Source organism: Sciurus vulgaris (genome assembly GCF_902686455.1).
Source record: "Sciurus vulgaris genome assembly, chromosome: 16".
Lineage (NCBI taxonomy): Eukaryota > Metazoa > Chordata > Mammalia > Rodentia > Sciuridae > Sciurus > Sciurus vulgaris.
The window spans coordinates 26821997-27074800 of NC_136477.1; the positions used below are offsets into that span (position 1 = coordinate 26821997).

A 252804-nucleotide genomic window follows, 5' to 3' on the forward strand; every position below is an offset into this window, starting at 1 on the left:
TGTAGCTGGGCACAGGGGCGCACACCTGTAATCCCAGCAGGTCCACAGGCTGAGGCAGGAAGATCACAAGTTTAAAACCAGCCTCAGCAAAAGCGAGGCACTAAACAACTCAGTGAGACCCTGTCTCTAAATAAAGGGCTGGGGAGGTAGCTCAGTAGTTGAGTGCCCCTGAGTTCAATCCCCAGTACCTCCCCCAAAATTCAATCTGTATCTGATTACAATTTGACACATTGCACCTGGCCCTCAGGACAGACCCATACATCTCTGAAATGAATCAAGCACCAAGACTCAGTCTAGTCTGCAGTCTCTGAATCTCAACTTGACCCTCTTGCTCAACTATACTACTGCACTGATTTGAAATATGACAGAATACAAGGTGACCATGTCACCTTTACAAAGGTGGCAGAATTCAGGGCCACCATATGTCCACAATGGACGTGGGGACACAGGCTGCCGTAGGTGGGCTTTTGTGAAATATGCTTCTAAAAGATACAGTTATCAGAGGCCAGATGGGCTGAAAGGAGAGTGCTGTGGAGATACCCTGACTCCATCTACACCAGTCTGGTGCTTCTTAAGACGAAGCTCAAACCCAGGAGGAGTCTGCAATGCACAGCAGCAGTCTTTAGCTCTTTTTCTTATACCTTCCAGATGAGATCCACCAAGAACAACATATTCTTCCACAAATACAACCAAGGGTGGAGGGCATGCTGTGGGGAGCTATCCAGAGCCCCTCTCAGAACCCAGGTCCTGGCATTCCTCCAGGTGCTGGGACAGTAACTGCTGTTGACTCACAGCTGTGTCCCTTTCTAAGCATTTGCTCTTGGCCTCAAGGGAGAAGACTTGCCCAAGGCAATGGCCCCTTACTAGGAGCAGTTCACTGCCAATGAGTGATTGAAGCAAAGAGATAGCTCCCTCCAACCTCAAAGAAGGACCACCCGAGGGGGTCACCCCAACTTCAGGCATCCCAGGGCCTTGACTGAGGCCATTGCTACAACTGTATCAGAGTCCAAATTCTCCCCTGCCTGACCCTGCTTTCCACCCGTCCTTATGAATGTCAGTCCTTTGCACTCCATAGAAACTTCCATCTCTGGGGTCTGTTTTTAAGGGAACTTAGTTGAAGGCAAAGGGTAAACAATCTTTAGATATTGTGACGGTCAAATTCAATCTATAAAACATTTGTTCCATTAAAAAAAACTTTCCCATGTTATTTCATTTGCTCCTTTCAGTAACTCAATGAGGTGGGTAATTATCCCATTATATATATGAGTAAAAGAAGTTCACGTGGACTGTAAGTGATGAATCTGATCTAGACTTCGGACACTCCACACTCTGCTCTCTCGTTACTACAATGACCAGAGCTGATAAGTAAGAGACAGCCTTTTATAAGGCGGTATGGGATAAGCAAAGGAGCAGGCTGCCTTGTCAAATAGTACATCACAACTCTGGGTTACCATGAACTTTCCCAGTCATTAGAGATTATGTCTATTTTCTCTCAAATATCCAGCAGATGGCAGTCAAGTGTCTTGAGGAGGTGGGGGCTCTTCCTCATTTGCAGACAGCATGAGGTGGTTGGTATCTGACTTGGACTAAGAGTGCTTGTAGGAGACAGGAGATACTCTCTGACTAGCAATGGTCCTTCAGATAAGAGCACTAACCTGTCATCAGATAGGTGTAAATGCGGGATCAGATTGTCATCCCCTTTGGCAGCAGATCACCCTCCTTGCCCTTGACCATTCTCTTTTTCTCTGCCTTTCCTGAGATAGAGGGTCTCGATTACTCAGAAACTGAAAATAAAACAAGAATGCTGACAACCCATGAGGGTAGCATCTGAGTACTACCTAATATTATCTGGAGGAGAAACCGACATGGAGAGACATTCTTCAAGAGATAGCAGATTAAGTGGACCTCTTGAAACTTAACTAAAATGATAGTGAAATCTTTTTAATAGATATAAACCCCATGAGTACAAAATGAATGGAAGAGGAGCCATCAGCAGATGTGACACAAACTTTTTTGGAAGTTTGAGCAATAACTGCCTTCGCAGAGCAGATTAGGCTGGATTCAAAGTGCCTGCAGAGGGAGAGGTCCCCATTTTCCTGGATACCCTGCAGAGGGTATCCATCTCCTGAAACCCTGAAAGTTCCTAGGAATCAAGCACAGGTTGTTTTGGCAAGCGGGGAGAAAGAGAAAAGCTAAATAACACAATCGGCGACAGAGTCTGTATCCGGAGCAACTGGGCTCCCAGGTACCTCCCCACCCAACACCAGCAGGCTGCAAATGAAAGAAGCCCACGTTCTCTGCTGAAACAAAGAGTGAAATGAAGGTGTTGGTTCAGCAGCTCACTGTCATCCTGGCCAACGTCTGGAAATCTCCCAGCCTCACATTCATGGCTGGGAGGCGTTTTTTTTGTTTTTGTTTTTTGGTTTTTTTGTTTTGTTTTGTTTTGTTTTTGTCATCTCCAAACATCTTGCCATGGCTCAAAGCGGGAAGGAGCCGGGAGAAGGAAGTGAGCAGATCCCGTGGCTCTGGTCCTCTTGTTTCAGGAAAGCCAATGCTTTCCCAGAACCAGTCCTTTTCTTCCCTGGCTGAGGTGTGCTTCTGACTCTTGGCCATCTCCAAGTTCCAAGCCACGCTGGATCAGAGAAAATGAAGAGAGATACCATGCATTACAGCCTTCCTAGGAGAGGCAGGCAGGAAAAAGAAGGGTGGGGGGTGTGACTTTTTGACAGGTAGCAGCACCTCTTGGGGGTGAAAGCGGTATTGGTGGTCTCTTTTCTTGGGCTGGTTGGGTTCTCAATGGGAACTTCTCCAACCCCCTGCCTAAAGGAAATGTGCACATAACAACCAGAGTGCCAACACCCAACAGAAGTAGAGGAATCGAGGTCTCACTCCTTTTCTAGAGGGCTCCTTACTCCTTCCCGCCTCTGATGTGTTAGAAGCCTCTTCCCAAAGCCAAGACACAGCAGGCTGGATAGGGGAGGACCAGCCCCTGACTGGGACAGGGTTGGGGGGTCCTTTTGTCTGCTTGGACCTTGTGTGGACTCTCCACCAGCCCTACCCTGCACCTCCCTCTGCCTTCTAAGATGCTTCCTGGTCCAGTGTTTCTGGGTTCTAAGACTCAAATACACTTGCTTGTTTGCCCATCTCCAACTCAGGAATTAGCAGGGAAGAAATCAGAAACAAAACAATTACTACTCTTTCATCCACGTACCAGCTTCAGCCCCTCACCTCTATGGAGAAGGGATAAATAAAGGATGGTGGATGCATAACTCAGAACACTCGGCAGCTATCAGAAGCAAAGAACGAGCTGCCCACACCACACCATGGATTGAGCTCAAAAACAGAGCATTCAGGGAGAAACATAAGAAAAGAATGAAATCTAGAACAATAGCCATTTATATAAATGAAAAGTGCATGCACACAAATGACCGACAAACCATGAAAAGTGCTCAATTTCATTAGTCATCAGGGAAATGCCAATTAAAACCACAATGTAAAACCTCTGCACACCCACTCAAGTGACTACAATGAAAATGACAAAAATACCAAGTGCTGGAGAATGTAAATGAACCAGATTTAGTACACATTCACATAATGCACTTTCAGCGTCAGTGGGAGACATGCTGGTAGAACCACTTTGGAAAACTGGCAGTGTCCCCTAAAAGTGAATACTTGCTCTCCCGTGACTCAACAATTCTACTCCCAGGTATGAACCTGGCAGAAATGGGTACAAACACTCACTCTTGTTTACATACTAAAATATGCAGAATGCAGTATTCATAGTGAACCCATGCCAGAAACTACCCAGACCTTCATCCTCAATAAAATGGATAAATGACAATATATTCCTATCATGGTATTCTATCTAGCAATGAGAACAAATGAGTTACAACAAACAGCAATTCGGGTGACTCTCACAAATATAAAGCTGATCCAAAGAAGCCAGGCATAAAAGAGTTTGTGCTTCATGATTCCTTTTTAAATAAACATCAAAACTAGGCAAAACTAGCAGAGGGAAGTTGATGGTAGTGTAGTAGTTAATCCTGGGGGGGGGGGTAATAACAGTGACAGGAAGAGGGAATGAGAGAGACATATCATATGCTGGTTTTACAGATGTGTTCTACTGGGGAAAAGCCCTACAGTTGAATATTGAGGATGTATACCTCTCCAGATGTAGGTTCAATAGAAGCAAAACATAAATAAAAAAGTCACAGACAGTCCAAAAAAATGCATGCACAAACAACATATATTTTACAAGGGTATGTATATTCTTGAAGACCTACTTTTATCCATGAGAGAGGACACCTGTGTGGGGAGCAAATTAGCAGTGGAGTAGCAGTAATGGGGAAGAAATAAAGTAATACAAGAGAAGAATCTTGCACAGATCTACAGCAACAATGTGCTTAATCCAACTCTGGGTCTGAGGTGAAGGGAAGGGTGGGAGAAAGGGAATACTGGTTTTAAAAACTCTGTGACAGACTTCAGATTCTTCTCACTACCTTAATTAAACAGGGTCTGACATAAAGAGGAGAGTAGGCCAGATCTTGGCATGGGTTACTTGTTCCAGGTACCATCTCTAGGTGCCTATTGCCCTTTTCTGCACTCTGCAGCTTCTCTCAGCCCACCAGTTGTGTTTTTATGGCTGACTCTCCATGGGGTCACAGCTTTGATTACTTCCCTTCTGGTGGACTACTCTCCCACCTCCATTTAAATCCCAGTGCATGTCGATCACGAGTTTAGTCCAACTCTCCTGCAGACTACATCCCATCACCAGCACTAAGAAGGGATGTGGAAACCCCCTCCCTGCCAGTTTTGGGCACTGCTCCCACCCCACAGCATTTCTGTTCCAGCCTCTCTTCTGCTTGGTCCAAAGCCCATTTGGAAGTTTAAATCTTCATTCTGGGTCCAGACACTGGTGGTGGAAGATCTCCGAGAAGCGGGGACCCTCCTTCTACTGCACTCTCCTCACTCCTAGTAGGTCTGAGCTTGGAAAGGCAGGTCCCATGCTCGAAACAAATGTCGGCACGAACCGAGCTTCTCACTCTCACCGCAAGTGGGAGCTGCTGGCCAACCTGAGGCCAGGCAAGGGCTACAGGCAGGCAGCAAATCTGTGGTCCATCTGTCTGACTGCCAGACATCCCGCCCCACTCAGAGCTAGAGTCCTCTGTCTTGAACTTTCCTGCAGACTGATTTCCTTACTAATCCCCTCTGCAAGCATGCACTGCCCTTCTGTATATACATAAGGCACCCAGTGACCCCTGGAGCCCCATACCCAGGTCCCAGATGGACAATGACACTCCCCCATCCCCACTTCTTCAAAATCCCAATAATAGAAGATCTGGCTCCAGCCTTTGAGTTTCCAAACCAGCACATAAGTGTCCTCTGAGAACCCAGCACCTGTTTTGCCCAACAGAAGCTTCTAGGAGACTTGAAAATGTACAGGAAAGTAAAATGCTACTAGAAAAATAACAAAGGTTGTGCGTGCACGTGTGTGTATGTGGGTGTGTTCCTGTGATGGCATTGGACAGTGGCCAAGTCCCAGGGAGACATGTGTGTCCTTTCCAATGACCTATGGACAAAACCTGGTGACCTGTCTCCTTTAAACAGGAGAGGAGTGCTCCTACCTACTCTGAGTGTTACCTTGTGGATCTGCCTGGGTGTGTAAATTAATGTTTCTCTGTGTGTAAATCTGTGCCCACATGTGAATGACCCTATCTCACAGGTGTGCATCCTTGTGACAGTGTCCTTGCCTGTGAGAGACTGTACATGTCAATAAGTGACTCTTTACCTGTGTGTGTGCCAAGGAGAAGGCTGTACCCAACTCCAGAGGGTGTGAGTGTGTGTGTCTGTGTTGGGATAGGTCTCTGTGTTTGTTAGTTGTGAGCTTGACTCTGGGTCTGGTCATGCGTTTGCTTCTTTCAGCACATGTGTGTCAGTGTGTCCATTTAGGTATCTGTGCAGCTTTCTGTGCTGAACTGCACGTCTCCAGGAGAGTGTGGTTCTTTGTGTGTGTGTCAGGGTGCCAGTGGATGTATGTCTGAGCTGGGTGGGTGTCACTGAGTTTATCAGTGTGTGTCTGCCTCAGTGTCAGTGTGTGTCAATGATGTGTCTGTCTGTTTCCGTGTGGGTGTCAGTACAGGTATGCAGATATGTGTCTGTCTCAGCATGGATGTCAGTGTGTCTGTCCACGTGGATGGGTGTCTGGCATAGGGTCCCTAAATCAGCGAGGAGACATATGTGTGTACACACACTCCCGCTTGCGCCAGGGTGCTTGCCCATGTTTGTCGGCGTGTGCCTGTCCGTGTTTGCGTGGGTGGATATCTGTGGCGAAGCGTCCCCAGGTCAGTGAGCGTACGCCAGCGTGTGCCTGTGTCCGTGTGTCTGTCTGTGTCCGCGTGGGCGGCTGTCTATGGCAGGGCGTCCCCGGGTCAGTGTGGGGGTGTGCGCCCCGGCGAGTGCCGGCGTGTTCACCCTCCTAGCGGGCGGAGCGCCACGTGCGGAGCCCCGGGCGCGTCGCTCTGGGGCGGAGCCAGCCCGGGGCCCCAAGCCCCAGGCCGAGCCCAGGCGGGGCCCGCCCCCGACCCCGCCCCCAGCCCGAGCCCGCGCCGCCCGCCGAGCCCGGGAGCCGGAGCCGAGCCGCGGAGCCGAGACGGCGGCGGCGCCCGTGGGATGCGGGGATCGCGCCCCCGGGGCCGCTGAGCCTGAGCCCAGTGCCCCGAGCCCGTGCCGAGCCGAGTCCGCGCCGAGCCGCAGCTGCCCACCGCGGGGCCGGGCCGGGGGACCAGCAGGTGAGCGAGCGCCCCGGCTCCTGGCAGCCCTGGCCCGGCCGGAGCCCCCTCCGCCTGCCGCCGCCCAACTTTCCTGCCCGAGGGCCGGAGCCTCCAGCCCCTGCGCGCCCCCTCCCCTGCCCAGGGTCCGGCCGGCCGCTCCCTCCCCGATCGTTCCTCCAGAGAGTGGAAGCAGGGAAGCAGGGGCGCAGATCGCCCTGGCTGGAGGGGAACCCCCGGGGGCGTCTCTGATCGCCGCGTGCCCCCTTCCCCTTCCCTTTCCTTCCGGGTTTCCCTGTGCGCTGTCGAGGGCCGGGGGAGGGGGAGCTCCGGCCCCGGCTTCCCGGCCATCCCTGGCGCAGGCTCGGGGACAGTCTGGGTTTGGGACCCGGATTCCCGAGGCCGGAGACCCCAAGGTCAGAGCGGCGATGAGGCGCGCAGTGAATGTGTTTCCAGAGAGCGGGGGTGAGGGGGCTGACAGAGTAGTACTGGGAATCGGGGAGAAGGCCAAGCACCCTTTCTCGGGGCCCAGGAGAACGGTCCGCTGGGTCTCTTCTCTCTGTTGGACGAGATCACTGAACGTCTTGACAGGAGATCTCTGTGAGCTCTAATAGGGGAGAGATCTACGTGTGTGCCCCATTTCTGGGCGCTCGGAGAATGAAGAGATCTCGGTACCCTTTGACACCCCAAAGTACTCGCATCCCTGCCATCTGATCTCTGCCCTGCGAAAGCGAAGAGATCTCTGGGTGCTGAGATTCGGGAGAGTTCTCTGCCCTCCTAGCTCTGACCCCAACAGACTGATGCTCCGTGACAGGAGGTGGCTCTCGACCTCTGTGCTATTTGATCGGCTTTGGTGGCGCCCTGGGAGGAAGTGGAAGTGCCTAGCCTTGTCTGAGGGGCCAAGGTCTGGTGGGAGCAGAGGTGTGGGTGGCGGCGGGAGCGGCGGCGGCGGCGGCGGCGGCGGTGGCAGTGGTGGTGGTGGTGGTGGTGGTGATGGGGGCAAGGCTGGGGCCAAGGCCCTGCTGTAGGCCCGCCTTGCAGACACCTGTTGGAGGGCAGCGCACAGGCACAGTGGCGCCCATGGCAGAACTCACTCCTCTTAGTGCCTTGAGCCTGGCTGGGCCATGGTATCCTGTTGAGGTCCTGGACTGGCTTTGCGTTCCCTAGCTCTGCTTATGTCTGAGACTCCAAGCACCTTTCCCGGTGAGACAAGACAAAACCATCCAGACAGGCATGCCTCATGACCCACACTATGCCAGGGCACCACAGCCCTCTCCTAAGTTCCTACCATCCCTCAGGACCTAGAGGGACCCTAAGCAGCAAAGGTCCAGGCCAAGGAGAGCCAGGGCCCATAGTGCTGCTCTCCACTCCCATCTTCTTGACCTCACCTCCTCCCAGTTAGAATTAGGTAGGTGCACATGAGTGGTGGTAATGAGTGGCAAGGTGGCATTAGGGTGGGACAGTCTGCTATCTCAGGAGCATGCAGAATGGAGGGTCAGCGGACAACCAGGGTGTGGAGCAGAGATTCATCGCTAGAATGGAAGAAGTGCTGAAAAGAGCCTCATTAAACTTTTTTCATCTAACCCTGTCACCACCACATTGTAAAAGTGGGGAAATCAAAACCCAGAGGGGTCAAGGACTTATCCAAGGTCACAGAGAAAGCACTAGATTGGGAGCACCACTCATAGTGAAGAGTGCTTAAAATCTATTTCCTGGGGGCCAAATGGGCCTGGAACTGACCAAAGAGGATCTGAGCAGAAAGAGAACTGTCCCCAAGGTGCCGAGAACCACATTCAGCCTGATGTGGCATGGGCAGCTGCTGCACTCCAGGGCGCTCAGCCTGGTGTTGTGTGGTGATCAAAGCTACTCTGGAAAAATTCCAGGATTGACTCACTCGGCATGAAGAACGAGCTTGAAGGAATGGTGGGAAGCACCAGAGACAGCTGGGAATGGGGGAGCAGGAGAGGCTGGTACCCAATCCATCCAAAGAGCAGGGAGTCCAGAGGGCAGCCTGGGACAGTGATAAGTGGCAGTCGTGATTTCACAGGAGACTAGTTCCTGTTGATCCTTGGGAAGGTTGTTTGAAGGATTTGCAATGGTAGAAGTGTGTTCCCAGAGCCCACTCAAAGGAGGAGTGACTACCTCTGAACAGGAAAGTCAGGGTAATCTTTCTAACAAAAATAACCTTCCAAACAGGGTTTGGTGGTACACACCTGTAATCCCAGTGACTTGGGAGGCTGAGACAGGAGGATTACAAGTTCAAGACCAGCCTCAGCAACTTAGCGAGTCCCTAAGCAACTTCACAAGACCCTGTCTCAAAGAAAGGAAAAGAGAAAAAAAAAAACAAAAAACTTTTCACCTGGGTTTTGAAGGATGAATAGGAGTTTTAAGGTGAGGCCAGCTCAGTCTAGCCACCAGAACTAGTATGTACAAAAGTGCAGAGATGTGAAAAAACACAGTCATTAGTGGAGTGACAGGTCCTCCGGCTTGAGGGAGAGAAGAGCGGAGTAAAAGCCAAGGTCATGGTCACGGGGGCCCTCCTGAGCTCTGTTCAGGAATTGGGAATTTATCCTCAGTAATGGTACTAAAAATAGTAACATTCACTGAGTGCTTTCTCTGGGCCAGGAACATGCTGCGCACTTTATAAGACTCATCCACTGAATCTCCCGTGCGTAAACCCTGGCAGCAGGGACAACAATAATGGCCATTTTGCAGATAGTGAAACTGGAGGCCCAGAACTTGCTCACTGTCAAACATCTACTAAATAGCAGACCTTGGGTTTGAGCCCCAGTGTCGATGTGTCTGCTGTGCAATGTGCCACCTCCCCAGTGCAGACCATAGGTGCCATCCAAAGTCTTTCAGTTGAAGGAGAGGTGACAGGCAGGTTACCACAGGTGTCAGAGCCATCTTCCTTCTCCATCCCTGACTCTGCCATCCCTGACTCTGGCGGCTCACCCAGTGAGGTGTACTGTCCCCACATCACCCTGTGAATGGGATGGGCAAACGAAGTCTGGGTTGACAAACTTCGTAAAGAGCAAAGGAAAAGTGACATTTCAGCCTCTGCCTTGAGCTTGTAGTACTTCCAGGGAGCAATGCCGACACTTGGCAGGGAGTTGGAGGGAAAGTCCAGGAAGGAAGCATCTTCCAGAAGGAGATCTAGGCTGGAGGTGGGAACTTGGAATGGCCAGCAGAGGTGGTGAATTCTATTGCCCAGGGAGAGTGCTTGATTCCAGTCCTGGTGACATTCACACACTTGAAAAGCTGTATATAAAAATGCGCAGGCTGCTCCCCCAGGCATACCAGTTCATTTGTTCTGAGTGGAGCTTGGGCATCGGTAGCTTGAAAGCACCCAAGTGGTTCTGATGGGGTGGAGAGAGTGAGAGGAAGAAGAGTGGAGTCAAGAACCCAGAAGCACTTCAGCACTGGAGGCAGAAGTGGGCAAAGAAGGCTGGAAGGAGCAACCAGAGAGGCAGCAGGAAAACCAGGAGTCCCTTGACTTTCCTACTGAAAGACTTAAGAAAATACCTCTGGAGGCCAGGCATGGGTGGCGCACACCTCTAATCCTGGCAGCTCGGGAGGCTGAGGCAGGAGGATTGCAAGTTCAAAGCCAGCCTCAGCAACTTAGTGAGGCCCCAAGCAATTTAGCAAGACCCTTTCTCAAAATATATAAATAAATAAATAAATAAATAAATAAATAAATAAATAAAAGGGGACAGGGGATGTGGCTCAGTGGTACAGCACCCCCTGGGTTCGATTCCCAATAAATAAATAAATAAATAAATAAATAAATAAAACTTTTTAAAAATGCCTCCGGAAAGTTCATGGATAGATAAAAAAAAGAGTGAGTGATTTAAAAAGAAGTCCCCATGAGACTGAGCAACAGTGAAGGTGCTAGTGACCTTGGCAAGAGAAAGTCCACTCTCAGTGCCACAGAACATGGTGCCTCCCTGACAGACAGTTCTCGATGAATGAGTGAGTGAGTGAGTGAGTGAGTTGGTGGGAAGGGAAGCCAGAGGGAGCGTGTTGAGGAGTGAGAAGGAGGTGGAGACATGGAGACAGCATGTGTAGACAGCACTTTCAAGGGGCCTGATGGTTGACGAGGGAGGAGGACCAGAGGTGGGGTCTGGGGAGGGCTGTAGGGAAACCCCGACGTGAACAGGTGTGTTCCTGCAGCCCATCCGTGGCAGGCACTTAGGGGAAAATGCCTTTCCCCCAGAGTGAGGGGCCCGACGTCTGTGGCTTAAAATTGAGCATGAGGGGCATACGGTTGTGGTCGTTTGTCCATGGAACTGGTCAGGGAGGACCAGGGTTAGTTAAGTGAACCCCAAGAGGGAGGTTGCGATGGTGGGTTCCCGATGAGGGCAGGCACGGGAGGAGTCCTTGCTCTGGGAGGAGATGAGTATTCCAGAAACGTGTATTCAGAGACAGAGGGACAAGATGAGGTTGTCTAGGGCAGGTATCCAGGGTGACAGATCTGGGAACAGAAGGGCTGGGGTAAAAGTTTTGTGGCTGAACCTCCGAGGAGGCAGAGGGAGGAGAAGCCTGGAGAGCTCCCATGGACAGAGACTGGGCAGCCAGGAAGCAGAGCAACTACCAGGATGGCAGAGGTGGCAGAGTGAGCCTGGGTTGAATGCCCCTGCCTTCTTCCAGCCCAGGATGGCCTGATGTAGAGTTCAGCCTGAATGGTGAGGGAGAGCCCAGAGGGGACATTTAGTACCTACTTTGTGCCGTGGAAGGTTCTAGAAAGTATCCAAAACAGATAACGATAACTGCTCTCATAAGGTTTATACATGGTAGTAGGGTAAGACAGACTAGATGTCACTAAACAAATAGGTACAGAAGATAATTTTAGTAACAAGTGCTGTGAAGGAAATGAAATAGGGTTTGGAGAGAATGGGATGATTCTAGACTGGCTGACCAGGGATTGCCTCTTGAAGTAGGAGAGTGATCTGAGACCCGAATAACAAGAAAGAAACAATGCTGAAGAGATCTGGAGAAAGAATTTTGAAGAAGAAACTGCCTGTGCAAAGGCCCTGAGGCAGGAACCAGCTAGTGGGCTGGCTGCTGTGGCAGGAGCAGAGGAGATGGGGTGGGGATGGAGAAGTGCTGTGACTTACTCCTAACCCCCACCCTCTTGGTGGACTGCCCCTTCGGCTACACACAGCTTACACCACTCTCCTCTCTGGCAGCCGTTCCTGGGAATGAGTCTATTTTTAGACACAACTCTCCTTTCTGTGGGCCTAGAACATACCGTGTCTTTTTAAGATGATCAATATGGAATGGCACTATTTATAGAGACCCCAGGTCAAATCCTGAGGCCTGGGACCCCCTGATAGGAGAGGAAGTCTAAGGACCAGGCTTTGTCGGGACGGCACCACAGCTGGCACAACCTTGGGGACATCTGACATAGATTCTGTGCACCTTGTGTCACCTCCTCTGCTGGGTCTGCCCTCACCCCTTCCTTGCAGAGTCACCACTGTGGACTGGGGAGCCAGGTACCAAAGCCACCTCTAACAACTTCATTTCCTGAAGGGGGACTCACATGCCCGCCCCCAACAGAAAATGTAGTTGTGACTGTTGGAGCCACAGTCTGATGTGACAGTTTGTCAGCCTCTTTTGTCCAGTCCCCTCTCTTCTTTATCTCTGGAGGGGCAGACAAGGATACAGAGGACCCACGGGTCCTCCCAGGTTTACCCCATGGGCCAGAAAGAGATCTGCCCAGGACAGCTCAAAGTTAGGGGCTGGGCCTCCCTGGTGGGAGGTCGGTGTGGCTCAGAGCAGCCAGGAAGGCCTCCTGGAGGAGGTGGGATTGACTCGAGCTGTGGAGGAGGCACAAGGCTTGGAAAGGGATCCGATTGTCTCTGAGCCTGTTGTCGGGAGAGTGTTTATGCTCTGAGGCTTGAGTTCTCTCTCTCCTCTTCAGTTCCTTCTGATTAAATCTCCCAGGGAGGCAGTGGAAAGTCAGAGTGCCCACAGGAGTATTAGCAGAGGGGAAGGATGGAGCCGTTCTGGAGGCGTCTGTGTGCGCCCCGGCAGGTCCCTCACCCACTCGGAATCCTCTGTCCTTGTCCCCACCGGCTTGCAGGCTTGCTTTCGCTGCTGGCCTTACACCCCTGGGAGGCTGAGGGCCGGTGCGGCCCACCCCGTAGGCTCAAGGTCACTCGGGGATGCGGGGGGCGGAGCTCAGTCCAGGGCCACGCCCTTTGCCCAGGGAGCCTGGGCTTTCTGGGAATGGATTTTGAACAGTGGAAAGGCTCCTCCTGGCATCAAGAGGGTGGTAAAGGCCTTTCTGGCGGGTTATTGATTCCTCGAAGGGAAGGCCTGAGTGAAGGAAGGGGCTGGCTCAAGAGGCAGTTTTCAAAGAGATGGCAGGGCAGGAGAGGGAATCTGACTTCAGGCACCAAATCCATTCTCAGGCTACATTAGCCATCCCCCACACCTGGGGCCGGGCGGGGACGTGCCGGGGTGATCTAAGGGGTGGATCAGACCATGGGAGGGACCAGCCCAGCCAATCAATACTGCCTGCTGGCCTTCAAAGCCCCAGCCTCCTCCTCAACTCAGCCAAGAGCAGGAAAGGGGCCCAAACTAGCCCCTCAGGGCAGAGGTGGCTGCTCAGCTCAGCTGCCTCTGAGCTCCCAGGAAGGACCCCAAACCCTGAGTCCATTCCCTGCTGGGCCAGGGCCCCACCCAGGGGACACCAGCTGGGGGGTGGGGGATGCAGGGAGGCTGAGGGACAAAGGCCTGACCCCCGGAGTAGACCTCAGCGGAAGATGCACAGGCTCTCAGCCGCAGGCCGATTGCAGCTCCAACCGCGCCGCTGTGCTGGGTCGGATTCAGCACAGACTGCCAGTTAAATAAAGCGACAGCTAGTTGCCAACAGAACTGGAAACCCAGGGAAAGCCCCCACTCGCTGCCTGAGCCCGGGTGCCGATTAGAGGGATAATTGCTGCACTTCCGCTTCAAGAACTGTCTGAGGGGAGGAGAAGGAAAAAAAAAAAAAAAAAACACTCCCTGAGGAACCTTGGGGGCCTACCGTCCTCAGAGATAGCTGGACTTTGGTTCCTTTCCAGTCCTCGCTTTTTATGATCCAATTAAGAACTTGTCCCCAGATGAGTCCCTGGTGCTCACAGTGCATTGCAAAAAAATGAAAAGTAAAAATCTCAAAAACATTATGTTAAGCAAACAGCCTGACACAAAAGAGCCCATATGCGTGAAGTTCTAGAACAGGCAAAACTCATCTGTGGAACTAGAAATCAGAGCAGGTGTCTGAAAGGGACAGAAGGGGACTTTTAGGGTCAGGGGAGTGTTTACTATCTTAATCATGGTGGCAGTTAGCAGGTATATGTGTTCATCAAAACTCATCCAGCTGTATACCTAAACTGTGCATTTTCTTGTATTTAAATTATACCTTAATTTTAAACCATGTTAAGAAAAAGGGGCTGCATATTGAGGTATACTGTTTCATGGACATTTTTTGTGACAGAGATTTAATGTCTTGGATTGGTTTATCTCCTGGGCGATGAGAGATCCCAGAGGCTAGGCCTCCCAGGTTTCTCTGGGAGCGCAACTCACTCCCTCAGTGCACACAGTAGGTGCCTCATAAATGTCTCTGTTGCCATGGCATCAGTGCTCAGTTCCCCAGTGAAGGCCTTTTTTCAGCTCAGGTATAAAGAAAAATGAGTTGGAAGGAACTGAGCTAGAGAGAGTCAGGATGCTGAGTGTCGTCGTGGGCACCGGTGTGCCGAGAGAGTTTGGGGGGCATCTCTCTGCTGAGAACTGTTCTGGCCTTGATTATGTGTGCTGTGTGGGTGTAGACACCTGGTTTGGGGTCTGGGATGAAAGTGCCCGTGGATGACCGAGCTGGCTCCCCACCTCTGGGCCACTCTGGTCTCAGCATGTTAGATCCTCCAGGTCCCCATCCTGGAGCCCTAGGACCTGGCAATGTTGGGTCTTGGGCAAAGGTGCGGTGCCACCCAGCACACGGTAGATCCCCTGAGCACGGATCAGTAAAGGGGCTGACAGGGAAGACTTGGGCCTGGAGGAAGAAGAGGATGCTGAGTGCCCTGCAGAGGGGGCTCCTGACCACCTGGGGAGTTTGCGGTCCCCTGACCTGGCACCCAGACACTGTTGAACGGTGGATGGAGTGCATGAGCTGCTGTCAAGCCCCCACACCCGTGCTTGCTGTGGGAAAGGGGCGAGGAGGGAAAAAGGGGGTTAGCAGCCCTTGAGAGGAACTCAAACCAGTTTGTCCTTAGGAAGTGGACTAAATGCAGGGCTGGGGCTGACCAGTTCTCTCCTCAGCTTCCACCCCTGGAGGGGCTCTGGTCTCCAGGCCCCCTGCTCATTCCTGTAGGGGAATCGCTTGGCAGGGCTAAAGTGGGCGGGGTTTTCCTGTCTACTGAATTAGTCTCAGCTCCATCCTGAGTGTTGGAATAAATGAGATGCAAATGTGTGTAAATGAGGGCATCCCCAGCTTCTGAGGTGGGCGTGTTCGCCTCAGAGAGGGATGGGGCTGATTCTGCAGGACTCCCCAAGATTGCTGGAGGTAGGATTGGACCCACGGAAGGAAAGCCCCTTCAGATGGCTCCAGCAGGCTCTGGACTGGACAGGGTTAATGCTTGTGCCGTCTCAAAGGAATACAGCCTGCAGGGAGCCGGTTAGCTGAGGCCCTTGTGCAAGGATATGTCAATGTGCCTTTGATCTGGGAGCAAGGACCTGAATGCACAGGCCACGAGCACCAGCTGGCACCCCCATGGAGCCTTTGTCCAAGCTGTTACCCCGGAGAGGAGAGCCGGGAAGTGCAGATAATTGCCTGGGCAGGAAGGATGGTCTGAACATGCTGTGGACCCCTCCCCCTTCCACTGCACCACCCCAACCTGTGGCTTGAGCCTCCACAGCCACTGCCAGAAACCAGGGTGTCCACTTCCTGGTCTGCCTGGACAACTCTCCTTCAACCTATCTTTGCCCCTCCTATGTTCCCACCCCCACCTCATCTCCAGAGGCCAGTGTGAGTCATGGCCCCAGAGCAGGTGGCTTTCTATACTGTTTTAGGGTCTGATAGCCCAAACGCTATGGCAGTGGCTTCCAACAGGAATATAATATGAGCCACAAATGCAAGTCACACATGTAATTTTAGATTTTCTAGCAGCCACATTTAGAAAAGTAAAAAGAAACAGGTGAAATCAATTTTAACATGCTTTATTTAATCCAGCATATTATCAAGTTTAGTGTTAGCTCTTTAAGTTGTAATCAGTATTAAAAACTATTAATGAGCTGGGCATGGTGGCCCACACCTCTAATCCCAGCAGCTCAGGAGGCTGAAGCAGAAGGATGGCAAGTTCAAAGCCAGCCTCAGCCACTTAGCGAGGCCCTAAGCAGCTCTGCGAGACCCTGTCTCAAAATAAAAAGTAAAATGGTCTGGGAATGAGACTCAGTGGTTAAGCACCCCTGGGTTCAATCCCTGGTACCAAAAAAAAAAAAAAAAAAAAAAAATTAATGAACTAGTTGGCATTCATTGTCTCCTGCTAAGCCTCCACAGTTGATATGGGTTCACAGCAGTGCATCTCCATCCACGCTAGCCACGTTCCAATTGCTTGGTAGCCACACACAGTGAGTGGCTGCCCTGTTGGACAGTGCCAGAGCTGGAGAGAAAACTGCTAGGGAATCTTTTCTTTCAGGAAAACTGCTGACTCTGGGCATGGGCAGAAATCGGCCAGGTCTCCCTGGGAGCTTCTGCCCAGTTATGGGCATGGGCCAGGCCAGCCTCTGCCGAGGCCAGTAGCCAACTCTTAGCCTTGGAATCGGGGGCGTTCCAGACCTGCTCAGTCCCAGCTGGTGGCCACAAGTAAGCCAGGCCCTGTAATCCCAATTCTGTGCCCTCTGAGATACCGGCCATGCAGTACAATAGTTAGACTTCAAACAGACTGACACTGACTTAATCTCACTAAGCATCAGATTCCCCATCTGTAAAAGGAGAATAATAAGCACTCTCCCCTTCCTAGGATTATTGCAAGGATGAAATAAAGTGATCCACAATAGCACTTAGTGCAGTGCACAAGGACAGCCCTTCACCAGTATCCACCCCAGCTCAAAGTTGGGGAAACTGAGGTTCAAAAAGGGGACCAGGGTCACAGTGTGGGTTTGTGGCTGGACACAGGAAGCTTAATCTGGCACTCGTTCATGCCTTCATCCATCAGACTCTTACAGGCATTTCACTGGGTTGGGCTCCCGTTAGGGGCTCAGTACAAATACCAAGAGGGCAAGCATATGTAGAAGTAAATCTACCCTGCAATGAAATGGGTAGGGGAATTTAAGTGTGCCAGAAGCACAGACAGGAAAAGAGCCAGCCAGGCTGGGAGGGCTGGTGTGGAAGGAAGGCCCTATGAGCTGGATCTCAAATGAGAATAATAATATAGGTACGTGCCATATAACAGTGTCAACGATGGACTACATAAATGGTGGTGGTCCCGGGATTTTATAATGGATCTGAAAAATAGCTATCACCTAGTGATGTTGGAGACGTTGCATTAGCAGCCCCCGGTGTCACATTTGCAAAGAGGCTACAGTGCACAATACCTACTGCACCGCCAGTCACGTAGAAGTACAGCACATACAACTATGTGCAGTGCATGACACTTGATTGCCAAGGGTCACATTACTGATTTAGGTATTTACCATACTGTTATCATTATTTTAGAGTGAACTTCTACTTATAAGAGAAAGATTACCCTAAAACAGTATGCCGTATTATGCTATGCAGTTCTCGTTTATTTCCTCTCTCTATTGTATCAAGAGGCCACGTTAGGAGGTTCAAGGGCTGGGGGTGCAGCTCATTGGTACAGCGTGTGCATTAATTGTGTGAGACCCTGGGTTCAATCCCAGCACCAAAGTCAAGGAGTAGGGGAGAGGCCGTGTGTAATGATTGACCTTCACCATCTAGGTTTGTGTAAATACAGTCTACAGTGTTCGCACAATGGCAGAAATGCCTAATGATGCTTTTCTCAGAATGTATCTTCCTTGTGAAGTGACACATGGTGGTAATGACAGCAATAACCACAATGATAATAGCAACCGATATTGAGTGAACATGTGCTGTGTGCCAAGGCTGGAACGATATCAATAAACTTATGCCTCACAACAGTCCTGTGAAGTGGGCACTATTAAAAACCCACAATGTACAATTTGTACTTCACAAATGGGAGAACTAAGCTGGAGAAATCAACTCACCTGCCCAAGAACACGTGGCCATTGCATGGCCAGGGCCCAGGTTCACTGGCTTCCAAGACACAGCCCAAACCACTTCCTCATCCCACAGAAGGACAGGAAATCTTCAAGAGAAGGAAGTGGGAGACCAGAAGGGGAGGCAGAGATGGACATAGGGGCAAGTTCTCTGGCCCAGGGTGTCTCCTAGTTGCCATTCTCAGCAAGTATGCGTGGAATCTCTGCTGACTTCATTTCCTCATCACCACCTGTTGATTTGGGATCTATCACGTAGAGAAGAAAAATATTCTATGAAGTCATGTGTAGGACCTTGCTCACAGAGGATGCTAAGTAAATGTTCAATCATTCGGTTAATCAGATGAGTCCGAGTTGAGGCGTTCATTACCATGTTCTCCTCAAATAAGACGTGACGTTGCCCGAGGTCTGCAAGGGCTACACATCTTCATGGGATTTCAGGCATTGAGGCCCCAGAGCGAAGGAGGTTCCTAGTTCTCAGGTCAGTATTTGGGATCCTGTGGATGATTTGTCAGACTTCCCTCAATTCCATCCTCCTGTCCTTGGCGTGGTCAGTCTAGAAGTGCCCATTTTCCCAGTGTGTCCCATCAACCTGAGCAGAAGGCAGGACTCTATACTCACATGTGGCATATGACCAGGGTGTACCCAGGGAGTCTCTGGTGCCCTGACCTCCACCTTGGGTGGGTGGGTACCTGCTCCCAGGATATGCACATCCTCTCCCTGAACCTCTTCTTTAAGAGCCAGGAGAAGGCAGAAGAGAAGTGCCACAGAATCAGGCAAAAGTGATCCTGAGGCAGATGCGATTGCGGGCCAGGGTGGTGGGTGTCCAGGTCCAAAGTCACCAGACTGCCAGACAGGAGAGAGGAGCCCAAAGTAGAGGAAGCCAGCAGAGATTTCCTAGGAAGCCTGGGAGCCACTTCCACAAGTGCTTTGCATAAATTTACATGGCAAAGAATATTCTTTGCATGCTGGGTTCCAAAGGCTCTGATTCCAAGGCGACCAAAATGCCAGACGTGACTCAGGACGCTGGTGTGTGCCTGCCTTGGGGATCTGGGATTGAAGTGGGCAGGGAGGGGCTTCAGAGAGATAGAGAAGACTAGAGCTGGTTCCTTTTTGGCCCCTGGGGTGACCAACCATGCTGGTTTAGCCCAGAATTGAGAGATGTCCTGGGATGCAGGTATTTAGTACTAAAACTGCCAAAGTCCCAGGCAAATCTGGACAAGTTATTCATTCTACATCAGTCTCCCACCCGGGATGGTGCCCACGGCTGCACTCCAGACTGCCCGGCTGGTGTGCTCCATGTCACGGCACTGTAAGCCCCATCTGTGGGTCACTAGCTACATGCCCCACCTCAGCAAGGCTGATTGAGAAGACAGTCCAGGAGGCCAGTTCCTGTTGTAAACAGTATTCTGTCCCCACAGTCATATCTGCCTTGATGGGAATACTCATATTGCAGTCCAGCAGGTTAGGGGGATTCCCTGCCCTGCCCTAAGAAGAGGTCAGACCAGGAAGGGGCAAAGGCTGGGTGTGGGGATATAGAGCAGTGAGGGGACCATGGATGGCTGGATAGTCAGAGGTGTCTTGGAGGAGGTCTGGTGGCGAGGAGAGCATTAGGTAACTCTGTGATCACATAAGGCCCAGAGAGTGGGAATGTTTGAGTCACAGAGTGGAGTGGAAGGAAAGAGAAAGGCAGTGATTAGCACTGATTGTGGTCCAGGCAGGGTGAGGAGGCCTGTCCCAGGGCAGTGGCTTTGGGAATGGAAGTGATAACAATTGGTGGGACTGGAGGCTTGTGGTCAGAAGAAAGGGTGTCAGGTGGAACAGTTTGTGAAAGAAGATTCGCTAACTCTCCAGAGCTAGTGAGACCTAGGGAAGGATTTGCCCAGTAACCAGAGGTAGATGAACGTGGGGCAGGATGGAGTGGGGTTTCCCTGGAGTGAGGCTGAAAGGACTGGGGAAACCGGCCCAGGCAGAGCTGTCCCAGCCTAGAGAGCAGCCGTCGAGCTGGTGCAGAGGGAGAAGCTGGCCTGGGCCAGGGGAGCAGCGTGCCAGGCTAGCATCTGGGAGGAGAGTGGCGGGAGCTGGCAGACAGAGGCTTGCACATGGGGTCCACCTGCAGACTTCCTAATCCACAGGTCTGACCTCCCAGGCCTGAGGGGCGTGGCTGAGCATCCTCTGGCCTCCTGAGCCCTTCTCACCCTGACATCACTGGAAGCCCTGCAGTGGGGCTCAGCCAGGCGTGGCCAAAGCAGGGCGTGGGCCCAGGGCTGCTGAAGGAAGGGCAGGGCCAGAGCCAGGTGCAGGGAACAGGAGAACAAGGGGGAAATGGATCCTGCCACCCACCAGGAGTGGCCAGAGACAAAGAAGGCTCTTGGCAGGTTTACTTTGGAACCTGAAGCTGCCTGGCTGCTGGGGAGCAGGGAACTTCATCTGGAATCTGGTTTCAGCTGCTTCCCTAGGAGGCCCATACCCCTCCCAGGCCAAGGGCCTGAGAGTGTGGATGCAGTGCTGGAGGCCAGCTGAAATAAGACCCTTCTCAGGACCCAGGACCCCGTTGTCAGGGTTTCCAGTGGAGGGGAACTAAAGAGGGTGAGGTAGTACTTGGGCACATGAACCTACACACCTGCCCCATGGTCTCTGTGCGTCTCCCAAGACCCGGAGCCTGGTTCCTTGAGGTTGCTCTGCCTCTCCCACAGGGGTAATGCAAGACTCAGAATGGAATTTGTCAGGCCCAAGGGTGCACAGGCTGGGGCCCTCAGGCCAGGCTTCCTCCTGGGACAGCCTTCAGTGCTATTCTCCCCCTGCCCAGAAAGGACACAGTCCAAATGACAGCCAGTGGGTGGCCAGGGGAAAAGCTGTAGGGGGCGGGGATGGCATGGTGAAACATCAGAGAATCCCAGGGAGGACTTTGAGGGTCTCCTCTTTCTCCTCCCTTAGTACACAGAGAAGGACAGTGAGGTGCAGAGGAGGGGACCCAAGGGTCAGCAACTGAGCAGGGACTAAGGCAGGTGGTGAAACCCAGCTCAGAAACACGCATTTCAAGAAAAAAGACACAGAATAAAATACACAGGAAACCAATTGTATTGAATGCAGCTATCAGAACACTTGAGAACCAATTTTCGATAATGTGTGTGCTTCTTTATTAATGTCTTAAATAAGATCGAGCTGCTGGTCTAAGTACTGTAATTTTAAAGTAGTGATGAATAATTTTTGAGATACTAGCAGCCACTGTGATGGATCAGAGGAAGCTGCAGCTTCTTTTGGTCACAGATACTGCTAACCCTCTGTTTTGTTGCCTACGTTCACAAATGAAAGAAATGCTATATTTGAGTTGGAGGTGAATAAGAAGGAGATATGATTTCTCTCCAGAATCTGTTCCCCATCCCTCCAAGGAATCTGTTTAGAGCCCCTGAACTACATAGTCAGGCAAAACTCATCCATACCCTTAGCAGTCAGGAGAGTGGTTACCCTCGGTGAAGTAGGATAGTTAAGTGACTGGAGGGGAACCCAGGAGGGAGGGGCTGGGAACCATCTCTTTCTCTGGGTTCTGGTTACCAGGTGTGTTCAGTTTGTGGAAATTCATCCACCTGTACACTTAACATGCACCTATCTGCATGGATCGTTTATTTCAATACAAATTACAAACACATCTTTGCTAGAACAGATATATGTGCAGGTGCAAGCTTTCTCTCTCTCTCTCTCTCTCTCTCTCTCTCTCTCTCTCTCTCTCTCTCTCTCTCTCTCTCTCTCACACACACACACACACACACACACACACACACACCCCTTTTGCCCGTGTGTACCAGTGAGCCTGTGCACATCCACAGGTGTTCACGTGTCTCCAGAACCCTTGCAGGCATATGTACACAGATGGATACAGTCAGACAGAGAACACTATTTTTAACAAACAATTCCAAGCTTAAGGAGTGGCTTCCCAACATACAGAACTAGTGATTGCTCACGTGGAGAGGGTTGCCCTGCTAGGGGCTGCTGTCAACCAGCCTGGGTTTTTTGTTGCTGTTTTGTCTTATTTTAATAAAAAGAATAATGACCTTATTGCTTTAGCAAGCTCATCATTAACAAAACCAAGTAGTGAATAAAAGTACAAAGAAAGTTTTAAATTACCCAAATTTCTCCCCAGCTAAGGAGAAGAAAGCTGTAATTCACATTTGGTGACAAGGGTTATAGACGTGTCTGTGTTCGCTCAGAGAAGGAAGGTAGACAGGGAAGTGCTTCTATGAAGTGGAAACCTACTCCCTCACCTGCTATTTTTAACAGAGATGCTCCTTTAATTTCATGTGAATGAAACACCAAAAGGCTGCAGAGGATGGGGGAGCCCTCAAAACTTAGGTCCATGGCTTCTGCCCTCTGCCTCCCTCCACACATTCCAGGCTGTATTTCCCTGGGGACCAGAGGCACCCTTTTGAGGCCCAGGCTGTCTTGTGTTTGCTCACTGCTTACCTGCCACTTGGCCAGGTGCCTGCAACCCATGGTGCTCAGGGCAAGCCCCAAGTCCGGGCCTTTCATCAGCAGCAGCAGCTCATGGGGTCATTGGTGACATGCTTTGCAGGAGTAAGATCAGGGCAAAGCCTTTGGTTGACAGGAAGGGATTCTGTCCTGGCAGAGATCTCTGACAGGTGTCCATCCTGCCCTCTTGAGCTGGTGCCCGGCGTTCCCGGTCTGATGTGGTAATTAGCAGCACAGCCTCCTGGCTTGGTGTCACAGTCAGGAGCCCTTCTGACCACATCCTGTTTTGGTGGGGCAGTAGGGAATGCATTCTTCTGCCTTGCTGTCATTGGCAGAGTACGTTCACACTAGGTTCTGGATCCTTTGAGGCCACCCGGGGCCACATTCTCCCGGTTTGACGTCACAAGCCATGTGCTGGCTGGATGTCCTAGTGGATGGTGGTCACCGTTTTCCGGTTCTGCCATCCCTTGGGATTGGTATTTATTTGTCCACTTGGGAGGAGGAGAGCAAGAAGCCGCATGAGGAGCCAGAGGTCCTCCCTCAGCATTTCCCATGTTCGGCAGCAGAGTATTTGGGAGGATGTGGCATCTTGGGGATTCCTTTGAGAGCTTCAGCAGGGGCTCAGTCACAGCTGTGTACACCAGGCTGCCAACATCTGGAGGAAAACTCTCAAGTTGTTGCCCAGCTGTTTCTAAAAACCCACAGGATTTTCCTGGGTTTCCTATGGCAAATGCAGAAGTCACATCAGTTGATGCCCCAGATGAGATCTGCCCACTGTGCCCCATGTAGACACCTGGTGCTGTGGGGGAACAGACATCACACCCCTGGAGAGGAGAGGCAGGACTTGGTACCTTCTAATGCCCTAAAAGTGTTCTTTCAGTCATTCATTTGTTCAGGGCCTGCTCTGCCAGGGATCTGGGGTAGAAAGATGGCAGACCCCATCCCTGCCTCACAGAGTGACCTTCCTTCTGCGTTGCATGGGACAGGATCATGGAGCCGCGATGCTCACTTGCACCTAGGATTGTCAGGGAGGCGACCTCCCTGCCAGTACCCCACAGGCTCTGGGTCTACCCAGGCTAGATCAGCCAGTGCACCCGTGCTGTGGTTGGAAGCCTGGGGTCCCGAGCCTCTTTGCAAGTCAGGCCCTTTGCTCCACCTGCACAGCCACTCGTCACAGGTCTGGCCCTGGCACCCCATCAGGCCCCTTGTCTGTGTCTTCCAGCTTCCCCCAGGCAGCCTGAGGAGAGCCTGTGCCCCAGAAGCAGGATGAGAAGATGGCAAACTTCCTGTTACCTCGGGGCACCAGCAGCTTCCGCAGGTTCACACGGGAGTCCCTGGCAGCCATCGAGAAACGCATGGCGGAGAAGCAAGCCCGCGGCTCGGCCACCTCGCAGGAGAGCCGGGAGGGGCTGCCCGAGGAAGAGGCTCCCCGGCCCCAGCTGGACCTGCAGGCCTCCAAAAAGTTGCCGGATCTCTATGGCAACCCACCCCGAGAGCTCATTGGGGAGCCCCTGGAGGACCTGGACCCCTTCTATAGCACCCAAAAGGTGACTGCCGTCTTCCCCACCCCCCACCCTTCCGTGCACCTCCCTGCAGTGCAGCAGAAGAGAGAAGCCCTTGCCTCCATAGGGGCTGTGTGGGGGGCAAGCTCCCCTGGGCTTTAGGAGAATGACTCACTGTCAATCTATATTCCAGTCACCTTAGTTTTGGAGTTCTAAAATAAAGACAGGCATTATGCAGCCAAGCTGCTGGTCTGGTGCTATGAAGCAAAGAGAGCAGCTTCTTTTGACATCTCACCTCCAGGCCTCCTTTGAGAACGACCTGTGGCTGGGTGTTCACCTCCCAGGGACTCCTCAGAGTCCTCCCCATCAGGAGGTGTGCATGTGAGTTGGAACCAAGCCCCAGGTTCTGCCTGGATCCAGTGAGGGGCCCAGGGCACAGGGTGCGACCACCTCTACTAACTAGGGACAGTGCAAAGCCCCACCCCTCTGGCAGCGCGAACTCCAAGCATTGGAGAATCCCACAGGCAGGTCCACAGACACAGCCCCTGAGCCTTGTGGACCTGCAGTAGGGCCATGAAGGCCACTGGGAAGTCTGGATGGGTGTAATGGGGTGGGGACTGCTGGGGGCGTAGGATGGTGGGGGAGTTGTTCTGCCATTGACGCTCCTGCGTGTAGGGAGAGGAAGCAGCTTTTGTCCAGTAGGGCAGGTGACTCTAGTTTCCTCCCTGCATTGCTTCTACCCAGGAGCTAAATTCCCCCAACCGGATATCCTGCCCTGCCCTGTCCTGGCATTCTCCGTCAGGACATGTGCCCCACTTGCACCCACCCAGACCACAGGCGCACAGGACTCCTCAGAGGCTTAGACTCCCACTCGCTGCCCACACTTCCAGGCCTCACTGCTGGAGGGAGGCAGGTTGGGACCTGCCAGAAAGCCGAGTACCAAGGACGATGGTGGCTGCTCCCATTTCTGCCGCCAGTCTCAGATTGAGGAGGCACTTGAAGGGCAGACAGGGCAAGTGTGGTCAGTGTGCCCACGTGTGAGCACATGGCAGGTGTGAGCTCCAATGCCTACGTCAGCAAGTGCTGAGTGCATGCCATGGTGTGTGCACGAATGCATATGTGAATGGAGGCGCGCGTGAGGGAGTCCCCTCCCGAGTCTACCTAAACAGGAGGAAAGGAGACCTTGAACCTGGACCTGCTCCCAGGCAGGACCTGATGAACTTCTCCTTGGTTCCAAGGAACTCAAGTGGGGTGAAGGTTGGGGGATGGGTATAGCTGGGGTCAGAATCATTAGGCTGGAAGGTGGGTGGTCGTATGTCATGGTTGGTGAGAGCTGGAAGTAAGAATTGGAGTTGGGTTGGGCCACAGCTGGTAGTGAGTCAAGGTCACCGTGGGCGAAGGGATGGTGGTTAGGTTGGAGTTAGCTGGGGCAGGCAGAAGAACCTGAATGAGGTCAGGTTAGGGGTGGGCTTTCAGAGACTGGTGTCAGCCTGGGAGGAGTTGAGAACACCATCTTTTCTGTCCCTATGTCTGGGAATGTTTGAATAGTGGCTCCAGGTGTGGTCCTGGCCTTGAACTTCCTGTCTCTCCTTGCTGATCCCCTGACCACTCTGCCGGCAGCCCCGTGGGCTGATGGAGACACTGCAGCAGAACATTTGGTTCTAATCTATCTGACCAATTTATCTCCCCAGCCCAGATGAGCTGGAACCTTGTGTCACCAGCTCAGCTCTTGGAGAAGTGAGATCCCAGAGCTGTGCCCATCAGACACCTGGGCAGGTTGGGAAGACCTCTGTCCTCTGGGCTACTGGGCCAGACTCTCACCTGCTGTGCTCATGGCTCCACCTTCAGCACTCATTGCTCCCTCACTTCTTGCTGCTCTGCTCTGACCGTAGGCAGAGATCTTCTAGAAGCCAAGGGATGGGGTTCCCTTGAGCTGCTCATGATTCCCCAGAGAAAGACACTAGGTTGTCATTTGCCCTGAACTCCAGGAGACAGGGTCTCAGGGAAAGCTATCCCAGGAAGGTTAGGTATTTTCCCCTTCCCTCCTCCTTAGCCATATGTCCTCCCAGCTGATCCAGCCCCCCAGCCATATGCTCATTCCCAGGGAGCTTGGCAGGGAAGCTATGCAGGTCCAGGAAGAGTCAGTGGAGGAGAAGGGGAAGGAGGAACCATCCCAGGTCTGGGCCTCTGCTGTGACAACAGTTGGGCAAAGACCGTGGAAAGCCCCTTCTTCTTGGGGCTGTAATCCTGAATCTAAACTAAGTCTCAACCAGCCTGACCCTACCCTTAATGAGGCTGCTGCCCACCTCACCCATGGGTGAGGCAATGGCGGCCACGAACCTGCTGGGCCTGCTGGCTGTCCTTTCCTCCTTCCCTCACCCCCTCTCCTCCTTCCCCAGCCAGCCATAGTCCTAGGGCTCTGACAGCTTCCCCCAGAAGCCTCTCTTTGCAGGGCCAAGGGCTGCTGCTTCTGACCTCTCATGGCTCTCTGCCCACAGACCTTCATCGTGCTGAATAAAGGCAAGACCATCTTCCGGTTCAGTGCCACCAATGCCTTGTATATCCTCAGCCCCTTCCACCCTGTCCGCAGAGCAGCAGTGAAGATTCTGGTTCATTCATATCCTTTGCAGTTAATCCCTGCTGTATGCATCCAGGGGGCCTTCACTGGGAGTGTGCATAGGGCGCTGCCCCCACCCACCCTATCCTCCTTTAGATCCTAAGGTGGGGCTGACTCCCCACTGCTCCTCAGACAGGCAGCTCAGCCCCCATCTAAGGGCTGACTGGAAACGTAGAACCTTGACCCTACCTAGACCTGCCAAGCCAGCATCTCACAAGACCCCCAGGGCATTCTTGGGCATATGAAAGTTTGAGAAACCCTCCTGATTCTTTAGGAGAAGAGCATCCCAGAAGTCAAGCTCCTGAGAGACCCCAGAATAAATGAGACCCGTGAGCGTTCCCTGACTCCAGTGTTGGCTCCACACGTTCCCACCCACCATGGCCCCTGGGCCCTTTACCATCTCACCCACATGCAGTGACCTTCAAGCAGGTTCCCCAGGCTCGGACAAGGAAAAGCCATTTCCCGGTAAAGAGGCCTCCAGTTTATCTCACGTGGGCATCTTTCGAGGGAGGCAACACTTGCTTTTGGACGAGGTGTTGACAAAATGTTTGCAGTTTCAGAGCATCTCAGAGAACTCTGGTTAGCGTTAAATTACATAAACCACAGCCTAAAAAAGCTCCAGCCTGCAGAGAGAGCTAGCGGAGTGCTGCAGTGGGGTGAGGGCCCCATACTGGCTTTGGGCCTGAGAGGGGGCCTCGTTCAAGCAGCACAGGGACCGGGCCACCAGGCACTAATAGCGCCTGTTCTCTGAACTTCAGAGAAGAGGCCTCACACATAGACAGAGCCTCAAAGAGGGAGAGGCATGGACCAGGGCGAGTGCATGCTGCTGGACTCAGTGGCCTGCCTGCTGGTGGGTCTGGTGAGCTGGCCCAGCAGAGCTCCCCAAGATCCCCCTCGGCTTTCCTCTTGGAATGGCCATTCCCCTTGGGAATTTTACAGTCCCCTTAAGAGTGATAGGGCAGCTACACAAATAGCTGTCATTCCTGCCAGACTGTGGTCACAGCGGGGTAAGAGTACAGTAGCAGGAAAGACAAGCTCCTTCTGTGCTCCCAGCCCGTCTTTGGCCTCACTCCAAGGGCGTGGCCTCCCTGAAAGCATCCTCCGGCTCTCACCTGGGGCTTCTCCTCCAGGTATCTAACCAACCCAGCACTGTTTGGCAGCCATAGAACCCCCAGGGATGCAGCAGCAATCCCAGAGCCCTTGCCAGGAGCTAGGCTGGGCCACAGGGCGGATGAAAGGTCAGGGAGATAGATGGGCAGGCAAAGGAGGCAGTGGGCATGGCGGAGTCCCCAGCCTAGCCAGCGGGTCCATTGAGCAGTGACTCTGAGTCTATGTGGTGCCGATTGTACCTGGCAAGACCAATCCTAAGAACTCTGAGCCAGCCTGTCTCCCCCAAGGCAGCTGCCCCAGGGAAGTGATCAGCATCCTGGAGGCCCTGTGCTGGGTTCCCAGTGGCTGTCTTGGCCCTCCACTGCCTGGAGATGAGAGCACATTGTTGGCCCTCACCAGCACCATCTAGTGGGCTCAGTGGGCATTGGGGGACCAAGGGGACCCAGATTTGTGGGGCTTGCCCCTCTGCCGCCCTGAGCCCTAACATCTTGAGAGCCGCACACCTGGAGTGTAGGGTGCGGTACTGATCATTAGCATCAGCATCACCATGATTTTGTAGGAATTGTTGAATCGCAGGCCCCACCCCAGAACCTGTGTTTTAGCCAGGACCTCCTGAGCACACTGCTGAGGCGGTTGCTTCCAAATGCCAGCCTGTGAGGGCCACCTCAGCGTCACCAGGGAGGTTTGCTTAAAAGGCAGATTCTTAGGCCCTTCCAGACCAGAACCACCAGTGCAAGGCCTAGGAATCTACAAGCTTTTCCCACATTTCCTTTTTAAAATCTAAGTATATCTTCTATATCAAACGATGTATCATTAAATCACACAATTTAGTGTTTTTTTTTTAGTATATTCATAAGTTTATGCAGCCATCACCATTACCTATTAACAGGAGATTTTCATCACCCCAAAAAGAACCCTTGTGCCCATTGGTAGTCACAGCGCATTTCTCATGAGCGGTCAGGTTTCATGTTTTGAATTGTGGACTTTCACTCTGCTTAAATTTTTATATTCACTCGAACATCTATTGAGTCCCTGCATGGGCTAAGTTCCGTGCCAGGCTCTTTGGAAAGGACAGGCAGGGCAAAGGCAAATTTAGAAGAGGGCAGGAACATGGCCTGGTGAGGAAACCTGCTCCCTGTAACAACCAAGGGGCCCCCGGAGAGGTACGGCTAGCCATGTGCTGCTATTCCCCTTCGCTTTGCTCTTTGCTCTGCACTTGCAACACGTCCCTGGGAAGTTGCTGAAAAAGTAAATAAGGCACATAGAATTACTTTTTCTTACAGATTTTTGTAATAATCCTGCAAAATGTATTCCTGCCGGGATTAAATAAAAGAAACCTACTGGTCCCCAAATTCCACAGCAGACACATTCAGAGAGGCCTCGTATTCACAACAAGAAGCTGTTTTGCTTTCCTGGGTGCCCAGAATCTGCTCACAAAACCCTCCCACATTTCTCTACCAGATTCAAATGGACCATCAAACCACGTACATGTGTGTGTGTGTGTGTGTGTGTGTGTGTGTGTGTGCGCACACGCACAATGGGCACCCGCATACACATTTGTTTAATAGCACACACTCTTGAAAATACCCCCATGGTTAATTCCCTTCTCTTTAGAAGTCTTTGGACTCCCTGGGATTTGAAGTTTCAGGCATTCCCCACAACCAGTGCTGGCAGTCCTTGCTGGTATTTTAATCATGAGACCGGGAGTGGGTGTTGGGGACAATGACACGACAGGATTGAAGATGTTCAGCTGAGCTCAGGCCTAGAGAGCTGGCCTTTGCCTCTGCCCACACAAAGGACCAGCTTGATCATCGGCCTGAAATTAGCAGGCAGTGCAAACAGGTATGCTTTGGCCAGGCTTTCAATTGACTCATCTGCCTGGTATTGGCCACATGCTGGGCTCCATGGGGGACCTGGGATGGTTTGGGCAGACTCACATGGACTAGGGGCTCAGTTCAGGTAGGAAGACACCTCATACACACACGCACATGTACACACACACACAGAGGAATGACTGAAAATAGTGTAAGTCCTGTTCTCAAGGTCAGGAAGCCAGGCAAGATTCTGAGCAGTCAAGTGGCAGAGGGATGAGAAGCTGCCTCACCTCACTCCAAAGCCATGACTGGGTCTAGGAAAGACAAAACTGAGAAGACTGAGGATGTAGTTCAGTGGTATTAGCAGGCACAAGACCCGGGGTTCAATCCCCAGCACTACACATACCAAAGAAATCCTGATAGACAGACATCTCCTGTGATTGCCACGTGGGACCAGCTTCTGAGCCCAGCTCTTGCCTGAGCCTTCATGCTAGAGTTCTCCCTTCCCTCTGTGTGTCCAGCCAAGTCCTCTGGTCCCAGGCAGCCTATCCACCATTCTGCTCTTTGCAGAAGGGCAAAGACTCCTTTCTAAGGAGAGCAGCGAGCAGCCACCTAGAGCTGGGAGGAGCCGGCTGCTCAGGGAGGGTCTGGCAGTCCTCAGTCCCCACTGCTTCTCCAGGCTAGCTGGGTGACTGACTGATGGAGGAGTTGTGGCCAGCCTTGGTACCTAACTAAGCTTCCTCCGGAAGCTTCCCTGCCCAGCCCAGCCAGAGTTGTGTCTGGTTTCTCATAATGTTGGGGACTTTTCAGGGAAATGACTCTGTGGTCTCCCACACAGGGCCAGACACTTGTGCTCAGGTGAGGTTTGCTCTTTACAATGACACTCCATTTCATCCTCCCTCCCGCTCTCAGTTTCCTCACTCTTAATGGAACCCTTCGCCTCATTTGGTGTTTGTACTTCCTATGGGCAACAGAGACCAGGTGAGGACTAGCATACCTGCTTGGCAGGTGAGGGTCCTGAAGCCATGTGATTCACGGAGGCCCATCAGTCCGGAGGCAGGAGAATGGACCAGGTGGCTCTGGGTGTCCTTGTACAGAGAGGGAGCCTCAGAGGTGAGGCCTGAATGGGAGGAGGAAGGGTTAGACGCAGGGCCGGCCCCGCCCCCATCAGCTTTGCACTGTATACAGTAGTCTCCTGTTGCTGCTGGAACAGATGGCCACAAACCCAGAGGGTTGAAACAGCACACTTCATCACCCCCAGTTCTGGAGGTTCTCACTGAGCTAAATCAAGGATCAGTAGTAGGACTGTGTTCCTTTCTGGTGGCTCTAGGGGAGAACCTGTTTTCTAGGCTTTTCCCCATCCCCTGGAGGCTGTTCACATTCCATGGATCAGGACCTGCCGCCCATCCATCTTCAAGCCAGCAATGGTTAGTTGTGTCTTTGACAAGATTCTCACCCCTCTGCTCCCCTCATTTATAAGTACTCTTGTGTTTACATTGGACCCACCTGGAGCATCTAGGATACTCTCTCTACACCTCAAGATCCTTAATTTCATCATATATGCAAAATTACTTTTGCGATATATATTCACAGTTTCCAGTGATTCAGAAGAGGTCAACCTTAAGCAGACCATTATTCTGCCTATAATAGTAAACTGGAACTTAATCTTTTCGCTCAGTTTTTTCATCTCTTAAAGTGGAGACAGAGTCCCCACCTCATAGGGTTGTTGAGAGAATCAGATTAGTTAATGGACTCAGAGAGCAGAGCCCGGCTCCCAGGAAGGGCTCAATAAGTATCTGCTCTTGGCACCGTTACCTACCTGTTTCAGGAATCATCTGGATCCTCAGTAGACAGTTTGACAGTGGATCTGTGGAGCTGAATAAAGCTGGTTAGGGAGTTTGTTAACTGTCTTTCCAGTGAGGAGAGCTCTGGAATGTGGCCTGGGTGCGGGAACGTGTGTAAGGGAGGAGGGTCCTAAGGTGAGTTTCTGATCCACCTCTGAAAGCTGGAAGAGGAGCTAGGCCTGGCCATGGAGACCCTTGCAGGCAGAGAGCTGGGCAGATGCCCATTGAGGGAGGAACCCCAGTGCCTGGAGAGGTGCCCTCCAGCCAGGGTGAAGCAAGGGCTTCCTTGAGGGCACCAGAGCTGAGCATTCCTGTGGACCAACCCCGATTGGCTGAGAGGTATTCACCAAGCCCAATCAGCTCCCATGACAAATAGGAGAATTCATTATGCCCTGGAGGCTGGGTCCTGGAGGCTGGCTTCCTGATTGCCTGGGCAAATAGAAGGAGGACAGGAGGTGGGAAGAGCATCTGCCTGGTTAGATTCCATGAGGGCTGCCTGCCTCTCTCCAGCACTGGCTGCAGGGGCTGCCCCACCAGGTGAGTGGCGCTGTGCAAGGGAGGAAAGAGGCAGCCCCTGGAGCTCAATTACTGCTGCTCCTGGGCTGCCCGTGGGAATTGCCTTTGGCAGCTGTGTGCTCCGGGCTGAGGCTGGGGCATGGTGTCATGAGCCTGGGGGCAGCCACAGGGAGTGGAAGGTACCTCTTCACTTGGCTGGGGAGGAGATTCGTGAAGCCAGCTTAGTGCTCCTGCCCATGGCCAGGCCCCTGAGAGTCCCTGACCCCATGAGGCCCAGATTCTGCCCCTTGCTCCTCTGCAGGTCTTGCAGAGATGAGGGAGGGGTGGAGGAGGTCGGTGAGAGCCCTGTCTAGCCTGAAACAGCAGCCAGAGTTAGGGGTTCCACAAGGCCTGGGGCCTTCACTATAAGGCTCAGGGCCCACAAGGATGTCCAGGACACTATCCTGGTATTTGAGGAGCTCCTCTTCCGGTGGGGAGAGAGGAGCTTTGTCATTCCTTGAGCAACCACAAAGAGGGGATGGCTAAAAGGGGGATGCCTGATGTTCTGGGGGTGCTGAGGCCAAGGAGTTGGGACAGGCTGCTGAGAGCTGGGAGTTTCCTGTTGAGAAGGAGTTTTCTAGACAGAACAGAGGACAAGAGTGAAGAGTAGGTACAGCAGGAGGAAGCATCCAGGGAAGCATTCTCTGCTCCCCAGGATCGATGGATCCCAGAAGGTAAGTTGCTTGGCAGCAGAGTGCTCCTAGGCAAAAGCCCACCTGGGCTGCGCCCCTAGAAGTGAGGGAGGGAACTTAGGGCCCAACCCTGCCCAACTGGTCTTTCCCACCCCAACAAGCAGTTTGTAAATACCCATCTCCCTCTTACACAACTGGGTAAAAACCTCTGAAGTCTGAGATCTGCCCATCCTCCTCCCTTTCTTCTACACTGAACCCTACAGAGAACCCTGCCAAAAATGTGGCATCAAGTATCTGGTACCTGCTAGGGGCTGTGGAGCAGGACGGGGTCCACCAACAAGTGCCAGGCAGTGGTCAGAGACCAACCTCAGTAGAGAGGCGTTGGCATGGATGGGTCACAGCCCCAGTGTGTCCCCGTGGAGTCTCTCTCACTGATCTGGCAGCACTGGGCTGGCAGTGACAGCCCCAGGGGCAGGACCCCCGGTGGTGGTGGCGTGGCTGGCCCTCTGTCCACAGCTTTCCTTGACCCCCGTGCCACGCTCTTCAGCATGCTCATCATGTGCACCATCCTGACCAATTGCGTGTTCATGGCCCAGCATGACCCTCCGCCGTGGACCAAGTATGTCGAGTAAGTATCCTCAGCACCTGTCCTCCACTTGGCCCCACCCCTTTCCTTTCCACTCCATGCCATGGTCCCTAAAGTCACTCCAGAAGAAGACTGTGTTCAGAACCAAAGGCCACCCCACCTCCATGCTTGAACCAGCTTTCTTCCTCTTTTGCCTTTTCCAGTCCTGCCAAGCACTGGCTTTAAGTTGTGCCCTCAGGGGAGGAAGTTCCCCTGATTGGCAAAGTGAGGACCTTCTCTTGTCAACTGCTAAAGAGACTTGATGGCATTAGAGAAGCCTCTGAAATAATAAGAGTAATTTATTGAGCACTTAGAACATGCCGGGCACTGTCAAAAGAACAGTAAACATCATATTCCTCAAACCTCTGGCAATCCAACAGTGTAAGTACAGGCCCTGTCCCCATTTGACAGAAGAGCAGACTCAGTTGGAGCAGTAACTGGCCTGATGTCATGCAGTGAGGCAGCATGGTAGCAGGAAAAGGCCAGAGCTGTTCCCATTTCAGTACCATATTCTGCTGCTTTTTTCAAGTCCTTCCTTCTAGAACCATTTGCACAGTTTGAGAAAAGTGCTTCTGGCCTTTCCTTCCCAAATTAAAGGGAAGAAAAGTTTCTAAGAGGGTTCTAAGCATTTGACTAAACACTTTGCAGTTTATTGCACCTGGCTCCTGTTCTTAGGAGACCCACAGAATGTCCAACACCCTTCATTACAAAAGTGACTTGCCAGGTTATTCTTCATGTTTACACAGGACCAAGATGTGCTGAAGGTGCCAGGGCTGTGTCCAGCTGCCCTGAGGCCTGGGATGTGGTCCTCTCCCATTCTAGCCTTGTGAAACAGTCCCAGCATCCAGGCATTGCAGATTCTGCAAGTTTCCCCAAGCAGATTGAGTAGCTCCCACTCAGCCTCATACACTGGGACATCAACACCTTTCAAGTCCAGGGTGGACAGCTGGACCCATCTACTTTGTAGGCAGTTGAGAGTGGACAGGTTCCCTTTGCTAGCTACTGAAGATCCATACACCTGGGCGAGAGGCTGTGACTCTGCCTGTCTATGGTGTCCCATGGTGCGGAACTGGTGGCTGCCATATGCCATGCACGTGGACCCCCAGGGCTAGGGTGAGGAGATAGATAGGGATCTTCTTATACCAAGACAACCAAGAGAGAAGATGGAAAGTTCATTGGCCACAAAGCAGGCACTCAAAAAAATAAATGGAAATAACAGAATGAATCAAACAACATTGCTCTATGTAAATTTATGATTACACAAATGGTATGCCTTTACGCCATGTACAAACAGAGAAACAACATGTATCCCATTTGTTTACAATAAAAAAAAAAAAAAAAAAAAATGAAAAAAAAAAAAAATAAAAAAATAAATGGGAAGATAGATTAGTTAGCCAGATATTTGGAACAGCTGTAGTCCCCAACTTCAGCTCTGCCACGGGGTATTGTACAGAGCCTGATACAATAACCCCTGGTGTGAGGCACTGCTTGCGACTCGTACCACCTGGGGAACCTAGTGAGCCTAGCCTATGGGCTTCAGCCTCCCTGAGAACCCTGACTCGCCTCTCCTCCCCAGGTATACCTTCACTGCCATCTACACCTTTGAGTCTCTGGTCAAGATTCTGGCTCGAGGCTTCTGCCTGCACGCGTTCACCTTCCTTCGGGACCCATGGAACTGGCTGGACTTCAGTGTGATTGTCATGGCGTAAGTATCCTGCGTGCTGTGCCGTGCTGTGCCATGCCAGGCCACACTGTGGGATCTGCACTCACCCCGACCCAGGCTCCCCCACTGCAGTCCTCCTGCAACTCTGCACTCAGGTTGTGGAGCAACCCGCCTTGCTACTGTGGCAGCAGGACAGGCAGAGGCCCTCAGCTCATCCTGGTGGGGAAAAGCGATCTACAATAGCTCAGGCAGCCATGGTGGTCGGGCTCCGTGTCTGGGGGCCACGACAGCTCCATGCTCAAGGGACATTACTAAGATTCTGTTTTAGCATCCTCTTCTCTTTCTACCAAAAGAAACCAATATTATAGCCCCGAATCCCTGGCCCACTGTGAACAGTGACCTGGATTCCAAGGTGATTAAGAATGAAATTACAGTAAAGGAGCTTTGAGAAGTGACTGGACACCCCCAGGCACTTGTGCCAGGTGAACAAGGGCATCTGCTCTCTCCATTCAGAGGCCCTGCCTTTGGCACACTGTAAAGCATCCGACCATTGATCCAATCCAGTGGATCCTCACACTTGCCAGAGAGGTAGGCTGGAGGGGGCTAATGAGAAAATTAACACCAAAAAGGGATCGTGACCCAGCCCGCTGCAACCCTGGATGAGGCCTCACTTCCTTTCCCAGGAGATCTTTGCAGAGGGGTCAGTGTTGGGGAGGTGCTCTACCCAGGATGTCTCAGGGATCAGATGGGACAACTGATGAGGTCAATGACCCTGCCATGCAGAAGTCCTGATCAGGGGCTCAGCCATCAACCCTTTCTGCAAGCTGAGGACTCAGCAGGTATAGGGCTGAGCACTGCATCTCAGCAAGGAAAGAACTGATAAGGTTATACTCGTACCCTGGCAAACCCTTGATTTCCCCACCTGTAAAAGGACAGTGTCCTGCTTGGTGGGATCAGAGGCTCAATTAACTCCTACTTTCTGAGATTCTTGGATTCACTGAATTCACCTATTCTTGACAAAGTCTTTAACCCCAGACATGGGCAACCCTGAGCTCAGCCATCTGTGGTGGGGAGAGACTGGGCAAAGAGGGAGGCTGGGCTCTGACGATGGGACATTTTCAAGCTTGGTGGAGACCCTGGTTTTTAGAAAATGCATCAGAACCTCTGTTTCTAGATATGCTGTTTGTGAGCTCACTCCAGCCCTCTGTTTTACAGGTAGGGAAACTGAGGCAAGACTGCTGCTTGCCCTAGTGTAGATCTAGGCCTAGGTGGAGCTGAGTGAGCAAGGAAAAGGGTAGTGGGAGATGACGTTGCAGAATGGTGGGATGGGGGACATGTTACACCATCCTCATAGGTCACATTAAGAGCCAGGAGTGATGGGTACTACTGGAGGATAAGAGCAGGCAGACCCGTGACCTGATTTACATCCTGTGGAGTCCACCCCAGCTACTGTGTGGGACACAGACTGGATGGGGGAATGGTGAAAGGACACGGCAGTTAGGAGTCTATTTTGGTAACCAAGGGAGAGGGGAGAGTGACTGAGACCAGAGTCCCAGAAAATGGGAGACATGGTCAAATTCTGGATGAAGTTTGAAGATCAAGCTATTGTTCTTTGGTTGGAGCGTTTGGGTGGATGGTGTTAGCCTTCGTTGAAATGGAGAATTGAAGGGAGTCACTGACTGAGGGAAGAAGAGAATCAAAAGTCTGGTTTGGAATATGTTGAGAAGCATCAGGATGCAATATTGAGCGGGCAACTGGATATTCCCATCTGGAGTTCAGGAAAGAGGTCCAAGGTGGAGATAGCTATCCAGATGGTATATAAAGCCACAGGACCAGGTGAGGTCATGTAGGAGAGAACATGTGAACTGTGCTCTGGGACACTCCAACTTCTTGAGGTCAAGAAAGAAGAAGATCAAGCAGAAGACTGGAGGGAACTGGCCAGTGAAGGCAGAGAAGAACCAGAAGAGAGTGGTATCCAGAAAGACATCTGAGGACCATGGTCCAACTTGAAGCACACCTGGAGGAGGCTGAGGAAGCCGAAGACTAAGGATGGACTGTTGGGTTCAGGAAGGTCATTGGAGTCCTTAAAAAGAGAGGTTCCTGTGGAGCAGAAGGACACATACCTGGTCAAAGAGGGTTCAAGAAAGATGGGGAGGGGAAGTATGGAAGTATAGACATCATTTTTATGGGGCTTCTATAAAACAACAGAAAATGGTATGGTAGCCAAAAGGAAATATGGGTCAAGGGAGGAATTTAAAAGAAGGTAGGTTAATGGAAATGATCCTCTAGAGAGGGGACATTTGAGGGTGTAGGCAAGGGGTGGAGATTGCAGGAACAAAGCCCTTGAGCTTCCGGAGAGAGCAAGAATCCAGTGCCTAGGTGGAAGGTTGACCTTCAGTGTAGGGAAGGCAGAATCTCAGGTGGAGATGGAGATATATTGATGGAGTTGATGATGAGAGAAGGAACTTCTCTTCTGATTGCTTCTATTTTCTCCGTGAAATAAGCAGGATCATCAGCGAGAATGGGGTGCTTGCCTGAGGTTTGCAGCAGGGAGAACCTTGTGTCACAGCTGGGAGGCTGCACTGACTTGGGGACGGAGTATGACTGCCAGACTGGGCTGTGGCTCTAGGGTGCCCTATGAGCCAGGGGCAGTGATCCACAGGGCCCTGAGGGCCAGGTGACAAAGAAGGAAGGGGGCTTCAGGCAGGAGAGGGACTAGTATCTGCCTGAACCTTTCCTACCTCACCATCCTGGAGCCTCAACAAAGTAATGTCACCACAGAGATACTCTCAGACCCCAGGTAAAGGAATCACCTTCCTTGCCAAACACTACACCAGAACCAGGCACAGCCGCAGAACAAGACCTCAGAGGCTTAGCGAGCATCTCACAGCAAGAGCACACTCACTCTCCATGAGTCTGTGTGGACCCATTGGAGTTTCAGCTTTGTGCTCGTGGTTGGACTGGCCCCACAGCTTTGGTTGACAGTGATTCTGCCTGACAAAATCATCTCATTCCTGCCTCCAAAGTGCATTCTGTTACAGACTAAATGGTTCCATACCATAGGGCACTAGGATGATCAAAGGAGTCTTGGGTGGCAAAGTTCAATTCAATGAAACTTTCCATCCACCCTCCATTGTACATATGGAGAAACTGAGACTCAGAAAGAATCTACCATTTGCCCCAAATGAATCAGCAGCAGTGCTGCAACTAGAACCAAGTGTCCTACCTCCTGGCCAGCGGTGGATGGGAGAAGCATCCCTGTGTCTGATGTTTCTGGGCAGGTATCAACCTGATGCCCTTCTCCACCCAATTTAGGGGTGATGGGGTGTACTTGGAAGCCTGCCAGACTCAGCTTGCAACCCTCCAGCCAGAGCTCTTCCTGTGGCCCCCCTCTTGGCTGGGCATTACCTGTTAGTTAGCACAGCCTCCCACCTTCTGGGGTTGTTATGGAAACCAAACCTGGAGGGGAAGGAGGGAGGGTAGAAAGGAGGGGCGGCAGTCACCCACAGTTGCTAACAGTGTGGGTTTCGCCATCTCAAGACAGGGGTGGGGCAGCACCTGTCCCTCCTCATGGTTCCTTGACCTCCAAAAAGGTTCCCGCTGTGCTGGGGCTGGTGTGACAGGGTAGCGTTCTCATTGCCACCTCTGCTTTCTCTGAGGCAGGGCCCACAGTCTCACCCCAGCTGTCTGTCCCTGACTAGTTGCTTGGCCATAGCAGAGGAGTAGACTGACTTGGAGGAGGGTTTTGCCGCTCCCCACACTGCCTACCCATGTCACCTCTGAAGCTGGCCCTATTGCCCTACAGAGAATCTCTCTTGCCTTGCATTATTCAGGGGCCCCAGGAGAGGCCTCAGTGGGGTCTGGGGTCCCAATATGGGAGGCAGCCAGATGCCGAGTTTTGTACAGAGTGCAACAGCCAGCAGGTCCCCACATCATTGACGTGGTCCCAGATGCCCTCGCCCAGCCCTGCCTTCTCCTTCGAGACTCCCCCCAACACAATTGCTTTCCCTCACACACACCACCAGGCCCAGCTCCCACTCTCAACCACTTGGCCAGCTTTGGAAGCCTGCCAGGAACACAGATGTGTTCCTCCCTGTTCTAGCACCAGCCCGTCCTTGTCACCTGGGGATCCTGGCTTCTCTGTGCTCAGCATCAGCTGCTGAGGAGGCAGATGATGAGTGGAGGGCAGGTACTGTCTGTGCTGAGGATCTTGAAAGTGAGGTAGGTAAGGATAGGCAGGGTCTTCACTGGAGACACCAGGGGACCGACCAGGCCTATCAGGGGCAGGAGGAGAGAAGCAAGGATGGTTGTTCCCTCTCTGACCTGCGCAGTGCTCCACTTACTTCGTGTTACCAGAGGAGCAGCCTCGAAACCAGTGTCCTGAATGAGAGAATCTGCTGTACTAAGCCACACCCAGTAGACCAGCAGCAGGACACTGAGCCCACAGCCTCTGGGGGGCTGAACCACGGCTTCTGTGAGATGGCAGCATTGGTAATATTCCATGCTGAAGTTCACAGTCCCTTGGCAACACCATATCTAGACAGAGACTCCAAGAAGAATGTGGGACAGAGCCTTTGGGTTCTGCGCCATTGAGGACTGTGGAATGGCTCTCAAAAGTTGAGAAGGAATTTGAATCAAATTAACAGACACACACGGGCCAGGACAGGGGAGGTGACTTCTGCTCCCCCGTGAATGATGGGGTTGCATTTGAGTGCCACATCAGAGTTTACAAGCTGAAGTGAGTCCAGGAATGGAAACCACACCACAGGAAGGGTCTGGTGTCGCCAGAGGCAGAAAAGCTCTGGGGATGTATCTACTGACTCCCTCTCTTTGTAAGGATATGTGAGTGAGGAGGGAAAGGCCCATCTACAGGGCCCTATGAAGATGGATGGGCCCCACAAGTAGAAGAGGAAGTTAGTGTCAGCCTAGTGTCAGGGCTTGACCCAGCGACACCAGGACATTGAGTCCCTGCCTAAAGAAGAATGGCCTCAAGAGGAATTCAGAGTCTCTGAGTAGAATATAGGGGCCTGGAGGCCCAGGCTATTTGGCAGAATGAGTGCACACTGTCAGGCTACTCTTGACACTTGCCCAGTATCACAGGGCTGGTGTCCTGGGTCTGACATCATTCAGACACCTGGATCAGAAATACTTGGTTAAACATCAGACATCCTGAGTTCAATGTCCTTGGTTAAACACTGGACACCTTCAGTTAAATGTCAGACACCCTGAATGCAAGGCCTTTGGTTAAATATCACTGGTCTTTTGCCATTGTCCCAATGGCTTTGGTCACACACTGTCCATCTACCTCTCAGACATCCATCTGGTCATGTGACTTGTCCACTGCATGTCCTCACACTCTGCATGGGCAGGTTCCTGTCCCCAAGAAACCAGTGCCCCCTATGACTCTGGAGCCAGAGATGGACAGCTGTCCAGGTTCTAGATGGGAGCCCCACAGCCACTCAACCCTGAGGACCATCACGCAGACCCAGTCAGGACAGACCATGAGAGCTGTTCACCTCCTGATGTCACTCCTGTGGAGACAAGGATGAGCCTGTGATGGGGCACTGACATCACCCAAGGAACCCTCTCTGCCCTTTTGGGTTGTCCATTGCCTTGAGTAGTTAAAGAACAGATAGTCAGCAAACCTCCTTTCCCTTCAATGTCACTATCTTGGGGACTCTTTTTTCCAGTAAGTACTCATGCCACCTCCACCTTGTGACATCAGTGCCTCCTGACCACTCCTTGCACAGAGAGATTCATAGTTGGAAACAGGAAGTGGGCAGCCTTGGAGACCTAGCCACCCCACTGTGGTGACTCAGCCAGGACCAAAGGGTCTCCTGGGTCAGAGCAGCCATGCACAAGCTGATGACAGACAGCAGAAGATGCAGAACAAAATCAACACCAGGAACCCACTTGCTTCCAATATTACCTCCCAGGATACGATTGCCCTCTTCACTCTGATATGGCCCAAGCCTCAGACCTGTCACACAGTTTTGTATCTCAGTCCCTAGTGACTTGGAGAATGGGACAGAGTCATTGCCTCCCAGTGCCAGTTGTTCATGGGAGCGTCACAGACAGAGTCACCTGTGAGCTCGCTGTATGGACATCCTTGAGGCACCCATGCCAAGGTCCAATATCAGGAGAGTTAAGATCAGGAAGAAAGCCCAGAGCAGGGCCCAGGCCACCCACAGCTTCCCTGAGGGACAGGGAGAAGGGAGAGGGCTGGTTGGGGAGGGCAGGCTGAGGTTCTGCTTTGTAATTCCCAATAACTGTGGTTTGATTCTGCAGGTATGTATCAGAAAATATAAAGCTAGGCAATTTGTCGGCTCTTCGAACTTTCAGAGTCCTGAGAGCTCTAAAAACTATTTCAGTTATCCCAGGTAAGATGCCCAGGTTTGCCTCTCAGATCTCAGCTACAAGTGACTCTCTCTCTGTCTCCCCCACCCTTCTCCTCCTATGACCGTGTGTCTTCTATGGGCGTGTTGTCACTGTCTCGTGTGTGAATTTCCCTTGTTACAGATATACAACTGAATTTGTGGACCTGGGCAATGTCTCAGCCTTACGCACCTTCCGAGTCCTCCGGGCCCTGAAAACTATATCAGTCATTTCAGGTGAAAATCAGGTTAAACGCCAAGGCTGGAGGGACATGCCTGGGACTTTCCAACCACCTGGGAGTCAAGGCGACCCTCAGGACGGCCCTGTGAATGTGCCTGTCACCAGAATACCTCTTCCCAGAGCTCAAAGTGGTGGATGCACCTGTCCCCCCAGAGTCTCAGAATGGCCTTCAGGCTGCCCATGCCAGCCTGGCTCACTCTCAGACACCAGGGGCTACGGAGCACCCCACCGCAAGGCCTGCATTGAACCCAGACTCTTCTCCAAAGGGTGAATTTCTCTTCCAGCTGATCTCAGCTGCTTGCAAAGCTAAAAGCTTGCACATACATTGCTTTAGGCTGAAGCGTCCGTCCCCTTTGGGAAACCAAAAGGACCTCATTTGAGGGAATCCACATCGGCAGCCAGATCAAAAGGGAAAGCCCTGGCACCGTCTTTTTTGGCTGAGTGCCCATTCCCAGCCTTGTGCCCCTTCTGGTGACAGGTGCACAGCTGGAACCTCAGCCCCATTTGGTGGAAGGGAGTGTGCTCTGTGGACAGGCATCACTGGGCCATGGCGTCTAACAGCCCTCGCTGCATGGTGCGGTAGAGGTTTAGCAAACCGTGCATGGTAGCCTCGGGAAGAAATCCTCCTTGACAGATGTTGGCAATTGTGCACCAAAAATCTTCTAAGCCCAGAAGGTCTTGCTAGAAACCACTGTGCCCATTCATTCATGAAACTCAAAGATGGCCAAGTCTTGAGGGCCAAGTTGGGTGAGATGCTAGTGCTGAAGTTGAGTACCACCCAGGGGACTCTTACTCTTACTCTCCTCAGAGTAATGAAAGCCAAACTCACAAAGATTCCCATTATGAAGAACTTGCTCTGTAGAGACAGTGCCCAGAGGCTTCTTCCAAAGCCTTCTCTGAATGTTCCTACACTCAGAACCAGAGAAGGCTCTTCTTTTAAGAAAGTGGCTGCAGGCAGGTCAGACCTCAAGAAAGGATTAGTTAAACGAGATGATCACATCCACTTCTGATTTGGAACACTGGTGCTTCCCAAACCTACCAAAGAGTTTATCTGCTACTGCCCCCAGAGGGTCAAAAGCCCTGCTCTGAAGTCCCTGCCCTGGGGGTTTCCTGGTCAGGTTAATTATATTGTAAGAGGAACCCCCAACTATTTTGTGTTCACACTAAGCCTCAGAATCTTCCTCCTGGTCTCTGAAGCCACCATGGCTTCACCCTTTCACCTCTCCTCTCCCTCTGGGCCCTTCAGAGTGACCCAGACTCCTACCAAAAGCCAGTAGCAGGTAGGACATTCACCCTTCAGCTACTCCTGTGAGGCCACCATTAAGATAGGAACACACATAAGTGCTCAGAAGCCTCCCAGTCTGTCCTCCAGGTTCCCAGGGAACCTCACAGGGGACTCCCACCCCAGAGTAGATGAACCACAGTTATTACGAAAAGCCATGTCCTGGTCCGTTTTAAAAGAAAGATTTACACAGGAAAATATTTCAGCCCTGGAGAAAAGGAGAAAGACCACTGACCCCAGCCCAGACCACTGCTCTCTTCAAGGCCACCAGCAGCCCACCAAGGCAGCAGAGAGCGGACCCCAGAAGTGGTCGTCAGAAGAGAGCTGTGGGTGGCACGCAAGAGGACTCCCCAGGACCAAGCCCTCACAGCTTCAGCCCTCTTCAGACCTCAGTTTCCTTTTCTTTAAAACCAGAGTGAAGTCAGAGTGGTAGGTCCCAAGGGCCCTCCCACCCAGCCTGTCACAGCTTCTGTGATAGCAGGACTTCCCTCCTAATCCTGAGGACTCCTCTTCCTGGGCCTTGAAGAAAGAGTCCCATGAATCGGTTGGAGCCATTCTTGCCAGAAGTGAAGTCCATCATTGGTATGAAACAGGTTTAAAGGGGTTACCCTCATCCGTGAACTGAGTATTTTTCCAAAGTACGTCAGCCTAACAGTGGCAGTTTGTGTTTTCAAGCTGCTGCCCACCAGCCCTCACTTGTTCCCCACAAGATATGAGCAGTGTCTCTAGGCTGAGGGAGCAGCCCAGAAACGTGACCCACGGGGGATCCCAGGGCCTCTTCTACTGATAACCGCTAAAGTAAAGAGAGTTGGGGGATCCTACCACCACTCTATGCTCAGACCCCTGCCAGCTCCACCCACTGTCCCCACAGTTGCCAACATCTGCCAGGACAATTTCCACAGAGTGCGGGGTGCCTGAGCCCTGGGCAGGCAGCAGTGATAGCCGCACCACTCTCCCATGACTGCCTCCCATTGCTGCCTCCTTTCTGGGCCTTGGGCACAGTAGCCACAGGTGCTTCTAACCCTTTAACCGGCTGGACAATAGATGGATGGAGCTTAATCTGAGATCTGGCCGCATGGGCGGGGGCGGGGCCCTGCTGTTGGCAGAGGGGCCCCCACTCCCGGCGCTCCGCTGGCACTTGTCCTAGGTCTAGAGCTAAGGGTCAGACTGAACGCGTCTACACATGCTTTTCTGTCACCCCGCTGTGTGGTGCTGGCTTCCGCAGGGAACTGGGGCTGTGCAACTAACAGACCACAGCCTCTCCTCTCAGCTTTGGGGAATGGGAGGTATTGGGAGGGTCCCAGAGGGACAAGCAGATGGGGAAGATGCAACATAGGTCAACCCTTTCTGTTCCCCAGATACGGGCCCAATCCAGAGCAGGCCTCTTAGGACATCGCCCACCACGGTCCCGCCAAACCTGTCGCCTCACGTTCCCAGCGCATATACACTAGCCCAGGACCACCCCCAGATCCTGGGTTCCCTAATTGCCTCTAAATAATCAAAACCCCCTGTGTCATCAAAGAGAACCTCCTGCTGGGGTAGGAGGACCCTCTACCTCACCAGGGTAGCAGGTACCAAGAAAGCTGTTTCTCTCACCATCTCGGCACCCAGGTCGAGGTCTCTACATTCCTCTGGAGTGAGCCTGGACTTGGGTCTCTTCCCATGGACTACAGTAAAAGGGCCAGGACCAGTCCTCACATACCTAGGAACCATCCAGAGTTATCAAGAAGATGCACTTTCTATACCATTTCATATATTTGGCTAGTGGAGACTAAAGAGGACCTGGTCCCTCATTAAAAATACAAGACTAGACCGGATTCCCACCTGAGGCAATCAGGACAGAATTGCAGCTAAGGAAAGGGGGCTTTGGTCTTAAAGGTCTAGAAACCTCCCTCACTCTGTCTCCACTTTGTAGTTGCCCTCCCTGACCCCACCCCAGTGCTCAGGGGCCCGGGGAGGCCTAGCTCCCACCCAGAGGAGTGTGGAGCAGGGTGCCCACGATGACCTACACCTTTCTCACCTTTGCCAGGCCTGAAGACCATTGTGGGGGCCCTGATCCAGTCCGTGAAGAAGCTGGCTGACGTGATGGTCCTCACGGTCTTCTGCCTCAGCGTCTTTGCCCTCATCGGCCTGCAGCTCTTCATGGGCAACCTGAGGCACAAGTGCGTCCGCAACTTCACGGAGCTCAACGGCACCAACGGCTCCGTGGAGGCCGACGGCCTGGTCTGGGACTCACTGGACCTCTACCTCAATGATCCAGGTGTGGACTGGCTCTGTGGCCTGGGGACACTTAATGAGACCATCAAGGCTATCCATCTGCCACATGGGCCTCACCAGAGGGCAGGCTCCCAGGGCCTTACAAGGACAGATTGCCCTTGGAGTTCCCAGGCTAGGCAGAGAAATGAGGTTTGAAAAATAGGAAGGATGGAGTTAGAAGGTTTGGAAGGAGGGCTGACCTAGGAAGGTGGGGAGACCAGGAGCTTAATCTGAGACCTGCAGAGGGGTGTCACTTTAGGGAAAGGGAACCATGTGGAGCTGGGGTCCTTGGTGAGGCTTCAGGGTAGAGCCCCACCTCCTTGGTGTGGGGATTTTCCAGTCCATGTCAACGTTCCTTACCTGGTGCTGATTCCATGCCCTTGTACCCCAGAACCCTGTGAGAGAATAAGTGGGTGATTGTAGTGCAATTGTGGGGGCTCCTCATTTCACTGTCCCAGGGTTTACACTTCCATCCTCCAGGCTGATGTCCACTGCCTCTCTGGATTACGGCCATCAATCTAGATCAAAGGGAGACACTGGGGCAAGGCCAGATGCCAGGCCACAAGCACCCAGAGGGCCATTCTGAAGTTAGGGCCACTTACATGAACACCAGCTTGCCGCTCTGTTAAATAGAAATGGACAGAAGATCAATGAGTAAATGTGCTTATGGGTCAGCTGTGGCCTTCTAGCCGTGGCTCTCAAACTTCAGCATACACCCGAGGCACCCAGAAGGCTCCAGAAAACACAGGCTGCTGGGTCCCAGCCCAAGTTTCTGGGTCAGTAGGTCTGGCTGGCATTTGGGGTGCTGTAACTAACCAGTTCCCAGATGCTGCTGAGGCTGCTGGTTGGGGACCACACTTTGACAACTGCTGCCTTAGACAAAGGCAGGTAATGGGGAGTGATGGGGACTGACAATGGCCTCAGTGAGGAGGGGACAGGGCACGTGTCCTGAGTCTCACCTGGTCCAGCCCCAGGCCTGCCTGAACAGACCAGTGTTTCCATGGTGACTGTGGGAGGCATCTCTTCCACCTTTTATGCAGTGGAAGAGGGTCCAGAGCCGGGCAGTAGCCTGTCAAGGCTACGCGGTGACTCAGCAGCGAAGCCGGAACTCTGCCCAGGCCCTTGTCTCTTGGTTCATGGCCTCTCTTGACCTGCTGGCCCCCTGAGTTCCTGGGGGAAGCTCCCGATGGGTATCACTGAGGCCTTGCCCAGGCCTTCCTGTGTCTTCTAGAGCATAGGGACCCTGACAGGGGAACGTCTGTGGAGGAAGACCAAGGCCAGGGAAGCAGCTAGAGTTGCCCAAGTCCTGGCCAGGCCAAGAGTAGTGGTCACAGTAAGGACAAAGTAGAAAGCAGCCACCAGTGATGTTTCTATCTCTGTAAAACCCTGAAGGCAAGGTGGGAACCCCAGGGGGCTGCCCACTATGCCTCTCACCTTCTGATGTTTCCCTTTTAGAAAACTACCTGATCAAGAATGGCACCTCTGACGTGTTACTGTGTGGGAACAGCTCAGACGCCGGGTAGGTGGCACCCACCCAGGGGCACTTCTCCTAGCTGTCTCCTGGCTTTCTCGACTGCCTGTGCCCTCTGTGTGTGTCCTGCCCTGGGGACAGGTCGTCCCTTGTCTTCCTTCCCTGCCAGGACCTGGCAGCTTCCCCACCCACTCCCACCTCAGAGGAGACAACTGGTGAAGAGAGGTCAGGGACAGATGGACAGGGACAGCCAAGAGAGCCCTGACGATGGGGGCCCTGCGGGGGCCAAGCTTGACTCCATTTATTTTCCATCAGCTCCGCAGGGCCCACCTTCCGCCCCAGGCTTGACTCCCTCCCTGCTCATCTGCCCCAAGGGGGTGAATGTCCTCCCCAACAGCCTGGCCTCTTCAAGGCTAAGCAGGACATGATCCTGGCTGCACCTGACTGTGGTCCCCAGACACACCCAGACTCCATGTGCAGTTTCCAGGGCTCTGAGCACACTGGGGTCTGAGGCAAGGCGATTGGGCCATGGGTTGTTAAGTGAAGGGACTCACCTAAGACCCTAGATGAGGATCGTAGGACATTAGCTAGGCACAGACCCCTTGTCTGCATCCTCCCCCTGCCAAGTGCACCCCTCCACATCTCTGTCTCTCTCTCTCTCTCTCTCACACACACACACACACACACACACACAGGAATGCAGTCAGGGCCACCTTTCTGGGAGAGAGTCTCCCACCTCCAACTCCGTGACTTGTGCATCTGCCTCACTGGACAAAGTCTGTGTGAGCCATGATGTAAGGGTGTGTTCTCCAGACACAGCTAGGCCCAGCCTGTCCTCCCCAGGGTTATTCCTTCACCCCACCCCCCTGCCTTTACCCTGGGCTTAGCTAAGTCTCCTGTACCCCTCCCCAGGTGCCCATGCTGTGTCCAGCTCCCTGTGGGGTGGCCAGGCAGAGGAAAGAGCATCAACCAGACCCTAGCACTTGTGCTTGGTGGGGAGAGGCAGCTCCAACAGCAGCAGTGTGTCGTGTGGGCGGGAGAGGGGCTGGATGTAGGCCTCAGAGAACACAGACAGGTAGAGAGAAGAGGGAGATGGCGTCCTGGGTGGAGGCATGGAGGCCGGACCCAGCAGTGCAGCCCCAGGGCTGTGCAGCTCAGCCTCACAGAGCAGTAGGGCACACCTTGGGCTGCCCAGGGAAACGAGCTAGGCCCAGCAAGGGTCTCAAGGGCAGAGGACCCTTTCCAGAATGGGACAGAGTGCATGTCTGACTGCAGGACATGTCCCGAGGGCTACCGGTGCCTAAAGGCAGGCGAGAACCCTGACCACGGCTACACCAGCTTCGACTCCTTCGCCTGGGCCTTCCTGGCACTCTTCCGCCTGATGACACAGGACTGCTGGGAGCGCCTCTACCAGCAGGTATGTAGGTTCCCCGGGCCAGCAGAGGGAGGCCAGGTGTGGGCTCAGGAGCGAGGCTGCACAAGTGACTAGCAAGAAGTGGCCCCAGCACCTGCCCCGGTGAGAGCTGCGGAGGAGACAGAAGACAATGACACTTGCATCTAAGGGATAGGAGCTCAGCAAGCAAAGAAACTTTCTTTTGCTGATGACCAAGTAACCATCCCTTCATATAGGACTCTCTCTTCTCTGAGAGTGGGATACTCCTCCACCTTCTAGGATGGAACATTCTCCTGTGTGAGCATCTTGTTCCCCCCAGTCAGGTGGGATGTCTGCCTCCCTCTAGGTAGAATTCTGTCCTGTGTGTAGGTTATTCTCCTCTGGAAGTTAGCAATGGCCCTCTCTCTACGTGGGGCATGCTCTGTATCTCCCCCCCAACCCCCAGGCTTGGCTCTTTGAAGCCCTGGCACACCAGTCTTGTCACTTGGAAATGCCATAACCCAGAAGGGGCACCAGTGAGGATGACCTCTTTACCCTTGCTCCTCCAGACCCTGAGGTCCGCAGGGAAGATCTACATGATTTTCTTCATGCTTGTCATCTTCCTGGGCTCCTTCTACCTGGTGAACCTGATTCTGGCCGTGGTTGCCATGGCCTATGAAGAGCAAAACCAAGCCACCATTGCAGAGACGGAGGAGAAGGAAAAGCGCTTCCAGGAGGCCATGGAGATGCTCAAGAAAGAGCATGAGGTGGGTGAGCAGTGCAGACAAGGAGCCTCCAGGTCAAGCCCTCACCCAATGGTAGGTACCTGGAGATGTGATGCATGCTGGGTAGAGCTGGTTCTTGGAGGCATGGTGCACACTGGGTAAAAAGCTGTGCCTTCTGGGTAAAGGTATTTCCTGTGAGTGTGGTGTCTGCTGGGTAAAGTTGTTTCCTGTGGCCATCATGTCTTCCAGGTGAAGGTGATGCCAGCTGGGTAAAAATGGTGCATGCTGGGTAAAGTGGTCCCTGTGAGCACATTGCATGCTGGATAAAGAGATCCATGTGTCTATGGACATAGTTTATCCTGGTCAAGTGATAGCTCTGGTTGGGTAGTAAGGAAGGCTCAAGGTTGAGCTAACTCAGAAAATAAGCCCTGGCAATGCTTCCCTGGCTGCCCACTGTCCTCCACGTGGTGACTGGAGGAGACTGTTATAGAGCCAGCTATTTATTAGAAGCCAGACCATAGGCATCCACTTGTTCTTCTCACTGCCCCATGCCACCTCCTCCAGCATCCTCTGGCCAGCTGAACCTTCTTCTTGATCCACTGCCCTTTAGTTCTGCTACTTCCTCTATTTATCAAGGGATCAATATCCCTTCTACCTGTCCCACTCTCTCACCTCTTCCAAGAGCTGCCCACTGCATCCATTCCTTTCTTCCTTCAAGGATCTTGATTTTTCTCAGAACACCCTGACTTGGTCTGAGATTATCTCCAGATGCCCCCGTTTGGGGTTGAAGGTGCACGTCCATTTATTGATGAGGCAGACCAAATTGCTAAGAGTTCTTGGCCTACCTAAGCCCGAGGCTACACAAAGTCTCTCAATGACTTGACTGAGATGTCCTTTCCTCCACTCTTTTCTAGGCCCTCACCATCAGGGGTGTGGACACTGTGTCCCGTAGCTCCTTGGAGATGTCCCCTTTGGCCCCAGTAACCAACCATGAGAGAAGGAGCAAGAGGAGAAAACGATTGTCTTCGGGGACAGAGGAGTGCGGGGATGACAGGTTCCCCAAATCTGACTCAGAGGATGGTCCCAGAGCAATGGTAAACCCCAGCTGTGGTCACAGCCTTTGCATGGTAGATCTGGCTTCAGATGGCTATATTGCTGGGGCTCTGGTTGAGGCATCCCCGGACCCCCTTCCACCTGTTCTTGTTTCCCAGGGAAATTCTTGGTGTGGAGGAGCCCTGGGCAGAGGACAAACTAGATTTGGGTGTTAGAGTAGCCTCGACCTGGGTGTCTAGTCCTCTTTCATGGGGACTGTGGATGGGTCCTCACCTAGTATAGATTGGTAGGAGCCCAAGGACATGCCATGCAGGTGAAGGGACATGACCAAGTGCCCCAGGCTGGCCTGTCTACACCAGGAGCTTCCTGCCTCCTCCTCCCCTTTCCCAGCCTCAGCCCCACCTTCAGGCCCAGATGAACGGTCAAAGCCCCAGAGGCATAGACTTGAGGTGAGGAAAGATGCCCGAAGGTGCAGGATACCCTCACAGCCCCTTCTGAATACCCTCGGGCTCAGCCCACCCAGTTCCTGGGTGACTGGCAAAAGCCCCCAGTGCTCCGAGAAGTCCAGCCAACCCCTTGCACTGGAGTTGGGCTGGGAGCGCGTGAGGAGCCGCCTTGGTCATGCCCCTGCTCCCTGTGCCCTCAGAATCGCCTCGGCCTCGCCCACGGCCTCAGCAGGACTTCTGTGAAGCCTCGCTCCAGCCGCGGGAGCATTTTCACCTTCCGCCGGCGAGATCTGGGCTCCGAGACGGACTTTGCAGATGATGAAAACAGCACGGCGGGGGACAGCGAGAGCCACCGCACGTCCCTGCTGGTGCCCTGGCCCCTGCGCAGGCCCAGTGCCCAGGGACAGCCCAGTCCTGGGGCTTCAGCTCCTGGCCACGCCCTCAATGGCAAAAGAAATAGCACCGTGGACTGCAACGGGGTGGTCTCTTTGCTGGGGGCAGGGGACCCAGAGGCCACGTCTCCAGGCAGCCGTCTGCTTCGCCCTATGATGCTGGAGCGCCCCCCAGACACGGTGAGCCAGCCCCACAATGCAGGCCCCAGGGAAGATCTGATCTCCCAAACCACCCTTCAGCACCAGGCCCAAATCTACTGGCCAGGTATTGACGGAGCACCTACTGCGTGCTGTACTACCAAGACATCTCTGCCTGTGTGGCACCTCCATGCCAATACGGGCAGACTGACAAAAATCAAAGAAAGAAGAATGGTGTACGTAAATGTATATAAAGTGCGTAATGGTGATGAACCAGGATGATGCTGAAATATTTCAGTGGTAAGGTTTAGGCACCAAGATGCCACAACAGTACAGACCAGTGTCCTGGAGGCCCTGTGCTCTGCCATGTGATTGCCCTTTAGATGGCAGGGTCAGGGACAAGCCATCCCAGGGGTTCTGGGAGAAGGGCTAGGGTGGCAAGGGGAAACTGGGTAACGATTATTCACCAAGTTGGAAATAAGCAGTACTTTACCAAGTGCCGAATCAGTATCAGCCCAAGTAATAAGTGGTGTGGGGTTGGAGCAGGAATAGGGGAGCGGGAACCCCCTACTCTTTAAGAGGCATTTGAATAAGGACTGGGAGAAGACCAAGAGCCACGCTGCTCTCTGAAACTAGGAGGGGTGGTACAGTAGAGTGGTTGGCACCCCAGCTCTGGAGACACCCTGGGTTTGAATCCCAACTCATAGCTGACCAGCTGGATGGCTGTGGACAAGTTACTTTATTTCTCTGTACCTCAAGTGTCTTCATCTGTAAAATGGGTGAAAAAAATACCCATCTCAGCAAAGTTGTGAGGATGACATGGGCTAATATGGCAAGGCCCTGCAGACTATGTGAACATATTAGATATTAGAACACGATAGTGACACTGTTACTACTGTCATCTGGGGAAGTGTGCTCCAGGCATAAAGAATAGCAGGTGCAAAGGCCCTGAGGCAGAAGCACACCTAGGCTGTTGAGCCATGGCTGGAATAGAGGTGCGAAGGAAGGAGGCTGGGGTCACTGTCAGAGGGGTTGGGGAGGGGCCATCCAGATCATGAAAGGCCATTGAGAGATTTGGTCACTCAATCAGCAGATCCACAGGCAGACTGATGACTGCCCATCAACTGTTCAGTATCCTTGTACTGATCTCTGTCCCTCATCACAGTGCCAAAACAGCCTGCCCAGCTGAATGTGTGGCTCAGACCTGAGGCCAGCAGGGGATGGAGGCAGGCCAGCTTTCTGAGGGAAAAATGACTAGACTGGCCGGGAGACTTGGTCAGGGTGGTGGAGGTGAGGCTGAAGAGGGAGGGCCCCCCACCGGATGGCCCCATGTGCTCGGCTCAGACTTACCTTCGCGGTGGGACTGTACAGGTTAATCTTCTTGTGCCTCTATTTCCTCACCTGTAAAGTGGAAATAAAATTAATAATGTCGGGGCTGGGGTTGTGGCTCAGTGGCAGAGTGCTTTCCTACCATGTGTGAGGCACTGGGTTCAATCCTCAACCCCACATAAAAATAAATAAAATAAAGGTTTTTAAAAAGTTAATAATGTCATCAGGTTGTGGTGAGGACCAGGAGAGTTAAAACAGAGCAGTGCTTAGGCCCATTCTTGGCTCCCGATCAAAGTGGTTATTATTACTATCTGCCATTGGTATTATTGAATAAAGCCTCCTGGGGTGCTTTGCGGGGGTCACCTGGGGCAGGTGTGTGAGGGGGAGGAACTGTGGTTCTCGTGGGGGCAGAACAGCTTCTGGACCCATCACCTGGAGGGTGGGTGTCTGGCTTCCAGGAACATCATGCAGCAGGCAGGTCCAGCTCAGGAGCAAGCCTCAGGGTAGCAAGTTGGCACACTAATAGAATTTCCTAATCTCATTAGGGAGAAAATCATCTCATTGTGCAGCACATGTCGGGAGGAATCTAAGTTCAAACACTTCATTACCGGGAACTCTGACTTCACCCATTCTCACTTCTGTAGGGCCCATTTGTAACCTTAAAGGGATTAGCAGGCCAAGACGGGGTCATTTGCAAAGTTAAAGGAATTATCGACCAACATGGAGACATTTGAAAAGTCCAAGAGATTAGCAGGCGGCAGGCCCCTGGGAATTCCTTGTCTGCTTCCACTGGGTCCCCAGTGAGTGGCTGCTGCCTAGTTCTGGTCTGAAAAGGCAGCACAGGTTTAGGCACTGTGGTCGGGGTGGGAAGGTGGGAGAAAGGGCCAGTCCACCAAGGACTCATGTTCAGTTTATCCAGACTTGGGGGAAAGGGTGACAGTTCACTTTGTCCCCATCTGTACGAGCGTGCCGGTCCAGAGGGCCAAATGGAGTCAGGGGAAGCACACTAAATAGCCACTCTTTTTCTCCCTCCATATGTTAGAACTTCATCTTGCATCTAGCAAGTTGGGGACAGAGCTGGACTTCTAACCAGTGCCTCCTGGTTCCCAACTAATTTATCCATCTATCTAGTGCCATCCAGCTGGGTTGAATGCCAGGTGGCATTGAGGCTCCAGTTTTATAGCTGTGAATAGATTAAACCTGACCTCTGCCCTCATGAAGTTCATCCGGAGTCAGGAAAACAGACCGTGTACTGATAAATATGTTCAGGTCACAACAGAAAGTTGCCGGGGGAGCGTTGGGATTGGGGACTGTAGGTGAGAACATTCAGGGAAGGCCTTCTCAAAAAGGAGACATTTAAACCAACAGGCAAAGGGTTTTAGGGAGCCAGGCACAAAGACGCAGAGAAAACAGGAGGAAAGACTTGAGGAAGAATGGGCTTGACATGTTGAAGGGACGAGAGACCCAGCAGAGCCAGGTGTGACAGCAACATCAGAAAGGGACAGGAAATGAGTTTGGGGAGTTAGGATTTGAAGTACACAGGACCTCGTAGGTCATAGAAAAGCTTGGATATACTCTGAATAAGATGGGAGCAGAGAGGGGGGAGTTGAACAGAAGAGTGTTATTTTCCAGTTCATTTTTGTAGGGATCCCTTTCTGCCATGGAGGGAAAAAAGAGAAGATGAGGCCAGTTAGGAGGCCATTGCAGTAGTTGTGGAAAGAGACCATGATGGCTCACACTAGGATGGTTTATCAGTCAGCTGTTGCCACCATAGTGCTGTGTAACAAACAATGCCAGACGTCAATGGACAATAATAAGCCTTAATCCTCATGCTCCTTATCTGCACGTTGGCCATGATTTGGCCCATCTAGTTTGAGCTGGCCCGGGGAACTCTGCTTTTGGAAACCATTTGTTCACACTGTGGGTTAGGTTGGGACTACTCCACTTGTCTTTGTTCTGAGGCCTGGGCTGGAAGGGTAGATGACTGGATTCACAGAGGATTCCTGGAGCCCAAGGGCAGGGCAAACAGCACTGGCATATTTTAGGCTTCTGTTCACATGACATCCACTTACAAGCCACTTGGCCAAAGTAAGTCTGCTTCATTGGGGCAGGAAAGTCTCCTTCACCCATAGTAGAAAGGGAAAGAGAGAATACTTGCTTGATAACTCAAACCATCAGAGATAGTAACAAAGTAGCAGAGACATTGGAAGGACTTAAATGTGCTTATGAGTTAAAGCGGCCAAATTTATAGCTGGTGCAGTGGAGCATGCCTGTAATCCCAGCAACTCAGGAGGCTGAAATAGGAGGATCACAGGTTTGAGGCCAGCCTCAGCAACTTAGCAAGGCCCTGTCTCAAAATAAAAAGGCCTGGGGATCTCAGTGGTAAAACTCCCCTGGGTTCACCACCCTCAAATAGTTGTTGAACCTACTGTGGCACCAGCCATCTCAGCCCTTTCCAGAACCTCTGCTCCAATGCTTCCTTGACTGGCAGCTCACTACTTCCCTGGGCGCATTTCACAGAGGTCCCACACTTGTGAAGATTGAACTTAACTTGAACCCAGATCTCTTTGGAACCTACCCCACACCCTGGCTCTGCCACGCTGAGTGGCCCTTGCCTGTCTCCCCTCTGCCCTACACAGATCTCCACTAGTGCATGCTGAGCAACCTGGCTCCCTCCACAGCCCCAGCTCCAGCTCATGGACCGTGGTTGTGCAGGGCGCTGCTCACATGAAGTTCTTGTGAGCCCTCCTGGGTTCTGGGGGGTCTGTGTAAGCCTGAGGATCACCTGCCAGCCAGCTCCATACACCAGGCATCTCTATTTTCAGGTCTGGTTCTTTTGCTTATAAAAATGATGTGTGCTTGCTGGAAACAAGTCCAGCTGTGCAGAGCTGCACAAAGTGAACAGGTACTTTCTGCCTGCTCCCTGCTGCCCCCAATCCAGTTCCCCAGATATCTCCACTTTAACAGTCAGTATTTATCTTCCAGACCTTCGTCTTGGTTTTTCCTCCAACTGTTTGTCTTGGAGATGCTCCCATGGGATCATACACAGAACCACCTCATTCTTGTTATTGTCTATATCAGAGTCCACAGTTGGGTTGTATCTATAATTGATTTTCATAGTCTTCCTATTGATTGGTTGTTTTGTTTTTATGGTATTCGGAACAGTGCTGCCATGAACATCATTTATGTATATTTTGGGTGCATGTATATAATTATTTATGAAGTTAGATTACTAGACAAGGAATGGCAGGGCCAATTTAAAATTTTCTCGTTAGAGTCAAACTACCTCCACAAAATACATGGCCTCCTACCAGCCACATCTAAGCAGTATTGTTTTTTGTTTCTGTTGATGTCATCTTAAAGCATGTTAGATTTTTTTTTTTTTTCCAGCTTCTTTGTGCTCTTGACTCCAGGGAGTTTGTGGTCAATTAAGACTCCCAGATCACTTTTGCAGGTACTAATGTATATGACAGCATTTGGCACAGAAGGGACCCGTGTTGTACTTGTGCTTTCCTGACCACACTCAAGAATCACTGCCAATGAGAGGTGGTAAAGAATTAAAAAAAAAAAAAAAAAAAAAAAATGAAGGCAATAATGATTGGCAGGAGGCATAGAAGAAGGGCAGTTATTAGCTGGGAGAGAGTTGGACTTAGCTTCTCTAAGCCCAGCATCTAATATCCCATCAAGACCTCCATCTTGTCCCCTGCAACCTCCCCAGCCTGAGCCTGGACTGGCCACCCCAGGCCCAGCAGGACTACAGCTGGGAGCAGGACCCCCCACCCAAACCAGGCTGACACTCTCTTCTGGTTGCACCCAGACCACGCCATCGGAGGAGCCAGGTGGACCCCAGATGCTGACGCCCCAGGCTCCATGCGTTGATGGCTTTGAGGAGCCGGGAGCACGGCAGCGGGCCCTCAGCGCTGTCAGTGTCCTCACCAGTGCGCTGGAAGGTCAGTGCCCTGTGTTGTGCAAACACTCCACACTTCTGCTCTAGGCCCCTCACCTCCATCCCACCCTGCGCGGGCCTCCTCCATCTGACACCTGGACACGTCCATCAGACTTTTCTATCCTCTGCAGCCTTCATGTGCTTGCCTGTGCTCTGGTGTCCTGTTCTTTCCTAGGCATGCTCACGTCTGTCATGCTGTGTCCCAGGCTATTACCTGTCACATCCCTGACTCTCCCAAGCAAACCCAGTCTCCTTAGAATCACCCTACCCCAAGCAGCCCTTCCTGATCCAGCCCAGCCTTTCCTACATTCCTGGCAACCCACATCCATCCCAGCCAGACGTGCATGACCCAGACAACAAAACCCAGCTAACTCCCTGGCTGTCCCCCAGAGTTGGAGGAGTCTCACCGCAAGTGTCCACCGTGCTGGAACCGCTTTGCCCAGCGCTACCTGATCTGGGAGTGCTGCCCGCTGTGGATGTCCATCAAGCAGAAAGTGAAGTTCGTGGTCATGGACCCGTTCGCTGACCTCACCATCACCATGTGCATCGTGCTCAACACGCTCTTCATGGCGTTGGAGCACTACAACATGACAACCGAGTTTGAAGAGATGCTGCAGGTCGGAAACCTGGTAAGAGCCACCTGCCGCTGACTCTCCAGCAGGCGTCCCGGAGCAAAGGGCTGTGGGTCATCTGGCGAAGCCTTCATGGGGAAGGGAGAGGGGATCCTGAACACAAGGGGTCTTTTGAGCAGGGGAGGCATCCTGGAAGGCCTCCGGGAGGAGCGGGTCTCAGGGTCAGCTTTTAAGGACTGTAGAGATGTAGATTTGGAGTGGAAGGTTATGGAGATGCCCACAGGCTGGAAAACAGGGAACTGGGGGTAAGCCTGATATGAGTAGAGAGGGAGGAGACTGCATACAAAAAGCAGCAATTCTTTTATGGTCAGAACTTGCACAGGTGAGCATAGGTGACATTGGACAGGAAGAGGATGGATAGACATTTGGATGGAGGGATGGAGGAAGGGAAGGACAGAGAGATGAACAGATACATGGATGGCTGGGCATAGTGAGTAAATCAGGCAAAGCCAGATTTGAATTCTGACTCAGCTCTTACTAACTATGAGACCTCAAGCAAAGTACTTAGTCTTGGTAATTGGCCCAATAAGTATTTGTCAAATTTAATAAATGTAAAATTAGTATGACAATATCAACCTCATAGGAAGCTAATGAGGATTGAATAAGTTAATGTGTATAATGTGCTTGGCTCAGAGTTTGATAAACAATAAGCATTCAAAATAAATGATAGCTGTGGTTATTCTCATTGTTGTGATTATGGAGACTGAACCTGGAAGTCAGAATGTCTAATGTTCTAATTCTGATTTTTTTTTTTTTCTCTCTTGATACAAAATCAATCCTGCCTGTTCATCATACAAACAGGAAAAACTGAGGCCCAGAGACAGGACAGGTGACATAGTTGAGATGGAGTCAGGCATGTAACAACTGCCTCCTAACCCACGGGCACGGGCTATATTGGCTCTGGCCAGGTGAACACAGATCAGACCTTCTCCAGGGAATCCTAGAGCAGGGCTGGCCTCAGGAAGCAGCATGATCCTGGGATCTCCACTGAGGCCAGTGGGAGGGGCCCTCTGACCTTTCGGTCTCAGCTTTCTCTCTTACAGCAGTCCTGGCCCTGTCCCAGACCCAACTGCTCAGGTGGCCCCCAGAGGCAGGCAGATCTCCCACACCGTGGAGCATGAAGATTTTCTTCTTGTATTACTTTCCAAACCTAGATAGTTCTCTGCAGGGTGTACTCCAATTCTCTCACTACTTTGAGCCCATTTGCCTGTAATTTTACTTGCCTTCTTCTCTTTGCAAACAAAAGTAAAATCTATGGTCTCAGTCTGTTGGAGTCTCATGGCGCTGCTGCGGGTGTTGGGTGGTCATGTGGGGTTTGGGTTGATGTGGTTTTATGAGAATGTGACCTCTGGGTTGGACTGAGTCATTTGTGATGCAGAGCCCTGGAAGCTTCCTTGGACCATCAGGCTGTGATTGAGTGGCAGTTGTACGAAACTTGTGTCTCAGTTATTGGCAGCAAGAAATGTGGCTGGGTTATAGCTCTATTTTGTTCTGTTTGAATAGCTTTATTGTTAATATCTAAGATTTTGTGTTTCTTGCATTTAATATATTGTAAGTGGTTTAAATATTAAATGTAAAGAAACAAAACCACAAAAATAAACATGGGTAAATAATCTTGGTACCAGAAAAGGCTTTCCAAGCATGCCTCTAAAGACAAATTCTGTAAAAGAGAAGATTGATGGATTCGACTAACTTTTTGGTCCATGATATAAACCAAGGTAAAAAGCAACTGAGACTTCTGTTCTCAATAACGTTATGGACAGAATAACCTGAAAAGTCTATAATGAAATAAAGCACCTGGAAAATAACAGAATCCCCACGTGCCCAGAGCAAAGAGGGGCTCAGAGGCCACACACAGCATTAAACCCATGAAATGGTTCTGCAGTTGCCTTGGAGTGGGTACTGAGTAGAGAGATCTGAAGGCTTGGAGTGTAATGGCCATGGAGCCAAGACACAGTCCGGCAGCCATGGGCAGGGGAGTGGGCTGCTTTTGTCCCTTTTCCACTGCTATCCCAGAATACCACAGATGGGGTAAATTCTAAAAATGGAATTTTCTTTTTGGGGGGCATGTAGATTTTTTTAAATTTTTTTTTAGTTATAGATGGACACAATAACTTTATTTATTTGTTTTTTTGCTTGTGGTGCTGAGGATGGAACCCAGTGCCTCACACATGCTAGGCAAGCACTCTACCACTGAGTCACAACCCTAGCCCCAGGCTCATGGATCTTGAGGCTGAGAAACCCAAGACTGAGGGATTACACATGGTGAGGGCCTTTGTGCTGTGTCCTCACATGGAAGAAAGCACCATGTGACAAAAAAGCAAGAAAGACAGAGAAAGGAAATGGGGTCAAAGTCTCGCCTTTCATAACTAACCCACCCTCACAATAATGTCCTCATCTATTCACAAGGGCTGTGACCCCATGACCCAATGATGTCTCAAGGGTCCCACCTCTTAATACCAACTCAATGGCACTTAAATTTCAACAGGAGTTTCGGAAGGGACCTTCAAACCACAGCAGTGACCACATGCACAATTAGTAAAATGGCAAACCAAGAGAGGTCTACCCACTGACCCTGGGATGGTAAAGGGGTCCTATCTTAGCTGAGGCTAGAGAGGGAAAAGGTCACCCATGGACACTTGTGAGTATGGATTTGACCTTATACAGAATCAGGGTTCAAATTTATACCTGAGTACTCCTGGAGCCTGTGCCTAGGGTGATCTTTTGGAGACCCTGAAAAAGGCAACAGAACTTCTCTGAAAGGACATGCCTTTCACCCAGGCCAAGCTGGATTCCCCAAATTATAAACCTCTTGAGGAAATATCCCACTGCGAGCAAGAGTCAACAAACACAGACAGATAGACACACACACACACAGACTTAACCCTCTAAAATGTCATAGAGTAGAACTGTTGGATAGAAATGGTAAAATAAGAATATAATAACTAAAAATGTGAGAGAAGGAAATGAAAATAAGATGATTTTGAAAAAGTAACAAATAAGTTCTCTAGAAATGAAAAATATAGCCATTGAGATTAAAATCTTAGTGTTCAAATACAATGGCATATGAATACAGCTGAGGAGACAAATGAATATACATTTATCTCTAAGAAAATTGCTCAGAGTGTAGTGCAGAGAGAACAGAGAAAATAGAAGAAAGGATCTGACATCATTTTCCAGTATGTTGTCTACATATGTAACCCAAGAAAATCTACAGAGAGATCTTTAGCTCTAGGAAGAGAGTTCAGCAGTATTGTTGGGTACAAGCTCAATATCACGAAGTGTGCACCTAGTAGCCATTGAAAATCCACTTGTCATAACTTTTAAGAGTTAACACATACTGACACAGTGGCACACACCTGTAATCCCAGCAGCTCAGGAAGCCGAGGCAGGAGGGTCACAAATTCAAGGCCTCTTCAGCAACTCAACAGGGTCTTATTTTAAGACCCTGTCTTAAGATAAAAAACAAAAAGAACTGTGGATGTAGTTCAGTGGTAAAGTTGCCCAGGGATTATTCCCCAATATCCACTCTCAAAAAAACCCTTAACATACACATATAGCACAGTTTATATGAAAAGATCATGAAATTATGAGAAAACATAATAATTAGAGAGATAGGCCATTTCTGTGGATGAAAGTCTGAATATTGTAGAGATACCAATTCTTCCCAAATTAACTTATAGATTCAGTACAAGTCCAATCAAAATCTCATGTAATTTGACAAGGTAATCCCAAAACATATATGGACAAGTAAAGCTTATCAAGACAAATTAAGGAATAAGATGAAGAATTTACTTCTATATATTAAGATATATTATAAAGCTAAAAACATTATAATATTGGTATAGAGATAGAAAAAAATGAACCAGTGCTATAATTTGAATCCATATTTAGAGACTTAACAGAAATGACATTATAAGACAGTGGGAAAAGGATGAAATGTTCCATAAATGATGCTGGAAAGAATGGTTACTCTTAAGGAAGAAAATAAATTGTGATCCCTACCTCACACCATATTCATAAATTAGATGCTGAGTAATTTGATGTAGCACCTAAATATGATAAAGCAAAACTTAAAAGCTTTTAGAATAAAATTAAGAGAAAATGCTTTAATAACTTGAAAAGTTTATACCATTAAAGAAAAGATTGCTGAATTTGCCTGTGTGAACATTTATAATATTGGCACAACATGGTACTATAAACTAAGTTAAATCACTACCACAAACTAGAAGTTGACCTTAGAGAAAGCATTTGACTGGATAGCCATAGAAACTCATGAAATTAAGACAATATTTAATATTTACACATCAATAAGGGAAAGAAGGACAATTTAATGGTAAATTACTATAGCCAGGTTTAAACTCATACTCTTTCCATTAGGGCATTTTGCATTATTAGACACTGCTTTCTTTTTACCATGAGAAATTAGTGGAGCACTGGATTGATGTAATTCCATTCAAAAGCAAATAAATTATGTTTTGGTTAAAAAAAAAAAAAAACACCCATAACAATGGACAGATAAAGTGTCAGGCAAATCAGGTGGTTATAAACACATGAAGGAAAACACAGAGGAATGAAAATTAGAGCAACTTAATATACTATTTCTCACCTATGAGAGACTATAAAATAAACTATGGTTGGCAAAGATGTGGTACTGTGGGAACTCTATAAGAATAAGGATTTGGTACATCATGGGGAATAATTTGCAGTATCTGGTTCATAACAGACATGTATACCCTGCAACTCAGCAATTTATGTTCCTAAGAAACTCTCACACTTTTGTACAAGGAAGCAGAAATTTCTTGACAGCATTAGCCATAGGGAAATTTGAATCAACATAAATGTTCCTCCATTCATAAAAGGATGAAGAAATAAACTACTGTGTATTCATACAATGAAATACTGTACACAATTAAAATGAATACATATACATGTATCAATATGGATAAATCTTATAAACATGATCTTAAGAATAAAAGGAAATGGGGTAGTTTTTCTAATTTCTCTTTTAGTAGATTTATCACTGATGTATAAAAACAGACTTGATTTATGGGTATTGATTTTATATCTCATTACATTTATTAGTTCTAGAAGTTTTCTGGTGGAATTTTTTGCATCTTCTAAATATAGAATCATGTCATAGGCAAATAGTAATAGTTTGGGTTCTTTTCTTATTCATATCCTTTTAATTTCTTTCTCCTATCTAATTGCTCTGGCTAGAGTTTCAAGGATGACGTTGAATAGAAGTGGTGAAAGAGGGCATCTTTGTCTTGTTCCGGTTTTTAGAGGGAATGCTTTCAATTTTTCTTCATTTAGAATGATGTTAGCCTAGATAACTTATACAATGTTGAGGTATGTTCCTACTGTCCCTAGTTTTTCCTAGTGTTTTGAGCATGAATGGGTGCTATATTTTGTCAAATGCTTTTTCTGCATCTATTGAGATGATTAGCTGATTCTTGTCTATTGATGTGATAAATTACATTTATTGTAATTTGTTGAACCAACTTTGCATCCCTGGGATGAACTCCACTTGATTGTGGTCCATTATCCTTTTAATATGTTTTTGTATGTGATTTGCCAGAATTTTATTGAAAATTTTTGCATCTATGCTTATCGGGGATATTGGTCTGAAGTTTTCTTTTCTTGTTCAGTCTTTGTCTGATTTTGGTGTCAGGGTAATATCAGCCTCATAGAATGAGTTTGGAAGGGTTCCCTCCTTTTCTGTTTCATAGAATAATTTGAGGAGTTTTGGTGTTAATTCTTCTTTGAAGGTCTTGAACACATGAGCATAGCCCACTTAATATATAATTAATATAATTTAATATATAATAATTGAATATATTATTATGTACATTTAAAATGTAAAAACATGTATGGGAATGATCAACATTGGACTTGGGATACTGACTGCCTTGGAGTGAATGCAGTCACCATTCATGGAATTATTCATGGAATTATTTTCATGGAATTATTCCATGAAACAGAAAGGAGGGAACCCTTCCAAGCCATCATTTGGGTCGGAGGCTTAACTTCTCTGTATCTCAGTTTCCCTAGCTAATAATAAATATGACATATCTCACAGGTTTATCGTGAGAATTAAATGGTTTAATATATGTAAAACACTTGAACAATGCCTGGCATACAGCAAATGCTATTTAAGCCTTTACTATTATTATTTTGTGAGGACAAAGGAAACAGATTTGAAATAAGTGTGGCAATATGTTAATATTTGGTAGAGATTGTGGTGAGGTCAAAGGTACCTACTAGATTATTTTATACTTAAAATACGCATCCTTATTTTATAATTTAAAATATACCATAAAGATAAATGACAAACCTGGAAAATCATGGCAATGCATATAGAAGACAGAACAGTAATATTCTTAATATAAAAAGTATGTTGATAAATAATTTTTAAAGCAAACAGCCTAATAGAAAAATAAGCAATGGATATGAACAACAAGTGAAAGCAATTTTACAAAAAAAAAAAAAAAAAAATTAAAGAAATAGCAAACAAAATAGCCTTGTCCTGTTGAATTTAGGAAAGGTAATAAGAACAGGATACCCAGTATTAGCAGGGAGGCAACTACTCACATGTGGGTCATGGAATTGGTGAAAACCTACCCCTGAGGATCATTTAGCAGTGTGTTGGAAGCACTACAAATGATTATTGACTACACGATTCACTTCCCAGAGATCTGTCCTATGGAAAGAAATTGGGAAAGATGTTTTAAAACATAAATGTGAAATATGTATTCATTTGTGTTTAAGAGGGGGAAAAAATTATATATAAAATTATATTAATTATATATTAAGTGGACTATGCTCATGTGTTCAAGACCTTCAAGGAAGAATTAACACCAATACTCCTCAAATTATTCCATGAAACAGAAAAGAAGGGAACCCTTCCAAACTCATTCACAAGAAAATGGTTAAGCTGGTTATGGCACCTACAGTGGAATATGCCACAGCTATTTAAAAAAGAAGAAGAAGAAGAAAACAAAGCTGTAGAATGCATATTTGGCACAGAAGGGTGCACCTGGGGTATTACGTGTTCAGTGCAGGTTTACAGTGTGTAGATCCCATTAAAGACACATGCCAAGGTCAAGAAGAGTTTGGGGTTCCCCAGAAGTCCCTCCACTTGCTAGGAAGCCACCCTCGGCACTGATGGTGGGCCTCCTGCCAGGAGTCAGAGGAAGTGGGTCCCTACACTCAGAGCCATCTGCCAGATCCCAGGGAGCCTATCAAACATGCAGAGTCGTTTCCATCCGAAGCAGCCCCTGCCCCGTGGCACTCTTGGCCACTCTCGGCAGTCATAATAAATGCACTGATGGTCATAACAATTGCCCTCTCATACAAAGTGTCCACTTTACATCCATTAGCCCTAACTCTTAGAAACCTCTGTGGAGTTATTATTATCCCCGTTTTACATATGGGGACACTCAAGGCTCAGACAGATGGAGGAACTGGCCCTAGATCACACAGGGCAAACCCTGCTTTATACCACAGGTCTGGCTGTCATTCTCCGCACATCTTAAACCATAAGCAGTGATCACATGGCCTTCGGACGGCTGGGGTGATCCTGTGGCAGGAGCAGGCCCCCCCAGACTTCACGTACTTCTCAAGCTTAGCTATGCGTTCGAGTCACCTGGGACATTTTTTAACTCCCTGTAACTGGAGTCACTTGGATCCAGGCATCGGCATTTTCAAAGCTCCCAAAGTGATTCCAGTTCTCAGGTCAGGGAATCCATGCTTACTGAACAGCATTTCTCAGACTTCCAGTAGCCTAGGGATTAGCACAAATGCAGGTTCTGATTCAGCAGATCTGGTATCATCCAAGATTCTGCTTTTCTAAAGAGCTCCCAGAAGATGCTATTGGTACCCAAAGATTTTTTCCTGTATCACTACCCCAAAGGCATTCCTAAGTGCAGGGCCTTTCCTCAGCTCCAGTCCCCAGAAATGATGATTAGTACTTGTCCTTAAGAGCAAACTCTCCCTCAGGTGCCCAGAAAGGTGCTGGGGAAGGCAAAGGGTGGGATTCAAAGGGACAAAGGCCTCACCATTGGGGACTCTCAGGGAAGCCTAGTGTGGGAACCCTACTGGCTGAGGTCTCTGAGCACAGGTGCATGAGGTGTAGGCTGGGCTGGGGAGGCTTCTGAAGTCAGGAAAGTGGACCCGAGTGGTGCTAGATAAGGCGACCACAGTGCCTGCAGGTCAAAGGCCCAACCCTTGTTTATTCAACCAATATCAGTGGACCACCTATACTGGGCATTGTCCTAGGTCTAGTAAGACAGAAAAGTCTGCTATCTAGAAGCGGACATTCCGAACAGAGGGGACTTGATTAACGTGCAGCTGACAGATGGTGGCATGTGAGGAAGAAAAAAATAAAGCAAGGAAGGGGACAAGAAGTGTGCTGGAGGGTGCGTGATTTCAAGCATCAGGAGGTCCCATGGATTGAGTGTTTTGTACAGACACCTGAAGGGAGGGAGCCCTGTGGATGAGGGAGAAGGTGCTCTAGAGAGAGGGAGCAGCAAGTGCAAAGGCCTGGGAAGGGAACAGCAAAGAGAAGGGATCCGAGGGACAGAGAAGCTACAGAAATAGCCCTGGGTCCTGGGGAAGAAGCAGAGCCCAAGGATGCTTCCTGGAGCAACCCAAGATTTGGGTAGAGGCTGGACATTTCAAGACCCCTTGTCCCCCACGCCCCGCCAAGAACGTGGCTGGTGGAGAAACAGTTCCTTCTGGGTCCATGAGGGCTGTGTCTCCCCAAGCCCACTTCCAGAGGGCCTCTTCTGAGCAGAAGGGACAGGCAGATGCTGGGGCCACTGGCAGATGCCTCTCTCTCTCCTTTTAGTGCAGCGATCCCTTAGATGCCAAGGGCAGGGTGACTTCCCCTTTTGATTATTGACCCCAATGAGATGACAGCCATGCCTGACACCAACTCCCATGTCTTTACTGCAGAACCAGAAGGTTCCCCAGTCCTCTGCCCACAGTCCTCCCTTCCAGAATACCCCGAGTGCCTCCTCACCTCCCTTAGGATAGCCCCAGCTCCTCAACATGACCAAGTAGGCTCATGTGCAGGCCTCCAACTTCCCTCCAGCCATGCCCACACCAGACATCCCCCACTCTTGGAACCATGTCCCAATTACAGCAATTGGCAGCCTTCGAGGCAGCTAGCTGTGGTCATGGCTGCCTGACCCATCACCTTATGATGGGCCACAGGCTCCAGTGACCAAGGCCAGGCAGCTTGGGATTCATGAGTCAACAAACCAGGTGAAGCTTAACCTCTTCCTACTCAGGGATGTCTCCTGGAGAGAGGGGAAGCTCAAACACTTGAAGAAAAGAGCCCTGGGTTGTTCTTCTGGCTCCTGAACTTGATAGCTTTGTGACCCCAGGCAACTATTCAATCTCTCAGTGCCTCAGTTTCCTTGCCTATAAAATGAGTACAATGATGCTTTCCTCATGGGGTCGCTGAATGGATTAAAAGAAGCAATACATGCAGAGTATTCTAGTACTGCACCTGGCACATCTCCAGTCATCCAGAAATGGCAGGTGGCTATCATGACAGTGAGAAGAGCTGGTATGTGGACAAGGAGTGAGGACATTCTGGGCATCAGGAAGAGCATGGGCCAGGTCCGAATCATGAGCATCAGGAGTGCTACCCGGGGAGAAGCATGCTGGGAGGAGCCTGGGGCTGGGTTACCACACCCACCTCTGCCTCCCCTGCTCTAGGTACTTCTTAGACTGGAGTCTGTAGAGCCCCCAGTGAGCCCAGGCTGGTGTCATGCTTGACAAGCAGCTGAGAGGGCTGGGACACCAGGCTGGAGAAGAGAGCCAGCACTGAGCAAGCAGCACTGGGAGCCCAGGACAAGTCAGGGCTGCCAGCAAGAGCAAGAGTCAGGAAGTAGAGTGCTCTTGCAGGCCAGTCTTCCAACCCAAACCTCAGAAATCCGATTCCTGCTTCCTCTTCAGGTCTTCACAGGAATCTTCACAGCAGAGATGACCTTCAAGATCATCGCCCTCGACCCCTACTACTACTTCCAGCAGGGCTGGAACATCTTCGACAGCATCATCGTCATTCTTAGCCTCATGGAGCTGGGCTTGAGCCGCATGGGCAATCTGTCGGTGCTGCGCTCCTTTCGCCTGGTACCCAGCTGGACCCACAGCAGGGGGGCGGGGGGGGCTGGGAACACTCCTCTCTGGGTCACCTCTCAAATGCCCCTGCTTTGATATGCCTTCAGCCAAAAATCATTTGCTAAGAACCCTCAGCACCTAGGAGTGAAGGTGGACGAGACAGAAGGAGACATCTTTCCAAAAGAGCAATCAGGGTGATATCCTAAGGATTTGCAAAGCGCTGCATGGTCCACAGTGCCCCTTTGGTCCTCGTAGGATCCAGGAGTAAGGCTGGTATTACCACATCCCCACTTCACAGATGAGGAGATTAAGACTCAGAGAGATGAAATGAATTTCCCAAAGCCACATGGGAAGTAACCACTGGAGCCAGATTGGCTGATCACTCATCCAGGGAGCATTTTTAAAACTTTAGTGCACACACAAAGCACCAGGGAATCTTGTTAAAAATGCAAAGATTGATTCAGTAGGTCTCAGGTGATGCCAAAGATGCCCATCTGTGAACCACACTTAAAGCTCAAAATGCCTGAAAGGTCCAGACATGGGGCTGGAGTTGTGGTCATGGCAGGTTTTCTACAGACGGTCCTAACTCTGTAGGTGGCTCCACTGGGGGATGTAGGAAGGCAGGGTGGTGGGGTGAGTAAAGGAAGCTGGGGATATGAGTTATCATCCTGACTCCATTGCCATGAGCCAAGGAGTTTACAAGTTACTCCACATGTAAGGGTTGGTTTCTTCATCTGTCAAATGAAGTAGTAATAGTGCCAACTTCATGTGGTTTTGGGAGTTCTGAAGGAATCAATGCACCCTAAGCACAGGCACAGCACATAGTAGGTATTCACTAGACATTAGCATGTGCCCCCTTTCTCTGTGATAACTGAGAGGAGAGAGAGATGGAGGTCATTGTATGAGTCAGAGATGGTTTGAGATGACCCGAAGGATAGCTGCTAAGGACAGATCTGACAGAGGAAAGATGTTCCAGGTTGGGAGCATCTATTGGGAAGTTCCTGGAAGTAAGACCATGGCAGGTAGGAAGCTGGTATGGGGACAAAGAGGAGCTAAGTTGGGGAGATGGACTGGAGCTCTTGACCTGACTCCCAGAGCACAGTCCAGTAAGGCTACTCTAAGGTCATGCAGAGAATGGAGTGCAAGTGTGTGCTCTTGAAGAATTGGGGAGAGGTGGGTGTCAGCGACCCCCAAGGCTTCCCTGGGCTCTCAAGCAGGAGCTGGGGGAGGGGAAGGGTGTTCATGGGTAGTGGGAACCACAGCCCCTCACATGGGCCCCTCCTCTTCCTCCCTCCACAGCTGCGGGTCTTCAAGCTGGCCAAATCATGGCCCACCCTGAACACACTCATCAAGATCATCGGGAACTCAGTGGGGGCGCTGGGGAACCTGACACTGGTGCTGGCCATCATCGTGTTCATCTTTGCGGTGGTGGGCATGCAGCTCTTTGGCAAGAACTACTCCGAGCTGAGGCATCGCATCAGTGACTCCGGCCTGCTGCCCCGCTGGCATATGATGGACTTCTTCCACGCCTTCCTCATTATCTTCCGCATCCTCTGTGGCGAGTGGATTGAAACCATGTGGGACTGCATGGAGGTGTCTGGGCAGTCATTGTGCCTGCTGGTCTTCTTACTTGTTATGGTCATTGGCAACCTAGTGGTAAGTCAGCCAAGGGCGTCACACATGCACACCCCCCACCGACCCACTCAACTTTTCATCCTCCCAACTACCCCAAACCCAGTCATCCACCTCTCCATTTGCTTACATTTCCTTCTCTCCGCCTGCTCATCCAGCTGTCTGTCAAACCACCCATGCATCCTCTCTCATCCATCCACCTACCCATCCATTCATCCATCTACTTGCTTTTCCATCCTTCCCTCCACTCACCCATCCACTCATCCGCCCACTTACCCATTCATTCTGTTATCTACCTACTTGTAAATACGTTCGCCTATCCAGTCAGCCAGCCACTTACCAGTCACGCACCCACCATGCACCTCTCTTATCCGTCTGTCTACTCACGCACCGCTGTCCTATCCGTTATACACTCCTTCACTCAGTCATCCTTCAACCCCATGTCCTCATTCACTCATTCATCCGTCCACTCACTCCTCACCCATCTATTCATTTGTCCATCAAACACCCATCCATGAACCCTGACTCACACATGCACACTTACACACACACCTTCATCCTTCAATATGTCCACCATTCATCCATCCATTCTTCCATCACCTGTCTGTCCCTCCACTCATTCATCCATCAATCTACCTTTCTATTCACTCATTTACCGTCCCACCCATCCAGCTAGCTACTCACTCCTTACTCATGGACTCATCCATCCATCCACCCACCTATTTACTTATTTATTTATTTTTGTAACAGGGATTGAACCCAGGGGCACTTTGCCACTGAGCCACATCTCCAGCCCCAACCCTTTTTTTTTGAGACAGGGTCTCACTAAGTTCCTTAGGGCCTTGTTAAGTTGCCCCAGGCTAACCTAAACTTCTGATCCTCCTGCCTCAGCCTCCAGAGCCGCTGGGATTACAGGCATGCACCACCATGCCCACCTATCCACTCACTTTTAATTGAATTTTGCTCATTCATTCATTCATTCACTTATTTACCTGTTCATTCATTATTTACTCATTTTATTCATTCATTTATTTGTTGACTCATCTATACATTATTTTATCGTCACTATCAATGAGTTACCAGATGATTTTCAGTCAAGTTTAGCAAATGTTCACTGAGGCCATGTAAAATGTTGCATGTAAAATGTTCCAAATGCCAGTGAGCAGACTGAAGTAAAGGTAGCTAGCCCTAGCTGTGACATGGCCACTACCCAGAGAGAATTGGGAGGCAGGGAGTGCAAACAGGCCTGAAATAACTCTCAGACTGGTTGGAGAGGGTCCAGAGCATCAAAAAGGAGCCCAGGGGAATGTTCCCCTCCAGTTAGAGGAATCGAAGAGGCTTCCTGGAGCAGGGTTTGGAGTCGTCCTGATAACCAGCTAATGCAGAGGAGATTGAGCTTAGGTGTGGACTGGAGGTGGACCACGTGGTGTCCGGCAGGAGCTTTTTAAGCCACCCTGAGTAGTTGTAGTGGGAGTTCCTGCTGGCTCATAAAGAGGGGCCAGGCCTTTGTTCCTCTGGCCACTTGTCTGTCCTAGGATCTTGCCTTGTGTCTTTAAACCATGCAGAAGCCCAGATTTAAGAGAGATCAAAGTCTAAATGTCAGAGGATGGACCTTAGGAGGAGACAAGGTTGAGGTGAGTCTTTGGTTCAGGCCCAAGTCAGTGTCCATCGTGGACATGAAGCCATCTTCCTGGGTGCTCAGGTGGCCCGCATATGCTCCAGCACCATGCCTGTGAGGTCTGGCTCTGCTGCTGCTGCTGTGTCTCTGTTGTGGGCAACACAGGGTCACATCCACGCATAGAGAGGTTTTAGATCCACTTTTCTAGCCTTTGGGCAATAGATTCCAGAGCCTTTCCCGAAACCTGCCTGCTTTCTCCTCCCTGTGTCTTAACCAGGATAGGATAGGACAAGCCTAGCAGTGGTCAAACCCCCACAGTGTAGAGCTCACAGCCCAAGGAGGAACCAGGGTATCAATGCCAAAAGAACCCAGCTCTTTTTGCTACCCCTTGGGCTGGAGCCTCACTTAGCCCCTGGCCCAGTCCCAGGGGCTGCCAGACCCTGTCTGTTCTAAGAAGAATGCAGGTGTGCTGAGCACTCAGCCCTGGGCCAGCCTGAGCTGCCCCTCTCACACAGAGCCCTGCCATTTCCCAGCGGATCTGCCTGGGGATGAGAAGATTAGAGGCTGCTGGAGGAGGGAAGCTAGCGCCAGCCCACGCAGCCCCCTCCCTGGCCGCCTCAGGAATTGGGCCGCTGCCGGGCTGGCGTGGGTGGAAACAAGATTGCCATTGAAATGGGAAGTGATGATCAGGCAGGGGCTGGGGAGCAGCGGCATGATTGACGGGGAAGCACTGGAAGAAGCCGAACTTTGAAAGACGTAGACAAGGGAGGACTCAGGTCCTATGTGGGTGGACAAGGCTTCCAGGTGCCCTCCTGCCCTGCCTCCAGCCTGGGCCCAGGACTCCTGGGATCAGAAGATGTGGGGCCAGGTATGCATGAGGGCTAGACTGGGAGACCACAGAGGGTAATAGGAACAGAGGCAGTCTGTGCCTGGGCCCTTATGGACAGAGGCTAGGGGCCATGCCAGAGGTCATTGTAAACAGCAGCTCTGATTCACATTATAGGTGACAACATTAAAAGGGCTTCCAGGTGTCAAAAGTGGTCATCTCTCAGATGGCAGGGGAGAGGCGTGCTTCTTAGCCTTTCCATACTGGTTACATGAATATGTGTTACTTGTTGACCAGAGGCCTGCCTCCTGCTTCACCACCACTTTCACCAACATCTCATTCCCAGCTTTCTGACGAGGGTGGCATCCCTGGAAGGGGTGTGTGGCATCTCTTAGGGGCTTACAGGAAGCCAGAGCAGGAGCTCAGGATGGATTTCTGATAAGCACTGTACACCCACCTTCACCAGCCACCTGCAGCAAGCGTCCTGTTCAACTGCAGTCCCTTCTGGGGGGCTGGGAGGAGCAGACATCAAGCCCTCAGTGGGGATATTATGTCCCTAGGCTGACAACCTGGTGATGCTCTTAGGCCAGTCCTACCCACGTGTGCGACAAGTCCACCACCATCTTCCTTTACCCTCCATGAGACTGGGAAATGGACAGCAGGCCAGCCCTTTGCCATACAGCTAACATCTTCTTTCTTAGCAAAAAAACAAAACTTCACATTTTCAAGATGTTTTAACAGCACGCAATTGTCCAGAACCGTCCAAAGGATGAGAAGTTATGCAGATTCTCCTTAAGGAGTCTCCATCCCTAACCCCTAAGAAATAACTTGAATAAAGTACTGTGCCTTCTGGAACTGCTCACCCCCGGTAGCAGAATGGGCCTTAGAACCAGGGCTGACCTGGAAAACACAGACCTAAAGAACACAGGTAGAATGTGCTTCCATAACACCAGCCACAGGTCTCAGAGCAGAGAGCCTGCTTCTGCAGGGAGCTCGGGCAGATCAAGCCCCTCCTTCACCAAAGACACACTGGCCCCTTTCCCGAGAAACCCTCAAGCTGTGGGTTGCTTGCAAATGGGAATCTGTCTTGTTCCTGGATGTCCATTTCCCAGAAAGGAATCCCATGCCCACCCTGACCCCCTCCCAATGCCACAGGAAGAGTTGGGAGCAGAAAGAGAAAGGCCTATGTTCAGAAGTGTCAGGAAGAGTGACGAGGCTGACCAACCTCCTGTGTGACCTTAAGCAAGCCCCTCTCTGGGTCTCATCCCCATCTATAGCCTTTGACATGGGATGAACCATGGTTCTCTCATTGAACCTGAGCTAGGACACTAAGGACCTGAGTCTAAGGTCCTTAATTCAGACTGCATGGCGAGCTGTTGGGAGGAGGAAATTGAATTTATTTTTCTTTTATAGACAAACCCTCCACATTCAAGAGAATGGAGGTGGGGGCTAGGATGTGGGCCAGACCCAGAGTTTGCCCTTGGGGCTGAGGCTTAGTGCCCATGGCATGGTTCAGTGCCCAGGTGAGCCTGACCTGTTGCCTCAACAGGTCCTGAACCTCTTCCTGGCCTTGCTGCTCAGCTCCTTCAGTGCAGACAACCTCACGGCCCCTGACGAGGATGGAGAGATGAACAACCTCCAGCTGGCCCTGGCCCGTATCCAGCGGGGCCTGCGCTTTGTCAAGAGGACCACCTGGGACTTCTGCTGTGGACTGCTGCGCAAGAAACCTAAGAAGCCCGCAGCCCTTGCCTCCCACAGCCAGCTGCCCAGCTGCATTGCCAACCCCAGCTCCCCACCACCCCCAGAGATGGACAAGGCACCACCGGCCCGCAAAGAAACACGGTTTGAGGAAGACAAGCATCCAGGCCAGGGCACCCCTGGGGATCCAGAGCCTGTGTGTGTGCCCATTGCTGTGGCTGAGTCGGACACAGATGACCAGGAGGAGGAGGAGGAGAACAGCCAGGGCACTGAGGAAGAATCCAGCAAGCAGGTGGGTCCTGCCATACGTGTTTGCAGAAGCTTCTTTCACAGGCTCTGCTGTCTGGGAGAGCCAGCCTCCCTCGGAGTCCCTGCACACTGCCCCAGTAGTGGAGTAGGGTGGGGGTAGAGGACAGACCCTCTGCCCAACAGCTGATCTCTCAGAGGGGTTCTACGGCTACCTATTGTCCATTCATGCCCCAGCTGGTCATGGGCAACTAATCGTACAGACAGGGAAACTGAGGCATGGGAGGAGAGATACTGCTGGGAGTTCATCATGTGTCTAGGACAAAGCCAGGGCCCCTGACCCCCCAACCCCACCCTGACCTGGCCATTATCCACCTCCAGGACTAGCAAGATGGCAGGTCTTGGCAAAGGAGGGTGTAGTTTCCTGACCTCCTGACTGCCCCTTTTCCTCCTCCCATGTCCAGGGCTAATACTGAGATTTAAAAATAAGCATCCCTAAGACGGAGGTGTCAGAGACAGCACTATCTTATCTCCCGACCTGTTATTTTTAACACTTGGGACCAGAGTCTGGACAAAAGAGACAATGCCCTCCCCCTCCGTTTTCCCTTGGCCTGAGCCAGCCTTCAGTGGCTTCTCCTAGGTCGCTAGGCCAAGCAGCGTTCAATGGTTCTCTCCATTTCCTTGGGTCCATTCTGGCTGCTTCCTCCAGACCAGCACTGGGGGTGCCTCGCCTGGTGAGCAGTGCTCTCCATGGGGGGAACTTGTTCTGAGGCTCTGGACTTGGTTCTGTCTCCCCCTGCCTCCCTATGATCCCAGAGGCCAGCCTGGGCCCATTGAGTCAGGCTGTGGGACAGTGGCAGTGACAGTTGGGGGAAGGGGAGCGTGGTGTTGCCAGGACCACAGCTTCCGATCGTCTCGGTACAGGAGCGGAATTGCAGCTACCCTTCCTTTTCCTTCTCCTTTCCTTCTTTTGAGCCTATGAGCTCCGGCTCCCGGGGCCAGCATGGGAGCATGCGTGTGTACATGTGGGTGTGGGTGTGCATGCGTGAGTGTGAGGGAGAGAGAACGCGCAAGCAAGCCAGGGTGCCTTGGGAACTGAGGAGGGGGTCGGCATGTCCTTCTGTGTCCTACACAGAGCCAGCAGCACTCATTAGATGGGCATTATCACCCAGCTGCTTCCAGGGAATCGGGAGCAGGGAGATGTATAGGTCCTTCTCCTGGACTTACCGGGAGCTTCCCATGCACCTGGGCAGGGCCCCTGGGAGAGGGTCTTCAGTGGGATGAAGGCTCTATAAAGAGGGCAGACGACAGTGCCCCTGTTGCCTGGGCAGGACTAGAAGCCCACAAAGCATGGACCCTGGAGACCCACATGGTGTGTAGGCTCAACTCACAGACTGGGGTCTCTTCAGCAGGAATCCCAGCCTCTGTCCAGTGGCCCAGAGTCCCACCCAGAGCCCAGGGCCTGGAGCCAGGTGTCCGAGACAGCCTCCTCCGAGGCTGAGGCCAGCGTGTCTCAGGCAGACTGGCGGCAACCACAGAAAGCGGAACCCCAGGCCCCAGGGTGCAGTGAGGTAATGCACGCCTTTGTCCCTGAAGTTGGCGGGGCGCTGCTGCATTTGCTGATGGGAGACCCATCTGCAGAGGGGAGGCTGGGCACTGTGTCCTGATAGGAGACAGCCATCAGGAAGTGGCCAGCCCAGGACTCTGTTGCAATACTAACCCAACATCTTTGTGTGTTCACCCTCTCCTCACTGTCTTCCTGTGTTCTTGTCCTATTTGGCAAACATTTGTCCTGTGAATCTCCCATCCAAAGGGAGTCTGAGAACTGTTTTTGGCAGCTTGATTACCAGCTGCTTATCACCTGCACTAAAGCAGAGGCCACAAATGGGAGGCTCACCTTGTTTGCCACAGGGATTTGTTCTGGACACACACACACAAAAGTCTTACTTTGATTCAGCTACCACCCCTTCAAATTTGAGAGCTTTCATGTAAAAATCTGCATTTCTAGCTTCTCTTGAAAAACTGGAATAGGTGCCACCCTGCTGAAGAAAAGTGGTCACCACCTCCCAGACACAGGCTAGAGGTCTCTGATTTACTGCAGAGCCACCTGCCTGACTGACAGTTACCTACCTGGCCCCCATAGTCATTCAAGTCTGTGGCTCCTGAGCTAAGGGATGGTGGCATGGCTGACTGTGCTGCCCAGCTTCGCTCATGTCAAGTGAAAGGTAGAAGTCACTTGTGCAGTGGAGAGAGCTCAGTGCTATTGTCCTGCAGCCTGACTTTGCTCCTCAGCCCAGCTCTTGTGACTTTCCCTGCGGAAAGACAGGCCTGGGGAAGGATTTGTGGTCACAGCCAATTTGAAGTTTGAGAGCCTAGTGGAGTCATCCTTCCCACTGTTCAAGTCACAGTTCTCCCCCTGGATGATCTGAGCCTTGAAGGTGCATGGGAGTAGGAAGATATGAAGGACAAACAATCACCAGAGAGCATGTGGACCTTAAGTGTTGAATTTCTTCCTTTCTTCAAATCACTTCATGATGGGATCGATAAAGGGGAGATACACAGAAAGAGAGAGGAAAGAGAGAAAGAGATGCACTAGGGTTTTCCCCAGGAAAGGACTTCCATGTCTCACCTGCAGGAAGATCCTGAAAAAGTGTCCACCCACGTGACAGTCCATGTATTTTAGGCAGCTCCAGTGTCTGGACCTTCTTGGCCCACCCCTTTCATAGCCCAGCTGAGCAGGGGAGAGAGGGGAGGGAACCTTTGAAACCACAGGGAACACAAAAGGTAGAGCCTCACCCCTCTGGCCCCCCAGAGCAACTGCCTCCCCTGGAACTCAGCCCTTTCCCATCACAAACCTCAGAAATGCACAAGAGGATGGGGAGATATCAGCCAAGTGATTTTCAGAGGAAGGGACGAAGAAGTCAGCCAGAGAATCAAAGCTGCATCTAAGTGGAGCAGGAGCAGCGTGGGCCTGGGCTGACGCAACGTGGAGCCAACTGAGGTGGGCTTGGCCTGATGGGAAGCCCAAGAGGGATTTCCTTTCTTCACAGAAACCCCTGATGACATCCGCCTTTAGCTTGGACTTCCCAGCTGCAGAGCCTGAGCTGGGGATGGCTGTGTGTGAAGGGAGGGCTTTCAGGAGAAACCCAGGAGGAAGGAGGAGAAGCAGCTGAGGCGCAGCTGTGAAAGGCCTGTTCACTGAGTCACTTTCATTGTCCTGTCCTGGGGGAGCTCAGGAGCATGAAATTCACCAAAGTATTTGTCCCAGCACAAGGCAGGGGCTGGCCTTCTGTAGTCTTGCTAGTCAGGCTCTGGGTGTGGACCACTCAGGGGGTAATTGCTGAGACACTTCCCAGGACAGCAGCTCCCTGGCTAACAGGAGTTTTCTGGAGGAAAGGCCAGCTAAGCCTCCAGTCCTCGCAGCAGCCAGGAATGGCTGCTCTGGCCTAGTTGAGGGAAACCGGGCAGAGGATCAGCAGTGGCCACTGCTACACCTTTATATGCCCACAAGTGACGCACAGACACAAGGGCACACTCACATGCATGCACCATAAAGCTATCAGGCCTGGGCAGCAACTCCCTGCCTGGCCAATAGAAGGTTCTGACACCTTCTCAGTCTTACCCCAGGCTCTGCACATCACACCAGCATCCATATGGATTGGGAAAGAAGCATGGGCTGGGTTGTTGGCCTGTTCTCCGCATGTCTGACTTGCTCCTGTGTGTGCCCGCAACGGCGTTCTGACTGTTCTGGATGTGTGTCTACATTTCCAATGTGTGTCCCCGTTGCTCTCCCGGGTCTGTTTTGTTCCCAGCTAGCTACAGTCCCTGTCCCAGTGTTCTCCCAGAGCCCTTTGTTACCACCTCTGAGACCTAAACCCCAAAAGACCAGAACCACAGACCCGGGAGCCCTGAGTCCAGCTTTGTGTCAGCCCTGACTGACCCTAAGGGGCTGTGCAGCAGGTGCCCACCCACCCTCCCCAACCTCAAATTCCCCAGGTATGCAATAGGGGGTCATTGGGGCTCCTCCCTTGAGGGAGCCCCAAGCTTCCCCGTAACTCTGGGCTCAAGGCTGGAGGCTGCTCCTCAGCTTATACTCATGCCCTTGACCTCCCCTGCCCACAGACCCATGAGGACAGTTACTCTGAGGGTAGCACAGCAGATATGACCAACACTGCTGACCTCCTGGAACAGATCCCTGACCTGGGTGAGGACGTCAAGGATCCAGAAGACTGCTTCACTGAAGGTACTCCTCTGGGAAGCCCTTTGCCCCATCCTCAGCCCCACCCAGAGGGGACAGACAGGAGGACCAGCACTCTAGAGCCCAGGGCCACGTCACACCCACACCCTGACCTGGAACCACTCTCCCTCCCTATTCCTCTGTGATCCTGGGAGTTCCTCCATCTGCCAGCAACATGAGTCATGGCACATCTGCCCAGGGTGTGCAGGGCCAGGCATCTTCAGTGCAGCAGCACCAAGGACTGGTGACGCTGCCTTTGTGGTGTGTAGCCCAGCTCTATGCCCCACTGCAGGAGGGAGTGGACCTGACTTACCCTGGTGCCCTGGCACATAAGAGGCCCTTGGCAAATACTTAGGGCATGTGTGGCACGTAGCCATGTTAGTAATTGACATCCGTAATTTTCCTGAATTGGTAGTGTATTTGGAGGGCAGCTGGGGACAAAATGAGGGTTCTTCCTTTATGTGATGTGTCAGTAGAGTCTGTCACAGAAAGGTCTACCATTCCCCAAGTTCTGAAACTGAAAAGGTGGAGAAGGATTGGGGTCAGAGTACCCTAGGAGTTGCTGAACATTTCTCCAGGAGGAGGGTGTCCCAAATGAGCAGAGAATAAGCTGGAACTCATGCCAACTCCAGTCTTGCCCCTGCTCAGACCTACCAGGCTGTTCACCCACTCTGAATGCTTAGTCCATTCATCCTCTCTACAGAGTACCTGCTGAGTGTGTGGCCCCACAGGGAATACCCACAGCCCTCCCCCACCCAGGGGCCCACCCACCATGTCACCCTGATCCTTACCCCATCATTGCAACCTCTTTCTCTCCATCATTCTCTCAACTACACAGCCTTGCGCCATCAGTGATGGGCACTCACAGGCCCTGAACTGGGCCTATCTCTCACCCTCCCCCATAGGCTGTGTCCGGCGCTGTCCCTGCTGCTCAGTGGACACCACACAGTCCCCAGGGAAGATCTGGTGGCGACTGCGCAAGACCTGCTACCGCATCGTGGAGCACAGCTGGTTTGAGACATTCATCATCTTCATGATCCTGCTTAGCAGTGGAGCCCTGGTACTCTCCTGGGGATGCAGGGTTGAGGCAGGGAGGGCTGGAGGAGGAGGGGAGGGCAGGGAAAGGAGGTCTCCAGCTGGAAAGCCAGGTCAGAAACTGGGACAGAACCTCAGCTGAAAATGTGCTCCCCAGGCTCCTGGAGCAGAATGCTGCTCACAAATTCATAAGCCAGACCAGGAAGGGATTGCAGAGACCATGTGTCCAGCCCTCTTCCTAGTTCCACGAAAGAGAAATGGGTTGCCCCAGATCACCAGCCCCCCAACACTGGAGCTCTGGTGACTCACTTTCCTGCGTAGAGAGAGCATCAGGCATTCCATCCGGCCATTATAATAAAGTTAAAACCATCAGTTTTAATTTTATCAACAGTGGTAACAGTGGTAGCTCCACTCAGTTCATCTTCTATGGAGGCTAGGCTGTGTAGTTCACACATTTTCATTAATGTCCACAACAAATCTCTGTGACAACATTAAGTAATATGTCCAGATTCCCACCAGTCAGAGCCACAGATCTGGCATTTGAACCCAGGAAGTCAGATTCCACAGTCCTTTGTCTTGACCTTGCATTTGTTCAATAGATCTTTTCTATGCTCTCCTTGTATCTATCACAGTGAGCAATGGGGGAGCAACAGGAAAAGGAGACCTCAGCCCTGGCTTCAGGGGCTTCTACTCTAGTTGGGGAACACAGATTCAGCAAGTGTGAGATGCCAAAAATCAGCACACGAGAGAGATGAGCAGAGGGAACTGGAGCGATTAGGGAAGACTTCCTGGAGGCAGCAGATGGAGTGGACTGTGGAAGACAGGGAGATCTTTTGAGGCCAGGAGGAGTATTGAAACCCTGCAGAGATGCTCCATCTGGCTTTCAAGCACCCTGCTCTGATCTTTCAGGAGAGCCCTGGAGAGGTTTCTAGCAGGTACTAGTGAGCAGGGAGAAGGGTTTCAAAGAATGGACAAGTTCTGAACCAGGAGGAACAAGAACCTGTGTCATTGGGGAGGTGAGAGCTCTACAGATGAAGGACTAACAGGAAGTACAAAGAGTGGGACAAAGGGCACTTTAATCCGAATCTATATGTCTCCACTCCACCTCCTGTAGGGAGGCACTGTGGCTGTCCCATCTCAACCTCTGGTCCTACTACCGCCCCCCAACACTGCCCCTCCCTTATTTCAGAGTGGGCCTGGAGCCATGATTTGCAGTCTGCCTGCTGTTTTACCATTGGCAACCAGAGCCAAATCTCTGTGGGTTCCAGAGAAGGATGATTTGACAATATGTTAACAAGTTTTGTTTTTAAACAGCCACAAACAAGGGCAGCCAGAGCCATTTAGTCTGGGCTGTGGAGGAAAATCTCAGCCTGGCATAAGTGAGGAGGAGTTTTGGCAAGCATCTGGTGAATCTGATCAGGGGAGAGAGCCAAGCACTGTTGTTAAAAAACCATGTCAATGATATATTGGGAAAAAGAAGTGTTTTATTTAAAGTTTAAAAACTCATTTAACGGAAAGCAAACTATATCCCTTCCAAATTGCTGAGGGAAGTTTTTTAAAAAAGGAAAACAGATCTTACAACAACAAAAAAAAAAAAAAAAAAAAAAAAAAAAAAAAAAAAGAAAAAGAAAAAAAGCAAAAAAAAAGCATAAAATAGGAAAACAGAATAATATGGCAGAGGCAAGATCAAACATGTTCTAATAATAAATGTAATTGGATAAAATTCATATTTTAAAAGAAAAAGACTATGGAGTATAAACATATACACACCAGCTATGTGCTCTCGAATAACAAACCTGAAACAAAGGTGCCTCAGAAATATTAAACATAAAATAAAAGTTCTACAGGTTCAGTATCCCTTATCTGAAATACTTGGAGCCAGAAGTATTCCAGATTTTGAATATTTTTGGATTTGACAACATTTACAAAGACATTACCAGGTTAGCATCCCTAACCCAATATCTGAAATGTTCCCAAGCCCAAAACTTCAAAATTTATGTTAGCAATCAAAAGTTTTGGTAGTATTTTGGATTTTGCAATTTTTAAATAGGGATGTTCAGCCTGTATCAAGCAAATGCCAAAAATGACAACAAAAATCAGAGGTTTTGTTTGTTACTATTAAACATGGTTGAATTTAAGTTAAAAAGTTTGAGATGAGATAATGAAGGCCCAACCTACAATAAAAGTATAACTGTAATGAACAATGCTTAGGATGGCATAGCACTGAAATATGTAAAGCAAAAACTACTGGGGAAAAAACAGGAAAAAATGGCAAGTGCACTAGTACTGGGAGATTTTATCATACTCCTGTTAGTTTTTGACAAATCAAGTAGAAAGAACAACACAATGGTATACATATGTCTGTGTGTGTGTATATAAAATATATTAATTAACACCTAAATAGCATTATTTCCAGACATTGTTCTAAGCATTTTATAAACATCAACTCATTTAATTCTCACAATAAGCTTATAAGATAGGTATTATTGGGCTGGGGCTATAACTCAGTTAGTAGAGTGCTGGCCTCGCAAACACAAGGCCCTGGGTTCAATCCCCAGCAACCTGCTCCCCCTCACAAAAAAAAAAAAAAAAAGGTAGGTTACTATTACTAAGCCAATTTTACAGATAAGGAAACTGCTGGAAACACTAAAAATAGGGTTTGGGACTGTAGCTCAGTGGTAGAGCACTTGCCTAGATATGTGAGTCCCTGCCTGGGTTCAATTCCCAGCACCACACACAAAAAATAATAATAATAATAAATAGATTATAGATTAAAAACAAACACTTAAATGTAAAAGTCATTCTTCACCAGACCTTGGATAAAACAGAAAATACTTTGGTGCTAGGTTCATAAATGTTCAATAAATAAGTAGATGAATAAATAAGTAAAATAAAGAGAGTCATTTATGGACCAATGATGATGGTGTGCCGTAAATCAAAGATTATTATTCCACAAACTTTGTCTACATAAAAACTAGGAGAATAAGAAAAGAAAAATAGAGAAAGAGAAAAAACTAATGGGGCCACCTGGAATATAACATTGAGAATGCTGCATGTGGGATGCAGCCAAAGCTGTAATAAGAGGAAAATTCTTAAAAACTTTTATCATTAAATAAAAATAAAGTAAACAAGAAACATAACAAAATTAGAGAAATTAGATACATAACATAATAATCTTAAATCATGAGAAGTAATTAATGAGATAAACATAAGAATTACTGAATTAGAAAATAAAATTTCAAAGATGATTCCTTGAAAATTAAAATAATAAAAGAAACCACTAGCTAACCTAATCTCTCACATCACCAAAGGTGGATATTTTCACATTTCCAAGGAAGAAAATAGCTCCAATTCTACTTAAAATATTCCAGGGAGTTAAAAGAGATGGAAAGAATAACAATTATTTTATGAAAGCTAAAGAATGCTGATTTTTAAAATTTCAGTATACCACAAAGGAAGAAATAGACGAGTTTTCATACTTCATACTCTGTTCTTACAAATAGTAATGGAAAAATCTTGAAAAAAGACACATGCAGAAAGAATCCAGTAATATATTTTAAAGATTAAATATATCATAGTTATATTCTAAAATATTAGAATGGTGCATATTAGGAAATCTATTTATATGAATAGGACAAAGATTTTAAAAAACATACAATTATCTCAATGAATGCCTATTTCAAACTCTGATGAAAATACAAATAAAGCATACTTTTTTAATCTAGTGAAAAACTCTCAAATTAAATTCTATCATCATCATTAGTAGTAAAGCTCTTGAACATTTTCATTAAGGTTAAGAATACAAGAAGGATCGTTTAACTACTTTTTAGCTCTTGCTCATTATTTAATAATAGCCTTTAAGTACCTCAGTGTGATTAATCAAGAAAATTAAGCACACAGTGTAAAAATTGGAAAATGGAAGAATGTGAAGTCAATATAATCAGTTGAGCATAAAAGCAAGAATTAAAAATAATAGAAATTGGGGCTGAGGATGTAGCTTGGTGGTAGAGCATTTGCCCAGCATGTGTGAGGCCCAGGGTTCAATCCTCAATACCACAAAAATAAAAAGGAATTAAAAAGTCTAATAGAAATATATCATGTTTTGTGGATAATATGGTTACCTAGAATTGTAAAACTTTTCAAAAATGTCATATGGCTAGTTATAAAGTAACAAAGAATCATTACTGTTATTATTTTATACTAACAGAAACCATTTAGTCACAAATAATATTTCTGAAATATTTACCTGCCAGACACTGTAAGCATAAAATAACTGGCAATAAATATAATAAGAGCCAGGCGCAGTGATGCACAACTGTAATCCCAGCAACTCAGGAAGCTGAGGCAGGAGGAATCTCAAGTTCAAAGCCAGCCTCAGTGATTTAGCAAGGCCCTAAGCAACTTAGTGACCCTGTCTCTAAATAAAACATAAAAAGGGTTGGGAATGTGAGCCTCAGTGATTAAATGACCCTGGGTTCAATCCCTAGTTCTAAATATATATATGAAATATGTATATTAATATAAATATATAACATTATATATTAATATAAGCATATAATATATTATATATTAATATAAATATATTATATATTAATATAAATATATATAAAGAAAAATAAAAGAAGTACATGAATAAAGTATAAAACTTTGCTTAAAAGCATTTTAAAAAGCAAAAAGATTTCATACCCCAGTCTCAGGAAGACTCTGCATTAGTTCCTAAAGCATTTAATGGATTAAATGTAATAACAATAAATTTTAACGCTTCTTGAGTGAACTTGACAAAACATTGCTAAAGTTTACTTTTTTATATGTATTTTTTAGTCGTAGGTGGACACAATACCTATATTGTATCTGTATGTGGTGCTGAGGATCGAACCCAAGACCTCACGTGTGCTAGGCAAGTGTTCTACCGCTGAGCCACAACCTCCAGCCCCGCTAAAGTTTATCTTAAAAATTACAAAAGAGTTCCAAAGGAATTCATGTTAGTGAATTATTAATGCAGGAATAGATAGCATCAGAACCACATAGAGGAGCTTAGGGGTATAGCTCAGTGCACATCACTTGCCTAGCAGGCATGAGTTCCTGGGTTCCATCCCCAACATCACAAACAAAACAAAAACATGGAGAGAGAACTGAAGTAGATTTAACAAAGAAATGTAGCATATGATAAAACTGACTTCTAATCTGTAGGGTTTTTTTTTTTTTTTTTCAGTATTGAACCCAGGGGTGCTCCACTGCTGAGCCACACCCCCAACCCTTTTTTATTTTTTATTTTGAGACAGGGTCTCACTGAATTTTTGAGGTTGTCCTCGAACTTGAGATCCTCCTTCCTCAGCCTCCTAAGTCACTGGGATTATAGGTATGGGCCAATGCACCCTAGTCTAATCAATGGATTTTAAGTGGTTCATTTAATAAAGTGTTGAGAAAATTGTCAAATCACTTTTAAAATTTGTTAAAATAGGTATTTACTCTTTACTGAAGCATAATGATATTTAAAATTGGAATACCAAATAATGAAACCACAAAACTTTTGAAAAGGGGGGGAGGCGAGCACATGCATATAATCCCTGCATCTCAGGAGTCTGAGACAGGAAGATCCCAAATTTGAGACCAGCCTCAGCAACTTAGCCAGGCCATAAGCAACTTAGCAAGACCCTGCTCCAAAATAAAAAATAAGAAGGACTGGGTATGTGACTCAGTGGTGAAGCACCCATGGGTTCAATCTCTGATACCAAAAAAAAAAAGGAAAGAAAAATTATCTTTCTAGCCTTGGAATAATCAAGGGCTTCTTGGAACACCAAAGATTTTTACTAAGGAATGATAATAGAGTGAAACAGACATTATTACCTCATGTACATATATGACTGCATGACCGAAGGGTCCTATGATATGTATAATCAGAAAAATGAGAGATTACACTCCATTTATGTATGATCTATCAAAATGTATAAATGCATTCTACTGTCATGTACAACTAATTAGAACAAATAAAAAAACTTTAAAAAAATTATAGCAAATTATTTAACCATATTAAATACTATACTAATAAGCCATACTGACGTGGGCAAACAAAAGTAAACAAGATTCAAAGGCATACAACAAAGTAGGATGAAGTATAAAAACAGTTAATGTGCCCAAATGCACAGGACACTCAAACACAGACAAAGGATATGAACAGGCCATTCACAAAAGGAAAAATGTCAGCATTACTGGTAGTAAAAGAAATTAAAATGTAATGAAATACAGTTTTCATGCATTAGTCTGGGAAAAGCAAAAGGAGAAATAACACCTGTGTTGGTGAGCAGTGGGGGAGACAGCCACCTCAGTGCTCTGTAGATGGAGTGTAAATTACTGTCCTCTGGGAACTCAGTCCCCAATCTGTACCAAAAGCACACCTTCGCCCCCCCCCCCCCCCAAAATTCAAGATTTTTCCTATTCTAAATTCTAGAAATTTATCCTTGACAAATAATCTGTCACATTTTTCACCTCAGTTTATCCCACTAGGGATAAACTGGAAACAACTGAAATGTGCACCAACACAGATTTTAGCTAAATAAATAGTAGCATGTGCAAATATTAAAATGTGCAGTTCTTTTAAAAATTGATTAAGTATTATATAAAACATTCACATTATCAAGTGAATAAAGTTTCACCTAACAGATTATTTGTTGGAAGTAATTTCAAAGCAAACATGTAGTGTATCTTATAAAATAATAGTGTATCTTATAAAATTCTGTGTGCATTGTGTATGTGTGTGTGTGTACACATGCACACTTACACATCAATAGTGTCAAAAAGAGTATTCACCTAAATGTTAGCAGTGGTTACTTTAGGGTCATGAAATTGGAAATTGAAAATTTTTATAATTTTTATATTATTTAAATTTTACATTTTATTTCAGAATACATATATATGTATTCTGAAATTAAGATAAGTATGCACACATGTATTAAGATATACATAAGTATCTTAATTAACACATGCATATATGTGCCTGCTTTTTATCGTGAACAACTTTCAAAGTCCATTTGGGAACCCAAATTATACCATTGTGCTGTCTACATTGACCCATTTAGCCATATACACCCCTCAGCACTGCATCCCCGGGCATTGTGAACAGCACTGATCCGTGGATCTGTGTAGCACACAGAGGCCCTGTAGTCAGATGGGAGGGCCAGGAGTGACAGAAGGAGGCTGCTCCCCAGAGCCCTCAGTGACGCGTTCAGTTGCCTGGCTAGGGAGCCTCAGAGCGTGCTCTGGATGGAGAAGTAACTGGAGAGGAACAGGTATTTATTGGAAGGCTGGAGGTGGAAGAAGGCAGCGGGGATCTGTGGGAGCGCCCCTGTAGGCTCGGGAACTTGGGTGGCAGTAGGAATGAGGAAGTGGGGAAAGTCTAACCACGTCAGCATTCTGGAAACTTCGCCTCCTCAATTCTGAGGATAACAGGCGATTTGACTCCATCTAGTCCTATGCTTCCTTAACTTCACACCCAGGATCACTCTTACAAACATTTATTTAAAATTCTGCAGCAGACCAGCTCTCAGTGGGTTTTTTGTTTGTTGACATAAATTTATTGTAACAGGAAACTTAATCATTATTATAATTGGAGGCCAATATTACTCCCTATGAAAATTAGGGAGCTGTACAAAATAAATAGAATGAATACAAAACCAGTTGTACATTGTGTCTGGCAGAAAGCTGCAAAAGCTTTCCATGAGGAAATTGTTTCAGAAAGGTTAATCCTAAACACACACTAAACCAGAACTGACACTTGCTCCTTCGTTGTTCCCCTACCCACCACTGTAGGACACTAGAGTGGCCCAACCCCACCTTGGAGTGGAATCTAGTCCAGCATTGACAGGAAGAATGGCCCCCCACCTCCCCACACCCCGTTGGTCACCTCTGTCCCCGCCCACCTGGCAGCAGCAATTGTTAGCAATAGTGCCTCCTGCTGGCTGGAGTTGGCAGTGGTAAGGACACCATGCCCACCTGTCCTTACCCACAGGCCTTTGAGGATATCTATCTGGAGGAGCGAAAGACCATCAAGGTTCTGCTGGAGTACGCTGACAAGATGTTCACCTACGTGTTCGTGCTGGAGATGCTGCTCAAGTGGGTGGCCTACGGCTTCAAGAAGTACTTCACCAACGCCTGGTGCTGGCTGGACTTCCTCATTGTGGATGTGAGTGTGGCCACAGGTGGGGAACAGAGGAGGGGTGGCCCACTGCCCAGTGAGGGATGGAGGAACAGGGGCGGTAAGAGTCAGCAGCCGGAAGCGGAGGTGCTCAGCTGTGCTGTGGGGCAGGCAGAGGGGAAGGAGGCTATGAGTCTGAGAGACCCAGGCCCTGACCTCAGGGTCCCTGCCATTAAAAACCCCCATTTGAGCAGGAGCAGGAGAAGACCTAGGCCCCTGTTTCTTGGAGTGACCATTCACCAGCAGTTCAGGCAGGGGCACGAGCCAGGGAAGAATGGGGGGCTTGTTCTCTTGGGGTGGCCAAAGAGAGGGATGAGCAGACACGCCTGTACTGCAGCCCTCCCCACAGGGTCTGCGAGGTGGCTCAGGCCCACCAGCCAGCCAGCAGTGCAGGGCCTCCATGCCCACAACAGGGGATGAGGAGAGGCCATCATGGAGGCTCTGGCTCCAGTAGCAGAGACCCCTGGGGAGGAGGAGATGGGGTGGAGTCACCCATGAGGAGGAAGGTTAAGGGTGGCTACCTGGATGGCCCTGTAGCTGCGAGGGCTTGCCTGTCTATGAGGTTGACCTGTCTTCTGAGCACCTAGTTGGAGCACCTAATCTGAGCAGAGGAAGGGGGAGCCCCTACCCTGTAGCTTCCCTGGCCCCCAGACACTTGTCAGAATGATTGACAGGGCCCCTGAGCAAGGTCCAAGCTCAGCCTATGGAAGAGCCCTGTCTGCTCTCACAGAGGGTGGGGGCAAATGACTCAGAAGGATCAGTGTGGGTGCCATAGAGCAGAGTGGGGTCAGGATTTGCAGACTGCAAAGGTCTTTCCAGAAGGTGCCAGGGCTGCCCGTGAGTGACTCCTGGGCTTGGCACTGGGATCTTCAGAGAAGCCCCGACTTTCTGTGGTTACAGAAGCGACTGAGGCTGTGCTCAGTCCCCACACACCACTCAGCCCTAGTAGTGGAACCTGACCAGGCAGAGCCAACCAAACCTGTGTGGGAGGCTTTGGCGGGGGAGGCTCTGTGGGCTGGAGAATATGCACAGACACAAGCCCAGGTGCTGGTGCCTCCAGTCCCAGCCTCTTTCTATCGCCTCAAGAGGCCAAGAGGATGCGGGTGCAAGGTTGAGTGATGCTGGCGGGTCAGGAGCAGAGTTGCAGAAGCCCTGAGCAGCCTGGTCCAACCCTCAGAGCCCTGCAAGTTGAAGGAGAGGGCCCCTGGGAAAGCGCGGGGACCCTGAGGCTGCGTGCCAGCTGTTCCTGCAGCTTCTTTGGAAGTTGGGCCTGCTGAGGAGCTCCCCCGAAGCAGGCTGAGAGTGTCTGCAAAGACTTCTGGGAAAGTCCACCCCCAAGCCACAGGCCACCCACCACTGCCACTGCCACCATGGGGAACTCAGAGCTGAGGCAGGGTGGGTAAAGGGAGCTGACAGGACTTTCTGGTTCAGGCCCAAGACAGGAGAATGGGCCCAGGAGCAGGCACCTGAGGTGACAGCAGGGTGGGACCTTACCTGTAGTAGGGAAGAGGAAGTAAATGCTAAAATCTGGCTGGCATTCTTTTTTCCTTTCTTTTACGGGCACCAGGAATTGAACCCAGGGTGCTTTATCACTGAGCTACATCCCCAGTTTTTTGTATTATTTATTTATTTATTTATTTATTTATTTATTTGGGGGGGGGTACTGGGAATCGAACCCAGGGCCTTGTGCTTACAAGGCAAGCACTCTACCGACTGAGCTATCTCCCCAGCCCCTGTATTTTTTATTTTGAGACAAAGTCTCATTAAGTTGCTTAGGGCCTCACTAAATTGCTGATTTGGAGCCTCAAACTTGTGACCCTCCTGCCTCAGCCTCACAAGTTGCTGGACTTACAGGAGGAGTGTACCACCATGCTGGCTGGAATCTGGCTTTCTTGACACTGGCCATGCTACCCAGGAAAGGTGGTCTCAGGGTCAGAGTCCCAGGAAGGACGTTTCCAGGACCCATTCATGCACATTGTCAGTAAATGCTGTTTGAGCATCTACTACGTACAAATACTCTGTGAGCTCTGGGGATCTCAGGGAATAAAACAGTCAAAAACTCCTGCCCACCTGGAGGCAGGTGACAACAAACAATAAGCAGAAGAAATAAGTCTGTTTCACTTCATGTCAGAAGGTGATATGTAGCATGGAAGAAAAGGAAGAAGGGGAAAGAAGATTAAGAGTGCCCAGACCAGGGGCAGGTGGGAAGGGAAGGTGCAGGTCACCATGTTAAATCCTCTGGCAGGAATGGACCCACAGAGGCAATATTTGAGCAAATTTTAAAGAAGTTGAGGTTAGCCAGGAAGATGTCTTGCAGAATGTTCCAAGCAGAGATTGGAATAGCAGTGCAAAGGCCCTGTGGCAAGAGAATGCCTGGCATATTTGAGGAACTGCCAGGAGGCTAGAGTGGCTGGAGCAGAGGGAAGGGAGGAGATGAGGGGGGACAAATAGGGGAGGGGACAGAAACAGCCTTTGAAAAAACATGGACTTATATTTAAAATGAAATGTGGAGGCCTTGGCGGGCTTTGAACAGAAGAGTGACACGGACCAGCTTTCATTCTTAAAGTGTCGCTCTGTCCTGGGAGCAGGGGAGGGGGACCACAGGTGGGAGCAAGGAGAAGAGTCAGAGGATCTGGCAGTCACCCAGGGGGAGATGATGTGGCCTGGTCAGGAGGGCGTCAGTGGACGTGGTGAGAAATGTTTCGAGGTCTGGAGTATTCTGAAGGCCGGCCAACAGGAAATCCTGAGGGGTTAGACACAGGGCGTCAGAACCTGAGAGGAGGTAGGGATGACGCCAGGGCTTGTGGCCTGGGCAGCTGGAAGGTTGAGGTTGTCACCATCTGAGATGGGGAGGCTAGGGATGGAGCAGGCGGAGCAAGCTTTGGAAAGCACAAAGGTGACCAGATGGCGTTTAGAAAGAGGACAGGCAGACTGGCCAGGCTGGGTGCTCTGGAGGCCCCACCCTCGGAAGGAGGTCCCTGAGAGATGTCTCTCCAGGAGCAAGGACCCACAGGCAGCATCCTCAAGGGGTGAGTGGAGGTAGCAAAAACCTGACCCCGGGGTCTTCTTCCTCCAAGCCCTTTCTGCCAGCCCCTGCCACCTGGTACTTCAAGCCTGGGAGGAGACTGTGGGACTCAGGTCCCTTGTCTAGGGTCGCCTACCACACCAGGCTCCCCTGAGCACCAGGGTGGAGTTAATGGTGCCTGCAGAGGAGGCCAGACAAGAGCCATTTCCAGCCCATGACCTCAGGCAGCAGTGAAGTAGGAAGGGAGTGAAGGACCCCGGAGCTTTAGAGGGATAAAATCCCCATGGTGGGCGTGCCCTGCCAGGGCAGAGGGAGCAGAGTACTAAGGTTCCCGTTGCCACCAAGTCCCCACCTGCACTTGGCTCTTTGAAGATGCTGGCAAGTTGCAAAGTCCAGCTTTGGGGAAGTGCCCCCAGGCTGACTAGCTGCTCACACTCAACCCAGGACTGCCCTTTCTTCTCCACAAGAGGCTTCTTAGAATTTGGCTTGAAGGAAAGCTTATGGGGATCCAAAACCTAGGCTTTGTGTCCCTGCTCTGCCCCAGCAGTGGGGTGGCTTTGGAACTCAGTTTTCTCACTTGTAGAATAGGGGTGACCACGTCCAACAGCATGCAACTAGGGGCAACTCAGAGGCAATTCAGGGCAACTCAGAGCATGCATGTGGAGTGCAAATAGCGAGCTCTTAGAAGGGTCTAAAGCCAAGACGCCCTCGGGTCTCCCCAAGCCTCTCGGGCTCCAGAAAACCTGGCCAGTCTGAAGTGGGCCCAAGCCCTGCCTCTGTCTCTGGAGCCACCCCCATCCTTCCCCTCCACTTTCCTCCACAGGTCTCACTGGTCAGCCTGGTGGCCAACACCCTGGGCTTTTCCGAGATGGGCCCCATCAAGTCACTGCGGACATTGCGTGCACTCCGCCCACTGAGAGCCCTGTCACGATTTGAGGGCATGAGGGTAAGAGGAGCTGCTGCCTTCCTACCAGGCAGCGGGAGGCAGTCACACTGAGGGACCTGCAGACTCAGCTAGGGAACGAGCTGAAGCTAGGACAGTGGCCTCCGTGACTTGGCAGGAGCATGATCCAGAAATTCCAGGATAGGTATAGCTGAGTCTGGGGGGTATCCAGAGGACAGAGAGCTAAGAGAGACCACCCTCCAGGTCTCTTGCCTGCAGTCTTGTGGGGTCCAGTGAGGGCCAGGGTCACGGAAAAAGGGAGAGGAGGCAAGAGTTCACTGGGGCTCAGAAGCCTTGGTGACACTACAGCCCCACTGGCTCCCAGGGCCCCTCCACTTCTGCTGTGCTTCAGGGTCCCATGTGTGTGTGCCCACTGCATGTGGCCTGCATCCCCTGCCTCCTGGCAGACTCAGGCAGGGGTGAGAGAAGGTGGCATGAAGTGTGCTGCATTCTCATATCAGGTGCCAGTTTGCAGAGTGCAAGAGTCACATGCGTGTTAATGCCTTTGCACTGGGACCCTGGTGCAGCTCCCGATGCATTTTTGGTAATCACACATGACCAAAGAATGTGAGCCTATAAGGCAAATGAACATAAGCTACGATACATAGCAAGAAAACAAATGTGTGTATTGGCGTGTGCATTTTTTTAAACAAAATATACACAATTTGGGGTAACTTCAGAAGACACTTCCGCTGTCTCACGGATCCGGCAGGCGCATGGCACAGCTTGCCATGTGGTTGGTGGCTTTGAACCTTGCCCACATCCCCCATTCCTGGGGAAACATATCACATACCCATTCACAAGTGAATAATCGGACCAGAGTTAAATTTCTCTTTGGAAGCAAGGACATTTGATTCCAGAGGGACACAGGGAGGTGGTAGATGCCAGGAGTGCCTCTGGTGTAGCCACTGGTCTCAGAAACCAGCCAAGGACAAACTTCCAGGGCTCCCCAGGAAGCTTGGTGCCCTTCAGAGCTGCATTGGGGCTCATCGTCTCTGCAGCGTTTCCAACCTGGCTTCTGGACCTTTGGCGCCACACCCTAGAACCCCACACCAGCTTCACCTCCAGTCTGTATAGCGCACATCTTCCTGGCTCATGGTCAGCTGAGGACTTGGTCCCTGAGTGGGGTGGGGTATCCCAGATAAACCTGCCAGGGAGTCCGCTCCTGGGTGCTGTGAGCCTGAGGGCTCCCTGGGGTCAGGCTGCCCCTCAGTGGGGAGCGAGGGGCTCAGAGAGTACCCGTGCCACCTGCCCTCCAGCACTGCTCTTACCAAAACTTGGAGAACTATCACAGACCCCTCCAGACACATCACATGGGAGTGCCCTGGGTAGACTTCAGGGAAAAACACCCCTCCATCCCAGTAGCAGCAACTCTAAAATATACTAAAAATTTAGCTTAGAGTGGGATTCCTCGGAGGCCTAATGTCTTGGGAACATGTTCGTAGAGGTCCTTTCCATCAGATTGCTGGCATCCTCAACTCCCAGAGACCCTGATCATGAGTGGGAGCAAGGTAGGACCAAAGAGAAAGATATGTATTCTGGAGTTGCATCAGACTTTAGGGTGCAAAGGAAAAGTGGGTTCTCTCTCACTGCCCTTACTTCCCACCAAGGCTCCTAACCATGGAGATGGTCTCTCCCATGACTGTAGGATTTGCACCCCCATCCCACAGCCACCTGTAGCCAGGGAGTTCAGTCAGTGAGAAGCCTTGGAAAGGGCATATGTTCCAGGCACCCCCAAGAACTGAGTCTCCTCTCTGTCCCCTTGAGGTGGTGGTCAATGCCCTGGTGGGCGCCATCCCATCCATCATGAATGTCCTCCTGGTCTGCCTCATCTTCTGGCTCATCTTCAGCATCATGGGAGTGAACCTCTTCGCAGGGAAGTTTGGAAGGTGCATCAATCAGACGGAGGGAGACCTGCCTTTGAACTACACTATCGTGAACAACAAGAGCGAGTGTGAGTCCTTCAACGTGACAGGCGAATTGTACTGGACGAAGGTGAAAGTCAACTTTGACAACGTGGGGGCCGGGTACCTGGCCCTTCTGCAGGTGGTAAGTCCTGGAAAAAGGAACTTCTTTCAAACAACACAGGCTTTTACCCCTGAGCGTGGGAGTGGAGGTGGTGGGACCCCACTGGATCCTTACCATATGGTCACCGGGTCCAGAAGGAGCTAATGATTTTCCAGGGCCTTGGCTCCTTGGCAGGTCACAGATTTTCAGTTCTAGAGTAGAGGTCACATTCTCCAAGATGTAGGGCATGGGGGTCAGGTCAGCACTAACTCCCCAGCCAATCATCTAGCTAAACATAAAAGACCACAGGCTCCCCCAGATACTGAACTATTTGCAAAATTGTGATTCTGACCACCTCTTTTAAAAAAGGTAGTGACACCTCTTGAATTGTTTAAAAGAATATGTTTGCTTTCGTCTTCGATGTGTGAGATGTGTGATGTTTAAACAGAGTCCTTCTAGAGTTTCCATTGATTTTTTGAATACAGTAGCTTCAGTGACTATTACATACCCCATAAATTAACCTGCCCTTAACTCTGACAACAGGAATGCAAACAGAATCACAGTGTCTTGCTACCCAGTCATAAGTCCAGACACCTGTTGCCAGTCCCCAAAGTAGAGGAAAACTCAGCAGAGTATCACCTGCAAACTTTGTGCATCCACTCACACCTTCATGCATCCCATAAGTTCCACTAGTAGCCCAGAAAGACTCCTCTGTCACGGCTGGTGGAGGAGGATGGGATTAGAGCCCAACCCTGAGAGTTGTCCATCTTTGTGACTGTTTTTCCAAATGTCAGAACTTTGGAAGGAAAACCCCTTTGTAGACTGATAACTGCTCACCTTTGCAACCAGAACCATTCTGTGGCTGGGAAGAATTCAGTCACAAGCACCTCATAACCTTGGGAAGTCCCCGACAGTTTCCAAAACACTTCCCAGCCTCTCTTTATAGGTGAGGGCTCATGGCATAGAGAGATGGCATAGATTGCCCATCTGCCCTGCTGTATTAGTCAGCTTTCTGTTAATTCAACAAATACCTGAAATAATGGACTTATAGGCCCTCTTTACCTTTGGGACTGTGGCAAGGCAGCCCATCATGGCAGAGCTATGTGGTGGAGCAAGCTGCACACCACATGGGCAGGAAGCAAAAGAAAGGAAAAGGGGCTGAAGTTCTATCAGCCCTGCCAAGGGCACGCCCCCAGTGACCTGAAAGTCTCCTACTAGGCCCCACCTCTTAATTATCCCACCACCCCCCAATTGCACCTTGCTGGGGTCTGAGCCTTTAACATGTGACCTGTGGAGGCCTTCTAGACCCAAACTTTAGCACCTGCCTCTCTCAGGAGGACTCTTGGACACAGTAAGTTTGTGTAACTGAGCTTATGCCATGAAAGGGGCTCAGACAGGAGATTTTGCCAAGAACACAAGTGAGATCCTCTGGGCAGTTTGTCATGTCTCTTGGGTTCTTTCTGAATCTTCATAGCAGCCCAGCATGGGGCCAACCATTTACCACACTGGGACTCCCATCTCCATCATTCAGCCTCCCTTGCTGTAGTGTGCTGGGGCCAGCTGTGGCAGTTCCCAAGCGCTGATTGGTACATTTGCAGAAATTTTGCAAGCTGGTGGTTAAACACAGCCATTATAAAAAATTAAATTTTGGACTGGGGATATAGCTCAGTTGGTAGAGTGCTTGCCTTACAAGTACAAGGCCCTGGGTTCAATCCCCAGCACTGAAAAAAAAAAAAAAAAAAAAAAGGAAAGAGAAAAAGAAACTAAAAAATTAAATTTTATAAACATATAATTAACTAAATGATGTTAAAACAAAGATAATACTCAAATCTCAGTACTCAGTACTACTTTGTATTATCATCTGTGCTGTTGAAATTATTTTCATTTCTTATATCTAACCAGTAGGAAATGCTGTAATGCTGTTCTGTGCATCTCTTCCTGACTTTGTGTTCAGTAACATTTTGGCAACTTGAACTCAGCCATGGTGAGATTTGTATCAGAGAAATAGGCAAATACAACAGCGAGGAACTTCTTTCTGAAATTCATTTGTTAGCCTTTTACCAACACACCACTGGCAAAAGGACCCCCTTAAGTACGAGGCAAGGTTGGGATTCTCCAGGAACTTCTGCATGGTTCTCTAAGGTGCCTGAACAGGGCCGCACTGAACCTTAAACTGAGATGGAGTTCAAAGCCCACCTCTCCATCCCTCACACCCACCCTAGGAACTCTGGGTTGTGTTAGAATCTGAACTGTGCTCATCTGAAGGACACACCCTTGGCTCAGTCATGAGGCTTATGTCACACTACATGGCTTCCTTGGAGTGTCTGTTCAGCTGCTTCCCCACACCCCTAACCCTAAAAAAGATCTTTCCCTGGTCTTCCCAGTCATTTGGACACTACTGAACAGGTGATGGGGGCTTGCTTGCTTCTTATAGGAGAAGACTGGCCTTATTTGTCCAGACAAGGGCCCTACCTAACTCAAGCAAGATGTGAAATTAAATGATTTTCTTAATCTTCTCTTTTTCTTCTAGGCAACATTTAAGGGCTGGATGGACATTATGTATGCGGCTGTGGATTCCAGAGGGGTAGGTTGTCACACTGGCCTCTCCCACCAAATGAGGCACCTAAGGCTCCAGCTTGCTTAGCTACCAGGGAATCTATGTCCACATCTAAAAGCCCAGGGTAAGATCTGCAAGGACCAGATCTGGTGTGTCAACCTGGGCTTCAGCTTCCCTGGAATGCCCTGGCCTGGCCCTGAGGCAAAGCTGGGTAATCTCTCAAGAAGTCCCCAAAACTCAATACAGTATACTCAGATCTGACCCCAGCAGAATGGGCTGGAAGCAACAGAGATGAAAATGAAGTTTCTTCTTTGTCCTTGTGCCCCACCCAATCACACTGACGGTTCATTAAAGAGAGGCTCAGATATACTCCAACCTCCCATTGGCCCACAGACTGAAGCCACATGCCGACACGATGCCAGCCCCAAGCCCTGCACTCCTGCTATCCTGCCTGGACCATTCACCCTCCTCACCTCTGTCCTACCCACCTCTGTCCCCACTCTACTCACAGACACAGGCACACACACACACCTGCACTGGCGATCTTCCTCTGCAAAAACCCCAACCCCAGAATGGCTCTCTGCCACAGCCCCTGCCTGCCTATTCCCCAGGGCCCAGCCTGTCTGACCTCCCTGTCTGATTTCTCCCCCTTAGTATGAAGAGCAGCCCCAGTGGGAGTACAATCTCTACATGTACATCTACTTTGTCGTCTTCATCATCTTTGGGTCTTTCTTCACCCTGAACCTCTTCATCGGTGTTATCATTGACAACTTTAACCAGCAGAAGAAAAAGATACGTAGAGCACTGGCTCCCCCCAGGGCTGGGCAGGGAGGGCAGGGTGCCAGGGACGGAGCAGCCTTCTGGCTCCAGGGCCCATCTAGCCTCCCCTGTTAAAGATGGTCCTTTTCCTTCTCCTGTTGGAATCAGGTAAGGGGGACGTCCATGAATATAGTATGCCTCAGCCTGTAAGAATGTAACAAGAGCTTTGGTGAGAGGCCTGCCCTAGTCTACCTGAGAGACGAGGCTCCTGGGAGAAGCTGGGGTGAGAGCTGGGACTATTCACCTGGTCCATGCTTAGGGGTCCTACCTGGAGAAATGCAGATGCTCAAGGTCTTTCCTGGAACTCCATCAGAGGGGCCGTGATTGGGTTGCAGGTCAACCAGCTGGGCAGAGAGAATCCCAGGGCAGACTGAACTGACAAAGGGGAAAGGTCATAGGGGGCATTGGATTTGCAGCTCAGAAAGCCAACAAATACTCAAGGTGAATGAGAACAGGGATCCTGGAAAAGCAGGTTTGGGGAAGAATCTCTGGTGCAGGTTAGAGACATACTTTCTGCACCATGAGAGGAAATGAGGAAGTGGCAGACCCTAGCACCCTCATCAAGGAAGCAAGACCCCTCTGCCCTCCATGCTGGGCCTCTGAGAACCCCAAAATGAGGCTGGTGCCTGTCTCTCTGCACTTAGGGGGCCAGGACATCTTCATGACAGAGGAACAGAAGAAGTACTACAATGCCATGAAGAAGCTGGGCTCCAAGAAGCCCCAGAAGCCCATCCCACGGCCTCTGGTGAGCCAGGTTTCTTAGCAGAGTGGGGAGGGTCTTCTGGGGGGAACCCTGGCACCCCTGCCCCAGCCACATAGCAAACCATCAGGGTCTCCTCATCATCTTCAACCCAGCTGAGAGGTACTCCCACACAGACATCTGTGTGTGTCTCAGCCCCACACAGGTGCTGGCAGAGGCACAAGAAGGCTGTGGCAGCCAGGCCACGCTACATGTTCACAGGAACACATATGCTTCTCTTTAGTCCCCTCCTAACACTAAGGGGGTACAGGTTTTCCCCAGGGAGAGCAGGTAGCTTTTGCAGCTCCACCTCCATTCATGGCCTCATCCTGGGAACCCCCTGAACAGTCAGGGAGCTGTATTTCAGTCCCCTGATGAATGGAACCAGGAGGGGGTGCTGGGTTCTCTGCTAGGCTGACTCTCTTGGCCCCGTCCAAGTCATTCCCTGAAAAAGTTGGGGATGAGTGGAAAGAAATACTCAGAATAATTAGGTGATGTAACCTAAGTCACTATCTAATGAGTGGCAAACCCAGTTCTTAAATCTCATTCATCACTTTCATCTGATTCTTTCCTGTTCACCATGCTTTATCCTAGGTTCGTTGGGTGTGTATGTTTATGTTTAATAATTATAATATTATTTCTCCCCCCAAATAATCTGGGCTGATTTATAATTAAAGGTGCAGATAAATACAGAATACTTTTATTTGGCAGAATAAATAAAATCAAGCCCATAAAAAGAGTAGAGTATATTTATTTGAGGTCTCATACAGTTATTAGGATTGAAGTTTTAAGTTGACCTTCAGACTGTGGGAACAAAGAGAAGCACAATGAACAGCATGCTAAGGAAATTCAGGATGGGATAAATCTCTCCCTGAAGACCCATCAGGGGAGACCTCCTGGAGGAGGGAGCCTCAGGGCTGGGCTTTCCTCAAGGCCCAGGGAGTATTTAGACAGGAGAACCAGCTGTTTCCCTCTCTGAAACTTTCTCCTCAGCACTCATCATGGTGGCATGGTGGGGGCTTTGGCCTCACCAGAGAGTGGAGTAGGAGGATGAGTGGTCTGGGTGAGGGGCAGCAATGGCAGTCGTGTGCCAGCCTGTCTGGGGAGCTTATCCCACTTCCTCCTCCTTTCAGAACAAGTACCAGGGCTTCATATTCGACATTGTGACCAAGCAGGCCTTTGATGTCACCATCATGTTTCTCATCTGCTTGAACATGGTGACCATGATGGTGGAAACAGATGACCAAAGCCCTGAGAAGGTCAACATCTTGGCCAAGATCAACCTGCTCTTCGTGGCCATCTTTACAGGCGAGTGTATTTTCAAGATGGCTGCCCTGCGCCACTACTACTTCACCAACAGCTGGAACATCTTTGACTTCGTGGTTGTCATCCTCTCCATTGTGGGTAGGTATGCAAGTCAGCTGGACAGAGAAGCCCTCCCCAGGTCAGGTCTCACCTCCAGCCCTTTGGTGTCTCCTTAATGCCAACACTAGGCACCTTCCTCCTTTTTTCTCTGTAATCTTCACCTCTTGGTGCACACACAGACACACAGACACACACACACACAAACTCTTTCTCTCCCTCACTCCCTCTCTCCCTCTCTCTCTTTCTCTCTCTCTCTCTCTCTCTCTCTCTCACACACACACACACACACACACACACACACATGCACACATGCAAACTCACACACCCCTTCAGAGAGAACTTGTCTGGAAGGGCCCACTTAAATCAAAGGATCCAAGATGGCAGAAAACTCAGTATTCTCTCTGATCCCACCCTCCAGGGCACCCTGAATATATTCTCTGGTTGCCCAGAAAGCTTCAAGGATAAGTCTAGAAGAGGGAGTGGGGCACTGTGGTGGTTCTTCTGACCTCCAAAGGAAAGCCCCCACCTTAGGTTGAAGGAGGAAGAGACTTGTGTAGGGTGAGGTGAGTTCCCCAGGGATGGGAGGTAGGTGGCCTGCTAGGGTAAAAGTAATACGTGGTGGGCTGGGGATATAGCTCAGTTGGTAGAGTGCCTGCCTCGCAAGCACAAGGCCCTGGGTTCAATCCCCAGCACCGCAAAGAAAAAAAAAAGTAATACGTGGAAATGGAGAATTCTGGAGTCCACCAAGATGTGTGCCAGCTTCCTTCAGACATTACCTGCTTCATGCAACTCACCTTGTAGAGTCAGCTCTGAGGGAGGAACATCATACAACTAGAGAACAGCACAGATAGAATCTTCGGTGTGTCTGTTTGGCCTCAGATCCCAAGTGCTTTATATAATAGCTTTATTGAGATATAATTCATGTACCATAAAATTCACAGAAAGTTAATTTAAAACTCAGTTGATAGTATACAATTAGTGTGTTTTAATATCACCACGCATCACTTAACAATGGGGACGTGTCCTGAGAAATGTGTCATTAGTCAATTTCGTCACTGAGTGAACATCAGAATGTACTTAATACAAACTGAGATGGCTATGACATCACTAGACAATAGAATCTTATAGAACCACTGTCACATATGTGGTCCTGTCATTGACTGAAATGTTATGTGGTGCATGAATGGATATTCACAGGGTTGTGCAACTATTACCACTAATTTTAGAATATTTTCCTCAGCCCCAAGAGAAACTACCCACTTAGTAGCTCTCCATTTCACCTCTCCCTCCACTCCTGGCAATCACTAATCTATAATTCAGAGGGAGTACCAAACTTTTCCTAAGTGGCTGTGTCATTTTACATTCCCACTGTCAGCATATAAGGATTCCCATTATTCCACCTCCTCTCAGATATGTGTGATTGTGTTTTTAAAATTATAACCATCCTGATGGGTATGAAGCGCTATCTCATTGAGGTTTCAATTTATATTTCCCTGGTGACTACTGATGCTAAACACTTTTTCCTGAGCATATTAGTCATTTATTTATCTTCCTTGGAGAAATCTCTATTTAAATATGCTTTGTAGGGCTGGGGATATAGCTCAGTTTTTAAAGTGCTTGCCTTGCATGTGCAAGGCCCTGGGTTCAATCCCCAACACCACAAAAAAAAAAAAAAAAGAAAAAGAAAAAAAATATATATATATGTTTTGCACATTAAAATTTATCTTTTTATTATTGAGTTATAAGAGTATTTTCTGTATTCTGCATACTAGTCCTTTATCAGATACAGGATTTGCAAATATTTTCTCCCAGTCTATGGGAGCTGGTATTTATGAAGCATGAAAATTTTTAATTTTAATGAAGTCTAATTTATTGATATCTTTTATTTTGTCATTTGTGCTCAGAGCCCAAACTCTTGACCTCACCCCTGTTGGTATCTCCGCCTTTGGGGTAACTCTGACCTTTGTCTTTCTGCCATATGCATCCTTCTCTCTCTGGTGAACCCAAACAGTAGTTCAGGCACGGCTGTTGCTACCGTGATGGGCAGGTGGTTAAAGCATGAAGCAGGGTCAGGAATGCCCTTCAGTCCCAGGCGGGAGTGAGGATGGCAGTGTGCCTCATGAGGCTGGAGAGAAGCTTTAGAGAAGGTAAGACATCAGAAGCAGGAAGGAACCACTGAGGAAGGGCTTCAGGGGTGCAGCACGTACTTCAGGATCACCTGCTGGTCTTGGAGCTTGAGCCATACAGAGAGGCATGATTAAGAGGTCAACTTGGAGCCCAAGTGTCTGAGTCAAATCCCAGCTTCTCACTTCGGTGGCAACTTAAGTTACCTTGCCTCTCAGTTTCCTCTTCTGGAAAGGGAGGAGGATTATGTCAGCTCACTTTCCCGGAGCAATGAGAAGCACTCAATGAAATGATGGCTATAAAGTGCTTGGCCAGTGCCCTAATGACACGTGTCGGCCAGCAACATTATTATTATATGAGGAGTCTGGAAATGTCACTGGACCAATATGAGACACGTTTGTTTCCTTCTTTCTTCTACAATTTATACCTGTATTCCTTAAAATTCCAAACCCATGTAGTCACTAGAGACGCAGGGATGGGAACCCCTGGAGAGAGGCAGAGTTGGGAGGTGACAGGAACCATCACAGAGAGGCTGAGAGAAGAGTGGTGAGAGGAGCACCGATTCTAGGCCACGGTTTCTTGTCCCTCATGCACAAAAATTATCTGGGCTTATTGAAAAGAAATCAGCTGGGGGTGGAGCTGAGATTTTGCTTTTCCAATAAGCACCTAGGAGCTACCAGAGCTGCTGGTCCTCAGATCTCACTTTGAGTAGTGTGGCCTGAGTTCTTGTCCAAGCTGGGCTGCCAAGATGCTGAGCAAGTCCCCTCTGGCCTCAGAACCCACAATCTAGAAGATAGGCCTAGTTCAGCTCTGTTGTGCAGGGATAGCCTGAAAAGTAAGGAATAAAGGGGCCAAGAAGGCATTTTGCAAAGGATGTAGACCCTCCTTTCCTGGACCACAGAGAGGTGGGAGGAGGCAGGGTCCTAGCACACCCACTTGACCCACCCTTCCTGGAAGGGACTTTTCTGCCTCACTCCTCACTGTACAGAGTAACTCTGGCCCAGAAGGACAGAGGTGCCACCAGCGGCCACCGTCTCTATTGTTCCCCACAGGTACCGTGCTCTCAGACATCATCCAGAAGTACTTCTTCTCCCCCACGCTCTTCCGTGTCATCCGCCTGGCCCGAATCGGCCGCATCCTCAGGCTGATCCGAGGTGCCAAGGGGATCCGCACGCTGCTCTTTGCCCTCATGATGTCCCTCCCTGCCCTCTTCAACATCGGGCTGCTGCTCTTCCTCGTCATGTTCATCTACTCCATCTTCGGCATGGCCAACTTCGCCTATGTCAAGTGGGAGGCCGGGATCGATGACATGTTCAACTTCCAGACCTTCGCCAACAGCATGTTGTGCCTCTTCCAGATCACGACGTCAGCGGGCTGGGATGGCCTCCTCAGCCCCATCCTCAACACAGGGCCCCCCTACTGCGACCCCAATCTGCCCAACAGCAATGGCTCCCGGGGAAACTGCGGAAGCCCAGCTGTGGGCATCCTCTTCTTCACCACCTACATCATCATCTCCTTCCTCATTGTGGTCAACATGTACATTGCCATCATCCTGGAGAACTTCAGCGTGGCCACGGAGGAGAGCACCGAGCCCCTGAGCGAGGACGACTTTGACATGTTCTATGAGATCTGGGAGAAATTCGACCCAGAGGCCACCCAGTTCATCGAGTATTCAGCCCTGTCTGACTTTGCTGACGCCCTGTCTGAGCCGCTCCGCATCGCCAAGCCCAACCAGATAAGCCTCATCAACATGGACCTGCCCATGGTGAGCGGGGACCGGATCCACTGCATGGACATCCTCTTTGCCTTCACCAAGAGGGTCCTGGGGGAATCTGGGGAGATGGATGCCCTGAAGATCCAGATGGAGGAGAAGTTCATGGCGGCCAACCCCTCGAAGATCTCCTATGAGCCCATCACCACCACACTCCGGCGCAAGCATGAGGAGGTGTCAGCCACGGTCATCCAGCGGGCCTTCCGGAGGCACCTGCTGCAGCGTTCCGTGAAGCACGCCTCCTTCCTCTTCCGTCAGCGGGTGGGCAGCAGTGGGCTCTCCGAAGAGGACGCCCCTGAGCGAGAGGGCCTCATCGCCTACATGATGAACGAGAATTTCTCCCAGCGCGTTGGCCCACCCTCCAGCTCCTCCATATCCTCCACATCCTTCCCACCCTCCTATGACAGCGTCACCAGGGCCACTAGCGATAACCTCCAGGTGCGGGTGTCTGACTACAGAAGCAGTGAAGATCTCGCAGACTTCCCCACCTCCCCCGACAGGGACCGCGAGTCTATAGTGTGAGCCTGGCCTGGCTGGCCAGGACATCCCCTGTCGTTTAGGAACAAACCTGAATGCGGTCAAAACCAGCATCCGCTGGGGCCTTTTTGGCTTTGAGCATTGGGCGTGAGCAGCGTCTCAGCCCCGCGGATCCACAAGGCAGAGTTCTGTGGCACTGCGTTGACAGTTGGAGGAGCTCACCATCTTGGGAGGCCTGTCCCTGGAGGCCCCACGTACCAGTGGCCTGTCTGCTCAGGCAGCACCCTGGGGCTCTGAAAAGCAACTTCATCCCAGCTGCTGAGGCGAAATATAAAACAGACTATATATGTTGTGAATGGGCTTTCATAAATTTATTATATTTGATATTTTTTTACTTGAGCAAAGAACTAACATTTTTTTTCCATGGGCAAAGGCAGCAATTCATGCTGCCTCTTCTCAACCCTGAACAAGAGTGTCTATGGAGCTGCCAGAACTCTGTCCTCAAAGCAAAAGTGGGATCCAGTGCAGCTCCCACAGGCCTTCTCTGCCCAGGGGAGGCTTGGGGTTCCCCTGCTGCTGGGCTGAGGTGTCAGGAAGGCCAAAGCCCCTAACCCACTCACGCATGTGCACACACTCCTCACATACTCGGAGGCCAGACACGGGCCACAGGGGCCCGGGCTCCCCTCAGGCTAGCGTCAGGCAGCCACCTGACCCAAGGAAGACCGGCCTATCCTCCTAGTCCCATGGGTGGGTTCTTGTCAGTGGGGCTTACTCTGGCCTTCCATTGTCCCCAGGGTCCTATATCCCACCTCCCTGCCTTTTCTTACGCAGGGTTAATCCTACAAAACTGAAAAGCTTCCAGAAGGGAGTGGCTTTGGTCTCAAGCTGAACTTCGGCACTAACACCCTTTCTTTCCTCCAGTAAGAGTATTAATGTTAAAGCCCAAGGGCACAAGGGAGCCGGCCATTCACAGCTGCTCCACAGCTTGTCCCTGCTCCTAGAACCTAGCAGGCCCTGCCTAATAGGTCAAGGGAAGAGAGGCCAAGTCATACAGGTTTGCTGCTGGCTTTAAGCATGCCCAGATGTGGTACCTGTTGCCATTTCCCAGCTCTCCTCTGACCCTGTGAGGAAGGGGCTCCTGTGTGTGCCCAGCTTGTCTCCAGGTGCAGTGACATGGAAGTGGAGAGGGTAGGTTGGCCCTGTGCAGGGAAGGGACCCTTGGCCAGTCAGGCCTGGTTCTCTTGTGCTAGAAGGGGAAGGACCCATGAGCTCCTCTGGGAAAGGGAGCATTGTGGCCCAGGGCCAGCTTCTCCGGCTCAGCCCAGGCACCGGTGGCACCCATATACAGGACCTCCTCGGGGCAGGATCCAGGCTGTCCCATGACTCTTGTGAAAAAGGCTTTTTCAGGGAAAACTACCTTTACTAGTCCAATCACCCCCAGGACCTCTTCAGCTGCTGACAATCCTATTTAGCATATGCAAATCTCTTAACATAGGGAACTGTCACCCTAGTGACAGGGTTAGCTGGCCGAGCCTGAGCAGGCAGGGGCCCCGCTGCCCGATTCCAGCTCTCCAGCAGAGCCACCCTCTGCCGGGGGGCATCCAGCTCACAGGCCACCTCAGTCTCACCTGTGCTCTGGGCTGGCTGCTCCTAACCTACCTCGCCGAGCTGTCGGAGGGCTGGAGGTTCCCAACGCTTACGGCACACGCTTGTGGCGGTGCCGAAGGGGGCACTGCTGTCGAGTAAAGTATTATGTTTCTTCTCGTCACCCCAGCTCCCTTGGTGGCAGCCCCAACCCCAGGGCCCCAAACACCCCCAGAGACTCTCCCATTTTCCCTTTGAGTCCAGTGTGGGACTTGGTTTTAACTGTCCCAGTGACACTTCTGTGAGTGGAGATTTATTTTTGTAGCTCTCTGTGCTTTGCTCTCCAGGCTTGGAGAGGTGAATGCCCCTCCCTGGCACTCGCTGCCCGCTGCCCATGCAGGAACGTGACTGGGCGGCAGGCTGGGCTGCCAGCCCAGCTGGCCGGAAAGAGACTGTGGTTTTGTGTGTATGGACGGCCTGGGAGCCCTGTGACAGGTTTCCGGGGCTGGCTGCAGGCGCGACACCCGAGGGCAGGGACAAGGTAGACCTGACTTCTTAGCTTAGCATGGCTCTCGTTTTTTTTTTTCCCAGAACTACACAATGACCAGCAGGAGGGAAGAAGAGAGTAGGAAAAAGGAGAGAGGGACATGCATCAAGTGCCAGGTGTTGTCTGAACTAATTGAGCACTTCTCACCAAACTTCGTGTATAAATAAAATACATATTTTTAAAACAAATCAATAAATGGCTTACATGACCTGGTCTGGGCTCCGTTCTTGTGATGGAATTTAACAGGAGCGGCGACAGAGGCTCAGGGAGGCTGTGAGGAGGCTGTGGCCTGAGAAAGTCTGGAGAGCAGTTGTGTTGGGGTGGGGGAAGGGAGATGCCAAAGACCAAGACTTCTGGTCCTATTCCTCGGAAAATGTCCCGACCGGCACAAATGGGGTGCAGACACAGCAGCATGGACCCCATGAGAGGACAACCCAGCCCTGCTCTCCAAGACTCACAGTCTGGGACTTTGAGTGAGACTGGTAGACCGTACCCATGTGACACCTGGCACCAGCTTCCACACCTCTTCTCCCCCTTGCTCATCAGCCCACTGTGGCTCCCAGCTGCCTGCCCAATCATCCATCTCCAGGACTCCCTTCATCTTGTAGAACTGAATTGCTGTACCCATGAAACACTAATTCCTCAGTCCCCACTCCTTCCAGCCACTGGCAACCTGGAATGCTGTTTCTGTTTTTGTTGTTCTTGTTGTTGTTCAGGTTTTTTTGTTGCTGTTGTTTTTTTTACTAGGGATTGAACCCAGGGGCGCTTCACCACTGAGCCACAACCCCAGTCCTTTTTGTTTCTTGAGACAGAATCTGACTAAGTTACTGAGGCTGGCCTCAAACTGGGCCCTCCTCCTGCCTCTGCCTCCCAATTCGTTGGGATTACAGGTGGGCGCTGTCATACCTGGCTTGTCTCTAGGATTTCTGACTACTGTAAATGCCTCGAAAGCGTGGGCTCACCCAGTATTGGTCTTGTTCTGACTGGTCATTTAGCATAGTCTCCTCCAAGTATGCCCATATCAGCAGGTGTCAGAATGTCCTTCCTTTTTAAATGCTGAATTTAAATTCCATTGAATGGATTGTCCACATTTTGTTTATCTATGTTTCTATTCACCCCTCAATGTACAATGGGGCTGCTTCCACATTCTACCTGTTATAAATAAGGCTGCTATGAAAATGGTATATAAGTATCTCTTGGAGACCCTACTTTCAACTCTTTTGGGTATACCCAGAAGGGGAATTGTTGGATCATGTAATTCCATTCCATCTTTTGAGGAACAACCATGCTGTTCTCCACAGGGGCTATACCATTTTACATTCCCACCTGCTGGGCACAAGGACTCATTTCTCCACATCCTCACGACACCTGTTATTTTCTGTTGTTTATTTGTTTGGTTTTTGGTATTGGTCATTCTAATGGGTATGAGATTGTGCCTCATTATAGTCTCGATCACACTTTCCTAACAATTACTGATGCTGAACATGTTTTATATACTTATTGGCCATATTTTATAGCTTCTTTGAAGAGATGTCTATGTAAGGCCTTTGGCTTTTTTTGTGTGTGTGTGTGTGTGTGTGTGTGTGTGTGTGGTGCTGGGAATTTGAACCCAGGGCCTTTGGCCATTTTTTAATTAGTTTGTCCAGTTTTTTTGTTTTAGAAGTTCTTCATTACCAGCTACATCATCTGCAAGTAGTCACTCCCCTTTGGTGGGTTGCCTTTTGGCTCTGTTGATATTGTGTTTGGATTCACAAAATTTCCCTATTTGCATGAAATCCAGTCTGCCTCTTTAATCCTTGTGGCCTGCACTTCCTACTGTCCTTTGAGTTGTGCCTTTTCAGTTCCTTCAGGAGCACATCCTCCAGGTCTCACTAAACGTGCAAGCTCTCTGGGCTCCAGGCCCTCTCCTAGGAAGAACAAAAAATATTCAAAACATGGGTTTGAAGACAACTGGAATCTCACCACCACCACCCCCTCCCCACCCCCAGCTCCAGCACTGGGATCAAGCCCAGGGCCTCAGGCATGCCAGGCAAGCACGCCAACACTGAGCCACATGCCCAGTCCAAGAGTCCCAAACCTTTACCTTGAGCCCCACTGCTCCACCATGCCCGAGCCAGCACATCCAGCTGCCTACTGTGGGCAACGGCAAAGCATTCAAGGACAAACTGTCCAATACTGAGTCCTCTGATCTAGCCCTCGGCCTGGCTGTGAAGACCCCATCAGATGCCCTCATCCCTCTGCTCTCCTCAGCCACGCCCCCCTCCAACCCCTGTTGTTTTCACCTTCATCACGTCTTCCAAATCCCACCACGTGGTTCCATGTTGCTGCCCCTTCCTTTTAGAGGCCAGGTCTTGCCTCACGGAGACCACCAGGGCAATTTCTTCTTCTAACTTCATCCATTTCAAACTCTTCACTCAGCTGCCAGAGTGATATTTTAATCCCAGATAATGATGCCCTGGATAAAACCGCTTGGTGGCTTCCTGTTGCCTCAGGATCAAGGCGAGCCCTCCCAGGCCTCAGCCCTGCCAACCTCGGTAACCGCATCTCTCCAACCCCTCAAAGGCTCCAGGCTCTTCCTCCCCAGCCTCGCCAGCTGCTGCTCCCTCTCCCCAGAACGCTATTCTCCTTCCTGCCCAGCCTCAGGTCTCACCTGAATGTCCCCTCCTCTGGGAACCTTCCCAGACATGGCCCAGCCCCTTCCCCATTTCTTGATCCCTTGCTCCACAGCACCCAACGTTCCTCCTCACAAATGCTCGCAGAGCCGGCATGTGAACAAACGAGATCCCTGATGGGAGAGACACCATCCTTTATTTTTGTCCCTCCCTGTCCCTTTCAGCTTGATTCAGCGGAGAGCATCCTCCCTGGCTCTGGATGAGACCCAGGCAGATCCTATGGCTTTTCTTCTTAGTCCTGGGTCACGACAGCAGCCAACAGTCACTTTTCTTGTAAATACAGTCTCAGCCCGGCTGAGAACGTCAGCACCCTGAGCAGACAGAGTGGCTGGGTGGCTTCTCCTCCCCAGGCCAGCCAGACCATCAGGGGGATTCTCACACAGGCATTTCTTTGGGGTTTTGTAATGATTCCCTATTGAACCTTCTTTCTGGAAGAAAGTGCATCTCTTCCAGGGGCATCTTCTCTTGCCAATAGACACCCGTGGGTCAACCCCCAGCCTCTTCCTGCCAAGACCCTTGATCCCCCCAGGCAGCCATGCTGTGGTGTCACACACTGGTTCTCTCTCTGCCTGCCCACCTCTGGTCCATGGGAAAAACTTGGAGCACGTGTCCCTGTCCCCTGACAGCAGCACACTCTGCTGCACCTCCAGCCCCCAGAGCAGCTGACCCCTGACCCTCATTCAGAGTTGCCAGGGCCAGAATCAGACCCTAGTCACGCATCCATTGAGCTATCTCAAGCCCAGAGAAGTCCAGTCCTTCGTGTCTATCATGTCTCGTACCTCTCTGACATCCTCTTACCAGACCTGGGTTTAGAAGGTGACGCATGCCCCCCAAAGCTCCCCCACCAAGAGAAGGTCACGGGGTCCTAGAGACTGAAAGAACCACACGGAGCCACAGTCCAAAGCTAATCACCAGAGAAGTCCCATTTTATTTTAAAAATGCACACACTTATATAGGGCTGGGAAGAGGCTGATTGGTTGGGGCATGAAACGGGGTGAGAGTTGATTGGGAGAGCCTTGTTGCTGGGGGGCGGGGCGATAGCTGATTGGGTGAGCCTTGTTGCTGGGGAACGGGGTGATGGTTGATTGGGTGAGCCTTGTTGCCAGGGGTCTGGGCAGGGTGTAGATCGCCAATTGGATGTGAGTTCGCGCCGGTGGGAAGAAGTTATGAGGAGTAAAATCAGGAAGAGAAGCTTGGCCAGCACCATGTTGGCACCTAAGGGGGGGTGGGTGACCTTATAGAGACAACACAGGAAAGTTCTCTCCAAGCCCTTCTCTGCTTTCTCAGAATCCTTTTTATCAACTTAAGCGACTGTTTTTTTTGATAGTTCCCTTATAAACAATCTGCATCAGAGAGACATGTGGTTTGATACCCTGGAACACTTGGCATTGGTCCCTTGGTCAAAATCAAGGCAGGAAAAGTCCATTCTAACCACCTATGACACCTACCTATGCCTTTTTCCTCCAGCCAGATCAGGGCTTTTCAAGGGGCAGGCCATGTCCCAGGGTAGTGGGCCATGACCAGCTTTTTGAAAAAGAACATCAGAACAGAAAAGAGGGATGAGTGTTGGTTTGTGAAACTGCTGTTTTGGATAGATATAAAACTTGGGGGCAGGCCTGTGTGCATACCTCGGTGAGTGATGGCAAATGAATTTCTTACTAGAAACCCCAGGGGACAGAATGTAAAAGAAACACAAGGTCAGGCCCATGTCCATTTTCCTTAATAGCTTGCCAGGACCTCACCCAGAGACTGGCCTGTGCTAGGAACTTATTCATGGTCTCCTATGTGCACTGCAGGAGGCAGCGTATGAGGTGAAGCCCCCACCATAAGGCTGAGAGGGGTTGGGGTCTCACTATAGTGAGAGAAGAGACCCGACTACCTCCTCTACCAAAGGCTTGGCCTCTGGGGTTCTTGGCCCCTCCGTGGGGAGCTCGAGGTGGGCCTTTCCCCTTGGGTGTGAGCAGGCTCACCTGGAGGGAGGTGTGAGTGTGGTCAGGGCCAAGGCCTTGAGAGGAGGCCCAAGTTCTCGGCAATGCTGCAGCTGTCACCCCAGGCCACGCTGGGGTGAGGCTGGGGTCCAGGCGGGTGGCTCTGTGAGTGACAGATGCCTGCTCCCACGTCAGAGGGAAGGCATGCAGCTCGAGGATCTCAGCCCTTGGCAGGGAGAGATGCTCCTGGACAGACGTCAGCTCTCACCCTGGAGCCACAGCGTTGGCAGCTCCCCTACCCCCATACCAGCAGCTCCTCCACCACCAGCCATGACAGCCACGAGACTCAGGCCCAGGAGGTTGGGAGGAGCAAGGAGACAGAGGCCCAGGCACTCCCACAGGTAGAGGCAGCAAACAAGGGCAGAGACCCAGAGCAAGGGAAGATTGTGACAGCAGACTGCCGATGGGCTCCGGGAAGCCTCAGGGACTGCTGCCTCCCAAAACCAGCTGCTTCTGAGTCTGCCTGTGCTGGCACAGTCCCTGTGCACCTGCCAACCCTAACCCCAGTGCTCTGAGCACACCAACCCTGTGCCACTCGCTGGGGCTAGGGCTACGGATGGCCAGGCCAGGCCTCTTTGTTCACAGATCAGACTCCAGCCGCCGCTGCAGTGCCTGGAGCAGAGCAGGCATCAGGAAGTTTTGCAGAAGACACAAATCTATCAATCCATCAACCCACTCTGCGAGACTCACCTGGATCCTCCTCTCCATTTGAATCCCTCCCGTCTCCTGAGGTCTCCTTTCCCTTCTCTCACCAGCAACCCACCTTCCATTCTGTGTTTTTCTGGAAGGAAGCCAAACGCAGGGTCATTTGAGATTCTCACCCAGATGGGGAGATGCATGTGGACTCACACACAGGCACTCATGCACAGGCAAGGCACAGTGGGTAATCAGGGTCTGTGTCAGGCACAGGGGGATATCAGAAGTCCTGGGAATGAATCTCAGCCTTCCTGTCCCAAACCCTTTGGGGCCAGAGCCTCGGGACATTTCCAGGGACAGAGGCAGGCAAACAGGCCAGAGGACCATCAGAAAGTAGAGCAAGGAAATTTGTTCAGAAATGATGCTCAAAGTCTCGGCCGTGCCAAGCTCTGCCTGGGGGGATCCCAGAGGGCCCCTGGGACCTAGTGGGAGGTGCCACCCTCTCATGGGTATCCCAAATCAGCCTGATCAACAGGGGTCTAGCCAGAGCCATCCTGAGCCTGACACGTGTAATGACCACCCTGACAAGCACTTCCTCCCATGCCAGCTCACGGGGTTGGCATCCCCAGGCAGCTGCCAGGCACCTGCTGCCGGAGAGAAAAGCCCCATCATCCCAGCCTTTGTGGAGAGACAAGCCAGCTCAGATTCCAGAAAGGCGTGTCAGGTCTCAGCACAGCCCCCTTACCCGGATGTGGGTCGACCAGCAGTATGTCCTGTCCTGCTTACCCTGCCCTGTGGCCACTTCTATGTGCACTGAGATATTAAGTGCAACTAACAGGGGACTGAGATTGCCTCCACTATTCGTCTTTAAAGCTGGTCTCTCCTTGGGGACCATCTGCCTGCCAGGGGCAGCCATTTTTCTGGAAGGCCAGGGCCAGGCTGCTTCTTTGGCAAGGCTGTAGGAGCCGCTGCAAGGGTGAGGGAAGGTGGGGAGGGCTAGCCCAAGAGGAGAGGTCAGTTGAACAGAGATAATTGGGCCTCCTGTATCCTGTGTCAATCTATCACATTTATAGCCTTCACTCCAGACAGGAGACAACGAGGAAATGACAAAAGCCAATAAGGCCAATAAATAAAGGGTAATGGAATAACCAGAATGTGCAGCCCGTTCCCTGAGCCCCAGAGCTGGTAGCAGGCCGAGCTGCCCCTCCCTCCTGTCTCCATCTTGACTTCGCCCACAGGTCTCAGGAGACGGTTAAAACCACTCAACAGTGCCCACGGGGGGTGCCCGACTGGATTTCCAGCTGCTCAAGCCAAAAACCTTAACGTCATCCTTGCCTCCTCTCTTTGTCTCACACCCCACATCCAATCCGGCAGGAAATCCTGTTGGCTCTGCCTTCAGAATATATCCCAAATCCAACCACTCTTAATACCTCCACTGCCACCACAGTGTCCAAGCTCCATTGTCTCTCCCCTGGATCTTCACAATGGCCTCCTAACGGGGCCTTGCTCCCCACTGGAGCAGGTCAGCCAGTGGGACTGTTAAAATCTAATCATCTTACACCACCGCTCTGCTCAGAACCTTCCTTCTGCCTGGCTTGCTCTTCCCTGGGGAGCTGCTGGCCACCCTCTCCTCCTCCAAGGCTTTTCACAGATGTTTTTGCAATGAGGCTGACCCTGACAATCCTATCTTCTCATTTTACCGGTTGGCTGTTTCAATTTATTTTTTATTTTTATTTATTTATTTGGAAACCCCAGGTGGAATTCAGAGGTGCTTAACCACTGAGCCATATCCCCAGCCCTTTTATTTTATATTTTATTTTATTTTATTTTATTTAGAAACAGGACCTCACTGAGTTGCTTAGGGCTTGGCTAAGTTGCTAAGCCTGGCTTTGAACTCTCGATCCTCCTGCCTCAGCCTCCTGAGCCGTGGGGATTACAGGCGTGTGCCACCGTGCCTGACTGTTTTTATTTTTAAATCAGGTTTTGTGAGGTATAATTTACATATAATAGAGAGTTCACCCTTTTTAAATGTAGTTTGCTAAGTTCTGACAAATGAATAAGCAGGATAACTACCATCATAATAAGATAACACCTCCACACACAAGAAGCTCTCTTACCGCCTTCACAGTCCACCCTTTCCCTACCCCTGGCTCCTGGGGACCACTACTCTGCTTTCTGTTCCTCTAGACTTGCTTTTTCTGAAGAGTTCACATAAATGGAACAATATCATCTTTTTGTGCCATAACGCATTTGCCATTGTCCATGCTGTTACCTGCATTGATTTGTTCCTTTTTACAAAGGAACCAGTGGTATTCCATTGCATGGATACCACAGTTTGCTTTCCGTGTGATAACTGATGGACATTTGGGTAGCTCAAATGTTTTTGCCATGAGAAAGTGTATATTAAACTTTTTAAGAAAAAAAGAAAAACAGTATGTTTTCCCTTCAGCAATGAGAGTTCTAGTTGCTCCATATCCAAGCCAACATTTGGTATTATCAGTCTTTTTTTTTCTTTTAACATTAGCCATTCCAGAAGGTATATGTCCTAATTTTCTTTTGCATTCCCCTGATGACTAATGATGCTGAGTGTATTTTAATGTTTAATGGATAGTCTTATATCTTCTTCAGTGAAATGTTTGCCTCTATTTCTAAAGAGCTCTCAACAGATGCTTATATACTTGGACCACCACTCCCAGGGCTATGCCACAGGCTTGTTGTATGATCTGGGGAAACGAAACTGCCCTCACTGTTCCAGTCTCCGTCTCCTCATCTGGGAAATGGGAATAACAACACTTACTTCCTAGGGTAGCGTGAGGATTGTGCAAATTAAGATAAATAAAGAATTTACGATAACCCCTGGTACACAATAAGTACTTGATAAATGTTTGATACAATGTTGACAATGATCCCTAATTCCTATGTGACTTGTTCATCTCAATCCAATTTCCCTCTTCGGACCCCGTGTTTTCATCTATAAATGACTATAGGGGTTTGGGGATGCTACGATCTCTAAGTTCCATCCACTGAGTCCTGGAATTACTCTGTTTACTGACTCACTGTCATAGGTCTCTTCCTGGCCCCATGGTCAACCTCAGAAGCCACCTGCAAGTGGGGCACTAGAGTTACACACCAGGCCGCAGGAGGCTCATCCCCCACTGCTGACCTAAGGAATGGCCTAGGGCTCAGCTTCCCAGTTGACAATGGAAAGGACCATGAGAAACTATAAGGACCAGGGAGATGGAGGAGATGGAAGAGCTGGGAAGGGCAGTGACACCAGGGAGACACTGAGAGGCTGGGGAAAGTAGTGCGGTGGTGTGGGGTCCCTCCCCTGCCACAGAGGGGCTCAGCATGCTCTCCCCATCCACTGACTCCCCATGACCTCTCCCCAGGCAGCTCCACGGCTCTGTGGGGCCGGGCCTCCATCATCCCCACCCTCACCCACCCCGACCTTCTGCAGGAAAGCTGGACCCATGAGTGAAGCGTCTCAAGTCCCTGAGCCCCTCCCTCAGGGACAGTGGGGTGGGGAAGAGGGCAGGCATGCTGGGCAATCAGCGCACACAGATCTGGGGCTGGCGCCAAGGTGCCACAGGGAGCGAGGAGGAGGTGATGAGAGAAGGGCACAGCAACTCAGCAGGGCCCAGGCCACCGGCAGGGCAGGAGTCGGGTGGGGGTGTGAGTTGGGGAGCTGAGGGGCTGGGAGGGCTGAGGGGTTCAGGGACTGGAGGTCCCAGAGCTCTTGAAGACCAGCTGGGAGAAGCAGAGGCACCCAAGGACCAGAGAGCAGGAGGGTGGGGAAGATGAAAGGCAAGGAGCAGGGGCGAGGTCAGGGGGAGATGAGCCTCTGCCCTTCCCATCCTCCCAGCCCTTAAGTCCACTAAACATGCTCTTCACACTCATTGTCACCTCCTCAATTGTGGGCAGCCCTGCCCAGCTACCACCCCTCGCCAAAAGCCTCTTGGCACCCTGGCCCCTCCTGGTCCTCCTCTCCCTGGGCCAGCCACCACCTGAGTGCCACCATCACCACCCACTGACTCTAGACCTCAGCCACAGAGCCCTGCAGAGCCGATCTGTCTGTTCCTGCACCCCAACTGAAGACCAGGCAGCCCCAAGGATAGACTCACTGTTCAGCCATGGTCTGCCCCCTGCCAGCCCTACCTGCCACTTGACCAACTCCCTCTCTTCTGTGGAGAGAATGACATTTGAAAGATAAATGTGTACTAAGCAGCAGAGTCAAAGCCCAGGCAGCTGGGCTGACACCAGTGGTCCCCCTGGAGTGAGTGACAGGAGGCTACAGAGTCAGAGGGGTCCCCTCCCTCCCTCCCTCATTGCCATCAAATAAAGTCAGCCAAGTAGGACGAGCTGGGGAAACTGACCCATTGCCCATTCCTCATTGCTTCTTACAGATTCTGGAGTTCCAATGAGCAAAACAGACATGGACTCTGACCTCACAGTCAAGTTAGGGAGACATGTTAACCTCAAGCTCTGTACAAAGTACTCTATGTCTATAGTTACAAAGCTACTGGGCAGGGAAGGGAAGAGAAAGTGCAATGAGTAAGACTATCCAGCGGACAGGGTCATGGAGGAATGCTTTTGAACATGTGGCACTGGAGTTGACCTGAGGTGGGTGCATCCGTGTGCAGAGATCCCGAGGCAGGCAGAGCTATGGAAGGAGTTGATTGTTACACTTCCATTCTTACTGTTTGGGGCAAGGGGTATGACTGCTAATCACACTCGCACTTTAGAAAGATCCCATCTCCTGCTCTGAGGGAAAGGTTTGCAGGAGACAAGAATGAATGAGAGGAAAGCAGCCAGGTGGCCTCTGCAGTGAGAAACAAGTGGCTTAGACCAGGATTGAGACAGTGGAGAGGGAGAAACTTGGGAGCTACTTCAGATGCAAAATTGGCAGAGTACTGGACAGTGGGGAAGGAGGTTCCTCTGGGCTCCAGCTAGGATAGCAGGAAGGTGCCACAAGAGGCCTCCTCAGATCACCTCCAGGCAGTCCCTCAGACCCCTTCCCATCTGCCCCACTAAACTTTGGCAATGGGTGAATGGATGACCCACTGGGGACTATTCCATCTAAGAATATGTTCAGGGTCCCATCTGCCCAGATCCCACCTCCCATGGCAGGATCCCTAAAAGAAGCAAGTTCCCAGGACCTGTTGCTGGCAGTGCAGGCTCAGCTGCTGGGGATGGGGAAAGCACTGGCCCCTCTGGTGACTGTAGATGTCTCTGGAGCACAAAGTTCAGTGGCCTCCATCCACTTTTAATTTTTTCTGTTAACCAATCAAGAATTTACATGACCTATGCAGTCCCTCCTTTGAGGGACTTTTCACCTTCTGCTTGAATTGATTAGAAAACCAAAACACAGAATTAGGGTTGGGATCTAACCAGCACTGCTGTGCCACTGTAGAGGACACTCACTGCAAACTCACAGGGTCCAGCCCAGGCTACCAGAAGACAGTCCCATTCCTGAAAGTCCAGGGGAGCCCAGGGCTCCCAGTTTGACCCATCTCTAGGTGACACTCCTGTGAGTAACCACAGTCCCAGGCCAAGAGCACAGGTACAATCTCAGCATGGCAGAGTCTCTGCCGCTCCCAACAATAGCCTCGCCTTATGTGTTAACCTCAGCCACCACACTGCTCTCTTGTCATCCTTGAGATCATTTTTTTTTTTTTTTTTCAGAAGCCCCCTGGCCCAAAGCCTTTATTGTGACCTCACAGCTTCATGCCAACAGATCTCCTGCTCCTCAATTTCAGGAAGCAGCAGTCGGGCACTGTTTCTTCCCTCCCAGGGACTCTGAGGTCCTTATAGAAACCGCTGCACTTGCTCCAGGGACCAGCTTCGCATACCCACGATCTCAGGGAGAGGAAGCTTTGATTCAGAATTAAAACAGTTAACTAAGTGGAGGACAAGGCGACCCACTCACCCCACAGTTGTCTAACTAAGGAAGCCATTCAACTGTCCCTGCTTCCTGTGAACAGGAGAGTGAGCTGGGCCAGCATTTAAATCCTCCTGACTGGTCCCCAGAACCTTCAGGCTCAGCTGGACAGCAGACCTCCAACAGCGGCCCATCCCCAGCCTCCACGCAGGCATTGGCCTGAGTGCTTTCATGCAGGAAGAAGGAACATTTCCAGGTGGAAATCTTCCAAATGTGTCTTCCCCAATCACCTTGTCACCAGATTGTTCTAAGCAAAAGCTTTCTCGTAAATTATCTTTGCCTTTGGCTGTTCACACACAAAGGTCACATAGTTGTCTGCCTCTGATAGCACACATGTGGCTGGGGATACGGCCTCAGAGATTCCCACACTGAAACCTCCAGAGGAATTCTGACCAAGAAAGGGGAGATGAGGTCATGACGGAGAGGGAAAGAAAAGAAAGAGAAGGCAGGAAAGACCCAGAGAGCTGGAGAAGGGGGATCTCTATCTAGCTCATCTCGCTCCTTTTTCCCATTTCCATCCCTAAGTTATATTTTCTTCAGTACCCCAACCCCCACATTCACATCTAAGTAAAGAGATTTTTTAAGTGGTCAACTAGAAGCAATAGCATGCCAGTATTGATGAGCACATGCAGCACCCAAAGTTTGGTTTCTAATTCCATCCTCCATTAAAAGGAACCAGTACTCCTTGGTGAAATGGTTAACTATTCAGAACTAGAGCAAAGAAAAAAATCAGATGAGCTTAGAACATCTTGTGCCAGAAAGTTCAGAAAGTGCTCAAAGACTGATGGAAATATGACAAAGGACACAGGAACCAGTTTGGGACAACTAGTAAGTTTAGAAGGAAATGATGGAGTAGAAAACCATCAATGGGTGAAAACCAGTGGGTGAAAACCAGTGGGAAAAAGTTTGATGTGGAGCAGTCTTGAAGTATCCCATCACATTTATGTATTAATTACCAAGAGAAGACAGTTCCTCTCCAGCATGGGATCCTGCAGATGTCACTAACACCAAGTGTTTAAAAGTAACATCTCTATCAAGTGGAAAAATTGACATGGCTTGCTTCCTGATGTAACTCAAAAATTTACATTACTTTTGTAGTAATCTTGTCAAGAATGCACAACCTGAAATTGTAATGAGGAAACATCAAACAGAGTTTAAGAGCATCATTCTACAAACTAACTGGCCTACACTCTTCAAGAAACACAAAGAATGAAAGAGGCTAAAGTACATGACAATTAAATGCAATAGGTAATCTTGAAACTGAATAATAAAAAGAGACATAAAAGAGGTAAGATGGGGGCTGGGCTGTAGCTCAGTGGTAGAGAGCTTGCCTCACACGAGTGAGGCCCTGGGTTTGATTCTCAGCACCACATAAAAATAAACACATAAAAAGATCTTGTGTCCATTTACAACTAAAAAAAATTTTTAAAAAAGGTAAGATGTATACAACTGATGAAATGTGAATATGAACTACAGACTAAATAATAGTACTAGATCAATTTTACCTTCTTTTCATAATGGACTGTGGTACTGAAGAGAATATCCTTGTCTTTACCAATGAACAATGACACATTTTGGGGTTAAAAAGGCATTTAATTCAGAAAAAAATTGTGTGCAGGTTGGGGATGTGGTTTAGTGATAGAGTGATTGCCTCACATGCATGAGGTCCTGGGTTCAATCTCCAGCACCATTAAAAAAAAAGAAAAAAATGTGTGCATTTGCATATGTAGATATGCTATGTTTAGCATAAGTAAAATATAGAGTAGATTACATGTATATGTGTATATGAGGAAAAAGAATGATAAACTAAATAATCAAAAAATAAACAATTGGTAAATGTGCATAGAAGACGTGGGAATTTCTTGCAACATTCTGCATGTAAGTTTGACATTATATTAAAATGAAATTTAGAAAAATAATAAGAGTCAAAAGTTACACAGTACTTATTAGTATGAGGCACTATTCAAAACCCTTTACAACAGTTCTGCTGCTTTATAGATGGGAAAACTGAGGCACGTAGCAGTTAAACTATTTGTCCAAGCTTTCCCACATGGTAAGGCAGCAGAGCTGGAATTTGGTCTCAGGTCAATCCATCTGGCTCCAAGGTCTGTGCTCTTAGCTGGTGTGCTCTGTTGCTCTGCAGAAGTTGAGAATGGAACCCACAGACAGGAGCACACCCAGGAAAGCAAGCACCCTTCTGCCCACCCCACATACACACACAAGTGGTACAGAATGATTGCAACCTACAAACCAAAAAAAAATCTTCAGATCTGAACAAGAAGAGAGTCATTCATTCAGAAAGTGAAAGGAAGTTCAGATTTAAGTACTTTAAGGTCTGGGGGCCTGAACTGCAGGGTGATAGGGGCCTGGGCAGACCCTAAATACAAGAGAATTTCCTGTGGCCTCTATCTGTCTTCCTTTTCCTTGAGTTTCAAGCTTTTTTCCTTTAAGACGTCTCTGTGCACCCATAGGGCACAAACCCAGAAATAAGGGGCCTTGACCTTCTGGTGAATAGTGGTTGGTGGGGGTGCTTAGAGGAAAGAGTGTGGGTGGGCCCAGTCAGAGTAGGAGCCCAAAAGCTGGAGCTGGGGGAGGATTGCTGGAAGCTGATGGCCACGGGGTCTTAAGGAAATGGGGTAAGGAGACAAGAGGACCCAGCCACTGAAATGCACCAGTGATAAGAAGCACAGGTGGGCCGGGAGCAGTGGAGCATACCTGTAATGCCAGCAACTCGGGAGGCTGAGGCAGGAGGATCAAAAGTTAGAGTTTGGCCTGGGCAATTTGGAGAGACACTGTCTCAAAAATAAAATGGGTTGGGTATATGACTCAGTGGTAAAGCACCCCTGGGTTCAATCCCCAGCACCAAAACAAAAAGCAGCAGCCCGCAGTGTGCCAGTCCTTAGGCACAGCGGTGGTTGCAGGAACAGGCCTGGGTGGGGTGGGGGCATCCTGTTTGGCACTTTGCCAGAGAAGACTGGAGGAGCCTGTTGCCTACCAGATCTCATGGAGCAGGAACTAAGTCTCAGGGCCAGGACTGAGTGTCAGGGAGGATGCCTAGTTGGTTGGCCTGTCTAATCTGGCAGGCAGATGGGGGTGAGCGGAGAAAGATGCTGACGTCTGAATTCAGAAGTGGAGTGGACCCCCACCATCACCCTCCCTGCCGAAGGGCCTGTCACAAGGCGGCCGTGGCTCACACCCGCTTATCAGGGCTGGGGTGTGGAGAGGGTGTCTCAGACAGGAGATAGGGCCGGGACAGGCCTGTCCACACCGGCCCTGCTCTGCCTCCCTCATTCACACCTCCTCAGAGGCCCTCGGTCACTCTGCCCCTGCCCCACCACGCCTCCTCTGCAAAGCACCACTGCAGGCTGCCTTTCTCAGGGGAAGGCTCTGCTCTGTGCAATGAAGACACCAAATGGGAAGGGACCCCAGAGACCATCTACCCCAATACCTCTCTTTACAGGTAGGGAAACTAGGGACGAAGGAGATGCCGCTTACCTAAAATCATGCAAGTATCTGAGTCTGGGGACAACAGCAGGGTCCCAAAGGGCATAGTAAAGAAGGGTGGCGGGCACATTTATCCCCGAGCGGTAATAGTCTATTCAAGTTTTAGCCTCACGTAGGGAGGAGAGAAGGCATGATCGTCATGTTGCCCTGGGCTCCACTCACCTGAGTAAGATCCCCCAGGGCAGGACTCTTTCATCTCTGCTCCCAGACCAGGCCTTCACCTGTGTCTGAACTGCAATGGCTGGCAAGGGGTCCAAGGCTCTCTCTGAAGTAAGGTGAGTGGGGGCACAGAGCGCATCAACTGCGAGGCCAGCAGAAGTCAGTGACCCCTCATGGGTGGTGACATCAAATGCCCAATCTAATGTTTACCCTCTACCCCGGAGGATGTTCAATTATTTCAATTTGCTTTACAATTCGGTCATTTGTGTATTTGCTCAGCCCTGCAATGCCCTGCTTAGCTTTCCTGGTGGTCTAAGAAGTCAGTTTGCCCAGGCCTCAGAAGTGTAGCAAAGCTACTGCCTGCAACTGTTCCCACCCCCACATCCTTAGATTACTTTTGTGTAAAAAGGATCCTGACATCACCAGAGACAGACCTTTCATCTTGTGCCTATGGAGTAACTTGGGCTGGAAGAGGAAGAGAACATATATTCTGAAATCCTGGTTGGGGGTAAGGGAGAGGGAGGGGTTTCACACCTGCACACAGCTGGAAGATCTAATTTTAGTTCTGTTTCCCCTAGGCCCAAGCACACAAAAGCTCCTGCTCAGCACACTGTCACCTCCTGACTCACATCCTCCCACCGGGCCGGTTGCCTCAGACCAGACTAGACTGCACAGACTGCAGAGCTAATGTGGGAGACCCGGGGCAAAGTCCCCTGGAAACCCAGATATACTGTCAGCAAAGCTTAGTACCTGGTGTTATCAATTCAAGACACAGGACTGCTGTTTGGCTGTACTCACAGATCTGCCCGCAACCACAGAGCCAGGTCCTGGTCCCCACCATCTCCGGTTCCCCCATTTGGGAAAATGAATAGTTAGGACAGGACACACTCAACTTTTCTGACTTGTTGTGTACCTCTAAGACATTTCACATTTGATCACCTACTATTTGCAGAACCCTATGGGGGCCCCAGAGCAGGGCACTGTAGGACTGAGTAAATGCACGAATGACTGAATTATAAAGCAAATTGAAATAATAAGTATCCTTCAGGGTAGAGGGTAAACATTGAGTGCTTGAAAACCCTGATAAATTCCTGGAGTTTTAGTTTCCTCTCTTGGGAAATGGAATGAATAGCACCTATCCAAGAGGTGGAATGAATAAGCTTTGCTGGGAAAGTGATTTACAAACTGTAAAGGACTGATGTTGTCGATGAAGTGGTAGCAGCACATCATACTAAGTCTTAGGATTTGGGAGAAGACAGAACGGCTTCCACCTGGTCCACAGCTTAACATCGTACTGAGTTCAGGCCTTGTCCTTCACCCTCTCAGGACAGCAAGACTTTTATCAATCACCTGATAATCAATCTCAAGAATGTCTAATAACTGGCTCTCACTTATTAAGAGCTCACCAAATTGCATATGTCATCTATTCAATCCTCAACCATCCTTTAGGTCATTATACACTTGTTCCTAGATGAGGAACCTGAAAAGGATGACATCACTGGCCAAGGCTGCCACACTGAAGAGGGGGAAGATGAGACAGGGACCCAGTCCAAGTGTGCCGCCCCACCTGCTGCAGGTATCCAAGGCGTTGGCGTAGTCATGCCATGAGGACCTAAAGATGTAGTAGGCACTCTCCCTGCCCCAGAGTGACTCACAGGCAAACTGTCATGGAGATCCATTTCTATACTTTGCAGTCAACTTAGTGGTTTGTTGTTGTTGTTGTTGTTGTTTTATCAGTAGGGAGGTTCCTTTTTATTTTTCTTATAAAATATAATTTTATTTTATGTTACTCTGCTGTTATATAACAGAGCATAACATTTTCATAAGGCTTTTTTGGGACTATAGTCAATGATTAGCAACACACAGTAGTGCTCCAACTCTCTAAAGAACAATCAGTAGACCAACTGGACACCCTCTCACATGTGCACAAATCTGCATGGAAAAGTACTAAAGTTTTAGTTTTTAAAAAACTTAATGTTTTTAAAGAAACAAATGAATTTAATAGAAATTACCAGAGCACATTATCACATGAAGCTTGTAGGGTGTGAGATGTGGGCTGCCGTGTATAATGAATGTTTTACCAGAGGGATCTTCCTTGGCTCTGTCTTGTTCACTGTTTTTAACAAACACACTGAAAGCCTGTTTATACAATCTGCAATCTCAAAGCTGAGAGGCACAGCTAACATGTCAGATGGCCAAATCAGGATCATCAAGAATGTGAAAGCACTCGAAGATGGGTAGAAAATACAATAGGAGGAAACCTTAACAGCTGGGCGTACACATAAAATCCCACATTTGTGTTTCAAAAACTGACTACGGAAGTGCATAATGGGGGGACTGATTTGACAGTAGACACTGTGAAAAAGACCTTGAGCAGCTAGCTGGAGTGAATCACACATGAACCAATGGTAGAGTAAGAAGAGCAGAGTGTCCCTAAGAAGAGAACTCAATCCCTATTCAATTTAGCATTTGCTAGCCCCCATCCTAAACATTTTGCCCAGACGCGACTGCTGTATCATGAGGGGACATAAAATCATGATGTCAGTGAAGGGCCTGAAATCCATGAGCACTTGAGCATGAAATGAGATGCCCTGACGGCATTATGAGCTTCCTATCTCTAAAGAACTATCAGGTGAAGGCAGGTGCCAACCACTCTGTCAGACAGTTTGGGCCTGCCATTGAAGGGAGGAGTTACAAAGAAGGATTCGGCTAAGTTTTACTACAAAGGAAATTTGGTAGCTGGGCCCAAAGGGATGGAAACATTCTCCCTCAGAGATATTCAGGGGCTCAAAGACCACTTATCTGACAGAGGGCCCCTGACTAGGGACAGCATGCTTGGGAGAGGGTGGGCAGAGTGGCAAACAGGCTGGCTCCAAACGCTAGTTGACCATCTGAATCACCAGGGTTACTTAAAAATTCCTCTGACACCAACCAGGTAGATCATCCGAGATTAAGAGATGAGACTTAACACTAGAAACCTTGATCGAAACCTACATTTTAAAAAGTATAAAAGATATTTTGCAGTGAGCAAATTTTAATAGCAACTGTTTATTAGATGATATTGAATCCTTGATAACTTCCCTAGGTTTGATAATACATTTTAGGAAAATAGGGGGAATGTCCTTGTTCTTAGGTTAATATAAGTTGAAGTATTAAAAACAGAAGTGTTACATCTACTACAAATTAAGCAACAAATTACTTAGAATTGGTTCAAGAAAAAAAGGGGAAGCAAATCAAACAAAATATTAGGGGAAGGTACAATTGCTATACTCTTCTTCCAATTTTTCTATATGCTTGAAATTCCTCAAAATGAGGTTGGGGAAAATTAACCTACTACTAGGCTATTCTGGTGTGAGTCAAGCAAAAGGCCATTGGAGGAGATAACCTCCGCTCTTCCATCTGGCCTGAGAGTTTACAGCCTGGCACCTGAAGCTGGCTGTGTACTTCGTGCCTTGTGGAGCTACAGGTTCTACACTGGAGCTGTGCAACAGCCAAGACTGTCTTGCAGTGTGCCATTAGGCCACAGTGACCCCTAGAGGTACTCTGGGCACTAAGGGGCAGACCAGTCCCTAGGACGTGATGGTATGTTCAGGATCTCCCAAGGGAAGCCAGTTTACCACCACAACCCCACAGTCCCTAATTACTGGGGGGTTCACATCAAAATGCAATTCCTTCTGCTTGACCAACACTTTCTGATACATAACCTGAGGGTTGATTCCTGAAGGTGGGGGTGAAAAAGACAATCTCCAATGACATAAAGAAAAGCAATCCAGGGGCTGGGCTGGGGCTCAGTGGTACAGCGCTTGTCTGGCATGTGTGAGGATCACATATAAATAAATAAATTAAATAAAGGTCTCTCAACAACAACAAAAAAAATTTAAAAAAAAAAAAAAAAAAAAAAAGGAAAGCAGTCCAGATGGAGAGGCTGGGCATGAAGGCTGGCAGGAGCACCCAATGTGAGCCAGCCCTGATCAGCTCTACCAGAATGAACTAGAATGAGGGAGGAAGGTATGAGGGTGAACAGGGAACACAACAGTAGACCCCACGTGCAAGAGATTCAGGGATGGGCTGCTCATGGGAAGTCTGTTTCATGGAGTTGATGTCAGCAACATGTATGCACAAGGATAAGGTCAGGGGACACACGGGACGTACATGGCAACGCTCAGGATCATTCCAAGTGTAGGACTGCGAGCTGAGCCCAGCTCTGCAGGAAGCCATTCCCTCCAGATCAGACTGTCTTTCCTGCTGGGCTCTAATCAAAGGCCTAAGGGAGGAACACAAGTTTTCAGTTGTTTAATGGTGCAGTTATTTAAAGGCGCACAGGTATTCTAGGGGAAGACACACCCACTCTCCTAAACTTTGCAGCTTGTTTAAAGCCCACCTTAGATCAAACAGCCTTAATCCAGAGACAAAAGAGTATGAATGTGTCACTGGTGGTCGAGAAAGATTAGGGAGTGAACCCCCTCACCCACAGAGGGAACTTCTGTAGAAGAACCCGCCCAGCCTCGTGGTTCCTCCAGAGCAGCCTTCCCTTCTGACCAGGGCCTCGGGGTAAACAGGACAGAAGGTAGAGACCTTATCTTCATTTTTCACAATGATCAGTTAGGATCTTTCATAGGAAATAAAAACCTAAGACATTAATTTATTGCATTCTTCACTATCCCATGAAGAGCACAGGAGGTAACTCCAAGGCTGCTGAAGGTCAGGTCAGCGCTGAGCAGAGCCCAGTGAAGGGAAGGGAGTTGGGCTCGACTGCAAAGATGCAGAACAGGTACCCAGAACTTATCCCACAGAACTGCCCCTTGGCTCCTGGAGGATTATCCAGGCCCCACAATCACCTCTCCACTGAGGAGAGAAAGTACCAGATCTTTTTGGTCATAGTGACATTTTGGCTGTATATCCCTAAGAAAGGGACTGGCACAAGCTAATGGGGAACAGTGTGATAAAACAAAACGGTATTAATCAGGCTACTGTGTTCTACCCCCGACTTTCCCTTTTTACTCAAATAAAGGAGCAGAACAAGGCCATTCATTACCTTCTTATCTTTATCTTAAAGTCTTGGCATTTCTATTAGAGACAAAACACAAAAACACCAAAAAATTGTTCTAATACTACTTGGAAAGACATCAGCAGTAGGACAGATTTAGATAAGTTCTTGTTCCCTCGAGATATTTTACTATCTATAACTTATGATAGTGCATAAAAGGACTCTGGGTAAACCCAAATCTAGAGATCCCACTCAGAGAAACTGCCACCCTTCCCTCCGGGGATAACTGTCTTTGGAGCTTTGGCCCCAAACTCCACCTGCCCTGTGCTGCCTGGGACTAGACAAGCAGGCACAGAGGAGGCAAGTCCTGAGCTGGTGACTCAGCACACACCCTTGTTAGGTCCCTTAGTCTTGAGAACAAAAGCTCACCTGGCATGCAGGAATACGTGGATCCAGCACCATCTGAGCACAAGAAGAATGGCATGCCTGGAGCAAGCAGGGGCTCTATCCTCTTAACTTTTAAATACCCACTTTCACTGTTCCTTTCCAAAGAGCTAAGGATTGTTCAAGTCAGAGGACATTAAATCCCTTCAGCTCATGTAGCATATGAAAACTAGACTCTTCTTACCAAGCAGGCTTTAGGACCAGAGACCCATGGGAGTATGGATGCATTTTTTAAATCAAAAAGCCTCCGTGTGGGAAGATATAAATTCACCTGTCTCCTCTTTTGGAAAGGTGAAAACTATGGGTAAGATATGAAGCTCTGTAAGCCTTAATTTCCCCAGATGTAAAACAGGGGCAGTGGGGTTTACCCCAGAGGGTCACTGTGACACAATATAAGTACAGCACTGAGCTTAGCACAAAGAACACACTGAGTGGATGGAGACCATAGTTGCCGGGTGCTTCTATATAGACAGAGGTAGAGGAACATGGGGTATAAGAATAAAGAAATAAAATTATATATTTAGACAGGATAACACAGGATTTCTAAAAGCCCTCTCTAAGACCAACTCAGATCCTTGGGAAAGATAACATAATACTGAGTTCCAAGATAGCTAAGCAGATATATCAAAGACAATGTATGATTTGGATACATAAAAATAAAAAATAAACAGTGCCTTCCTTCACACACTATTCATCCAGAGGGACACGAATGCAGTGTTAACTCATGGACACTGTCCTCCTGATAACATGACACAAGATCAGCTCTCGACCTGGAGATGTGACAGCTTCCTTAGTAATTAGTTCACAAGTCAAAAAGACACTGACAAAAAAATTACAGATCTTTCATCCTTCAGAGGGATTTTTAGTTGCAAATTTAGGATTCCATCATTTCTTTAAAGCAAAGCCACTAAAATACAGCAGCCTGAAGAATGCATGCTGCCTCATTTCAAATGATTAGCACATGCCTTCTGAGATTAAAAACTAGGATGGCTTTCCCGTCTGGGCTCCTGACTGCTCCTTAGCTTTGAGTTCTTTTAGCTTCTTCTCGTAGCGACTCATGAAGTAATCATCTGGTTCAATCCCTGCATTCTTCAAGTTTTCCATGACCTTTTCAAGTCTGAGCACTGAACGCGCTCCCTCAATCTTTCTTGTGCTCAGGTACAGAGTGAACTCCTGGAAATCCAGAAGCTTACAGGTGTCCACAGAACAGATATTCCTGATATCACTGCTTCTATCCAAACGAGGGAAAAACACCAGGCCCGACAACTTCTCTAGGTCCTGGAGGCTCACTTGGAATTCAGTTAACTGGGGCTGGAAGCCAATGGCTTCATTGGGCACCACGAAGGCTCCCAGTGCCAGTGGTTCAGTAGACTCTGGGCTTCTTCGAGCAAGGATCACCTTATAAAGGTGTGAGGGGACTGCCACATTATCCTCACCAATCACCTAAAAACAAAGCAGACATATTAATGATGTTGATTTGTACTAACAGTCCCACAATTTTTCCTCAAAAGACTTATTAGGTACATTTCCAAAACTGGCCTTTTATAAACTATCTCACCCCCATCCCGATGAATTCAAATTCAACTACCAGACGTAGTGAGTGGCAACAGCAATCAACCACAGAGAAGAGGACGATCTAACAGGTCAATTCTGATCATATTCTTTAAAATAATGCCACCTTAAACAGCAGGGGTCACTGTCTGCTCTGGGAGCGGGGCAAAGGACAAAGCCACGCACTGAGTGAGGCCTGAGTTTTTAATGAACAAGAAAAGTTGTCATTTTCTCCTCATTCCATATTCAGAACTTCTGTTGCTCTAAACATTCAAAACCCAAAACTGTTAGATCAGGTACTCCCAGCTCTAGAAATAAAAATGTGGCCTTGGTTTCTCAAATTCATCAGGGAACTAAATAAACCACCTTCAGAGAAGGAGCCAGACACATCAACTTCAATGTCTACAGTACCGCTTAGACTATGGCTCATTTTTCAAATTCAGTAAATGTAAATACTTTTTCTCTGAGTTTTGCACATCTTGGACCATCAAACTTGGAACTTCTTTCAATATGATGTTAAATCAAACCCTTGGGAGAGGTATCCATGCAGTGAAAAAACCAAAGCCAAGGTCAGGAGGAGAAAACAACTAGCTGGCTGCGGAGGTTGGCCGTATTAATGAAATAACATTATTATGAAACCTTTTCAAATTTCCTTCCAATAGGCTTAAAAGCCTTATCTGTTGTCTAGAAAAGAAAAACTGAACCATCCATTTACTTAATGGTCCCCAATAACATGGCATAATCCAACTAAAATATGCTCATGGCATTTCCGCCCCTCTCAGGTCGTTCCTTGGTAGGAGGAGGTTCTCCTTCCTGATTTGATCGGACATCTCTGCTGGCTGTAGGATTCCCTGTTGGAAGCCCAAATACTGCAGAGATGACAGCCACAAAGGAGGATTCTTTCCTGATTTCCCCAAACTCCACCTACATGGCACACAGCCTGGAAAGTCCAGGACCATCTGCTGTCTGTCACATGTGGAGGTCCCACTGACATGACCAACTGAAGGGTTGAGGGGAACACCTGTCCACGGGAATGATTTCTATAAGCAACTCTCCTAACTTCCAGAAAGTGGAAGTCTTCAATGTAGACTGAGGTTTATGAAACTACACAATCTACAGGCTTAAAAACCCTTACCCTGAAAAGTGAATTTACGCAGCTGGGAACATAAGCACACATCAAAGCAAAAAATACACTGAAAATAAATCACAGAGGTTCAAAACTAGCTCACAGATATCCAACACATGCTAATTCAAAGTCACTCAGAAGCCCTGAGCCCGAAACTGCTGGATATAAAAAAAAAAAAAAAAAAAAAAGGCTTCAAGTCAACACAAGCTGGCCTGCTCTTAAGAAGACTACCATTGCCAGGCATGGTAGCATACACCTGTAATCCCAGGGATTTGGGAAGCTAAAGCAGGAAGGTTATAAATTCGAGGCCAGCCTCAGCAATTCAGTGAGGCCCCAAAAGGGCTGGGGATGTGGTTCAGTGGTAAAGTGACTCTGGGTTCAATCCCTACCATCTGGACAAGGCGTTGGGGTGGGGGGCGGTGGGGGGCAATATGCAATATTTGCAGCTTTCCTGCAAGCAGAATGCAGTTAGTTGCCAATACAGAGCACAGATAACAACACTGAGGGGGCTCAGGGGAAGCTGGGGACCAGAACTGGGGGCACAGCTACAGCTGAGCCATGTATAGTTTGCAAGCAGGGAGAAGGTGAAATGGGTTTCAACAGTTGCGGCCACCACTGGGGATCCAACAGTTAAGCAAATTCTTGGTGCCACCTTGTGGGCGTTCCACACCACTGCAGCACAGTTCTCAGACCAAAAGAAGAAGCCGTAAACATCAGCCCCCTTGACTCTTTCCTCACCCCATGGACTCCTTGTCTACAAAAGGCAATCTCCAAAACTAATTAGCTGATCATGACTATTTGCTGCTAATAAAGCTTCTATTTAGGTGTATTAAACTCCAGGCAAAAGTAAAGAAGTTTGGCATCTTAAGATCGACAGTTTTACTTTTCTAACGGTTTTACTTCTTTCATCTTCCTTTCCTTTTCTTCTGTCCTTCCTTCCCTTTTCTGGTGCTAAGAATGGAACCCAGGGCCTCAAGCACACTAACCACACACTCCACCATGAGGTACACCTCGAGTCCATTACTACTTTTGAGAAACCTTCTGGACACAAGAATTCTTCCTAGGAACCAGATGTGATCCTTCTTGCAATGACCTTCTCACAATATTTCAAGAGGAATAAAACACTATCACTAGAAATAAGTAGAAAAATGAAAACTTAGCCACTCATTATCTCTTCTGTGATTCAATCTGTTATGTTCTCAGAAAACATACATCCTTAAGCTGTCTAAAACAGGAACCAGTTTTATTTAGAAATTTTAAAAACCCACTGCTTCTTCCTTGTATTTAAGACTTAAAAAAAAAAAAAATCTTAAGATATTTTATCTTCTTTATAGACAACTCAGCCTGCATAATTTTTCCCACTTTTAGGAAAATTGGAAAACTTTCAGAAAATGTTTCTAGACACTACATGGGTATTGACGCAAAGGGTTCAGTGGACTGGAAGCCCACATATCTGTTCAATTTCTGGCGTCGGCACTAAGCTGCAAGTGACACTCACCTGTTTCTTGTTTCTTCATTTACAAAATAGGCTCACAAGATTGTTGTAAAGACATATGGACATGTAAGTTAAGAAAAAGACTTCAAAACCTGCCAGGCCTACATAAAAAGCTGGTAGTGGATGTCATTCAAGACAGAATACCAACTGCAAAAAAAACAGTTTTGCAGTGTGATAGTGGGAAAATGGGATCAAGTAAGATTAGACCACTTAAAGGTCAACAGTGGGTGACAGAAAAAGAAATCAAGCTGGGTACACATGATGCCCCAAACAAAGGACTTCTAGGGCTTAACATGAACAAAGTCTTTAATATCAGTAAATCAGCAACAACTCTTTTCATAAAAGATTTAGGTATAAAAATACTCTACCAAAAACAAAACAAAACAAAAAAAAACCTTTAGTGCTGTTCCATTACTCAAAAGCCTATAGCAAAAACTTGAAACCAACTGAGATTGACTAGAAAATATAATACAATGAACAGTCATAAGCTGGCACTTATTCGTAACCTAAAGTTAGTTTTCTTATATGCTGGCCTGATCTTGTTTTTGTCCATCCAAGAGACAGAAATAACAATTACTGCTGCTATCACCAAAACCTCCACCCCAGTCCCTGAAAATCAAAACCCAGACAAAGCCTGCCATTTTTAAAGTCATATATAAAATCACTGTGCCTTAAATAAAATATTAAACAGTATCTTGAGGAAAAATATGTTTCTGGTAGAATCAGATATATTTGGTGACATTCCCCTACTAAGACAAAAAAAGAAATTCCAAAAATAAAGCTGCTAGGATATTTCAAGAGACCACGCCCTTAAAAAGTTATGTGAAAGAAACAAACCATGGTAGTTTGATAAATAGGGAATTCATACCTAAGAGGACAGAAGGAACAAGAAAAGCGAGGCAATCACAGGAGGGGGAAGGAAAGTTGCCCCTCTGTTATCTGCAAAGCCTCAGTAGATGCTAGTGAGGCAGTACAAACCCTGGAAGACAGAGCTCCCCGCACTGGGACACCTCCTCCAGGCAACGGGGTGGGAGCCTGCTAAATCACAGCAAAACAAGTGCCATTTCCCCAGACTGTCAACTGTCCTTGAAGGCTTAGGGTGGGAGTAAGGAAAATAACTTATTTTTCAACTAAAATAAACAGATATAGAATGAACAAAGATTTTCCCAAAATATAAAACAGGAGACTTAAAAAAGACTCCTTTATCCCATCCCATGTAATGCCTGGAGATTCCTGGGGGCATGTTTTTAATTTCCTCCCCCTCTCAGAGTCGTTGGTGGACATATGCAAAGTGCTGCTATAGGAGGATAGAGATTGTAAAATACTTCTAACATTACCACCACCACCGAGTTGTAAAATCTGCAGCTCACTTTCTTGTCAGGTCATTTATAATGTCCAAGCCAGAATCTTCAGGTATGTTTCACTTGTCTGGAATCAATCTCTTCTTGAAACAGGCACATCAGAGAAAGCACACGGATGACCTCAGCTATAATAAAGGGGGTGATTCTGATTAGAGCTGTCAGATGACTCACTTCAGATAAAATCACTGCTACCAACCTTCCCTTAGGCTCACATTCACTCAAGTTCTGCGATGCTGTGATCCTCTCCTACATATTCCAAGAGACATTTCTGCCTGGCTATAAGGAATCCTCCTCGTGGCCCATTTTCTGTTCTTATTTTTGCATGCTAGCAAATATTACTTCTAACTGCTCTCCATCTGCACATTTTTTTATTACCTGCTGGCCTTAAGTGTTTGTACATGAAGAGCACAGCAGTCCCTGTGGTGCAAACTTTTGAGCAACTCAAAGAACAATGCTATAAATGATTGGCAATAGTCGTAAAAGTCAGACAGACACATATTCGAATCCCCCACAATTTTTTTTGGGGGGGGGGGGGGCACCAGAGGATTGAATGCAGGGTCACTTAACCACATCCCCAGATCTTTCTTTATTTTTTATTTTGAGACAGGGTCTCGCTAAATTGCTTAGGGCCTAAGTAGCTGAGGCTGGCAATCCTTCTGCCTCAGTCTCCTAAGTCACTGGGATTACAGGCATGCCCCACCACACCTGGCTTGGATCTCCCCTTGACTAGCAATCTGACTTGGACTTGAACCTCCTAGACTCAATTTATCTGTAAAGAAAGATAGCCACCAATTTTTTTGTAAGAGTTGCAATGAGGACTGAATGAGACAGCACATATAAAGTTACTTACATACCACCTGGAATACAGGGCCCTTAATAAATACTAGTTCATTTTCTTCACTTCCTCGTAAGTATAAACACACATATGATTTATTGCCTGAACAGAAACCAAATAACACCCCATTTTCAGTGGGTACATTCTCCTAAAGTAAGGTTCAGAGTTTAGCTATAAGCAAGAAATAAATACTGAATGGCTAAGTGAAAAATAAAACACTCTCCAAGCATTCTGGACTGCCACACATAATATTGCAAGGCATTCATTCCCATGGAGATAGGAATTCATGAGTCAAATCATGCGTTACTTGAGAGGAACAGACTGATTCAGGGCTGTGCATGCTCTGTCACCTCCCCAGCATTGCTAAAGGACTACTGAAAGGCCCTGCCTGTTAAAGAGTAGCCTGAATTCTTTACCTAGGCATTCAGGTCTCCACCAGCAGGCCCCATCCTTTCATTTTTGTCTCCTTCTGTAAATCAATGTTCTTACTATTTCTCAGCACACACCCTACCTCCTTGTCTCTTCCCCTTTCCTAACCTTCCCCACCATGTGTTTTCCTTAACCAAATTCTCTCAAGTTCATATTATATATGTGTGTGTGCATACATATAAAATTTTGAGCCAATTGAAATTATTAAAATGGCAATAATTTCAAGACAATTTTCCCAATAACTAACAGACCATATTTTGCTCTCATACCTTAGATACACTAAAGATCTTTAGGTTTAAAATTAAGTTTGATCAGGCACAGTGGCACATGCCCATAATCCCAGTGGCTCGGGAAGCTGAGGCAGGAGGATTACAAATTCAGAGCCAGCCTCAGAAACTTAGCAAGGCCCTAAGCAACATAGCAAGGCCCTGTCTCTAAATAAAATTTTAATAAAGGGCCAGGGATGCCTTAATGGTTAAGCACCTCTGGGTACAATCCCTGGGTACCAAAAATAAATAAATAAATTTTTAAAAGATCATTTGATCTTTTAAAAAAATGCAAAATTTAACAAAAGCTACATTATTATAGAGAAATGTTAGTTAAAAAACATAAATACATTAAATTATAAGTTGCTCTGATATGCCTCTAAGAAAGATAAAAAAACTATGAGACTCTGGGGATACGGATTCTCGACGTTCAACTTTTTGTATATAAAATAAAACAACCCAATGCAGTTATCTGCTTTCTTAGCAACCAGGGTCTAAATATCCTCGTCTCAAAAAACACAGGAACAGAGCTGGGGTTGTGGTTCAGTGGTAGAGCACTTGCCTAGAACATGGGAGGCCCTGAATTCAATCCTCAGCACCACATAAAAAAATAATAACAATAATATAAAAAAGGGTTGAGTCCATCTACAACAAAAAAAATATTTTAAAAAAGCACAGGAACACAGAGGATAGGGAAGAAAGACCCTCTTGACAGTAAGCCACTAAAGACAAGAGAATTCATGTACTATGTCTTTGGGGCTCTCTCCACCCACTGTAAAAGGCTAAAAATAAATGTGGTGAACGCATATGACAAGCCAAACGGCAGAACAAGCACTCAAGAATCAACTTGTCATCCAAATCTTGATTTCTAAATATCAATCCCACTAGAAGGAACCAGGGCTCCTTAAAGAAATGGCTGATGCCAGAGTTTGACCAAGATGGGACAGAAAGAGCCCTAAGCCAAAGGCAGGAAATGCTCTTTTGTGTGTATGTGCAGTACTGGGCGTGAAACCCAGGGACACTCTTCCACTGAGCAAATCTTCAGGCCTTTTTTATTCTTTATGTTGACACAGGGTCTTGCTTCCTCACTGAGGCTAGCCTTAAACTTGGCAATCCTCCTAGCTTAGCCTCTGGAGTTGCTGGTACCATAGGCATGTGGTACATTTCATTCATCGGGCTCAGAAATAAGAAATGCTTTTGAAAAGTGATGAGGCCAAAAGACAAAGGAAACAACTTGAAGGGGCTCCTACTGGTCAAACCTGGGCCACCTGAGCATCCAAATCAGTACTGACAGCCAAGTGATTAAAACTCACTGAATAAAAAAAAAAAGAATCCATGCATCAACATTGATAACAAATTAGAGAGAAAAGCTCTGATGGTGGAATGACAATTAATAAATGTAGAATAGACAAGAATTAGAAAATCATCCTTGAGCGAGTATTATATTAACAACTAATTCAGGCAATAATCATGGATGGATGCTACAACTACTGGGTGAGAGTTTAAAAAGAATCACCCACAGCCTCCAAGTATTTCCATAGATTACTTACTAATTTCAAAGGGGAAAACAGTGAAGCATCCTAGTAGACGCCACTTTAACCAACTAATCAAAGTTAATTAATATCATCAATATTAGGACAAAGGATATCATGTGCCTTTTCATGTAATGTAATCAGCAGGACACAAAATCACTTCTGTGATATTTGGTCAAAAAACAAAACCATCATGAGAATACAACTGACAAACCCAAACTGAAGGACATACTACAATATGACTTGTCTATGTTCTTAAGAAATGTTCATTAAAAACAAAAGAATGAGAAACTATTTCAGATTAACGAAGACTATAGCGATGTAACAACTCATAAAAACGCTGAGCACAGCAGTAGTGTGTTAGGAGACTAAGAACCACCGTAAACTTCGGGAAGATGGAAAATGGATGTGATGAGGCCATTAGATAAAACAAAAAAAGAGCCGAAGCTCAAATTTTTACTGCTCCTAAGTTAAACAGTGTTCCAGTGTATAACGGTGTCAAAATCAAGGTGTGTGGTTAAATGTTCATCTGCAGAATTACTGTACAACAAAAGCAATAGCCGGATGGTGCACTTAAAACTTTCCTAGAGAGTCTGCCACACCTGAGATTCCAAAGTCCCATTACCAGGGTTTTAGGACATTTTCAGACAAGCAAGGACTCAGAAAAGTTTACTATCCACTGACTTCCTGACAAAATTTGAGGGTATACTCCTCCACAACCACCATCAAACCCCACCACCACCACTATAAATAAGGAAAAGGAGGAAGGGAAGGTTAAGATAAAGTGGACCTAAGTAGTGTCATGAAAACAAATGACAGATGTATAACTGACTTAAAACCAAGACCACCAATGGGCGACTCAACCAATCATTCCCTCTCTGGCTTTTGGGACACCACTCTCTCCTTCGAAGGTTTTTCTCCCACCTTCAAAGGTTGTTCTATAACTCTCTTGCTGGATACGACTTTTCTTGACCCCTGATGTCCTAGTATTCCAGGGTACTAACAACCTCAGTCTGTCCTCTCCTATCTACCCTCACTTATGTTTGCATCCTGGCTTTAAACACCATCTGTGTGCTGACCACTTTTAAGACAAGGTCCACTCCCGACCTGAACATCGAAATCTTAAATTTTTTTAAAATATTTTATTTTATTTAGTACTGGGGATTAAACCCAGGGGACTTTACCACTAAGCCACATTCCCAGCCCTTTTTATTTTTTATTTTGAGTCAAGGCCTTGCTAAGTTGCTTAGGGCATCACTAAACTGCCAAGGCTGGCCTCCAACGTGTGATCCTCCTGCCTCAGACTTCTGAGTCCATGGAATTACTGGAGTGCACCACCATGCTCCACAAATACTCTCAAATTTACATAGTCAAAACACAACCCTCAATTTCAAACTTCTAACCTGATCCTCTCTGGCCTTCATCATCTCAAACTGAAAATATAAGTATTATCTTTGACTCTTTTCCTCCCATTCTACCACCAGCCTACCCAGAAGTTCCTTCAGTTCTACTTTCAAAGCACATACTAAATCAGCCCGTTCCTCACCATTTCTACATTATCCCATTCAAGTTATGATTTCTCACCTAAGAAAACTCCATTAGCTTCTTAACTGCCTCCCTTCCCATTTCTATCCACTGTATTCTTCATGAGCAACCAGTCTGGGCTTTAAAATGTAGACCAGCTAGGCAAGGGGGTGCACACCAGTAATTCCAGGTATTCTGAGGCTGAGGAAAGAGGATCACAAATGTGAAGCCAGTGTTGGTAACTCAGAGAGACCCTGTCTCAAAACAAAATTTTAAAAAGGTATAGCTCAGTGATACAGTGCTTGCATGGTATGCGTCAGGCCCTAAGCATTGGGGAAAAAAAAGAACTAGATTATGTCACCATTCTGATCAAGATCCTGAAGAGCATCTCACATCAATGCAGTTCAGACTCATTCCCACTGCAGCCTCCTATGAGCCACCTCATTCTCAGCGCTGCTTCTGCTCTCACCACACGGAGCAGAACACTGTTCCCTGACGTGCCGAATTCAGTCTTGCCCTTCTGTCTTTGTAGCTGCCATCTCCTCTAGATGGAAAATCCTTCCAGTGGTTTGCTCCCTTACTTAGGATTCTGCTTGATCTCATTTCCTCTCACTGGCCTGTCCTCTTTCTTTCCCACCCCCACGACAATCCTTTTCTATTCTTTCTGTTTACTCTACTTTAAAAAAAAAGGCTCCACCAGGGCATGCACGTCTGTCTTATGGCTATAACATAAGCACCCATGACAATGCCAGGTACACAGTACAAGTTTAAAATTTGCTGTATAACCAGGCACAGTGGCAGGCATCTACAAACCCATCTATTCAGGAGGCTGAGGTGAGAGGACTGCATGAGCTCAGGAGTTTGAGACCAGTCTGAAGCATGATGATAAGATCAAAGGACTTTGAATTATCTAAATTAAAAAGTAAAAGCATAGCCCGGTGCAGTGTTGCATGCCTGTGATCCAGCAACTCAAGAGGCTGAGACAGGAGGATCTGCAAGGTCTAGGCCAGCCACAGCAACTTACTAAGACCCTAAGTATCTTAGTGAAACCATGTCTCAAAAAAATATATAAAAAGGACTGGGGATATGGCTCAGTGGCTAAACATCCCTGAGTTCAATCCCCAGTACTATAAAAATAAAATTAAATAAAATAAAATAAATAAAATAAAATAAATAATATAAAAATAAAATAAAAATATATATACATACATATATATATTACAGTTTTTTATTTTTTTTATTTTTACAGACTGCAACTATAATACATTGCCAACTTTACCTTCCACTTCCATTTTTCAGTTGTTATAATATCTCTCAAGTGGCACAGACTTAATGATATAGAATTACATCTACTTCTTTACAGGTCCAAACACACTACTTATACAATCATAATACTATAAATGCTGGTTTTATATCTTCAATAGACCCAGGATTACAAACTCAAGAACCAATAAAAAAGGCTAAATGCATGTAAATGCTAAAAACTTTGACAATATATAAGTGATAGATTGAGTATAGATTTAAGTATATCATGTAAAATAAATGATGTAGTTTACTGAAGAAATAAAACTACGTGACTGGCAGAGATTGGAGCAATACAAAAAGTGAATGAACTAAATAAATTTAATATACTTCACAGAGATGAATCAACTATTAACAAATGGCAAATCAAAGCTTAAAAATATAGTTTTAGCTATCATTATTCTAATATACAGAAATTACCAACAGAAGAACTACAAAATGGACAGTAGGATTAGGACCATAAGAGGAAGATTTTACCTTTTCCTCTGAGACTTTCTTTAACTGTTTGAATTCCATTATGGGGTAAATTCCAAGTAAGGCAAAAGAAATTTCTCCTGTGCTCTGCTACAGGAGTTCCTGACTTCCTTACTAATGCCAGTACCCTGTTCCATGCTTTGATAAGAGAAGACATGTCAAAGTAATATCTTTTAATAATTTGATCCAAACTATTTTGTATGCTACAAATATTACTCAAAATTTCTCAATATGGGACTGTGGACATTCCCTGATTTCAGTATAAATGAAGTTGCCTTTTCTGTTCCTTTGGTATGGTTCATTTTTGATGATTCTGAGGATGAGAAAAGCAAAAATGTATACTTTCTGTCATGACTTCTGTACTCCAGATAGACTGGTGGCCAATAAAACTAAAGGCACAGAAACTCACTAGAAACTGCTGCAATAATGTAGGTGTTCAGAGCTTTAGTAGTCTAAGTAAAAGTTATTAAGAAAGGAATTAAGACAGGTGTGGTGGTTCACACCTGCAATCCCAGCTACTCAGGAGGCTAAGATAGGAAAACAGCAAGTTCAAGGCCAGTCTGGGCTATTTAATGAGACTCTCTCAAAATAAAATTTTTAAAAGGGCTGGGGGTGTCCCTATAGGACAAAAAAAAGAGAGAGTGAGAATTAATAAAAGTTGTTGACTCAAAGAAATTAAGAGTGAGAAATGACTGCCAGCAGCAAAATGCAGGAAAGAAGGGAGAAAATAATCAAGGATGCAGTTTGGGGATGCCATTTACCTTCTGTATGCAGTTCTGTATACCTTCCTCCCATGTGACAGATACTTGAAGATTTGCTGAACTAAAGATTTGCTGGTGTGAACATGGTTAAGTCCTATAAATTAATAGAGACATGGAAAACTAACGATACTGGCTCACAGGCCAAGCATCCGAAAGAAATGAAAGACCTAAAGCCAGTAAGGCTTTAAAATAAAAACAAAAAATAAGACTATTACTCAAAGCATATTCTTCGGGAAGCTAATCCTGACTGACCTCACACATTTGAGCACTAAGATGCTAAATAAGAGTGGGAGAGCTGACAGGCCTCTTTTGAAACTCTTCAAAGCTACTCGAACATGCTTGAATACCATTCACAGATAAACTATTTAAGAGAACCAAGTTTGTTTAATGGTTTCAATAAGTTAATAGTTTTTGGCATAATAAGAATTCTAATACAAACATATATAAATTTTTAAAATTCTGAACTAAAACTTAAAGAATTTGCAAGAACACAAAGAACTCCTTTCTTCCCCCATATTCACTAAGTTTTGATATTTTGCTTGATTTGCTTTATCACTTTTTCCTCCATTCTCCCTAAACTTTTTGAAAATAAGGCACAGATACACCTTTTTGCCCCTAAAACACTTCAGGATGTGCCTCCTAAGAACAAAGACAGAATGATTATCAAAATGAGAAAATTTAACAATGGCAAAATACAACTATTTGATCTATTGACCTCAAATGTAGCCAATTCTCCCAATAACAACCTTTAGCAACTTCCATTTTTCTGGTCTAGGATCACATTTGCATTTTGTTTTCATGAATCTTTAGTCTCCACTAGTGGGGAAGACTTGGTTTCTAAGTCTTTGTTTTTTATGACACTATCCCTTTTGTAAAGTACAAGGAAGGTGTTTTAAACTGGGTGTGGTGATTCGTGCTTGTAATCCCAGCAACTCAGGAGGCTAAGGCAAGAGGATGCAATTTTGAGACCAGCCTTGATGTAAGGAGGTAGCTCAGTGGTATAATAACCCTGGGTTCAATCCCCAGTACCACCAAAAAAAAAAAAAAAAAAAAGAAGACAGGTGTTTTACAGAATGTCCCACAACTGGGGTTTCCCTAATATTTTCACACAATGGGATTCAAAGTTTTGCTTCTCAGTGCATCACACCAGGAAGCAAAGCATACCAGCAAATCCCATTATTGACAATATTAACTTTGATCACTTGGTTAAGGAGGTGTTACTCCAATGAAAAATTATCATTTCTCACTTTGTGATTAAACATTAAGACTAAGAAAATGCCCTATTCCTCATAAAACTTCCATCCACTAGTTTTAGCATCCACTGATGATTTCCATCACTGTAATATCTGCAAAGTGATTTTTATAAATCTTTCATTCCTGAAAATGTATTAATTGACATTATTCAGTTAGCAGAAACTTTTTTTTTTTTTTTTTTTTTGATACCAGGGACTGAAGTGGCATTAATCACTAAGCCACATCCCCAGTCCTTTTTTTATTTTTTTTAATTCAGAGACAGCCTCACCTAAATTGCTGATCCTCCTGCCACAGCCTCCTGAGCCTTTGTGATTACAAGCATGCACCACCACACCCGGCAGAAATTTTTCTTTATACCCATGTATTTATTTACTTATTAAAAGTATGAATTCTGCTTAACAAGTTTACTATCCAATTGTATTTTTATATGAAAATATTCCCAGATATGGTAAGTCAGAGTTGTTTCAAGTTGACCTCTAAGTTCTTCTGACAGGTCCCCACCACATGTCTGAGCACTTCCTTGCTTCCTGGCACAAGATATTCTATTTTGTACCTTCCCTGCACCAGCCCTGGAATCGGCCATTTCTCTACAGGGCTACATATATTTTTAGGTTATATTTTTAAAAATTAAATCTATTATAAGAAAATAAATCATTTTCCACTGTAGCATTTGAGCAACACAGTTAACAGAAACATCCATACACAGAACTGTGAAATACTCTTAATTATTGGTTAATATTTCCTTTGAAACCTTGTGTAAATTGTTCTACTACACAATAAGCTAGTCAAATAAATCTTTCGATTTTTATGCATACAAAGCACTCATAAAAGTGTAACTTGGTCATTTCAGGTTTACAAGTCAAAATTAAACTTTTTTTTTTTGGTGATAAGAGTACAGAGGATTTAACAGAGCCGCAAGTAATTATGCCATTTTCCTTATATGATTATAAAAAAAATGCTAAAATTAAAATTAGCAGGTTGATCCGAGGAGAGAAATTAATGAAAGGAGAAAAGTTTAAAATAATTAATTTGAAAACACAAATTCCTTTGTCATTCTTCACCCTGATAAGAATCACTGGATTCTCTTGATGGTGTGACTGTCATTGAAAACAACTTTTCTACCATTTCCACCCAACACAGAGGTAGCTGGACCAATAATTTCAAGTGAGAAAAAAGGAAGTGGATGATTCATAAGGACCTATGTGAATGTGCTGGATGTAGTCACTGTGTATTTGGTCCACACTAGCTGATCATAAGCAGGTCAAGTAGGACAGAAAATACTCCACACTTTGTGCCTTGTTTTCCTAAATCCTGTTCCTCAGGTTATGCAATTTTGTCACAGATTTTATTAAGTAACCACTGAACCCACCCACCTTTATTAAAGACCTACTTTATTCCCAGAGCTGAGCAGGTGTTCCCTCTAAGCACACCTCCTCTCTGACTTCACCAGCAAGACCCTCAATCCCTCTTTGACTTACTGTAGCATCTCCTCCTCACTCCACCTCATTCCCTGCGTGGATGGCCCCAAAGTAATAGTTGATCACTTCAGCCCTGCTCTTGGCAGAATCCTCAGGCTATTTCCCCATGATGAGATCCAGTGTTGTACTTTTTTTGGTAAAACACTTGCTCATCATGTACTTCTCTGTAAACTGCCTAAGGATTCCCCAGTGACATCAGAAGCTCTCACATCACTAACTATACTCTCTCACATCTGTCTTTCCTTCAGTCTATAAAGGCGCTCAAACAGCTTGCATATAAAAAAAATTAAAAAAAAAAAACTTTTTTACCTTTTAAAAATCCAAAGGAGCTGAGGATATAGCTCAGTTGGTAGAGTGCCTGGTTTGCATGCACAAGGCCCTGGGTTCCATCCCCAGCACCACGAAAAAAATTAATAAATAAATAATTTTTTTTTTTTTAAATCTAAAAAAAATAAATAAAAATCAAGCTTCTAAAAGAAAAGCTTCTTCCCCATTCATTCAATTCATTGCAATCTTGTTGTTATCCTGGACTCTTCCTTCTTCCTCACCCAAAAGATACTCATGGTTACTCTTTCCTGGATTCCTCTACTCTTCCTCACTCCAACCACCGCGCTCAGCCCCTTATCTCGTCTCACGTGAACTACCACAGCAATGAACTGACTCATCTTCTGGCCTCTGACTCTTCACCAATGCCCCCTTTCATCTACCTCTGTGTTCACTGCCGCCGGAATGCTCTCAGTAACACTCAAAACAAATCACATTTCACCCCGAGTAAAACAAAGCCATGGATTTACAGTACCTAAAAATTAAAACCCAAGTCTTCATCAGAGAATACAAAGTCATCTATGGATTGGCTCCTGACTTACCTGCTGCAGAAATTCCCATTGCCCTTGAGTCACCTGTACTTTCCAGTACCGTAAGCTCTAGTCTCCATGAATGACAGACACATACAGCCAATAGCCAAGCTGCCAAATGTCCTATGCTCACACTGCCCCATCTTCTGGAATTCCCATGATCTCCTCCTGACTCAGTTTACTCTTTACCTTACCTGCCAAAGTTTACCTCAAGTTCAGGCATCTCCCCTGTTAAGCCTCTGAGACTCACATGAGTTTGAGGGCATCTGTGACAGCACTGTATCCATGTACTAATCTCTACTAAGCATATTAGACTCTAAGGTAGTTCACTGTTAAGACGTCTGTCTTCTTTTCTAAACTGTGAGCCCCTTGAAGTCAAAGGTTGCTTTTTATACATTACTATGTTCTCTATGCCCAGAACCCCAACAGATCTTCAATAAATGCTACTGAATAAATTAAACTAAAAAGTACAACACAGAATAATTTCATACAAATAACATAAGCCTAAATGTTACAACTTCCTACCTGGTAACTAACTGTTTTTTTTCCATCACTTCTAGTCTGAGGTAAGGTTAAAGGTCCAGACACTACCCAAACATCTTCAAACCGCTCTGTCAGTTCACGACAGTACATTTCTATTCTGAAAAACAAACCAAAAAACTGACAAACATGTGGAAAAGCAAATCATATCAGTTCCTAGGAAAGATAATAAAAACACCACAATAGGGAAATAAACTTAAATGAGAACAGGGCACAAAATATTATAAGCATATAAGCAATGATATTCCCAAAGTTCTAGTGCAAAAAAAATTTTTTTAAAAATCATACGTGTAAACTCAATTATCTACATTTTTCCCTGAATACAATGAGCATACATTTTAGAACTGAAATTCTGTTAACTTGAAACATTTGCCAGGGCTTGGAGTGTAACTCAGTGGTAGAGCAAGAGGCCCTGGGTTAGATACCCCAGCAAGGTGCAAAAAAAAAAAAAGTTGATGCCACAGTTTTCAAATAAATATTTAGCCATTTATATTGCAGGACAATTTGGTTCCTCTTAGCATATCTTATTAATGTCATATTGTATTAAATCCTTAAGATAAATTTCAAGGGCTAGAATAACTGAATAAATATTTTAATGACTTGATTATATGTAAAACCTGAAATTGATTTGTAATGTGATTCTGTGAATTCACTCCAAGTTCCAAATATGACACAGCAGTTTCACAACAAAAAAATCTATTTATTTCAAATTTACCAGATAAAAATGGTAAATGTTAGTTTAAATTTGCACTTATACTACATTTGAAAGAGATCTCTAAATGAGATAACAATACTTGTCATCATTCCTCAGTTTATCTAAAATGTAAAGTCAAACCACTTTTATAATTACAAGGTATAAAGTTTTCCTCCTATAATTACAATGTCCAATTACAAGGTAAAGTCTTCCTCCTATAAATTTATCCAGTGGGAAAAGAAAATGTTAAATGTTCCCACAGGTATGTTATCAGCAACTACTGGAGTCTTGTTTTAGATTGGTGTGCTCTTAATTCTTTTAAATCATAAAGTATTATATGAGAAAAACACAATAGCCTGAAAGCACCTTCATCAGTGCTAATTTTAATGCTTAAAGAGACCATCTGAGAGAAAATGCAGACTGTCCGAATAATTTTATATTTAGGTCCCATCAAAAACAGATTAAGGGTTATATTTAACAGTACTAAGATTTTTCTTTAAAAATAAGAAGCATTGCAATTGCAATAAAAGAAGAAAAAGGGCCTTCTCTGGACACACTTCAAAAATTTAAAAATGTTACTCTCTCAGTTATTGACAGAAATATCATTTTGAGTTTCTTTCAAAATATGACTTCTAAATAATGGCAAATATATCAAAAAGGCAGACTAAATTTTGAAGTGTATTTACAGAAGGCTCTACAAACAAAATACACCAAAGAAAATGGCCCCAATCTCTAACTTTGGTGGGGTTAGTTTCTGAAAAACAAAGGCAGAGACAGTACTAGTACATTCTCCTGTACTCATTCATCTTCCACAGAATGTGTTTTATAAACTCCACCTCACCTGTTCCAATATCCAGAATTATTATCAAAATTCTGAGGCACAATATTAGAAAGGTAAAAGGTTTCAGCCATGGCTTTCTGTGAAAAGAAATAAAAACAGTTACTTACACTGACATGCCTGGCCCTTTAAGATATTTTACAAATCAGACATAGAAAACCAGTTCTTGTTCTATCATCAGCTCTAGGAAATTTGTGACTATAGTACTTGTTTAGATAAAGAAAAGCTATAGGTATTCCAAGACAGAAAGCTCTGTTCAAGGGCTGGGATTTTAGCTCAGTGATAAGAGTGTTTGCCTAGCATGCGTGAGGTACTGGGTTCAATTCTCAGCACCACATATAAATAAATAAAATAAAGGTCCATCGACAACTAAAAAAAATTAAAAAAAAAAAAACTATTCAAAACAAGCACTGTAACACATAAGTAGTTAAGTGTGTTTAGCTTTGTTTATCATTCACAAAGTCCAAATCTATTATGTAAACTCTAAGAACTAAAAGTTTCTAATATAAAGCTTAAAAGTGTAATTTCGGTTTTAAGCCTGTGCAAAGAATTTCTCAATGCCTTCAAGGAATTTAAGAAGTATAGCACAGTTCCAAACTGGCAGAGAAAAATTCCCTTAGTTTCTGGCCAGTAGGTTTACTCATTTCACCCCTCTAACCTACACACACAAGGCTCCCCCTCACTGTACTTCCTTTCAGTGATCTGTACTGTCAATCCACGATTATCTTTTCAAGCAGAGGCTCTCAACCTTAGATGCGCACTGGAATAAATGAGGGAGCTTAAAAAACACTGATGCCTACGTCCCACCTCCAAGAGTTTCTGATTTAGCAAGTCTGGGCATGGGATTTTTGAAACCACTATCTTGACGATGGTAATCATCAACAATTCACATAATAAAATGCCAGTGTCATGAAAGGTACTTCTCCCTTTTTGCAAGGGGTGGGAGCAGGGAAACTATCCAAAATTAAAGGAGACTTAAGAAATATGGCAACAGAATGTAATACGATTCATGATTAGATACTGGATCCAAAAAAAACTACTATAGACACATAACTGGGGCCATTTGGGAAACCTGACAATTGATCATATTTTAAATAATACTATACAAATATACAGAAATTCATTTGTACACACTTTTTGGTGTGACACTCTGGACATAATATAAATATCCTCTTTCATAGATGACTCATGGCCCTAAATTCCTCAATTTAGGAATATGATGTCTGCAATTTTCTCTTGATGGCTTTAAAACATACATATGTACAAATATATACATATACACTCATACATGCACACACATATACGTACTTATATACATACAAAGTCAATGTACCAAAATGTGACTGTGATACTATCTCTTCAACTTTTCAAAATAAAAACGAGTGAGTTGGGAGCTGGAAGTGTAGCTCAGGGGTAAAACACTCAACAAGCATGTTTAAAGTCCTGGATTTAATTCCCTAGACACCCCATACACACGTACACACACACACAAAGATGAATGAGCAGCTTTAGTCCCCAGTAGCTTCTTAGTTCCCTTTTACATAGCATTTAGTTTTCCTTATTCACCCTGCTTAAAAATGTCTTGGCATCTAATAAAAAAAAAAAAAAAAAAAAAAAAAAAGAGCGAGAGAGAAATGAAGAAAAACAAGAAACAGAGAATGGACGTTCGCAAATTTTAAGATCGTGGCTCCTAGATTGTTAACCTCTAAGTTCCTTGGTATACATAACATCGGCCCCATATCCCTTTCCTGCCCCAAATATGCCTACACTGGAAAATTTGTTATTTCCCGCTGGAGCCATGTGTCCTCGTGACCAGCCGCTTCCAACATAGTCCTCATTGAAGGCACTGAAGGCTGGAGGGATGTTGGGATCAGGCTTAAATTTACAATGTTTTCTGTCTGCGTCACCTAAGAAAAACACACAAAAAGGATAAGGTGTCAGTGCACAAATATCCCTCAAAGTTCTCTAAACATGGCAAGCTGGCTGCTGCTGGCTGGTATCTCTTCAAGCAGCTAGTATTTGAGACTGCATGCACGTCTCAAGTTCCTGGGATAGTTCAGATACTTCATCTGAATTTAGAAAGGACTGACCTGGGAAAGAACGCTTTTCAAACAGGGAAGCTATCTCATAATTCTGATTCTAGCCTTCCTAGTTAAATGAAGACTATCGTGGGTAGTATTTAAGTAAAACAATGATCAATCCAATAACTCAGATATACAAAAAGCCTGGCTACCAAGTAAACTCCTGTTTAAAAGAAAACAAGACAAACAATCCTGTATTTGTGTTTTGTTCAATTATATTTTGACAAGCTTATATGTACTGAAATAATGGATAAATATAGAAACAAAACAAATTGTTCTGGGCAGGCACCCTCATGGAGCGGGAGGGTGTCTCTGACATATTGCTTATTGCCTCTTAAGCCATGACAAAACAAACATTTAAGTTATGAGCTCCACCCAGAAATTTCTAAAATACAACATTTGAGCAACACATAGGAAAAAAGAAATTTGAGTTCTTACTTATTTTCTGAAGGATGCTTTGCCACAGAGGACATCAGCAGATTGTCATACATTTCCCACTATCATCAGCTCAGAACTCATACTACAAGAACTAGAAGGGCTACAGAATATACTCAACTGTTACTCAAACAAGTGTTAAATAAGGATCAATGAATTCACGGATTACAATGTCATTTCACTGATCCAAGAATTTTTAAATGATCAGATCCCAAGGTTCGCAGAAAAGCGCCTAATAACCAGTTTTTGGGAATCACTTCATAAAAAATATATATATATCTGGCAATACAGAAGAATTATCATAAATAAACTTCTCAGTGTCATTAACTTTGGAATTGCTTTCTTTCATGCCAACTTATCTTTGCCTGGTGCTTAATGCCCTTGAAAACTCATTTGTAGAAATTTCCAAAGATGTGATAAGAAGAAGCCTTCTTTGAGAGGAGAGGTAAATTTACTCTTATCAGGTATCCAGCAGCATTACCACCGGTGACCATGTTAAACCACGTTCAGGAACTAAGGTTCCCTCGTCTACACACGCTGTACAGATTTGGGTTACCAGTCTGCATGCCAGCCAGTCTGTGGCCTCTGCTTCTCAACAACAAGCTTCCCATTTGATGCCTCTGCTAATGCCAAGGCGACTTTCCATGCAGGACCCTACAGCATAAAAGCAGTTTAGTTCTGATTCACTCCTCCCCAAGAATACAGCCCCGTGGGGTTCCAGGTTAATGGGAGAAGGGCTTCCTACAAGACAACCCACCTTGGGTGAGCCCTAGGTATTTCCTTTAATCCTTCTCACCCTATAAGGCTGTGGAATCAAAGCCAAATTTGCAGGGACTGCCCTTGTCTCTCTGGCTTTGTCCCAAATTTTTTTGCCTGGCAATTCTCCAAAATATCCTGTTTGCTATTCGTTTTCTAAAAGTGACTTTTAAAAATACTTTTATGTGCTGCTAAGACCATTAAAGTTTTCAGCAAGAGAGTTAGTCTGAGTAACTCAGTCTGTCAATACTGAAAACAGAAGACCCTTTATACCAAAGTCAAATAAAACCCAGGTATACTACTTCCTTTTTGCAAATATTAATTGGTTCTTTTTTACTACTTTGAAACTACATAACTCATGGGATTTACAATATAAAACTGCTTTTCTTATATGTTTCTAAAGATGGTAACTTAACAGGAAAAAAAATTAGTAAAGTTGAAATTCCTTCTATCTTGGGAATATTTTTGCTATAAAAATTTATTAGGCTTGAGACTAAATCAAGCAAGCTTCTCTTGACATAAATTTGTAATCAACTTTCAGTGTATGTGATAAAGTTTTCAATTGTAACAGTTTCCTTCTAGCAGCAAGTATATTCCAAGCCTCCTGCCATTCTGCTGGTTGTATACCTGAGAAAATTACACATTCTTTTTAATATCAGTATTTTAATATTCAGGCAGCTCAGATTTTAAAGCAAAGGAAAAGTAACAAAATAGAAACAGAACAACTATGATAAAAGGTAACATCCTCAATATGTAACAGAACTACAAATCCATTCAAAAGAACCCATCCCAATTGAAAATAGGTAAAGAATAATTTACAGAGAAAGAACAATTCACAACATGTCATTCTTCCCTGATAAACAACAAGCACAAATATAATCGGCTATTAAACCAAAAGTTTAAAAATACTAAAGATGAGGGTAGGGAGAAAGGACAAACTAACGGTGGGAGTATAAACTGGAAGTATCTACCAATTTGATACTTACTATCAAGATTTAATCACCTTTTTTTTTTATACCAGCAATTGAGTCCAGGGGCACTTAACACTGAGCCACAACCCTGAGATGCTTAGGGCCTCACTAAGTTGCTGAGACTGGCTCTGAAACTGAGATACTCCTGTCTCAGCCACCAGAACCGCAAGGTCTCATAATCTTAATTTAAAAAATCATGTAATGACACACAAACAGATTTATGAACCGGCCTACCTCTCCAGTCCTACTGGACATCACACTCTCCCTGGTCCAACCACTCTGGTCTTCCTTTAGTTTCCTAAAGGACCAAACTCTTTGCCACACCGAGGCCTTCAAAGATAAAAATGTGCTTCTTTGTGCCAAAAATGTTCTTCTTCACATTCCAGGGCCCAGTCAATCCCTATGTCTAGGTAACTTCCATCTGCCTGTTAGTCTACTTTATCAGAGAAGTCTCACTCATCAAAATCATGTTCTCCAGTTGTAATCTCTCATTGCACTCTTTACTGTTCCTTAATTATACTATCTTAACATGTAATCACTTTCTTCAGAAAAGTTGTCAATTACAATTATATATTCACGATAATTTAATAGGTCAACCTATTCCTCCAACTGAGAGTGCCAGAGTGACAAAGACCATCTACTCTGGTCACTGCTATGTTCCCAAGACTTAACAGAGTGCGAAACACATAGTAGGTACTTGAGGGGAAAAAAATGGAAGAATGCTCCTTACAGTAACAGCTAAGACAGAGCACCTCAACTCAAATGTTAATATTTGGATTCTCTCAGCCTCTAAAATAACTGGGAAGGATCTGGGGGCTCCCTGGCTGCTAAACAGGGTCCATTTAATTAGTAAGCCATATAAGTAACATTTCATACATGTGTCGTGAGGTGAAAAAGGTTGAGAATATTGTGAATAACTCTGTTCAAAATTTAGAAACATCTTTTATTGATACCTTCACTTCACTTACCCATGATCTTGCTTCTGGATATATGTTCAAGAACCCACCTAGGCACACGCTTTGTCTGATCATAAGACAAGGCATGATTAGTATAGCACCTAGTCTCTGTTCCAGTTAAAGGAAATCCAAAGTGTTCCAACACAGCCTTGTCTGAAGATTCTAAAAATGGAAAAAAAAAAAAAAAAGGAGAGAGGACAAAATAATTAGTGACTCTTATTAAGAACAAAAGATTATAAGGACAGGTGTGAGGTTTACAAATAATTGGCTCAGAAGTCTAATCAACTGTCTTTTGTTCACCATATGCCTAGCACAGTACCTGGTACAGAACTAACGTTCAAGAAAGTATGGAAGGAGAAGTAGATGAACTAGCCCAGCATGGTGTTGCTCTCCTGTAATCCCAGTGGCTCTGAAGGCTGAGTCAGGAGGATCATGAGTTCAAAGCCAGTCTCAGCGATAGCAAGGCGCTAAGCAATTCAGTGAGACCCTGTCCATAAATAAAATACAAAATAGGGCTAGGGATGTGGTTCAGTGGTTGAGTGCCCCTGAGTTCAATGCCTGACACCAGAAAAAAAAAAAAAAAAAAAAAAAAGTAGAGGAACTCATAGTTTTGGCAGATCAGTTAATTGTCCTTCTTTTCACTGTTTCAATGATGAAGAACAGAGGACTTATTTTTGAAATTTTTGCAATTATTTATTAAATCAAAAAGACAGTTTGGCAAAGTACTGGTTTTGCCTATAATCAGTTGTATAGTTCCATCAAGATGAACTGCAAGTATTATATTAATTTTTTTGGTACCGAAGATTTTAACCTAGGGGCACTTAACTACTGAGCTATATCCCCAGCACTTTTTTTTTTTTTTTTTTTTTTTTTTTTTTAATTTTGAGACAGGGTCTCTCTAAGTTGCTTAGAAACCCACTAAATTGCTGAGGCTGTCTCTGAATTTGCCATCTTCCTGCCTCTAGTTCCTGAGCCACCGAGATCACAGGCGTGTGCCCTCACCCCTGGTTGCATTAACTTTTAAATAAGGACCTGGCTGGGAGTGTAGCTCAGTCTACAGGACCTGCCCTGGAGGTCCTGGGTTTGGTGCTGGGGAGCATAAATAAATAAATAAATAAATAAATAAATAAGGACCTGATGTTATTCATCTTTCACATCAAATTTCCAAATCTCTGTGCCCCATAAAAGCAATAACAACAAAAACTGTATACAAAAGCAGCACTCAGGAAAAACTTACGTCATTACTGGCAATCAATCATTCCCAAGATTGAATAGGAAAGAGCCTACCTCTTCAAGAGTGAGAGTAGAGTGTAAGAGTGAGAGTAGAGTGAATGTGGAGTGAGTGTGGAGACAATGTCAGATATGGAAAATGACAAACTTCAAAACAGTGTGAACTGGGAAGAGGGAGTGAGGAAGAAGGCAACACATTGATAACATTGATCCTTTCCTAGGGACGGGACAATCCCTGGGAAGGAAACAAACATCACGCAGTGACAAGACAATACCTGGGAAGGAGATATCCGGCAAGCCTAGGACGGCAGTCTCTGAGAGGAAGCCAAAGCATTGATCCTTCCCCAAATAAATCCTTTCCCAGGGGCACTACCCCAGGACCCTGAAGGGAAGGAGATAAGTACTGAACACTGACACTAGACCCTCCATTCTTCTTCAAAAATATTGCCCAGGGGCTGGGGAGATAGCTCAGTCGGTAGAGTGCTGGCCTTGTAAGCACAAGGCTCTGGGTTTGACCCCCAGCACCCACAAAAAAAAAAAAAAAAAAAAAATATTGCCCAGTAAAAACAAATTTCTAGTTCTCACAAACCTGTTTCCTGAGTGCCCAAACTGACACACTCTGCTAACAATTAAGTCACCTCTCAGTGTAACCTATATAAGTGAAGGCTCCCCCTTTGGCCAATGGGTCCATCAGAGGTATGACTGCATAGCTGAATAAAGGCTGTACTGATCCTGTGAAGTTCACACCTGACTTGGTCATTTTGGCTAACTGACAAAAGCACAGCCTTAGTTTTAGTTTTTTTTAAAGACTATCATTCCCTGACACCCTCAATGTCTCCTACTAAGGACAGAGATGTGCCCTGTACCAAGACAGTAAAACTGGGTACTGTTTTTCCTAGGGTTTGGAGCTGCACACTCTAGTGGAGGGTCAATAAGGCAATACTCTTTTGGCTGCCTTTTTCAGTCTTTAACCACCAGAGCAGTTCTCTTGCTCAAAAGGAGCAAGTTAGGGATAGGGCTATGGCTCAATGGTAGAGCCCTTGCCTAGCATGCGGGGGTGCGGGCATGGGTTCAACCCCAGCACTCAAAAAATAAATATAATAATAATAATAACAACAACAATAAAGTAAGAAGTTATATTAGCATGTCCAGGAAAGTGCAAGAAACAAGACTTTGGTCATTATTTGGCTAAAGATAAGGCACCTGGTAACTTGAAGATTTATGTACTTTGAGGAAGGGCTAGCAAGTATTCTTCGCTTAAACAGTGAAAATGCGAGCAGTTAGCTAATCTACCAACTATGAGTCCATCTACTTCTCCATCCATACTTCTTGAATGCCAACTCTGTACCGTGCTAGGCTATGGTGAACAAAGAACAGTCTCAACTCTGATGGAGCCAACAATCTAGTGGAGGGCACAGACATTAAAACACACATAGCCTGGTGAACACTTCGGGGACGAAGGGAGAGGTCTGCAGAGAAGATGAAGGTTGGGAAAAACAAGGACACGAGGCGCGTAAGGAGGGAGCCCGGCCGCGCCGAGGCTGCGCGGAGCACGCAAGGTTCCCAGCTGCAACCTGGGCCGGTCCCGGAGGGCGGGTCCACAGACTTACCGTCCGGCTCCCTGGCAGCCAACGCTGCCCCCGCGCCTTGGCTCCGGAAGAACTGCAGGGCCGTGAGTCCTGCTCCCGCCGCTCCCACTACAGCCCCGGTCACGAAACCACTCAGAAATCGCCGGGAGCCTTTGACTCTGGAAGCAAAACTCTTCGCAGCCATCTCACCCGTGGCACCAACCTTTTTGCCACCGCGCATGCGCACAGCGGGTCCGAAACCGGACGACCAATTGTAACCGCAGGACCAAGACACGCATGCGCGCCCCGGAGTCGCTAGGTACCTAGCTTCCCAAAGTGAGACCCCGAGCGCAGACACGCCCTCGCTGCTGAAGTCCTCGCGCGCCCCCTGGTGACAAACCTCAAGGACCAGGAGCTACCCCCACCCATACCTGTTCGACCTACCTGGTAATGTGAGAGTATGATGTCTTGAAGGTTTTGTTGTTGTTGTTGTTGTTTTGGGTACTGGATATTGAACTCAGGGCCTCGCGCATGCAAGGCAAGCGCTCTACCACGGACCCACATCTCACGTCTTAAGGTCTTAATAGTGTGCATACACAGTCCTGAAAAGAAATGGCTTTACCCAGATTTAAGAAGTGAATAAACATAAAAAAAAAAAAAAAATTACATTGAGAAAAAAAAAAATGAATAAACACTTGCACATTTTCGACCAAGATCCCCAGAATTGAGATTTAAATTCGGAATCTGATTCCAAAACCTGTGCCACACTGGCTGTCTTCATGACTCCTGGCTTCAAAGTCACATGGTTTCCAAATCATAACTTCTAAAAATAGCTTTGTACATCCTATAGCTTTTCTTGGCAAGACAGTTCTCTATGGTGGCTCAAGACCTTGGACCGGAGTGCATAAGTTTGAATTCCCACTCAACTGCTTTCCACCTTAGGTTTGTTGCTTCAGCTTTTTAGGTTTCCGTTTCCTCTTTTAAGCCAGAATAATGCCACTACTTAGATCATAGGGTTCTTGTAAGGATTAAAGAGAGAACATTAAGGCATTTTGAGAAGTGCCCTGAGCATGTCATTAAGTGTTCTATAAATGTTAGTGATTTCTGGGTCACTTTACTTTGTATTGACAGAATATAAAATTTGGATTGTTGAATACCTGCTGACAAAGAATACACACACACATATTTTTTTTTTCATGAATTTCCACTTTCAAAAAGTCCTCACTGCAGCATAATCTCCATTTTTCCATGTGGACTTAGTTTTTTGCAGAACTTCATGTTTCCTATTTCTTAGACAACTGGTAGCAACACCGTTCATCTGACCTCAGTGGTGACTACAGGCTGTTTTGCCAGCCTCAGACAGGAGGCTGCCCCTCCCTAGCAGTACCTCTTCTGAAGTCATGTTATATAATCCTGTGGGTCTCTCGCTCTGATTGCTTAAGCAAGGTCAACTAGAGTCATTTCTAGTGATTTTGGATCTCGTCTCCCTCCAGGCAACAAAGTTGTGACTCAAACTCTACTACAGTCTGCAGCCTAGTTTCCCGCCAAGTAGACAAATAAGCAGATACATCTGGTCCCATCCATACTGAGCAATAATGTTAGAAATGCTGAAACACAGGCAAGGTCTACAATGCTGTGTCCCTGGCTTCCAAGGTTCCTGAAGCCCATCCCGCCTTCCCCAGGATCTTCCATTGGAGTCCCTTTTTTGCCTAGTGGTTTCTATCACTTGCTACCAAGAATCCTGAAAATTCAACCGAACTATCATCTGTAGACTACTTTAGCAGCTTCCACCAGAATTTATTAAATACAATCAAGAATCATTTCTCAAGGCCTTCACTAAGTGCTGGGCACCATATTAAATTCTAGAAAGAGATGATGGTAGATCACGTTCCTCATCCAGATCCTGCATTTGGAAGAAATAATAAGCCTATACTTGGTCCCAGGAGGAACTGGAAGGGCTGCCTGCCATTGGGTGGTGAAACTTTCCCTGGGTCTGTTTGTTCATCTATAAAATGAGGGAACTGTGCCAGTGTTTAAACTGTAGTGGGGAATCCTGGTGCTCCCTAGGGGTGCTAGACCCAAGGGTAAGTCAAATGGCCCCTGAGCCCTCCTGCACTTGCTTTTTCAGGGGAGAGGCAGGGAGATGCCTGGGATTGAACTCAGGGCACTCCACCACTAAGCCATGTCCCCAGTCCTATTTTGTCTCACTGAATTGCTTAGCCCCTTGCTCTTACTGAGGCTGGCCCTCCTATTTCAGTCTCCCAAGCTGCTGGGATTACAGGTGTGTGCCACCATGCCCAGACAAACCGGCTTTTATAAACCACCTCCTGTGTCAACTTTTGGTGAAAGAGTTCCTTTGCTGAAGGGAAAATTTGACTAGATGGGCCCTGAGGTTCAACCTTCCAGCTTTTCCAGCCCCAGGATCCTTTATCGAAAACATCAGCCTTTTGCCTTCCTGTCATTCATTCTCTAGGCTCCTCAGGGGCAATCACTAACAAACGCTGAGCTTTCCCAATCTGAAAGACCAAAAAGAGCCGAAGATTCCCAAGTGGTACCTAAATAAAAAGTCCCTTGATCAAAAATTTCCTCCAGAAGTTTCATGTGGGTTGCTTAATTCTCATAATAAAGGATGAATTAAAAGGGGGACATTAAGCCCACTGGAAAGATTCAAAGATGGTCTTTCTCCACTTACACATTTTAATGTACATTAGTCTTGAGCCCCACAAAATATACTTTTACTGCAGAAAGCAAGTGATTTGAAGCTTTCCTGTTTTCTTGGTTAGGTTGTAGAGGCCATCATTATTTTATTATCAAGGAACCATGTTTCAATTTGGTGAGATTAAGTCAGGATCTCCAAAACACAAGATTTGGTTTACTGATTCAGATCTAGGGTGGGGCTCACAACTTTTATTTATTTATTTTTTTAAGTAGCTTGTAGTGACCAGGGTACTCAGCCAAGTTTGGCAACGATAGAACCTGTATTCTCCAAGTCCTCAATACAACTTTCCTTCAAAAATTCTCTGTTCCAATTACAAAAATGTTGCTCAGGATCATCTGCAAAGTGTAGGAATAGTTGGGAAGGTGGGATCTTGATGATTTGGAAAACAGCTCTGCCCTGCAAGAACTTACCCAGGGTCCCAGATCAGTCCATTTATGAGAAGCCTGTAGTGTTCCTAAGTAGGCCCTGGACTTCTGAATGACAGAAATGGAGAACTGCACTTAGCTTCAGCCCCACCAGACTAGGCCTTCAGTCACCAACAACTGCATGTGTACCAAGCAGAACTCACAGGCCCACTGCAACCAGTCCTTGTAAGCAGGAGAATGCCAAATTATTTTTTTCTAATTCCCATAAAAAGAAATTTTAATCCCCTGCTCCATGATTAAAAGAGTCAACAAAATTGTTTTATTATTATTTTATTTTCATATACAAAAAGATAAAACTTGAAATAGTTCTAGATTTTTCCTCCTATTCTGTTGGGGTGTGGCTGCTTCTTCACACAGGGGGAAAAAACTACATTCACATCGGTTTATTTGAGGACCCAGTGCAGAGTTTAAGCAGCAAAACCCCAATTTAGCAGATCTAATTTCAAACTTGACACTCATTTCTAAAAGTACCACAGTAAAAAGGAACAAAGATCCACTGCAAATGAATGAACTATGATACAATGTTCTTTCCAAAATGTTTTCATTTCACAACTGTAATTACATGGATGTCTGCTTCAGGCCATTTTAGATGTGTGTGTGTATATAATATATATATATAAATCAGCACACTTTTCAAATCCAGACAGGGTAACAGCAACAAGCTTAATTCTGTGTATATATATATGTATATATATATATATATTTTAAAACATGATACTTTAGTATAACTTTTGTTAATTCAGTAGTACAAGCTATTTCTGTTCTACTTTTTTTTTTATAGCTACAAGGGTGAAAAGTGACCTACTACATTAACATCTCACATATCCTGGTATACAAACAGTACTTATTGAATTTGAGCCAAAAACTAGAAGTCTTTAGTTTTAGCACTTGAAAGAGCTTCCTTGCTTCTACAGCCTTAAATCATACACTAGTCACAATTCCAGAATTTGTGATTACTCATCATTTTAAACTGTGAGAAACAGGTGAATCCAAACTTTTAATTACAATTTGTATATACAAGTTAGATAACACAGCTCAATAAGACTTAGCTACCATCCTAAGCCCAACACACACATTCTCCACTAAGTTAGACAAGTCTTAGGGTTTTCCTCCTTTTCCTTACAAATAATGTACAAATTCAGAAGTAGCTGGTAAAACTGATATATAAGATGGTAAATAAAAGGTGACATTTTCTGTTGGTTCCAAAACTGTTCCTGCAAATTTTGTACTCTGCTGTGTTCTTTAACTCTATGTCTGTTATATGCAGAAAGCTCTTTTCACAAGAATTGACATCAAACTTGATGTAAGTTAAATTCACAGTACTGTGTAAAGTTACTCAGATTCAAGGACAAATGTGGGAAAAGTATTAACAGGTGAAAATTTGGCCTTTGACATTATCATTACGATTATGTCAAATTCATAAGCAGATTCTTTTGTACAGTTGAAAAATGGCATCATGTGGATTTGTGGCATGGAAATGAAATCTAGAAATATGTTTCTAATCTGCGGTAACTCTCTCCTTCAACTTTAAAGTACCACTCAATTTTCTTTGCATTTTTTACAGATTTCTCAAAAAAATGAGGGGGAAAAGTCGCTGGCATTTTAACAACTGCTCCCCTCACTGGTGGTCTTAGTATTTCAGATGGGGTCTCCCAAAGAATCTCTAATGAATCATTTGCTCCCAGACAGCCTGACAATGACTTGGACACTTTTCAAATTAAAACTCAGATGTTGCCTGATCTTTCCTTCTCGTATCTCTGTCATTGTAAAATTTGGATGACAGCATTTTTCCCTTACGGAGAAATTATTTGGCTAAACATACACTTAACTCATGGCAGTGCTCTGAGGAAACCCCACTCGGGCTAAAGCACTTGCAGGGACTGAAGTCAACAGTCCACTGAAAGGGGCAAAGACCAAACAAATGCTTGAAGGGCTGAGCCTGGACCCACTGGGAACACAATGACCTTGGTGTCCCATGGTCAGCAGGATGGCAGGACAGCCCAGGCAGGCCGTTTGCATGGTTGAGCTACCACTTTTAATCTTGGTCTGCCATCTATGCCCCAGAGACAAAAATTCAGATGTGGTGACTGCTGGTTAATTAAGCTTCTTGAACTGGTAAAAAAGGCTCTTTAAAAATATATATATATATTTATTTATTTAAAATACACCATAATGACAAACAGCCATGTCCCAACAAGGCCTAATTTCACAGCAACATATGCTACAGACATCTTCCCAAAATGCACTGTGGTGGACAGTGGGTTTTTATCCTGCCATTTAAAGGAATGTTCTACATCTGAGCTTTAGCGACTGGAAATGTGTTACAAAGAGCTCATCTTTGGAACTAATTTGCATGCAAGACCAGCCCATTAAGCTGCTTCGCTTAATCAGACACACCAGAATACTGAAAACGGCAGAAGGCAGAGGAGCGCAGGAAGCACCTTCAGGTGACACTCCAGACCGACCCCACCCCAGCCAGGATGAGCTCAGCAGAAGCCCGTCTCAGTCCCTGCTTCACTTAAAACAAGTTTAAGTGCCCACACGCATCAGGGTTCCTGCGTGTGTTAAAGTCTGCAGTATCAAGAGGACCCAGATGGTGACACCATTCAACATGAGGTCTGAGGTAACTGGTTCTTAAAAGACCTGGATCGCACAAGTGCATCCAGAAATTAGAGCTGGGGAAAAGGAAAAAGGTAAGGGGTTTGGGGTTTGTAAAGACAAGTAGGAAAAGCTTACAGCAGTTGCTTTTAAGGGGAGGAGGGTGACAAAAACAAAGGCACAACAAAATTACATTCCAAGACAGGTGGCTGAGAGCAGAGAAATGTCCTTTCATGGGAACAGAGAAAGGAGTGACGGGTCGCTTCCTGGAGTGCTACTGGATCTGCTGGAACTATATTTTTCGCAAGTATAAAAGGGTAAAGTGTAAACTATACTCTAAAACAGAAGGAACAGAAAGCACAGGTGGTTTAAAATGACACATCAAGGAATCTCCTAACAAAACTACCTCCAGTGTACCTCTGGAAGCCGTGGCCTAAAGCCAGCGGGCAGAGTGTGGGGGTCAGGCCTTTACCTGGGCCTCAAAGCTGCCATTATGGACAGTAAGATTTAGTGTAATTATTCAGTTTCCCCAGATCCCATCCAAAGTCCCACCCAAATAACCATCCACTCTCTACCCAAAATTAAAAAGGTTAAAATGAAGACCCCCTTGCAGTGATGCGGACCTTCGTGGGAAAAGCAGGAAACCTCTGTGGACGTGTGAAAGACGCCCTGCTACTGCTGGGGTTCCAGTGTCCTCAGTGGGCTCCCGGCCAATTCAACAGATTAAAGCAGCAAGCCACTCACTCACTCTCATCTCAAAGGCCCTGACCACAGGGAACAAGATATGCCTGGCAGCTTTCATTTAATTTAATCACTATAGCCACATGCCCCACCCAACCCCTGCCGACCATTTCCGAAGAATTATTCAGCTCAATAATTTGGTCCTCGGTAATTCAGTTTGGTGGAACTCAAACCAATGAATTCCCATTTTAAAGTTCTTGTAGGCTGAATCTTTTTCTTATACATGCTGCCCCAGTCTGTGCCACATAAAATTTCCATTCCCCAAACACCTTCAACACTACTATATTCTGTGGCAGGAGCTTATAACTGAATGTTTAACCTCAGAACCCTTTGTTCGACAGGAATCTCAGGAGGAAGCACAAATGTAACACACTGCAGGCCCCTCTTCTTCAGATCTGCAAGGAGCCAAGCTGAAGTATCTGTCCTTCACAAGTGGGAGTTTTGGTCAGAGGAGAGTCATAAATTGACTCTAGGCTGCCAGTGTATACAAGAATCCATGTGAGTGCTAAGTAAAAGTTCACACCCCTCATGCTCCAGTGTACATTTATCCTGAAAGGTAAAGCTCAGTAGCTCTGATTACAAAAGCATTCTTATTCAAACTCACTAGACTTTATAAAAATAATCTGTGGTATAAAACAATCTCCACACTGTGTAGAAGAAAATCTGTCAGGTGATATAACTAAATATATATGTAGAGCTATAGCTTTTTTAAAGTAAAATTTCAAGTGTTATGTCTCTATTATATTACCTATTCTTTTATTTACAATGCTTTCTAACAGTATTGATGCAAACATGATTAGGAGAGTCAGGGAATGGGCCCATACCCAACCAACAGTGGAAGTTCCCAGAACTCAAGATACAACTCATTCATTTGAAATGACCCATCCTCACTGGCTGGGGGGTGGCAGGGGCAGGGGTACAACTAACTAATGGGTCACAATTTTCATAACTGTGAGCTCAGAAACGTAAACTTTGCAAATGAATGTAACACTTCCGTAGGCATCCAGAATAGCCCTCACTTAAATAGCATACATCCATACAGCTACATGTATGTTTCTTTAGTGTCCTGTGATTGCCTAAACCCTAGACTATCTGAAGACACTGCCCCGGAGGAAAAAAGATTGGTGCAGAGCCTATCACCACACTCTGGTCAATTTAGAGAATATGCATTTTAATTCTTAAGGAAACCACTTCAGTTTTGTCTACAAGCTGCCATAGGAGCAAATAAAGTATCACGGTTTTGGCACTACAGGATACATGGAGTACCACAATCAAAGTCTTGCTTCATTCGTATCTGGAAGATACCGTCATGAAAATGTTAAAACTTATTAAAAAACTTAAATAGTGGTAAATTCTGTACACTCAAATTCCTGTCCAAACCAAGTTTATAATGGACCCCCAAACAGGTGTGAAACGTGCACATTCAAAATACCCCACTAAATAACTTAGACTTTTGTTGATAGTTGCTAGGCCTTTTGAATTCACTAATTGTCTTTAAAAATGTGATTGGATCAACTGGATTAAGGGTATTTTAAAAAAGAAAACATTTCTTTTTTTCCTACAAAACTAAATCATTATCTCAAAAAACTTTTCCAAGCCTTCTAAAGGTTTGGGATACATTCATAGGTAGACTGCTGGTTACAAATCAACTACCTGGACTCTTAAACAACTATGAATATAACCCTGAATGCATTAATGTTTAAAATCTAGACTGAGAAAATATACAGTTCTTCAAGTGAATTACTGGGCCTGTTCATCTAAAACACATTGACCAAGTCTTAAGTTCCTTATTACTAGACTGAACACATTAGCTGCCAAGTATTTTATCAGTTTAGCTTTTACAAACAGCCACTGACCAAGGAGAACTCATGTCACCCACGTGCGAAGGAAAGTCCTATTCCTTTTCTGGATGCTCCCCCACCATATAAATAATAGAAGTACTGCACTTCTTGAAAAGGTGTGGTCTAATGTCCCTGAAATATGAATCAAGCCTGGTCATCTCTCCAAAAGTATGCCGCCAAAAACCCAACAGGCTGAAATAACTGAGACAAAATTAAACTGAACTCCCAAATACCTTTTCAATTTAGATAGATTTCTAGTGAGCCAAGTTCTTGAGAATGACTATTTAAGTTCTAGTTCCAATTCTAAAATATACTTATGTTTATGCTAATGTACTTATGCTTACTATATTACTCAGCAAAACAACACCACCAAATCTTTGTTATTATCAGTAGGTACTAGGAACTTCACATACTAAAAAAGGCGAAATTCTGTTTCTAAGAGGGCTACCTAGTCCTCCCATTCTAGATGGGACTGTCACTTCCCTGCCTTTGTGGTTGACCACAGGGGCCACATAACAGGCTTTGCTGAGACACAAGAGCATGTGAAGAACATTCAATACATAGCCCAGCTTCCCCAGGAAAAAAAAAAAAAAAAAACTACGTTTAGCCTGAGCCCAGGGCACAGTCAGCAGAACAGAGAGGATATGAATGTGACCAACTGGAGAGAAAAGCCATAAAGCAGAACTACAGGATCAAGTGCTGCAATTCCTAAAGCATCAGCTAAGTCAGGAGAGCTGACCTCGCCTCTTCGGGCAAGTTTGGTAGGACAGCCCCTTCCCTTGTGAGAATATGTGAGCAGGAGGTGATATTCAAGGTTAGGCAATGTGCTGCTTATTCTTCACAAATGCCCCCAACTGGAGACAGGAATTCAGAGTCAAACAGCTGGCACCACTTTGCCTTGCATCCAGGTTTTCCCCTTTCTCCTCAGAACACCCCATCTGCAATTCTTGCTCCCTCCTGCTAGGGACCAATAGTCCCAGAAGAAAACCTAGCTCATGCCAGCCCAGTATGCTCTGATGATGTCGTCCACGGCCTCCCCTGCTCACCCCATCACTGAGGACCCTCTGCAGGACACAGTGACACAGTGGCCTCTGTCTTTACTTGCTTCCTCCTCCTCTGATTCATTTCTGGATCTCTAGCTAGGGGCTGACACATCACAGTTTATTACCGGGGTTTTCAACCAGGACATTATCTGCAGAAGCCCATCCCCACAGCCAGGGGCTGCTTAGATGACAGAACACTGGAAAAGAAGGAGCAAGGATCCTTGGTTACTTCTCTTCCCTCTCACCTGCAGGGCTGGGACAGTACCTTCCATGGGCAGGGACAATGAGGCCAGGCCCCATTCACACACAAGTCTTCCACGGAGCTTGGGGGAGGGCGGGGAGGTAGCAGTTCTCTAGGCTCCCCAAAGTAGATGAATCTGTGGAGAGGAACACAGGCAGAGGCCCTATGATCCAATCACCACCATCTCAGATACCTATCAGGGCTCCAGGAGGCTCCCAGTTCACACAGCACAGGACAGCAGACAAATAGACTCTTTACCCAAGGGCAAAAGGCCCACCAAGGCCCACCCAAGCTCCCAGAAGGTGGTGGATGGAAACCACCCACCTTCCAGCCAGCAGCAACCAAATGTGCCACTTGAAGCTAAAAAAAGCACTTTGCAGCACAGAGTAGGGGCGGTGGTGGGGCAGCCTGAAGTCCTGAGAGCTGCACAAACCCCTAGACTCTCCCTGTCACACCAAACAGGCAATACTTCATTCTGATGACAAGGCCCCATGGGGACACTGCAGGGGTAGGTGAGGGGTCAGCAAAGCATAGTCACCCAGAGAAAAGGTATGTCTGCCCTCCTGTACTATGTCCCAACCAGAAGGTCCCATAGAGCCAGGGCTCAACCCTCTCTTGGCCAGGCCAAAAGACTTATCAAAGAATCAAATCAGTGCACAAAAGAAAACCGACGACCCAGAAGACATATAAAACCAAACAGGGAAGTTGGGGTTTAGTGTTTGGCATTGGGTAGAATTAGTGATCTGATTATTCCTGCAATGAATTAGCTACATTTATTAGTGGTTTGTTTCTTCTGAGGGTGAAGAGTAGAGATGCCCCCACTGCCTGAGGAAAAAGCTAAAGAAAGTAGATATGGCACTTTTCAATAAATATTTTAAAGCTTCTTAAAGAAATAAGTGAAAAGAAAAGCAACTGCTGTAAGGCCTATTTGCTGTTAAAAATTATTCCAAGGGAAGAAAAACACTACAGCACAAAATGAAACAGAAAAGAAAAAAAAAAAAAAAAAGACAACATAGCTCACCAAAACCAAACCACCGGTCCCAGTAACCACTCAGCCAGTCCACACTTTGACCCATGAAGCAAAAACTGAGCTCTGACAGGGAAGCAAACTGACCTCCCAAAGCACCCTGTACCCAAACACTCAAGAGAAAAGGACACCTCCAAGCAGAAGGCCCAGATGCCAACCAAGTGGAGCACCCACCCAAGTGTGGTCAGGCCCATTACACTGTGGACTCCCAGACCCTCTACTCCAGACCCGCAGTTCTAGCAACAGCCCTTGGGACACAGTGTGTGGCCACTGGTGCTACTGATCTCCCCCAGTATCACTACTGCTCATCTGCTGAAGGAATTAATCTCAAGTAAAATTACCTCATGTGGGCCTACGGGTTACAGTTTTACCCAGTTAAAGTGGGGTCATGTTATTCTGAACATCGACCAATCAAGTTATGGGAAACGTCTGACCTTACAAATAAACCAGGAGGCGGCAGCCCTCTTCAGTCTACCCAGGTCAACTTCTCTCCATCATCTGCCAACTCGCCTACTCTTGAGATTAAGAGAAGCACTGTTTTAAAATAAAATGATCCAAGGAAAGTAGGAGGAGCCTTCACCAACAATAGTGATGAACGCCCAGACTCAGCCCAGTCAGCCAACCTATACTCGATGACAATTATTTACAAGGGGGCTTTATCAAACAAAAATGGTAGTACTCCCTAGAAGACAAACTTTTTTTTTTTCCTCTATTTCTTTTAAACATCCTTGTCATAAATGTCAACTTACATTAAAATATACTTACTACAAGACAACACAACTAACAAAATATATAATAAAACTTACACAAGTAGAAAATTCTGAGGTATTTCTGGTTTGAGGTGGTCTGTGGTCGTGAAGTTTTAATTCTTTTACTTTTTTAAAATTTAAACCTCGGAAGCCACATAGCAAAGCATGTGTGTATATGTGGATGTGTGTGTTTTGTCTGAAAAAAAATTAACATGTTTTATAAATTAAAAGTTTTGAAATGTTGAAACAGCAGCATTAGGAACATTCACTGACTAAGAGCAAGGTTATGGCATAATAGAAAAAGTTTTTTAGAATATGCACCACTTTAAGGGGTCTGGAGAAAGCCATGTCCACGAGCCACAGAAAGGGGTCAGTAAAGTCACCACATGGGGCTGAGCCAGAGCTGCAGGGCTTGCAAGGTCCCCAAGAGAGACAGGCCTTCTTTGTGGGGCACACCCAGGAAAATTTTCTTGCCCCAGCTATACAGGGCATCCCCTATGGGCATTTCCCTGAAGTACCCCAGGAGGAAACAATTTCGATATTTCCTCCATTAAAGATACAGCATCATGTCACATGAAGAATGTTCACTAAACTATGATGATTTCTGCCCTCCACCTAATCTGAAAAATTTGAGCAGAAAAAAATGTTTCATCTTAGGCCAAGCCCAGGTCAGCAGAATGAAACTGGTCAGGACCAGCAGGTGGGTTAGAGCTGCCCCTGCTCTCAGATTTTCTCCAAACCCCGCACTTGCCCTTAATGCTCGGCCTCCACAAAGTCCTTGCCCTCGATTCCTGGTTACCTGAGAAGTAGCCTTCACAGCAAAGGATGTTGCTCCAAATGTGCCCAAGTCCAGTGTAGCTGTGTTCCAAACCCTACCCTAGCACCATCCTCCCCTTCCAACCCCAGTCCAAACTCCTCGTCCACATCTCAGTTTTTCTTCAATCAGGACAACACCCGTTAGATCCGTGAAAGACACATCTGCTGTTTCTTAAGCTCACTGCCTAAAAAAGGAGAAACAAAAAAAAAAAAGGGGGTGGGAAAGAGGGGGTGAGGAAATGCCTCTGCTGAGGAAGGTATATTCTTGTGTAACAGTCTTCGAAGGTTCCTCGAGTAGAGTTTGCAGCATTAAGTTTCCTAAGACAGGAGATGGGTTTCTTTGTGTCACAGATTCTGAGACGACAAACAAAGAGAAAGTGGGAAAAATGAATCCCAAAGGACAAGAGGTGGCTGAGGCTCTTCAGCATGGCGCTGGTTCTGCATTCACAGCTCAGCACCTCAACGCCTGCTGACGTGTCCGCTGTTTGCAATACAGTAGAGCAATATGCTGGTAAAAACTGACCCAATCCAAAAAATAATATTAATAATAATAATTATAATAATTATAATAATAATAAAAAGTCAAGGTAAAATAGCAGCTGCATTTTATGTGTTTGTTGGTTTTATGGGATTTCCAAAACAAAACACAACTTTTTTTTCCTTTTTTTCTTCAGATCCACTGAGTCTGGAGAGACACTCATGTCCTGGGCCTTAGATGCTTGACTCTTTAGGGGGCAGGTCCACATTGGTGACAGAGGTCACCAGGGAGACAAGACAGTCCGAGGTAGTGCCGTTGACCGACCTCCGGATCAGGGACACCCGCTCCTCCACGCAGCCTGCAGATAGGCGAGCCTCTGCATCATGGTCCCAGCACTCCTCAATGGTCACACAGAGCTGGGCCAGGCCCTGCACAGCAGTCGGGGGGAAGAAAAAAGACACCCTTGTTAGGACCTTTGGGTAATGGCAAGTATGGGGGACTCCAAACTTGATGATGACCCCAAGGATTAGTCAGAGCCTACTGGCCAAACTACGCCAGCAGGTCAATAAGCAGGGGCCTAGTGGAAATTGCAGCAATCAGGATGTTTACCCTCCTGATAGCCACCACCCTGAGCCCACTGGCTTCCCTCAGCCCCAAGAAAGTTCTGCTACTTCTCAGCATAGGAAGGGGAGGGACCCAGGCCCCTCCTAGAGGAGATACAGCTGCTTGCAGTGGTAATCAAATCAAATTTCATGCAAAACCCAAAAACAAAGGCCCAAAGTATAGCACAGCATATGAGTCACAGTGGGGACCAGGAGGAGGGCATTATCTTACCTGACCTAGGATCCAAAGAATGGACAAGCTTCCTCTTTGTCCCACTTCCCCTTGACCTCACGTCCCTGCTATGCCCCAGGGGAGTCCCCTGCACCCAGAGCCCTCACCGGGTGCTTCAGCCAGTGATCCTTAATGGTGGGCCGCATTTTCTTGTGCACAACCACCTCCTGCAGCTCCTCCAGTGAAGGGTGCTGGCCAATTTCCTCCTCAAAAGGCAGCATATACTCATCCACAGGTCCTGGGGGCAAAAGGGAACCTGGCTACATGACGTGGAGGGCCCTCATTTCCCAACTCAGGATACCCAAGATTGCTGTCCCACTCACCATCTGCAGCCTTGCAGCGAGACACAAGCTCCCACAGCACCAGCCCCATAGCATACATGTCAATACGCAGGAAGGCATCTCGCTGGAAGTTGATGGCTCCCTCAAGCACCTCAGGGGCCATGTACCGTCTGGTGCCTACCTGCATGAGGACAGAAGAGTGCGGGGTCTCCAGAGACTCACCAAGCACAAAGGCTCACTTGGCCAGGGCACAGAACTATAGCCTGTGTGCACCAAAACCGGGCAAGACAGTGGAATTCACAGTAGGGTACCAAAGAAAGCAAGCCCTGACTCGCTGCATTCACAGCAGAGTCATGCACTGTACCTGCTGATGATTTTAAAATATCACACACTGGAGACAGCAGTGATCTAAAATGGAACTGCTTTCAAATTCCTACAGTAAGACCACAAGACATTTATACCAATGATGTGTACTTTCTGAGGTTTAGAACAAAAACAAAGAGGGAGGAGAGCACTTAAAATCAAAAGTGGGGGCTGGGGAGATAGCTCAGTCGGTAGAGTGCTTGCCTTGCAAGCAGAAGGCCCTGGGGTCGATCCCCAGCACCCAAAAAAAAAAGATCAAAAGTGACTTCTTGGGAATGATTTTAATTTTTGTTTACTTTTTCTAGGTTCTCGGCTTAAAGTCACTATACTTTTCTTTCTATTTTATTTTTTGATTAATATAATAATTATGACTGAAAGAAAAAGATTGAGACTACAAGGACAAGTGGCCAAAACCTGAATGGGGAATCTAGGCTTCTCAGCTGACTAGCCTGGGAAGCTTCACGAGCCACCAAGCCTTGGCTTTTCCACTGATAACACTCTCAAGTTCTCAGACAGCTCTGAAGTCATGCCCCCAGACCTTGCCAGCTGCATCCCAGAGTATCTACCCTGGGTCAGCCCCTCACTTCCCAGGTCCAGGCTCATTACCTGCCCATGGGTGTCCCCTGGAGGTTTCCCAGGCTCAAACCGAACAGCCAGGCCAAAGTCAGCCAGGACAGCTGTGAGGTCACTCTTCAGCAGTACATTCTTGCTTTTAAAATCCCTGTGGAGACAGGTAGACCCCATGAAGTAGAACAGCATGATCCGACCCACCCTGTGTTTGAACATTATGATCCAACTCCCACCTTGACTCCTAAGATACTGAGTCAGTGCCCCCAAGTCCCCAGATCAGGCCATCCCACCCTATCTGGGGTGCAGGGTCTGGGCCAGGGTGCAGAAGTGAGGCAGCTTCAGGAGCCCCCACATGTGTGAGAATTCTTCACTGCCTTTGATGGAAGACTTCCATCAAGGTTGGCAAAGCAACTCCTACCCCAGTGGCTGGTCAGACCTTGTCCCAGTCCACAAAGCATCAAAGGCCAGCCCACACCTCCTCGGAGGGGCTGGGAGACAGGTACCCTGGCCTGGGATGCTAGCTTTCTGGGAAGAAATAATTGGAATGTGAATGAGAACAAGGATTTTAAATTAGCTTGTCAAAGATTTTGCAGAGGCCACAAAGGCAGAGTGGAGCAGGGTACCAGTCTGTGCACTCATCTCCACTGATAATAAGAACTACCTTGGGTCCTCAATTTTCCCAGCCCTGTCTCAGCATTGCTGTGAGGATTAAACGGAATGAGCAGCAGACAAAAATGCTTTGGGCCACCCCTGGCACACTTACTATGCATTACTGTTAAGTTGAACCATATGCAAGAGTCGACTTTCAACCTTTGACCTACAAAAATGGCAAGTGCACACAGTCAACCTCTATGTCATTACTGTTAATACCATTAGGGGCCCTTCAGGTTAGAAACCTGGTCTTTGACTGTCATTCCCCTCCCTCACAGTCACAGAGCCAGAGTGAGTAGCTACAGGAACTTGTCTAAGTGAACCTCTCTGCGTTACTGTTCCTTCACCTTTAAGATGGGGTGAAGAAACAGTTGCTACCTTACAAGGTGGTAACTGCAGAGTCAATGGGTTGGTATTTCTCAAGCATTTAGGGCACTGCCTGCAATTCAGTAAAGCACAAGGGTGACAAGTTTAAAGTGGTTCTTAAAAGTGTCATTCAGGAACCCCAGAAGGTTCCCAAGATTGCTTCAGGAGATCTGCAAGGTCGATATTTTTCTTCAATAATCTAGCATTTGCCTTTTTAAGTTCCTTGAACTCTCGGGAGTACAGAAAAGAGTTCTCCAAGGGCTCTATGATAGATGATGTCTTTGCTCTAAAAGATAAGAGTGTGTGTGCTCTACTCCAGTAGACATCAACAGATACCACCCACATACACAAAACTTAAGAGTTAAAGGGGTCCTAATCAAAAAGTTCAAGAATTACTGCGCCAACTCTTCAAAGTAATGGAGTCAGCACTTCCTCATGTGGCCATTAGAGGGCACCAGAAAACCAGCTTAGGAGGCCATGCCATCCCCAGGACACAGGTGAAGGTCTGGTTCTGCACCCAGTCCCTACGAAATAACACAGGCTGACTAAGCATGTTCAGGAAACTGAAACACCCCTACGCCCTGCTCTCACCCACCAATCTCCAGTTCCAAGCCAAGCACAGGGAGAGCACCTGCTAACCCAGGTACCTGTGGGCAATAGACGGCTTGTGGCCCTCGCCTCGGCACCAGGGTACATCCTCGTGCAGGTAAGAAAGGCCTCGTGACATTGTCTCTGCCACATGACACAGTTCATTCCATGTGATGATGTTCCCCTTGAGGTAATCCGTGAGGGAGCCCTAAGACAGGAAGCACAAAACTTGGACACAGGCTCTAGGTAAAGGACAAGACCCTTTCCAACCCAACCCAGCCCAGACCTCGCAGGGATATCTCAGGAGGCCAATGGTTGGGCTCCTCTCCTGGGAGTCTATAATAAATAGGAAAGGCAAATGAGAACAGCATAGAAGGTCAGGGGTAATCATGAAGTCACTAATCTTATCATAAGTAGTAACCTCAGGGCCACAGGCTCTTGTATGGACTGATTGGTCCACACCTATGGCAGGGATCACCTCATGGGAACCTTTCCATCTCATATGGACTGACAGCATGGCTCACCTTGTCATGGAAGGCCGTGATGAGCCACAGCTCCACCTCAAGGTTGGAGCCTCGCTTCTCAGCAGCAATGAACTGCAGCAGGTTCTCATGCTTCATGCCAGGGGTGCTGAAGATCTCCCGTTCACTCTGCCACGATTGCTTATCCTGGGGCAGGGAGGCAGCTCAGTCCTGCTGCAGCCCCACAGCCCCACCTTCACTCCACCCCCTCCCACCAGCCTCTCGGCTTCGGCATCCATAAGGAGCCTAGGAGACCAGGACTGAGTCGAGCCACACAGCATTAGGCCAGCAGCAACCTCTCAGATCACTTAACAGCAGCCATGTTTTAAAAACGAGACCACTGGGATCCAGAGATGGGAAGTGAGTTGCCCCATATCACCCACCAAGTGAAAGGCACAGCCAAGCCAGGCTTTGCTAAGTGTCCTAGGCAAATGCATGGGGTGGCCTAGTGTCCAGAGTTGCTGAGCAAATCATGAAGTCAAAAACAAAAACCCACTGTGGAGCACTCATGAATATATTAAACACATACACACACATTTATTTATAGACCCAAGTGATTTTATATATCTGCAGGCTACAGTCAAAATTTAATGTTTCTATAAAAGCATTCCTATGTGAAGGGGGGCAGGGGACAAAAACCCAGATACCAGAGAAGATCAAGGTATGGCAAAACCCTGCCCTAGTTCTTCAAAGAAATTTCACCGCTAAATGCAATCCCCACACAGTCAAGAGTAACATAGGTGACAACTTCCGGTGTGGCTATTTCTTTCTCATCCCACCAGTGTCCAAGGCTTGGACTGCCCTTGGGTAGAAGAGTCTCAGCTCAGGCCACAGTGAGGGAAGATGACCTGGAGTTCCCCACTCACTCACCTGGAGCGGGAAGATCTTGACAGCCACAAAGTCATTCATGAGCTGGGCCTTCCAGACACAGCCAAAGCGGCCACGAGCCTTGATCTCCAATAGCTGCAGTGGCTTCAGGCCCACCAGGGGGGATGGGGGTGGAGGCCCAGGGTCCTAGCAGAAAGCAAAGGCTTAACCAGTACTGGCCTAGCCTCACTTCCCCTCCCCTCCCCTTCCACAAGACTGCACTGTCTCACCTCGTGGATGTCCACATGGCCATAGGGGGGCTTACGATGCCGATACATCCAGAAGGAAAGCAGGACGATGAGGGAAAGGCCCCCAATGGGCAGCAGCGAGTAGGCCAGCACCGTGAGCAGGGTAGGGGCTGTCGGGGGTGGCTCGTACGTGACTGGGGGACACACGGAGCCCTTCGTCACATAGCCCGCCCACTCCCACACCTTCACAGGGCCCTGCAGCCATTCCCCCATCCAGCTCCAGAGCTGAGCACTCTGGGCCAAGGAGAGGCCCAAGTCTGCTGGGTCAGGTGCCCTCTTCCCACTGGCCCCTCACCTTCTGGGCCCCCAGCCTCTGGCAAGTGGGTGAAGCGCTCATTGCAGAAGTTGCCTTCGCAGCAGCAGAAGTACACCTGCGGGTTCTCCTCAGTGGCCACACACTCCTGCCTGAAGGCAGAGAGCTTTCTTTACATCGATAGGGGATGCAAGACTCTCCCAGGCCCGCCCAGCCAAACCCCTCCCTACGGACAGAGCATCTCCTGGGCAACATCAACAGGACAGGTGAACCCCATCTATCCTAAGGAATGATCCAAAGTTGGGGAGAGACCACTAGGAGTTGATGCACCCTGAAACCCTTCCTCAGAGTCAGAGCGGGGCAAACACAGTTGCAGAAGAGCTTGGGAGCCTGCACACCACCTGAAGAGTCCCTTCACTGCTCAGGGCCCCGGGCAGTGCAAGTGTAGGCAGGCTTCAGCAGAGAAGCGCAAGCCTTGCAGTACCTGTCATAGCAGTTGAAATCATCCAGCCAGCAGCCCTTCTTGACGAGCTCGATGGTGCCTGAGCTGTTGCGCCAAGAGGCGTAGCAGTGCAGCCGCTTGTCCTGCTCACCCTCACAGCGCTCCAAGCCACTCTGGTTGGTGCGTTCCAGCTCCCAGTTGGCATTGTAGTAGATGCACTCCCGTGTCTCAGCTTCCCCGCGCCCTGAACCTGTGCCCCAGAGAGAACAGACGCTGAGTGCCCCAAAGGGCTACTGTCCCAAACCCCTCTACTGGATGCCATGTTACCACTGTATCCAACACCTCAGCTCACTGGGTGCCAGTCTGCACCAGCCCCGGCTCACTTTTCCCACTACAGCTGCCCTAGGCTCAAGCAAGGGGGAAAGGAAGGAAACCTAATGCCATGCAGGATGGACAAGCAGCCAGTCACAGGCACAAAAGGCAGCATCAATAGTGCCTGAGGCTGGGTGGTGGTGGGCTGCTTCCCTGTAGTACCATGAAGGAGTCCTCGAAAGCCCCACTGCAAAATCACTGTAAGTGCAGGGGCAGGGCTACAGCATTTAATTAAAACACATTCTTAGGCACAGCCCAGATCTACCCAATGGGAACGGGGGCAGGATCTCCATTTTTAACCTTCTAGTCTATCTCAGGAGACACTGATGCAGACCTCTAGGACTATATCTGGAGGAACTATAAGGAGAAGTGGCTTCCTGCAGCCCTGTCTCCACCTTTCCTTGCTCACTACAGCACCCCCACCCCCTAGGGAGACTGAGCTGGTGTGTCCTCGACAAGAGAACAAGGACCCTCCTGTGTCCCTTCTGCACCCAGCACCCACACTGGTGCTGCAGAACGTCTAAAGATAATCAGGTCTGCACAGGTAAGGCTCCCAGAGTCACCACCAGGGATAGGTGCCCCTAGCAGGAGGAAGGCTGGCTAGTGGCTGAAGTAGTAAACAGATCAATCTCCCAGCAGGGCTTGGCCCCTGATGATGACCCCCATACATACCCTCTCCATTCCTGAGCCTCGTTCTATCTCCTGAAGAAATGCTACCCAGGTGGTCAACTGCTTTAACCTCCCAATGCCTGTTCAAACGCTTTCCTTTAAACATGGCCTCAAACATTTACCAAATCCATCTCTTTACCATCCCTACAAGATAACTCCCAGTCCCAGTCCTAACTTAGTCTCCAATTCCCCCCTGAATTCTTTTGCCCTGGGATGGGAAAGAATATGCACATGGCAAAAGAGGTTCTGTCTGGTAGTACCAGCTATGGCCCCTTCATAGGGCATCCACATGAAGGGCTCACTGCCAGAACTCCATGAAGATATCCGAGAGGAAACCAGCAGCAAACAGCACCCAGTCTTTCTACACCCCTTGGGCCTACTGTGGGGCAGTGGCCTATCATCACCCCTGGCTGGGCTCCCCCAGTCTCCCCCACATACACAACTATGCCCACCACAGGAAAGAGGAGAAGGGGCCAAAGTTAATCCCAAAAAGTCCCCAGCCAGCCCACTGGCAGCAGGAAAGGCAGGCAAGGAAAAGGGAGCCCACCTGACCCTGGGAAAGGCACTGCCCTGAGTTCTAGCACAGCCCATAGAATGATTTCCCAGGGCCCTTTTAGTGAGGAGGATGCCAACGGGCTGTCCAGCAGAGGAGCCCCTTGGCCACAGGCGCAGCATACTCTGTTCAGGCTCACCCTTGCCCTACCTTCCTGCAGTGATAAAAGGTTCTTCTAGGGGGCCTGGCCAGAGCCAAGCAGCAAATTCCAAGGCTCCAGGTAGGACCCACAGGTTCAAAATATCACCCAACCAGAATGACAATGTCCAATCATAGCTCTGACCATCCAAGGCTATGCGGCCTAGACCCTGACACTTGTAAAGAAAAAGCATGGCCTAGTGACAAGCCAGGCAGCTGGGACTGAGTCTGGCCCTCAAAAAAGGGCCTCAGGGTATACATGGGGGCTTACACAGAGGTGCACACTGATTCTCCTCAGTCAGACCCTTCCTCAAATATAGGCTTATAGTTTAGGAGACGCTGAGGGACCCAATGCAGACAGAAGATCAAAGACTGAGCAAATACTGGGGCACCTGCCCACCTGCGACAGTATCCAGAAGCTCAGCTATGCAAAGGCCCCAGTCCACAGGCCTCCTCTCCCCAACCTGAGGCCCCACTGCATCCACAATAGCAGTTCTAGTTGGGGGAGACTTGAGACTTATGGGAAAGCCTCCAAGTTGGGCTGCAGAGGAGTTGTACACTCTCCCATCTTCTTCCCTCTCTGCAGCCATACCACACTGCCAGTTTCTTGAATGTGCTGGGCTTTCAGGCTTAGCACCCATTACCACCTCTGGCTCTAAGATGTTCCCTACTTTATCCCTAGGATTTCAGCCCTGGCCTCTCCCCTAAAACCAGGCAAACTATATTTCCATTGGCCTTATGCTTCCTCTAGCACCTAACAGACCACCCTTGGCTAATCACCTTTTCTTATTTTAAAGACTATTTCAGACACCCAAAAATTATATGCTGAACATAACCAAAAATAATTCCTAAGAAGAAATAACAGTGTTAACATAATGAACACTTGTATAAAAAATAAAACATACCAAATGTGCTCAACAATTGCATTACAAATGCCGCATCCTCCACAGGACTGGAAAACTGATGAAAGCAGGGCCCTTGCCCATCTTGAGTCCTAGAACCAGTTCCAGACATATAGATGGATGGATACACGGAAGGACAGAAGGGTGTAGGATGTGTGGTTACAGCAAGATTTCAAAAGAAGGGGACAAGAAAGAGGGATGGCTTCAGTCTGAAGCCCCCATTCTTTCTTTTTTTCTTTCTTTCTTTCTTTCTCTCTCTCTCTCTCTCTCTCTCTCTTTCTCTCTTTCTTTCCTGCCAGAAATGGAGATCAAACCCAGAGCCTCATGCACATTAGGCAAGGGCTCTACCACTCAGCTACATCCCTAGCCCACCAGTTTCCACTTCTGTTAGGTCAACAGGCAACAAGCTCCCCTGTTCAGAGTTAGGAGTTAAAACAAGGGAGACCAACAGAGTAGCCTAAAGTTGGCCCAGCTCCTCTCTCCCAAGCCACTGTCAGGCAAGAACCCCTTTGGCCACTACCACAGGCAGAACCCAAGTGGAAAGGACCAAGAACTCCAAATCTCAAGGCTCCAGGAAGGACCCAAAGTTTAAAGATGTCACCTGAGCCACATCTGACCAGATCCTCTTAAAGGCAACCCAGCAAAACAACAGCTTTGAGCTGGTCAGACTTTATAAATCCTGCTTTGACATTGTGTGCCCAGGAGTACATTACAGAACCAGTTACTGAGAGGGGTAAATAACAGTATCTACCTCCTAGGGTTGTCACAAGAACTGAATAAGTTAATGCATGTCTGCATTTCAAGAGTGGTCCAAAGGGCCTGACCGCCAGTCACTGTATCACAGCAATAAACCTCCCTGTTGCCTATAAGAACCCTTAAACCCAACCCCTCAGACCCCCGCCCATCAAGTCATACTAGGCCCATGAGAGCTTTGCACTCAGAGCTAAAGTGATATTCTGTGCCCCTCCCACACCACACCCAGGCTCTGCTGCCAGCTGGAGACCCAGAGACCTTGGGCTTCCTCTCCTCTCCTTGGTTCTGTTTCTTCACACACTTAGCTATTTATAGCCTCTGGCAATGCTCCAACCACACACCTCTGCTTTTTAACAGATGAAGGCCTCCTGCCCACACCCATGAGGCAGGGCACTCATGCACAGGAGGCTTCCCTACCCTAGCCTACCATCCCCTCCTGGCAAGAGAGGAAGCTGTCTCCCAAGATAGGGGGGCCTGCAGTGCCCCCCTCATGCTTGTTGTCTTATGGTGCTGAAGGGGACATCCCCCACAGACTCCAGGACAAAGAACTTGCTGCATCCCTGAGCCTTGGCTATCTCAAATGCTGGCCTCCAAAGGAACCAGGTATACAAGTCTGAGTATCCCTAAGAGGCAGTCCTTATGCCCACGACCTGGCAGTTAAAAATAAATAAATAAATCTAGGCTCTCCCAATCCTCTATCCAGGCAGGGGAGAAAAAAACTTCAGTCCCAGAAATTACACACACACACACACACACACACACACACACACACAGCCAGTTTAAGATGCAGGTTCTGCTCTGAACTGACACTCCAGGTAATGGGACCTAAACAGATCAGTTTCAATGCTCAAGGACAAACACTGGGAGGTTCTTCCCCCTCTGAAGCAGCTCGACCCAGTGGGCTTTGGACAGATTTCACCATGCCGTGGGGAGAACAGAGGGAAATGTCAGGTACCACCTGTGAGGGGCTCAAAGTGCATCGGGGAGGGAGAAGAAACGGGAAATGGGGAAGGTGGCTCAGAACTGCAATGACCGTGCCTCCTGGGGGTCCCCCCAGCTCTGGCTTGGAGTGTCCCAAGTCAGCTAACATCGCTCACAATTATGAACCCCAGCATGCAGCAGACCACTGCATTCTTGGCTCCTGGAGTCCCCTTGGCAGCTACCTCAACAGGGAGCAGGCGCCCAGCCTCACCCATATGGTCAGTGTAGGTGGTAAGAAACTACCCCTCACCACTCTACCTACCTCAGGTCATCCCCAGCCAGCTGGGCAAGAAGCACCCTCCCAGGTGCCTCCATGCACCAGAAGGCTAAATAAGGATGACTTTAGTGGGCTAGTGCTCCCTCGTGTCCAGCCTCCACGGATGCCCAGAGGCAGGAGCAGCCTTTCCCTGGGTCAGTGCCCCTAGGAAGAAGGCCCGAGTTTACTGAGCAAATGCTGCCCTAGCAGGTCCCTTCAGAAGAGCCAAGGAGTCAGGGTGGATGGGGAGTAAGCACCCAAAAACCTACAAGGGGAGGGGGGAAGGGGAAAGTTAGACCATGAGAGATATCCAGACACAGACACACCATGCCCAAGCATTGTGAGTGACACCCAGACTCTTTTACACGAGAGAACTAAATACGATCTTGATAAATTTGAATTCTTTTCATTTCTTTGCAGTGCTGGGGATCAAACCCAGGGCCTTGAGCATGCTAAGCAAGCATTCTACCACTGAGCTGTATCCCCAACCCTAGATCAATCTGTTTTACCGTGTCCATCTATTTATAAACCATCCAGATTGATATCTATTTATCAATTGCATAGCTCCTGCCACATCCTACACTCAACATTTTTCGAATAATATTTAATCCTCATGACAACCCAGAGTCATTATTTTACAGATAAGAAAACTTAGGTACAAAAGGCCAAGTATCAACGACTTCAAATCCAGGCAGCCCATCTCTAGAGTGCATGTATTTATATGCTGCTCCCTCTCTAAATTTCCAAAATGCAGAATTTTCAGCGCCATGTAACAGTTCCTTGTGTGACCTTACCTTTATCCACTCTCCTATAGGACTCCTAGATTATTTATGTTTGTTGATGTAAGCAACATTATTAAGTCCCACCTTGGATTCATGTGTGAGCATTTCCCCAGGATATATCCACACAGGTTGGAACAGCTGGGTCAGAGGATCTGAGCATCTTTAACCCGTTAAACAGTCAAACCGTTCTTCAAAGGGGATGTACCAATTTATGTTTCCAACAGTCCCCACTGAGTCACAACCTCATTCACCCTGAATTTCAGTGACCTGGCAGAGTGTGAAACATTAATGTGGCTTCAATCTACATTTCCCTGATACTGATCTTTCTGTGATCACTGACTTCTTCTGAGAACTGCCTGTTCATATCCTTTCCCATTTTCCTATTGGGTCATTTTTCCTTTAAGTAATTAATATAAAATCTTTATATATATTCTTGGCAATAAAACTTTTCTTACTATATAGTAATATAGTAATATTCTTTGTCAAAAAGTCCATGTATTTGATGCTATCATAGCTATTAACATTTCTTATGGTTAGTATTTTCTCGATCTTTTCCAATTTTTATTTTAAATCTTTCTGCTTTGGAGGAATACAAGTTCAAAGTCAGCTTGGGCAACTGAGAGAGACCCTGTCTCAAAATCAAAATGAAATACAGCCAGAGGAATAAGAAGTTGTGCTCCATATGTGGACAATGTGTCAAAATGCATTCTACTGCTATTTATAACCAATTAGAACAAATTAAAAATAAATTTAAAAATTTAATGGCAAAAAAGATATAATTGTGATATAATCAATATCATAAGCTTTTACCACATTATTTTTAGTGACAATCTGGTGGACTTTTCAGTGGGTTTACTATAATTGAAGGTATTCTATGTTATTTGATATTTTGATTACTTATAATTTGAAACCCTTATGAATATTATAATGAATGACAAAAAAAAAAAAAAGTGAACAAGGCCTAGGGGTTTAGCTCAGTGGTAGAACCCCCCTAGGTTAAATCTCCAAAAACATCCATAAAAACAAAACAAAAACCCACAATGCTGCCTGTTTTATTTCCCCTGATTCAATGAGGGAACTAAGTCCATTACATTTGACAACTGCATAAGTAGATTTGTTTCTTCTCTACTGCTTACCTCAATTTGTGTTTCTTGTTTGTTTTGTTTTGTTTCTGTGGTACTGGGGTACAAACCCAGGGTCCCACACATAGATACCACAGTGTTCCATTGAGCCACGTAAGATTATCTTTTTATATTTCTTTTTTTCCCTTTTTTTAAATTTATTTTTCTATTTTTTCGTAGTAGTGCCTCATGCATGCAAGGAAAGTACTCTACCATTGAGCTATCTCCCCAGTCCTTATATTTTATAGTTTAGTCATTTCTGGTCTGAAAGTTACACATTTCATTTCAAGTCCTTTCAACTTAGATTTAATCTATTACTCACATTCAGTATTTAATGTTATTGATGTTCTCTTTACCCAATTCCCAAGAAAAGATATTTGTTTTATACAATATCTCAGACTATTTTCTGATGCTATAACAGACTGAAACTGGGTAATTTATAAAGAACAAGGACTTATTCTTACAGTTCTAGAGGCTTCAGAGTCCAAAGTCAAGGGCCCATATCTGAGGAGTGTGTTCTGGCTGCACCATCCCATGGCAAAAGGTGGAAGGACAAGAGACAGAATGGTGTCAAATGTGTCCTTTTACAGGGAACCCACTACCAGGATAACAAACCCACTCTTGGGAAATCACATTAATTCATTCATCAGGACAGTCCCTTGTGACCTAATCATCACCATCACTACTGCTACTAATACTACTACCACAACTTTTTTTTTTTTTTTTTTTTTTTTGGTACTGGGGATTGAACCCAAAGGCGCTTTACCACTGAGCTACATCCCCAACCCATTTTGGTTTTTGAGACAATGTCTCACTAAGTTGCTTAGGGCCTCCCTAAGCTGTTAAGGTTGGCCTTGAATCCGTGTGTCTCCTGTGTGTCTCCCAAGTCACTGTTATTACAAGTGTGCAACACCATGTCCTGCTCCTAACCACTTCTTAAAGGTTCTGTCACTCAATACTGCTGCACTGGAGACTAAGTGTCCAATACACGAACTCTGAGGACACATTCAATCTGTAGCATAGTCAATATTTTATTAATTTGTCCATACATTCATCAGTTTGTCTGCTCACCCATTCCTTCCTGTACCTGTCTTTGTTTGAGACCTTTGTACTCCCTCAGAAGACACTTGATAATAGAAGAGCCTTTCATTAGTGCAATTTTATATTTCTCTGCATAGGTTCTAGACATTTTGATTAGTACTATTCAAATTTATCATTTTTCTGCTTTTTTTATTTTTTTTTGGTTCTTTTTAGTTGTACATAACATTAAAATTCATTTTTACATAAAAAATAGAAGAGCCTTTATCTTTCTGAAAATGTTTTATCTTTCTTCCTAAATCAGTTTAAAATGAACATAAAATTTTAGATTCAAGTTATTTTTTCTCAGCATTTTGAAAATACTTCTTAGTGGTATTTTCTGACTTCCACTATTGTTGTTTAAAAATCCACTACACTTTAACTATATCGATAATCTGTCTTTTCCTTTCTAGCTACTTTCTTACTTCTTCTCTTTATAGTTTCACTATAAGGAATGTGTATAAGGATATATTTAAATTTATACTAACTGGGGTTCACTATGATTTTAGAGTTTGAAGATTCATGCCACTTACCAATTCTGAGAAACTCATGGCTATTTTCAGTTGGAGTACTGCATTGCCCTATTCTATGATTATGAAATCCCTATTGCACGAAAATTAGACCTTCTTGTTCCATCTAGTCTCTTAACTTACACTGTTGTGGTTTGTATGTGTCCCCCAAAATTCAAAATCTGGCAACTTAATCCCCTATGTAACAAAGCTGAGAAGACTTTTAAGAGATGATTAGCTATAAGGGCTGTCTTCACAAGTGGACTAATATCATTATCACAGAGTGGGTTAGTCATCTTTGGAAGTGAGTTATAAAAGACCCCCACTCTTTTTCTCTCTTCTTATGATCCCTTCACCATATCAAAATCCCTTGTCCAGATAAAGGACAAGGATCATAAACAAATACCTCACCAAATACTAACACCATACTCCTGGACTTCACAACCTCCAGAACAGTGAACCAACTATATTCATATTGCTCATAAAATTACCCAGTCTGTGGTATTCTGTTATAGCAGCAGAAAACAGACTAAGATGTCCCTACTTTCATGTTTTCCAATTTTGTCTAAATGCCATTATAGATAATTCCTTAAGTGCTATCTTCCAATTCACTAATTGCCTCTTTCACTGTGTCTAATCTTCTGTTTAGCTCTTCTATTTAATTTATACATGCAACTATTCTCGTTTTCATTTCTCTAAGTTTTATTTTTTAAAAAGACAAAACTTGTTCTGGTGGTACATAGCTCCATGATAGAGGGCTTGCCTCGCATGTACAAAGTCCTGGGTTTGATACACAGTACTGCAAAAAAAAAAAAAAACTTCCTCATGTATTGTGGTACTTTTGTTCTTTGTCATACTTCTAATTCCTTCTTATAATTCCATAACTTAACTTCTTGAAAATCTATTTCTGACATTTCTTATTTCTGATAATTTTCACTCATGGTAGTTTCCTCACATATTTTAGAATTTTGGATAATGAGCTTATGTTCAATGGAACCTTTTCTGTGGGAATATTTTGTGAGACCAAGTTTGAGGGGGCAACCTTCCAGAGATCATTTATATTTTTTTGCTTCTGCCAAACTCCCAATTACCGATTTGGAACCACTTTAATTTCTCAATTTAGAGTTTCCCAGAGAGCAGAATGATATAAACTTCAGCTCCAAGCTCATGTGCACACAGGTCTATGGTTATAAACACTCAGGGGAAACTACACCTAACCTCACTCCTCCCCCATCACCTTAGGCCAAGAAAATTAATTATCTAGTCTCTTTGTCAACAAAAGGATATTTCTTCTAGTATACACTTATACTGAAGGTAAAAAGCCTGGAAGTCTGAAGATGTGAAGGCTTCAGTCCCAATTCCAAATCTTATGTCCTGACCCTAACACAGCTACTAAACCTACGTCTCTAAATTATATAGAGATGGGCAAAGACGAGGGAGTAAGTAATTTCAATTAGTTGAGGCACACAGTCTAGCTCCTATCACCTTTTTGCTTTTCCCTTATTCGTACAAATGGGCCATCTAGATGCATTTTAAAAGGATATTATAGTTTTTCTAGCATTCCTATGTTTTGTATGAGGCTTTTCAGCTGATTTAATGCCAGGAGTCGAAGCCCAGGAGCACTTTCCAAGATGACAGGAGGAGCCCCATCTGCCTTCCAAAGCCTAGCCTAGAAACAAGGAACCAAGCCAGGTCACCTCAAGTCAATTCCAGATTGGATTTTGTAAACAAGTCCCTGGCACCATCTCCCCCCACAGAAGGAGTGGCCAGGGCCATTCTCAGAAGCACACATCTTTCTCCATTCCCTGTCATTCCTGAAGAACACTGGAGAGACAGCTTATAGGTAAAGGACAAGGATCATAAACAAACATTTCCTTTCACTCCCTCCTATAATCCCACTTTACAGCAAAGAAAAAAAAAATGTCTAAGGAATAAACCCATGTGGACAAGAACAGGAGAAAACTACAGAAATGAAACTTCAATGCTGGAAAGCAGATACATAAGTAATTAACCACACAGATTCTTAAATGTTGACTATACAGAAAGATGAGAAGCAACATGATTTCCACAACGCTTGGGAATTTGTGACACCAGATGTCTCTGGAAGAGTCCAAAGACAGAAGGGTCAACTAGTATGGAACAAGCGGACACTGAAGTCCTACCATCACTTGGGGCGGGAGGCTGCCCCACCCCAAACCAGCAGGGACATGAAGTTCATTTTCTGAAGATGATAAAACAGAGAGCCTCTGCAGAGAGAAGCAGGTAAATCTGAGGGCACCAAATCACACTGTGAAATAGGAGAAACACAGAACATACCAAACGCAGATACAATACCCTGGCTTTCTTCCCCCTATGGCTTCTAGCATGTTGGCAGTCTCCAGAGAAAAAATCGGAAGAGACTTTTCAGGGAATCTTACTAGTTCCAAAACAAGCCCAATCCAATCCCCAGACCAGTGGCCAGCTTCACTCAAGAGCTCCGAGTTTTCAACTGGTATTCAGGTTCGTCTTTAAATATGAACAGCTCTAAGAAAGCCATTTAGTGAACAACAAAGATAAAAACAGGTAGAAAAAAAGACAATTTGGAAAAAAACAGACTATGCAAGGAGAAGAAAATGTAAAAGGAATTACATCATTATCAAGAGAAAAGATAATGCATCCATGGGATTTTACATACGCAAACATGCGCACACAATGGCAGAAATGAAAAAAATCAACAGAAGGATTAGATGATAAAATTAAAGAAATGTCATCAAAAAAGTAAAGCAAGCATACAAAGATATAGAAAACAATAGAGAAGAAAATTCAAGTTTTTTTGAGGTGCAGTCCAGGAAGTCCAAAACCTAAACAACAAGTTCCAGTACAAGAAAACAAAAATGGCTATGCACAGTGGTGGGCGCCTGTAATCCCAATCCTCACCCAGGAGGCTGAGGTAGGAGGATCAAAAGTTAAAAGCCAGCCTCAACAACTTAGCAAGGCCCTAAGCAACTCAGCAATACCCTGTATCTAAATAATAGACAAAAAAAGGCTGCGGATGTGGCTCAGTGGTGAAGTGCCGCTGAGTTCAATCCCCGTACCAAAAAAAAAAAAAAAAAAAAAAATGGAATGAGGGAAGAGAAGAAGAGGAAATCAATGACCAGCACAGTGGATGAAAACAGGACTCCACCAAGGCTCATCATGTGAAATTTCACAATAGTGAAGACAAGAAAAGATTCTGTAATAAGTATCTAGGAAGAGAGAATCTTCACTTATAAGGAATCAGGAATCCAATTGACTTTGAACCCAGTAGTCTACTTGGAAGGTAGAATACAATGGAAAGTATCTTCACAATTTGGAAATGATTTCCTATTTACAAGCCCATACCCAGTAACTACTGATGAAAGGCAGAGGCAGAAAAGAGAAAATAACAGATTACAAAATCTACTTCCTATTTATCCTTTCTCAAAATGTACTGAAGAGTGTGCGCCACCAAAAGGAGAGAGGAAACAAAAAAATTCAAAGATCCAAACATAGGAGATAAGTGATGGGTATATTCAGAGTAAGGAGCAAGAAAGAGTAACAGCCACACCAGCCAGGAGCCACTGTCAACATATAAACTCAGTTCAAATGGCTGGCTATGCCTGCATTACACAGGATTCAACAGACTCCAGCAACCAAATCAGCCTCCAGCAACTGAACAATATTTCAGTACCTGCACACTACAAAAAAATTCAGTCAGTATAATTACCTGTTAGACCAAAAAAAAAAAGAACAAAATCATGCCTTAGAAAAGGCCCCATACCCAAAGTCTCTACAACTATCATTCACAACAATCAGATACAAGCCAAGATTATATAAAAAATAGGAATATGTGCCCCATATTCAAGAAAAAACAAAATCATTGGAGACCAGTCCTAAAATAACTGGATGCTGAAATTAGCAATGATGGTAAAGAAGGCATCAGAAGTACTCTAAAGGAGAGAGGAAAATGTGTTCTAATGAAATGCACTGATGGGTTATTTCAGAGAAGAAACAGAACCTATAAAAAATAAAGAAGGGCTGGGATTGTGGCTCAGTGGTAGAGCGCTTGCCTGGCACACGTGAGGCACTGGATTTGATCCTCAGCACCACATTAAATAAATAAATAAATAAAAAGAACCTAATTAAAATTCTCAAACTGAAAAACACAATATCTGAAATTTAAAATTCACCTAGACAGGCTGAAAATAAATTGATGACAATAAATGTTCTATGTTGATATAAGTTAGAGAGAGAATATGAAATTTTACAACACTGAAACATCAAAATGGATAACTTATTTCCCTTGTGAAGTCTCACCAGTTAGTACATTGTATTTCCTAACAATGAAACAAGTTCTTATGTCTATGAAATATCACGTCAGAGAACATAAATGTTTTTTGACTTTTATTGGAAAGACTACTTCAACTTTTTTCTTCCTCTTAAGTATCAATATAGATGGTTGTTTGTATTTCACAATTGCCTTACTCTGAGGATTTAGTAAAGATTAAATATTAAAGTATTCTCTACACCTATGTCATATAGCTCACCCTCCTTTACTGTTAACATGGTGGATTAGACTAATCTTCAATTGTTATAATGTATCCCTGGGATTAAGAAAAATGTGGTTATAATGTATTTGAATTTTTACATATTTCTGCATTCTACTTGTGAACAGCTAAGGATTTTTACATGATATGTTCATTAGAGTAATTAGTTCTATTTATCCCACCTGTTCTATGTTCTCTTACCTCTCTTCTTTTGCTTTCTTTTCAACAGGATGAATTCTCTATTACTTTGCTTGTCCCAATTTTTTGGCTTGAAAGTTATCTCTTTCTATCCTGTAGTGGTTACCCTGGAGATAAGAGCATGTTTTCCTGACCTATCAAAATCTAATATTAGGGCTTATGATGTAGATCAGTGACAGAGTTCTTGCCTAGGATATAAAAGGCCAACTAACATTAATTGGTACCTCCACCCTATTCCGAGACAAAAAGAACATTTGCTACAACTTAACTCCATTTTCACTCTACTCCCACATACAAAAATGTTGCCATGCACTTTGTTTTTGTATTTCAAATTCAATACCACATTATTCTTTTCATACAATCAAGGATTGAATATTTACCATTTTTGTTGCTCTTCATTTCTATCTACATCTGACCTTCTATCTGGATCATTTTCCTTCGGCCTAAAGAATTACCTTCTTTTCTTTTTTTTCAATGCAGACATTTGCATCCATGTTTAATATTCATTTGGTGGTTGAGGAGATAGCTCAGTTGGTAGAGTGCTTACCTTTCAAGCACAAGGCCCTGGGTTCGATCCCTAGCACCGCAAAAAAAAAAAAAAAAAATTCATTTGTTTATTGGTGGTGCTAGGAACTGAACCCAGTGAGTCACAAATGCTAGGCAAACACTACTCTTGAGCCACATCCTCGGTCCAAGAATTACCTTTTAAAAACATAATCATAATAAAGGGAAAAAACTACCTTCTTTACCTGATATCTTCATTCTTGAAAGATAATTTCACTTGATATAATTTTGGATTGACAGCTATTTCTTTCAAGGCTTAAAGTTATTGTTCTATTGTCTTCCAATTTCCATTTTTTCTGTTAAGTTAGCTGTCAGTATAACTATATCTTTAAATTTTAATGTCTTTCCTTACTAGCTGCTTTTAAGATCTTTCCACCTTGGGTTTTTTAAATTTGACTGTGATGGAAATAGGTGTAGATTGTTTTATTTATTATCTTACCTGGGACTGGCAGGACTTCTTTAAACTACAACTTTGTTTTTCAATAGTTTTAGAAAGTTCTCAACTGTTGTCTGGTCTACCTTATTCTCTCTCCTTTACTTCTGTGACTGTGAGTGCCTGGATCTTAGACCTTATCACTTTGTTCTGTTTTCTCTTTCTCTGTATCATCCTTCCTTTTGTCTCTCCATGGTTCAGTACATCTTCTGATCTAGCATCCAATTCTCTAATCCTCTCTTCAGTTGCACCTAATTTGATAAAATCAATGTACAGGTTCTTAATTTCTGTTATTATACACATTAGTTCTATAACAGATCTTTCCTCTCTGTTGAAATTCTCACTGGTTCATCTCCTTAACCACAGCAAGCAATGCTACTTTAAAATATGTACATGATAATTCCAATCTGGAGTTCATCCAGGCCTGATTTAACTGTGATATTTCTGCTGGCTCTTTATTTCAAATCATCAGCCAGTCACTAAATTTACAAATTGTTTACTGAAGTAAGTGTGAGGACAAGAATGCAGAAAGACTTTACATGTGCTTCTGTCAGGCGTTAAAGATACCATTAATCCCAGAACATTTTAATCCAACTTTACGGTTTAACTGATTTGGAGTCTACCTCACCCCTTGGTCTTTGGAGTTCCAACCTAAAAGGAGAGTTTAACTATACCTACCATCTGCTTAGAACTTCAATTCCTGTCTTCCTAACCCCACAAGGCTATCAAATACAAAGCTCAGTCTCTCAACTGCCCCTATGAATGATTGGAAAAAAAAACCCAAACCCCAAAGTCATCACCCTGGGTCTTTGTTCTCACACAGATCCTGGCCTGATAAGTCTACTCTCTCAGCTGTACAGTGCCTTCAATCAGAAGTCTTCTTTAGTTTATCCGTTTTTCCAACTGTCCTCAGAAAGGAGGCTGGTTCTGATTATCAGAAGAGGAAGACCCCATATCTACTTTTTACTCAGCTTCTAGACATTTTTTCAGGATCATAATATGCTCACTTCTTGCAAGGACACATCTATAAATACACAGAAACCCAAACCCACCAGCATATATAAGATTTCCCACAGAAAGTGTTGAAAAAGAACAGAGAACCCAGAGCAAAGCTTTGAAACAAAGTAGCTATCATTCCAAAACATAACTCAGAGGAAAACAATTCACTTTCAAACAACTTCACTGTTTTAAGCTGTCATGGACTGAACTGTGTCTATGCAAAATTCATTTAGGTTGACACCCTAACCTCCAATGGGACTGTAGTTAGAGGAGATAATTAAGGTTAAATAGGTCATAAAGGCAGGCCTCTAATTCAATGGGACTATTCTGAGAGACTCTGGAGTGTGCATAGAGAAAAAGTCATGTGAAGACATAACAAGAACGTGGTTACCTGTAAGACAAAAAACCCCACCAGAAGCCAGGCGGGTGATGTATGCCTGTAATCCCAACCATTCAGGAGGCTGTGGCAGGAGGGCTGCAAGTTCAATGCCGCCCTCAGCAACTTAGCGAGGCTTTAAACAACTCAGCAAGACCCTATCTCTAAATAAAATATAAAACAGGGCTGGGATGTGTCTCAGTGGTTAAGAACCCCTGGGCTCAGTTCTCAGAACCAAAAAAATAAGAGCCCCATCAGAAATCAACCCCGCCAGAATCTTAATCTTGGACTTCAAGCCTCTAGAACTGGCAGAAAACAAGTTTCTGTTAAGTCACCTATGGTATTCTGTTATGGCAACCTAAGCAGACTAAGGTAGACAATACACATCACCTAAATAACGTAGGCAAACTGATTGTTTTTCATATTAGAAACGTTTCCACAAACTCAGTGTCATCTAAATCCATGAGCAGAGTCTGAAAAGTGGGCTAACTCTAGGAATCCCAGGACAATAGTAGAGAAAGAGTAGGCAACATGCTGAATAGAGACTGAGAAATGCAGGGGACAGGGGGTGGCGTTAAAGAACCAGTCATCCCAATCTTTCTCCCCGTTTCTTCAGCACACTATGATACAGTGCTGTACAAAGGAACAAGTCATACAATCAGCCAGGAATAGAAATTCACCTGAGCCCCTCCTGTCATAATCCAAATATAAAATTAAAATCTTACCAAGCCAGGATTTTGTCAAATGTATTGCACTTACTGTAAGTGACCCAGAGTTCTCTGGCTACCGTCAACAAATGACTTAGTCCCTCTCAAAGGTAAGGCAGCAAGGAGCATGGTAAGTGATCAAAGAAACACACATGCATGTGTACCCCAAACCCAGACCAGCACATCCTAGATGGTTCACTGTGCTGTCCATCATCGGCACAGTACTCAGACACTCAAAAGAGAGCAGCCTCCCAGTCTCTCCTCAGAGAGTAAGCCAATGGAAGTGAGCCCTCTCCTATCAGGAAACTTTAAGAGGCATTACAGGAGGAGGTGGAATGAAGAGTTAGAAGTTTGCTCACTGACTGCCACAGAGGGCCAACCGCCATCTCACCTAACTTCCACACATCCTGCCATCACCTGTAATAACAACAGTAGTGGCAGTAGTAGTAATAATTAGCCATTTTCAGTATCTAGTAAAATATAAAATATACACTTCATATGACCCAGAAGTCATTCTTTTTGTCATCTCTCTTTAAGAAACAATCTGCATAAATGATATGCACAGTGTTCATCAACAGGAAACTAGATAGAATGTAGTCTATCTAAAATTTTGCAACTTTACACAGCTATTAAAAAGATCAAAGTAATCTATGTGTATTAAAGGTTGACAAAATGGATCTGAGTTTTAAAAGACATGGGAACTAGATGAAGATCAAAGAAATGGTGAACAAAAGACAGGCAAAAAATAGTTCACATGTATGAGTCCATTCACATAAAGTGCAAAAACAGGAAAGCTCATTTATGCTGGTGCAAGTCACGAAACTAATCACCCTCAAGGGCTGATTAGAGGCAGTGACTGGAATGAACACAAGACGCATGGGGGCCAGGGTATCTCAGTGGGACAGAATGTGCTTAGTACGCAGGAGTCCCTGGGTTTCAATCCCAGCAAAGCTGAAGAGATGTGGCAGGGGAGAGAAGGGAGGCTGGTGGTTTAAGAGGTATGATAAACATGGTTCTTGATCTGGGCACTTATCACATAGATGTATTCAGTTAGTGAATATTCTTATGAGCACTCACTTCTTTTTTGCTGGTTTTTGGTGCTGGCGATTAACCCAGGTCCTTGTACTTGCTAAGCATGTGATCTACCACTAAGCCACACCTCCATCCATAATTACACTATTCTGTAATTTTACACTTCAATTCAGTGCCTGAAAAAAAGTGATATCTTTTTAGGTTAAACAACAACAAAAAAAAAAAACCCTCTCCATTTCTCTAAGTACTTCCTGTTGATGCACATGAATAATACATTGTATACAAGAATATACATTACCTTAAAAGGCTTACCTTTAGAGGGGTACAAAGGTGGTAAAAGAGACCCTGGTTTTAACTGTTAATTTCTGCAATTGAGTAAATGTATGTTATATATTCAACTAAAATTTAAAATGGGAAAAGAAATTAGGGCCACTGTGACTTCTCCTCTCCCAGCTATACACCAGAGCAGCTAACTAGGAGACCCTCGGGTGAGGGGAGGTTTGAGAGGGTAGAGGAATGAGGATCCTATTCCCTAGCCTTTCTTCTACTTTCTTATGGCCCTGCAAGATCCACCCTTAAGCCTCTAGAGGGGTCAGAGGAAAGGCCAGCAGATAAGAAGAAAAACTAGAAGTTACCTCTCTAATCCTCTGTCCCTCTAATTTCTAAGTCACAGAGCAGCTGAGCCTTGATCTTTACGTCTTCCATGCAGAGGCTGAACCTTTCCTTGAGTCCTGGGCCACAAGACTTTTCCCCTCTAAGACCACTCCAAACTTAGATGGGAAGTTCTCAAAAGTACATCAAATAAAGGTCTGAACTTATGCCTGCCAGCCCAAAGCTCTGAGAGCCTAAGCATGCTTTCTGAATCCACGTTGAAGGTAGGAAGGAAAGAAGGCTGTCAGTGATACTAGGCATCAAAAAGCATTGTCCTCATACATGAAAACACTATGCACCACTGCTTAGCCTGAAAGGAAAAAACATCCTGGCACTGACACTCAAGAGTCAGGTTCCAAGTCAGCCTCCTGTTTTAATTGGTTCAGGTCAGAGAGTCAAACAAGGACCCCTCTCTCTCCCCAGATGGACAGACAACAGCTGGTCTGGTCACATCCTCTGAAATGTTCAGTCACAGATCCAGGGAAGCAGCCTCCTCCATCCTCCAGCCAAGGGCTTGGGTTACCAACCAGTCTTCCTTTTCCTTCCTCAGAACTAATTTTAGCCTCCCTGGTTGTCAGAGTGGAACTGAAATAGTCTGCCGAGGAACACATTTGCAAACAGGAGCATAAGCTTGCCTCACAAAACACCTTAGCTCCAGCCCAGAAACTAGTCACGAAGGAGAAGCCCCATTTTTGAGGAGCACAGGCCCCTCTAGACAATACTCCCCAGGGCACAGGTCCACAAATCTGCCAGTGGGTCAGGCTTCTTTTCCAACACAGGCTTTCATGGATCACATGTCCATGAATGAAAACAGCCAGCTGGAGCTTCCAGTACCCAAGAGGACATGAAAAAGGTACCATGTAAACGTACAGCAAGATAGGAATAACCAGGGCAAAGCAGGAACTGTCCAGAGCAGGAAGTCATTACTGATCCTGAGCCAGAAGGAGGCACAGCTGACCCCCAGAACAATCCCAGCCTGTGTGATCCGCTGATTTCCAGTACCTACATTGTCTTAGGTGGAGATTCCACTAACAACCTCCATAAACAAAGACCCGGAAGAGGCAGCAGCATCTCCTCACCCAGCAACCTGGTACCCAGGGACAGCCCCACAGAACCTTGAGGAGCAGGAACCTCTGGGGCTGGGACTGACCTGGGAGTCTGGTAGAGAACCAGAGACCAAAAAGGAAGCCCAGAAAAGGGGTGAGTGTTTCTTCTGGAACAAAAAGACTGGCGATGGAATGGGAGGAAAGGGAAAGACTATAAAGAATTCCAGGAAAGCAACAAAATCTCCTTGTGAAAGAGTAAAAAAGAAGACACTATGAGTCTCCACCCCGGCACACACTCCACACACCAGTGATGTGGAGTGCTTGGAAACTGAGATTTGTAACAATACTTCCTCCCACCCTAAGGTCCAGCTTGAAATTAGCTCCCAGTGCAGCAAGCTGTGTCTCGCTGAGTTTACAGGTCAGAAAGGAGTAGTTCCAAGGCCCCTCACCGGCAGAGCCGAGGAGAGAGGAGGAGTAGAAAATAAATGTTGGGGCAGCCACAGGGGCCCGCAGCCTGCCCAGCACACACATAGGCCTTCTTAGAGATCAACCATGTCCACCACCTGTCTCAGGCAGTGCTGCCCACCACACCTACCCAGGTCCAGAGGAGGAAGCCTGGCCCTGTCCTCAGATTCCATCTGGCCACCACACCCTGAGGAGAGGGGAGAGACTTGCACCCATACCTTTGGGGAGAGGCTGCCCCACTGCCCTGGTGTCCCCGGCCTGGGAGCTCCAGGCCCACAGCCACTGTGGTCCCTCAGAGCGCCACCCAGCAGGCCCACTCGGGGGAAAGGGCATGCCTGCGTCCTGCTACAACCCCAGTGCTCCTCTTGGCAGACAGGGCCAGCCTCGGCTCGTGGGGCTCCCAGGTGAGCAGAGAGGGGGTTCCAGGCAGGAGGAGAGGCCCCACCAACAGGCACTTCCTGACATTCTGCGCGTGCGGGAGAGAAAGGCACTCATGCCAGCCTCAAGGCGATGGCCAGAGTCAGAGCGGGTGGGCGGGTGCAGGCAGGCAAGCTGCCTGGCCACCCACAACGGCTGCCTCCCTGAAACCCGAACCACTTCTGGGAAAACTCAAGGACGCCAGGATTCTCCTCAGTGGCAAGCAATATACACGATCTACTAATTTCAACCAAACTCTCACACACTGTCCAGGTTTATCCAAGCAGGAATCTCCTAGGTTTCGAGAAGAATCCAACCTCTAATCCTGCCTGAATCCTAGGGAACAAAGATGAAGGTGTAACCATTAGCTTCATCTCCCCCAACTGTCTGTCTCATTAAAAGCAAGAGAACATTCTAGACCACTGGTTCTCAACCTAAGAATGATTTTGCCCTCAAGATACTTAGCAATATCTTTTTTGAGTGTCACCATTAGAAAGGAGCTACTAGAATTAATGGGCAGAGGCCAGGATATGTTGCTAAACAACCATAGTACACAGGATAGCATCCCCACCACCATTACCCCCACACATGACAAAGAATCATCAAGTCTGGAATGCCAGTAGTGTCTAAAGTTGAGAAAACCTGTTTGATAAAGAGGTCCATGCAGCCAGGACCCTGCCTCAGGGCTGTCTATTCATTCACTCTCAAAGGTATTAACCAGACCTGCTCCTATCCCTTCACCCTTGAGATCCTAATCCATGGTGACAGCTCAGTACCTGCAAGTGGATCTAAACTCCTGACTCAATGCCCCTCTTATTTCCCATTGGCACTACTGAGCTCCCCAAGTAGGGGGCTGAATGCATAGGCAATCAGTGGGGTGGTTTCCTGGTAGAAGAGGAAGAGATGAGGGAAGGAATCTGAAGAGTGGGCAATCACAAGAGGCCGAAGGAAAGGAGATGTCCAGTGGCCTTCATAGGGCAAGGAGAGGCAGCAAGGCAGGAACAGGCTCAATGTATACCCACACCCAAGAACCTCTTGCCCTTCAGGAGGACAATTACATGCAAGTCAACCAAAATTTTGAGCCTTATCAAAGTGCAAAACGTGTACACATACAAATGTGCATATGCACACAGAGATACACATGCACATATGTTGGCATTTTCCTGGGGGAAGAACAACAATGTATTAAACCAGACTCTCAGAGGGGCTTGTGACAAAAAGGACCATGGAGTAGGATAGGTCTTCTTTGCTGGGCTCCCTGCAAAGGAGTTCCCTAGGTGAAGTGCCAGGGCTGGTTCAGGGAATTTAGGGGGTTTTTGACGCCCAGAAAGACCTGCAGAAGAGTAAGCTACAGAAGTTAGCTGGTCAAAGAGGCCATGGATTTCTGGCTCTTACGTTTTCTGTTTTCCCCCAGTTGCAGGACCCGAGAAAATGGGCAAGTGTCTCACATCATCTAGGGCCTCTAAGAAGCGAGAGAGGGTACCACTTCTCCCAAAGAGCAACCCAGAGAGTCTGGAGTGCCCAGCAGGTAGAAGGACAGGTACCAGAGGACATCCCCCCAGGGGAGGGGTCCCCGAGGTCCATAGCTCTGAGGACTATATCTGTCCATTACTACACTGGACCATAGAGCTGAAGATCACTTCACTCACTTATCCTCCCCCAAGAAAATGAATAAGAAACACTTCTGTGTCAGAAAGTGGTCAGCCTATGAGAATGGCTCCTGACACTCAGCTCAGGACAGTGTTCCACCCTGCCCCAAAGGCCCCAGGATCTGAACTCCAAGTACAGAAAAAGACATCAGGAGTTCTTGAAAGATACAGAGAATCTAGGATGTTCATCGCAGTCAAGAGTCAAATGGCTTGTATACTCGGCAAGGTACAGATCACAAAGACTTACAGAACTGACCTCTGACTACAGAGTAAATTCTGCCTTTCCTTCTAGGCCTGTGCCATCCAATATAACAACTAACCAGATGTGACTACACAGTACTTGAAATGTGGAAAGTCAGAAATGAGATGTTCTGTAAGTGTAAGATGCACACTAGACTTCAAAGACAGTTAAAAAAAAAACTAACTTGTAAAAGTGATTTAATGTTGCAATTATTCTACATATTAAATAAAATATACTGTTAAAATAATTCTTCCTCATTATGAAAAAGAATGTGTCCCCCCCAAATTCATATGTAAAAGCACTAAAACCCCAATGTAATAGTATTTGGAGATGAGGCCTTTGGAAGGAATTAGGGTTAGATTAGACCATGAGGCTATGGCCCTTATTGTAAGGTTAGTAACCTTTAAGTGATCATTCTCCCTTTCTGTCATAAGAATGCAGTGAGGTGGCAGCTGTCTGCAAGCAAGTAAGACAGTCTTCAACAAAACCCAATCATGCCTACATACTGGTCTGACTTCCAGCCTCCAGAACCACAAGAAAATAAACTACTGCTATTTAAGCCACCCAGTCTATGGAATTTTGTTAAGGCAACCAGAGCAGACCAAGACACGGTTATTATCACAACTACGAGAGTATTTTGAGTTATACATATGGTTCATTCTATTTTTCTGTTGGACAGAACTTTTCAAGATCTTCTTTCACCAGTGCATTGTGTACTGCAGAAGGTGGGCATAATTAAAAACAACAAACCAGGATTATGAAGGAAAGACCACCTTGAAGTCAAAGAAACAGGAAAGCCAGCTCAGCCCCCTAGGCCTGGGGCAGGGCACTGGTCAAAAGGACTGGCTGGCTTAAGCACAACAAAAAACCCAGCGACTCCACCTTCCTCCCAGGGCAAGAACAGAGATCCTCGGAGTCTTACTCCACCTTCCCGCTAGTACAGAGCACAAAACCCAAGGGGAGAAAAGAGGAAGGAAATACAGTCCCAGGGACCCATCCCCCTCTATCCTGCTTAATGAAGAAGGTGAGACTGCTGAGGCTGCACTGAGGAATTAGAGGTAGGGTGGTCTCCAGATCCCAGATCCTTTCCTGTCCTGAGGAGAGGACTAAACTTAAAAGAGCTCACGCTGAGCCAGACATGGAGGCTGAAGCAGGAGGATCTCAAGTTCAAAGCCAGATTCAGCAACTTAGCAAGACCCTGGCCTGTCTCAAAATAAAAGAGAGCTAAGAATGGGTTTCAGCGTTTAAGCCCTTCCAGGTTCAATTCCTGGTATCCAAAACAAAAAAGGGAAAAAAAGAAAAAAAAAGAAAAAAAAAAAATTACAAAGCCAAGACTGGTCTAGGGATCAGGAATCCAAGAGGTCTTGGCGGCAGCCAGGTGGGCTGCTGAGCAGCTGAGTACTCAGGTCGGCCTGCTGCTTCCTGTCCCTTGTCAGGCCCATGCCTTCTCTTTCACTTCGGAGCTCTCCTTGGGGAAAAGCATCCTCAAAAGCAGCACGTTAAGGGAGTGCGGTAGAGAGGAAGGTTCAACACAAGCATCACAGCTTCCCACAGAGCACCCAGGTACCAGAAGTGGTCTCTGACCTCTGGTCCCTGCATTCAGGTTCCAAGGCCCACGTGGGAATTCTCCTGTTGTTGGTATTAACAGTTAAGCCTCACTACCTTGCAAAGAAAAAGGGAGAAGAGTGAGGGTGCGGTTCTGAATTGTCCGTTCCATCCCCACTCTCGCCCAGATTCCCACTCCCGCAGCAGAGCGGGGATCCCAGCCCCTCCCCTGCATGCCTGGCCCCGCCCCTCGCGGATTTCCCAGACTTCGCACTGCTGCCACCACGGGCGGCAGGGGACCCGCGCTGCATGTGTAATGGGGGCTGGGAACAAAGACGCGCAGGACCCACCGCCCGGGCCGCCGGGCACCAGCTGCCCCCACCGCCCCGAGCTTTTCGCCGAAGCCTCAATGTCCGGCTCTCCGCGTTTCCCAGCACTGCCAGAGCCTGGCCGGCTCGCCCACTGGGGTTGGGCGCACACACACACGCCAGCACCACTCAAGAGTAAAATCGGTGCTTCGGCTTGGGAAATGCGCTTTCCCCGCAGAGCTCCGCGAGAATAACCCGAACCCACACATCCCAAACCAAACGCGCGCATATTGAACACCCCCAACCACACGGCCGCGGCCGAGCTGCGTACGGGTCACCCACGCCTGCCACGTGCCTCCGGGAGGCCAGAGCGAACAGAGACCTGTTGGTTTTCCTTCTTATCCACCCCCACTCTCCCCTCCCAGGTGCCCCAAACAAAGCAGTGCCGCGAAGTGACCTTACTCCGCATATGAAGCTCACCGCGAGAAAAGCGGGAGCAGGTGGGAGCCAGTGCCAACAGCCAGGCGTGCGAGGAACGCAACGCAGACTGGAGGGACAGGATGAAAGGGCTCTGGGCTGTGTGCAGCCGCCCCCTTCGCTCCGCAACACCTAGTGGCTCTGAGGGACGGGCAACCCTCCCCTGGCCGCTACCGCATCTACAGACACGCCGCCCCCGATTAGATCTGCCCGCCCCGCTTGGCTGCCTTCCCCACGCTCAGGTTTTCCTCACTCTTTCCCTGGGTTCCACGCGCCCGCGTAGCCTGAACCCCGACCCTGTCGCTCCGGGTCCTGGCCCCCATCGCCGGACCGCCTCCGCGAGTGAGAATCCCGCAGACGACAGCACAGAAAAGATCGTCCCCAAGATCTGGGAGGCGGGCGCCGGGCGCGCCCCCACTCTCCGCAGGGAGGTGCAGGCTGGGGGCAGGTGGCGCGGCTACGAGGCCGCGGGCCCGCCCTTTGTTGGTAAACAGCGCGCGGCGCCCATGCCGGCCCCGCGCGCCCTCCCCGCGCCCCCCACGCCGCGCCCCGTCCTTACCGGCGCACAGCGATCCCCAGAGGAGGGCGAGGGCCGCCCAGGGCGCCGTCATGTTCCGCGGCGCCGCCCCGCGGACACCCGGAGCCCACGGGCAGGGCCGCGCGGCGCTCCCGGGGCGCGCAGGGCCCGGCGGCGGCTGCGCTCTCCTTCCCGCTCCTTCTTTCGATCTAGTTCCCCGCGCGCTTCCTGCACCTTCGTCCACGGGCAGCGTGCGGGCTCGGGCTCAGGGACGCTGCGGGAGGCGCAGACTGCGGCCCGGGCTTCGGGGCGACGCGGGGGCCGGGGGACGGCGGCGGGGCACGGACCGGGGCGCGCCCGACTCAGGCATAGCGCAGCGGGGCTGGGCCCGGGCCCCGGGCGCAGGGGCCGAGTCCGGAGGGGCCATGAACGGGGGGAGGGGTTGGGGGAGGGGAGCTGAACCGAGTCCAAAATGGCTCCTGAGCGGCGGCCACGGAGCCGAGCCAGCAGGGAAACCCGGATGTTGGATACAAAGAGGCGGGCGAGCTGGGCGGGGAGGGGGAGGGGAGGCGGGCCCTCTGGCCGCGTGGTCCGCGCCCCCCTTGGGGGCGGGGCTCCAGAGAAACAACAACACCGAGGCCCCGCCCAGCAGCCCGCCACCCCTAGGAGGACGTTTGTGCAACCAACCAGCTGGAAGGCCAAGCAAGGCGTTGGTTCAGAGGTGGGGGAATTGGATAGAAGCCCACCACTGCGCTCTGCCCACTCTGGAACTCCGGGGGGACCCAGCATCCACCCCGTCTGGGATTCCTGCCCCTCGCCCTTGAGCCCAAGATCCCCAATGCCTGCTACTCTAAGGCCCTAGCCTGAACTCCTCTGTCCTCCAATTCCGCATGAGTAGAGGGCGAGGCATATCTTTATTGATGGGCGGATTAATTGGCGGAAAAAGACTGGCTTCTCGGAATTGATAAGTGGTCCTCCACGCCACAAACACAAAGGCGCAGCTGGGGATCCTGGGGGATGATAATTTGTACCCATCCAAGGCAGAACAGAGCTCCACCGCGCAGAGCATCCACAGGTGGAAAGGGGCGACTGTCTTCCAGTGGTCCTCAGCACACCTCGCTCTTTAAGTCTGCACCTACAAAACTGTTCTCAATGACCTCCAAACCCCCACATTTGACGATCTTGACTAGCAAATGCTGTGCTTTCCTGACCACCGGTTTCCTCCTTGTGGATCGTAGTTCCCCGTTTCATATTCCATGCTCTTTTATCACACAAGCATAACTTGTGAAGGTCGTAGTGGAAAGCCCAGCTCAGGAACGAGTCTGTAAAATCCTCAAATACAGTAATTGTCCTCCAGCTTCTGTTGCCATAGGCTTGCTTGGTGCAGGGCAAAAGTATCCTGGAGGGTGGTGGCACCCAAGTGTCTGAATCAGGTTTGTTTTGTTTCCCCTTTTTTGGTACTGAGGCTTGAACCCAGGGCATTGCACATGCTAAGCTCCTGTCTACCACTGAGCTACACTTACTGCCTGACTTTACATTTTTTAATAGCAGAAACCAATTGAAAAATCTTATGTAAAAGTCCATCATGTCGGGCCTGGCAAGAGTAGATAGAGCACACCTGTAATCCCAGCTCCGTGGGAGGATTGCAAATTTAAGCAGAGCCTGGGTGACTTAACCAGACCCTGTGTCAAAATAAAAAGGGCTAGGAATGTAGCTCAGTGGTAGAGCACCCCTGGGTTCAACCTGAAGAACCCCTCCCAAAATAAAGTCCATCATGTGGAATGTACATTGCCCTGATAGAAGTTGAATTGGGATCACCACCCGCAGAAACACCACAGGAAGGACATTTTGGAGTTCCTGTCCAGAAAAATTTGTAACAGCCCTTTCTAGTTCTAGAAAAATCCTACCTAACTCTTCCTTGCCACAACCCCTACAGCTGACTCATTATTTTTCCCTTTTACACAACATTGGATGCTACTGTGTTCCAAGCAAGAAGCTGTGTTGTATGGGATTAATATAGTATTTGCTAATCCCACAGGAGGACCCCCCCCCCAAAGGACCCACAATGGTAGGGAAGGAAAGCCCATTTCCAGCATGAGTGTCTTTTCTAGGGAAGAGTAAATCATTACCTCCTACATACCAGAAGTACTCAACCAAAATCCAGGTGTCAAAATTGAGATCAGTTGGTTTTGCTCTTCTATTCCACACCAAGTCATGTATCACAGTAAGGACTCAGAGTGGTCCAAGTTGGCCTGCACATCTGTGTCTTCCACCCTGACCTTTGTGGAATGTCTGAATTTGTATATCCAACTACTTCCTTAGCAGCCTCTCAGGCATCTTGAACTTGACCTAGACAGAACAAAATTCCTCATTTTCCTCATAAACCTACTTTCCCCCATCTATCCCTGTTTAAATCAATGGCATAATTAATTACTTAAATCAAAACTTTTTGAATAGCCAGGGATGGTGGCACATGCCTGTAATCCCAGTTACCTGGAAGGCTGAAGCAAGAGAATCACAAGTTTGAAACCAGCCTGAGCATCTTAGTGAGACCATGTCTCAAAATAAAAAATAATAAAAAGGATTGGGGGATATTTCTATGTGATAAAGCACCCCTGGGTTCAATCCTCAGTACCAAAAAAAAAAAAAGAAAGAAATTACGACTAGTTTAGTGTATTGGTACACACCTGTAATCACTGCAACTCAGGAGGCTGAGGCAGGAGGATCAAAAGTTTGAGGCCAACATGGACAAGTAACAAGATTCTATTGAAGTGAAAAGGACTGGGGCCATGCATGTATGAACCCAACTACTGTGTATAACTATAATGCTCTGATAAAAGGGGAGGGTTGGGGGTGTAACTCAGTGGTAGAGCACTTACCCAACATACATGAGGCTCTGGATTCAATTGCCAGTACCACACAAAACAAAACAAAAAAACTTTTTTTTTTTTTTTTTTTTTTTTTTGTATTTTTACAGTACTGGGGATCACACCCATATTCTGGCATGTTCTAAGCAAACACTCTACTGCTGAGCTACCCCCAGTTATAAGTTGTTCTGGGTTGTCCCATATTCAGTTTGTCAGCAAGTTGTCATTAAGACCATCATCTCGTTGCACTTTCCATATACGGTACCCTAACCTCACCCAACATCTCATAGCAGAACCTCATTGATAACAGTGAACTGGAAAGGATCTTAATTGGTCACCTGCTTCCATTATTGCTTAGCTGTAATACATCTTCTGATGGGCAACTAAAGTGAATTTTTTTTGGTACTGGGGACTAAACCCAGTTGCACTTTTATCACTGAGCTGCATCCCCAGTACTTCTTTTTTGAGACAGGGTCTCTCCAAATTGCTTAGGACCTCGCTAAATTGCTGAGGTTGACTTCAGATTTGAAATCCTCCTGCCTCGGCCTCCTGAGTGGCTGCGTTTACAGGTGTATGCCACCGTGCCTGGCAAATCCTTCAAAAATGGAACTCACATCATAATACAATAGTATCCCTTTTATCTGTGCTTTCTCTTCTCATGATTTTAGATACCTATGGTCAACCAAGATCTGAAAATATTCAAAGGAAAATTTCAGAAATAACTCATAACTTCCAAATTTCATCAGTCTGACTATCCTGATGAAATCTTTCACAATCCCACTCTGTCCTACATGGAACATGAATTATTTCTTTATCTAGTATAACAATGTGTATGTTTCCCATTTAGTTGCTGAGTTGGTTATTAGATTATTTGTCATGGTACCATAGTGTTCATGTTCCAGTAACCCTTATTTCACTTAATAATGACCCCAACACACAAGAGTAATGATGTTGGATGTTCAGATGTGCCAAAGAGAAAACATAAAGTGCTTCCTTTAAATTAAAAGATGAATGTTCTCAGTAAGAAAAAAATTACATAGAGGTTGATAAAAGTTAAGAACAAATCTTACAGTGAAATTATGAGGAAGGAAAAAATTTATTCTAGTTTTGCTAACACATCTCAAACTGCAGAAGTTGTGGCCTCAATGTGTGGTAAATGCTTACTTAAAAGGAAAAAGGCATTAAGTTATAGAGTTTGGTACTATCCACTGGGGAATGTATCCCCTTTTGTAAGGCAGAACTAATCCCCTTGCTTGAAATCTTTCTGTTACGTTAACAAAGTTCCATGTTATCAGCCCCTTTTACCTTTCCCATCTCAGGCACAAGGGCCTGCTTTCTGTCCTGGAGACACATTAAGGTTGTTTCTAGGCACCACTCCCCACATTCCCATTGCTGAAATAACCCTCCCTTGATTTTTCTTGGAGACCTGAAACCCATGTTGTTGAGTATATGGGATTAGCCCCGCCCCTGTCTCTGCCACCATTTTGTTCATGAGCCAACAAGCAAAAATGAGGCTGGTTGAGAAAGGTGATGACGGATAGCTGAGAAGTAAGTGTGATTTGGCTTTTCTGTTCTTTTGAACAAGAGTGTTAAATACTTCATTGATATCTGACATAGGATACCCGGAAGCCAAAATGAAAAAAAAAAAAAAAAAAAATCTGCCATGCAAATCAAAACTACACTGAGATTTCACCTCACACCACTCAGAATGACAGTCATCAAGAATATACACAGTAATAAATGCAGGAGAGAATGTGGAGAAAAAGAAACATTTTTACACTGTTGGTGGGACTGTAAATATAGTACAACCACTATGAAAATCAGTATGGAGATTCCTCAAAAGATTAGGAATGGAACCACCATATGTCCCAACTATACCACTCCTCAGTATTTACCCTGTAGAATTAAAGGCATCTTCCTACAGCGATAATAGCTTACCCATGTTTATAGCAACAATTCACAAAAATTCACAACAGTCAAACTATGGAACCAGCCTAGGTGTCCATCAATAGATGAATGATATTTTAGTTAGTTTTTTCACTGCTGTGATAAAAGACTGGACAAGAACAATTTTAGAGAAGGAAAATGTTTATTCAGGGGCTCCCTGTTTCATAGGTCTCAGTCCATAGAAGACTGGCTCCACTCCCTGGGGCTCAAGGTAAGACAGAACATCATGGCAGAAGAGTGTGGTGGAGGGAAGCAGTTCACACAATAATCAGAAAGCAGAGTGACCAAGCTCACCAATATATACCCCAAAGACATACCCTCAGGGACCCACCTCCTCCAGCCACACCCTACCAGCCTATAGTTACCATTCAGTTAATTCCAGTAACAATACTCTAATAGGTTAAAATATCATACTGTCAATCCCTAAAGCAACCTCTAGAAACCAAAACAAAGAGTTGTTGTAGGTTGAGTTCCTATGAGCAGAGATGCAGAATGCTTAGTAAGGGGTATTCTTGGGACAAACTCCTGTGGGAGGAAAAGCAGGAGTGGGCAAGATGAGAAGCCAGGCTGTTTTGCTAGTCTTGCCCAAGCTCACATGAATCTGTAAGATAAATACTCCAATTAAAAGCATGTGTTTAAAGTTTTAACTAGGCTAAAATTTAAAGGATTTAAAACCATGTAAACACTAACCATACAAATGGTGAAAGAGCTGTAAAAAACAATAGCATGCAGGAATTTTGCCAGGGATAAAGGGGGACATTTCTTAATGATATCAAGAAGACTTAATAGTCCCAAATGTGCATGAACTTCAGAGTACATGAAGCAAAATGCAAAGAACTGAAAAGAAAAAATAATTCACAATTATAGTTACATTACTACTCCTCCTTCAGTAATTGATGTAAGTATACAGAGAATAAGTTAGGATATTAAAAAAATTCAAATAACACGATCAACCAATTTGACATTATTGTCATTTACTGAACACTCAACAAGATCAGAAAACACATTCTTTTTGATTGCTCATGGAACGTTCTCAAAGATTAAACTATATACTGGGCCAAAAAGCAAATGTCAATGAATTTTAAAATACTGAAATCATACAAAGTATGTTCTTGGGCCACAGGGACCAATTAGATATCAAAATTAAATTATAGCAAAAAGATATTTGGAAAATCTCCTAATAATTAGAAATTAAGCCATTAGTCAAGGAAAATTAATGAAAATTAAAAAAATTTTTTGAACTGAATGATAATAGAAACACAGCATATAAAAGTTTTGGGGTGCTAAGGATGTTGTAGCTAAATAACAGAGCACTTGTCTAGCATGTGTGAGATGCTGGGTTTGAACCCCAACAACACACACATACAATGTGGGATGCAATTAAAGCAGTACATGAAATTTATAAGGTTAAATGCTTACATTAGGAAATAATCCACAATCTTAAGTTTCTACCTTAAAAAGCCAGAAAAAGTGAATAAATTTGAATAAATTAACTAAGCCCTGATGTAAAGGGCTAAGAGATGAGCCAGGCATGGTGTTGTATATCTGTAATCCCAACTCCTCAGGAGGAGCAGAAGTTTGAGGCTGGACTCAGCAACTGAGACCCTGTCTCAAAATACAAAATAAAAAGGGCTGGGCCTCTAGCTCAGTGGTAGCGTGCGCCTGGGTTCAATCCTCAGTACCCAAAACAACAAATAAATCTGAAATAAATAATAAAGAGTAGGAATCAATAAAGTAGAAAAAGAATATGATCCATAAAATTGATAAGTCTCTAGTCTAACTAAGGGAAGAAAGAGAGAGAAGATAGAACTTGCCAGTGTCAGAAATAAAAAAGAGAAGACATCACTACAGATGCTGTGGACATGTAAGGATAAGGGAATAGTACTATGTGAGATTTCCATGACAGAATACCTGAGATAAATCAACTTTAAGGAAGTAACTGTTTATTTTGGCTCATGGTTTCAATTTGTGATCTCTAGGCCTTGTTGCTTTGAGTCTGTGGCTGCATAGTCTATCTTGATTGGAATGAATGGCAGAGGAGGCTATTCACCTCATGGCAGCCAGGAGACAAAAAGACAGGTTATGTCCCAATAGTCCCCTCAACAGCGCCCCAGTAACCTAAGGCCCTCCCACGAGGTCCCACTTCCCAAAGGTTCCAATCCTTCCCAGTAGCACCACAGGCTAGTGACCAAGCCTCCTTTAATATAAGCTCCAAACCACAGAAATTATGAATAATTTTTTGCCAATAAATTTGATAAATTAAAAGGGAAGATTCTTTGAAAGATACAAATTATTAAATTGGACACAAAAAAAGATTACAGAATCTGAAGGGCCCTATAATTTTAGTAAACTGAATTTGTAACTTTAAACTTCTACACAGAAAGCATCTAGCTAAAATGGTTTCACTGTCAAATTCAATCAAGCACTTAAGCAATAAATGATACCAACCTTTCAAACTTATTTTAGGGAACAAGTATTGTTTATCTCATAACAAAACCAGATAATGCCATTATTTTAAAAACCATGGAGCCTGGCCCAGTGGCTCATGCCTGTAATCCCAGCTACTTGAGAGGCTAAGGCAAGAGGATTGCAAATTAGAGGCCTGCCCAGGTAATTTAGCAATAGTGAGACAGCAAGACCCCTGTCTCAAAATAAAAATTTTTTTATGTCTTCTGTTCTGTACCATTGGTCTTCATGTCTGTTTCGGTGCCAATACAATGTAATTTTTTTACTGTGGCTCTGTAGTATAGTTTAAGGTCTAATATTGTGATGTCTCCTGCTTCATTCTTCTTGCTAAGGATTGCTTTGGCTCTTCTGGGTCTTTCATTTTTCCAAATGAATTTCACGATTGCTTTTTCTAGTTCTAGAATGTCATTGGGATTTTAATAGGAATTGCATTAAATCTGTATAGTGCTTTTGGTAGTATGGTCATTCTGACAATATTAATTCTGCCTGTCCAAGAACTTGAGAGATCTTTCCATATTCCAAGGCTTTCTTCAATTTCTTTCTTTAGTGTTCTGTAGTTTTCATTGTAGAGGTCTTTTACCTCTTTTGTGAGATTGATTCCCAAGTACTACTTTTTTTCAGGCTATTGTGAATGGGGTAGTTTTCCTAATTTCTCTTTCAGACCAGAAGAGACAGAAACAAACCTACATAAATTACAGTGATATCATACTAGACAAAAGTGCCAAAAACATACATTGGAGAAAAGATAGCCTATTCAACAAATGGTGCTAGGAAAACTGGAAATCCATATGAAATGGATAGCTCAGAGAGGGGTGAAGGGAGGGGAGGGGTTGTGGAGGTGGGAAGGATGATGGAATGAGTTGGACATTATTACCCTATGTACATGTATGATTGCACGACTGGTATGACTCTGCACCATGTACAGCCAGAGGAATGAGAAGTTATGCTCCATTTGTGTACAATATGTCAAAATGCATTCTGTCAGCATATATAACTAATTAGGACAAATTTTTAAAAATAAATTTTTTAAAATGTTCTTTTTGTTAGTATTAGGGATTGAATCCAGAGGTGCTTTACCACTGAGCTATATTCCCAACCCTTTTCTAAAATATCTTTATTTCATTTATTTATTTTTATGAGGTACTGAGGATCAAACCCAGTGCCTCACATGGTCTATGCAAATGCTCTACCACTGAGCTACACTCCCAACCCCTCAAAACATAATTTGTAAAAAGGGCTGGAGGTATAGTTCAGTGGTAAAGGCATTTGTCCAGCATGCACAATGCCCTGGGTTCATTCCTTAGTATCACAAAAACAACAATAACAAAACCTTGGAAAAATCCTCAAGAATATAGATGTAAAATCCTTAACAAAATACAGTAAATTAAATTCAGAAATATATAAAAAGATGATAGCGCATAACTCAGTGGCATTTATCCCAGAAATACAAAGTTGTCTTTAACATCTGAAAACCAGATAATCACCATTTGAACATCATAAAGAAGAAAAACCATAATCAATGCATACAAAGGCTTTGCCAAAATGTGTGACACACACATTCTCTTCAATTCCTCTATATCTTTTCCTTTTTCTCAATAAATTATAAATAGAAGGGAAATTTCTTAATCTGATGAAAAGCATACACATGCATGTATTTACTGCCTGCCACATACACCCAACATCTATCTTGACCCTTGGTGAGTGGTTAAAAATAAAACTAAACAAAACTGTCCCCTAAGATCCAGAACAGGGCAGGAATTATTGCTGTCTCACATGTATTCAACATTACACTGGGCATTCTAGCCACTGCAATAAAGCAAGAAAAAGAAATAAAATTCTTAGAGATCAGAAAAAAAAAGAAAACCTGGTTTTTGTTTTTTTTTTTTTGGTTTTTACCAACATATGTCATAATATGTAGAAATCCTATATTCATTAATACAAAATACTATAGAATAAGTGAATTTAGTAAGATTGCAAGATACAGCAGATAAAATATCTATGTTAGCAATAATTTTGCACACCACAGAATATCTCCAGACACTAGCATAGATGATTGAAAATGAAAAATGAGATATCTCTACAACAGTATCAAAACAGCAAAATATACAGTCAATAAGCACATGAAAAAATGCTCGACAACACTAGTCACTAGGGAAACACAAATCAAAACCACAAAGAGATTCTATTCCATACCTACAAAGATGATGATTGTGTGTGTGTGTGTGTGTGTGTGTGTGTGTGTGTGTGTGTGTAACAAATATTGACAAGGAGGTGGAAAACTGAGTCCCTTTTGCATTATTGGTGAAAATGTAAGATGAATTTTGAGACATGTAAGGCTTTCCCTAGTCTCAAATTACAAAAGAATTCTATCATGTTTTCTTCTAGGATTTGTGTGGCTTTCCATTTTATATTTAGATCTCCGATCCATTTGGAACTTATTCTGGCATATGACACGAGGCATGATTTTACTTCTGTATTTTTCCATATGGCTGTCCTGTTTTCCTAACATTATGCATCAAAAATTCCATATTTTCAGTGTTTTAAATCGGTATCTTTTTCATATAGTACTTGTCCACATGTAATTATGTGTGTTTTTGGACTTACTATTCTGTTCTCTTGGGCTATTTCTAAACCAGCACATTTTTTTATAGAAACTTTATGTTTCATCATCTAACATGGCTGGTATACCCTCACTGAACTTCCCTTTCAGAATTTTCCTAGCTATTTCTATTTGTGTGCTTTTCCAAATGAACTTAACAATCTCTTTGTCTAGATCCAGGCACACATCCCCTGCCCCACAAAAATTGGTATTTTTATTTGGAACATGTAAGATCTTTATAATTCTGAGTTGTACTTTTGCTCGTTTATTTTTATACCTTTAAGAAACATTTGAATATTTTCTTCAAATGTTACTTCTATTTCTAAGTATTTTAACATTTTGTTGCTATGCAATTGGGCTCTCATCCTCCACAGCATGTAATTTGTATTGACTATATATATCCTGCCACTCCACTGATTTTCTTGTTTTCATTGTTAGCATTGATTCTCTTTCATTTTATATCTTCCTTTCCAATTTTTATGTCTTGGTTTTCTCTGCATGCAATGGTTGTTACATTCAAACAATATTAAGTGGTAGTAGAGTAACTTGTAACTTGTTTCTGATTCTAGCAGGAATGACTTTAGTGTTTACTCATTAAGTACATGTTGACTTTTATTAGTTTTTAAAAATCAGGAATGAGTGTTAAGTTCTGTCAAAGACCTTTTTGGTAGCTATAATCAAATTGCTTTTCTTCTTAGACCTATTTAAATGAAGAATTATAAGCATTGACTTGCTGATACTGAACCATTTGGAAATAAATTACATTTGCTCATGAAACATCACCTTCAATGCCCTAATGGTTTGTTGACATTTTATTTGAGATTTTAAAAATTGATATTAATTTGATAATATTTGAAAATAAGTTATTTATGAAGTTTATACTAATCAATAATTTGATACAATTATTAATTTCATTGATATTAATAAAAGATTGATCTAGTTTTATTTTGTGTAATATTTATGAGTTTAGGTATTGTCAATTGTCTATTGTTATAACACCAACATGCAACAACAAACTCTCAAAGGACTACAGAGATAAAATGTTTATTGTCTGTGTAACTGAGACAATTGGCTAGATGATTTTGATATTGGCTGAGCTTACATACATGGGATTCAGCTGTTGGTTGGAACACCTGGAATGACCAGGATCTACTCCATGTTTGTCACCCTTCCCAGTCATGTTATCATAGAAATGGTGCTCCTGCAAGCAAACCCAACCACACAAGTTATTTTCAGGCTTCAGCTTCCATGTTTGCTAACATCCCACTGACTAAAGCAAGCAACACAGCCAATCTTAGAGTCAGAATGGAAGGGCATGACCAATTTATGTAGCAAAGTCTGTGGATAAGTTAGGTATTGCTGTAATCTGGATCTGGAATGTTCCCCAAAGTCCCATGTATTAAAAAGCTTGGTTTCTTGCCCATGGTGCTTTTGGGAGGTGGTATAATCCTCAGTAGGTGGGCCCTAGTGGAAGGAAATTAGATCATCAGGGGTATACCCTTGAAGGGGATATTGGGACCCTGGTCCCTTCTGGTCTCTGCTTCCTGGACACCATAAGGTGAGGAGTTACCTCCATACAGGCTTCAGCTATGAAATGCTGCCTCACCACAGACTCAAAAGCAACAAGGCCAGCCAACCATCAATTGAAACCACTCAAACTGTGAGCCAAAACAAAAATTTTCCTCTTTTTAATGTTGTCTCAGAGTTTGTTGTTGGATTGTTTGTGGAGCTAGGGATTGAACCATGGCCTCACATATACTAGGCAAGTGCTCTTCACCCCCAGTCCTATTTATCTCAGGTATTTGTTAAATGATGGAAAGCTGGCTAACCCAGGTATGAAGCATTTGAGGCTATTTTTGCTAACTTTGCCAACTTATGACCATTCTTCACATCATTCCTACATATGAAATATGAGCATTTCCATCCCAGCAGCCTCCAAAATCTCAAACAGGACATCAAAATTCAAGATCTCAGGATTCCCCCTATCATGTCTGGATGTGGCTACTCATAATCCAGAGATACAAGAATTAAAAGTCAGATTAGTTGCCTCCCACATACCTAACAAGTGCGTAAAACAAGGACAGGGTAATTACAAACGCCCTTCCATTTGGAAAGTGTGAGAATGGAAGGCATCGTAACATTTACTTGCCCAAACCAATTCCAAAATCCCACTGGGAAAGTGATGCCAGGTCTCCCTCCTCTGTAGATGGGCAATGTTCTGCAAATAAGCTCCAGTTCTGTGCCCTACATGTGTTAGGTATCTATTGCTGCATAACATCAGCATAAATTTAGTGACTTAAAACCACACCCATTTGTAATCTGAGTTTTTGTGGGTTAAGAATTTGAGCATGGGTCCTGTACTTCATAATCTTTTACAAGGCTGCGGTTAAGATGTTAGCCAGGACTCGGGTCTCATGGGAGGCTTCACTGGGCAAGGATCCACTTCCAAACTCATGGTTGTTGGCAAGATGCAGTTCCTCGTGGATTACTGGACGAGGGCTGCAGTTCTTTGATGGAAATTGGCAAGAAGCTGTCCCCAGTTTCTTGCCATGTGGGTCTCTCTGTAGGGCAGTTTGCTTCATTGAAGTCAGCAAGGGAGTCATTACAGCCTGCTAGGAAGATGGAAGTCATAATCTTACATAATTATAAAAGTGACATTCCATCACCTTTGTCATATCCTAATAGAATATCCGAGTTCCCAGTTACACTCAAGAGGAGGAATTACACCAAGGTGTAAATTCCAGGAGGCAGGGATCATTGCAGGCCATATTGGAGTTTGTCTACTCTAATCCACTGCTTTCTCTGCTTTTGGCTTTACTCTCTTGCACCTTTCATGCTCTACTGTCCTCCTAGGACACTTCCCAAGAGGGCAGTGTAAAATATGCCTTTCCAGCAAATTTCATAGCTTGTTTCCTGCCCACAGAAAGTCAGGGGCCCAGAGTCTTTTTACACATAGTTCCTTTTAATCTTGGTTAATACCACTTTCACTAGGGAAGCTCCCTAAAGTTTCATGGGTTTTTGGTCTGATTGGAGTCCACTCTACGTGCAAAAGGTCATACCCACAATTATTTTGAGTTCCCCCCATCAATTTTAATCACTGATACTCCGAGTGTGTTGGACTGCTGTGGAACGATCTCAATGATTTCTGAAAGCAGATGGAAGGACCTATTAGACAGTGCCTGGATTCTTTCAGAGGGGTATGTTTTCCAATCTAGCTCCTTATAGTGCCTCCAAGTTCTTTCTCCTTAATATCCGACTGGTTCTTTGGAGTATAGCCAACTGACATTTCCATTTTACCTAGACATCTCTTTCCTCAAGGCCAAATGTTCTCTGGGTACACTTGCTGGCTTCCAAGTCACCTCACGTTGCCATTTTTCCTACTCTTCTCAGTTTCCTTGCATTTTTCAGTTCCCTATAATGGTTTTCTCAACATTTTTCCAGTTTTCATCCACAGCCTACTTCCAGCATTACATATATAAGGTTTTTGTTTTGGCACTAATTTCCATCAGTTATCACTGTGTAATAAGTTACTTTAATCTTAATGCCTTTAAAAAAATATTTATTTTCCTGGGCAGTCCTGGTCTCCTCTGGGCTCTCTCTCATGTGTCTGAGAGTCAACAACCCTAAGATTAATCTGAATGGCTTTGTTCAGGCGGGTTTAGTCACAAAATTTTTATGACAAAAACAGAGAGCATAAGTGGGAGTAATCCCAGTTTGCATCATGTTAATGACAATCCCATTGCTAAACCAAGTCACATGTGGGGCCCCAAATCGCACAACAGGATTCCATGGCAGGGTATGAGATTATAGGGACATGTAAAGATTTGAGCTGTTTTTTTGCAACCTATCACGAGGATTAATGTTACATTTACTTCATAATATAATCAGAAGGTATTTTTCTCTTTTCTATAGTGTTCTGGTCAGTGAAAATTTGGCAGAATTCCCCATTTAACCTACTGCTCTTTTTACAGGATGGTTCTTTGATAACTGTTTCTATTTCCTTTATGAAAATCAGTCTACTTAAACTTCTTATCTGTTGGAATCACTTTAGTATATTTTCCTAGATCATTATCTACTTAATTTAGGTTGTCATATTTATTTGCATCAAATTGTGAAAAATAATCCTCAAGATCAAATTTTTTGTTTTATTTTTCACTATTTTTTTTCTGTGTATTTCTGCATTCTCCCCTTAACGAGTGGTTTGCCCATGTTTCTTATCAATTTACTATTAATTTATTCTATTTTTTGTTCCTAACCTGTGTTCTTATCCTTATCTTTCCTTTTTATTTTGTTGTTCTTTGCCTTTTTGAGTTGCATATCAATTCACTTTTCATTTTTATCAGCATTCCAATATTATATATTTCATTTACTGCTTTAATTATATATCAATTTTCTTATTAATCATTTTTCTGAGTTCTGAAATTTTAATTTAGCTTCCTTTTTTTTCCCCAAGACTAGTTAACAGGAAACTTTTCTCCAGGGAAGACTTCTTTCTTTTTTAACGTTCTATTAATTTCTCATTTCATTGCATTGTGGCTAAAGGTTATATTACTATTTTGTGCAAGCTAATGGTGTTTTCTTTATAGTATAATAAATTATCAATTTTGTGAGAATAGATATTATTATCAAGGTGTGAAACTCAATATATATTCAGAAGATCTAATAGAAACTGTTATTTAAATCTCTAATGTCCTTATGTAGTTCTTGTTGCCTCAAATTCAGTCTTGAGTAAGAGTGCTGATAAATTTCTCTATTATTTCTAGTTTTCTAATTTTCTTTGCAGTTTGCTGTACAAATGTCATATGCTTTGATGAACCAGAAGTAACACAAGTAGAATAATGAAAAAGGAAAGGGAAAGACAAAGTATAAAGAACACTTTGTTGGACAGGCAATAGGTAGGAGTCAAAGAATATCATTCAAAGTTCACAAACCAATTCAGACTACAACATTCATAATTTGTATATCCTTACTTGTCATTTAGCATTTTAATGCTCTTGTGTGTGTGTGTGGGGGGGGGTGTGCTGGGGATTGAACCCAGGGCCTTGTGCATGTGAGACACATTCTCTACCAACTGAGCTATATCCCCAGCTCTATGATGCTCTTTTCCTGAATTTTACCCTGTTAGAAATGGATTGCAGGGGCTGGGGTTGTGGCTCAGTGATGGAGTGCTTGCCTAGCATGTGTGAGGCACTGGGTTTGATCCTCAGCACCACATAAAAATAAGTGAATATAATAAAGGCATTGTGCCCATCTATAACTAAAAATATTTAAAAAGAAAAAAAAAAAAAGAAATGGATTGTAAACCTTGTCTTCTGTGGTTTTTATTTGTCTAGTATGTTATTGCCTACCCCTTTACTTTTTAGCCTTTCTGAATCACTTATTTTAGGTGTGCCTCTTGTAAGTCAATCTGAAATTCTGTACAATAGATAGATGAAGTCCACATACATTTATTGATGTGACTCACATGTTTGGATTTATTATGTATTACTGTACGAATGATGTCTACCACTGCCCTTGTTATTATCTGTGAACACTGAAGGAGATTTGCATTTTTAAAAAATATTTTTTAGGGGCTGGGGTTGTGTTTCAGTGGTAGAGCACTTGCCTAGCACATATGAGGTAAATGTCCATCTAGTTGTAGATTTATTTTTATTTATTTTTAATTTTTATTTATCTATTATTTATTTATTTATTTTTATTTATTTATTATCTTTATTTTATTTTTATTTATTTATTTTTTTATGTGGTGCTGAAGATCGAACCCAGTGCCTCATATGTGCTAGGCAACTGCTCTACCACTGAGCCACAACCCCAGCCCCAAGATTTGCATTTTTATTCCAATGATTATATTGTTTATACTATATTACGGCCTTCAATAGTATAGTATACTTCAATGCTCTTAATACCCTTTTTTCTTTACTTAAACCCTTTGGTTTGTCAATTTTAAATAATCTTTGACTCCTACATATTGTTCAATGCAACGGAGAACTCTTACGCGTTCGTGTTTCTGTCTCCCTTCTTTTTCACTTTTCTGGTTGTCTACCTTATCAAACCATGTACCATTTGAAACTATTCATCCACCCTTACCCCCACTTGCATTTGGGTGTTAGATCTACAACTAAAGATGTACTTTTGCTCAAATTTCCCCAATCATTTCCTAGTTGGATGAAGCCTACATTTTTGTAGCTGTTATAATATTCTGAGCTCTTGCATAATTAAAACTTCCTTCTATATCCTTGATTCCTAAAGGGCAGCTTAACTAAATATCAAATCCATAGTTCACACTAAAAAAAAAAAAAAAAAAAAAAAAAAACCTTTTGAAATTGTTGCTCCATTGCTATTTTGCTTTGTTGAGAAGTCTGACACTGACCTGATCTTTCCTTTGTTAACAGAATAGAGCTTTTGGCCTGGAGCATTTTTCTTTTAGCTTCATAATATAATAGTTTGCTACAGTATGTCTCAGAGTTGATTATTTTGGGTCAATTTCCACAAGTGACAAGAATAATCTTTTCAAGACATAATTTCAGGGGCTGGGGATATAGATCAGTCATGCAGCCCTTGCTCAGCATGTTGTTTTCAGAAATTTCTTTTGGGTAGTTCTAATTATTACCACCATTTCAATTTCTTTTTTAAAATTTTTTCCTTCAGGAGCTTCAATTTACCCATGCTGTCTCTTCTTTGCCTATCTTCTTCTCATTCCTGCCTTCTTGGAGCTTTACTGTACAGCAGATGTTATCTACTTTCATTGGGATATATTGGAATGTAGTCTCCATATCTGTCATGATTTTATCTTTTTGTTAAATTTTTTCCCCACATTCGGTCAGTTCTCTTTTCACATATGCTTGCTGCTTTTTCATTTTAATTGTTTTTGAATGTGTGATCTGTGGTTTTCTTTCACATCCACAAATTTTTTATTTTTTAAAAAATTTCTGTTGGAGAGCTGTGTTACAGTTCACTCTGTTTCATGGTCTAAGAGAGCCCTTTTCTATTGATTGATGTAAAATTTCTTTAACAAGAAATGTCCAGATGGTGACGGGTGAGTTGTTTTCTCTTCTGAATCTTGGAGTTGCTGTTGTTATTTGATGGGCTGCTATCTTTTTTACTTTTGCTTCCTTTTTCCTTTTTCACCCACCAAAAACCCTGTGGGACACCACTTCCTTTCAGGATGGCTTCATCTCTATCAGAAGGGATGCACTGGTTCCAGTTACTGTCTAAGCATCTCCCTTTTGACTTCCTATTAGTCACTATTCGTTCACCAGGCCTCAGACCTGTCTGCAACATCTTGCCCCTCTGGATGAGCCCACAAGTACTTTGGTTTAACTGGAAACCCTACATTTAGCAAGGCCTGTGACAGAAGAAAAATCTGGAGGATTTTACAGAGGACTTTTTATGGAAGCTTTTGCAAATAATTGATCCAGGAATACAGAGGTATAAAGTAAAACAGGAGGGATGGAGGAAAAGGAAGAAGGAACCCACCCACTATCTATACAAATACAGGAAGAGAACTGAAAGTGAGATTCAAAACCTTTAGCTGATCAGTTCTTTAGCTGATGAAAATACTCCAAAATAAAAAGAAATCAAGAATTTGGAAAATTCTCCCAGAAACTTGACAAAATGTCTTCAATAAGTGAACTTCAATGAGAAAGAGAGGAGAGCCCTAAACTCCGCCACCTGGGAGATGATCCAACCAAGGGATCTGATGAGACCCAGAGTCTAGTGGACTCTGGGCAGAGCTGAGGGAAGGCCCAGAAAGCATGTTTGCCAGGCCTATTGGTTCTTTTCAGGTGGGAAGTAGTGAATTACATCAGGGGGGTGTGGGGAGGGGTTGGGTGACACATGAGGGAAGGACAGGCTGCATGCAGAAAAGGGTGAGCACGTGGAGGGAGGGTGTGGGCAGACAGGAGAGGACCTGAGAGGGCACCTAGGATGGTTTAATGAGCAGGGTGGAAACAGCTGGGAGGGACAGGGTATAAGAGAGAGGTGGCTGGGGACTCTGGGTTGTAGGAGACAGTGGACAGTAGGGTAAGGGTATGAGTTGGGCATCTGTGGGTCAGGGCTTGGTGGGGTGTGGCCAGAGTCAGAGCTGGGGAAGGGGGTGGGAGAAGGCTTTGTTTCTCCCAGTCTGCTGATTAAGGTCCCAAGATCAGCTTTCATTTTGCCTTTGAAAATAGAAAGGTCACAATTTTTTAGTGGATATATCCCAGACTTGGTGTTATCCTGCTTCTTTGAATGAAAGACAGAAAAAGAGAGATGCTCTCCTGACTCAAGGCATAGGGCACAGGCAGCCCAAATATCTTCAGGAAGATGTGCTGAAGCCAGCTTCAGGATAGTTCTGGATAGGACTGGAGCACGCTGAGGAGTCAGCATGAGCAAGGAGAGCTGCTCAGAACTAGGAAGAGAGTCCCTGGTGTTCAGGGCTGTGTCTTCAAGTGGGGTCAGTGAGTCTGGGCAGGCAGGGGTGACAGGGGTGCCTGGGCCTGCAGAATTCATTCCAAAATCCTTTGGGTCTGGAACAAGACTCTCTGTTCAAGTTTAGCATACCGTGGAAGAAGGGCCTCATAGACCTACAAGGGCAAAAAGAGCAATTTAAGATGGGAGGGGAAGGTGCTCTTACATCTGGTTGCAACATGCAATTTAAAAAATTTAAATCCCATTAACTTGCAATTTTACTTTTTTTCCTGGACAAAGGAAAGGAAGCATCAATTCATAAAAGAGGAAACACTAGTCAGTAGGAGCATGGTAGCTTGCATGTAATCCCAGGGACTGGGAACCTGAGTTAGGAGCATCACAAGTTCAAGACCAGCCTAGGCAACTTAGGGAGACCCTGTATCATAGAAAAAAAAAAAAATTTTTTTTTTAATTTTAAAAAGGGCTGGAGATATAATACAGAGATAGAGCACTTACCTATCATGTTTGCAAGGCCCTGGGTTCAATCCCTAGTACTGAGGAAAATAAAAGGAACTGCTAATAGTTCTCAAACTTGTACTTTAAGATTTTTTAAAACTACAAATTATGACAAGAAACTAATTTTTGTTGTCAAATCTACAAAAGTTAAAAAAAATTCTGGTGAGGTAGTTGGGAATGGCTGTCTCACTGCATAGCTGGTGAGAATTGATGGAAATCAACTTATGGAAATCAACTTGACTTTTTATCTGTATTAAGGGATCTTAATCTCAGGTCTGTGACCCAGTTGTTATACTCTGTGAAACTCTTATAAAGAAATAGTTCTACATGTAAGGTCTTAAGCCCACCAGGAATCCTCTTAGATACCACTAAACATTCAGACTCAGATGACTGCCACGGGCCACTCCTTGGTCCTCAGAAGGGTATAAACTGGAGATACCTTTGCTGGCATTCCTCTTCAACAGGAGCCACAGGGTGGTCCATCCAGCAGTTCACGCACTGGTCCAGGAGAGGGTCTTTCTGCCTCTCCATCTTTCTCCCTCTTGCCTTCCACATTATACATAGTTCAGGTACCTTCCTATGCCTGCCTCTTAATACAGCTGTGGGAGAGCATGATGTTTGAAGCAGCTCTAACATCCTGGGACCACATGGAACACATCTAGAGTTACACTATCCAAGAGAGCAGCCACAAGCTGCATACCTGAAACCTGCCTAGAAGTGTAAGAGCAAAATACACACCAAATTTCAAAAGCTTCAAAAAAAAAATTAAATATCACATTAGTAAATTTTTTCCTTTGTGTGTGTGTGTGTGTGTGTGTGTGTGTGTGTGTGTACTGGGGATTGAACAACAGGTGCTCTACTGTTGAACTACATTCCTAGTTCTTTTTATTTTTTATTTAGAGATAGTGTCTAAGTTTCCCAGGCTGGTCTTTGAATTTATAGTCCTCCTGCCTCAGCCTCCTGAGTAGCTGTGATCACAGCAACTTATGTGCACCACTGCGCCTGGCTACGTTAGTAAGTCTTCTAAATGGTTACATGTTGTAACGAGAATATTTGGATATGCTGGATTAAATAAAATATATTATTGAAATTAATTTTACTTGTTTATTTTTTATTTTTGAAAAATGAGGCTATTGGGAAATTTTAAGTGGCTCACATTAGGTTCCCATTGTCCATTGCTGATCTGGAAAATTGCAAGGAACATTACCCAGACCTCTGATGTTGAACCACTGAAACAACCTTATCTTCAGAATTCCCATTAGTGTCAGCAATATCTGTGCATTCCAGCTGACATTCTGGCTTCTTTTACTCCCATTTTCGTGATAATTTCAAAAAAGGATTTCTTCTTTGGTTGAACACATCAAATTTAATGTATGTGATCAAGGAAAACTAACCTTTTTGGAAAAAATACCCTGGTCTGCTTTCACAATGCAAATGCATGACAAAATCTGATGGTGTCTCACCTGAGAAGCTCCTGGGCTTGGGGTAGCAGCCAGTCTGGGATTTGGGGCTAACTTCACGACCTCTGTAAAGGGCACATCTGTTCCACCTGTGAGATCAAGAAGTGAAAGGCCATTTTATATCTGTGCATGTTGCAAATGATCACATTGGGGTGATAAAGTGTTTTAGGGGCTGGGTTGTAAGTCAGTAGTCAAGCACATGCTACCATGTTCGATGTCCTGGGTTCGGTCCCCAACACACCAAAACAAAAACCAAAAACATTCTAAAAGTGGATTATGATGATGGTTGCACAAATCAGCAAATTTCTTAACAGTATCACTGAACTGTATAGTTAAAATGGGTGACTTTTATGTCATATATTGTACCTCAATAAAATTGTTTTTAAAAAAAGAAAAAATAATTCAAGTTGAACCTCTCTTCAGCAGGAGCTTAGTCTGTCTTGCTTGCTGTGGTAGTGCCTGTCACGGAGTAGCCAAGTGAACCCTGAGATGTGACAGAAGCAGATGACCTGCCTGTCATCCCTTATACTGCTCCACTCTCCCACTGCTCACCCCATTCTGGCCACCCTGGTCTTATTTCCACATGTCCAGCCTTAGTATATTCTTTCCCTCTTCATGTACCTATTTCCTTCTCTGATAATTTGCTGCTAGGAAGGTCACTAGTTCAGGAGGCCTCCCCCAGCTTCCAGCCCTGAGCACCATCTACTTTTCCTCAGAGCACTTTTCACAATGTATGGTCACAAATTTGGGTGATTCTTTGTTTTGTTTCATTGATCTATGTGGGAATTGAACCCAGGGCCTTGGGCATGTCAGGCAGGCACTCTATCAATGAGCCTCATTGCTCTGGGTGATTCTTTGTTTAAGATTCCTCCTCCACCGAACTATAAACTTCATGAGGCCAGAGACTGCATCTCTCTGGGTCACCACTATACCCCTGGATCCTAGTACACTGTCTGCTACGTAGGAGGTACTTAATCATTGCTCATCAAGCCAATTCATAGCAGAAAAGAGGGAAGGCTGCCAAAGGTGGGCAAGAAGCAATATGGAAACCCTAGACAGTTTAAGCAGGAGTATCAGATGGCCAGAGTAATGCATCTGTACCCTGAGCGAAGGAGGGTCCCCTGAGGATGTAAGAACCAGTTTTCCCAGCTGAGTGCTAGAAAATCTCATGCCAGAGGGATATGGATGAGGGAATAAGAAGGGTGGTGGATAGCTGCTGAGAAACAAATGAAAGACTCTGTTTCCAGCTCCACACACATTCACAACCCTGCTGCATGAGGGGTTCATCTCCAGACCAGCCAGGGAGAAGAGTACTCCAAATAAAGCAGCTAAAAGGCCTCAGGGGTTGAGCTAGGATTTAGATCAGGCTTTGGTTTTGAAGGGCAGAGCAGAGTAACACACCCAGTACCCTTCAACATCAAAAGGAGCAAAAAAAGGGAGAATAAAATCAAAACACAGGGTAACACAGCAGTGAAGTCCCTAAAGGGTAACTCCTTCCCATTTCTGCAGTAGGAGGAGTATAAAGTGGACTCTAGACTTCTCCCTGGCAACATTGAACGCAGATTAGGCAACAGTGTCTTCAAAGTTCTTGGGAAAAGTATTCTGAACTCAAAGTCCTTTACCCAGCATTCTTTGAAACGGTGAAAAAAAAAAAGACCTTGCTAGACGAGTTAGACCTCAAAATCATCATTGGCTGAATTCTCTCTTAAAATATTCATTTAGTGGGTTGGGTATGTAGGTCAGTAGCAGAGTGCTTTCTTGGCATACATGAGGCCTTGGATTTGATCCCCAGCACCACAAAAAAATTAAATAAATTCATTTTGGTTTCATTTGTCAGTAAAAGTAGCATAGAAGGCTGAGGTTATAGTTCAGTGGTAGAACATTTTCCTAGCATGTGCAAATCCCTGGATTTGATCCCCAGCGCCAATACACATATACACATACACACACACAAATATAAAAACAAACAAAACCAGTAGAGACAAAAGAAAAGGAAATGCAGGGAGCTGAAAGAATAGAAGAAAGACTCATAGCTAAGTGCAAATAAGAGCTAATATGATATAAAATATAATTAAAAACAACAATCTGGAAATAAAACCTCAAGTGATCTTGATAGAAGAGATGGGGTAAGGAAGATGGGGCAGAAGGGATGAGAAGAAATAAGGTTAATTATTGAAGAAATATCTGTGATTTATTCTCAACATTAAAAGAAAAAATCTAAGTTTGAATAAGTATGTTGAAAAGTTAAGAGCAAGCATGCAAAGAATGGAAGCACCAGAGAGGGCAGAGACAAGCCCTGGAGGTAATACAGCAGCCAGGAACTCCTTAGCAGGCAGGGAACTGGGCAAACTGGTCCAAATTGAGGGGGACTGCCCTTGCGGGCGAGTGCTACTCCCTCCAGAACTGGCCTGGATGTGGGTGCTTCTTGTACAGTCTGGGTTTTTGTGAAGCCTCAATCAGAGCGTACACGGAGCTGTCCAAGGTCCTGGAATGTTTGGCTCTAAAGCATCCACCATTGTTGTGACTTCCTGCTCTTGCTGAACATGGGGCTCTGCTTTATTCATCTCTCCTGCCCACTATCTGTCCAGACCCTGGCCCATGTCCACTCAAGCATGTCCTATGCCCTTTCCCAATATTCTTCTGCAGAGCCAGACTCTGACCAACACTCATTCAGTTTGGATCCTGCATCCCTCTCTTGATTTTAAGTAGAGAATAAAGGAACAAAGGGCAAAGGTTAGTTCTTGTCTGCTGGGAGGGATTAAGAGGCTAAAGTCCCCAAGGTTCTAATGTTCCCCAAAAGTGGGGACACCCTACTTTCCTTTTCCACCCTCCTTAGCCCAGACAATGCCAGAATGCTTCCAAAGACACCTATCCCTCGTCCATCAACCTACCATGAAAAGCTTGGTATGCAGAGCCCACACAAGCTGAGTTGGCAGTGTCTATGACATACACCGGGGCACCAAATACATCTGCAAGCACCTGGGAAGGACACAGAGTTTTTATGATGATGAGTCATTCCTCAGAGGGCACAAGGACATTTTGGAATACATTTTCAGATTCTCCTTCCTCGTGTCTTCTGATCCCTTCCACTCCACCTCTGTTCCCTTAAAAGAAGTACACTTGGACCAGGTGTGGTGGCTCACACCTGTAATCCCAGCAGCTCAGGATTACAAATTGAAACCAGCTTCAGCAACTTAGTGAGGCCCTAAGCAACCTAGTGATTCCCTATTTCAAAATAAAACTATAAAAAGGGCTGAGGATGTGGCTCAGTGGTTAAGCACCCTTGGAGTCAATCCCCAGAACCAAGAAGAAGGGGGAGAAGAAGAAAGAAGAAAGAAGAAGGAGAAGGAGAAGGAGAAGAAGAAGAGGATGAAAAAGAGGAGGAGGAGGAGCAGGAGGAGGAGGAGGAGGAGGAGGAGGAGGAGGAGGAGGAGGAGGAGAAGGAGGAGGAGGAGGAGGAGGAGGAGGAGGAGAAGGAGGAGGAGGAGGAGGAGGAGGAGGAGGAGGAGAACAAATACACCTGGCCACACTGCCCCAGGGATAACAGAGGAAGGAAGCCAGGGGGAAGCCCCTGTGAAGGGCAACAGCTCTCCAGCCTATCCCTGTGCTTTTAAACCATTTTAACAAGACAAGGCAGGAGATTTAGGAAGGATGATTACTAAATGCCACTGACAGTTGGGAACAGACCAATGTTAACAAGCTCAAACTAACAAGGGAACTTTTTTTTTTTTTTTGGTATTGGAGGCTGGATTCAGGAATACTTTACCTGAATATGAGCTACATATTCAGTCCTTTTACTTTTATATTTTGAGACTAGGTTTCTGAGGGTCTAAGCTGCCAAGGCTGGCCTCAAACTTGTGATCTTCCTGCTTTGGCCTATCAAGGCACTGGGATTACAGGCATGCAGCCAAGGGTACATTTTAAAGGGATAATGATGAAGCTCTCCATTTAGGTACAAAAATTAAATTGCATAAATTTAGAATGGAGGAATATATTAAGAAGAGTTCACGTGGAAAAGACTAGAAGACGGGTCTTAATTGACCAGAGGTATTGTAGGAGATGCCACTGACACCCCACCAGGATTCCCTTCACTGGTCCAAGTGTATCCCTCACCCTGCTGCTGAGCATTGGAAGCTACTGGCCCACGTACTTCCTCCTCATGAGAATGAACTTTGGCTGAACAAAGGCCACCTCTCAAGGATTATGCTCAGCCCTCCCCGAGGCAGTTAGTCGGCCCCATTGCCCAAGGCAGAACTAGCTCAGTGTTTAATTCATGCTCTAGGGTACCTCATGGACAAAGCTGAAACAGACTCCAGGCCAGCTCATATTCTTCTTCTCCAACCCTGTCCAGAGTCCCTTGCTCCCTTCCTCTTGGGAGTACTGTCAACAGACAACTTATAGAAGAATCCCCACTTCAGGCTGTGCTCCTGGAGACTCTTATCTAAGACAGGCCATACCACAACTCAAGAGTTGGGGCAGTTGGTCAAATAGCTAAGGCAACCATAAGCTAAACCCCAAAATGCACAGTGTCCTCCGAACAGTAGCTAATGGCTGTACAATGTGATGGCCTGAGTGTCAGACATGTATAGGCTGATTCTACTTTGGGTCATATTTTTAGCATAATGGAGGACCAGAAGGACAGAGACAAAGCCTGGCAACTATGCTACAAGAGGAATGGTTGGAGAGTCAGAGAATTAAATTGGAAGGGAGAAGCCTTGAGAAACACGAACACTGCCTTAGATGTCAGAAGGTTCACAATGGGGAAGGACAGGCACTTCCCATGTGCTCCCAGAGGTCAGTGCTGCTATCAGAGAGTGGACTGTACAAGCAGAAGAATTCACCTGAATGTAAGAAGGAACCTGCTCACAATGGGAGCTGTAAGGCCAAAGAGGTAGCTTCCTAGAGAGTGTGAGCTACGAGTTCCCCATTCCTGCAGGTGTGGAAAGAGATGCAACCCTTCCTATTGGGTCTATGGCTTTTAGACATAACATACATGGAAGAGGCCATAGTACAGGGTCTACTATCAGCCCCTACCTGTAAGATGTCTTTATTGTGAGATGCTCCTCCTGTGGCCAAAATCTTTGTCTTGGGCACTGTAAGGAAAAAGAAAAAATGTGTAACAGCTGTGACAATTCCCCCAAGGCAGAGAGGGTTGTTTTCCAGAGTTCTTTGGCCACACAGTGCTTATAAGGGAACAATGTCTCCTGTATTCTCCAGGACCTGGGAGAGATCCAAAGCTGACTCTGTCCATGTAGGCCTGTCACATGTCATCTGTTAGGGAGACTGCTATCCATCCACCTTTCTTGTCTTACATTTTAGTAAAAAAAAAAAAAAAAACAAAACAAAAAAAAAAAAACTCTCAAAAAATCAAGAATAGAAAGAAATTTCCTTAGATCAATAAAGACCACATATCCAAAATTTGCAACAAACATCAATGTTAACATAAAGATGAAGCATTCTCTCTAAGACTGGTATGCCAGCCAGACTCCAAAATAACCTCCAAATGACCCATGCCTTCCAATATCCATGCTCTTATGTAGCCCCCTCTTGTATTCAATAGGGTTGACTCCCGTGACCAACAAGACTTGTGTGAGTGCTAGGGTTTGAACTCCAAGTCTAGGTCATAAAAGATATTACGGCTTCCATCTTGCTCTGATAAAGATCATTATCTCTTGGATCACTCACTTCAAGGGAAACTAACTGCCATGTCATGAAGACACTCAAGCAGCTTTATGGAGAAGTCTCCATGGTAAGGAACCAAGGTTGTCCTGCCAACAGCCATGTGAATATGCCATCTTGGAAGCAGATCCTCTAGACTTTATCAAGTCCTCAGATGACTTGGAGCCCCAGATGATGGCTCAACTGTAACCTCAAGAGAGACTCTCAATCAGAACCACTCAGCAGAGCCAGGTTCAGCGTGTGCACCTGTAGTCCCAGCTAGTTGGGATGCTGTGAGGTGTGCCTATGGTATGCTGAAGCAGGAGGACACCTTGAACCCAGGACTTAGAGGTCAGCATGAGCAACATAAGAAGACACCTTCTCTTTAAAATAATGCACAAAAGGGACACCACAGAATAATGTTTTAAGAAATGGTATATCTGTATGATAAATACATCAAAGTTATAAGTCTCACTGCTTAAAAAAATGCACAAAAGAACTGGGGTTGTGGCTCAGTGGTACAGCACTTGCCTAGCACGTATGAGGCACTGGGTTCAATTCTCAGCACCACATATAAATAAATGAATAAAATAAAAAAGTCTATCAACATCTAAAAAATATTTTTTAAAAAATGCACAAAAAAGAACTACTCAGTTATGCTGATTCAAATTCAGTTCAAAGAGAAAGAAACTAAAGTTACTGAAAGCTGTTCAAACTCATTAATGAAAGAAACACAAATTAACCCTGAGATGTCTGTTTGTATCCATCAGACTGGCAATGAATTTAAAGGTGGCTAATGCTAAGTGTTGGTGGTGATATAGAAAAAGAGGAACCCTTAAGCACTGTTCCTGGAGTAAACTACCAACTTCCCAAAAGCAGCAATCTGAAAGCCCTTCCCTCCATCCCCCTACCCTGAGCAGATCTGACCCCAAGCAAAAAGTGAAGTCCTGGGGAGGATGTCTGGTGGGATGGAAAGAGAAACGGAACCTGAAGTAACACCAAACCCCCATGGCAGGCGGAGAGATAGACGTGGGAAGTGGCTCCACTTATTTATTAGAAAAAGAAGCTGGACTCATCTTCTAACCAGAATAACAACCTGCTTATTTTGGCATTTGAAGACACTCTAGGGAAGACTCCAGTTTAAAAGCATTTATGGGGCTCACAGGCATCAAGTTAAATCTGTTTTCACATCCCCACTGTTGTGGTTTGGAACCAAAATGTCCCCCAAAGCTCTGGTTTTGAAGGTTCAGTTCCCAACGCAGCAGTGCTCAGAGGTGCATCTCTGGGAGGTGAGAGGATCATGAGGGTTCTAACATCATCAGTGAACAGATTCATAACCACTGACAGATTCATGGCTTAATGGGCTACTGGGAGGTTGTGGGGCCTAGTTGAGGAAGTAGGTCACTGGGGTATCCCCTCCAAGGGTAGATTTTATCCCCAACCCCTGTCCTTCTGATCCCAGTCACCATAAGGTGAGCAGCTCTGCTCCATACGTACTCCCTGCCATGATGCTCTGTTTCATCACAGGCCCAGAAACGACAGAGCCAAGTGACCACAAACTAAAACCGCTGAAATTGTAAGCCAGCATAAACCTTTCCTCCTTTTAACTTGTTTCTGTCAGGTACTTTCCACAGCGACAGACAGTTAACACACTCACCCAAACACATAGCCTATACCAGCATCTCTTCTATTTGGAGAGGATAGAAGGTTCAATGGGAGAAGAGACCTTGCTCCTGAAAAAAGTTTGCTCTCTCCACTAAGAGATGTAATTCATTTAGTGCTATGAGCCCCCAGCCACTCTGTTTGTGAAAAACAGAACAAAACAAAAACCCAACAGCAAGAAAGAGAAGGATCAAAATGAACAGAGTACCCTAGAAATAAAGGGATAACTCAAGGAATAAAAGAGCCAATTTGAAACATATTCTAATATGTATCTCCAGAAATATTTGAAGGAATATAATGTTCATAAAACAAGGCTATAACACTATAAAAAAGAACCAGGAGCCAAGAAAGAGTTCTAGAAATTAAAAAATAATGTATGATTACAAAATAAAAATCGAAATAAAAAGGCTAAGTAGTAGAGTAAACATGGCAAAGTCTATCTTAATAAGCTGAAGGATACAACCCAGGGAATTTCTTATAACTTGGAGTGATAAACAGAGACAGAACAGAGTTAGAGGAGACAGGGAGAAAAATGTGGCAGCTCAACTTATTCTCTCCTTGTATCAGCTTTGGAACCTTCTATTATTCCCAGGAGCCCTGTCTCCTTGAGTGGAGAAATTGTTTAAATCCACTCTCTTGATGTTCTTTGCTATTGAGATTATGCTGCTCCCATCCCCTTTTAGTGAGCTGAGCTAAGAAATATAGGGTACGTCTATGTCTAGATCTATATACATAAGTCTATACAACTCTATGTCTTCTCTCTCTCTCTCTTTCTCTCCCCTCCCTCCCATCCTCTCCCCCCTCCACCCACCCCCATTAGAAACTAAAGGAATGGGAAATGTATCAAGAGGACAAAGGATTAGTTTTAAAGAACATTAATTGGAACAGAAAGATGAAAATTATCATTTTAGAAATGAAAAACTGAAAACACAACATGTTATGTGATTTTTTTTTTTTTTTTTTTGATACCAGGGATTGATACCAGGGGCATTTAACCACTGAGCCACATCCCCAGGCCTTTTAAAAATATTTTATTTAGAGACAGGGTTTTGCTAACTTGCTGAGGGCCTCAGTAGGTTGCTGAGGCTAGCTTTAACCTTGTAGTCCTCCTGCCCCAGCACCCCCAGCTGCCTTGATTACAGGCATGCACCACCACATCCAGCTAACATCTAGCCGTTTGAACTGCATTAGTCAGAAGATAATACAGAATAGGAATAAATATATCAGGTTTCAATTTGAAATATATAAAAAAAGAAAAGGACTCAAATGACATAGAAGGAAGGAATATAAAAAGATAAAAGTGGGACCGGATCACTCCAGTCAGAATGGTTATCATCAGGAATACAAATAACATGTTGGAGTGGCGCACCCTGGTAATCCAAGGTACTCAGGAGGCTGAGCAGGAAGTAGGAAAGGTCAAGGCAGCTCAGTGAGACCCTGTGTCAAAATAGAAAATAAAAAGGGCTGGGGATGTAGATCAGCAGTAAAGCACCCTGGGTTCAATCCCCAATACCAGAAAAAAAAAAAAAAAAATACAAGTAACAAAAAATGCTGGCAATGACCTTTTAAACACTGTTGATATGAACATAAATTAGCATAGCTACCATGGGAATTGGTATGGAGGTTCCTTAAAAAATTAAAAATAGAACTACCACATGATTCAGCTATACCACTCCTGGGTATATAGCTAAAGGAATTAAAGTCAACATACTAGCTGAGCACAGTAGTACACACCTGTAATCCCAGCTACTTAAGAGGCTAAGGCAGGAGGATCACAAGTTTAAGGCCAGCCTTGGCAACTTAGTGAGACCCTGTGTCAAATTTTTTTTTTAATTATATTTTAAAAAGAGCTGAGAATGTAACTTAGTAGTAGAATGCTCCAGGTCAATCTCTAGTACCATACATTCACACAAAAGTCAGTAAACTATAGAGATACCCATGTACCCATGTTTATTGCAGCACAATTCACAAAAGGTAATTTATGAAATCAGTCTAGGTGTCCATCGACAGATAAATTGACAAAAAAAATGTGTTATATATACACAATGGATTATTATTCAGCCATAAAGAACATAATCCTGTCGTTTTCAGGAAAGTAAATGGAACTAGAGTATATGTTAACTGAAATAAGTCAGACTTAGACAAGTATTTCATGTTTTTTCTCATATGTGGAATCTAGTGGGAAAAAGATGACCTAAAGTTAGAAGAAAGACTATTAGAGAAAGGAAGGGGATCAGGGAGATGGGGAGGGTTTGGTAAGGGGGTGATGGGGAGTGGAAATAATCAAAATGTTATACACATGCAAGAATATGCCACAATGAAACCTATTATTCTATATATTTAACATGCTCTAATTAAAAAGAGTTGGGCTGAGCATAACTCAATGGTAGAGTGCTTGCCTAGCAGGTGCAAGATTCTAGGTTTGATCCTAGCACCACAAAAGAATAAAATAGAGAGAGGAACCCAGCAGAGCTGGCAAGATAGGTTTGACTTTGCTTTTAAGTTTGCTAAGGGGATAAACATCTTTATGCTATTTTGTACAAGAAAAGTTGTGTGTGTGTGTGTGTGTGTGTGTGTGTGTGTTATTGGGGTTTGAACTCAGGAGTACTCTACCACTGAACTACATCCCCAGCCCTTTTTATTTTATTTTGAGACAGGGTGTTGCTAAGTTGCTGAGGGTAGCCTTGAACTTGGGATCCTCCTGCCTCAGACTTCCCAGTTGCTGGGATCACAGGTATGCACCACCAAGCCTGGCTTCATTCCCCCTTTTGAAAGGTAACTACTAGTTACCCTGACTTCCAACAACAGCAAATAGTTTTGTCTGTCTTGAGTCCAATGTACACAGAACCCTACCATTTGTACTTTTGTGTCTGGCATCTTCTACTCAGTGTTACTCTTGTGAGATTTACCCATTTAGCTGCCTGTAGCTGAAGCTGGTTCATTTTCATTTCTTTTTAGCATCCTGTTGCATAAATAGGACACAGTGTATTCATCCTGTCTACTGTGGATGGGCAATGTTCTGCTTCCACCATGGGGTTATTAAGCACAGGGCCATGATTATTTCTCATGAGTATCTCTAGTGAACATGTATACATTTCTGTTGTGCATTTATATAGAAGTAAGACTGCTGAGAAAGTGGATATCCAGCTTCAGCAGATGCTGTCTAACAGGTTTTCCAAGAGGTTTATCCAGTGCTTATTTTTACAGGATCCTTTTACAGGGTTGGTTCAAAGACATAATAAAGCATATCCCACATAGAACATGAACTGCCCATAAAAGACTCCTAAGGGAGCCCTCAAGCAAAGAGGCTTCAGAGGTTTGTGACCTTCTCCAGTGACAACAGCTGTTTCTCAGAGGAACAAATACATCTCAGAAACCTGAATTCTACGGTCATCCAGTCCAGTTTCCTCTCAGAGCCTCAGACCATTCCAATACTATCAGAAAAGGGAACCCAATGACCTTCTGGAGTTGGAAACTCCACAGTTCTCAGGAATCCCTTTCTCTTCCTATTTGCCTCCCCCTGAGCCCTGGGTCTGCCCTCTTCATGCCAGTCCTCTGAGTTCTGATGGAGGTACTGTACCTCCACTCTTCCTGGTCCAAGTGGGAAGGCTCAATCATGGCCCCAGAGCAGAGCCTTCCACCTGCACTGCCCATGTCCCCAGGATCCAGAGCTCAGGATATATGGTCTAAGGCTAGGAACTCAGATTCTTTCTGAGTCCTATAGTTCTTGGCCAAGAAAGCAGTCTACTGGAGGAGCCGAGAAGCAGGCTAACCACCTCCTCTTCCACACCTGTGCACAGAGGCCAGCAGACTCACTTTCTCACCACATCACCAGGCTCCACCACCCTCCTGTGTGAGACCCCCTTTAATAGACTTAGACACTGCCCTGCCTGCCCTGGCCTAGGGTGTGACCTGGGCCCTCGGCCCCCACCCCAGCACATACCCTGCCAGCAGGTCACTTACTGACTCGGTAGCCCAGCGCTTCTGCATGAATCCTCTTGGCCATGAATTGTCCTTCAATCAGTGCTCGAATCTCCACATCTCTGGGGAATGCTGGGACCTGACTCCAGGAGAAGGTAAGCACACAGTGAGGAACTCCCAATGCCCGTTGTTGTGCAGTTGTGTGTGTGTTTGTGTGTGTTCTTTTTCAACAATACCACAAACTTAAGAGTAGCTGGTCTCTTCAACCACTAACCTCACCTGTCACATGCACAAACACAAAGAAACACACACACACACACACACAAACTTGCATCTCACCTGTGTAACACTTTAGGGAGTCAGAGGCATTACAGGGCTGTCTCAGGCAGCCAAGGGTTAAAGTCTGACTCCATCATTCAGCTCTGTGATCTTGAATATGTTTCATTCATCTTGCTGAGCATCATCTTCTTTCTTAACAAAACTAAGGTAATGGTGGCACCTGTTTTTTAGGCTTATTATAATGAACACATTGGATGGCAGAGCCTGATAAATGTAGTTAATAATTGATATGTGAAAGCCATGGGCTTATGCTGAGAGTTCACCCCTGTGGAGCATCAGTCAAGGTGTCACGCCCAAGCTCCACCCTGCCTTTCCAGCACCTGAAACCAAGAACAGAATCTGCCACTCCCTCCCTCACCAGCTACTATGCTCTAGCCTTACAGACCTACTTCCAGTTCCCCAACTGCTCCCTCCCAGGAAGCCTACTCCAACCCACAGTGAGAGCCTTCCCATCCTTCAGGTCGTAGCCTCTTTTTTACAGAGGGCCGCTCAGATCACACTGCATAGGCAAGCCCCAGTCCACCTCCTACTCTCTCCTGTGGCACTCACATCATTGGGGTTGTGTATGTCCATCTCCTTCCTGGACTATGGGCTCCACAGAGCCAGGACCACTTGCGTCCTGTCCTCCTTTGTGTCCCTAGTGCTGGGGCTGGGGTTGTGGCTCAGTGGTACAGCACTTGCCTAGCATGAGGTCTGAGTTTGATCCTCAGCACCACATAATAAAATAAAAAAATGATAAAATAAAAAGAAGTAAAGGTATTGTGTCCCTAGTGCCTGACACCAATTAGACATGTCTGCTAAGTGAAAGAATAAATGAAAAACAACACCCTCTCCTTGCCAAATCTGGGAATGACCATGCATAAGAGAGCAGGCATATCTTCTCTCTCTCTGAACAGAAACCAAACTGATCCCATCGGAGGATCAAGAGGAACTCCATTTCATGCAAAGCTGCTATGGTTCAAATCATAAATGCCCTCCAAAAGTCATGTGCTAACGGCTTGGTCCCCCGCTGATGGCACTGTGGGGAGATGGTGGGAACATCAGAAGAGAGGCCTACTGGGGGAAGTAGGTGGTGGTGGAGGAATGTTTTTGAAGGGTTTATTTTGTCCCCACCTCACCCCTGCTTCCTGGTCACCATGAGGTAGGCGGCTTTACTACACCACACCTTCCCCCCCAGGGCGTTCTGCCTCACCACAGGACCACAATCAACAAAGCCAAGTGACCATGGGCCAAAACTTCTGAAACAGTTGAATCCAAACCCATCAACCAAATCCCTCCTGGGAAAGGCCACATGGTGAAGGAGAAAGAAAACAGTGGCTCCTAAGACACAGAGAACTGGGTTTGTGCCTCCGTCACTCACTGTCACTTTGTGACTTTGGGCAGGTTAAGCCTAAGTCTCAATTTCTCCATCTGTAAAGAGTAATAATCATGCCTACCTCATGGAACTACTTTGAAAAGTAAATGAGGAAGATGCAGAAAACCAGAAACACAGTCCCTGGAACCAAATTTATGTAGTGCTCAATAAATGTTAGTGTCTCCCATCTACCAGGAAGCAATTTCTGACCTCAAGATCTGTGAGCCATTTGTAGGTACTGGGTACCACTCACCAAAGAAGCAGGCTCCCTGAATCTCAGCGACAGCAAGGGAGCAGGTGTTAGCTCAGAGAGCACTCAGGTTTCCCATGCTCCTCCTTGGAAGAAAGGTGGTGTCTGTCCTAGACCCTGCTGATTCCCAGTTTCTAGAATGCATGCTGCATGTGCAAAGTGTCTGTTTCACCAGTGGATGAGGGGGCAAATGCGTCCCTAAAAGTAGCATAAGCTGACAGGCAACTGTTAAATTTAATACTCAGAACTAGAATCAGTGCAGCTCCAATGCCAATAATATCCCTACCTCGTGGTTTTCTGCATCAAACCTATGACGCCCAATAATTTCAGGGGTGATCTCCATTACGTCAAAATAAAAACCTGAAACAAAACCAGGAAGAGATTAGCTGTAAGGGGTCAAAAATGAAGATTAGCTTCTCCACAGACTTAGAAAAGGGCAAGGTGAAATGACCCCTATCATGACCCCAGATAAGCCTTGGGAATATTCTCAGTTCCTTCTTTCCAACAGAACAAGAGAGGAGTCTGAAAGGCCCAGGAAGTAGAGGTGACTTCCTATTCCCTCCTGGCAGCCCATTCAAAGTGGTCACCCAACCCTGAAAAACCAACACAGGTTTCACTGAGGGAGGCACACCCCTTCCCTGCTCAGAAGGCCTGCCCAGGTGCTAGGCACCTTTCCTAACAGAACCTGTGTCCATGCAGAGAGCTGTGTATTCAGAAGCACCAGGGTAGGGGAAAGATTGTGGCTGCCATTTCTGATGCTGTCACCAGGGGCTTCAAGGGGTCAGCTTCAAGGGGATCAGAACGGGGAGCTACGGCCTGACCTCTACCCAGTATACCAGGTAGTGGCCAAGAGCTGTCTCAGGGCCCCACTCTCACTTAGAACATGGGATCCCGCATCAGTCTTTGAGGTCTATGGAGTAGAAGTACAGGCAAACAGGACTCCCCGGGACTTCTCCATGACCCTCCTCTCCTGCAACTCATGGGGCTCCAGGCCCTGCCCCTCCAGCAAGCCCGTTCACAGGCCCAGGAATCACTAAGCAGCCTACCTAGGTTTCCACCATTCCCCATCTTCGTGGACTGCAGTGCCTTAGAGAACTCATTCCAGCAACAGGAGGCACATTCATCGCGGATCTTCTCTCTCATGAGGGAGCCATTTTTAAAGCTGCAGAAATGCACACAACTCTGAGCACTGGACCCAGGGGTTTTGGAAGAGTCTCAGGCAGAGGCTGCAGGTGAGGCTGGACCACAGCCTACAGGCAGCACACAGCAGGGATCCAGAACCTCCAACGTCTGAGGCTCTGACCCAGGTTCCAGGTCCCTGGCATAGCCCTAAGAGAAGCTGGAATCATGGAGGCTGTTTATATGGAGGCTGCTGCAAAGGTGCCCAGGGGAGTCAGGGAGCTGGACACTGCACACTGGGGTAGGGCTGGCTAGGATGACTAGACCTAAAAATTCTTCATGGCTCTTAGGGTTTAGCTTCCTAAGGTTTCCAAGGGTCTATGGTCAGAGTGCAGAGCACAGGCCTTCTGTGAGAAAGGTCAGGAAGCAGTATGTCCTTCTGATCATTTGCTGAGGGTACCATGAGCTAGATATGTCACAACACTACAAAGCAAACACTCTTACTCTCCCCACTTTATGAGGAAAGTATGGCTGAGATGTACCACAGGGTTTACCCAGCATCACACAGGAAGTATAGGTGGTAGGGTCAGAATTTGAACTTAGGTTTGGAGGACCCGAGGTCTTAGGTTCTTCCCCATCCAACGCAGATGTTGGCAAGAGCAGATGGGTCCCTGGGGTCTCACTTACCCATATGAGCCTGCTTAGTGGAGTGACTTGGGGTGCTCAAGATGTGCCAGATCTGCCCACATGTCCTTGCCCCCAACCCCGGGAATGGTTAACAACCCACACCCAGGCTTACCACAAGAGAGCCATGTAGTGCTGTGGGTCAACTGGGTTGCAGAAGATGTGGCCTTCTAGGGCAGGTGTGGGCTCCTGGAGCCAGAGAAATAGGGTGTCGCTGGTGCCCAGGCTGACCTGGGGCAAGAAGGGCAGAGGTGAGATGCCTGGGGCTTTGCTTGCAAATGCTTCTTTTCTTTCAGAGATGTACTCTGCACTTCTCCCACCTTGACTCCATTACTTCACTCCTCATATCGCAGGCCTCACTTCAGTTGAAATTCTACTTCCTCAGAGACACCTCTTCTGACCCTCCCATACCGGATGAGTCAAATGTCAGCTCCCCAGATTCAGGCTTTTATGGACCTCCTTTACTAACTTTCTAGAACTTACCATAACTGCATCAAAATAATGGTTTAGGTGATGACTGGTTTCCTGAATGATTTCTCTGCTAGCTGCAGGAAGGCATGAGTTATGTCCTCCTCTTCACCTGGGGAGCTCACAGCCCTCAGGTCTGACCCTCTGTTACCGTGCCCACTAGATTGGCTACCACTGAGCAGGTAGGGTTTTGCCTTCTCAGCAAAGAGTGATGACCTTCTAAGGAAGGAGATATGGGCCACCCCCCATCCTTTTTGGGACCAAAAGACCCTCTGATAGGTAGCAAAGATGCTAAGACCCAGCACCCTGGTCCCCAGTGTAGAAAGCCTGTGGGTGTGAGAAGTCACCTTACCGCAATGTCACCTTCCTCCAGCCTCATGCCTGCCAGTGATGCTGAGAATGGGAGGGGAGCCTCTGGTTAGCTGGAGGCCACATGGGAACCATAAAGCAAACCAGAGTGCCCCCCAGACACAGACCCCCATCTCCCACTCCAACACAGGAGCAGGGCAAGCTGATGGCTCAGAGGCCTAAGAGAAGGTCACAGGGGTCAAAGGGTAGAGTCTGTGGTCAAGAACTCTGATCTGGGCTAGGAAGTCTCTTCCCTAAAGGGGTTCAAACTCTGCACCACTGTCCAGCACTCCAAGGAGTGCTGAGAACCAAGGGGGCCGGGACAAGACACCAAGAATACCTGACAGAGAAAGATAAAGGCAAGGTGGGACATGCCTTCCTCCACCCCAGAATATGGAGAGGAAGGGACCAAGGTTGTGCTGATGGTCCCCACCTTAGACAGGAGGACCATGATGGCAATCCTTATCTGCATGTTTGCAGGTGTACCCCAGTACTAAAAGAAGACCTTGTTTATACACAGGTGCTCACTAAATGCTCACTGAATGGACATGACTGAATAAGAAATGGGGGGAAAAACAGGCACACTTGAACTCTGCCAGTGAGATTCAGTCAGTAGTGCCTGCCAGAAGCCTTGGACCCAGGAATCCCACCTCTGAGAACTTATCCTGAAGTGATAAAGGGACGAGGAAGGATGTGCATCTCAGGCTGTCTGCACTGCCCAAGCACTGGAAGAAGCACCAACCCCATCCACAAGGGATTGATGGAACACATTCTGGGACAGCTAAACCTTGGGTCACCAGTAAAATGAGGCTGCCCAGGCTGATGAGAAGAAAATGCTGCTTCTTATGGGCACAGGAAGAAGATGGAAGGAGAAGCATCACAGTCTTAACCCTAATTTGGTATTTGGTGGCTCTTTAGGAAGAGGCTGCTTTTCTGAGGGTGGGACTGAAGGCCAGTGGTCAGGGTAATACTCAGTGTGACCCACCTGGTCTTTCTTCAGAGACCTCAGGAGCCCTTTTGAGGAGAAGCAGAGAGGCCAGGGAAGGAGACAAAGTGTCCAGATGAGAAACAAGTCATTTACAGATCAATGACCAGGCAGACTCAAAACTGGGTCCTAGAAGAGGGGAAGGAGGAACTGAGGTGTTAGCTTGGAATGAAAAGAGGCTGGGGGTAGAATGGGCATGATGACCTTCTTTCCTCACCTATCAGTTTTCAACAGGAGGGTGCAGACGGACTGGCAAAGCAGTTCTTAAAGGTGGTCAGGACCTAGCTGGGGCGAGGATAATGAGGCAGATTTTGGAAAGCAAAAGGGACAGCACAGAAGGGCTTCACCAAGAGACTAGACTGGAATTCTCAGAAGTCCAGCATGAACCTTATAGGTTATCCACATGAAGAATGAAATCCTCCAAAGCACTCACCTGGATTGTCACCAGTGAAGGCCACTACTTTGCATCCCGGAGGAAATCCATAGCGCTGGACATAGTAGGAAGAAATGGCTCCCTGAGGAGAAAAAGCAAGTAGGCTCTGTTGAGATAAATCCAGCCTGCTCAGCACAGCTGTCCACACCTCAGGCCATGAGAATGTTCCGGATTCTGGGTCACTGGAGCCGAAGGAAATCTGCAAAGTCTGGAGGTGCATCACTCCCCATCACAAACCAGGCACATTCCTCCTGTTCACAAATTGCTGGAGGAGCCCAATGCAGGTTTGAAACCACAGTCATAAGGACACACTGAAGACCGTTCAATTTTGAGATTCAGGCAGCTAGAACAAAATAATCCCCAAGTTGTACCTGCTTTGTAAGCTCCAAAGTCTGAATACAGCATATAAAAAAAAGTTAACAGGACACCAATGAAAATCTCATGGGAGTAAATAGTACCTTACGCACTTGCTTATGATCCCAGCCACTGGATTAACAATAATCAGACATGGAAGTGCAGAGAACAGTGTTCTAAAGAAAATAAAACAAAAACAGAAGTGGTGGGGCTGGGGAGATAGCTCAGTCGGTAAAGTGCTTGCCTTGCAAACACAAGGCCCTGGGTTCGACCCCCAGCACCAAAAAAAAAAAAAAAAAAAAAAAAAAAACCAAAAAACAAAAACAAACAAAAAAAACCAGAAGTGGTGGGGTAAGGAATCCATCCAGGAACCCAAGACACTAGGGATCAGAGCATAGACAGACCTAAACACTTGAGAAAGCAGCTATAAAATAAAGAACTTTTTTCCTTTCCCTGACTATATCTTAGTTTCCAAAGTTTAAAATAAATGAAGATTCCCTGGCGTCTGGAAAGAAAATTTTGCTTCAGCCAGAAAAATTTTAGATGTCCATCAGAACAAGCTAATGCCTGGGGAAACTGATGTCTTCATTTAGGCTGCCTCCAAAACCAGGGTCTGAGACAGGGTTGCATGCAGTTGGTTTGTATGGGGACATGATCCCAACAGACAGGAGTGGGAACTAGAAAAGACGAATAGGGAAGAGGGCAAGTTGGTTAAAGGGTCATCACTGTGTGTAACTGAGGCTCAGGCCACAGAAGAACCTCTGAGAGCTGGGAATGAACCTTAGGACTGTCCTCCCAGGGACAGGAGGGGAGCAGTTACCCATCCACAGCTCATGACAGGGGCCCTATGGGGTGTTAACACTCTGCAGCTCCAAGTTCCCAGAACACAAATACAATCAGAGAAGCCCCAGAATGGAAAGTGAAGAGATGAAGCTCAGGCAGGGGGCTGCAGACGACACCTGCATGAAGCCAGAATGGCTTCCCCCATCATGTGATATGTGACAAATGAAAATGCGTCTTTTCAGAATCGGATCTCTCACTGCTTGCCTCTGTACAGGCTCCTTCTTGGAACATTCTTGGTATCAGGTAAACAAAGTCTGCTTCCCTGGACAAAATGTTGCTCTCAATTTCACCTGAAACTAAAAGCCATGCGTGGATGGATGCCAACCCCGGGATGAGGCTGCTCTGTCTTTCTGACGTGCACAATCTATCTATCTGGGTCTTGCACCTTCGGTTCCTCTGGAGCGGGACGGTTCTGCGCACTGGCCTCCATGACACACTTTGTATTACAGTGGTTTGGCTGTGACATTCTGCCCCATGATGGTAAAGGTGGTTTTCAGCATGTCTGAAAGATTTTCAGAATCTTCCAAGAAAAGTGCTTCTGTGGCTGAAATTCTCAGTGGGGAATACTCCCCAAAACTCTATCTTCCTGACAGCCTATCCCTCCAAGCTCATGATTCTCTCCAGGTCTCAGGGCCACTTCTCCTCCCTTCACATCCAACATTCTCACACAGAGTTCCTCATAGTTATTCTGGCTGTGTGGCATGTGCACCCCACCACAGGACCCCAAGGGCAGCACCCAGGTCTATTTCTACTCCATTATCTTCACAGAACAGCCGAGAACAGGACCAGAAAATCAGGGCCCACCAGGGTGTTCACAGTCAGGGTCTATTTTGAATGGTGGTACCACACTGATGGTCAAGTCTTTTATTACCCATGTGACCAGGCACCGTCTTGAGCACTTTAAACATATTACAATTCATCTAATTTGCACAATACCCCTGTAAGAAAAACAGTATTATTCCCATTGTTCCAGATGAGGAAACTAAGGCACAGATTAAACAGGCAGTTCATGGTAAATCCAGAATTCAGTCTGAGCAGTCCGTGTACTTCCAGGTTCCCCGGTATTTCTATATCCCCTCAGCCTGCCTGCTTCAAGTCTCAGTAGTGGTCCCTAGTCATAGAATTCCAGCAGTCTGCATTTTACCTTGGGTATGCAATCACCCAGAACCCCCACTGCCATACGCCAGCAATCTTTACGTGCCCCTGAGTCTTGCTATGAGCAAGGTACTGATCCAGACACTTTACTTTGATTTACATCAAACTCTCGTCTGAGACTAAACAGAAAAGCCCTGTGTCCACACTGTGAGTAAACTGCTGAGTGTGCCTGCACACATGTCAGTGCTTCCCCGTAGCTGCCACTCTTACAGGAGCCCTGATGGACAGGAGGTAGTTAGGTAGTAAGATACAAGCAGACAGTTATGGCAAGGAGCCCCAAAAAGACTTCTCTAAGTAGATGTGAAGTGCATACTACTGCATAAAAGTAGATTGCTATGTCAAAACATCCTAAGCATTATAATCACTCAAAATTCTTTGACTCAGAGAAGTAGGAAAAGGGAGGGTGGGATATTACAGATAATTTCAAACTCAAGAGTTAAAAGGGAACAAACAATCATAATGTCACAGATCTGACCAATGAACAAGTCACCCTCCAGATACCTGATTATCCTAAGAGGACCAATAGGTTTAGCATTCTTTTGATATCCAATTAGCATAAACATTGAGCAACGTCCCTACCCAGCAGCCCATAAGCCCCTGGATTAGTACACTCTAGTGGCAATCCTCTATTAGGACCTCTTACTCAGAGAGAGCTGTTCCTTTTCTTCCCTCCTTTGTCTGGGAATTTCATTCTTTGAGTTTGTGAGACAAGAACCTGAGAAGGAATCGTTGGTAGTCTGCTGTTAACAATAACACTGTAGAGCTAAAATAAACCTATAACACAAATGGGAATTGTAACTGCAGGAAATTCAGTTTAACCGTTGCTAGAAAGAGGGCACCTACCACAACAGAGCATGATGGTACCGGTGTGCCAAGCTTCTCCTCTAAGTGTGGGGCACAGGCGTCAAGGCAAGTCTGGGACCAGACTTTGTCCTGGATCTGTAACAAATTCATTCCAGAACCTGTAAAAGGAAGGAAACAGACAAACAAAAAAAGAAACATGGGAAAAAGACTTTTGGTGAAAATGTACAAAACTGGCAGAAAGCAGCTAATTCTCCTGCAGCCAACTTGTACCTGGGACTCTTAATTCATAAAAGATCTGCAACATACCACACTGTCCTTGAACTGACCACCAGAGGACAGCAGGGTCCCTGGGAGTACATGGAGCACCCTCTTCTCCAAATGTCCTCACAGATCAAACACCACAGGCAGCCTGGAAATCTGTTCTTCCATGTGTCCTTTGGGTTTCAAGGTGTCTACTCAGAGGCAGCCCCAGAGCTGATATGGATCTGCCCACAGGGATTTCCCAAGCTCATGGACTTTTCAAGGAAAGCTCTCAGCCTCCCCCAAATGTCCTCATGCTGGTCACTGAGCTCAGCTCACTAGGTCTTTCCTAAGACAAGGTACTTCTTCTTTCCCTGAGGACAGGAAAAATCAGAGAACCCAGGGCACAGGGGAGGGAATTCCTCCTCTGCTGGGCAAGGTAGAGGCAGCAGAATGGGCTGGAATGGTCCTGAAGGTGTCATGTGCCAGGTGAGGGGGTTAGAAACCTGGTAAGTTAGGAGGTGACTTCCCAGGTGAGAGTGAGGGAAAAGAAGTGAAGAGCCCCACTGAACTGAGGCATGTGAACCTCTGGAATGTCCACTGACTTCCCAGCAGCACGAGTGGCCTGAGGACAGGTACAGAGAGCACTCAGGCTATACTGGGCTTACTTTTCTACAGGCCCATGAAGCTAAATGGATGCAACCTTGTCTGTTCCCCTAGACTGAGAGAAGCTGGGGACCACTCCTCAGTAACCTTACTTTCTCTCTCTGAAACCAGAGTCATGCTGAGCATAGAACAACCAGCACTTGATAACTTCTGTGAATTCCCATGTTCCTCAGGGCATCACTAGACTTTTTTCCCAAAGCCCCGTCCTCAGGTCTGGGTTCTTGCTCTTCATCCTCCTCCCTTCTTCTGTACATACTCTTTTTACTTTTCGCTATGATTTAAACATGTGCCTTAAAAGTTCGAGTGTTGGGGAGCTGGGAGCAGTGGTGAACACCTGCAATCCTAGCTACTCAGGAGGCTGAGGCGGGAGGATTGCAAGTTCAAAGCCCGCCTGGGCAACTTAGCAAGACCCTGTCTCAGAATAAAATAAAAAAAGGACTAGGGATATAGTTCAGTGGTAGAGTTTTCCTGGTATATGCAAGGCCCTAGATTCAATTCTCAGCACTAAGGGGAAAAAACAGTACAAGTGTTGGAAATTTAATCCCCAAATTCATGATAATAATAGTTGGAGGTTGGGCTTCTGAGAAGTAATTAGGATTAGATGAAGTCGTGAGCATGGGGCTCCTGTGATGGCAGCAGTAGTTTTATAAGAACAGCAAGCAATCTGAACGAGCAGACTTGCTGTCTTGCCACGATGCCCTCTGCCATGTTCTGATGCAGCAAGAAGACCCTCACCAGATGCTGAGCAGCTGTCTGGACTTTCCAGTCTCCAGAACCACAAGTCAAATAAACTTCTATTATTAATAAATTAAATCGTCTCAGGTATTTTTGTTATAGTCATAAGAAATGGACTAAGATATCAGGCTCATCTGAGTTCCTTCGGTGACCTTCTTCCAGCTTTCCCTTCTCGCTGGCAACACTCATGAGTTAGACAAATATGAACAAAAACTTCAATTAGTAGTTCCTTGTGGGAGACAGTTTCCAGGACGGTCCCCACTGACCCCTGACTTCTGGGGTTCACATCTTGTGAAATCATCCCCAACGTTCTACTGGAATAGGCCAGTGTGGACAGCAGAATGAGGCAGAAGCGATGGCTTGTCACTTCCTAAATTTCCAAGTAAGAGACTAGGCAGTTTCTGCTTGGCCTTCTCTCTTGCTTCCTTCCTTTCTCTTCCCCTCCAATGTCACTAATAGCCCTACAGAGGAGACACACTGTGAGGAACTATGGCCCCCTGTCAATAGTCATGGGCACGATCCTGAAGGCTCAATCTTGACATTAAGTCTTCAAATGACTACCTCCCTGGCTGACAGTTTGCCAGCCACCTTGAGAGAGATCCTGAGCCACAACCATCCAGCTAGGCCACTCCCACATTCCTGACTCTCAGGCACTATGTGAGAAAATAAATTCTTCTGGTCTCCAGCTGCTAAGTGTTGGGGTCACTTGTTACACAGCAAAAGATAACTAATATACTCCCTTCTTGCCCAATGATGAGAGCTGCAAGATTTGCAACCACCCAGGGTGGATGGGGCTCTCACTGCCCACATGCCCACATGCCCACAAGCACTCAGAACAAGCACCCCGCCAGCACTCCAAAGGCTTACCATCACTGTAGTCAATGGGAGAGTAAGAGCCAAGGAAGAGGGAAGCAGCAAAGCTACTGACCAAAGAAATTCTCTGAAAAAGAAAGAAACATAGTGAAAGATTACTCACTTCCACATACCCTGTTACAGAATGCTTCTGACACAAGAAGAAAAGAGTTTTAAATTGGGAAGGGAAGTGGAAACTTTGAGCAAAATGCCCGTGGAGACTCAGTATCTTATCTGGGGATAAGAGCAGCTGGAATTCCAAGAACTGACTCCTGGGGAGAGCACTCACTCGCTGCAATTTCTGACAGGCCATGAAATGTTAAGATCAATGAAAACAAAAAACAAAAGCCTTGTGAAAAAGTTGTGCACAGAAAAGCTGGTTTTCCATCTAGAATCCATGTACAGGGGAACATTGCCCTGAATTCCTCCGCCACTTCTCTTTCAGCTGGCCACAGGGAAGAGGATGTGTGACCACAGGACTCAGAACGAACCAAGACACTCCTGGGGGTTTGGGACATGGTTAAATAAAAGCTGGTCCCTTAGAATCCAGACCTCCAAATCCTGTGATAGATGAAATCACTGATGGAACTTAAATGTCAGCCTGAGGGTCTGTGAATCCACCTCCTGTCCCCATCAGGCCACCTTTATTCCACACACAGAATTTGGGGAGGCATTCCTCCATGGCTCATGCGACAGAGTAATCTGGACCCTCAAATCATTAAATAATAAACTGTGTGTGAATTTCCAAGATAAAAAGTGTACCTTGAGTTTATTGTGAGAGGGTTGTTTTCTTATTACAAGGTAAAAATCAACAGCCAGGGTGTGGAGTTGCTTCTTGGGTAGCATTAAGTGCTGGCTTTTGGCAACTTTGCTGCCAGGAAGAATTTGAGTTCCTGTGATGCAGGTTGAAGGACACAAAGTTCCAGTCCCACCTATCTACAAAGAAAACCCTGATCCATGCCAATCAAGTGCCTAGCACTTTCCTATATCAACTATACAGGAAAGTGAATGGACAGAGCCCCAAAGGCACCCAGATCTCCTACTTGTGGTCTCAGAAAGACACCAGTCCCACCACTTCTACCCTTCCCTTGCCCCTGCCCACTTCTGGTCATGAGAGCCCCTAACTTCTCTTTCTCTCAATTCCATCCCTTCCTTCCTTTTTGACAACAGACTGACAATGAGGGAAAAAAGCGTACTGAATACAGTCATGCACTGCTTAATAACAGGGATACAGTTTAAGAAAGCATCAATAGGCAATTTCATCATTGTGGGAACACCATGCACTGTATTCACGCAAACCAAGCATACTACATACCCAGGTTAGATGGTGGAGCCTCTTGCTTGCATCTAGGCTACAAACCTATATGGCATGTCACCATACTGAATACTGTAGACAACTGTAACACAATGATAAATATTTGTGTATCTAAATGTATCTTTTTTGGTACTGGGATTGGACCCAGAGGCACTTTATCACTGAGTCATATCCCCAACCCTTTATAATTTTCTTTTTTAAATTTTGAGACAGAGTCTTATTAAGTTGCTTAGGGCCTTGCTAAATTGCTGAGGCTAGTGATCCTCTTAAGTTAGGATCCTTCTCCATCAGCCTCCTTAGTTGCTGGGATTACAGGTGTACACCATCACACCTAACTTTTAAACATATCTTAATGTAGAAGAGGTACAAAAACTGCTTTTTGCTTTTATGTTCTTATACAAGCAGAGTTTTGATATCTTCCAAATGACCAACACCAGAAATTGAAAAAAAATTAAAATTAAAAAATAAAAACACTTTTAAGAGCCTGGAAGCAGAGCAGTTTTATTTACAGCGTATTTATCACAAACACGAGTAATGCCCTGCAAAGTTAAGGCAGCTATAATGTCACCAGACAATAGGAGGTTTGCAGCTCACTGTAATCTTTTTTTTTTTTTCCACAGTTCTAAGGAGCGAACCCAGGGCCTTGCACACGCTATGCAAGCACTCCACCACTGAGTTACATCTCCAGTTCTTCTTATTTTTTATTTTGAGACAGGGTCTTGCTAAGTTGTCCAGGCTGGTCTCAAGTTTGCCATCTTCCTGTCTCAGACTTCTGAGTATCTGGGATTGAGGTGTGTCATCACCACCCCCCACTTATCTGTGACTTTATTTTTTGGGAGGTACTGGGGATTGAACTCAGGGGCACTCAACCACCAAGTCACATCCTCAGCCCTGTTTTGCATTTTATTTAGAGACAGGGTCTCACTGAGTTGCTTAGCACCTTGCTGTTGCTGAGGCTGGCTTTGAACTCATGATCCTCCTGTCTCAGCCTCCCGAGCCACTGAGATTACAGGCATGTGCCACCATGCCTGGCTCATCTGTGACTTTCAAACATGAATATTGAACCAACCTCTGTGTGTGAGTAGGCCTCATGGTTCTGCTGGCAAATCTTTGCAATCTGGTTTCCTGTAAAACGCTGGAAAAAGAGGGCAAATTCTTAGAAACTAAAATCCTACACAGAATAAATAATCAACTCCATAAAGAGAATTTAACAAGCATGCAATGGAGATTAGGTGGTAAAATAAAAACTTTTAAAAGGCCCCAGATCTGGAAATGCTTAGTATCTACTGAACAACCACACTATATATTTTGGCCTAGAATCCTTAAAATGTTCTAGGTAATCAAATACTCTGGCAATAAACAATCTCCCTGCACCCTAAGGACACAGAAGTAACTTCTGGGCCTTCTGGGAGGGCCTCTCACATGTCAGAACTGGACGAGCCTTTATGCAGATGAGACACTAGAACCTTTATGCATACATTCCCTCCACCCAACTTCCTCTTGTTTTAGGTGGCCTAAGTTGGGTTGATCTCCAAACCTCTACTCCAGTGAGGGTCACCTTATCCACAGTGGCCAATTACATGACCTTGGGGCTGGGGCTGAAGCCAGTCAGACAGTGCACTGTCTTATGTTCTCTGACTCCCTTCAGGTACAAAATACCCACAGTGGAAGCCCTGTTGCTATGTCTAGGTTTCAGAGAATGAGACTGAGGTGCCATCATCTCACCCATGCACAGTAGCTTGATGTGAGGAGCTTAGCTCCGTTCACACCCTATCCTGACCTGGGAACTCATGGGAGGAGGCTGCCCTGGCCCAGTAGGTGCACAGGAAAGCAGGACAGCCTGGATCAGCAGGCAGGGGCAGCATGTCCCATCCTGGCTCCACTGGGCTAGTACCAGCACCACTTCACATGACTCCCACAGAGGCTGGGCGCCCACTCCACCCTCCCAGATACCCAGAGAGAAAAAGACCTGCCCCACTCCTGAGCCCATGGTGGGTGCTGCCCACCTCATAGGCACGGGACCCTGTGAGGCAGCTAAGAGTCTGGGCCCCACCCACGGCGGCCTCCAGCTGGCGGCACTGGGCTGTGGTGCTGGAGTCCATCCACACTGGGCAGTCGCTGATGGAAAAGCAAGCCTGGAAGGAAGCGCAAAGGTGCAGGCTTGAGCGCCACTGCTGACTCAAAGAGCCACCTGATTCTGGTAGTCACACTGCCCATCACAGCAGGTGTAATGCTTCTTTCGGGGATGTGACCTTGGGAGACGCATCAGTGGCCAACCCTCAGCCTGGTCCACGAGTGTATCTCTCTGAAGGCCTAAAAGCGAAGGGCTCTCTTCCAGTGAGGGCACCTGAGCACAGTAGACAACATTAGAGACCGGCAGGGAAGAGCTATGGCTCCAGACAAGAGCAGGTTTTGCAGGGGCTTCTGAAACTCAGGAGAGAAAGGGGACGCGAGAACTCCTGCCTTCACAGCATGCATCAAGGGGAGCTTCCTGAGGGGCATGTGAAGGATGGCTTGAAGTCATTTTGGGAATGATACACGTTATTAGCACCTAACCTCCTGCCCAGACACTGGGGAAACTCCACCTGGGGAGGCAGGGAAGACCACCCATAGAACTACTTTTGAAACCATCTGTGCAAACTCTCAACAATGCATAAACCCCCAGGCTTCAAGGCTCATAGGAGTTGGGGCCCTTCTGTTCTCTCTGCAGAAGTTTCTCAGACTCTCAAAACATGCCACAGTTACCTGCAGCTGCTGGTGTAATGGGAGGTCTGGTGACAGGGTTGTCAGTGCCAAGCTGGCCCCAGTCTTCCAGTATATGCTTCCGTGTTGCTGTTGAGGGGAAACCCAAGCACAGGTTCATGTGACCACACACTGATGTCACAGCCTCCTGGAGACACAGAAAGACCTAGACCACACACCAAAGAACTGGGCCCCAAGTCTGTCCCTGCAATGGCTAGTTACAGAGCTCATCACCTTTATGAGATTTGGTTTTCATTTCAAGAAAGTGGGGAAGAACTCTGCCCTATCACACTGAAACTTGTAGGAAGGTTCCAAGAAAGAATTATTGTTGTGTACCTTGGTGCTTTTTGTAAAACTGTATTTAAATATACTGATTGCAACACTACCTGAAATTCACTGGTGCCATTCATTCAATCCACTGAGCCCCTAGATCATGCCAGACATGGGACAGATGAAGAGGATGCCATTGATTCTATTTCTCAGGATACTGGAGTTAAGTCAGGGAAAAAGATACAAATATACAATCACAGAACCCTGTGGAGCCACAGTGGATGAAGAGCATCCATAGGTGAGAGGCAGCCTGGCAAGTCTGGTGAAGGGTAGCATTCTAAGCAATGGGCCTGTTGCTGGGTGGTGAGAGAGGAGGCAGTCTGAGTGATGACCTTGAAAACCAGACTCAGGAGACTAGGATCACCTTGGAGGTATTAGGAGCTATGGGTTTTAGGGGAGTGTTAAGGTCAGGGCTGAGTGTATGAAAGGGCTTGCGGGAGTCGGGGAAAAGTAGAAAGGAGGCAGGGAGGCTGCAGCAGAAGCCTAGAGTGAAGGGATAGACAGCTGGCCTGGGACAGAGACAGCTGGCAGAGACACAGTAGATTCAAGAGTTGCATACAGGGCTGGGGATATAGCTCAGTTGGTAGAGTGCTTGTCTTGCAAGCACAAGGCCCTGGGTTCATATCCCTAGCACTGCAAAAAAAAAAAAAAAAAAAAAGTTGCATACAAATCAACAGGATGTGTAACACATGGCTTCTACTCCTTCAAGGACAGTGAGAATTCCCCCAGAAAGGGAATCTGAAGAGAAGGAGGTGTGGGGGAAGACAGCATACTCACTCTAGGACATATTATTATAGGGCACCTAGCCATGGGGACTGGAGATGTTATAGTTCAGAGACAATGTAAGAATTTCCAGAGGTGGAATGATTAGATTATAAGCAATATGACCTGATCAGTGGCTTAATCCACTGATATGCATTAACTGGGCAGTAACTGTAGGCAGTGTACTGAGGGTTTATATTATGTCCTTGGTGAACAGAGCTTTCTCTGCTTCCTGCTCGCCATGTCCTGAGCAGCTTTCTTCCACCATGCCCCTCCATTATGATGTTCTGCATCACCTTGGGCCCAGAGCTAGGAACTAAGACCTCTGAAAATGTGAGCCCCAAATAAACTTTCCCTCCTCTATGTTGTTTTTGTCAGGTCTTTTAGTCACAGTGTTAAAAAAGTTAACTAAAACAGATGTCTAGGAAGGAAAATGAGTGTCCAGGCCTGGGGTTGAGGTGAGAGATATGGATCACCCAGGGAATACTTTTAGATTAACAAGAAGAACAATAAACTCCGGTTAGGTCAGGGGTGGAGAAAAAGGTTTCTTTAGAAAAAGGTTTCTTTAGAAACCTTTAGTGAGGGGGTAAAAATCAGGTAATCCAGTGAGGAGTAAAGTGACTCCAATACAGCATAGGGACTGGAGGATGAAATGGATGTGGTGCTGATTTTTCTTTCTAGCAGCGACATGAACTTGGGCAGGTGACATCACTTCTCTGTGCCTCAGTTTCCTCAGGTGAATGCCAATAATAATAAAAACCATAGGTGACATTAATAAGGATTATGATATACTAGTGTTCTACGTAGATAGCACTCACAATGACCCTATGACAGGTGAGAATTTGGAGACACCAGAAGGCTGGTGATATTCCCCAGCTCACTGTTTGTAGATGGCGGAGTTGGGCATGCCCAGAGCTCTTAAGCTGACCAACATAACCAGTGCCCCCTTAGAACTGCTATGGGGTCTCAGATAATGGACATGAACTCCCCAGTGCAATACCTGGCCATGCTAATGATTTAGTCAGCATTCCTTGACATTATTATGACTACTATTCCTACTAAAATTACTGCCATTATTGGTACCATTTCTTATTTTGCTTTGCTACCAGGAAACAGAAAGGCAATTTTAGTGTCTCCCACATAGTCATAATAAATTCATGTTAAATGCCCCCTCTATCCTCTTTAGAGGAGCTCTTTTTGGTTCCCTCACCAAATGTCCTACTTTACATCCTGCTTCTTAATAAGAACTGTCCCAGATCCTTTTGTAATGAAGCAAGTTATATAGTCTCTAAAGAGAAATTGCAGGAGGCACTTAAACTCACAACGAAATGTGTGGTCCAAAGGAGATATCACCTTCACACCCAGGCCATTGCCCCCAACAGCCACTCTCACGGGACAGATGGGACTGTTGTACACAAACCTGGCCTGCCCCAGACAAGGCTAGGACTTGAGAGAAGTCAAAGCCCGAAGCCTTCATCTTCTCCAAGATGATGTCCAGAGCCTGAGAAGAAGAACAGAATTCACCATGACTACACTGAACTACTGAATTGGGTAAGCCACATGCCTCAAAATGAAAATGCAAGAGTTTGCATTACAACAAGGGCTCTAGGAAGATGAAGAAGACCCTAATGACAGGATCTATAAGCACCAGAGTACATTAATTAAACAAGTAGGCATCAATCAAATAAAAGGTCAACTATACTGAAAGTATTTAAAATAGGGCTGGGCTATTGGCTCAGTGGTAGGGCGCTTGCCCAGCAAGTGTGAGGCACTGGGTTCGATTCTCAGCACCATATAAATAAATGAATAAAATAAAGGTCTAAAAAATATTTTTAAATATTTTTAAATTTTTTTTAAATATCTAAAAAATATTTTTAAAAAATGTTTAAAATAAATGGAATCGCAAACCACCGATCTTTACGTTTTGTTTCTTCAATTTGTGACTTCGAAGCCCTCTGAAGGAGCAAAAACAAATCAGCTCAAACTTTGGTTTCTTTTGTTTGCAATTTTTAAGCCCATAGTCATGATCTGGCTTGACTACAACCGAGAAGTGAAGAGTGAAGCAGTGAAAGAGTTCCTCCATCAGAGGAAGGCTCCAGATCCAGACTCCCTGTGTGCAGGAGCCCAAGCTTGAGGAAATAGATGGAGATGGGGTGGCCATTTGTCACAAGTCCCCATTCAGCCCTCCAATATCTGGTTGGAATTCTCTTTGCAAAAAGATCCCATGGGTGGGATGAATGGTGGTGACCAGTAACCTTGATACTACTCCTAAGATTTCATGGCAGGAAGCAGAGATTCACCTCAGCTTGTTTCTTCCCTGAGGACAGAGAAATCACCACAGTTTTTGCCTGATCCAGCTGTCCCTGTACCGTGCTGAGAGGGCTCCTTCCATCCCTGACTGTGCTGCCAGCTGTAGTCCTATTTATTGAACCTCAGGCAGGGTCTAACAAGTTAGGAACAGGTTCAGAAATCACCCTGACTCCACACCTAAGCCTTGATCTTTCTTCTGTGCCTGCCTCCCCAGTGAAGGCCTTGGTATATTAGATGCCCTTAATGTCATTTCTGGGACCTCTTAACAGTAATGCTTGTCTCTAACTCCCTGAACCCCCACCTTGGTCTGGCTCAGTCCTCTGAAATACATTCCAGCTAGTCTAGCAGGTTAAAAACCTATCCTTTATCCTAATCCTTTATCCTTTATCCTCCAGTATACGAGACATGGTCAGGTTGATAAAAAATAAATCATACTAGTTACTTTTAACAGGAACAATTTAATACAGGGATTGGTTAACAGGTATTAGAGGACTAAGAAAAGCTTTTGACATGTACACCTAGTGCCTCCTCTGTTTGGCCTCCAGTTTCAGGGACTATGGTCTCCCATGGTACATGAGGTACTCTGAGCCCTATTATGCCTGTCTGTGCTGTCCAATCCCTGGTCCTAGGGCCCCATGGGTCATCAGATCAGGCCACAGGCAACTTCCTTTCTTGTTAGTCCTAAGTAAGCAGGCCTGCTTGGGATTGATCTGGTCAGGCTGTAAGTCACCAGTGTGAGTACTCATGCCCTGAAGCTGAAGGGTCCAGAGGGGTGAGCACTAACATTCCAAGGGCTGTTTGGAATTCAAGATAGAAAAGAGTCCCCAGCAACTAACTGCAAAGTGTCTGGAAAAGCTTTCTCTGTGGTATTTTAAAGATGGCATGTGTGGTGGCACATGCCTATTATTCCAGCTACTCAGAAGGCTGAAGTAAAAAAAAAAAATCACAAGTTCCAGGCCAGCTTGGGCAATTTACCAATAATGAGACCCTGTCTCAAATTAAATTTTGAAAGAAGCCTGAGGGTTTAGCTCAGTATAGAGTGCTTGCCTAGCATGTGTGAGGCCCTAGGTTCAATCCCTAGTACCAAAAACAAAAACAAAACAAACCAACAAATATGGCACTAGAAGAATTTGTCAGCTACGTGGCTCTGGTATCTGGAAGTCCTTTGTGAGTCCTCTCAGACTGTGAGGTTGAACCTGCCCCAGGAACCAAATAGACTCCCTTAAACCATGAGGACCTGGTCTCAACAGCTGCTCTCTCAATAGCTTCTACCCTGGGGTTTCCTAGTAAATAACCAAGACTGTCAGTGAGACAGGCTAGGGACAGAAGGAAAGGACCCCTGTGCCTACCTGGATCCACATCAGGACTGGAGAGGTAACTGTCAGCCTGTCCTTGTGCACATGAACACCACCCTGAGTCCTGCAGGGAGAACAGGAGAGAATGTTGAATGGAGCCTCAGGGCAGGCTAAGCACAGTGAAGCAGCCTCAGGTGGCAGATGCTATTGACTGGCTGATGTACAACCTCCCCCCAGCTTTAAGTGGGAACTCTGAGATGGAAAGATGGAAAGAGAAGGCATGGAATCACCCAGGGTGGCCCAGAGGTGGCAATTCTCAGAAAGCATCTTCTAGGCATGAGGGTCTGGCCAGGGAGGCAAGGATGGAGTCACTTGGTGCTGGGGCCTTGAAGTAACTGGGAGAATGTGGGGATGAATTAAAAGTCCTCTGAAACACCATGAATTTAGAGAAGTGGGAGGCAGTTGGTACACACATCTGCGGGAAGTTTTCATCTATCACAGCAGCCCTGGGAGTGAGGCGGGGGGGGGGGGGGGGGGGGCAGGGATGTGTGTGTGGGCGCAGTACTGGGAACTGAACCCAGGGATGCTCTACCACTGTGCTACATCCCCAGTCCTTTTTTATTTTTTTGAGACAAGGTCTTAATAAGTTGCCGAGGCTAGACTTGAACTTGCGATCCTCCCACCTCAGCCTCCCAAGTAGCTGGGATTACAGGTGAGTGCCATTGTGGCCCCTTCCCAGGGAGTCCTTGAACGGGAAGCCCTGGAAAGTTCCTGGAACCTTCTCATCCTCCTCACCCCTATAAGACCTTCCTACAAAGAGATAGTTTAATAAAATCCAACACTTTCAACTATAAATATTAAAAAATAGGTTCAAAATCCATACCATATCTATTATTAGATATTATGTGATCTCATCATTCTATCCCTAAGTATCTAGCTATGAAAAAGGAAAGTATAAGGCCACAGAATGATTCACACATGGCTGGGTGTAGTGATGCATGCCTATAATCTCAGCTACTCCGGAGGCAGGAGGACTGCAAGTTTGATGCCAGCCTAGGCAACTTAGTAAGACCCTGTCTCAAATAAAAAGAGTTAGGGATATAACTCAGTGGTAGAGTCCTTGCCTAGCATCTACAAGGCCCTGAGTTAAATCCATAGTACCAAAAAAAGAAAGAGAGAGAGGGAGGGAGGAAGAGGTAGATTAGCACAAATGTTCACAGCAACTTTATAAACTAGTCAACTCAGGTGAACCTAAACAGATGAACAGATAATTGATGAGATTATATATATATATATATGTATATACACACACACACATATATGTATATATATGTGTGTATATATATGTATATATGTGTGTGTGTGTGTATGGCGTAGAGCATAGAGCACAGCACCATAGAGCAACAAAAAACTAAAATAAAAAATCCTTTGTTTCATTGTTTCAGATGATCATTATGAAAGTGAGGACAAACCAGGCATGGTACTGCACACCTGTACGTCCAGCAACTAGGGAGACTGAGGCTGAAGCATCACAAGTTCCAGGCCAGACTTGGCAACTTAACAAGACCTTGTCTCAAAAAATAAAATAAAATAAAAAGGGTGTAGCTCAGTGATAGAGCATCCCAGGGTTCAATCCTCAATGAAAAAAAAAAAAAAAAAGTGAAGACAACACATAGCATGGGAGAAAAGTTTTAAAATCATATATTTGAGAAGTTCTTGTGGACAGAGACATAAAGAACTTTCAAAATCAATAATAAAAAAAAGCAGCATAGTTTAAAATATGGGCAGAGGATTTGAATGGACATTTCTCCAAAGATATATAAGCGGCAAAGAGATGGGATTTTGGGAGGAATTTTGGGAGGGGATATAATTCAACCCATTACACATAGAAATGTTCATAGCAACATGATTCGCAATAAATAAAAAAGTGGAATAACCCAAATGTCCGTTTAACTGATGACTAGATAAACAAAATGTATATTCACATACTAGAATATTATCCAGCTATAAAAAGTACAACGTGGATGAATTTTGAAACACTATGCTAAGTGAAAGAAACCTATCACAAGACACACATATTATATAAATTAATTTGCTATGAAATGTCTAGAATAGACAAATTCTTAAAGAGAATACACTGTGATTGCCAAGGTTAGAAGGAAGAGGCTTTGAAGTGGCTGCTAATACATTTAGAGTTTCATTCTGAGGTGACGAAAATGTTCTAAAAATCAGGTAGCAATGATGGTTACACACACAGTTCTGTGAACATGACAAACAGCATTAAATTGGCTTTTTTTTTTTTTTAATTGGAAAGTGAACCCAGGGCACTTTATCACTGAGTTACATCCTCAGCCCTTTTTGTGACAGGGCCTCACTAAGTTGCTGAGGCTGGCCTTGAACTTGTGATCCTACTCCTCAGCCTCCAGAATCACTGGGATTACAGGTGTGTACTACGGTGCCTGGCTAAGTTGTACACATTATTTTTCTTTAAAAAGATAGTATGGGGGGAAATCTTTATTCATTAAGGAAAAACAAATTTTCATAGCTTGCCATAACTGAAGTTTATTTCTCACTCATGCATGATCAGAAGTGGTTAGACAAGGAGTGGGGAGTTCTTCATGCAATCATTCAGGGACCGAGGTCTATGCAGCTCTGTCATCATCGACAGGTGGCTTCCAAGGCTGCTCTGGTCACCCATATCAGTCATAAAATGAGAGAAAAGACAGAGCAGGAGGGTTTTATTTTTATTTTTCCCTATTAGAGACTGAACACAGGGGTGCTCTGCCATTGAGCTACATCCCAAGTTGCACACATACACACAAAAAGTTAGAGATAAGCTTTAAAATAATTATGTATACTGGTTAGTTTTTTGTACTGTTACAAACCACTTCAAAGGAGCTGGGAACATAGCTCGGTGGTAGTGTTTGTCCAGCATGCTCTAGGCCCTGGGTTTGATCCCCAGCACCAAAGAAAGAAAACAAAAAAGGGAGAGATGGATGTAGTGGCTTGAAACCACTAAGCTCACAGCTTACAATTCTGTTGGTCATTCATTGGGCTGGGCTCAGCTGGGTTCACTGGTGCATCTGTGGTCAGCTAACAGTAGCTAGAGGGCTCTGCTGCTAGCTGGCTGATTCTTGGCTGTGAAGAGGGCATGTCTCTGATTCTCTAGCAGGCTAGCCCGAGCTTGTTCAGGTGGTGCTGAGCAGGATTCTAAGAATAAAAGCACAGTGTGGAAGGCCTCTGGAAGCTTAAGCTGAGAACAGGGACAGTGTCAACAGGTGAAGAAGCAACTCCATCTCTCAAATGCTTAGCATGTAAAGGTTCTGAATTTGATCCTCAGCACAAAAAGGGGAAAAAAATGGAGAAAGCTCAGAGAAGGCCCACCCGCCCCACACACACACATGCATGAGCATGTATGATGCACACACATACTTTTTTGTCTCTTATGTGATATTCTGTGCCACCTCAGGGTTCTGAAAGAAGGCTGTCACCAGATGTGGCCCTTAGACTTCTGCTAGAACCATGAGCCAAAATAAACTTCTTTATAACTTACCCAGCCTGTGACATTATGTCATCAGCAACAGAAAATGAACTGATTCAACCAGGTACAAAGCAGATCTCAAATGATACTCAATGCACGTGGGAATGAATGAGCAAACGGATGAATGGAATTGGGAGGAAATGGAGAAGAAAGTATTTCAGGTATAGGAAAAAAAGATACTCAGAGGTCTATCAAGAACACTATTCCTGAAATTTTGTAAAACCATACAGTGTGGTTCATGAATGTAGATTGTGGAAGAAACTCAGCCATCCCCCAACACACACATGCATGCACATGCGCACACACACACACACACCCCAGGTACATACCCAAATTCTGGAAGGTCTCTGTCAAAATGCACACTGTCCTCATAGAAGACATTCATCTCTGCATCAATAGCAACAACTTTCACCTGGAAGGTATTGTTTAAAAATAGGGTAGAGTTTTCCTCAGTTTCTACAGAGGCCCAGGTGTTACTAACTCCTGGGTTTGGCCTAAACACCTCCTTGGAGGCTAAGGTATATCACTAGCCATGCAACAAAGGCTTCATCTGGGGACATATCCAAAGATTTAATAAAATGAAGAAACTGCAGCTAAGTAGAAATAACCATGTATCTTCAGGAATCTCTGGTCCCCAAACAGCCAAAGCCAAGATCCTCCAGAGGTAACTGGCACAGATGAGCTGGTTCCAATGCCTTGCAAGGAATGGAGGCAAGGGGGCAGTTGTCACTCATGGCTGCAGGGGTCTGAGATACTAGGTAAGGTCAACAACCATGCTCATGATCCAGAGACACATAATGTCCCAATGATGCATATTTCCAAGCTTAGGGGTTTAGTTCCTTCCCTGGACAGATGAGGAAACTAAGGCCTAGCAAGGCAACCCCACTAACCCCATTCCCCTTAGAGATAGTTGAGGCCTGCTTTCCTGGACCATTTGAGGAGAGGCGGATCAACTGTAACTGCATTTATCCCCCAGTACTTGTAAGGAGTTCCCGGGGCATCCCATGCTCAGTTTGACGGCAAATTTTAATTCTGCTCCCCTGACTACTGGGCCCTGGAAGAAGCACAGACCACCTTTGGCCAGCAGTCCTGGGTCAGCAGACCCAACCAGGCTGGTGCAACCAAGGGCCGCCAAAGGAACAGGCAAAGTCCATTTGTACATTGTGCCCATTTAAATAGGAAAAAAAAAAAAAAAGGTTTGAGCCCAACGCGGTGGCCCACGCCTGTAATCCCAGCTGTTCAGGAGGCTGAGGCAGGAGGACCATGAGTTCAAAGCCAGTCTCAGCAAAAGTGAGGTGCTAAGCAACTCTGCGAGACCCTGTCTCTAAATAAAACACAAAATAGGGCTGGGGATGTGGCTTAGTGGTCGAGTGCCCCTGGGGCGGGGGAAGGTTTGGAAGGGTGATCCGGTTTCAGGTCACTGGTTAAACACGTAGTACGCATGTCTACCAGTCTGTTGGCTTCTCTGCTTCACTGATTTGAATGTCTTCCAGTCCCCTGTTACTCGGTGCCCATGACTGCGAGCGAACAGCCCTCTCTGGACACTTCCCTTCTACGTGCCGGTTGGGTCCCCCCCGGGGGCGCCCGCCCTTTCCGGAAAAGCTGGGGTCTGGAGCGCACCTCGCTGGCAGGGCATCGCCCCGCGGCCACGCACCAGGAGGGGGACACTTGAGCCCCGGGAAGCTCGAGAGTGAGGCGCACCCCCGGCTCGGCCCGCGGCCAGCCAGCCCTGGCGGCGTCGCGGTGGAGCGGGCCCCGCCCCGCAGGCAGCGGAGTCCCGCGACCGTACCTGCTGCGTGCTGAAGTCCCAGCCCAAGCAGCAGCTACGAGCGGCGTGCTCCGCCATGGCCCTGAAGGGTCCGGCTGAGCGTCTGTCCGTGAGTCCGTCCGGCGGCGTGGCTGTGGCCGCGCTCCAGCGCCCAGGCTCCCGGGCCCGCCCTTCGCCCCGCCCGGCGGGACTCTGGACCCGAGTCACGAGGCGGGCTTGCGCTCTGGCGCCGCCTGCGGGGGGACGCGAGCTGCAACCGCGTCTGGTCTGGGCCTCTGGCTTCGCACCTGTGCAATAGACCGTGCCGCCCGTGCAACCCGCTTCCCTTCCAGGTTCACATCCGCTGCGCTTATCATCCTCATCCTCACCCGCCTGCCCTAACGCGCCCGGCTTGTACCGAGGCCTGCCGGCCCAGATGCTTCAACTTTAACCTAATTTGGCCCTGCCCATCCCCTCTGGTGGCTCAGGTCTTGGGTACTGGAACAGCCGTCCACCCATGATGGTGACTCAGGCATTGCAAGGAAATGTGTCCTGGAGTTGGAGGCTCTGGGCTCTGACAGGCCCTGTCCTGAAACAGCTCACCGGAGTGGTTCCCCATTTTGTCACATCTCGTCTCTATTTAAAATCAGAGCTCATGGTGCCCCCACGGATGGGGCTCATTCATTCCTGTTGTCAGCTGGTATGGATGGTCTGATGTGTGCCAGGCATGGTGAAGAGGAACAAGAACCAAAGTCAGACCCACTCCCTTCAGAGAGCTAAGGCACCTTCTTGTTCCAAGGACTGACTTCTTTCTAAAAGCTCTCCAAAACACCCACCTGTTTGAAACCTTTCCCAGCCCTTCAGAGCCCCTGTCCCACACTTGCAATGGTCTGTTCGCTGTCTCTCTTCCTGGTTGAACTTGAGCTGCTTGGCACCAGATGGAATCCTCCTCCTTGATGGAACACAGGGAGGTACCAGAGAACCTGTCCTCTAAGATGTTCACTGCTTGTTGGAGGGCACAGGCCCTCCAGTGATCACCATTCACTATGGCAATGGCCAAATACTGGATACTGGTCAGGAATAATGATGTGAACTGCTAAGCACCTTTAATCCTCACTGCGATGCTGGGAGTTAGGTACCATTCACTCCATTTTAAAATTTTTCTAATGAAAGTATAAAATACAGTAAAGGTTATAAAGTACTCTAATCTTAAGTGCTTGATTGACTCTTAAAAATATAGCGAGGTGCAGTAGCATGTGCCTGTAGTCTCCACAACTCAGGAGGCTGAAGCAGGAGGATCACTGAACTCAGGAGTTCAAGGTCAGCCTGGTAAACAAAGGGAGAACCTGTCTCAAAAAAAAAAAAATTAAAAGAAAAGAAAATAGGGCTGGGGATGTAGCTCTGTAGTAGAGCACTTGCCTAGCATGTACAAGTTCCCTGGATTTGATCCACAGCACTGCAATCGTGCAATCAATCAATCCATTGATCAAAAAAGTATGTATACACCCAAATAAACAGCACCAAGATCAAGGCATAGAATATGTCCAGCACTCCAGAAATTTCCATAATGACCCTTCTCAATCAATAACCCTCAAGATAATTACTATTCTGGTGTTCACCAACAGATACTTAATGTGAACTCTAAGTAAATATGACCTTCGTTTTACAGAATGAGAAACTGAGGCATGGACAAGTTTATTAACTTGGCCCAAGACCCCAAGATCAATGTCAAACTGGGCCTAAAGCTGTGAAACCCACCTCTAGAATCCATGTTTGACAGCTAAATAAGTAATTATGCTGCAGCCTTCAGTCGGCAGCCTTGTGAGGAGACTCAGCAACATATGAATATCTCTGAAAGGCCAAGGCCACTGGCTTTCCCAGCTGCCTCACAGAAAGACCTTGTCTTATTCAGGGGTGCCTTTCTCTATGGACTGTGGTACCTATCCCTTTCTGGTGACTCATCCCCTCTTTTGATAACAGCTCTTTTACTGTAGTCTTAGGGGAAA

The 252804-nt window shown here is 46.5% G+C and overlaps 4 protein-coding genes and 1 long non-coding RNA gene across 10 annotated transcripts; 1 reads left to right on the forward strand and 4 right to left on the reverse strand.

The window, feature by feature from the left end:
• Positions 1–6619: 6619 nt before the first annotated feature.
• Positions 6620–104268, forward strand: SCN5A (sodium voltage-gated channel alpha subunit 5). 2 transcript variants are annotated; one of them, XM_079115608.1, is made up of 28 exons: positions 6620–6788; positions 23692–24016; positions 26470–26587; positions 33081–33171; positions 34745–34873; positions 41351–41442; positions 44758–44988; positions 46440–46503; positions 47731–47872; positions 48397–48594; positions 49467–49646; positions 50252–50623; positions 55728–55860; positions 56247–56485; positions 66458–66631; positions 67919–68275; positions 72245–72685; positions 74049–74210; positions 76762–76882; positions 77782–77936; positions 85917–86090; positions 89951–90073; positions 91838–92119; positions 94608–94661; positions 95289–95430; positions 96098–96198; positions 97326–97596; positions 100734–104268. In XM_079115608.1, the coding sequence occupies exons 2-28, from the start codon at positions 23744–23746 to the stop codon at positions 101972–101974; spliced, it is 6060 nt and encodes a 2019-aa protein (XP_078971734.1). In that variant the 5' UTR covers positions 6620–6788; positions 23692–23743; the 3' UTR covers positions 101975–104268. The 2 variants fall into 2 exon arrangements, with proteins under 2 accessions (XP_078971734.1, XP_078971735.1); XM_079115609.1 differs by having other exon boundaries at positions 74052–74210.
• A 3391-nt stretch (positions 104269–107659) lies between these two features.
• On the reverse strand, positions 107660–109505 carry LOC306646507. The gene is made up of 3 exons (XR_013759858.1): positions 109411–109505; positions 108181–108256; positions 107660–107947 (listed from the first exon to the last, which is right to left on the reverse strand). It is a non-coding gene; the product is annotated as an uncharacterized lncRNA (long non-coding RNA).
• Positions 109506–124881: 15376 nt separating this feature from the next.
• Positions 124882–150941, reverse strand: EXOG (exo/endonuclease G). The gene is made up of 6 exons (XM_079115629.1): positions 150742–150941; positions 147914–148063; positions 144470–144609; positions 142706–142782; positions 141156–141270; positions 124882–125831 (listed from the first exon to the last, which is right to left on the reverse strand). The coding sequence occupies exons 1-6, from the start codon at positions 150938–150940 to the stop codon at positions 125370–125372; spliced, it is 1143 nt and encodes a 380-aa protein (XP_078971755.1). The 5' UTR covers position 150941; the 3' UTR covers positions 124882–125369.
• A 3138-nt stretch (positions 150942–154079) lies between these two features.
• Positions 154080–194136, reverse strand: ACVR2B (activin A receptor type 2B). 2 transcript variants are annotated; one of them, XM_079116086.1, is made up of 11 exons: positions 193686–194136; positions 169404–169611; positions 168962–169071; positions 168649–168800; positions 168422–168565; positions 167555–167698; positions 167090–167238; positions 165462–165576; positions 164535–164673; positions 164319–164449; positions 154080–163805 (listed from the first exon to the last, which is right to left on the reverse strand). In XM_079116086.1, the coding sequence occupies exons 1-11, from the start codon at positions 193735–193737 to the stop codon at positions 163611–163613; spliced, it is 1539 nt and encodes a 512-aa protein (XP_078972212.1). In that variant the 5' UTR covers positions 193738–194136; the 3' UTR covers positions 154080–163610. The 2 variants fall into 2 exon arrangements, with proteins under 2 accessions (XP_078972212.1, XP_078972211.1); XM_079116085.1 differs by lacking the exon at positions 193686–194136 and adding an exon at positions 193380–193650.
• Positions 194137–209235: 15099 nt separating this feature from the next.
• Positions 209236–250995, reverse strand: XYLB (xylulokinase). Of its 4 annotated transcripts, XM_079115616.1 has the most exons (19): positions 250841–250987; positions 249381–249463; positions 245565–245634; positions 243326–243406; positions 240817–240903; positions 240078–240206; positions 239141–239206; positions 236772–236844; positions 234303–234421; positions 231108–231189; positions 229694–229734; positions 228989–229104; positions 228117–228232; positions 227357–227430; positions 225170–225266; positions 218921–218979; positions 216778–216865; positions 213890–213975; positions 209921–212086 (listed from the first exon to the last, which is right to left on the reverse strand). In XM_079115616.1, exons 1-19 carry the CDS (start codon positions 250895–250897, stop codon positions 212009–212011), a joined length of 1602 nt encoding a protein of 533 aa, XP_078971742.1. In that variant the 5' UTR covers positions 250898–250987; the 3' UTR covers positions 209921–212008. The 4 variants fall into 4 exon arrangements, 3 of the variants coding, with proteins under 3 accessions (XP_078971743.1, XP_078971744.1, XP_078971742.1); XR_013759984.1 differs by lacking the exon at positions 216778–216865 and having other exon boundaries at positions 209236–212086; positions 250841–250995; XM_079115617.1 differs by lacking the exon at positions 240078–240206 and having other exon boundaries at positions 209236–212086; positions 250841–250995.
• Positions 250996–252804: the final 1809 nt, after the last annotated feature.

Coding starts and splice junctions, on each gene's coding strand:
- SCN5A (XM_079115608.1), top strand. CDS start 23,744: ATGGCAAACTTCCTGTTACCTCGGGGCACCAGCAGCTTCCGCAGGTTC. Junction 33,172..34,744: donor CCGTGGACCAAGTATGTCGA/GTAAGTATCCTC, acceptor TCTCCTCCCCAG/GTATACCTTCACTGCCATCT. Junction 46,504..47,730: donor GGGAACAGCTCAGACGCCGG/GTAGGTGGCACC, acceptor GTCTGACTGCAG/GACATGTCCCGAGGGCTACC.
- EXOG (XM_079115629.1), bottom strand. CDS start 150,940: ATGCGCGGTGGCAAAAAGGTTGGTGCCACGGGTGAGATGGCTGCGAAG. Junction 148,064..150,741: donor GGCTGCCAGGGAGCCGGACG/GTAAGTCTGTGG, acceptor TTCCATTTTTAG/AATCTTCAGACAAGGCTGTG. Junction 125,832..141,155: donor AAAAAACAGTTAGTTACCAG/GTAGGAAGTTGT, acceptor CTTTGTTTTTAG/GTGATTGGTGAGGATAATGT.
- ACVR2B (XM_079116085.1), bottom strand. CDS start 193,449: ATGGGGGCCAGGACCCGGAGCGACAGGGTCGGGGTTCAGGCTACGCGG. Junction 168,801..168,961: donor AGAGGCTGGGGGCCCAGAAG/GTGAGGGGCCAG, acceptor TGTGTCCCCCAG/TCACGTACGAGCCACCCCCG. Junction 164,674..165,461: donor CAGGGGACACCCATGGGCAG/GTAATGAGCCTG, acceptor GTCCTCATGCAG/GTAGGCACCAGACGGTACAT.
- XYLB (XM_079115616.1), bottom strand. CDS start 250,897: ATGGCGGAGCACGCCGCTCGTAGCTGCTGCTTGGGCTGGGACTTCAGC. Junction 240,207..240,816: donor CATTACACCAGCAGCTGCAG/GTAACTGTGGCA, acceptor GCTTCCTTCCAG/GCTTGCTTTTCCATCAGCGA. Junction 229,105..229,693: donor TGGAGGAAGGTGACATTGCG/GTAAGGTGACTT, acceptor TTCTTGCCCCAG/GTCAGCCTGGGCACCAGCGA.